Source organism: Astyanax mexicanus, chromosome 17 (assembly GCF_023375975.1).
Source record: "Astyanax mexicanus isolate ESR-SI-001 chromosome 17, AstMex3_surface, whole genome shotgun sequence".
In the NCBI taxonomy this organism is placed as follows: Eukaryota; Metazoa; Chordata; class Actinopteri; order Characiformes; family Acestrorhamphidae; genus Astyanax; species Astyanax mexicanus.
The window spans coordinates 19,082,210-19,332,323 of NC_064424.1; the positions used below are offsets into that span (position 1 = coordinate 19,082,210).

Below are 250,114 nucleotides of genomic sequence, written 5' to 3' on the forward strand. Positions count from 1 at the left end.
GAGATCTCAATTTTTTAGGTGTTTTCTCAATGGGTGTTTTTCTTGTAGATGCTTTACCGCACTGGGATGTCATCACTATTTTTAGAAAGAGTAAGTTCCGCCCTTTTTAACCATATATGGATTATGTTTATGTGTGAAGGGATTCCTGAGTAATTAAGCTGAGAACACAAGGTGTGATTTTGGACGAAAAATCTGGCTGTAGGGTTCTAAGGGTTAAACGATGCAGCCACAAGGCTTAAAAATAGGCATCATTTCTGTTTATTGTTCAAACATAACATTACCACCTCCTTGTTCCTACATCCTACTGTAGTCTGTTTCTCTGTATACATTATTATCCTCATATAACCCTGTTTCTCAATAGTCAGGACCCCACAGGACAGACCACCACAAAGCAGGTATATACTGTATGAAGGTATAATTTGGGTGGCGGATCATTTTTAGCACTGCAGTGGCACGGTTAACCTTCTAGAAGTAGATGTGCGTAATATAGTGAACAGTCAGTCTACACAGTGTTTAAAAACTGATGTGTCTGATGTAATTAATGTTTAATAATGTAAATTGCAATACAAAAATGCAATTGAGGTTGGTTCTTGTTTTTTATTGAGCTTTAACGTTGAGTATTTCCCAAAGGAAGTGCCTGGTACAGACTGTGGATCTCGGTGAGAACTGGAAGGCTCTTTGAGCATGTCAGTGCTAAATGATTTCATGTCAGCCCTCATTTTTCCATCTTCAAAATAATGTCACTGAGGGGTCGCATTCAAGAATCCGTGTGTCATCCAGAGCAGTGGACATTGTTTGTCACAGTTTCCTCAAATCGGGGTTGCCATGGAAATGCTCTTGACTGTTCCGCCGTTATCCTTGGAGAACTTCAGAACACAAAGACGCCTTTAGAGGCACCTTTAGAGATCAAAACTCACCAAACGCCTGCTGCCATTTAACAAATAAGGGCAGAATAGAGGAAATTTGGATGGAAGATAAATTATTCACTAATTATATAAATGTAATATATATTTTTATTTGTTGTTTCTGCTGTAGTTGTCTACTGTATGTGTTCTTTTTTGTGGAAGAGTGCAGTCTCACGAATGGCCACCAGGGGAGCTCTATAAAAGGACCTAAACAAAGCATGATGTAGAGAGACGTTTTGAACTTTTGTCCATGGATGACCTGGAAAAACATCCTGTTTAGGTCAATCTGTCACATCTTCTTTGCACTTTAACTAGCTTTAATGCATTTTGTTATATATTTTTGGGGAAAGGAGGGGGTTAAAGTAATTTTGGTTGCTACCATTTCTCCTGAATGACCAGGAGGGCGTTAGATAATTATTGTTGGGACGCATTTTACTCCGGTGCACCTTATGCATGAATTTTACCAGTCAGGTTGTAAGGAGCAGTAAAGCCACTCCCCTAAAGTACAGTGCTATAAAAGAGTTTAATTCTCAGTTTAATTCTTCAGAAGTATTAGCATTAGCTGCTAACCGTGCGAAGTGCTAGCTCTTTGGCCATACAGAGGTGAGTATTATCAGTCTGTAGCCTGCTGCTAATCCCGGATAGCACTGCTGGAGCAGCATAAGCATTAGCTAATAACCACGCTAAGCGCTAGCTCTTTTGCTGTTCAGGGGCGAGTGTATCGCACTGTAGGTGATGTGACCGAATTGTCGGCTGCCAGTGAAGAAGTCAGGAATTGGCATCACCTAAATTACCTTTTCTGGACAAGCTGAGAGAAACAGTAAAGGAAGTAACTACAAGTAAAGGAATCTAATGAATTGAGGTGGTAAACCTTAAACCTTAATATATACTGATTTTTTAAGAATACGACAGGTTAAACAAGATAATGCAGATCCTTCCAGCATTGATTCTGTTTACTATGTTTACTAAGTTATACAGTGCAGTTAGGAGCATGTTGGAACTTACAAAAAAACAGTTCTTTCTATTACAAGTCAGTAAAGCAATCGGCATGATTTGGAAACTGTCATTTTAAGGTGAAAATGCAACATAATGTTGCAAGTGTTGATTTAGAATCACCCAGTTACCATTAACTTTAGGCTTAGTAATAAATTTTGAATGACTTATTAATGTATTATCCAGTTACTAGTTTTATTTATTTATTTAGTCAGACATTCACCTTGAAGTAAAAGTAAAGATGTAAAGTCAGAGACAGAAACATATCTTAGCCCTTTGGGGGGGGGGGGGGGGATGGGGGGGGGGGGCTCTGAGTAGTCTAGCGGACTAAGGTGCTGCCACGGTGATCGGGAGATTGCTGGTTCGAATCCTGTTGATGTAGCTTGCCATCAGCTGCTGGAGCCCTGAGAGAGCACAATTGGCCTTACTCTCTTAGATGGCACTCTCTCTCTCCCCACATCACTCCAAAGGGTGATGTCGCTCAGCAAAAGGCTTCTGTGAGCTGGTGTATCAGAACCGAGTCGCTGCTCTTTTCTCTGAATGCGCTGTGATGCTACTCGGCAGTTCAAAATGAGGCAGTGGCTGACTTCACATGTGTTGGAGGAGGCATGTGCTGCTTTTCCCCCTGCTTGTGTTGAAGATTACTAGTGATAGAGGGAGTCTTAATGAGTGGGATGGGATTAAAATTAGAAATACATTTATTTAAAAAAAAAAGGCTCAGTTTAAGTGGATAAATAGAAGGACTACAGTCTGTAATAATATTTATTCCTCAGTGAAAAAAATTATAATTATAACAGGTGTAGAAACAAAGAGGTGGTCATAATGTTATGCTGTTATCTTCTCAGTAACTCTATGCTGTCCCTATAATTAACCACGTGTAAACAGATCTGCTTGTAAGTCTCTTAAGAATAATGACAGGCCAGTAAATTCAGAAAGGCCACATTTAACTTCTGAGATTACCGTCCCCCTCATTGACTTTTATGGCCCCTTTAATAGATCCCGGTCAGCCCCTGTCAACATTTCAGTGACATGATGTACCACCTCTCCTCGTCCTAGTGTGCATTAAGCTAATACGCAAAATTTGCGGATCCGATATACAGCAGTACATTAATTAATAAGGGCAGTAAATTGCCTAATGAGATGAGACCGTATGCTGATAGATACATCCAAACATATGCTGACGGTTTCAAGAGGTTATCATTGTTTATTTGAACCACGATACACCATCATGGAACGATTTAAAAAAAAACAGCGGTGACATGAACCTGTGCGCCAACAGAGGGCAGTGCTGCCTAAATGAAGTCGCTCGGTGGTGCTCGTCTTCCAGAGCTGCAGGGAGCTGGAGGCAAGCGACGACAACAAAGACGAGTGTGCCTCTCAGTCAACAACATGGCTCACATCTCCCATCCTCCTGAGAAACTAGGCCAGACGTTTACTATGATTACATCCATGGCCTCGCTCGCTCACTCATTCTCTCGCTCGCCCAACACAGCGAGGATCCGCACACACACACAAGACACACCGTGGACATATGTGAGACACTCGTCCGCGGTTCATAGATAGATATCACGGCCTGTCTGCTCTACAGTAGACCCTGAAACACCAGGGTTTGGTTGGTTTGCTGTCGTTGGAAACCACAAATCTTCAAATACAAAAGCCATAAAACAATGTAAATGACTATAGCTGACAAATTGGCAAATTGTAACAAAAAAATGTACTAAAACACCCAAAGCCAATCACTTTTAGCCATTAGAAATTTTAGTCCAGTCAGAATAAATGGACCAGATAAATACAGAATATGAGAATCCCTCAAAGACTGAGGAGAATGGAATAGATGCACCACACTGCTGCAACGGTCATATGCTATGGATAAAAGGGTGCTTAAGTCTTAATATTTTATCATACGCATTGCTTTTCTGCTCTCTCTTCATCCCTGAGCGAGAGGGGGAAGGGTTCAGTGTGTGGGGGCTGCTAGTGGTGGTGGTGGTAGGGGTGATGGTGGTGGTAGGGGGCTTGCAGGGGAATAGAGACCAGGGAATTGACTAGAAAAGACCAGAATGCCAATTGCTTAACGTCTCAAAATGGAAGCTTGTACCCCATTGGACAGGTTAGACATAGTGTATATCTCTAAAATTCACTCTATTTTCACTTTAAATGCTCATAATCACATTGTTAAGGTAAAGGTAGAACAGGACAATGGTTTTATACACTCTCAGAAAAAAAAAACAATCAAAATATGATACTGAGGTGGTACCCACAAGGCTTTGCCTTTGGTACCTTTAGTTAACCCACAGCAAAATTATGATTGAAAATGATTTCTCTGCTTAGTGTGAGCTTTATCATCAAACATGACAAAGCTCAGACACAGGAGCTTTAAAAATGAATGGAAAATGAATGAAATGCCTCCACAGTAAAGGTAAAAGGTAATCTAGCTTCTGAACTCACCAGTAGTAATGTTGTCTTTACATTGCTAAATAAACGCACTAAAATACAGCTCTAAAAAAAAACCTAAAAAATATGAGTTTTTTTTTATTTCACCAATTTGAAAACCTCTGGAATATAATTAAGAGGAAAACAGATGATCACAAGCCCTCAAACCAATCTGAACTGCTTGATTTTTTTGCAACAGGAGCGGCATAAAGTTATCCCAAAGCAGTTTGTAAGACCGGTGGAGGAGAACATGCCAAGATGCATAAAACAGTGGTTAAAAACCAGGGTTATTCCACCAAATATTGATTTCTGAACTTGTTTTCTTTGCATTATTTGAAGTCTGAAGGCTCTGCATCTCATTTTTGCAAAAAAATAAAAAATACTCTAAATGTGGAGATTGGGAGAAATGTTGTCCGTAGTTTATAGAATAAAACAACAATGTTTATTTTACTCAAACAATTACCTATAAATAGCAAAATCAGAGAAACTGATTCAGAAAATGAAGTGGCTCTATATTAGATATACTGACCAATAGACACTCAGAAATGACTTATGTCTGATCTTTAAAAAAAAGAAAAAACATTAAAAAGGGCAGGTGTTACAGATTCATAGAAAGTTTAAATCTGATATCTGAGCTGTATTCTTCACCAAGATATTGATATGAGCTTTTAGAAACATTGAATTTGATATGCCTGTACTTTTTCTAACCCAAATGGGTTTAAAGGACCTTTTAAAGGTTGAGCATCTCTGGCCTCCATTTCTTTGAGAAGTTTTCCAAGTCTTGATCTATCTGTGAAACATTTCACTGATTGGACTGGACTGGAGTCACTGTAAAGGCTATACTGTTGTGCAATGCTACTGTACTTCCAAACACATCTACTGTGTGTACCAAGACACATGCAATGTACTTTGACTGTTTGTTCTTTTGTTAGAATTTGTTTGCTCTGGAAAAAAATAAGAGACCACTTAAAAATGTTGAGTTTCTTTGATTTCACCAAATTAAAAGAAGGATGAGCACAAGCCATCAAACCAAGCTGAACTGCTTGAATTTTTGCACCAGGCGTGGCATAAAGTTATCCAAAAGCAGTGTGTAAGACTGGTGGAGGAGAAAACTGTGATTAAAAACCAGGGTTATTCCATCAAATATTGATTTCTTAACTTTTAAATGTAATTCCTGTTCAAACAACCTTTCATATGGAATATATGAAAATACCAATGAAGACAATTTTTTTCTAGCTAAACTTTCTTAAAAATCTACAGTTCCTTAACCAAACCCAAAATGCAAACATTCTTAAATATGCTCTCAGTTGCGACGCTGAAAAAATTTTGGATGGGCGCATCGTTGCAACTTGAAGAGGCCATGGTTGCGACTTGAGGAGCCCCAATGCTGCTTCCTCCTTTTTTGATTTCCCACCCCAGTCGAGCAGCCATCAATTCCTGGCCCATGTTAATGCACCCTCTCAATATTTGATGTTTTTATATGGAGTGCTGACAATAGAACAAGGAAATGGCGGGCACATTTCGCTGATCTAGTTCAATGGCTTCTGCATCCATCTTCCTAACAGAGCCCCGTAAGTGCCTCTCCTCCACTGGGAACATTTTCAAAGTTTACCAAGGCAAGAAGATGTGCGGGAGAGGAAGGAAAAAAAAAACAAGAAGAATGCCTTTCTCCAACAGTTTTCTCGTTTTCCCTTTTTAATCGTATGGAGCTTTACCTTGTTTCATCTAACGCTGGTTAGTCTGGTAGACCACATGAACGTAAAGGTGGGATTGCAAGGATGAAAGAACAATAGATGGGATAATGAGGACTTTTTAATTCTCTGAGATCTTGGTCTATCTTTCTGCACATGCTCTTTCTCCATCTTCTCCATCTGAAAGTGTGTTTTCTTTTGCACACAGATCATTTCACCATCCAGAAAATGCATCGTCTCTGGCTTTTGGAGATGGATGGTGATACAAGACCTGTGAACAACGTAATTTCTTTCACTTTTATGAAGGTCTAGCGTTGGCTAAAGGATTGTTGGACAAACATGGACAAACGTGTTCAAATAATTCAAAATATCTCCTCCAATGCAACAGGAAAACACAACATCTTTTGCTTGTATAGAAGACAAACATCCCCACTTCTATGCTACAGTCTTCGGAAATAAAGGTACCACCAGCAAAGCTTTTTTTGTGTTTGAGGCGATGCCATAAAAGAGTCAGTTTTTGGCACTCTACAGACTTGCCCTGTTGTTCATTTTTAATGGAATCAGTTTTAAAAATGAGATTAAGACCCTAAACATAATGAAGTTTTACAAACGTCCTCTTATTTTAATTGTTCTACACTAACAAAAGTCAAAAGTCAATGTAATGTGACCATGAAGTGTTACAGAACCTCAGGGGATGGCTTTGGATCCCCCAGGACTATATAGTTCTGGAAAAAAAAAAGAGACCACTTAATAATGATGAGTTTCTTTGATTTTACCAAATTGAAAACCTTTGGAATATAATCAAGAGGAAGATGATGAGCCATCAAGCCATCAAATCAAGCTGAACTCCAGGACTGGCATAGAATTATCCAAAAGCAGTGTGTAAGACTGCTGGAGGAGAACATGCCAAGAAAAGTTTAAAAACTGTGACTAAAAACCAGGGTTATTCCACCAAATATTGATTTCTGAACACTTAAAACTTTATGAATATGACTTTTTGCATTTTTTGAGACATTTCTCATTTTTACTCAAACATAAACCTATAAATAGCAAAATCAGAGAAACTGATTCAGAAAATGAAGTGGTCTCTTCATTTTTTTCCAGAGCTGTATAAGTTGCAAGGTATTATCTTGTGAGGGAGATTGAACCCTGGCCAACATGTTCATGGCAAGGTCACATGAATTATTTGAGTTTGAATAATTTGAGTTTGAGTGAGGTCTGATAGTGAGTTCCATATAGAGTAGATGGTAGATTCCAGTTCTGAAGTGTGTGGGAACCAGGAACACATCATAGAAGGCATTACCACCCACAGTGGACAGCGTAGTGGGTGGTAATGGTCGTGACTGGTGGTGATCTCTGGCAGAATACACGATTCTGCTGTGGTTTCTGTCCCGTTATGTTTCCATGACAACAGTGGATGTCAGTGTATAATTAGTTAATTTAAAGGACCACTAAAACCTCTGATTTTTGCTGACTCCTCCACCCTCAGCAGAACAAATTTGAAAAAGACTAAAAAATAGGAAGAGTAGGAAAAGTAGGGGCACTGGGTGATGTATGGGTTTAGAGGCGTAGCAGGAGGGAGAGCTAATTGGCTGAGCTGCAGCAGCAGCAGTGTGCCTCTGATAGCGGTGAGACACAGATAATTGGACAACACCAGAGGGCATATAATGTGTACCAAAGTACACAGACACATCATCCTCACCTATAACACAGTTGAACCTGTGCTATATGACCACAATAAAAGCATTTTTAAATATTAGAAAATGTTTATAAAAATTTTAAGCAGAACTGGTATGTTTTATTTCTTCATAGAAACACATTTCAGCTATTAATTGAATAGTTTTAAAGGGTTTAGAGCCTCTTTAAGGATTTTCTGTAGAACTGTTTGTCCAAGCTAATTTAAACCACTTTTGGACCCTCATTATCAACTTTGTAGGTACTTTGCTGCAGCACAGTCCAATTTTGCAACCTTGCAACCACATCTGTCAGCAATTCCAGGAAGAACTGCTGTTCTAAAGACCTGCAGGACTTCACATCCTTCACACAAGATGTGAATGGGTGCAAAAATCAACAATACTAAAAACCTAACTGTACAGTTTCTGTCACCTTTTAGCTGCCTTCACAAAGTGTGTGTCAGAAAAGCATTTCACGCTCAAATCCATCCGTGCATTGCAGACAGCTACTTGACAGTCAGCTTCCCGAGCTGTTTGACAACCATGAGCGACCGACTGTGTTCCTACTGAGTTTCTCCCTTCAAAACTCCTGTTGCTCTGAGACAAGAACAGCCGCCCGCGTCTAGGCTCGGGTTCAGCAAAGGGCAAAGATAACACTCTTCCAGCAGGGATTCTGATGGTTCTTTATTCAGGACCAAGGGTTGGGAGGGAGGTATATCCTTAGTAACGTGTCATGGTTATAATCAAATTCAGATTGATTATACAAGACATTGCTATGGTCTTTTCTTCCTTCTGCTCTCAAAACGTCTCCGTTTGAACCTGTTAACCTATATATATATTTTTTTCTTCGCTACCCAGCAGCCCTTACAAGAACAAAAAGAAAAGAAAAAGAAATAAAATTACAAGGTGAAGACCTGCAGCAGATTTTTTTTCTTCTTTTTTTTATATTCCAAAATGGAAAAAAGAGTCTCTCTCTTTACATTTGTTTTCTGATAAAAGTTACGATTTACCATTTGGGGACTAATCAGTTCAAAGCAACAGGTCAAGCTGAAAGAAACCAAATGGAACCATTAGTCCACAAATGGCAAATGAAAAGACTTCTGCATTGTCGTTCTTTACTGTATAAGCCTTTATTTGTAAAAAGTCAGTTGGTTAATTATAACCCTTTTTTGTACCACATACTGTTACATTTTTGTATTAGTAAAAAACACATTTTGCTCAAACACCTAGAAAAGCTGACTGACACCATTACATTAATTGGCACTGACAAAAAAAAGGAAATACAACTTTATACTTTACAAATGTTGATCTCATGAAGACAAATCATACCCCAAAAATGAATCATAACACCTCAATATATATGAACAGAATCCGAACCGAAAAAAGAGTAATGTGAACGGAACCAGTACAACACAAAAACAAAAACGCATTTTACTCTCAGGGCAGGATGTAAAGTAGAAATATATTTCCTTTCTATGAGAAAACAACAACGATAGATAACGATTCATTAAAAAATAAAAAAAAAGAAAATACAACAAACACAGGCAACTAGAAATGAACAGAACAGAACAAAACAATACTGAAGAACTATTTAATCTCCAAATCAGTTGTATAGTTGTGGATCTGTTGCCTTTGATGAGTCAAAATTTGCCAATCTAATTGTGTTCCTTCCTGTTTTCCTGTTTTTTTTTTTTTATTTCTAGGATATTTCCTGTCTCAGTGGCCTCTGTTTTTTCTTGTACACATATATATATATATATATATATATATATATATATATATATATATATATATATATATATATATATATATATTGCGCGCAGTATTTTCGGGATAAAGTTCACGGTAATTGAAATATATTTCGCTGAACCACAGAACAGAATCTACTGCTCAGCAAAAGGAAAAGTCACCGAGGTGTGCTGAGATGTTTTTATTTATTTCGTTTTTTTTTTTTACAAACATTTTCTTCCTAATGGTTTAAAATGGCCAACACCAATAGCCTCTAATCTAGAGGCATCATCAGGCAAAGGCCACCAAAAAAAAAAAAAAAAACAGAATAAAAAAGAAAAGAAAAGGAAAAAAAAGAAAAGGAAGTTGTACCAGTCTTGCATTCTCATGGCTTAAGTTCTTCTGGTGCCACTGATGAAGTTTTTTTTCTTTTTTTGTCTATTGCAATCAGTTCTAGGAGATGTTAGCAGAATATTGTACCTTGATCTAATTAATGGCTTGCTAGGTGCATCATCTATCTACTCGTAATTGTATGTGATACATAAAAAAGCAAGAAAGGATGGCGATGTGCGTATATATTTATATATTCCGTAAAATTTTTATTTCTCATTATAATGATGTTGTCCATTGCTCTCCTGCTCTCTACCTCACTTTCACTATTTCTCTTTCTTTCTCTCTTTCTTTCTTTCTTTATTTATTTACGTCTCTCTGTTTAGTTCTCTCTCTCTCTCTTTCTTTCTCTTCGTTTTCCTGTTTCCAGTTACAGTGGTAGGTTAGACAGATCTTAGACAGCCAGCGAGAAGGAGTGCAACCTGAAAGCACATCTTTTCCTTTCTCTAAAGAACTTTTTGCATGTGAGGGTGGAACCGAGTTTAGAATACAAAAGAATTATGAAAATAAACCTTTCGGAAAACTTAAGTCATGCAAAACAAAACCGGTATTGTTAAATCATTATTATTATAATTTTTTTTTTTCTGTCGTTTTTTTTCCTTTTTCTTTTTCAGAGGTTTCGTTTGCAGAAGTTTTATGCAGGTGCTGCAAAAGCTGTCCATGCCAGTCGCAGTGAGGCTAGCTGTTACTACCAACTGCCCTGTTTAGTTTCATGCATTAAGAAATATAAGTGAAAGATATCATATTTACAATACAATTCACATGTAATTACACATATACACAAGAGGCAAGAAAAAATTCACATTGAAATCAGTTCAACAGTTTTTGTACTTTCTTTTTCTCAATGTTTCGTGTGGTGAAAGACAAAAACAAGATACTCAATTAAAAACCTCTTCGATGGTTTCTAGTGTTTATGATAACGTTAATGGCATGGGAGTATTAAGGTGATCTCGTTAAAAGTGACTGGAATGAAGTGAATGAAGTGCATGACAAGATTGACGCACGTCCTCCGTTGTCACAGGTTTTTTTTTCTTTTTTGTCGCCCCGCCCATCCCTGATATTATATAAAGCTCTCTCTCTCTCTCTTTCTCTCTCTCTTTTTTTTCTCTCTCTCTCTCTTTCTCTCTCTCGCGCTCTCTCACTCTCTCTTTCACGCTCTCTCAAACACAGACTTATACATATTTATATATATATATATTTATAAATATAGAAGTAAATAAGAACAAATAAGATAAAAGATAAAAGTAAAATGCAACAGATCGGAGTTATAATCCTAAACCATTAAGACACAGAACAAATCAGTGAACCGAGTCTAACACTGTGTGACACATTCTCCATAAAAGGCCAACAATCACCTCGGTGACCAGAGTGCTGCTACCTTGACATAATGTCATTCGTAAGTCTCTTAATAATATGCTTTTCACGTGATAAATGCTGCTGCTGTCGTTGTTTTAACTTGTCGTTGTTTTAACTTGTCCGTTTCAGCTTTTTAGACGGAATCGTGATGTAAAAAGTATTATAGTGTTGTTCCCTAAAGAGTACTGAAGCTTTTTTCTTCTAAAAACCAAACATATAGGACTCTTGACTGAATGTTTTTGCTCAAAACATTGGCTAGATTAGCATCAGATAAACTGCGTAAACTGCGTGAACTTCTTGAGCCGCGTTTTCTGCTATAACTCACAGTTTTCATGGTACACGACATGACAGAACTCTCATATGCTCAAATGCTCCAAAGCTAACGCTGTAACCAGCTTCCTGCTAGCATTAGCATCATTAGCATCATAGCCCCTCTCCTCTTTAAGACACTAGAGACCCCCAGTGAGCAGAACCATTGACCAAAAAGTTTTTTTTTTCTCTCCAGCTATCCAGCACACGAGGAAAGGGTTATGAGGGAATGAGGGATTTCTTCGTTGCTCTATTAAATAAGCTAATCATCACATCTGCTCATTTTAAACTGAACAACATGACAAAGACTCTATGTGTAAAAAAAATACGTGAGTGCAAAAGTTGGTAAACATGCTAAATCGAATGAAAACGAACTGAAAACATTTCTTAATCAAACCAAAAAATAAAAAGCTTGTTTTTGAAGCTTTATCACGAGTGGGCGTGTTCTCTTTCGGATTGTTCGATTAATAAATGTAAGAAATACTAAACTAGAAAAAAAGCAAAACAAACAAATAAACAAACAGGACAACACACCTACAGTGGTTAGCTAATTGGCTAAAGAGACTGCCACTACACAAACGCCACCTTTCCAGCCTGGTGTTGCTACATGTTTTGAGTATTTTGGCCGGTTGACCACTGTAAACTAGCATATCGGTCTTAAAAATGTAAAAAAAATGTAAAAGATGTGAAACTTCATGATAAAAAATTATTTAAAAAATGTAATGTTACCAATAATATGCTAAGTCAAACATTGGGGAACTTCTTTTAGCTTTATCTCTGTTTTCCATGTTATGCTAGCTAACTAGCCTGCTTGTTTGCTAACTTGTGGATAGCCTATTTCTGGAGCAGTAAGCTAATATTTTTAATATATATAGATATACAGTACAGACTGCTGGTTTATCATTTTGGTAGCACTAACAAGTAACTAGTACTGCACTGAGTGAATCGTAAATGTCAATAGCAGATAGCTACACTGGTTGAGGCTAACACTGTAGCATAGTAGCATTAAAAAAACATTGTTACACAATACTTTATTTATGATGGATTTATGATTTACGATGGAGTATGATTCACTTCACTTAAGCTACTATCGCTATTAAATGATCAAAAAAAAAAAACAGATTTACACAGATTTAATCACTAAGGAATGCCTGTGTTAAAAACATGTTTGCAGCAACCAACCGATATCTTTGATTTACCTCAGTCTACAACCGATGGGTAACTGCTAATCAATATCTAACCATGATTATTATTATAATGACTACTGCGACCATTAAGGCTTGAATTGATTTCTTGTGTGGTTTTTTTTGCATTGTATTGCTCGGTTAATATGCTCCACGTGTAAAAAAAAATGCTTTCATGATCTCATTAAGGCAGATCCTGCAGGGCCAGAAAAAACGATGCCTGCAAACCAGCGTTCTACCTACAATTTGATCAAGTTTAAAGTTCAAGATCACTGTGAATTAGCTGAGTGCTGGTGCTACAAGAACATGCTGATGATCAACGAAAAATAAAAATATCCGGAGATGACCTGTTGACTGGCTCGACGAACTACAAAAGCCAAAATCCATTTTCAATCCTATTCAAGGTTATTAGTTACCTTACTTATTTATCCAAGTTTGGCACAGAACAACATAGCACTGCTATGTCTCTCAAATTTCTATAGCCGTGATTGGCTGAGCACAGGCGCATCCCGACCGAAACGATTCTGATTATTATTATGTGGCACATTGAACTGAGTATCGCAACAGTAAGAGTGCATAGAAACTGCAAATATAGAGGATTAAACTTCATAAATAATACTGATAAATAATGAGTCATTTGACAGACAATAGAAAACCTGTACTGTTTGTACTTCTTAAACTTAAAACACACAAAATGAGGGTTTTCTTAAAATAACCAGATTAAGCCAAGCTGAAGACTAAATTCACTTCACACAAAATTTTAGTCTTCGACTTGACTTAATCTGTTCATTTTTTTTACAATTTATTAACAAGCTAACAAGTTCTACCAGCTACTTTTTTACTTTTTACAATCTATTGAGCTACCAAAGGTTTCGTTTTATTCATTTCTTTTCTTGTCTTGTTCTAGCGTTAACCACTGAAAGAGAAGTACCTTAATACTGTACCTTAATTAAGTTGCTAGCTGATTGATAAATCTACAGTGCATTTTCATCAGATGTAAAAATATATTTTCTCTCCTCTTATATGTCAGGTTGTGCAGTCATCATATTGTTTAAAGGCAGGGGGCATTTAAATGATATGAAAGAGTGCTTGCATGTATGCATGCTACCAAGCATTCGAGCGATGTACACTTATGCGATAGCCTATGACCTCATAAGCAAGAAAAAAAAAAGAGGAAGAAAAAAATGTATAAAAGAGGAAACAATAAAAAGCTAAACAAATAAAAAAAAAGATTTTTACTCAGATCAGAAAACACTGTATCTTGGTTGTCACTTTCTAAACACTTTTTGCTTTCCGAAGACTTTTTCCAGACTCCACCTTGCTGTTTTTTTTTTTGTTTTCCGTAGACGTCTTACTTGAGGTACCTCGTGTTACACTATGTCTAAACTGATCCGGCAAATCCGTCAAACTCATCCACATCTCATGCAGCAAAAAAATCGCATGACCTTAATACCAAATTCTTCTTTCAGATTGCGGATCTTTGCGGCATTTTGTGAATGCCTTCTCATTTGTTTCCAGTGAGACCGTCCAACAGATGCCAAGGCCTTCGTAACATTATTCACATGTTCCAACATTTCATTGCAGGATACCTCACTTCCATTTCCATTTACTCCCTGGAAATGCGCCGAATCTACATGCCGCAAAGCTACGCAGGCATTTCCTAGCTTTTGCTTTACTGCTAACCCACCCCATTAACTGCAAAGTAACTGCAGTCACAATGATCCTGCTGGATACCCAAGGACTGATGTAAAAAAGGCTCCATCTGTCAAGTTCCAACAAATTGCTAAAAGTCTTAAAAACTGTAAGACCACCTCAGTAAAGTTCTCGTTCTCATTGCTTCATTTCTTGCGCGTGGTAAAGTGTGAAGTGAAGCATTTCAATGGTGTGGCAGGCAATCAATCTCTCTTTTTCCTTTTATCCTAGCTGAGCTAGCTAGAGTTATGCACAGAATGGTGTGTGGTATGATATCTGAGATGGTTCGGAAGCAGAGAACTCTGCTGGAGCTCGGCTCTGAGGACTGAGACCTGCTCGAAATGTCCTCCGCCTGGACTGCGGCAGAGTTCCCGGCTCTCAACTCAACGTGGCCGCCATCTGGAGGCTCACTAGAAGGTCCTTTAGAAGGTCCACTGGACCTCACTGCTCCAGACAGCCTCCTCATGAACATATTTCTGCGTTCAACCTCAACCTTGCTGTCAAATTTGCGGACTTCGAGAGATTGAGTGCCTTTGGACTTTGTGGACTGAATGGAGCTATGGGTGAAGGTCTATGGATGCGGATGGATTTCGAAGCAACTAGCATGTGCGGTAGGCTCGTCGTGATCATGTGTACAGAGAGAGGCCTTGCAGCGTGACATGGCGAATGGAACCCTAAAGAGATGTGTTTTGTTGAAGACAGAGAAAATAATAAAATACGAATGGATTATAGGCCTTTTTGGTTGTCACTTTAGTTCATGGCTTTTATCATACATCTCATTTTGCCCCGTAAAAGACTTAGAAGCTCTTTTTTTTTTCCTGATCGTGCTGATGTCATCAGTCTTTGGGATTGAATCCTAAGATGCGTAACATCAGGGCTGTGGGTGGGTCTGCAGTAAGGTGAAGGGTTAGAGGCCGAGGGCTGTTCCTCCCTCTTTTACTTCAATGATCGGCTGAGGACACCTCTTTCGGGTTTCAGACAGGCACGTTAGAGGAACCGAAAAGAAGAAGAAGAAGTAGAAGAAGAAGAAGAAGAAAAAAAAAAAACAACAACAGCGTGAATCGTTCTCAGGATGGGCCACTACGATGAGTGAGTTACTACATACAATATCAGGTCACACTATGGGCTGATCGCTGGACTTAAATATGAAAAACAATTACCAACCTCCCCAGTTTTTAATACACAATACTCTTTTTCTCTTTTTTTTAATCTTTACAACATCATATAGTTGATGGACTAACTTCAAAATCCAAGCTCTGACAAACAAACTGTAGCTCACCACGGTCCCCCCCATCATGTCCTCAGACAACACAAAGCTGTATATGATGTTCATGAATGCCGCCGTATCTACAAAACAGATGGGTTGCACTAGGAACGATAATAAAGCAAGAATACGACCATACTACCTATAACCATGTCGATGAGGATACTGAGTGAATGTACACTTTGATGCACACACTTTTTTTCTTTTCTCGAAACAAAACGAACAAAAAAAAAGAAAAGAACAAATGAAAAATGCATATCTGTGGCTCGTTATCTAGAAATGCGCTAAACTCTAGAACTCTATGTTTTAAATGACGCTCTCCCCCGAAACATATCAAAGACAAAAGAATAGCAACCAGAGTAGTCAGAATCCTTAGAACCAGAATGAAAAATAGATACCCCAAGGAATCGCTCGCAAAAAAACAGCATGAAGAAAAGAAAGGAAAAGAAGACTCTGGGCGAGGCTTGGTGGTTTTCAAGCGCGGGGATGGCCGTCCAGTGTAAACCATTGACCAGAGCTTTCTACGTCTCTCGCAAAAAAAACAAACAAAAAAAAAAAAACAAGGGAAACACATAATCCAAAAGAGGCTGCTGTACAGTGTAGCAACGGTCAATCCCGTAAGTCTCTTCCATGGTAGACAGCAGGGCGGTGGTGTTGGGAATAGGAGGGGGGGTGGGGCAGGTTCAGTAGGCGCATTTGTTGTATGAGGTTTAGGGGGAGGGGGTGTTCTGCTCAGATGATGCCAAAAAAGCACAGAAGCCGCCGTCGCTGATTTTCTCGAGCTGCGGCGGGGAAAGGCTGATTACAGTGTGTATCGATAAAAAGCCAGTGATACGCTCTGATGTGTCCTTTTTTTTCGTATCTCGCGATCTTTCTTTTAGCAAAAATATCATGCAGTCTTTAGTTCCAGACCCTCACATGTATCGGTGGGGAGGGAGGGGAGGGTTTCATTGTTGTGGGTTTGTTTGTAATTACAGAAGAAAAAAACAAAAAAAACAAAATTCAAATGCTTCAAATGTTTGTCTCGCATTATTCTTAAACATTCAAGTCAATCTATATAATACTTTTTTTTTGTACATCAGAAAAGTCCTTTCAATTTTACACACGCGTGTGTATATAGAAATATAATATATAGAAATATGCATATACATATGTATGAACTCTTTTTTTTTTCCTATATGTGTATACATATTTTCCCAATTGTATCAAAGCCAATTCAATGTGCTCTCAAAATATGGCCCATGTTTCCTAGGAGGACACGCATCAATTCACGTAGTACAACCAGTAGATAAGGTTGAAGAATCCAAACGTGATGGGGAAAATCACCCGGGACCACTTGTCAATGGTGCTGACATCCGTCAGGTTGGGGATTTTCAGCTTCAGCTTGGACGAGCGCCTCCGTAGCCGGCAGTTGGCGCGGCTGCGCATGGCGCTGCGGTCCAGCGAGTGGTGGCTGAAGCCGTCTCGCGAGGCCATGGGCTTGCGGAACTGCACCCCGGAGCTGTCGAAGGACATGACGGAGTTCCTCGAGTCGCTCACGCTGCTGCCCACGTCCGAAGGCATCACCTCGTTGTTCATCTCTAGCGTAGTAAGCAGGATGTTGCCGTAAGCGTCCACCTTAAGGAGATCGAAGACCAAAAAAAGAACGAGTCACCAGAAGTCGAATAGTATAGAAATAGTATACAGAATTATCTCATACTGGTCATGCAAAATGCAATGGCGATGGGATGTCAACATTTACAACAGCACACTACTCTTTGAAGGAACTAGTGAACGTTACAGAGCTTCGCTCAGAATGGAATGGCTGACACACACAACACATTCGCTAATGGCATTGGTATGACCTAAATCTGCAGTCTTGCAGCTATTATGAGTTCTAAATGCATGTACCCCGACTTTTCTTTGTTCCTCGAGATACAGATTTCTTCGCTGTGTGTATGACCTGAGGGTGTTGGTTTGAAACGGCGCTGAAATGGAGTCCTTGCGATGTGAAAGAAAAGATGAAAAGAACATTAAAACGCCCAGAAGAAACTTTGACAATCAAGCAACATTTTGCTAAAAATACACAAATGCATAAACATGAAGGTCAACAAGGAAACTTTTGCATAAAAATGTGCTACTTTTACATCTTGTTTTATACAGAGACAACTGGCTTCATTCAATCTGACTGTCCTGTCGTTCGTCTCTTGCTAGCGTTTCAGAAGTCGTGTCTTTTGAAGTATGGAATCGGCTGACAAGCTAGGAATCAGAAAAAAATTATAGCCAACAGAGACCATACTTCATGCTTGGCATACTCGTAATTTGTTTTTAAAGAAATTATGATGACCTAACCTAGTAAAAGGATCAGCAAAATTGTAAGATCATGGGGCACATAGAGTATTAACAATCTAAAACTTCTTTTAAACACAATTAAATACATGATCATATATAAAAAATGTTCCCTGAAGTTAGTTAGTTAGTTAGCTTGGAAGAATCAGTCTACTGGGTTGTTTCCTCAGTTAGACTACATAAGGCCCCTTAGCAATAATCTAAATGAGAATTTGATTGAATAATGACAGCCTAATATATAACCAGAACAAAATGAGCCTCTCTTAATGATGAAAAAGTAGCTTCGATCTAATAAAGGAAGCCATCGGTTTGGGAGCAGCAATGGGCAATGGGACCTGCCAAAGCGTCGCAGGTGGTGGAGCCAAGCAGTTTGTTCAGACAGTAGCTAGAAGCTTAAACATGGGAAAGAATCTATTAATAAATAACCAGAAGCACATCTAGGCAATACTGGACATTACTTGAGAGTATTAAAAACTATTCTACTTCATCAATCAGCTCATTTTAAGATTTTTGACACAAGCATGAACAACAGCAATAAAAGTTCAGAAGTTTTGAGAGGATTGCTCACCTGTTCTCTCAGGCGTTTGTCCTCGTAACGGGGGCGTTCGTTGTTAGCTTTGTTGAGCCTCTCGTTGATTTTTTTCTGCTGCTGGGGTCCTCTTCCAAAGAACACGTAGTTTACAAAGGCATATTCGAGCAGGGCCAGGAACACGAAAACGAAGCAGCCCATGAGGTAGACATCGATGGCTTTCACGTAGGGGATCTTTGGGAGGGTCTCCCGCAGGTGGGTGTTAATGGTTGTCATTGTGAGCACCGTGGTGACCCCTGAAAGAATAAAAAAACAATAATAATAAGGGTGGTACAGTGTAATAAAAAGTGAGTACAGGCACAGCACAATTATTAAAGTGTTTAATAAACTCGTAACAGAGTATCAGTAACACATCAATAACATATCAATAGACACTAAGGTAAATGTCGTAAAGATGTTCTGTTGATAAATTACTTACATTTGATGGTTGATGTACTGTTCAGATGTTACATGGAACATAACCATAACCTTAACCTCAGTCCAAATAATACCCAAACCCTAACCTTAACCTCAGTCCAAATTCTAACCCTAACCTTAGCGTCAGTCCAAAACCCAAGCCTAACCTTAACTTCAGTCCATATTCTAACCCTAACCTTAACCTCAGTTCAAACCCTAATCCTAGCCTTAACCTTAACCTTAGTCCAAACCCTAACCCTAACCTTAACCTCAGTCCAAACCCTAATCCTAGCCTTAACCTTAACCTTAGTCCAAACCCTAACCCTAACTTTTTTACCTCAATCCAAAACATCAATCTATCTCTGGCCCTAATCCTAACCTCAACACAAAGCCTAATCCTAACCATTATCCTGTCTGTAGTCCTAAACTTAACCTCAGTCCAAATTCTAGCCCTAACCTTAGCGTCAGTCCAAAACCCAAGCCTAACCTTAACTTCAGTCCATATTCTAACCCTAACCTTAACCTCAGTCCAAATCCTAATCCTAGCCTTAACCTTAACCTTAGTCCAAACCCTAATCCTAGCCTTAACCTTAACCTTAGTCCAAACCCTAATCCTAGCCTTAAACTTAACCTTTGTCCAAACCCTAACCCTAACTTCTTAACTTCAGTCCAAAACATCAATCTAACTCTGGCCCTAATCCTAACCTCAACACAAAGCCTAATCCTAACCATTATCCTGTCTGTAGTCCTAACCTAAACCTCAGTGCAAGACGTTAAATATAACCTAAATCCAGAATTTAGTTCTAACCTCAATCTTAATTTGCTGAGAAAAGCTGCCAGTGCTTAAAGGTATATGTTAAAGCATGATTCCTTAATATCTGATGACATATCCTGATCCTTAATGGTCCTTTAATACTAAATTCTAATAAAATGTGTTATATGATATGTTTTATATATCACAGCTGTTATCAATCACTGCTTTCACACAGTGACAGAGCTTTTCTGTCAGTAGGTTCTTACCCAGGGCCACCCGAGCAGCGGAGGCATCGTAGTTAATCCAGAAGGAGACCCAGGACAGGATGGTGATCAGGATAGAGGGCATGTAGGTCTGCAGGATGAAGTAGCCAATGTTCCTCTTGATGCGGAAACTCAGCGACAGCCGGGGATACGAGCCTGCGTAGACAGACAAGGGAGACCAGGCACAGATAAGACATGTTAGCGAGCACGACGCGCGAGCGGGAAAAGCACAGGGTTTCAGAGACAGCACTTTGTCAATGTGCTGGATGGCCATTTCTCCATTTGTTCAAATGGAGCATTTAATTTCCCCAAAGCAATGGATTCCTTCCCGGGGACAGGTTTGATTCCAGTTAAACATGGTTGAAAGTTGCCAGCACGGCAGATTTTTTTTTTTCTGAAAGCCCCTGCTCAGCAGGCAGCTCCTGTGGCCCTCTGAGAATTGCCACATAAAATCGCAGCATCTCTCTTTTCTCTCTGTTTGCCTCGCTTTTTTGTCCATTTAATATCACCAAAGGGGGATTTGAGAAAAAGGGGAAAAAGTCATCTAACTGGACAACATGTCCCCTCACTACATACTGTACTTGAGGTCTGGTGTGCTGTATGAAACAAGACAAGAAGAGTTAAAAGCCTTTCAAAGATACAGGTCTCTATCGCATTAGCTCAAGCACAGCACATGTAGCCTACCTAGTGAACTGTGAGGGAAGGCGAGATATTGAAGGTGATTCTATTGATAATGTTTTTATATTTTGCATATTTATAAATTTAAAAAATCATTTTCAATTAACATGCAATGTCATTTCACTTGTAAATATTTAATTGAATTGAATTTATTTGTTAGTTAAACCATATACTGTAGACTGTTACTTACCTAAAAATGTGTTGGTTTAAAGCATTTGAGAAATTAGGAAAAAATGCTAGTAAGTGCTTAAGTCATGCAAATTCTACAAAGACTACACTTCCCATAATCCACCTAGCCATGATGTCAAAGTCACACCATCAATTATAACCATTCCCCATCTCCAGAATACTGATCATTCTCACTCTACCCTGTTCGTATATGTACCTGTCCTCTTTGTTTAACTATTTGCGAAGTATTGCCAATATGTTGCATACAAAGCATTATTCCTGTCAAGCCTTTTTCGCATTTGCTCACTGCTTATCATTTGGTTAAGTCTCTTGTTTTGTCACTTTGTATGGTTGCCTGTTTTTTTTTTTTTTTTTTATCTGGGTTCTGGCCTGTTCCCTGACAACTCTGTAGATTTGCCCACTAGTTTATCTAGTTTGATCACGATTGTGACGGGTGTTTGTACAACTACCACCACAGCTACTGACTCTATGCTTTTTAATACACTTTCTTTAGTGTTTTACTTCTCAAACAGCTTGACAATAAACAAAGTTGTATTTTTTTGAGCCAAGTTTTTAAAATATCCAATAAAATTTATGCAAAAATACAGTCAGATTTAATCTGTCTCTGTATTGGATGTGATGTTATAGCATGCCTTTCTTTTGGTATCTTTGATACATCCAGCATAAAAGAGTAAGAATGTCAATTTTCACTCCAATTAAAAAAAATTGCAACAGATTATAGGACCTATCTTAACGATATTCTGTCAGCAGTGCAGGTTGATTTATGGTATGTCAATGTGTCTTTACTATCGCAACATCAGGAAAAGTATACCTTGCGAGCCATGTTCTGTGGGTTTGTGCACTGCGGCAATAAATGTCTGACTGTTGATGTCTGTCTAGGTTGTATTCTGTCAGTGCTACACTTGTGTTTTTTGATTGACAAGATAGCAATACACCAGAAATGTACTTAAACACACCTAATTTCGAGATCAACATGCCTGTCTGCGCAGATACTGTATATCCACAAACACTGTTGCTATTTAAACAACGCAACTGAAAACGAGAAAATAGACTCTTGGCAGGGTATAAGATAGCAATGAGCATTGTAACATGCCTTGCACAGGGTGTAAGATAGGGTCAATTGAGATTTTTGAGTTTAAAGAGTATATCCACCCTCATTATTTTCAAATGTTTGTCAGTTTTAAGGAGGTTTAGATTTTGTGGTTTGAGATTAATTAATTAACGTACATTTTCAACCGCTTGTGAGTGACTCTACCAGGTTTAGAAAAACAAAGCAAATATAGCAAATAAAGCTATTTACATATGTTTTTTCAATGATAGTGGATAAAAGAAGTGCAGTACAACATACACAGTGACTGCAAGAACCCCTCGACCTCAATCATGGCACGTAAATGTATCGATTATATAAATATCTGCATCAGCAACTCATTAATTTGAGAGTAATATCTGCTTCTATTTCCCGCAGCTCTGACTTCCCACAACTTTAAGCTTAACTGCAGTGGTGTTTATGGCTGAGGATGCAGAACATATTCCAAAGGGAGCCTTTTTGACTCCGAGTTTATCAAGGGAGGAGGGTAGGGACTTCATCAAGCCTTGAGTTAAACTGCAATTGGCTGTGAGCAACATGCAGTGAAAGATGACCCAATTTGGCTTCCTGTGGATCGCATGAATCAATAGTCCTCCGCACATATTTTATTCACGCTGGTTCCATAGCCTCCCGGTAAATATAAATAAACAAGAGCACACAAGGGCAGGAGTGCTTAAAATGATAGCTGCATTTCCTAAATTAATTTAAGCACAACATCACAAAGCGATAACCATACATCTTCATTCTTGTCACTTGCCGAAGCGGGCCTTGAGCTCAGATTTAGTGCCAGTGTTAACCCCTCGCAGTCGAGAGTTATTACTGCAGTTTTTTTGCTACACAATTTAAATGCAAATACACAGTTACATGACTAGATCTGAAAGGAATTATGTTTATGTGCCGTTTTGAAAATAACTACATTTTAGGAGAAGTAACATGCCTAAAGCTCTGCCTCTTAATTTAACCACGTATAAAGTATGATCCGTATCTTGCTCACATGTTCATGACGAGTTTTCACAACCTTCCACCACCCTGTATCATCTCTCTTCTCCTTAACTCTGTTTTATCTCCTTCCTTATAAGCTCCACTTGTCAGGGAAGGTGGACTGGCTTCTTACGACAAGTAGAACCCCAACCTAAAAGATCTATCCTCTTTCTTTTCAGTCACCCCCTAATTAATCACAAGCTGATGGCTATCAAAACTATTCAAACTATCAAAATTCAATTTAAATTCTTTAATGACAAGTTTTAAAGCTTTTTCAAAATGTTTTTTTAATTAACAAAGGGATAGAAAACACGGCACAAATGATAAAAAAAAACTTCTGCTTAACAATGTAAACAGGATATGGATTTAAGGTTTAATATCTGCACTTGATATTACATATGCACCTACTAGCATTGATCAGTATTCTGGAGATAATGGGGCTGGTTATAAGCGATGGTGTGATTTTGACAACATGACTAGGTGGATTATAGGAAGTGTAGTCTTTGTAGAATTTGGCAGACACAGTGGGAGAAGCTGGAAGCATGACATAAGTACTTACTAGCATTTTTTCTTTATTTCTTGTAGGTAGCAAGCTACAGTATATGGTTTAACCAACAATTAGGATTAAATTCATTGAATTTATTACAATTGAACTGCCACTGCACGTGAATTGCAAATGATTTTATTCATTTATAAAAAGTGAAGGGACTTGTCTAGTTAGATGACGTTTTCATCTTTTCTCAAATTCCCCTTTAGTGATATTTTTGTACATGTATTCTTGATTGTGTACAATTAATACTATGTAGTATAAACTAAAAAAAAATATGCTCATCTACTCTTACTGCTTATTGAAATAGACTATATATCTATACGACCAAAAATTAACCCTTAGACTGCACATGTCTTTTGGCATCTCCCTTGTAGTTCCCTGAAAAATGGTAAGTATACTTTCAGACAAGCAGTCTAAGGGTTAAAAGACATAAAGTCCTAAAGTTAAGTAGTTAGCCAGCAGCTACGTCGCTGAATTTAAGTACTCCACCTCTATCATCATATCAGCCCGGCAGGGTCACCTATAGGGTTTTGAAGGGTTGTCCCAATTCTTAGGGGGGAGAATTTCAGCCCTTCCTTTTGTAAGTCTGTTCCAAGAGGAAGGGTTACACTCAATCATTTAAATAAAACCTGTGCACTGAGGTGGCCAGTCACTTTATGGGGAACAAATGGTTAAACACCGCTAATGAATCAAAAGACACTTATGCTGAAATACAGTCATAATGTTTATTTTAAGCTATAAACTGTATCTTCATAGTGAACCTTGAGAAAAATCTAAAGTGCCTATAAAACTTATATTTACCCCCTTTGGATATTGTCCCTTTTTTATTGATTTAAGAAATGGAATCGTGGTCAATAAAATTTGAATTAAAAAAGGCTCTAAAAAGGAATATTCTGTGCAATGAAAAGGTTATTGAAGGGTCATTAAAATGTCCAAGTTAGTGAATATTGCCTGGAGTAAATCTATCATTAAGAAACGTAAGAAATACGCCATGTGTGTAAATCTGCCTAAAACAGACCTTCACAAACTGAGTGACTATACAAAAAGAAAGACTACCAAAACAACAAGGGGGTTAATATTTTCAGTGACACTTTCAATGAATGTCATCTCTATTAGACTCTATGAACACATTCATAACATATCGTAATGCATTCATAAGGCATTAGAAACATTGCAATAATTATCCATAAAATGCATAACCCATTGTATGCATGTTTATTATGCATTATGAATTGTGATCATGATACATTATAAGCTGTACCTATAATATGAATGTTAAAATAGTATATATATATACCTATCATTAATAATCTAGTCCTACAATGAAAATCTGTCACTTTACTTGGAGCACATAAAGACGTTATAATGCCAGTAAGTAACTATTTAAGTAATTATAACTAATATTTTATTCAAAACAAGAATATTTCATGAGTGGTTTAAATATATTTAAAGTATTATTGATGGTGTTTTTTATAAGTTGGCAGCTTTTTTAGTCATGTATTATGATCAAAATTTATGATGCATAATAAACATGGCTATGATGGCTTATACATTTTTATAAATATGTATAGTTATGTATATAATGCCTTATGAATGCATTAAAATGTGTTATGTGTATGCTTATAGAGTCTTATTGAGCTGACATTCAAAGAAAGTGTTACCATACTTTCTATAGACACTGTCATGAATACCTAATAAACTATATTGTCAAAATTCACAGATGCTTTTTTAACCCATGCTAGTTTGTGCCACAAAAATGAGCCAATTTTTGACTGATTAAACTCTAGGCAACCATTGGTTGGTTTTCATACAAGGTTTCCTCTACAGGCTGGGAGTAAATGTTCACTGTCTTGCTGCTGTTTCTCCGGTTCCTCCTCTAGCCATGCATAATTGTTTTGAGTGCAACATACTGGCGAACCTAACAGAAATGGATTTCTGCAGTGCATGGTTGAAAATAAAATACAATTATCCAAAAAAAATAAAAAAATCTAACTATTCTATGTCTAGTCATATATGCTAGTATTGGGAGTTTTATAGCCAGCAAACACAATTGGATCTTGTACCAGCTTCTGCTTTATGCAGCTCATTGTAAATCACACTTCAAACCAACTCTGCACCAAATAATTAGCTATTTAGTAAAGTAAATACACATACCTAGACTGAACTTCATTTATGAAGCTTTTTTCCCAAAGAGCAAGCAAATGTTTAGCCATGAACATAAGATGTTTAATTAACTATCTAAAAAAAATATCCTACTAGCCACTTAGCCATTCAGCAACAGACCACATCCATAAAAACATAGATTAAACACATCAGCTCACAGACGCCCTGTGCTGTGGACATCACCCTTTAGTGATGTCAGGAGAGAGCGCCATCTACCCACCCGGAGGGAGCAAGGCCAATTTTGCTCCCTCTGAGCGCCGGCAGCTTGATGGCAAAGCTGCATGAGCGGGGGGTTCGAACCTGCGACCTCCCGCTCATAGTGGCAGCGCTTTAGACAGCTGGACCACTCCGCACCAGGTAATTAGTTTGATAGCTTGATTCGGTTACCTATATGAAATTAGGGGTCATTGTTCATATTACCTGTGGTGAATCTCACTTCTCTGGACACAAGGTGTAGCTCCACAATGGAGAACTGGGGTAGCTCCAGTTTATCCACACCCGTCACTGCATTCTTGCCTCCTTGCCAGAAGAACACAATGTCGTCTGTGGTGTATCCATCTGCAGAGAAAGTGGTGGGAAAGAAGACACAAAAACCTGATGTTACAATGAGCTCAGATTCAAGTTTGGGATCAATGTAAGAAAGCCAGAGTGAATAGAAATCAGAAATGTTCCAGTTTAATCAGCTTAAAATTGTATAAAACCGTAATATAAAGTGTTAATTCTGAGTAAACCTTAAAAAAAATATTTTTGAAATGAATTTCTTAATTAAATTGTGATATTTACCACTTTAAACAGTTTGTACAAATGCTTAGTTCATTGCTTATTGGACTCACATGCTTTCCAGAGCCAGGTGTAATCAGTAAAGCCCATAGATAGTCACCCCTGTGATGTTCCAGCCCCCCTCCACCATTGTAAAACTGTGTTTTTTAAGTAATTAGACCCTAAATCCAGAGCAGGTCAGGAGTGGGATGAGACCCTGGGTAAGATCATGAAGTGAGACTCGGGTATGTGATCATCTTGGGCAGGAGGGTCACTCTGGCTTCCTTAGTCCACATGTCAACTCTGAATAAAGCTGAATCTTCCTGCACTGAAGATCTCATAGACTCTACTTTCTTCTATTATCATTAACAAGGGAACAACTGGTACAATTGAGAAAGATGAGATGATCATATGTCTGTTCACTGGTCAATATACAACAATCTGTGATGTTGTGACTGTATTACAACTGCACAGAAAAAAAAACAAGCCTGTTACATTGATATTGGCCCTTTGTTCAACTTAATGCTTAGTAAAAAAAAGGCAAACAATCCTAGAATACAACTCTTTCACTCTTTAGCAACATTAGCATTTTTGCATGGAATGTTCCACTGTATCTGAAGCACCTGATCTGAATTGTATGATTTCAATCTGAAAAACGGGACCCCAGCTGATAAGCTTTCTACGTGTTACACACATAAGGGAATGTAAAACTGTGAAACAGAATGACTTCATTAGTCATCAGTATGATTCATGTTCACCCAAGGAGCTGTACACAAACATGTATGTAAATACTGATGTGAAAATAGAATGAATATCCTAAAATAGATCAATTGCAGGTTATAGCAAGGTATTTACGTTCACAAATGTAAAACAGAGCTACGGTATATTGAGCAGAACACTGAGACTTAGACATGCATCTTCTCAGAAGACCTCCCCAGCCATGTGTGAGACCTCCGTGCCCCTTTACGCCTCATTGGAGCATTTATGTTTCTCTCTCGGAGCTCCCAGGAACCATATATAACTTGGCTTCGGGTTGGTCGGCCCGTATTTCATATTTTAATTACGCCTTTGGCCCCTCGAGTGTGCCAGCGCTCTGTCAAGGGTCATATCATTTCCCTGCCTGGATTAGAATTCATCCCTTTTTAATCATTTTGCCTTAACGCTTGGGGTTGAGTGTCTATAGCCCTGCTAGTTGCCTCGCTGCCCAATGCTAGGCCAGCAGCTCTGAACGGGTGGTCAAATGATCTCTCCTGAGCATCCCAGCAGGTGCCTTGCTATCAATGGTTTTCTTCTGGAGACTTTATCAAGCTTTTACAGGATGATACAGGCAGTCGTTTTGAGTTTCATCTATGGTGGGCTTAGATGTGTCATTTTGCAGTAATGTTCAAATGCAATAGCACATATATTTGCTTATGTCATAGTTAGTTATGCAATGAATGACTTGTACATTCCATTTGCACGCCCAATGCTTTTCTTTTGAATTTCCCTCTTTGAGTTTCATTTGTAGCCAAAAAAAGCAAGCCTTGGATTTTTATAGGCTACTTTTAGGTAGTGTACCTCTTGGTGAGAGATACCAATTTAGGCCTTTTTTTAGACCGCAATAACTATAATTTAAAACCCAAAAATGTAGTCACATTGTCTTAGGTAGAAAATAATTTGTTTTGTGTTGAAAATCAAAACTTAAGGTTGCTAACTCACTGCTAACTTTACTATGTTACCTGGCTTGCCGCTAATGTAACCTAGCTTACCGCTAACCTTAGCTCTCTCCCTGGTAATGTAGCTAACTCGCTGCTAACTGTACTATGTTAGCTAGCTCTCCGCTAACCTTGGTTCCCTCCCTGGTAATCTAGCTAACCTTCCACTAATGTTATGTTAGCATGTTAGCTAGCTCACCGCTAATGTTACTATGTTAACTAGCTCTCCACTAACGTTAGTTCTCTCCCCAGCAATGTAGCTCGATAACTTGCTGCTAATGTTAGTATGTTAGCTAGCTCACTGCTAAAATTAGCTAGATCTCTGTTAACCTTAGTTCTCTCCCCAACAATGTAGCTAGATAACTATCTGCTAATGTTAGTATGTTAGCTAGCTCACCGCTAACATTAGCTAGCTCTCAGTTAAACTTATTTTTCTTTCCGGTAACGTTCGCTAACTCTCCGCTAAAGTTAGCATGTGCTTTTCCACCGGCATTAAATGCACTGTCTGAAAATTGAATACCTACAGCAAATGTACACTAAATTTAAGACAATTTAAGACTTTTTAAGGACCTGTGGGAACCCTGAATTTCCCCCTTTAGACTGTGACAGACTTTGAGAAGGGGAGCATTAGTTGACTGAGAGAAGCAGGATTGTAATTTCAATTAATTGCCCACCATCTATACCATCTTTCAGTCAGTCATTGACGCCTTTGTTTGCAGTGGTGTCATAAATGAGAAAACTAGAATGCTAAGGACTGGAACTGTATTGATATTAGCAACAGAAGGTTGTTGCATTTTTCAGCAGGATAATGCTCTCCCACACAAAGCAAGAGCTTCCAAGGAATGTCTTTGCCAGACTGTAACACTCTCTTGGCATGTCCAGCCTTCAGATTTATCACCAATCAAGCAGTTATGGCACCAGCTGTGATGCCAGCTTCGGCAATATGTGAGAGTGAAGGATCTACAGGCCCAGCTGCAACATATGTGGATAAATGTAATGTGCCTCATGATGCCATTACAAACTTTGCATCCATGGCCAACTTGTATCCAGGCTAGTGATGGCCCAACAGGGTACTAGAGCCTCCTTTCTATTGTATAGTTTTTTCCCAATAAACTGTCAATATTCCTTTCAATGTAATATTGTAATTACTTATGTACATAATTAAATGTAATTAAATGCTAGCCCTTGGAAAAAAAGATAGATTCAGTACATCAAGGTCTAATATTTTGTTGCCTCTAAAGACCTTTCTTTCCTGGATTAGGTGAACATTAGGTCCAGATACTGAAAGCCAAACCATTGGGAGATCTTGCTTGTCTATATGTACCTAAATATTCATATTTAACAGTTTCCATTGGGTATTTGAAGCGATGTTGATTACAACCCATTTATTTTCACAAAATTTTTCAAAAACTCTTAGTTCTTCTCTAAAGGTGTAGAATGTCCAATGGGTTCCTTACTGTCAAATCCCAGAGCACTTAAGATATTCCCAATATCAATGGGGACTTCTAAGCATACCAGATTGATTTATACTGTAGTATATTTTTCGATATTTGCTGTACAAGCCTTGTAGGTACGAATCGATCAGTATTTGTCCAGCAGTGTTTCATTATTTGTATTTCATTACACAAGTTCCCCATTAGAATTTCCAAACAGCAGCAAATGCATTCATTTGAAAGTCAAGGCTCTGCCATTTGTCTGTGCGCTATTGCTGCATCAGTGATGGACAAGGTCCACCTGCCTGGTGGGGGTTGGCTGGTCAATAGCACAGGGCACCTCATTGATAAACAGGTGAGCGCATTCAATCTTACCTCAGTTTGTCAATGCTGCCACTTGGCCCCTGAGTGAAAACCCTCTCAGGGCATTTATCACCACCGTCTCACAATGGCTGGGTGGGCAACACCGCAGTTATGGGTGATTGGTGTAAATGAGTGTAATGATCATGCTTGCTGACACTGGGTCTCTCTGGGCTGTGGTGTGACATCAAAGAGATGAGGTGGACAGGTCTGAACTTGCCATCTGGTTTTCAGGAAGGAAGCTTGAGGGGCTCAGAGGGGAGGCTTAAAGTGCAGTTCGGGGATTTGGGAAGTTCGTGTTAATGATACTTTTACTGTACACTGTGGGGGTGTAGTGATTCACAGAAGTAAAGATTCAAGTCTACACAAATATGTTTTACATTAATATGATTCCACACTAGTTCATTATAGTTTTTAACATTAAAAAAATATATTTAAAGAAAAGTGGCGCTTTATAGTGTTCCCTTCCTAAATATATATAGTCAAAAGTTAAAATATTAGCCCTAAGCTAAGCTAACACAATACAATACTGTATGTTTTTGATGGGCAATGTTTTGATGGGCATGCCTTTTCTGTCTGTAGATTTACTCTTAATTAACACACTTTTCCGAATATAGAGGAACACTAACCATTAATTTAAAAGTACTTTTTGTACATTGTCCTCCTGAGAGGCCGAATTTAGCTTGATGTGCATTTTTAATCTCTCATAGTTATTTGAGATTGGAAGGACCTAAACAGTATAAAAACTAAACATTGTCTTTGTACAAGAAGTCATGTGGCCATTTGGGATCATAAGGACCCAGTTTAGTTCAAAAACTAATTTCTAACTTTCTACAGTACGTAAATAAACTAGTTTCAAACATAAAAATGGATGAGAAATTGGATCTGGCCCATGTTTCTGTCTGGACTGGCTGTAAAAAACGTTTGACTGGGATTCCCATGCCATCTTGTTTTTAATGTTTCAATGAGTGTAATGTTGTCATGTGACCACTAGGTGGTACGGGCAGTGTCTCCATATAAGGCCAAAGTGTCAATGTATACCCTTTAAAAGGACAAAAGGGTTTTTTTTTCTTGCTGGTCTTTCTGGTTGACCAGCAAGACCACACTGTTGGAACAGCTATAACCATCAAAAGACCCTTTTTGTCCATCTGAAAGCAGCTACCAGCAAAAGTGGTCTTTAAATTAAGTCACAATTAATCGACTGATGAGCACAAATGAATACGTAGTATAAGGAACAGATTGCAAAATCTATAACCCTCATATTCTGCCATCCTTGCAATATTTGCCAGCTCCTGTTGCACCAACTCCAGTCCAAAATTATTGCTAGTATTCAAGTGACTTAACAGCTGTAGTTTCATTTGTGCTTGTCAGTCAAATTATCGAGACTATATTTTAAGATGGCGACACAAGATGAGAACTGACCTAAAGATACTGTGTGTATAAATAGCCTTTTTTAATAAACTACCTGTGCACTTTTAAAGTTCTCAGTGCCTCGTTTAAGAGTGGGGCTACTTTGAGCTATTTGTTAATGGTGTAAAAATAGTGACTTTTTGCATGGGAAACTCTAAGCCCCTATCACTAGCATTGTAAACCTGTTAGGAGCATCAACTAAAAGCACAGAATTTTGGAATGCTGGGGGTAAACAATGGTTGTACCCAATATCAAGTGAACACTACACTCCAAGACTATTCACACAAAATTTCACCTGTAAATATAAGTGTTTCAAAAAATAAGATCATTGGATTTCTGTGTTTGGAGATTTTGGAATCAACTGACTGGTGTGAGGAAAAGACATTTCCAGGCCTTCAACATTCTTAACTATTAGTTGAGAGCCTAAGTGAAAATGCTAGGCGTAAAAAGTATGTTTTTCCTGTGCATAAATGGCATGGAAATGTGGAATATTTGAACACGAACGGGCGCAGTGGAGTTTCGCTGTGCTTTTTGGGCCATGAATAATATATATTCATCATGTCTTCAAGTGCAAAAACACATTCTTTGCTCCTCACAAAACAGCCAAAGTGTGACACTGGGGAAGTTACTGTTAGAGGGATGTCTACTTTTTTTTTTTTTACCTGACCTGGATGCCATGTGGACCAAAAAACGAACCAAAAAGTTCACAGACAGATGTCTTCCAGCTCAGTTTAACCTGTTGTTTGTTTGCCACAATGTTAATACTAAAGACAACCGTGATTTGTGGAAAGAGTTTATGTCACCTGCAAAGAATAAAAGGGGGACTGGTGTACAATATATTAGCAGTTTATCAGTTCAGAACATCATTAGCTTGTGGTTTAGTTAAGTAAATGATGTGGGGTTGGTTGATGCTGCAGTTGGTCTGCAGGTCTAGGTTCAGCAACAGTATGTGCTGAAAGAATGAGGTCAGCTGACTACCTGAATATACTGAATATAGACCAGGTTATTCCATCAATGGATTTTTTCTTCCCTGATGGCACGGGAATATTCCAAGATGACAATGTCAGGATTGATGGGGCTGGAATTGTGAAAGAGTGATTCAGGGAGCATGAGATCATTATTTTTACACATGGATTGATCACCACAGAGTCCAGAACTTAAACCCAAAAAGTCTGGATATCATAACGTATTGTGATATTTTTGTAACTATTAGTTTACATGTTACAATTCTGTTTTTTGTTTAAAGCAAATACCCCAAACTAGTGTTGTACTCTGTCATTAGGTTCCATAGTTGGGAACTGATTGCATAAAAAGTGTTTTTTTCTTTTACTTAGATTTTATAGCAGTTTTATATATTGCAATATATCACCTTGCTTACAGTATCACAATATATCATGATACATTAAATCATAACCACTGTATTTTGCCATTACACACCAAGGGACTTCTTTTTCTCTCTACTTTCTGAGTTTCAGTTCAAAAGAGGCGGAGGCTTCACATGTATTGGAGGAGGCATGTGCTAGTCTTCACCCTCCTGCTGTTGGGGCATCACTAGTGATAGGGGGAGTCCTAATGAGTGGGTTGGGTAATTGGCTGTGTAATTTTGAAAATGAAAAATGCCTTTGCAATACAATTTCAGTGGTCAGTCAGTGACCTCTCACCAGGAGGTACACTACCCAAAAGGAGCCTCTCGGAGCATTTTTCTGGCTCTTTTTTGCACTCTTGTGGAAAGACCTAGTATCTGCCAGAGACATTGCAGTTTTGCAGCAATATATATATATTTTTTTTTCGTTGATGATATGACAAACAGCTCTGGAATAAATTAAGAGACCACTTCAGTTTCTGAATCAGTTTCTCTGATTTTGCTATTTATAAATATATGTTTGAGTAAAATTAACATTGTTGTTTTATTCTATAAACTACGGACAACATTCCTCCCAAATATCAAATAAAATATTTGTAATTTAGAGCATTTATTTGCAGAAAATGAGAGAAATGGCTGAAATAACAAAAATCAGACAAAGAGCTTTCAGAACTCAAATAATGCAAAGAAAACAAGTTCAGAAATCAGCATTTGGTGGAATAATCCTGTTTTCAATCATAAGTTTCATGTATCTTGGCATGTTCTCCTCCACCACTCTTACACACTGCTTTTGGATAACTTTATGCCACTCCTGGTGCAAAAATTCAAGCAGTTCAGCTTGGTTTGTTGGCTTGTGATCATCCATCTTCCTCTTGATTATATTCCAGAGGTTTTTAATTTGGTAAAATCAAAGAAACTCTTCATTTTTAAGTGGTCTCTTATTTTTTTCCAGAGCTGTAGACGTGTATATGTGTGTGTGTGTGTTTTACAGGTCCGCTTACAGCTCTCAATTTCCAGGGTGCAGTTCTGTTCGTCCAGGGGGTATCTCCTCAGATCCATCATACATGCGGCCGTGGTGGTTATTCTAGAAAAACAGAAAAGAGCGAAGAGGAGGAGGTGGAAGAGTGGGAGCGAGGGAGGGGCAGGAAGAGCAGAGAGAGAGAGAGAACGAGAGAGAGAGACAGAGAGAGACACTGTTACCTTGGTAACCTTTAGGAAATCGTAGCTTAGCCTTGACTGCGCCATGTGAATCTCTAAATGAGTAATGTTTGGCAGCCGCTGTCATGCGCCAAGAGAAAGAAAAGGGGGAAAATGCAATCATTGGTAGGTGAGTGCTGTATGGAGCCTGTTGTCCTTTCTGACGGGGGAGGGTGAACGAGAGAGAAAGAGAGATAGAAAGAGAGAGAGAGAGAGAGAGAGAAAGAGATAGAGGAGGGGGCTGGATTGTTTAGCAGCATGCTGCCTCTGCAGTACCTGCAGCAGCACTTGCTTTTTAGTCTTCCTTTAAGGATGTTTTGTCAGACAGCATTACTGTATAGATTCCTGTATATGTATGTATAACACATTCTCTATTCCACGCAGATCACCAGAATATTGACTCTCGGAATATGAAAAACAATTACCACACTGATCATTTACACATCTGTAAATTATTAATAAAGGCTTACATTAGCACTCACATTAATCAAATTACGGGTAACACTTTATAATAACTTTCATTAATATATATTTAACTAATGATCAGTAGACGTGAACAAACAGTAGATGTGAACAAAGCAGTAGTTCATCAGAATTTGAATATTAACAAATGCTCACACATGACACTTATTTATCAGCATGAATATTCATATTTAGAAATGTTAGCACATCATTAGCATATCAGAATTTGAACCGGGCAAATGTTTATCAATTGCAGTTCTTGTTGCCAGTGCGTTCATTAGTATTTATAAATGTGAAAGCAACTTTTTAGTTTCTTAAAATGTGACAAATAACTAAAAAAGTTATTAATCATTAGTTAATGGTATATTAAAGAAAGTTATTATAAAGTGTTACCAAATTATGGTTAGTTTTCAGCTTATTTGAGCTACCTGGTTGCCAGATTTATCAGCAATCAAGCATTTATTAGACCCACTGGGTCTCATAATGCCAGCTTTAGTAACTCAGATGGATTTCCCTATGGATCTGTAGGCCCAGCTGCAACATCTGTATCCTATCTTGCATCCAGGCAAGAGGCATCTGAAAAGAACACTAAAGCCTCAATTAAATTGTATAGTTTTCTCCAATAAACACATCCTTTTGCTTTATTATTGTCATCATATCATTACATTAACATACATAAAATACATACATTTCGTAATTTACTTTCAATTTTACCCCATTTTTACCCAATTTGGACGGGCACTTACCTAATTCCCATTCATATAAACTCCCCCAACACTAGAGGGAGCCTCACGCTGGTGCAGCATCACTAGACAACCAGCTTGGTCTGTGGAAAGCACAGTCTCTGACTCCGGCTGCTGAAGATACTATATAAGCTACACTTGTTTTAGTATATCGTCTTTATAGATCTCAAGGATGCTTTTTACAATCAACACTCCCTCTAAACTAATTTAAACTCAGCACTAAACCGATAGACAATGACGAGAATTGGCAACCAATCATGTGCAGCACACTCTCAACCGGAAACAACTGTCCACCTGGAGGACTGCACTGAGCACTAGGGGCAATGACTTAAAAAAAAAAACATAACAATTCAATACATTCACACACATACAGTACACTGTACACTGTAAGCCCAGATAAGTTGAATTTATTCTTTTTCAAATTTGACCGAACCAGTTGCCTTTAAAAAGTTATGTAATGTATATTGAAAACGTAAGTTAGCATAACTTAAAACATTATTACAACTAAATGGGGAAGTTGATTTAACATTTTTGTATTTTTGTGATACCAAACCACAGTTTATTAATTTAAGAACTCTGGAAAGACTTTAAGAACACTTGTGAATGCAATGCATATTTACTGTATGCAATATATATATATATATATATATATATATATAGTTAAAACATATCCAACAAAATTGACTTCATTTGCAAAAAAAAAAAAGAAAAAAAAACATTACTCATATTTCTCTTAAGAATAACATGTTAAAACATCCCAACAGGAGACAGGTAGTTAATAATAATATATGATCTACAAGTTTACGTAAGGTAGCCCGGGGGGGAATCACTTCACATTGATGGTGAGTATCAGACAACGGGGGTACATGCCAGAATCCAGAAGCCAATGGAAAATAACTATTTTATTATAAGTTGCTTTAACCCAGATCTCCGTTTGAATGTATATATGGCCACAAATGTTCACCTAACTCAAAATAGTTGAGTAAAGTTTAGACATATGCAATTTTATGTAAAACAGACTTAAATCATTTGAGTTCATATGGGTTTATAAATACATATTCTGTAACAAACTGCTGTATATTTACAGGGAAATCAAATACAGAATATTGCTCTAAATACAGAACCACCATGTGAGAGTAACTAACTGCAAATAGCAATAGATGCCGGAAGATCAGCTGCTTAATGAGAGACACTGGTATATCAAAGGGCTGTCTTACTTCCGGCATATTATGTTATTTCTTTAAAAAAAAACAGCTTACTTTCTCATTAAGAGGTAGTTTTAAATGTGTGTTGATCATGTTTCTTAAGTTATTTTCCTCAATACATTTTAAATGTCTACCTTTCCTTGTGTATTCAAAAATATTTTAACTAAAAGTTTGCCTGCCTGGCCACAATGTTTCAGGTTATAAGAGCAAGTTACTCTTTTCTGTATTGTGAAGTGTTCTCAACTATGAGGGAACTCAATGCTGAATTAATTTCTTACTCTCAAGAAACAGTTACTGTGATATATTATATAGTAGATTCACTGTAAAATGACAGGTAAATGCTGCAGGTTAAATACTGTAAATTTACAGGACAAGTGTATTTACAGTGTGTTTAAACCTATGCATATACTATACATCAACTCTGGGACAATTTAGAGTAACTAATTGTCCTGATCGCTGTGTCTTTAGATTGTGGGACAGAAATGCTATATAAAGGACAAAGCGTTGGATTTATATTTTGTAAAAAAAAATAATGTACTTATTTATTACTTTTATTTAAATTATATATACAAAATAAATAACATAATGAAAATGCAAAACATTTTCCAACACAAATGTCACACTGCACGCATGCATATAGGTGACAAACACTCATTAGTTAAACATGTCACATGATACGTGCACATGTTCCGGATCGATAAAACCGCGGGTACGGGACACGTGGGCGCTTGTGTCCGTCATGCTTAACGGAGATATTTACTACTGTGGCACATTTTTGTAATTACATTCACCATGTTAAATCACAGTAGCTTCCTCCCCCTCTCTGCGTTTCGCGGATGCTTGTGTAAATGAAATAGGGATTGGCTGGTTCGCGTGTACAGGAGGGGAGGAGAAAAAAAACAGTAATTGAGTTTCGGCTCATCACCCCACAGTGTCAGGAACACGGCTGCGTTCAGAGGGAGCCCTGTGATAGGTACTCCAATTGGAGTTGCAAATTTTAATGTGGAATCCTCATTTATATGCCAACCTTTCAGGGATCAGTTTAAATGTACACTGCATAGACTACTGTTGTTAGGTGATGCACCGCTTTCCCAACTCTCTAACCCAAAGAACAGCATAAAACTGTTCATATAAAAAGTAAATTTAATGTAGGTGAATCAGAAATTAGTGCAATGTAAAATATTGCATGTTAAGACCCATGCAACTCCAATTTTGTCCCCTGCCCTTCTGAAAGATGCTTCAGGTCCATTAAATCCCATACAAACAGTCTCAGAAACAGTTTCTTCCCCAAGGACATCGGTCAACTGAACACTACCAAACACCAACACTGACTATCCCAAACACACTGACTGCTCAGAAAATGCATGCATTCACACACTACATCACATTAACCTGCATTATTCTGATGCATGCTAATTCTGCAAGCATGCATGCATACTTTATTTTCCATCTGTCCCTCTGTTCTTCAATGAACACTGCCCACAGGACACTGCTCACAGAAAGCTGCCCCAGGACTTTGCTTACAGGATACTGCAGAGTTTGCTGCTCACAGTTTGCTGCCTATAGGATATTGTCTACAGGATGCTGGCTACAGGAGGGTGCCCATAGGATGTTGCTTACAGGGTTTTTCCCACAGGATACTGCCCACAGGAGGCCACCTCAAGAAAGTTGCTTACAGGATGCTGCCTACAAGATGCTGCCCATAGGATGTTGCCCACAGCACGCTGCCTAAAGGACACTGCCCACAGGACGCTGCCCACAGATTGTTGCCTACAGGACACTGCCCACAGGATGCCTCCTACAGAATGTTGCCTACAAGACACTGCTCACAGGCGGCTGCCCCATGACTTTGCTTACAGAATTTCACCCACAGGATGTTGCCCACAGAATGTTGCCTACAGAATGCTGCCTACAACATGCTGCCCACAGGACTCTGCCCACAGGACATTGCCTACAGGATGCTGCCTACAGAATGTTATCTACAGGATGCTGCCTACAGACTGTTGCCTACAGAATGTTGCCTACAGGATGCTGCCCACATGATGCTGCCTACAGGACACTACCCACAGGACACTGCCTCCAGGACACTGCCCACAGGACGCTGCCTATAGGACACTGCCCACAGGACGTTGCCTACAGGACACTGCCTATAGGAGGTTTTATATCTTACTGTATGTTGACATTCCTACCAGCTCTAGCTATGTATTTAAAAAAATTGAAATATGGTTGTTTGTATTCCCACTCAACACTCAATTTAACTGATTGTGTGTAATTATTTTATAGTGGACAACAACTGTTGGTGCAGTGATATGAGATAAAGATGATGAGATTGTTTTTTTTTATTTGTATATTAAACAATGAATAAAAACACACAAAAAACAAAAGTAATTCATGGGTTTACCAAAACTCTGAGTCATTTTGCAAGTGAATACAATGTATTGCCATTGGCTCATATTCTGTTTATTATTGTTTCATCTAAAGTTCAACTAGTTTAAATCTGCCATAATATGTGATTGTTTAATCAGGAGGTTTGGTCTAAATCAAAGGTCTAAGAGCCGTAAGGAAGTGGAAGTGCAGCTCCCCTGAGGGAAGCTGGAGAGACGTGGAGTGTTTGTGGCTTCAGGGCTGGTGTTTGGCTTCGTCATCAGAGACTCCTGAGCAGCTCTCGAGCCATTTTGGGTCAGTCCCCGAGTGGCGCTCCGCTAAAGAACTGGTGTCACATCAGCTTCAGGATGAAATCTAGGACGTGCCTGAGACAAGAACCCGCTCAAGACCATTTCTGGTGCAGTCATGTTTGCGTTAAATATGTTTTTTTTTTTTGTTCCTTTAGCAAACAGCAACGATGCTTTTGCACTTTAGCTCCAAGCCATGTACAGTGTGCAGTGTGTTATTCTGCTGTATGACTGTGGTCACATGGCAGATGATGCACTTTACTGTAACAGCTTGTGACACCAGAAATGACAGTTGCATATCAAATACTGCACATTTTACATAAACTGTGTGTCCAAATGTTTGCGGACACCGGTTCTGGTGAGTGCTTTCACAGTGTAGACAAACAACACATAGCATTTCCTTAAAAGATATATATGTAACAATTTGCACTTACTTTATTTAAGTAGATTTGGGTAATTATTACCTTAAAAATAAGGTAAAGCTGGAGATTAAATTAATACTTACATGATTGCCAGTAGGCTTTTCACAATTTAGATCTGATATGTCATATTAATGACTCTTATTAATGAGCATTACTGACTTTAATCAGTAAATTTAGCTGATTTTCCGATTAACAAAAATAATATATCACAAAGGCATTTGTTGCAGAAAAGAAAATGGAAGCTTGCACTTATGGCCTACAACAATCAGCCTTAATATACAGTAACTGAATACCCAAGTGAAGGTAGCCCTGGTGGGTAAAACTTTACACTGATGATAAGTAAGGGTTTGGGGGGTTACACCTTTTATGCAAACAAATGATGTCAAGAATCAACAGGAAAAAAATACATGTACTCAAAGTATTGTCGTAAGAAAATCTACCCAAATAAAGTAATTAATTTTGGTTCATATGGTTCACAGTACAGGTGCATCTCAAAAAATTTGAATATCATTGAAAAGTTACTTTATTTCAGCAGCAGATGACTTGTCTCTACAAACCATCACTGATCATCAGTACATTTTACATTTCATTTGTAAATTAAGGGAGCAGAGTCTGGAGGAAGAGTGGAGAGACACACAGTTTAAGCTGCTTGAGGTCTAGTGTGATGTTTCCACCAATCAGTGATGGTTTGGAGAGACATGTGTGTCATCTGCTGGTGTTGATCCACTGTGTTCTATCAAGTCTAAAGTCAGTGCAGTTTTGTTTTCCCACAAAATCTTACAGCACTTCATGCCTCCCTCTGCTGACAACTTTTATGGAGATGCAGATTTCATTTTCCAGCAGAACTTGGCACACTGACTGCCCACACTGCCAAAAGTACCAATTGGTCTTATATAATATTCTAATTTTACTGAAGACACTGATTTTTGGGTTTTAATTGGCTGTAAGCTATATAATCATCAACAATAAAAGAAATAAACGCTTACAATAGATCACTCTGTGTGTAATACATCTATATAATATATGAGTTTCACATTTTTAACTGAATTACTGAAATAAAGTAACTTTTTAATGATATTCTAATTTTTTGAGATGCACCTGTATTTAGTAAAATTGAATGACTTTCTTGAAGTCTGTTTTACTGCTGAAAATTGACTTAAAATTCCCCTTTAAGTAGCTTTCTCAATTCTTTTATGTAAATGTTACATATTTTCTGATCCCAAAAGTATATTTTTTTACAGTGATGCAGCTACTTAAAGTGTGTTAAAATGAGTTTATCCAGGTTTTGTTGCAAACTGTTCCTTACACTGTGTCAACATGAAACATAGAAATTCTCTAAAGTTACTTAAAATGAAAAGATTATAAAAGATAAAATCTTCTTACATTGACTTCCATTGAAATTTAAGAAGGTTTTATGTCTAGTTTCCTGTATAGTTGTTTTGGAGCAACGATATTTGTGTGTGCATTTGCACATACAGTACGTGTCAGCAGCAATGGGCAAAATCTGATTTCAGACAAACATCAAATAAGCAGATGTCCCAACACTTTAGTCCATATAATGTATCCGAAGCATATATATATATATATATAAAAATCTTGGCTCAGCATGCAAATTTAAGAGCAGGCCATCTGCACAGCACAGCTACGCACCATACATTATCAACCCTCTGAAACAAGGAAGTCTCTCTACAATTGTTTAGCTCTCTCTGCAGCTGCTGGTGGGCACCTTGAGATGGGTGGAAGCTGCTGATTGGTAGACTGATCCTCAGCAGCCAGAGACTCTTTCATCAGGAGACATATTAACTTAAAGTCTTTAACAATAATCCATTATTTCCTCCATTTGCTCCTAAATATGGCATCATCACCTTCCCCTATTGATATGATAATCAGAAACCCCAGTTCCTACAGCTTCTGTCTACAGTATACTGTATCTGCCTAGTTCAAGGATTCAAGGATTCAAGGAGACATTTTTAATTATCATTCACATCACATGTGGTACATGAGCTGGATTGAAATTGTATTCACACGGTCCAGATTACACCAAAAGAGCAGTTTTAAAATAGATAAATATGAAGGCAAAAAAAACGCAATAATAAAATAGAAAAGATAAATACACAGAATAATATAAAGCGCCTTGTGCTGATCAACATCCCCCTAGAAGTGATGAGGGGAAAGGCCAATTGTGCTCTATCAGGATTCCGGCAGCTGACGGCAAGCTGCAAGACCGGGATTCTAAGCAATCTCCCGATCATAGTGGCAGCTAGGTGTGTGCAATATCGTATCGTATGTGATAATATCGCCAATTTTTTTTTTTTATCGTGAACGATATTATACCCTAAAATATCGTGTCCTATCACCCACCCCTTATTAACACATCAGGGTACTACCTTTTTATTGTTTTTATCAAAAGAAAAATTCACACAGTTCTCATTTCCCCTTATATATCTACTAGAGACAGATTATATCTGTCCAGTATAATTTATTTGACTCTAATCCTGGATATATGGAGATGTATGGAGTGCATTATTATTAGTATCATGACATGCTGGATCATTGACTTCTGTTACAAATCTGATAAAATTCTTGTATATTTTTATATCTCAGTTAGGGGGGTGCAATATCATATCATATTGTTTGCAATAATAGAATCTAATATTCATTTTGTTGCAGTAGTGTATTCTTGAAATATTTTTTTTAATTTACTTTTTTGTCATATCGCCAAGAGTATCGTTATCGTGAAAATACCATGAAATATCGTGATATTATTTTAGGGCCATATCGCCCACCGCTAGTGGCAGCGCTTTAGCCCGCTATTTATGTTTCACACAACATCCCGACTTCATTGGAATGTGAAGAACGAACTTGTGTTCTTGGGAAGAATGTTTTTGACAAGTTACTTTCCTAGAACAAACATATGAGTACACAAAAAAAATCAAGGGCACTTATTAAAATGTGCTGTATACTTGCTATTGCAAAATACAATGAGCCCAACTGACTTCCCCACAGACTTTGCAAAGTGAGTATCAGAAGTGACATATGAATGGAATCTAAAAAATACATGTTTTTGTTCTACAAATGTTCCACCTTTCAAGTTAGTCACTGTTAATCAGCTTAGCTAAGGATACCACAGGATGTTATATGAGCTTCATGACATTATAAACAACAGTTTCCTTTTCCTTTTTTTAAGATTTATTCTGAGATTTCCCTTATTGACAGCATTTTTACAGCATACACTGAGAAAAATGAGGCATCAAATTTACTTTAAAAAGTGTTGCAACTTTCTGCATTTGCTTTTTTAAAGTAAATTTAATTTCATGAAATTTAAGTAACTAAATCTCGGTTTTAAGACTTAAATGTTACATAAAGTAAATAAGTGAACTGAACTTCAGTCAATCCTTTCTTTTATTAAACTTTACTAAATTTATTTTTGCTGAATCAATCCTTTCTTTTAGTAACCTTTACTTAATTTCGGCATACAATATTACCTAATTAATTACTTAATTCATACAATATTATTATAGATAATTTTAGTTAAAACACACATTCAAATATTTACATAATCTCAAAGATTTATTTTGTAAACAGACCAAGCCTCACTGTCTCAAAACATGGATGGCATGTAATACATTCTTTTTAGTATATCCATATGTTGAGACAGTGTACAATGTGTGTTTTAAATAAAAATATTTAAATTTCAGGAATTATAATATATTATGTATCATACATTATTTGAGTAATATTGTATAAATTAAGTAATTAGGTAATATTGTATGCCTGGAATTAAGTAAAGTTTACTAAAAGAAAGGATTGACTGAAGTTCAGTTCACTTTTTTACTCTATGTAACATAGAAGTCTTGAAAGCAAGTTAAAGATACTTAAATTTATCTTAAATTAAATAAACTTAAAAAAAACGAGCGCAGAAAGTTGCAAAACTTTTTTTTAAGTAAATTTTACGCATATTTTTTTTCAGTGTATCAGGTAAGACAAGCTCAAGATTTTTCATCTAAAAAGAGAAACGATCACAACGAACATCTGCAACAGCAGCTGTATGAACATAAACTTCACAGTGCTCGCTAATTCCATTAGAAACATACATGGTAAGAGTAGTGATCCTGTTTAATAACAGGCTATAATGTAATCCTTGCTAGTATTTTAAACATATTTTTTACTGTAACTATATCATTTTTTTGGGAGGTTTTATTCCTGATTTACGTAACAACATTTCTTGTTTGTATTCCATTACTAAACAACCCTTAACACACACACACACACACACACACACACTAAAAGGCTTTTCAGGCTTATACCTAAACAGTATGAAGTAATTTCTACTATTATGTTCACATACACTTTTTGACAAACGAACACTTTTACTATAGATATTTGTCTTTTTTTTTTGCACGGAGAAATCTGTCATGGACTCTCGGCCTGAGCTAGAACATATTCTGGCATTTAAGAATGTGCTGCTGTCTTTAATCCCCACAGACAATAGCAGTGAGCATGACAAGAGCAAATGCCATACTTGCCGATTGTGGAGTTAAATTAGGTAATGGAGCATAGGCGTAACGTAGTAATGCAGCCATCACACTGGCTTCTGTGCATTTAACTGTGAGCGTCCTATAATTAACATTTAGAGCTGCGTTTGTTTTTAGCTCTGAAGCATTTCCAAATGCGACTGCCCTGTGGAACCGAGGAACAAACAACATTAGTAAAAGCCCATCATTTTTTATATAACTCACTTTGGAGGATAAGGGCAGCCTGTATTCCCTTCCACCCTTTGCCTGTGCATTTTATTAAAATACTACAGCTAATAATAATTATTGCATTGCATTATTGTTCTTATTGATTTTCTTAAAAAATAAATGGATTTATGCATTAAAACAGCATGTTAATAAATAGACATCATAGAAATTTGTATGGAAATTGTGTGGCAATTGTATTATCAATAAATCCTCTTGGACGTTGACTGAATGTGCACTATATCTATACGCTCTATACATTCATACGCTTTATACATTTATACGCTCCAGCCTGCGCCCGCAACAACGCATGAGATCCCCTTTCAAAACCAGAACGCCATTACGTATTAATAGGCGTTCATATTTGTATTTAATAAATAATACCCAGATAAAACGCCTATAGATATTCTTGGTCTCCATAATGCAGTGGGAGCGATGGAGCTGTTGCTAGGGCAAGCAGTGTGCCTCCCCCTCCTCCACATTTCTATTCATCAGGCCCTCTGTTTGCCGAGACCTCGGGGAGGAAAAGCTCCCAAGCCATGGCCTCATTCCTCCTCCTCCTCCTCCTCCTCCTCCTCCTCCGTGATGCCACCTGTGCCAGAGCCTCGTGGAAGAGGAAACAGTTTGTCATCTTTCATTATTGATAGGCTGATTGAGTGGGACGCTCAGAGTGTCCTCGCTGGCTCGCCGGTCGAGGCAGCCCCAGGTTAATGCACGGCAGAGCGAGGACGAGGGCCCGCTGTGGATTTGTTTATTTATTTTTCCAGGGCTTGTCTTGGCCGAGTGATGCTCCGTCTAACAATGTGAGCTTCAGTGGGTCTCGGTGGAGGGATACAACCTGTTACTTCCAGTGATATGTCTGGAGAGCATCATAGATTAGTGATTATCCCTTATTATGGTTCTCCCAAAAACCCTTGAAGCACTGAATGTACTGAATGCGTGAAAATGTGCATGTAACGACCCTCAAAAAATATAAATAAAGGTTAACACTTCAACTTTAATTTTGGAGTCTTTATTGTTGATGAAGCTGAAGTTCAACTTATATGGCGCCTTTCTAGAAACCCAAGGACGCTTTACAATTCACGCATTTTACGTACAACTATTTAAACTATTTATAGCATTCATCCACACACTGGTTAGAAGCGGCAGCCAATAGCGCACAGCGTACTATCAGCCGGAAACCACCGTCCACCTGGAGGACTGCATCAGCCACTACAGCATTTACTCAGGACAGAGTGCCAATCCATATCTGGGCACAGTAATACATACATTTTACACACAAACGTACATACATACCGCACACTTTACACAAGCACACCAGATCAATTTATGGCCATTTAGAGTAGTACATTTTTCTGGGCAATTTAGAATATCCAATTTACCTGATCTACATGTTTTTGGACTGTGGGAGGAAACCGGCATCCCCAGAAGAAAATCCACACAGACACAGGGAGAACATGGAACTCCACTCAAATAGGGACTTGAACCCAAGACCCCAGTGCTGGGGCGAACACGCTAACCACTTAGCCACCGTGCCACCGCCGCTTTTTGAAGAATACCATATTTTTTGTACTATAGGGCGCACCGCTTTATAAGAGGCATTTTAAACTGCATGCACTTGTTAGCAACAGGGGTGTCGCCGTGTTAGCTAACCGCTAATGTCGCCTAACTGCAACACAACAGCATTACACTTAGTAACCCTGAGTTTTCTGGTAAACCAGGGTGAAATTAGCTAGTGGTTCATCCCCCGTTGCTTTGGGGACGTTTTAACACAGTAAACATGCAGGCTACAGTCCGATAAAACTCATCTCTGCATGCCCAAATGGTTAGCACGATTAGTAAGCAATGCTAATGCTGCTCCAGCAGTGCTAGCTAGGGTTAGCAGCAGACTACATGCAGATGTCAGATCTCTGACAGGCAGAATGGACTTGAGAACTACTTGAAAGGAACACATTTCAGAATTTATCAAGTTTTAGATCATGCGTCGGCAATACAATTTGGTTGCAGGCCAGATATTTTCCAAGCCATTATGTGGCAGGCCACAAAAAAAAGTCTGTTTTGGAAAATGAAGTGTAATGGGATGGAGTGCTACAGACTAGGAGCTCTCCAGCCCAGAGGGTTGTAGAATCCAATTGCAGAACAGTTGATCTCAAAGCAGGTAAAACCAAGAAGAAAGAAAAAATAAATAAATAAATAAACACACCGCTCTTCATGCAGGCTTAAACCTGTGTCATCAGGGTCGCGGTCCAATACACTACCGCTGCCCCGGATAGTGAATTGAGACACGACCGGGAAAAAACGCACTTATAAGGAGATATGGAGTCCAACCAGCATGCCTTGCTGTTTGTGGGCGAGTATTATCCTGCTGAAAAATGCCAGCTGGAAGTCCTGCCATGAGAGGTACCACATTTGGCGACAAGATGTCCTGCACATCATTAAGCGGTTAGGGTCTTAGGTTCGCTAACTTTCCTATGCTATGGCTCCCCAAACTAGCAACAGACAAATATGTCATCAGAGGAAGAGACTCCTAAGTGATGACACACCTCAAAAAAGACAGGTATGATATTTCTGATGTATGACAGTACAATCAAATCCTAAAAAAAGGCTGGGCATATGATCCCATTCAGCCCCTTCTCCTCCTAATACCATTATCACCTTCCATTTCAACAAGGACTGGCTGTGCTGTGAAGTACTAGCAGATGTCTAACACACCCTAAATAGAACGCTTTTCATAGACATGACAACCATTTTTTGCTCCAAACTGTGAAATTAATCGTGTAGCCAAAAGGAGCCGTTGGTTTGCGCTCGTGACCAAAAGTTATTTAAGGAAGTTATGAAGCATTAAAACATCAAAAGAGCCAGTGGTAATCTGTCTAATAAAGATTGTATCCCCAAAGTTGTTGTTGTCATATACAGTATCCTCCAAAAATATAGTAATGGTGAGGCCAATCCCTTTATTTCTGCTGTAGACTGAAAACATCTGGATCTGATACACAGTTCAGAAGTAGCACCTTTTGTCTTAATCAATTTATTTTTTTTATAGTGATCAAAAGTATTGGAACAGATACTTCAGTTGCAAATCCTTTGCTTGCGATATCTGCATCAATTCAGTGTCCCAGGTAAAGCATCTGTACCTTTGTTTATTAGCTGTTTTATGAAAAGGAAAGTTGTGATACGGTACCTTCACTCCTGCCCTCTGGAAGTTGTTGCTAATGTCACTACCAGTTGTTTTAGGGTCTTTCTTTATAGCACTCACAATATTTCTGTCATCAACTGCTGTGGTTTTCTTTGGTCTACCTGTTCAACATCTGATACTTAGTACACCAGTGACGACTTTCTTCTTCAGGAGATTTTAAACAGTTGTACTGGCTACTCAAACTGGCTTGTATTTCACTCATAGACATCTCTCTGGTTTTCATGTTCGTTAGTCATGGTTACTGGTAACTATAAATGCCAAAAGTCAGATCTGAAATGTAACCTAGAAATTCAGCGCTATTTATTGTATGAATAATCAATGTATCAGGACACACCTGGCCAACAAAACACCTGATAGTCACATATTCCAATACTTTTGCGCACAAATGGAGACAAGAATGGAGAAAAATCTAAATGGGTGGATTCAGACAAAATCTTCTAAAACTGGAAATACACATGATCTATTTGTCGAGTACTCAATTTAAAGTCAAACCCATAAAATAAATAATGGGATTGGCCTTACTGTTCCAATTCTCTCAGTGGCGCACCTGTGTTTTTTGATGCCAAGATAGTAATACTCCAGAAATGTACCTAAACAGGCCTCATTTCGAGACCACCACGCCCATAAGCCAAGATATATATTCACAAGCACTGTTTCTATTCAAGCGATGCAATCGCAAGGTGTGAATATAGACCGTTTGCGGGGTAAAAGCTAGCAATAAGCATCACAACTTGTTTTGGTGAGGGTGTTACATATAGACCATTGGCTTAATTGTCTAAAATAAAAAATTCTGACCACTACTTAATCATCTCTCTTACTGTAAGAATCTTAAGTCATATTTACGCATTAGCATCATGTTCCCATGTCTGAGAAAGTTTTATTTGTTAGGAATGTATGTAAAAAAAAAATCTTAAAAAGGAATTTACCTCAGCCCGTAGAGAACAGTGCCGTCAGGGTGGAGCCGGATCATGCGGTTCTTTACCGTCACACCATGCAGGAAGGACTTCTTGTCGTTCAGGAAATAGGTGTCGGGCAGCCACAACTGGTCGGCCACACGGTTGTCCAGAGTCAGGTTGAGAGGCATCTCCACGTAGGCCAGTCGTTTGTCCCGCCAACTCTGTTGGAAATACATGGTGATGGTGTAATCCTGTAGAGAGAGAAAAAGAACAGTCAGAGTTGTAATTGGTACCTTCTTACAACAAAGCAGACTGAAGATTTATCTGCAAAAAGCAGAAAAATAGCTGTAAAACCATATCAAACGTTTTATCAGGTATAATTTTAGTCAGTTACATAGCATGCTCTTAGTGCCCAAGACCAAAGTATTAATCTTTAGCATTCCTAACCCACCAGAGTCATGGATTCATAGGCCACCGCCTAGATAAGGACATTCAGACAGAACAAAAATATGAACATGCTCTTTCCCATCAAGGTCAAGATATAACTATCATTTAATATAGGCTAAATAGGATTTTTATGGGGCCTTACTTTCTGCCTAATCGCTTCTACAGCCCTAGATATTGGAGTCAGTTTCAGAATTAAAATGGAGAGAACATTTTACATTAGTCATATAAAACAAAATACAGCTCTGAAAAAAAAAATTAAGAGACCACTTCAGTTTCAATTTATAGTTATACTGTATGCTTGTTGTTCCAAATAATAATATTGTCATTTCGAGCATTGATTTTTAGAAAATATGTAATGGCTAAAATAACAAAAAAAGATGCAGAACTTTCAGACCTCAAACAATGCAAAGAAAACAAGTTCAAATTCAAAAAAGTTTTAAGAGTTCAGAAATCAATAGTTGGTGGAATAACCCTGTTTTTTATGCAATGTAGTCAAAACACTGCAAAAAAAAAAAAAAAACATCAATAAGAGTTAAATTGTATGGGCCCTATTTTAGCAATCTATAGGCAAGCCATCAACCTTGCACCGCAAAGCTTGATTTAGGGCGTGTTAGTATGTGTTTGCTATAGTAAAGGTGAGAAAAGTGTGCCTCATGACCAAGTAATTTAAGCAATATGATAATAACCTATATTTTGTGTTGATGTAGAACAATGTTATGTTATTTTGTATTCTGTTTATTGTTGATATAAAAGTTTTAATAGCTGTAATCAGGCATGAGCTATGGGTTTGTGCACTGCTGTGTTTCCATGTGTGTGTGATGAGCAGAGTTTAGGAATAAATCTACACTGATGGGCGTGGTGGTCTGGAAGTGACGTGTGTTCAAGTAAATATCTGGCGTGTTTCTGTATTAGTGGTGGAAATACAGGCGTGCCACTGACTGATTAAAACCATGACAACAGTCAACAGTCAGCCGCCCAATACTATTTTAGCCATGCAGTAGCACTGTGTACATCCCCACATACAAATAAAAGCAATGCAGCATGAAAATCCAGCTTTTACCTCAACAATAAACAGAATAAAGAATAAAATAACATTGCTGTATCCTTAAATTAACTGCTGGTGTACCTTCAGTGTGAACACGCAGGTCAGTTTGCTCTGAGACATGCAAAAGTGCAGCACTGTTAAGATATCAACGTGCCAAAGTCAGAGCTCATCTGGCTCTTAAAGGAAATGACTACTGGCACACTGATTGGTTCATTTAATAAAGAGAATTATTATATGCCTTTTGCGTGTTTCGAGCTGCACAAGATGTAGTTTTGCGTCCTCATGGTACCAAAGACACAGACACGCCGTAAATCAAGCTGCATGATCTGCAATTGACTGGTGCACTAAATATCACTAAAATAGTGCCCCTAGTGTCCAATCAGAGCACACCTCTAATCATTCACATATCTGCTTGAGACATCATTAACTGTTATGCATTAATCTAGAATGCATTACCTTATTTTTCCTTGAAATTAGAAGTTCTGTTTTAAATATCAAACAAAATTATTGTTACTTATAAATAAATCTAATTATTTTATAAAAAAGAAAGAAAACATGTTTAGGGTTCCTTTAAATTGAACCAGGGAAAATCAGTACACCATCTGTGGGTGCAGACCCTCCTTGACATACTCTGAGATGCTTCATAAAATATAGATAGCTAAGAAAAATGCCCTCTCTGGGTTTTTACTAAACAAATCCACTTCACATCGACCTGAAATATGTCATTTTTTAAGCATTAAAGGACGCCACCCATGCGTGACGCCGATGCGTGACGCATTTGTGTACAGGCACTGACTCAAGACCTGAATAGACATATTTTACGGAACAGAATTAGTGTGCAGCAAGAGCAGGGCTAGGCTCATGTAGCGAGGCTAGGCTAATGTAATAAGCCACGCTCCATTGTTTAAGAACACACTGGGATCTTAACAAGGGGAAATGGGGAACTCAGTGGGCTGTGCTAATGCACCTACTATGTAGAGAGAGGAGGGCTGCTGCACGCCAGAGCCTCTCTTAGCATTCAGCACAGGTATAATGGCAGCCGGGCTGCAATTCACTCTGGCATGAACATTCTGTGCTTGTGTCCATAGATGCGGTGTTAAGTAAATAGAGGATACCCCATAATACGGACACCCAGAATGTTGCTAGGTATGCATAATAACCCTGCAAACTATTTGTGGCTATTGTTAGCAAGACAACGAGAAATGCTCTTCTTATACAGTACCAGCCAAAAGTTTGGAGACACCCTCAGTGTTAAGTGTTTTTCTTAATTTAATTTTTTATTTTATTTTATGTATTTTCTACAGTGTAGATTACAAGTGTTTGTCCTCCGCAATCCCCTCACCTAAACCTGATTAATTGAGATGGTGATTTGGGATGAGTCTCTAGCTTCACAGCATAAAGAAAAAGCAGCACCTCAGGGAACTCCTTCTATCAAGACGCTGAAAAAAACTATTCCAGGTGACTCTCCCTCATAAAGACACTGAGATTAAAATACCAAGAGTGTGCAAATCTGTCCTCAAAGCTAAATGAAGCTACTTAAAAGAATCTAAAGTATGTACGACTTAAATATTCTGGTTTGTTTAACACTTTTTGTTTACAGAATAATCCCACATGTGTTCCTGTGTAGCTTTAATATAGTGTTCAATATTATTAATATTATATATTACAATGTAAAAAATCTTAAGAAGAAAGAAAACCCCCGCTCATGCAGCTTTGCCATCAAGCTGCCGGCGCTCAGAGGGAGCAAAATTGGCTGTGCTCCCTCCGGGTGGATAGATGGCGCTCTCTCCCCACATCACTAAAGGGTGATGTCCGCAGCACAGGGCTTCTGTGAGCTGATTTATCAGAACCGAGTCGCTGTACTTTCCTCCGAGCGCGCTGTGATGCTGCTTGGCAATACTGCATCAGCAGCAGCTTGAAAAGACGCGGTGGCTGACCTCACATGCATCAGAGGAAGCATGTGTTAGTCTTCACCTTTCTGGTGTTTTGGGGCATTACTAGAAACGGGGGAGTCCTAGGTAGTGGGTTGGGTAATTGGCTGTGCTAAATTGGGGGGAAAATGGGAAAAATTAGAAATTAAATTATAAAAAAATGAGGTACTACCTCGACTGGTAGTGCATAATTGATATTTTGTGAGCAGTTATGTGGATAAATTATTGTTAAAACATTGTTTCTTAAAATAGTGACAGCGCCTTAGTCTGCTGGACCAACTTCACAAACCTAACATTCACTGGGTGGTGCATAAATTCTGAATGTGTTTTATGCATTAAAACTGATGAATTGTGTGAAAATGTATTTGTCATTTTTGACAACATTTATGGAGATGTGGATTTCATTTTCCAGCAGGACTTATCACACTGACCACACTGACAAAAATACCAATTGGTCTTATAATATAATATTTTTATTTTCTGAGACACTGAGTTTCGAGTTTTCATTGGCTGTAAGCCATAGTCATCAAAAATAAAATAAATAAACATTTAATATAGATCACTCTGTGTGTAATACATCTATATAATATATATATATACAGGGGTTGGACAATGAAACTGAAACACCTGGTTTTAGACCACAGTAATTTATTGTTTCGACGAACAGTTCTGGTGGAAACAGGAGGCGTGGTTTTATTTTTTTTGGATACAATCCGGGCTAGCACCCGAACGTCCCTTTCAGACAGCTTCCTCTTACAGCGTCCACAGTTAATCCTTTTGGATGTGGTTCGTCCTTCTTGGTGGTAGGCTGACATTACCCTGGATACCGTGGCTCTTGATACGTCACAAAACTTGCTGTCTTGGTCACAGATGTGCCAGCAAGACGTGCACCAACAATTTGTCCTCTTTTGAACTCTGGTATGTCACCCAGAATGTTGTGTGCATTGCAATATTTTGAGCAAAACTGTGCTCTTACCCTGCTAACTGAACCTTCACACTCTGCTCTTACTGGTGCAATGTGCAATTAATGAAGATTGGCAATCAGGCTGCTCCAATTTAGCCATGAAACCTCCCACACTACAATGACAGGTGTTTCAGTTTCATTGTCCAACCCCTGTATATATATAATATGAGTTCTTAAAATGAAACATGAGTGAAAAAATGTATATAATATAATATTCTGAATGTACTGTGTAAAGCCAAACTACTCTTCTGTATTAATACACTTCAAACAAACAATAACTGTCAACAGTGAAGCAGAGGCCATGCGTGTCCTGCAGCTCTTCAGCATGTGATGACTGTGCTTGTTGCAACCTCAACAGTATCACCAATTAAGCGCTCTTCTTAGCGTACAGGAAAATCCCTAATTGTTCTGAAACCCAAGTGAAGCAGAATGTTCTTCACATTTTATAAGTGAACAGGACAGGACGGCAGATTGGAGTGGTCACCCAGTTGGATCTAAAATGACCTACATTCCCGGAGCCGTGCACTCCGTGGGCCGGCGAAGGGGGATTCCAGTTTTCCGTAAAAACGTCTATTTGTGGCGTCATGAAAAATGGAATGAAAGATTAAATATTAACACCCAAGTAGCTTTGTTTTACATGCCTCTCCCTCCGCACTGCCGAGTACAGGAGGTGGTAATATTTATGGGGCACGAAAATCCCTGCAAGAACACTTTACAGCTGAGGACTGGATTTTTGGGTGCCGTCAAAGACTACAGCAGAGCCATGGAGTCAATTGAGTGGTGCAGGTTTTTTTAGATTTAGGAACATTTAGCCCAATTTTTAGCCCTATTTTTCCAATCTATAGTGCACAGGTATCTTTGATTTCGAGAGGGCACAAAAAATACTTCTTGCAAGGCTTGAAATGCGCAAAAGGCATGATCTAATTCTATTAATTAATCATCTGTGTGTTTTGGGTTGAACGTGAAATAAACCAATCAGTGTGCCAGTTGAAATTCCCTTTAAGAGCCAGGTGTGCTCTGACTTTGGCACTTTTGTGCGTCTCAGCATAGGGAACTGACACGCTATGAAGGTACGCCAGCAGCTTAATTAAGGAAACAGCAATGTTATTTTATTCTTTATTCTGTTTTTTTGTTGATGTAAAAGCTAGATTTTGGCAATGCAGCACGTTTATTTTTGTAGGTAACGAGCAAGGATGTACACCCTTTTTTGAGTGTGTGCGATGTGCACAGTGCTCATGCTTGGCTAAGACAGATATGCGCGGCTGACTGTTGACTGTTGTCAGGGTTTTAATAAGTCAGTGGCGCACCTTCCAGACCACCACGCCCATCAGCGTAGATATATTCCTAAACTCCGATTCTCTGTTTTTTTTTTTAATAGTGTGGACGCAAGGCGTGAAAATAGACTGTTGACAGAGTGTAAGGTAGCAACAAGCATCAGGACAGGCCTTGTGCAGGATATGCAATAGGAACCATTATCTTGCTAAAATATGGCATATCTGTTATAACAGTAAGAAGCTGCACAGTCTGTAAATCTCTCTCTCTCTCTCTCTCTCTCTCTCTCTCTCTATCTGGATCGAGTTTTTTGCAACCTTGTGTTACTCTGATTTAGCACGCTCCTTTTATACTGCACTTCTGAAATGTCCGGGGAAACAAAAATAACATAAAACATCAGATAGAACTTGCTGTGTCTTCAAAACACCCGAGTACAAAGAAATTTCAGCAGGAACTTCATGATGAATAAATCAAAGAGGCACACTTGCTCTTGAAGGAGGGGAAGGGGAGGGGGGAGAGGAGAAACAACTTCATACTTGAGTGACTACTTCCAACAAATTAAAATAAAAAAAAAATCAGCTGCCAGAGACGCGACCAAAAGCCTCCAGTGGCCCTAAATGGAAAAGCTTCAGGAGGAAACAGAGCAGGATATTGCCCTTTCCTTGTATGTCTGTCTATCTGTCTGTCTGTTTTTCTATCCATCTTATTCTCTCTTTGTCTCTCACTCTCTTTCTCCTTCTCGTTCTCTCTTTTTCTTCAGTCTCTACCCCATATCTAACCCCTCCACCCCGTCTCCCTCTCTGTCTACATCTCTATCGCATCTCTTCTGACTCATAATCTGCCAAACATAATCTTCATGAAAGACTCATAAGAAGGAAACCTTAACCGTGACCTCGTTACAAAACGCAATGGTAGAAGTAGTCCTCAGAACACCTAGAAAAGCCAGATTTGTGTGTGGAAACAAGGGCTATGGACTTATGTGGTCAAAAAAGAGAACAAAACCCACAAAACCAGACAAGCCTAGTTGTACTGGACCACCATTGGCTGCATAGAATTGTCCGCCTCCAATGTTTCATGCACCATTGCACTGCTAGTTTTACTGTGTATGACTGTGTATGTATGTGACAAATAAATATATATATATATATATATATATATATATATATATATATATATATATATATATATATATATATATATATATATATATGTAATATAATCTTATGTAAAGTATAGAGGTGGATCCTGAATATACATACTGTAGATAATTACTATCTTATAATTAAGAAATCTTAAGAAAGCTTTGTAATCTGGGAAAGACATTCCTGGGAAACTCTGTTGCTTGCTCTGTGTAAAAAATGCTGCAAGGAGAAGCAACATGTGGCCACAAGATGTCGTCAGGTCCCAAACAGCACCAGGATTCACACTATAGGGTGCACCAAATTATTAGGTGCACCATCAATGAACGTCTATTTTCTGGTCTATTTTCATCCATAAGGCACACCAGAGTATAAGGCGTATTATTATGTGACACTAGTAAGGGACAGGGGTGTTGCCATGTTTGCCCTCTAATTCAGCAGGTCTTCCCGCTAGGTGGCAAGACCTGTAAAACTAAGATAAGCTAAGTAAACAAAACCGTAATCCTTAAAAAAAAAAATATATATAATAATTTTCTTTGAAAGTCAAATGAGCGCTGAATCTACACAGATTTCTCTTCTAAAAACTGTTTATTTGGGTGAGTAAAGCATTTCCGTTTCGTCATTGCGATATTAGGTAGTGGTTTGTCCCACGTAGCTTCTATTAACACCAGTGATGGTATAGTTACTTTGAAAAAGTAATCCGATTACTGATTACGCCTTTAAAAAGTAACTTAGTTACTTTATGGATTACTTGATTTTAAAAGTAACTAAGTTACTTTACAAGTTACTTTATTAGTTACTTTCAACAGCTGCAGACACCACCTCCCGCCGCCTTAACATAAACATTATAACCAGTTTTGCCAATACTCCCTTTATTGGAAAATGCATTTTTAACAGCAACAATTTATCTCTATTAAGTTGAACTATTTCCTAAAAAAAATAATTTTTTTTTTAATAAAAATAAAAAAATTTACTTAACATAAATATTTTTTTTTTATAAAAAATAAAACATGGTCTTTCTTGATTTTACTAAACATAAATACTTTTTTTTATAAAAAATATATAAAATAAAGAAAGTCTTTCTTGACCTGACATATTTAACACTGTAAAACTGAACATTGAACTTGTTGTTCTCTGCAGGGCAGCATGGAGTGGTTTTATAAAACAGAACCGTGTATATGGTCTAGACCAGGGATCACATATTTGCAGACTGCGGTCCGGGTCCGGACACAGACATTGTCCAATACCCAACTACTGAGAAGGATTTAATTCTGACAGTGTTCATTTAAAGCACCGGAACTTTTCTTGTCTTTACGGTATGTGCGCTCTGCGCCACAGTGAACGTCCAATCACGTGTGGTGTAAAATCTTTAAATGCTCTACTCTGCCAATCAAATTTGTGGCAGACCGCTGCCCTGGCTAGTGAATTGGGACGCGGCCGCAAAAAAAACGCCTTCATAAAGAGATAGGGAGCCGAGAACTGGCGAAAAACGAAAAGGGGCGTAAACTAAAGACACGCCGAGCGCGAGAGAGAGAGAGACAGGGGAGAAAGCGAGACGCGTGTGATTGGGGAAGAGCGGAGGGGGAATGGGTAAGGGAGCGGTGTGTGTGTGTGTGTGTGTGTGTGTGTGTGGAGGAGATGAGGAGGAGAGAGAGAAAGAGAGAGTAACGCACAGTGACTTAAATAAGTAACTTTAATCTGATTACTGGATTGGAAATAGTAATGCGTTAGATTACTCGTTACTGAAAAAAAGGGTCAGATTAGAGTAACGCGTTACTAAGTATCACTGATTAACACGATAAACACGCAGGCTACAGGCTGAAAAACTCACCTCTGAATGGTGAAAGAGCTAGCGCTTAGCATGATTAGCCACTAATGCTAATGCTGGCAGTGCTAGCCTCTGCAGTGCTATCTTACCGTATATAACACCCATTCACATGGCACCCAGAGCAAAGGAAAAAAGATATGAATATAATATTGCTGCAGAGTGCATTCTGGGACATCAGACTGTAAGAAGTCCACACAAGTCCCCTTCCATGCATCCACAATAATGTGGGAGGAGCAAGATCTTATCCGGGTGTTTGTAGTGAACTTAGCTAACTGCAAACTTATATATGGAACAGTACTTGTGATTAATAACATTTCCCTGAGACATCAATGCATGCGAGAGTTTTGCAGTACTATGTGTTGCATAATTGTTTCGACAAATATACACATACGTACAAGTCCGTACGAATGTCATGTACTCGTAAAAGAATTGAGAAAACAGTGTCTATGTCTATGGCATAGCTACATTTATCGTACTTAATGCTCTTTCAGATCTTTTAAAAAGGAAGTGAATTGTGATTTGAGACACACTGCGTTATCAACTCATGAAACCAATTTACCAGGGGTCGGCACATCTGGCATGCAAGCATGAAACATCTGTCCCGTGAGGTTGTTTGAACTATAATGAATGATAATGGAAAAAAAATCTATAATAAAGTGCTTCTCTGGTGTGCCTTTATTTATATTCCACCCCTGTCTCTCTGTTGCGCTCAGCGTGACTTTAATTTCTGCCCGTTATCGTTTTTCCGCTTGTTCTTGGGCTCCCTATCTTCTTTTTTTTGGCCATGTCCCAATTCATTAGCCGGGGCAGTGGTAGTGTATTGGACCGTGAGGAACGGAGTGTTTATTTATTTATTTTTTTCCTTTCTTCTTGGGTTTACCTGCATTGAGTTCAACTGTTCTGCAATTGGGTTCAACAACCCTCTGGGCTGGAGAGCTACTAATCTGTATCAGTCCATCCAATTACATAATTGTTTTTTTGTGGTCCTCTACATATTGGCTTCAAAAATATCTGGCTTAATTGCCGAACCCTGCAATATACAGTGGTTCTTTGCGTATAACTTGCTTTCAATTGCAGTAATACAGTGATACAGCTCACAGTCCAATCTTCGTGTGTAAATACAGTACACTGCAGTGGTCCCATTGAAACATGTTTACACTATTGCACTGCACTATACTGCATCCAGTGCACACTGCATATAGAGCTGTTATTCACCCAACTGCAGTGTAGGTGTTTTATAAAGAAGACAATGCTTTTGTGGGAAATCTGGGAATAAATCATGGACCAATGCTACCAGACTGGTGCTGATGAAAGTAATAAGGATACTGTATTTGCTCATGCTTACTCAGTGTTCTTCAGTTCTTCATCATTAGAGAAAATGCTTGGGACTGATTTAAAAAGTGATGGTATGTTATATATTGGCGATTGGAACACTTCCCATAACTTCATTTTGATTGCCCTCATCATCTCTTACTCCGAGGCAAAACTGGACAGTGAGAAATGTCAGAGCTGTAAAACCAACTACTCCTAGACTTCATCTTCAAACTGCTTTTCTGCAAAAAAAAATCTACGAGTCCCCTAGTAAAAAAAAGTAGATGAAAGTATACTAAGCATTATTAATATGCTATAGTGCACTAAAGCGTACTTGTAGCGACATTATTACATTATACATCAGTATATTTAAAGAGTGCTACAATGGAACAAATTATTGTACTTATTATACTTGTATTATAATTGTATAAAAATAGTACAGAAGTCTTACTTAAATTGTGCTAAGTGTACTTAAATATACTAAAATGGAACAATTTTAAATATACTTAAGTGACATTTACACATACTTCTTCATGTAGGAAAAACCCATATTTTAAATATGTGCTTACAGTAAAATTATAATACATTTAATGAGTATCACAACTGTATCACATTTATACACTGAATATATTAGAAATGTACTACGAATTATTGTTAAATATATGTGACCTATTTACATTAGAGTACAAATATTGTTCTTGTTCCTGTCTTTTGTAAGTAGCACACTTCTAGTATACTTTGTTGGGTATAAAAACATATATTGTAATATACTGTACTACAATTTTATTTTACTTTTTATAATTTACTTATTTATATTTATATTTTTCCGAATTATAATTACAGAGCATTGAAACATTTTAATTGTTGTATTAATGTAATACCTAAATATACATATATATAAAAAAATACCAATGTAGTAATTTAATTTACTTACATGATACATGATACATTGCATTTTGTGGACTACTGTAACAGTTGTTTTTTTTAACACACTTTGCTAAAAATGCACAAAAGTATATTTGGAAATAAGTATTTTAGAAGTATATTGAAGTATAAATTTTTTAAATACACTATATTGTACTTTTTTTAAAGTATGATCAAAGTTTACTTTCAAACATTTGATGAAAGCATAGTATGAATGTACTTTTAATATATTTTAAGTAAGTGCATAAATCTGTTAGTATATTTAGTCACTGTCCAATAAAAAAAAATCACTTCAAAACAACAACTTTACAGGAGAGAGAAAAAACCCTGTAAACTTTCAATGGAAGTCAATGTAAAAAAAATATATATTTCTGGTAATTTTGAAGAGTTTCTATTGGTCCGTTCATCAAGAAATTGTGGCACAGTGTAAGGGACAGTTTGTCTGTTCAAATTATGTAGTATAACATTTCTCAATATATTTTAAGTACATTTAGGTATATATATATTTTTTCACCAGGGTCAGTAACGTAGCGAAAGCACTGCTTAAGGAGCGAGCGGAGAGATCTTGTGTTCCGCGGCCGCAGCCTGTTCTTCACACATCTGTTAGGCAGGGTTTATTTTAGTCGTGTGAAGACTGCTGTCTCAAAGAGTCTGGGCTGCAATCTGATGACTGGGACAGGAGGCACGCCAGAACCCTCTCAGATGATGAGGTCACAGCTCGCCTCAGGGGCTTCTGGGAACTGCGCTCCCCGGAGGCGTAGTAGCTCCAGCCATCCGATTGCTGCGCAGGGCCCGATCATGGGCCACATAAAGCGATCCAAAGCGGAAAAGGCTGACCCCGCGTTCAGAAGCCGGCGCCGAGAAGCGCTGACCTGAAATCGATTTTCCCTCATCCAGCCTGGTGGTAGTTCCAACATCCTTCCCTGCAAAAAGTTGATCCGGAGAGCGCGGTCCTCCTTCCGAGGTGCTTTACGAGTGCAGACCTTAGTCGTCGAGGCTACGGCTCTCATAAAATCACAAGATCCCTGACTCGGCATAGGGAAATGATGAATGCAATAACGCCGCATGGGGTCTCCACAGTGGGAGTGCAGGCTACGCTGTCAGCAGAAATGCAGCAGAGTGCCGCTCTTAAACTGCTTTTTAAGGGCTCCAGGGTGACGCTTATCTTAAGGGTGGTTAACTCAAGCCAAAAGGTCCACGAGCCCACCATAATTGGTCGGGTCTGCATAATCACGAATGCATATTATGGATACATTATGAGCGGCAAGGCGCAATAAAGCAGAAATTTGCTTTTTAATAAGCCTCCGTGGCTCTTTCCAAATGGTGACTCATACCATTGAAGAAGAAGGTCATTAGATACCATTTGCACACAGTTTGCGCCGCTGCGGTGGAATTCTTTGTTTCTGCATATGCTTATAACTCAAACTCAGAATCGAACCCAGGCCAGACTCATATCTGGAAAAAAGGATCAATGAGGCTTGAAGGACTAAGATGGGGAAAAGAGGGGATAAAAAATCTATACATATGCTTACATAAGGGGGTTGTTAGTAAAATAACCGTGACAGGAACACTGCCTGATTACATGGTTCTGGTTCATATATATATATATATCAGTCAGTAGTAGAAGACTTGGCGGTACCCCTTTAAAACACATCAATTAAAATAAAAACAACAGTGGCAACTTAGTCATTTAATTCATGATAAATTTAAAGTTAAACATACTTAGAAATATATTAATAAGACTGGTTTAATGAACGACTTGTCATGAACAGGTAAGCAAGGTAGATAGTACTGTATTTATAGGATGTTAGGTTGGGAGAAGATCAAACATGATCCTACTCTCAAAATGTCTTATATCAATTACAATGACACCTTATAGAAAAGGTTTCACTATTGTTTCACTTATTGTTAAAGTCAAAAATCTGATTTTGCAAAGACTGTGTTAATTTGTTGCCCCATTCAGGGACTAGGGATTCTTGCATAAGATATTATTGCTTAAAACAAATCTATATAAAATATTACTTCCACATTATTCTAATTTTCTGGTTTGATATAAGTAATTAAAAGCAGGGATCATTAGAACATACAAGCAACTCTCCTTTAGCCTGTTTACTTTGTATTAGTATTTTTATTTCTAACCACTTTAAAATACGGCTCCTTTATAAAGGCTTTATAAAGAGTTTATAAAGGAGTTTATAAATAGTTATAAATGACCAAATCTGCACCAATTACAGTCCCTGGGCAAGACTCCTAACTCTACATTGGTCCACCTCTGCAATAGGAATAACACTGTAAGTCACTCTGGATAAGAGCGTCAACTAAATGCCACAAATGCAACTTCATCATAACATCATGACATGAAAACTCTGTTTTACAAACTGCATTTTGCCGGATTCATACTTCACTGAAAGCAGCCTTTAGCAGAAAAGCACATCTAACTCTGAGAGAAACAACCAGACTACTAAGGTACGTGCATTTTATAGCTTATTAATTAATATAAAAAAGGTAATTCCTGGTGTTCCATTGCAATTATTAAAAAAAGGCACCAATCACATTATAGATCATTTATAAGATCAGGTCATTACTTAGAGATTGCAATAAAATCAGACCAGCATATGCGATATGTTCATGTAATTTTTCTCAACATAAATTCACTTCACAAACTGTGTCTTACATAGCAGCCATCAAGCCATCCCAGCAAAAAACTTGGACAAACATTAAAGAGATTAGACACTTTGTCACATGTTTCTGTATCTCAATAACTATGGAACTACATTCTTATAACTGAAATATAAAGGGTTGTTTAAGCGATGCCACAAAAGTACCCCATTTGGTTACATAAACAACAACAGGTCCTCATTTCTCAAGATTAAATATTTTCATAAAATCCACTTATACTGCTTTGTTTTGGGGTTTTGGATCCATCATTATGAGAACATAGCTGTAAACAGTTCATCATTAATCTGAAACAGCCTTTTTCAATGACTTTCCTCAAGCACAAGTTGACGTTTGTAGACAAGTAGACATTTATCGATATCCTTTATCTGTACTTCCTTATACTAGTGCATCTCAAAAAATGAGAAAATTATTGAAAAGTTACTTTATTTGAGATGTATTCTACACAGAGTGATCTATTTCTTTTAGTGTTGATGATTATGGCTTATAAAATCCGAAAAATAAAAATACTAAATAAGACCAATTGGTACTGCTGGCAGTGTGGGCAGTGTGGCAAGTCCTGTTGGAAAATGAAATCCGCATCTCCATTAAAGTTGCTGTAAGATTTTCCGTAAAAACACTGCCACACCAGCAGATGACATGACTCTCCAAACCATCAATTTTACATCTCATTTGGAAATCAAGGGAGCAGAGTCTGGAGGAAGAGTGGGGAGACACACAGTCCAAGTGTGCTTGAGGTCTAGTGTGAAGTTTCCACAATCAGTGATGGTTTGGAGAGACATGTCTGTCATCTGCTGGTGTTGATCCACTGTGTTTTATCAAGTCTAAAGTCAGTGCAGTTTTGTTTTCCTGGAAAATCTTACAGCACTTCATGCTTCCCTCTGCTGACAACTTTTATTGAGATGCAGATTTCATTTTCCAGCAGCACTTGGCACACTGCCAAAAGTACCAATTGGTCTTATATAATAGTTTTCATTGGCTGTAATCCATAATCATCAACAATAAAAGAAATAAACGCATAAAACAGATCACTCTGTGTTTAATACATCTATATAATATATATGAGTTTCACATTTTGAACTGAATTACTAAAATAAAGTAACTTTTCAATCATAATCTTTTATAGAAGGGGGTAAGTATTACATTAAAATACTAATACATATTTCAGGGACCCAGCCATAACTCCTACATCCCTGTGTGGACCTACAGCCCTACAGCAGGTAAAGATTTAGTGATGTTTCCAAGGGCACACGGCCATGAAAAGCCAGGTTCAATCAAAGCGCAACTCACCATGTTGACTTCCGAAATGGAGTCGATGCTGGCAATGTTTATGCTCATTCCCACGATGACTGGGGGACCTGGAGGAGAAAAAGAGAAACAGACAAAGAGAGAGAGAGAGAGAGAGATGAGTTAGTTAAGTCCAGAGGCACGGTGCAAGCAAGCAGCCCAGGCGATACCCTTCACTGTACGTTAGTCCCTTCAGTGCCAGAGGGCAGCGGTAATGACATTGACACAAGGTCATTTAACATTTACAGTAACATGCTCCCATCGAATGGTGGTATGTCCTCTGGGTGCACATTAGGAGCCCATAGAGCACAGGAAGATCACACACGGCAATTCCTGGAACGGTGTGTTCCGATCAATACTCCGTTTTCGAACTTTGCTACTGATTTGAACAGACCAGAAAGATGTGCTACAGAAAGACACATAAAAAAATCTTGTTGTAGTATCTTCATTTTTGAATTTGACAGGTGTCCTTTGCATTATGTCAGCATTTATGACAAATGGACCAATAATCCTCATTCACTTTGCACCCATGTGGAAATCAAAGCGAGGCTGGGGGGTACGCTCCTAAACTGGAAATCCCAAGGCAGTGAGGGAGCCGGCAGAATATCCATCAGTTTAAATGGCAGCACCTTGTAGTTCATCTAACTATAGTCCACCTTACAGGCTGTACTGAACTGAACTGATCTGTACAGGCAAATAACATGGGCACAGCATCCTTCTTCAACTTTTGCACTTTAACCAATGTCTTAAAGAAAGTTTTGAACGGACTTTTGTGTCCACGTTAATCTGTGATATCAAATCAGACAAAAGAAAATGATAAATGACTGATAAATACAGCCAAATACAGTCCAGCTAAGCATGCAAGTGTATACTCTTCTAAGACCAGGCTCCCCACCGTAGAATATTAACTAGCTAGCTAGCTAGCTAAGCAGTCTACTCTAAAGAGCTATGGCTTGACTAATGTTAACCCCTACTCGTTCTGACGTTAAACCGAGAAAATAACCAGTGGAACCAGGTTATAATAGTTTAGAATTTTTCAGTATAGTTTAATTTTATTTCGTTTTCACGTTTTCTCCTTTTTTGACATTTTTATCAGAGATTTATCAGTTCATCCTTGTGCTTGGAGTGTTCTGGTGTATGAGAGAGAGTTAGGCTAGTAAAGGTACTCACAGTTAGCGCTCTTTTGCTGCTTCCCAAACAGACTTATAGCTGTGAGGAGTTTATTCCACAAACTGTATCTCCTGTTTCACCACAGGACACGTGCTTTTATCTCCCTCGTGCTCATATTCTAATACCATACAAAATTTTCTGCAGCTGTAAAAAAAATTCAGTGGAAATAGCGCTTATAAATAAATTAAATTAAATCAACGAAAAATTAAACTCTCAATACAGTTCCAGTTAGTTACCATTTTTTTTACCATTTTCCTTTAAATTACTGTTTCTATTAGTTTCAGTTCAACGAAATGTTTTCACCCTTATTTTAATGATTGACTGAGCACAAGACGTGAAAATAGTCTTTTGACGGGGTGTAAGACAGCAACAAGCATTGCGACACCCCTTGCACAGGGTGTAAAAAATAAATAAATAAAAATAATAATAATAATAATCTCCTAGGGTTCTAAACACAATAAAGCTCTGTGTATCTCTTGATCCTTGTCTACAAACTAGCTATGGATATTTGAAGTACCAACCAAGCACTGTTGTAAGTCGCTCTGGATGAGGGCGTCTGTTAAATACCCTAAATGTAAATGTAAATGTAAATGAAACTCTTGAAAACTCCATTATATTTGCAAAAAAAATATGCTTTAATGAATAAACATTGCCGCTGACCCCTACTGCCAACCCTATCACAATAATTCCCAATAATCAGATATAGCAGCTAAACATGGTGCTCTAAAAAGTCCACAGTATCACAGTGCTGGTAAGTAAATGCAGGCGGACTGACTGACCGTGTTCAGGCTGCGTCTGTGTGAATCTGGAGAGTGTAGTGGAAATGGAGTGTTAAATGAGTACGGGAGTGCAAGCTTTCCTCTGCTCTCTCCTCTGCTCTCGTGGCCCGGGCGAGCTCGCAGCCCCGCTCCATATGGCGCTCGGAGCCGCGCTCTCTGCTTCATTACAAGTCACTTTGTTCTTCACTAGCACTCGGCCCTGTCCCTGGCGACCTCCTGAGGGAAACGGCTTTCGATACAGGAGCGAAGGAGCAGCGTTCCTATTTGTGGTTTGTGCAAGACTAGCAATCTGCTCGCGAAGCTCCGACTATCAGTAGCGGAATGATGCAGCATCAACTCCAGCAGAGTGCTTCTCCCGAGAGCTACTTCGGAAAACACACCACAGGCACACACACACACACAAACACACACACATACAGATACATGCATACAATGGATCGATTCCCAGGCGTTCCCTTTTTTTGTTCATGGCTGGGGACTTTGGGGATTGAATCTGGCCATAGTTGCATGGAAGGGAAAGGAGGAGGGTATGCTTACACTCTATGCAACACTTTATATGGAGTGCTGCATTGCTTCAGTTGTACAGCATCAGATGCAGTCAAATTAATTATTTGTCTAAACAAGGGTGTAGGAGCGGGTTTGACATAGGGGGGACACATTTCCTAAAATGAATCAAAGCCCACCCTATAGTGACTTAGAACAACATTTAATCACAAAAAAAAGCACTTTTGTTTATTATTAGTTAAATCCAACCAAAGGTGACTTTACAACCTAAACATGTTACTCCACATTACATTTACTGTTGTTAGACAAAATTATGAATGCAATGTCAGGAATATATACATATGTGACAAATATTGAATAGTTATAACCTATTATACCACAGTTAGTTCTGACCCTGCAATGTGATTGTCTGAGAGGCGCTTTATGAGTGACATTATTAGCCGATAATGCACTGCAACCGAAGATCTCCATGTATTACTTTGCCAAATACAGGTAACCTAGCAACGATGCAGCGCTTACAAACCAAATGCAATGTCATTAAAGACCACTGGGAGGCGCTGGATCCCATAAAAATAGTGCAGAAATGTCACGTAGGCAAAGACGCAGTTCACACAAATAATTAAGCCCAACGATTTGAAAATACACATTATTACACACATTATCAGCCACTAATATCATGTCACCTGGAGCCTCTCCCGAGAGGCGGGGATTTTCCTGGCGGGGGTGCTGAATTCAGCACCATAGTATTGCCATGAAAAGCAAGTCTTCTTGATAAAAGTAGAGATAATTGCTTTAATTAGAAACACGCTGCTAATAACATGCTGCTATTTCTGATATCCCCCCGGTTCCTACACCAATGTATCTAAATACAAAATGTATTACCTGATCCCCTTTAGCATGAACTCAACTTCCACTATTACTACTATTACAAGCAATGGCCCAACACTAGAAGCCTAGGCAAAGACTAGCACAGACTAGTCTCCTCTGATACATGTGAAGCCAGCCACCCCCACTTTTCCAACTGAGGCAACATCACAAGGTACGGAATCCCCAGCTCCAATACATCAGCTAACAGATGCCTGTGCTGACCAACATCACACTAAAATTAAGTAAGGAAAGGTGTTGGTAGAAATGCCATCAACACAAGCAGAGAGAAAGCATGGCCAAATGTGTTCTCTCAGACTCTGGCTGCTGATGCCAAGAAGCATGGTCTGTTCAGAACATGTAAAAAACAAGCTTAAGATAAATAAATCAATATCTAATTTCTCCAATGTCAGTCTTTACTTAACTTCATTTTACTTGGTTTAATTGGTTTAATACAGTAAATGGAGTTGGGATATCAGATATCCTATATCACATCAGTATAGAAGAAGGTATTAATTCCTGTGTACAGCCCTTATTACTTAATAAAGCACTAGTTTGCAAGAAATTGGCTGCTAATTACTATATTATTAACTACTAAGTATATTGAATTGGATGTTGTTCAAATATCTCTTTAAAGTGTTTTAGTACCCGGCCACTCCCAATGTGTTGTCGACTTGGTAAGCAACAAATTTTACAATTTAACAAAGCTCCAAATTTAATTGACTTTCCTTTTGTTAGTGTCAGAAGTTTGTGTCACGCAGACCAGACCAGGGACAGACAAACACAGATACCAATTAAAAAAAATAAATAAATAAATACAGGGGTATTTAGACACAGGCAGGGTCAGTATTGGCAGCGATAATAAACAAAAAACCAGAGTAAGCAGGCTAAAGAGACATGCACGGTGAACTGAAAGAGGGCAAGGCAAAAGGTGTAGTCTAAATACAAAAATAAGTTTGGCAATGGAAACAAACACTAGGAAGGGCAAGAGAAATGGCTAGTCAAAAAACACGAAAGATAACACAGAGGGGTATATATACAGGACAGTCCAGGTGTGCGCAATCAGAAGCTTGGAGAGCGTAAACACTGCAGCGTCACATAATCAACAGAGTCAGGGATATCTGGAAGAAGAGCATGTTGGGAATTGTAGTCTTTGTTGTCAAGTCCAGAGTGGGCAGACTGACAGCATCAGGACTGTTTGGAACTTTAGATTATTGTTTTTTTTTTATCTTTTTAACCTTCCCCTGTATGGTACTTCCGCTACTTAACTACTATTGCACACTGTATCTTTGCTGTACCATTAGGTTTTTTTGGTACCTGAATTGTAGAACGTGATCTTTTTTACACCCTGCGCAAGGCACGTCAGGTTGCTCATTGCTATCTTACACCCCACCAACTGTCTATTTTCATGCCCTGCACCTGTGTCTTTTAAATGGCAATGGAAATTGTGAATATATCTATGCCGATGGGTGAGGTGGTCAAAATGAGGCAGGTTTAGGGACATACATGGTGCATTGCTATCTTGGCAACTGAAAACACAGGTGTGCGCTACTGACTGAACACAACCTAGACAGACATCAACACTCAGACATTCATTGCTATCTTGGCAGCGAATTGTCAACACAGGCACATCCTCAATGCACACAGCAGTGTACAAACCCATAGCATGTGCCTATTGGTAGCTTGCCAGCGTGAATGAGCAGTTCAGTTTGCTCTGCTTCAAAGTTATTTCAGGCAGAATCCAGAATCCAGTAGAGCATCACAATGATTTTAAAACAATTATTTAATTAAATAGGTAATTATTTAAACAATTAATTAGATACATCGGTAATATAACTTTGTTTGCATTTAGAAAAAAAAACATATCATGCAGTAAGCTATCAAAAGTGCAATGATGCAATATAGTAAAGACCAGCCATGCTAAGCATGGAAACAATATGATAATTATTAAGAAAAATAATATTAAAATTGCTAAACATTCAGCAAGAGTCCCATTATATAACACACCAAGAAGGTTGCTGTTGTTCACTGATGTTAAAGGTACTTTCTTAACCCTTGTGTGGTGTTCGGGTCTTTCGGAGCCGTTTTCATTCTTCATCAAATGATACAAAAAAAATATTTTTTCTAACTCAAAATTGGCATTGGCTCATTTTTTGTGAAAAACATATATCAAAACACATTTTCGATAAACACACACTGTACACACACCCCCCACACACACACATTTATATTACATACAGTATGTTTGGCCAAGGGCTAATAAACATTGCTTCACTTGTACATTTGAAACTAAACAAATGTTCTACCATATCTTGAGTTTAATTCATTTTCTTTTACATTTTATTAAAAAAAAATAAAAAAAGAGTAGCACTTTTTAAAAGAAATGTAACATAAGAAAGGTAAAGGGCAAATATTAACCATGTAAGCTGTTTATATTGCTTGCAATTTAGGTGAAGCAAGCATGTGTAAAGCATTTTAATGTAAAATTGCTTAATTTTGCTGAATTAAATACAAGTAACAAAGTAAACGAGTAACAAAAATATGAACACCACACAAGTTGTGTTAAAGGGGTGGTTATTACAAGATGACACAGTAAACAGGGAATTCCTGGACATCTTTAAATATCTTGTTGAGTTTCTGAAAATAGCTCAATTAATAATTAAAAATAAAATTAAATCACAAAAATGTGTTATTTAACTACTTTAACTACTAAAAATTATTCTACTTACACCTACATCAAAGAAAACTTTGATTTCAAAGTTCAAGTATAAAAATGTCCATGAAAGTACAGTATAAGTAAAGGGAAAATTTCGTACTACTGTATTTTTAGCACTATAAGGAGCACCAGATTATAAGGCACACTAACAACAAACATCTATACCACTGTGTGACGAGAGCAGTGAAGCAAAGCTAAGCTAAGTAAACAAAACAGTTATTCTTAAAAAAAATTCTAACAGGTCAAACGAGTGCTGGATGTAAATCTACACAGATTTCTCTCCTGAAAACTGTTTATTTGGGTGAGTTAAGCGCTTCCTTTATTTACAGTAAGCTTAGAGGTACAGATTTCCACTAAAGCTGGAGCATTAGCATTAGCATTAGCAGCTAACCTGCTGCTCCAGCAGTGCTAGCCGGGGTTAGCAGCAGACTACAGGCTGATAATACTCACCTCTGAACAGCCAAAGAGCTAGCGCTTAGCATGGTTAGCGGGTAATGCTAATACTGCTGGAGAACTAAACTGAAACTCCTGTATAACGCTGTACTTCAGTGAGTGGCTTTACTACTCCTTACAACCTGACTGGTAAAAAAAATAATACATAAACGCACTGGATTATAAGCTGCTCTGTTGATTTTTGGGAAAATGAAAGGATTTTAGCTGCGCCTTATAGTGTGAAAAATACGATATTATTCATGTAATAATATGTTAATTCGGTTACACAGTGTTTGTATGAAATTTAAACAACTATCCTGTCACACATCATAATTAAACTGACACTGTATAAGTTATAGTGCATGATTTCAAGAGTTCAGCCTGGGGTTTGTGTTTTCAATGTGTTTTCTATGAAGGTTTATAACTGTATCCTGTATTAGCAGCACACAGCTTTCAAAAGTCACGGTATATTTAATAAATGGCTTTTCTCTCAGCTACCTCTGTCAAAGCAAAGTAATCAGGAATATTTCATTGATACTTTTGCTTAGATTTGCACAGCAAGCCACAACCCCAAGGGCTTTCGTTGGCTGCTGATGCCAACAACAATATTTTTTTAGATGCATGAATAATTTAGAGGTATTTTTTTTACCTCCCTAATACTTGTGAGAAAAACAGCTGTACTCAAAAAAAACACAAGATATTTATTAATATCCTGACACTTCGATGTATCTAATAGTTATATCTAAAATTATTTGAGGCTTTTGTTTATATTTTCAGTGTTTTTTTTTTTGGCAGATCAATATATTATCTATATAATTTGTTAAAATAAGTAAAAATATCTGTATTACTTCTCAAAATCATTATAAATTTCTCCAATATTTCTTAAAACAACTAAAATGATCTGCATAGTTTCATAAAAGGAATTAAATGATCTGCATTGTTCCATAAAAGGAATTAAATTATCTGCATTATTTATATTTATATAAAAGCACAGAAAATCACAAGTAGCAAGTTTTTTAACACAAGTAAAATGATCTGCCTAATTTCTCAAAATGATTTTAATGCTTTTTACTATTGATAATGTTTAAAAAATCTCAGAATACACATACATTACATTTTCCCTGTTTCATTTTTATTTATTTATTTTTTCTGTCACGCATGAATCCACCCTGTCATGAGAAGCAGATATTGGCATTTAATGAAAATATGTTTTTTTGGTGATTTCTGATTATTTTAAGCTTTTTGTGTTTATTTTTAGTCATTTTATGTAGAGTAGTTTATTTTATATTAATAATGATCTACATAATTTCTCAAAATGTGCAAAATTATTAGTATTACTTCTCAAAATAAATAAAAAATTCTGTCTAATTTCTTAAAACAAATTTTCTGAATAATTTCTCAAAACAAGTCATATGATTTGCATTATTAATAAAACACTACAGGCACTAAGGGCGATGCTCATTGCTATCTTACACCCCTTCAAAAGTCTATTTTCACACCTTGCACGCACGCACTTAAAATAGCTTTGGAGTTTAGCAATATATCTACGCTGATGGGCGTAGTGGTCTGGAGGTGAGGTGTGTTCGGGTACATATCTGGCGTGTTACTATCTTGTTGATGGAAATACATGTGCGCCGCTGACTGATTAAAACTCTGACAACAGTCAACATTCAGCCACCCAATCCTATCTTAACCATGCAGGAATGCATCAGCACGTGTACACCCCCACTCATTACACTCATTACTGAAAAACGCTGCACAGTTAAGATACAAATGCCCACATGTCAGAGCACACCTGGCTTTTAAAGGGAATGGCAACTGGCACACTGATTGATTTATTTTATGTTTTGCCTAAAACACACCCCTAAATAATTCAGAGAATTAGTTACTGTCTTTTGCATGACACACTGATAAGCCCTAAATCATGTTGCGTGATGCACAATTGACCAGTGCACTATAGAGCGTTAAAATATGGACATGAAGTATCTTAATTTTTATGATTTGAATTATTTGGACTATAGGTAATATTTATAAAACTACACACATTGTTTGTATTACTTCTTAAAATAAATAAAAGTATCTTCATAATTTTTTTCCTAAAAAAAAGTATTTTTTTTTCTTTTTTTTTGTTGAGGATGTTAAAGGGTAAATTCCATGGCTTCCCTCCCAGTCTCTTGTGACACATTGACATGGCAGCCCACTTCCCAGCTCCCTTCTAAATGCCCTGCACTTCATTCATTCTGAGACCAATCTCTACCTCCTAAAAAAGAGAAAAGCGAGAGAGAGACAGAGAGAGAGAGAAAGAGAGAGCGAGCAAGAGAAGTAGAGCCATTTTCCATCGCGCTCTGGTGAAGGCAACCAGCAACAATTTTCCCAGGAGATGTCAAAGTACATTCATCGGGCCACTGTAAACAGTGAGAGCCTCACAATCTCTCAGCCGCTCTTCCTTCTGCATATTCCAGGCCAGGCTTCCATGAGATGTGTGTGTTGGGTGGATGGCGGGGGGTTGGGAGGTTGGGGTAAAGAAATGCGCTCACTCGCTCTCTTTCTCTTTCTCCCCTGGCCTTCCATGATTTTGCTCAAAATAAAACCACTTACCTGCATCTGAGCCTCTTATAGTGTACTGAAAGCAGGGCTCTATAGATTTCCCCACTCACTCTCTCTCTCTCTCTCTCTCTCTCTCTCTCTCTTTCTCTCAGAGCAGCTTCCATTTTGAAGCAGGCAGTTGAGTGTGTTGGCCGTGCTCTTGCCTAGTCCATGTAATCGTGTCGAGGTTGTGGGTGATCTTCCATGTGTGTGATCTTATAAGCGTTCGCTTCTATACCTCTATTACATTAAAATTAACCAGTTGAGATAAGAAATGGTGGCTAGACGTTCCAGACGGTTACTGACTTATAAACAGCATGTCTTCTATACATGTTTCCTGTTTCTGTCTTGGTGGAGGCAAATAACAATTTTTTGTATGGAGGAACTATTGACACTATATAAGCCAAGGGCCTGGTCACCGACCCCTCAAGGTGTAGGGTGAAATTTTGTACAATCCCAGATCACGTTATCAATGTCCTTCCAACGGTGGCCCTACTTTTTCTGAACATACTCTCTGATGCGCTATGTTCCATTAGGACAATGCTCATGTACGTACTTATGCCATCTCAAGAGCTTGTCTTAAAGACATACAGCTTTTGAAAAAAAACTAAACAAATAAGAGACCATTTAAAATTATGAGTTTGAGCTGAACTGATTGTTTTTTTGCACCCGGAGTATCATAAATCCAAAATCCAAAAGCAATGTGTAAGACTGTTGGAGGAGAATAAGATGCAGAGATGCACGGAAACTGTGATTAAAAACTTATGAAGGTTATTCCACCAAATATTGATTTCTGAACTCTTAATCCTTTATGAAAATGAACTTGTTTTCTTTGCGTTACTTGTGTTCTGAAAGCTCTGCATCTTCTTTGTTATTTTAGCCATTTCTCATTTTCTGCAAATAAATGCTCTAAATAAAAATATTTTTGGGGGAATTTGGGAGAAATGTTTTCTGTAGTTTATAGAATAAAAAAAACAAAATTCATTTTACTCAAACATATACCTATAAATAGCAAAATCAGAGAAACTGATTCAGACACTTTTAACACTCCACTGCTCCAAAGCTATCTGCAAGAATTGTAAAATCTGCCAGAATTGCATAAATATTCAAGCTGCATGGAAAGAACTATTGCAGGACAGCATTAGGAACCTCTACAACTCACAACACATTAAAACATTTGGCCAAATTAAAAGCATTTAACACTGGTGAAATTCATTTAAAAGTGCAATCAAACACATCGTACTGGACGCAACAATTTTTGCAACTACTTCTTTGACACTCAATGCAAGTGTTGTGTAAATGTGACTCTTCTTCGTCAGTCTTTGAGCCACAATAATCCCCAAATTGACCCAACACAGCTCTCAGACATCACTCCCTGACCTCAGCCCTCCAAAAATGGATTCAGCACCGGGCAGTTAAGTTGCTGTGCGCAGACAAGACGCATTAGTTAAACGCGGGGGTTGCCTCTAATAAAGTCAGGCTCAGTTCCAACTCGCATGAGTCCGGCTCGCTCAGGTTCAGTGCTGAGGCAAGTCGGCGCATGCTGAAAGATCTCTTGATCTTTGATTGTCTGCCAGTCTCCTCCTCAGATCTCGGCTGTTTCCCGCTGCTGGAGACAGCACCGCCATCTCGCACAAGGCCCCAACAAACTCTCCCAATTTGCTGAGGTTTTAATCTAAGCCCAAACACGAGGAGGAAACACGGGGCTTAATCTGCGGTTCAACTGTCTCAAGCCGGCTCTTTGATTTCTAGCTGATGCATTCGATAGAAACGCTAGCAAAACACCAAGGTAAGGCTTAGAGGCGGCTTCAACTCAAACTTGCCTCCAAGCTCTTGTTGGCAACCCTTGATTTGCATGTTTATATTGCCGGAGCATCCCAGAGGACGAGATTAGCATTTCATGTTAACAAATCAATAAAAGTTCATGCGACTGAGTTACCCTTTTTGATAGCCGTGCGCCCTGCTGTTTAACACATATACAAAGACAAATAAGACAGCACAAAACGGTGCTCATATCTGTTTTTTTTTTCTCTTTGTAAACCTTATTTATGCTAAATCAGCTTTCAACGTATCAAAATATGCAGAAAAATAAAAAAATTAATTGCAGCTCTGTAAGTTGCTGCTGCTTTGGACTTTCCGGTCACCCTGAGAAATGGCGCAACTTTATTTTTAACATTTAAAAAAAAAAAAATAGCAAGGCAAGAAAGTACTAAATGGGTTTAGCAAACCCTGAACAAACCGTGGTCATTATTTTTATTTATAAATAAAAATAAACACTGTGAAAAGGCTCTGTACTGTACAGTATAGTACACAGGAAGCTGGCTACAAAAGAATAATTGCAGCTTTATAACAAGAGCAACAACCAGGCAAGGCTATTAGTTTAATGTGCAAAATGGATATCAAGAAAACAAAGTGCTTGTCAGTGCAGCACTGTGGTTGGGTAGATGTGCTAAACTGATACAGCGAACAGTGGGGGATTCAGGCTGTTTGAAGCGAAAGGAACTTCCTGCACGGCATTGGGGCCAACAAACAGCTCTCAAAAAGCCATGATGCACCATATAAAGTTTGTTAAAAAAGTCCACTGGTGAAACAACATTAGAGGGGCGCCTAAATGAGCACTTGGTCATGTTTCCTTACCTGTAGAAAAAGTGTATACAGCTATTTTCTCTACTGGCAGGGGCACACTTTTCTGTGGGAAACAGAGACAGTTACTCCTTAAGATACATTGGACCCTATTTTACCTATCTATGGGTGATCCGTCAACTGTGCACCATGTGTGTCTTCGCTATCATAACAACGGGAAAAGTATGTATATTGCATTGTTTGAAACACGCAAAGGGCATGTACTAATTCTCTTAAGTAATCATGGACGTGTTTTGGGCGTAACATGAAACAAACCAATCAGCATGTCACTTACCATTCCCTCTAAGAACCAGGTGCTCTCTGACTTTGGCGCAATGCATGAGCAGGTCATTTAAGGAAAAAAGCAGTGTTATTTTATTTTGTATTCTGTTCATTGATGATGTACAAGTTGTTTTTGCGCAGATACGATAGCAATGAGCATTGCAATGCACTTTGCGCAGGGTGTAAGATACGGCCAGCTATCAAAATTGCCTGATCTAGAGAGAACAGCATCGCAATCCGCTGTCTTATATCATGCAATCATCATGACGGCCTGGTGTCACGGTGAGGGTTGCAATTCCGTACAATGCCAAATAATGCACCTTCGGTCCTCAATACAGGCACATCCAACAGCCCAACGTTATGTTACTAAGGCCCTGAAATCAATGACCCTACCTTTTCTGAATGAACACTCAAGTGCGCCATATTGCAACAGGACAATGCTTGTCCACACACCTAAGTGAGCACTCGATCACTTACTACTTTTTTTGTACTAGTACACCAGTGCAGTACAGTGAAGTCTAGCATGTGTCACGTATCAAGCAAGAGTGATCAAAAGAAGAAGCCAAAGTTTCTACAAACTTTAGATATAAGACAAATTAGGCTTTTAGCAGGCCGTCAACTGCATGGCACACAGCTTGATTTAGAGCGTGTCAGCGTGTCTTTGCTATCATAACAACAGGAAAAGTACACCTTGTATGGCTTACCTTTTCTTTTTAAGAGCCAAGTACACTCTGACTTTGGCATAACCATGATCATACTCAAAAGCAATAAGAATCAATAAGAATTCACATGTGTGCACATGAGCTGCAGAAAAGGTGGTTGACTTGCTTAATAGTCGCCCGGTATCAAGCAAGAGTAAATAAAAGCAGAAGCCAAAGTTTCTGCAAGATTAAACATAAGACTAATTGAAATGTATAGGCAGGCCGTCAACTGCATGGCACACAGCTTGATTTAGAGCGTGTCAGCGTGTCTTTGCTATCATAACATCGGTACAAGTACACCTTGCATGGTTTACCTTTTCTTTTTAGGAGCTGGGTGCACTCTGACTTTGGCATAATTGCAATCATAACCATAATCATAATCATAATCAATAAGAATGCATGTGTGTGCATGCGAGCTGCATGAAAGGTAGTTGACTTGCTTAATAGTCGCCCGGTACAGGTACAGGTACAGGTAAGGGGAAAAAATATATACTGTAAATCACGAAGCTGCTGCATCCCACCCTGACTCGCAGTTTGCAGCGCTCCTCAGCAAGTTGACTAAGACAAATTGCGCTGCGCGAAGCCCCAAATGTCCAGATTATTCTTCGTGCCTTTTCTTCTTTTGCATACTCTGACATTTTGCATCTATTTGCTCAGTGCTCTGGGGCCCATGCGAGCTGCTCCGTCACACCCCCACCGCCCAACACACAGAATCCCGTGCATTTCCGCCCATTTTTTCCCTCTCTCTCTCTATCTCTCCCTCTCTCTCTCCCTCCCTCCGCAGCCAGATGGCACTATCATCTGTGTACATATTTAAATGACAAATGTAAGGCAGGTGGCATCTCTGGAGGTGCTGACTCCGTTCAGACTACCAGCTCGTTCCCCCGATGCCATTGTTTTCCTAAACAGCGGGCAAATCACCGGGAGCCCAGCCCAGCCCACGCAAGAGGGCCCAACGCAGTAGGGGGAGGAACAGATAGAGGAGTGAGTGCAGATACAAGAAGAGAGAGAGAGAGAAAGAGGGAAAAACTGAAACGACTAAAAAAAAAAAAGCAGCAGCACTTGCGAAAGAGTGGCGAGGATCCTTCGTCTTGGGTTCCGGATCCTCTCTTGGGCCAGCGGTTCCCTCCCTAAACACGTTTCCACTGACACGGCAATGTTTCTCCCCTGCAGGTAATGATGACGATAATGCCTCGTGTTTGTGTTTGGACCTTTTTTTTTTCTAGCCTCGAGATGAAGCTCAAAGTGCTTACTATAAGGGGGGCGCAGCATCCATCTGTATGATGTATAGCCGTAGGCCCTTGGGCCTAGCTGTGGATTGCCAAGGATTTATTACCCCAATTAGTTTAGGGGGTTGATGAGCTATCGTGGCATTGGGGAGTGTAATATAAGTATGCCTGATGCCGCACTAAACAAATACACACCTCGCGCGCGCGAGGGCCCCCATCTGCATCGGGTGACGTAGCGAAAGCAACTCAGGAAAGTACACTGGCTGTAAAAGAGTAGTTTTGAGAGAAAAAGTAAGTATTTATATTACAGTTAGATTACATTTTTATTTTAAAACATGAAAGGATTGCATTGCATTCAGCCTAAACAGATCACTAATCCAACTATGTCTGTTTCTAATTGAACAAGAAAGTGTGTACATATATTTGAAATGTTGCTGCTGCTGCTGCTGTTGGTTTTGTTAATAATAATAATTGGTTAATTTTTTTTCTTTTGTGGTTTTATTGATACACACAGAGCTAGTTGAGTGCTAATGGCTCCCCCTAGTGAAGACTGTCTAACTGGCGTAGGTCTTTCAGTATAGTGTGTAGCAAAAACTATAAGAAAATAAACATCATATACAGTACAAGTAAAACGTTTGGACACACCTTAAATTCAGTGTTTTTTCATTGTTAGTACAGAAGACTTCCAAACTATGAGGAAATACATATTTAGTATTTATTTAGTGAATAAAAAAGTGTTATATGTTTTATAATTAAGATTCTTCAAAGCAGGCACCTCTTGCTTGGTTGACAGTTGTGCACATCTTGGCTGGATTTTCTCAGTGAGCTTTATGAGGTAGAGTCAACTGGAATGATCAGCATTCAGTTAACAGCTGCGCTGAACTGATCAAGAGTTAATTATTTGAATTTCTTTTCTTTTTAAAGTGTTTGAGGGCATCAGTTGTGAAGTTGTGAAGAGGTAGAGTTGCTATACAGTGAATAGCCCTATTTGAGTAATGTTCTAATCTATATTATGATGAAACTGGCTCTCATCAGGGCTGCCCCAGGAAAGGAAGACCAAGAGTTACCTCTGTTGCACAGGATAAGTTAATCAAAGATACAAACCTAAGAACCACACCGAGTACTTTGGTTTGTTTAAGATTTTTAAGTTTACATTTAAGTTTAAATAGTTTTTTTGTCTTTGTTTGTGTTTGTAGCCTTAAAAAGACTTTTAAAGTCATTTTAAAGTGACTAAAGGTCATGAGAATGTGTTACTTTGTAATTGTAATTAATCCAATATCTTATGTAACATGTTACAAACTATTTTTCAACAGGTAATCAGTTAGTTATCAGTATGAAAATACTGTACATTTTTTAAAGCATCCCTCCCACTCTGGCTCTGGCTCTACTCTCGAGGAGCATCAGTAAACCTAGCATGGACTCCAAATCCCTAAATCTCACCAAAGCTATTTGAACACCAGACCTCTTTAGGTCCTGAGCCGTGTCGAAGATCTTAAGTAATTGTAATTTCCGAGAGCTTTGTATCTAGCCGGTGTTTCCGAATCCGTATTTGCACAGGCCATATTTGCTACATTACTGACACTGTAAGTAGCTTTTAATTTTATATGTGTTTACTCTATTCGGCAGTAGGCTAATTCCACGCGCGTTTCCATCAGAGCAGTCACGCACCGAGACCCCGGAGAAGGCAACTGCTGGCAAACAAAAAAAAAGAAAAAAAGAAAAAAAATGCAGCGGCAAAAAAGAAAATACCGCTCTTCCTGCGGATTCAAAATTCTAATCATCAGCTCATTGCTTAGCAACAGAGGGGTTCCATAGCAACAGGGCGGCATTGTCACTTTAACATTGCAAAGGGAGACACAGTGCTTTTCATACACTGCATTCAATCAGCCTCTCGTTTTTTTTTTTTCTCCCCCCCTCCCATCTTCAGTGGCCAAATCCTGGCACCACATCTTATTGTTTTTTTTGTTTTTTCCCTTTTCCTCAGGCAAGGAACATCTATATAAGGCCACTGTGTGAGTCTCCTTGCTGTCGAATGATTAAAGGTTGCACTACATACTCATACATGCTTCAGCGTCGCGCAGCAAATGCTGCATCTTCCAGACGCTAATCGATGGCCTGGGCTCCGGCCAAAAACGAGAATATTCATACGTTTGTCTACCTGACGTTTGCGGTTATTAACACGTTGTTGACATTTCTAGACGTAGCAGTGGAAGCAGTGAGTCAGAACTAACAGCCTATTCATTATGCTTTAGTGGTCAATAGGAACAGCACCCACACTAACAATGACACGGCCCATCCTAATGAAGCAGACAGATTAGCAAAGGCCAAACTAATAAGATCACTACAAAACAATAGTAAAAATACAACAACAATAAGATAAACAACAATAGCTCACAGTTTCAGTTGCACTAGGTCGAAGTTGTACGTACAGTATATCTCAGGCAGATAAAAAGTCAATAAGTACAGGTGTGGTCTGATTAGATACTGGGTCTTGCCACGGAAAGCCGTAAAACTACTTCCTCTACTGCCCTAATAAATGTTTTCAAAGGCAACGCATGGGTAGTGGACCTCCTGGTGAGAGATTGCAATTTAGAACATCCAATTTACCTGATCTCCATGTTTTTGGACTGTGGGAGTCCACGGAGGAAACCCACGAAGACATGGGGAAAACATGAAAAATCCGCCCAGATAGGGACTTGAACCCCAGACCTCATTGCTGGGAGGCAAACGCGCTAACCGTGCTAACCACTAAGTCTCCCTTCCTCTGAGTGTACTGGAGCGCACCCAGTTTGAAAAAGGTGGTGAATTACTTTATCAGTTGTTTTATTTTTTTTTTTGGAGGAGGAGGCATTTGCTCGTCTTCACCCTCATAGTGTTTCGAGCCTATTACTAGTGATAGGGGGGTGTCCTAGTGAGTGTGTTGGATAATTGACCTTCTAAATTGGGGAGAAAAAAGGATCAAATAAAAAACGAAAAAGCAACAATTGCTATTAGTCAACTCTGACACAAGGCTTTAAATGCAAAATCAGGCAATATTTTGCCTGATGCTTCCTTGGGAATATGATCAAAAACATAAATAAAAACAATACACATCTGTATAGTTGACCTTTCTACTGGACGCTCATTGGATAAGGTACATCTCAGAGGGTTCTACTGCGGCTCATAGATTGAAATTCTCCATCACACTGTCTCATGCAAATAACAGAGACATGCCTTTTGTTATTTAGTCATTACCATCCTTTTTGGCAATCGATAGAGGGAATGGTCAGGAGAATTGCCTTAGTTACTGCTGCCGAATAATACATCAGCCTGGGGGTGCTAAAGGCTATGGTAATTAGCATTTCTGCCGTGGACGAAAGAGGCTTCTGACACTTCTTGACGCGTGAAGAATGAAGGGCAGACCATTACTCCAGAGTCACCAGAGTCAGAGGACACAGCAGAATGGTGGAGAGAGTGTCTTCTTTTTGTGAGTGTGTGCAAGGGAGAGCAAGAGGAAGAGAAAAAGAGAGAGACTGTGTGGGTGAGAGAGAGAGAGAGAGAGAAAGAGAGAGAGAGAGAGAGACAGACTTGGAGATAGAGGAAGTCCCTTTTCCCCTGATCTGAGACCACTTTAACCATTTCCCACATGGGTCAGGTTGGAATTCTGGGTCATATAATTTGGTGTCTGGAGACCTCCAGTCCTCCGGTGAGCAATTTCTTAGCCAAGTCAGAAACCCAAAGCCTTTCCTCCACCAAAGACCTCCAAAGACTTGGCTCAGCTCGGCTCGGCCGGTGTGCGCTCTCCTGAGGTGCAATAATGAGATGGGCTTTTAAACATGCTTCCTGGCAGGGCTGCATCAATCTTGGGCCCCTGCCGTAAATGACATTTTTGTCCCGTGTTTATTTATCTGAGACAATAGCGGGTTGCATGCCGCCCTTGGCAGGTCCCTCCTGGCTCCCAAGGACGCGTCGCCCCATCAATCACCTGCGGGGTGCTTGGAGAGCCGTGGAGGGGAAATCACTCTCACGTGAGAGGGGACGCCTTGCACCGTGTGTGACCCCGGGCCCCACAGGGCCCCTCTAGGGCCTGCTTTTGTGCTTTACCCAGCACCATTTTTCTACCCTTTGCTCCGCTATGATTCAGCAAAGGTGCTGAAAATGGCACTTTTGCAAAAGGCATAGCCTGTTGTTTTTCTTGTCCAGTACATGCTATACCAGTCTCTGTCTCTGTTACCCTTCTGTACACCTTCAAAAAGTGGAAAATTTATTCACTTCTACTTTAAAGACAATTGATCGATCCAGGTCCCACCTCATTTTTTTCTCTACATTAAACAGTGCTTTAAAGAACATTTTCAAAAGTCCTACTTAGCCATTAACCTACACTCTAAGAAATATAAGTACAGATTTGTACTAAAAAGTACAAAGAGTAAAAGAGTACAAAGCTTGTCGCTGGGGCTGTACCTTATATTGAAGTACAAAAAAGTACCTTTCAGCGAAAGTCCTTTTTTGTACCCATAGTTTTTGTGCCAATAAAGATTATAAACATTATCATCAACTGAATATGGCTCAAAAACCTGATGATCCAAAATTGTCTGGCTTTTAAATAAAAAAATATGCAATTAAAAAATATATTGTTTATTAGTACAATGATACAGAATACTGAATGTAACTTTTGGCTGAATAAATTGTACAATGTTGTACTTATTGCTGTTAGGAATGACTTTGAGGGTACAATAATGAAGAGTGTACCCTTGAGTACAAAAAAGTACTTCTATCGTACCTCTGTTTTTTTAGAGTGTATTATGTTTGGTGATATGTGTTATTAATCAGTCATTACATGCAAAATAATAATTCAAACAGCAAACAAAATACAGGGTGAGACACCCTTTAATTTTTTTTTAAAAGAAATATGGCGGCTTTTATTGTGGCAGCCATGTTCTGGACATTGCCTAAAAGATAGCCCTCCCCAACAACCATTACATGATGGGGTACTCAGATGTAATTCTCCCTTTGATTTTGTTTCTGAAAAACACTCAAGACTTGTACAGAATTTTAAGCTAAAAGTTTTAAACCCTTCACTACCATGATCGACTCTGTTGAAGACAATCAGATATAGGTAGGTTACAAACATCAGAGGATAGTATTTCAGGTAGTACTGTCATGCATGATGTATCAGTGTTATGTTTTTTAGCTCGATTTCTTAAAATCTAACCATCATTTGTGATGTAACAAGAACCTACAAGTTTCTTTTAAAATTAGTTTCTTGAAGCTCTACCAAGAACCGTCCACTACATGTAAGGGTGAAGGTACTGTTCACATATGGTACTAAGATTTTCAAAGTCAATTGCCATTTCCGTAAGACTCCCAGTCTCTCTTTCACTCGGATAAAACTGTGCTTTAAATAAGACAAGGCTCTTATTCACTTCACTGCTGGGTAAGCAACCAGGGAATACCCACACAAAATGCTGGCAACGTTGGTTGGATGGATGAATGGACGATTAAAAAAAAAGATTAAACAGCCAAATAAATGGAGCAACAACAGATGAACAAACTAGCTGGGAACAAACTGGCCCAACTGGCGTAGAGACAGTGGGATTTGTTTGGTGCCTAGCTCATGTTTTTTCTTGGCTGTTTATGCTACACCTTGCTAGCAAGCTTTTCCTGACTGAGTTAATTGGTTAATGGAATTGGTTTAGGAAAATGGTAAGGAACATTTCGCAGAGTAATTTTGCTAGGACCATGTCAACCATGTCAAAACTCCCTTAGATTTGAAGAAGAAGCCTTCAGAAGACTTGGCACAGGAACCCATCCTCCTCTAGTTAACAGCAGATTGCAGAAAGTTGTTTAGACGTGGCAACGTTAGCTATAGGAGCATGGTAAGTAAGTCAGTTAAGGTGATAAACTTCTTGGTACCAGTGGACGTAATGTGAAGATTGGCTGTTAGATGTTGGGAGATGCCTGTGGGAGTCGGTGATTGGTTTAATAAGAGAGGAATGTGGCAGATGGAGCATGGAGGAGGGAAGTCCCAAAGGGGTGCGACTGAGGTAATACGTTATGAGAGTGGTAAAGGTGGCCCAGGGGAAAGGGAGCTTGGTTCACAGGGAAGCAATTTAAAGAGACAGCGGGTGGAGATGGTGACAGATGTGCAAGGGGGTGGAGCATCAGGTTGACAGGGAGGACAAAAGCGACATTAGGTGGGAGAAAAAGAGAATCCCTGGGATAAGACAAGAGAGTGTATGGAAGGGATGTAGTGGAGTGTAGTGCAACTGGGCAAGTGGAAAGGTTAAGTGACCAGAGGGAGTTGGTAGAGGACATTCTCAAATAGGTGGACATGTAGGAGAACAACAAAGAGTCCAGGGAGATCCCAGACTCCTGCTGGACTTGCCAGTGGCAATATGGCGGTGGGGGTGGAAGAAATAGGCAATTGGGTCCCTAAGAGGAAGAGCAAGAAAAAGGAAGGCAAAAGAAGTAGTAGTGAGGCAAATGGTGAGTTGCCAAGTTGAACAATATGGTGGAAGGTGCTGGCTAAATGAAGGTCATGGACAGAATGACCAGAATTCCCTTGAATTCCTTTGAATTCACCCAATTCTGGAACTTCTGTGATGAGGATAATAAACCAGAAGCAGGAGAATATGGCATATTAAAGCTAGACGACTTGTTTCAGCTTGGGAAACAAACTCAATTACATTTCCCTGGAAGATTTGCAGACTGCCTGCAGATTGAAGATAAAGATTTGAGCAGTGTTCCCTAGGTTTGGTCAGAGAGGTGTTGCATAGATTGTACAGAAAGTTATGGGGATGAGTTGAGGGCTAGAGCGAGGGGAAACTGACTGCCATCCAGGCCAGAACGTGTTGGAGATGTAAAGAGTCAGGTATAACTGGTTGACTATTTGAAATACATGATAACCCTGGGTATCAAACCACCAACCCTGTCACCAATAGCCCAATGGTCTAACCACTGAGCCACCACTGCCTGGGAAGGGTTGGGGTGACAGAGAAAGAGGTTGGGGTGAAAGAGAGAAGAACTGGGATGATAAAAAACATAGGGAAGGACAAAAAAAAGAAAGCATTGGCACAAATGAAAATACACACTCTTAGGTAACAAAGTGACAAGAGCAACATCCATTCAAAGTGACATCCATTTTCTTATGGATGTATGTGATTTATAGACAGGATTTAGCAGCAAACGGTATAGAACTATATTCAAATACATGTCATTTAAAAGCATAAGGCAGTATAAACACTATGCTCTACAGTTTGCTCAGATTCTGCAATGCCTGACCAAACAAAAATCGCAAGGGATGCAGTGACAGAGAAACACATGTCAAATCCAAGAGATTTTCTCAAATGTAAGAAATATTTTGACACAGTGAAGAGACATTCTAAATACTATACACAGGCGCTCTTTCAACTTTTGGTTCCTTATTTGCACATAGTATGCAGGAAAAAAAAAATCTATTTAGAACAAAGGTAAGGGACATTTTGCTAGGTAATTTTATGTTAGGATCATGTCATCAACTTATGATAGTGTAAGAGAATATCAACTCTGGATTTAATGAGGTTTATTGTTGTGCTGTGAGTGATGCAAAGGACACACCAAAATCTGAATTTGAGCACCCAGCATCCATAGCATCCAGACTGAGAGGCATCTGTACAAATTCAGTTGTAATCACATTTGAAACCACCTATAAATATGGTTTCTGGCTGTTCAGACTGTCGGAAATGATTCTGGAACAATCTAGTAGAAAAAAATGACATTGGAAATATTTGTCCAGGAAAAAAAAACCTGAGATACATATGATTCCGTAATGCAAGCGACATAGTGACACAGCGAGAAAATCCCCAGGTTCTGCTCTTTGGTTTCTTTTTTGGTTCCTCATTTGCACAAACTAGACAAGAAAAAGGAAAAGAAAAATTGATAGCCATAATGGATAGCTCTACATCCGACTATGTAAGACACCTTGTACATATCCGACTGTCAGACTTTTGACTTGTTTGATTAGATATGACTCTATACAGAAAGGAAATGATTCATGGGTAGAAGAAGCAATGTGTAGAAATTGTAATATGGACATGGACAGTCCATGGAAACTGGCTGGCTAGATCCAGTAGAAGATGGAGGGACAAAGCCAGTAGGATCGGTGGTAATTTTAGACATTGAGATGAATGAGTCTACAGACAGAGCAGCGAGACAGAGAGTTCAGAAGTCCATGTGGAGAGAGACGAGGAGGAGGAGGAGGAGGACGAGGGTGGTGGTGCGAAGCTGGGAAAGTCAGCCAGATGAGTGGGCAGATCTGAGTGAGGCAACACTAGCCAGAGTAGCAGAAATCCAGAGAAAAACGGACGTTGGTTCGGATGTGTGGTGCAATAAATCTGCTGACTGAGCAGGCAGACGGTAAGGAGGTTTCAGGAGAGCCCATGTGGAGAGGAGAGGTGGAGGTAGGCAGCGTGGGGGAAGCAGGTGAGCTCAGCTGCAAAACGATGCAGGCCAAACTTGTGTCTCCCAGCTGGTGCGGAAAACTTCATCATGGGACACAGAAGGTAGAGTTGGCAAATTTATCGTTAGATGTTAGATGCGGGGAGAGGAGGAGGAGGGGTTTTGGGAATAATGGTCCTCCTCAAGCATTTTTGTTGCACTATAGTAGAAGTAATTCTTAAATATATATCATTGGAAAGTGAAGTATAAGACACTTTAAAAAATGTGCTACAGTTTGCCTGGATTCTGTAATCCCTGACCAAACAACAGTTTATAAAAGAAAATATTGTAGCATCACCAGGGGAAGAGGAATAAGGCTATGCCATAGTCCCAATTGGCCACTTAAGAATCATTACTAAAATCTTTAAAAAGACAAAAAAGAGCACCTACAAGCAGTAGATCTTTCTAGCAGATCTAGATCTTTAAAATACCAGCCTACTGCTTGTAAGTGGTCTTTTTGCCTTTCTTCTGGTTTTAATATTGTTGCCAAATGTAGAATCAAAACTATGAAGAGTACTGTGCTCCCCTAGCAAGGAGGAGGAGCTGGAGATCTCGAAATGAGATGTGTTCAGGTAATTATCTGGCTCATTGCTATCTTGGCACCCGAAAACACAGGTGCGCCACTCACTGACTGAACACAACCTAGGCAGATGTCAAGCGTCAGAGGTTCATTGCTATCTTGGCAGTAAATTGTCAACACAGGTACCCCCCCTGCTTGGACATGACGTGTGACGTGTGCCTGCTGTTAGCAATAAAAACAATAAACAGAATACAAAATAAAAAAAAACAAAATCATTATTCTACTTCAACACAAAATATAGGTCACAGCCTGAACAAATAAGTCCGTTTCTCTGCTAAAAAGGGTTGGACACGCCCAGGTATCATCTGCCAAACTAACACTGATTTGTTTTATTATTGGTTTATTGGTTTATTGCATGTTATGCCCCAAAAAACACCCAAGATCAATTAAGACAATTAGTACATGCCTTTTACCTGTTTACAGCCACAAGCTACAAGGCCGACTTTTCCCATCGTTATGACAGCAAAGCCACAGTTTATAATGCATACTTAAACAAGGACACAATTCATAATGCATGCTAAACATGGACACAATTTATAATGTGTACTAAACATGACCAAAATGAGTTATACATTTTTATAACTATTTATTGTCATGTTTATAATGCTTTAAGAATGCATTATAATGTGTTATGAGTACATTAATAAAGTCTAATACACATACCATTCATAAAAAAGTGTTACCGGTCATATTTACAGAGGGCAGTTCCACAGGCAGAAGACATTATTGAAATGGTCATTTTATATCATCGCTGTTCAATGAAAAACAAGTATTTCCATTTTGGTTGTCGATTTTTAGTTTACTACATAATTTGAACAGAAGAACCAGCCTTTATACTGTGTCAAAATTTCGTGATGAAAGGACCAATAGAAATACTTCAAAATGACCTAAAAAAATACCTTTTTTACATTGACTTCCATTGAAAGTTAAAAGCTTTTCTCTCTCTCTTGCTGTTTTGGAGCTACTTCTTTTTTATTGGACAGCAATGATATATATTTTTAATGGAAACCATCTATATATCCATAAATTACAACACTACAATAAAAGGCATAAATCCATAACTCTCATTTTATCTTATTCCACCCAAAAAATAAGTACTGTCACTTTCAAACAGTCAAACCCCCTCTGATGGCTGAGATGGAGCAGTACTTTACAAGCTGTTTAGATTTCTCCCTACAAAGACCTGCAATCAGCAGTAATGCACTGCAATGCACTCTACTGAGACGGCTCTGTTGTCTATGACAGAAGCGTTAAAAACTGCTAGAGCTGCAGGACAGTCCTCAGTGCTCATTCTGCTGGACCTCTCGGCTGCTTTCGACACAGTCAACCATGACTTCCTCCTAACTATACTCTCGAACATGGGGATCTCAGACAATGCGCTGTCATGGTTCAGATCGTACCTCACAGGGCGCTCGTTCAGGGTGTCGTGGCAAGGACGGCTGTCCCCAGCCCACTCGTTACCCACTGGGGTTCCCCAGGGTTCGGTACTGGGACCCCTTCTCTTCTCAATATACACCACCTCTCTAGGTCGGGTTATCCGCTCACATGGTTTTTCCTACCACTGCTTTGCTGACGACACTCAGCTATACCTGTCGTTCTCACCAGATGATCACTCAATCTCTGCACGAATATCACAGTGTCTCTCAGACATATCCGCATGGATGAAGGAACATCACCTCCAACTAAACCTCTCAAAGACTGAACTTCTCGTCATACCAGCAAAACCTTCTATTCAACACAACTTTGCCATAATCATCGACTCTCTCTCTCTCTCACCGACAAAGGTTGCTAGGAACCTGGGTGTCATGGTTGATGACCAGCTTCTCTTCACGCACCATGTGGCCTCAGTTGCTCGATCCTGCCGCTTTGCGCTTTACAACATCTGAAAAATTCGACCGTTTCTGACGCAACAGGCCACCCAACTCCTGGTACAAGCTGTGGTAATCTCACGCCTCGACTACTGCAATGCCGTACTAACTGGCCTCCCGGCCTGTGTAGTAAAACCACTACAGATGATTCAGAATGCAGCAGCACGTTTGGTCTTCAACCAACCAAAACAGGCACATGTCACTCCACTGCTCATTGAGCTCCACTGGCTACCGGTTGCTGCTCGCATCAAATACAAAGTGCTTACAATCGCCTACAAGGTGATGACAGTACAGGCTCCTTCCTACCTGCACTCGCTCCTGAAGGCTTACGCTACCTCCCGGCCGCTGCGCTCCTCCAATGAACGTCGCCTCGCTTTGCCAAGCACTCACACAAAGCAATCCAGACTGTTCTCATACAGAGTTCCCCAATGGTGGAACAAACTACCTTCCACTACCAGATCAGGAGAATCTCTCACTATCTTTAATAAACTCCTGAAGACAGAGCTCTTCAAAGAGCACTTACTCTCCTAACACCTCTAACAAACTAACTAATTCTAACCTCATCTCCTTCTTCCTCTTCTCTACTCCTCTATCCCATTATTTCCATCTGACCTCCTTAAGGCCCTATCTATAGATGCTTTATTTTTAACTTCTATTATTTTTGTACTTAACCTCTTCTATTATTTGCACTTCAATATTGTAAGTCGCTTTGGACAAAAGCGTCTGCCAAATGTAATGTAACGTCTTTAGCTTTGATTGCTGCACACATTCACTGTGGCATTGTTTCAATAAGCTTCTGCAATGTCACAAGATTTATTTAAATTTCAATCTAGTGGGGTTTTTTTTTTCACCAAGATCTTGCAGCAGCATTGATGATGGTAGAGTCTGACCTCTGCACAAAGCCCTTCTCCATCCAGCACATCCCAAAGATTCTCAATGAGGTTAAGATCTGGACTCTGTGGTGAGCTCTCTCAATCCATGTGTGAAAATGATGATCTCATGCACCCTGAACCCTGAACTCACAATTACAGCCACATGAATCCTGAGATTGTCATCTTGGAATATGGGAAGAAATCAGGGAAGAAAAAAATCCATTGATGGAATAACCTGGTCTATATTCAGTATATTCAGGTAGTCAGCTGACCTCATTCTTTCAGCACATACTGTTGCTGAACCTAGTTTGTACTGGGAATGTGTCATAGAAGACATTAGCATCCCCAGTAGACAGTGCAGTGGGTGGTAAGTATTGTGACCAGCAGCTTCTGGCTAGGATTGTCCTTGTGAAAAAAAAAAAAAACAAGTAACTCTGCCAGAAATCACATCCACATTGGACATAAAAAAAAAAACGTAATGGGACAAGATATTAATTGACTAAATATTAAAAAAAAATCTCATTATTGCCAAAATAAAAGCCATCTGTTGAAACTTTTCAATCTACTCTACCATTATGACAATGCTACTTTTATCGCTATGCTATGTTTATTTTCATACAAATCTAAAATTCATAGCGATTCAATTCGAACAAGCACATGTATGAATGGGATCAGTCGTCTTTTACTTTTTTATCATTACTTCCTTAAACATCAATACCAATCAAAAAATAAGCCACTATTCACTCAAACTGATCTGCTATCTCAATGCAACTAACTACATAGGAAGCACTGTACATCTATATAAACATTGGAGCAGCCAGAATGCTCTAAATTCTGGGGGTGGGCGATATGGCTCTAAAATAATATCGCAATATTTCACGGGATTTTTTTACGATAACGATAATCTTGGCGATATGACAAAACACTAAATTAAAAAAATAATAATAATTATTTTAAGAATACACTACTGCAACAAAATAAATTTTTATTTTTATCATTGTATACGATATGATATGGCACACCCCTAACTGAGATATAAAAAAAGCAAGAATATATAATATATAAAAAGCAAATATATAATGGGAAATGAGAACAGTGTTCATTTTTTTTTGCTAAAAAAAAAAAAAAAAATAGTACCCTGATTTCATGGTTAGGGGTTGGCGATATGGCCCTAAAATAATATCACAATATTTCATGGTATTTTCGTGATAATGATACTCTTGGCTATAGGACAAAACACTAATTAAAAAAATATATATATATATTTCAAGAATACATTACTGCAGCTAAATAAAAATACAATGTTATTATTGCATATAATATGAAATGGCACAAACCTAACTGAGATATAAAAAAATACAATAATTTTATTAGATTTGTAACCGATATGACCGTCATGATTCAAATAAAACCCTCCATATATCTACATATGTGTATGCAGGATTATAGTTAAATGAACGATACTGCACAGATATAATCTATATCTAAGTCTCTAGTAGATATGTAGTGGGAAATGTAAGCAGTGTGAATTTTGCCTAAAATAGCAAAAAAGTAGTACCTTGATACCGTGATAATTAGGGGTGGGTGATATGGCACAATATTTAAGGCTATAATATCGTTCATGATGTTCAAAAATGTTGGTGATATTATTGCGTACGATACAATATGGCACACCCCTATTAAATATACATATATACACATGCACAGGTATCAGCTATATTACATATAGAGTCTCAGCCCTCCTTCCTTAAGCTCTTTTTTTTCGTGCCTGGTCTCCGACTCACTTAAGCCATAAGCCAGCAGAGCTTTTTCTCCTCGCCAGGATACAGATCGTTCCTGCACCGCTCGCCTATTCATCCTCTCCCGCCGCGGATGACGCTCCTGAGCTTTCAGTTTACGCGTCTGGACGTGTGCAAAATGGCCTTCAGGTGGTGGTGCGCGTTGGGGAAGCCAACTGCACAGCAGCCGTCAAGTTAATTTATAAGGCTCCCAGGTAGACTGGATGCATTTATTATTAATAGGAGAGGTTTGTGGAGGCTGGGCGGGAGGGAGTCAGCAGCTGGGAGGCCTAGTGGGAAGGCAGAGAAGGGGGAGGTTCCCCCATTTGGTGGAATGTGTGCTGCAGGAGCCAACATCTATATAACTGGAAGACATGCTAGTGTTTGTGATGCCATAAATGTGGATAGTGATAGTATAGTGGATGGATACAGGCAGCCTGTTTCCTATGTGCTAATTTACATTGCTAATTAATAAACTAATAAACTTGGATTACTGAGATAAACTGAGATTACTCTTCCAGAACACTTTGTTGCAGGGATACCTATAGGGTTGTGCCCTGTCATGTTAATCGTGATGATATTGTAATTGTAATAATGTACTTTTTTTTTTAAATGATAAAGAAATTCATCTCTTGATAATAGCAATTTGTTGTGCTATTTTTCTTGAGGTTCAACAGTATTTTTAAAATACCTGTTTGAACATTTGAAAATCATATAAATGCACTACACTTGTTATATAATATTATTTTTATACAAAATCTTGGTCTCTGGCTTGGAGTCTTGATAGGTTACTGATATTTACAAGCTCTTACTGTTAATTAAAATTGTTATAATTGTTATACTAAATAAAATGTTAACTTTTATTTATTTATTTGTTGCCCAATAATAATATTCGTATCACAAAAATACCTGGAAATACTGTGACATTATTATTTCTTTGGCCCATATCACATGCCAACATTCGAGGAATCGACTTAACACATAAGAAACAGTCTGAGGATTAAACATAAATTTAAAACTACACAAATTAGTGTGTAAATGCTTATTATTTGATATCGGAATGATATTAAAAGGCAGCCTTGGTATTAGTGCCTTAAAAGCTTTGCATTCTTACTTTGTCCTGTAACAAAATCTGCTGACACAAACAAACTGCATACATTTGAAATTAATTGATTTCCAGCTGTATATATGTTTTTGATGATATCGTCAGTACTGACGCTAAATTAGATATCGTCAGTACTGACGCTGTTAGTTCCTGCTCTCCGAGTTACTAATTGGCTTCACCTGTCCTCCCTTGTATATATGTATCTTTCTGTTCGCACAGTTCTTTGATGAGCATTGAACCTAGCTATTCTATCTCTTCTTCTGCGTGTTCTATTGTTTTTGCCTTGTGTTCTGTTTGTTACTGACCCCTTTTTGTACCTCTGTTTATCATCTTTTGCCTCACCCATTCTATTAATTTACCTATTGAAGACTGTTTTGATTGTATTTTTTTGACTTCTCTTTTGCCTTCTCCCTCATTTTTTCTGGACATACCATTTATGACCCTGCTTTGCCTGACTTCTCTCTCTGGTATGTTGTTTAAGATAAGATAAGATAAGATAATCCTTTATTAATCCCGCAATGGGGAAATTTACAATGTTTACATTTGCTGCCATTTTGTTACTGACCTTGCCGCTCCCTCACAACCCTTGTAAGCCTTGTAAACTGTCATTTTTATCTGCAAGTGTCTGTCCTCAAGTGTCTGTCCTCAGACACCATCCCAATTCTGTTTAAAATAATCAACTAAATGTCCAACTATAATACGCAACTTCATCAGTTCCTCAAAGGGTTTTATTAAGAGAACATAGCTGTGCTGTTTAATGAAAGAATAGATAGAGAGCATAGACAAGTAGTGAGAGTAGAGTTTATAAAGAAGTGTTTATCATCAACCACAATAAAAATTCAGAACAGTAGATGAGTGTTATCAGCTGATCTCTGAAGATAATTCTATCGCACCTTAGTATAGTCTTGTATAGTCCATCGCTAAACAACAGTAAATGTATTTAACACTGGAAAACCAAGAGACTGAAAATATATGTTGAAATAAAAAAAAAAAATCTTACATTTCATGTCGAGAACTAATTTTAGGGAATTTCTGTTGGTCTGTTCATGAGCAAAATTGGACACCATGTAAAGATCAGCAATCAGATCATCAAATTACATAGAGTAATGTAAAACAGCAAGATGGATATGTAAAATTTATACATGACAGCAACAAAATATTTTAAAAAGCCCTTCTTCCAATTATGTACTATACATATATACTAGGGGTGTCACGATTTCGATATTTAATCGGAATTGATCGAAATTATGTCATGGTCTCGAGCCTGGAAGTCAAAAAGAGGATCAACGATCCCTGCCTCTAAGCTACGCAAGCACACGCAGCATGCTACACAAATGACGCAGCACGCTGTAGCTGACGCCGCAGACATTGTGACTGCTCAAAGAGCAGCCCTTTCTCCAGAGAATGTGGACATTCTCATGTTCTTAAAGAAAAACTTGAAAATATAAAAATAACAGTTGTTTTGTCTAGCCTCAAATATGTTGATAGTTTTGGTACCTTAAGGAGCATCTTTCTCTCAGATAAAGTTAATAATACATCTTCGTTAAAGAAAGAAACTTTCTCTCAGAGAACGAAAAAGTCTTAAAGTCTTATTTTTCATGTTTAACTGTTATAGTAGGATAGAGTTCAGTTTGTTAAGGCTCTACCTGTTCTATTATTTTGTACATGACTGTTCCTGTATTTTTTTATTATTTATTTTATGTTGCACATTGCTGTTTTAATAGCGCACACTGCTTCTACCAAAAAAAAGCCACTAGATGGTCTAGAAGGACTTAATTAAATTATTTACATTTGACTATTAGTGCCTAATGTGGTGTATTACAGATCACTTGCATCACTTTGCATCACTTGTATCAAGCCCAATTTTTGAAATAAGATATTGTAAAATTGATGAATCAAACCAATGACTGACCATAGACTAATCTAAAACTGTCATAGGCCTCTCTGCTGTAAAAAAAAAAAAGAAAAAAGAAAATCGAGAATCGAATCGAATCGTGACTCTAAAATCGGAAATAAAATCAAATCGAGGATTTAGAGAATCGTGACACCCCTAATATATACTATACCATACATATATATATATATATATATATATATATATATTGTCAAAACATATCACCTAATGAGTGAGCTGAAACAAAAAGCAGCAATAAAACCTCTCCGAAAAGCAAGAGGAAGAAACACAAAGCCAATCCAAGACTAAAACGGAAATCCATGCTTCTCTGGGGTGTGCCAGAACTCAGAGCTGATCCATACTCCGCCCACAAATGTGTTCTTTTGGAACAACTGCTGAAACTAGCTTTACGAAGTGTTGGCAAAAAATCTCATTCACTTAGTGATTTCCATGTAAAGTCACTAGATTGTGTGTTTCGGTTCAGCAGTTGTAACACTGTTGTAACTGTTGCAACAAAATAGCTTAAGTAGTTTCAGCTTCCAGAACTAGACTAGAGCAGTTTATTCGTCAGATAACATTCAATCGATTGAATACTGATAAATCCCATAAATAACCTATACAGTATAACCTATCTAAACCAAAGGCTTTAATTCACTTGCATAGCAAACCTAATTAGACATTAATAACCACTCTTCCATCTTCACACATTTAGTCAAAAAACAATTTGTCAAAAAGCCTTCATGAGACAGATGCCAACATTCTGTACTGCATGACTAACCACCTAACACTTCCTGTTCAAGCATATTTATTTATGGTAGGTGCTGCATACTGTAGGTCAATTACAAACAATAGGCATAAGCGTATTTGAATGGATGACTATTTGGCTATGATAAGCCCAATATACTTCCAACCATATGTTTCTTTTTTTGCACTGTGCCGCTGTTGTGGAGGCGCTATAAAAAGATGTTATTCACAACCTGCAGCACTGAGACAAAGCAGTATGAATATCTGCATTTGTGTGGCTGTTGCCATTCCTGTCTTTTTCTGTTGTTTATAATAAGCACAAAGCATGCGCCAAGTGGTTCAGCGGTCTAATGCACTGCCACTATGAGCGCCTTAGACCGAGGTCGCAGGTTCGAACCCCAGCTCATGCAGCTTTGCCATCAAGCGGCCGGCGCTCAGAGGGAGCAAAATTGCCCTGCTCCCTCTGGGTGGGTAGATGGCGCTCTCTCCCCACATCACTCCTAGGGTGATGTCGATCAGCATAGGGCGTCTGTGAGCTGATGTATCAGAACCAAGTCGCTGTGCTTTCCTCCATGCTCGAAAAGAAACAGTGGCTGGCTGATGTATCGGAGGAAGCATGTGTTAGTCTTCACCCTCCTGGTGTGTTGGGGCATCACTAGTGATAGGGGGAGTCCTAATAAGTGGGTTGGGTATATGGCTGTGTAAAGTGGGGAGAAAAGGGGAAAAAAATAAAATAAATTATAAAAAAAATAAAAATAAAATAAGCACAAAGCCACCATCATCAGATTAAAAAACATGATCTTGCCACGAGTTAACACTGGCATTAGGAGACAGTGTGAGTAAAAGCTAAAAGAGAAAGGCAACAAGAGCTCATCAAATTGTGCACATAAACGACTAAAAGTGTATCCCAAGAAATTCGTAACATCTGCACAGAGATATTGCATTCATATTTTACGATTTTACAAAAAGTAGACCTACCCCCAAACTGGTTGTGCTTTTTGCAGATGTTCATATTGTACATATTGTACTTTTAGCACTATAGTCCAAGTCCACTGCCAGTAAAGCGTAATCAAATAAATACACACAACCTGTCTGCCATGTACTCGAAGATCATTTGAGAAAACAAGAATGAGAAATATGGAATGAACCCTTTCAGACCTGAATTATGGTCCAGTGACGAAAGAAAATGCTGTTTCTGTTTGTAATGCACTCAAAAACGAGATTTAGTACATTAATTATTTAAATAATCATTAAATAAGTAATTAAAATACATTTTTATATAACTTTTTTAGTTTTTTTTACTTCACAAATCATCCCTATGCAGTAAAACTAAAGGTAACACTTTAATAAATGTCTATTCTGATGGACAACAGGTCCCAATCTGAGTACAATCTTGAGTACAAGAATGAAGAAAACACATATTTTAAAAGGGGTTAAGAGATGGAAACTCATACAGAATAAAAGCACGATTTGCGCGTCTCAAAGTGCGAAAAAGGCCTGTACTAATTCTCGTAATTAATTACATTAAGTTTTAGGCATAACGTGAAATAAACCAATCAGTGTGCCAGTTGTCGTTCCCTTTAAGAACCAGATGTGCTCTGACTTTGGCACATTGATATCTTAACACCGCTCTGCTTTTGCACGTCTCGACATAGGATACTGACCTGCATATTCATGCTGTGAAGATGCGCCAGCAATGTTATTTTATTGTTACTTTATTCTGTTTGTTTTTAATGTAAAAGCTGGATTTGTGCACTGCAGCGTATTTATTTGTGTGTGTAACGAGAGGCAGGGCTAAGATAGGATTGGGTGGCTGACTGCTGACTGTTATCAGGGGTTTAATCGGTCAGTGGCGCACCTGTACTTTCTGCTGTCAAGAAATGTACCTTAACACATTTCATTTCCAGATCATTATGAGCATCTGTGCAGATTTATTCCTGAACTCTGATGCTATTTTAACAGCATAGGTGCAAGGTGTGCAAATAGACTGTTGACGGGGTGTAAGATAGCAATGAGCATCATGACGTACCGTGCGCAGGGTGTACAATAGGGCCTGTAGTGTCTGTTAATTCATGTTTTAGGAGCAGATGAACGGGTGTAGCTGTAGCGGCACTGTTTTTACGTTCCCCTTTAATGGGTTTGTTTGTGTACATGGGTGTGCATATATGTGTGTATGTAGCGAAACAGCGCCACCAGTGGTAGGGAGCTGCTGGACAATAGTAATATACAGTATATATATATATATATATATATATATATATATATATATATATACTGTATATTACTATATACTACTATATATATATATATATATATATATATATATATATATATATATATATATATATATATATATATATATATATATTCATGCAAATGCTACAAATGCTATCTTGTGTTGCATTTTTGTGGTATATCTTTGTATTTTATAAGATCTTACTGTGCCTCCCTTCCCCTGCCCCTCCCCCCTCCCCCTTTCCATCAGTGCCTGGGCTTGTTGCCTCTGGCCTGACCCTCCGCGGGCCCGCCATACGAGGGGCTTGCGTGTGTAAGATGGCTGCGCTAGCCGCTAGTGCCTGTGCCGAAGGTATTTGGAGAAGGCGCTGGTGTCCATGACAACCTAAAGCTCAGGTGGGAGTGAACTGACTGCAGCAACATGATGTAATGGGGAACACATCAGAGAGGCCGACTCGATTTCTCTCTCTCTCTCTTTTTCACTCTCTCTCTCTCTCTCTCTCTCTCTCTCTCCTCCCTCTGCGTTTCAATTTCTTTCTCTCCGCTCCGCATTCCTTCCCCTCTCTGACGTCTTGCTGTCGTTTTCTTTCTCTTCCCTCTCTCTCTCTCTCCCTCTCTCTCTCTTACACTGCTTATCTAAACTGTCATGAGCTTGTTCGCAACACAACATGCGAAGAAGAAGAAGAAGAAGAAGAAGAAAAAGAAGAGTGGCGTGCTCACTCACCATGGCAATATGTGTACAGTATATATGTGGGATTGGATGTTTTACAGCATGCGTATATATAATTCAGCATTCGCCCCTTTATGTATCACCCTTAAACGGCGAGACGTTAACCCAGACGCTCAAAGAACTACAAATGCACATTCCCTCAGATAGACTCACAGGACTTGCAGGGAAAGACTACACACTGACAACACACCAAAAGTGAAGTTAGCCATGTCTAACGGAAGCTTCAGGACACTGTACTGACTTGCAAGATACACATGATCAGTAGGGTTGCAGCGATTAGTCGGTGTAATCGACAAAATCGACTATAAAAAATAGTCGAAGCGAAATTTGTATTGTCGATGCATTAAAGAGAGAGAGAGTGCACGCGAGATAAAAAAAAAAGGGGCAGAGAGAGGAAGACACACACCAAGTGAGAGAGTAAGCATCCTGATTGGCCTCTCCTCATGCTAGGTTGGCCAATGAGGTTTCAGTGTGGGTGGGACTTGCAGCGCACGCCAGACAAAAAAGACAGAGAGTGAGACGTGCGTAAAGTGTAATATCAGCACTGTGTCCATTAAACACAAACATTAAACACATTTAACTCCACAAAATACTTTATATTCAGTCTTTACTAGTTCTGTGCAGTTTAAACACTGAGTTCTATATTAACTATATTACCCGCGGAGAGTTTACTGCACTGGAAATTACTTCAGAGAGCTGCTGAGGTGAGTTTAAACAGGTTTCACTCCTTCTTTAATATAACTAACATTAGAAAAAATAACGTTAGCTGGATAAGTGTTGTGGAGACTATGTACTCTGTCTAGTCCAATAAAATTAAAATGATATGTATTTGAAAATAAAACAACTTTATTTTCTAAAAGACAAACAATAAAAAAATCCATACAAGTATCCTAGAATCTCCTGAAAATAACATTCAGCCTGTGTGAATGTTTCCTATAATATACTTTATTTCTATATTTTTAGATAAATATAGGTACGTCAAACTACCAAAATGTACTGCAAAATTTTCCTCACCAGTAGGAAATACAAATGAAAGGCCATGAAAAAAAAATAATCACGACTAATCAAACAAATAATCGACAGATACAATGAGAGACAATGAGTGGACAGCACAGTATTTCTGGTACACAGGGCATATAATACTGTAGATCAAGTTATGTTATGTTAGGTCTCCACATGTAAGGGCTGGCTCCAGGGCTAGGCAGCCTCCAGCCACCAGAGGAGGGCAACGGGTGTGTTCTGGAAGCAATCAGGCCTAACCAGGAACACCTGTGGCCTGCCTTTTAAAGAGGGAGGAACACAGACCACAGACACAGTTGCTGGGTGTGTGTGAGCAGCCAAGTGGCTGCTATTCTTTATTTCAAGCTCTCGGGTCTCTCTCGTGACCTCTTTCCTTTATTTCCTTGTGTCAAAAGAAAAGAGAAAAAAAAAAGAAAAGTAACAAAGCTTAAGTTTCAAAACTTACATTTGACTGTGGAAGGAAGATTATGCCTTCCTCTTACCTCTTTCTGTTTCCACCCTTCAGTTTCTTAGTTTCCAATTTTTGTTGCAGCAGCCAATGTGTTTAGTTTGTCTATTTTCCCTTTCTTGACTTCTTGTATATCATTGTAAACACACGGTGTAGGTGCAAAAGTTTATAGACACCAGTGTATTCAATGTTTCTGTTGAAATTAAAGGTAGTAATGGGTGTTATTTTAGTATCTAATATCTATAGACCTCTACTATTCTGGAAAATATCTACACTCAGTTTTGGAACATTGCAGTGACGAGATGCGGAGAGTGAACGCAAATGCGATAAAATGTATTAAACAAACAAAAATGAACCAAAATAAACACAAAACAAGAAAAAATACACAGGCAGGGTAACTAGAATAAATAAGGAATAAACTCAGACAGCAAAAAGGGAACACAGAAACCAAGGGGCTAGATATACACTGACGTAGAAAGGAAACAAGAAACACTTGGGGGAAGGAAACAAGGGGGCGGATCTACAAATGACATATGTGGGAGCACAGAAAATAAAAGCAGAGACAAGGAGAACAACAGAGCCAAATGCAATAAAGCACATGACTAGAAACAAATATGAGGAATTGGACATATCATGGAGACAGACTGAGGAAGACATGGAACAGGACAGCAAAATGACAATTGGAGGTCCCTGTGATTTTCACATTTTTTTGATGATGATTGGAGCAGCTGTGTCTTGCACATACATCATTTGATAGCATTTCCTGTACATTACAAAACCAAACATGATCTCTTTTATCTTATAATATTGAAATTAAAATAATGATACTATAAATTCCATCACTTGAATTTGCACACCATGGTGCTGAGAAAGGAGGGGTGTGGAAAAGGCTGAAGGGTGAAGAGGGGCTGTGTTCACAGTCTCACGGACATGTGGCATCTATTTCAAGCTTTGTTAACAGCTGGCAGACAATACAATAAAACCTCAATTCCAGCAGCAATGACAGCTAGATTTAAAGTGTGGTCTCGGGGGTGTGGTGTCAAATAGGAAGGGGTTGGGATGGAAACAGTTGGGGGGTTTCATCTGCCTCTTTTCCCCATCTCTACATGGGTTGGAGAATGAAACTGAAACACCTGTCATTTTAGTGTGGGAGGTTTCATGGCTAAATTGGAGCAGACTGGTGGTCAATCTTTATTAATTGCACATTGCACCAGTAAGAGCAGAGTGTGAAGGTTCAATTGGCAGGGTAAGAGCACAGTTTTGCTCAAAATATTGCAATGCACACAACATTATGGGTGACATACCAGAGTTCAAAAGAGGACAAATTGTTGGTGCACGTCTTGCTGGCGCTTCTGTGACCAAGACAGCAAGTGGTGGTGGTGTTTGTATCAAGAGCCACAGTATCCAAGGTAATGTCAGCATCCCACCAAGAAGGACCAACCACATCCAACAGGATTAACTGTGGACGCTGTAAGAGGAAGCTGTCTGAAAGGGATGTTCGGGTGCTAACCCGGATTGTATCCAAAAAAACATAAAACCACGGCTGCTCAAATCACGGCAGAATTCAATGTGCACCTCAACTCTCCTGTTTCCACCAGAACTGTCCGTCGCCACAATAAATTATTGTGGTCTAAAACCAGGTGTTTCAGTTTCATTGTCCAACCCCTGTATTTCTATCTCTCTCTTTCAGTCCTTCTCTCCTGCCTTGCTTTGTTTAGAGCTCCTCGCTCCGACATCATTATTCGGTGGCCCCCCTCTCCAGGGTTAGGGAGCTCCATCTCTGGCTGATGACTCACTGCTCCCCCTCGCATGCAAAAATCAATGGCGGGGGCCACGCTTTTGCCTCCTTTTGGCCCTTGCATTCGTACCTTCATCTCAAAGCCCAGCTGAACCCAAGGAAACATTCCCGCACTCCCCCTGCCAACAACAAAGCAATGGCCTCATGCTGTTTTAGCTACCAAGCAAGCCTTCCATTTTGTGGAGCAGATGCTGCTGCTATACTGTGACTAGGAGTAACCTACTGTTTGTTCTAAGAAATCTAAGGATTATCTGCTGCAATAACTGGACCTTAAAAAAATATGTGGCCCAACCATCTTCGGTTACAACAGCATAAGAGTAATTGCATTCTGGATTCAGGCCCTATCACACCACTAAAACATCTCTAGTTAAGATAACAAACAACCTTCTTCTTGCCTCCAATCAAAGCTGCGTATCCCTATTGGTCTCAAACGATTTTAAACAAGCTTTTTTATACAATATTTATTAGAATTATTAGAAAACAAGGTTGTATTCACAGGGATAGATTAATAGGGGTACTGTAAAATCCTACAAAACTTATCAATCATCAGGTAAATGATGTTTCTTCATACTAATATTATAATAATACTCTGTCTTAGTATTTATACTTGCTACCACAAGTGAGCTCATTAGAAAACATGGTTGTAATCACCACTGTGGTTCACCACTGAGTTATGAAACTAGCTATGTAACTAGTTTGGGAGAACAACCATGCCCCATCATTACCACATATTGTATAAATCCATCCTCTTCCTTCTCTTTCTAGTGAAGAGAATTGTGTTCTATCTAATGCTTTGTCTTCCCAAGCAAGGGGGGTAGGGGTGGGGCTTTAATTCTCAATATTTGAAGCCACCCAGAACTTCAGCCCAACTTTCTCAAAATGCTATTCATTCCAATTGTTCATAAGCGAGATATGGAGTTCGGCAAGGCTCTATCTTAGGTCCGCTATAATTTATGTTATATATGTTTACACTAAGTGAAGTCATTACAATGCTTGGAAATACAGTAATAGCTTTATTGTGGAGCAAACACTACCTAACCTATTATTATTTGTTTTTAAATGTAAATTCTACACTTTTTAAGTATGCAAAAGTGAGATACGGAATCCCACACGGCTCTATTTTAGGTCTGTTATGATTTGCATAGTACTTTCTGTGAATTACGTCATATATATATATGAGACCACAAAGGGTGAATTTCTTTGATTTTACCAAATTAAAAACCTCTCAAACCTATCAAACCAAACTGAACTGCTTGAATTTTTGCACCTGGGGTGGCATAAAGTTTTCCAAAAGCAGTGCGTAAGACTGGTGGAGGAGAATATGCCAAGGTGCATAAAAAATGTGAATAAAAACCAGGGTTATTCCACCAAATATTGATTTCTGAACCCTTAAAACTTGAATCTATGCATCATTTGAGGTCTGGAAGCTCTGGGTCTTTTTTGTTATTTCAGCCATTTCTTATTTTCTGCAAATAAATGCTCTAAATCACAATATTTTTATTTGGAATTTGGGAAAAATGTTGTCCATAGTTTATAGAATAAAACACCAATGTCTCAATAAATCAGATCTCAATAAAACTAGTTTATGCTTTTGTTTATCTCTTTTGTAATATCTGCTTAATATTTGTTTGCTATGCGGTCCATCGCCGCACCAGTCCCACAAAAGCCAATTCACATTTACATTCAAATGCAAATGTCCTCCACCAGTGAAGTGCTTCTGTTTCTTTTCTGGCAACGAATGTATGATTATTATCAAACCCATGAGATCGAGAGCAGAGACTATGTTTACCAATTAATACAAAATGTTTGCACACTGGCTATTACTAACCCGCCAGCGTGAGTCACGGAGAGCGGTGTGTCACCGCGACATGTGACCGGGCACAAGACACCCCACAGACATGAACATCCTGTCAAATCCGAGTTCGTTCCAAGCCCCCTTGACCGCGCCAGTCACAAATAATGCACAATAAAGCATAAAGGAAGAAGGATAAATGTCAGCCTTCAGGTTTCATCATAGGGATTATCAACACACACTCTCTTACACACGCAAACACACACACCCCACCCCCAGTACACACATACACACACACACACACTGTCCCAATCAGGCTTGGTCATCACGCTGTTAACGAGATGGTTTGCCCTTTGGCCATCCCATACTTCTATTTATCAGAGACTTCCATTTGGGTAATATATTCTGTATTGTTTAGACTATAAGGCACACTTAAAATCTTTCAATTTTCCCAAAAATCAAATTAAAATTCAGTGTGCCTTATGTATGAATTCTACCTTAAAGAGCAGTAAAGCTCCTGAAGTCTAGCATTATAAAGGAGTTTCAGTGAAGTTTAACAATAAGAAGGGAAACACACTCTTTGATTTTTATTTATAAGACACTCTCCGGTCATTTGCCACAATACATCACTTCACTGATGAATGTAAAAAACAGTAATTATCAGACTCACTCTAGTGACTGGATCAGCTGCCAGGTTCCAAAAGTTTTTAGTGAACTGGGAAAATCTGTGTTTAGCTACAGTGCAGCACCAGTGAGCTGGAATTCACTACAGGACGCTCAGGAAACTCAGCTCATCGGTGTCACTAAATCATTTTAAACATTTAATATCTAACCACCTTCAGACAGTCCTGTACCTGTTTTACTCAATCTTATTTATTCGTAACTTTTATTTTTTATTTTAGTTCTTCTTTTAGTTTTTTATTTCCTTTTTTATTTGTTTCCTTATTATTATTATTATTATTTATTTTTAATAGTTTTGTATTATTGCTTTTTAACTTTTGATTTGATTTTCTTTTATTATAATTGCTTTTATTTTTTTAGTTCATTTATTTATTTGTATTTTTATTGTATTATGTAAAAGTCAGTTTTAGCTAAATTTAATTATATTTTTATTGTATTTATCTTATTTTCTTTTGATCTTATTTTTTATCAATTAAACCGTACTTTATTATAATCATTGATTTTATTTTTTTTCTATTTTATTCCAATTCTATTTTTATTTTTTTATCTATTTTTATATTTTATTTACTGTTAATTTAAAATAATTAAATTTAGCCAATATTTTCTCTGTCATGTCAATCCCTGTTTTTGTAAATGCTCGGCTACATTGAAAATGAGGGTTGCCCTCAATGTACATCCAAGTCAAAATAAGAGTTGATTGATTGAAGTTTCCCAGCACTGAGGCTGGAGCAGTATTAGCATTAGCTAATTACTTCAGAGGTGAGTATATTGGACTGTAGTCTGTGCGTTTACCATGTTAAAACAAGCTACATGGAACAAACCACTAGGTGATGGCACCCTAGGATACCGGAACACTCAGGGTTCCTCAGGCTAGTGCGCTGACTAGCGCTAACTGAGGATGGCTAGTGCTGCAAACAGGGGCTGGCTAATCGCTTGCTAACTGTGGCTAGCACTCAACTTTAGACAAAATATTGCACTTCTAAACTTATTATAAATAAACGGAAGCTCTTTACTCACCCAAATAAACAGTTTTCAGGAGTGAAATCTGTGTAGATTAATATCTAGCCCTTGTTTGACTATCGAAGAGAAGGTTTTTTTATTTAAGAGTTACAGTTTTGTTTACTTAGGTGTCCCTCCTCCCAAAATATTGCAAAGAAAACAAATTCATATTCATAAAGTTTTAAGAGTTCAAAAATCTGTATTTGGTGGAATAACCGTGGTGTTTAATCACAGTTCTCATGCATCTTGGCATGTTCTCCTCCACCAGTCTTACACACTGCTTTTGGATAACTTTATGCCACTCCTGGTGCAACAATTCAAGCAGTTAGAATTAGCTTGGTTTGATGGCTTGTGATCGTCCATCTTCCTCTTGATTATATTCCAGAGGTTTTCAATTTGGTAAAATCAAAGAAACTCATCATTTTTTTCCAGAGCTGTATATAAATATGAATATAAATATACTGTATATACAGCTACCACCCCTCCCTCAACTCATCCTTCCCCAGCCCCCACCCTAATGTGAACCACTGACCAATGTGTGCTGTCATGTCTTGCCCAGGTTTAGTCCTACTGTCCTTCACAGTCCTCTAGAGACATGGTGGAATGGACGAGGCTCTGCAGCCACAGGTTAAATACACCTCACAGGTTTGGAACATGGTGTGACAATGTTGATCCTTCAGCTTTAAGTAAGCTGAATGTGGATTTTTCCAACCTCATTTTTTTCCACTGTATTTTTTTTTAGATTAATTGCTATCAATACTGTTCATGCATAAACTTACAGCTTAATGAGTTGGTTTCTTTGCATGAGTTTATTTTTTTTAAGTAATTCTGTTATGGAAAAATCCAAATGCTACTTCTAAATGCATTATCTGTCTGTTTTTGTACATTCCTTTAATATTATGTCTTTAAAGTTATGTTAATTATGTACAATTATTATTATTATATTATTTTACAGGGAAAATATGGTAAAATGTATTGAAACAACATGCATTTATTTTTTTAATTCTGCATAGTTAAATAAATAAGATATAAACAAACTCATTCAGATTGTATGATATGAAATGTTCTGTAGACACAGAATCAGAATTGGTCACAGTGGTACTGATTGGAACTCGGCGTCTAAAGAATTAAATTAATTTTATAAAAAAGTTACATTAAAGACAGGTATTACATAAAATGACAAATAATATTGTCTCATGTCTGGGGTGTACTTTAAGTTTTCTGTGTAAAATGTATGATAAATATACATTTAATTGGAGAGAGGTACAGAATGGGATAGAGTGTTTTAAGGCAAAATAGGCATGATTTTTTTTTATTATTTACTTAAAGAAATTCAAATGACGTGTTTATATCTAAACCACATTTTGCAACTAAAAAATCAGTTTTTAAACTGACTGCATCATTTTAAAGCTGTATAATAAGTTAAAGTAAATACATGTGTAGTCTAGTCATATCACATTGAAGCATAACTAAAAAAAAGAAATAAAAAAACAAGCTCACATTAATGCTGTGATTTCAGCATTGCAGATAGTCACAATTCACTTGTAGGCATGAAAAAAAAAGATGTAATAAACCTTTTATAAGCACCACAGTTTTATCATATTACATGCTTATTACAGCTCCAATCCCGAACCCTCTATCCTCACCCCAGCTTAATTTGTTCACTATTCATTTAACAAAGCTTTTAAAGCACTGCCCACGGCACTAAAGTTGTACAAAATGCAGATAACAAAGAAAACAAAGGGGGGTGGGGAGAGGGAGGGGTGTTGAAACACTTACTGATACAAATTTACAGGCCAGTGCTTTTTATTAGATTTCCCTGCAGTCCGCAGAGGCCACTCGGGTGAAATGGTGAGCTCCTCAAAGATAATGTAATTAGTGGCCTTTTGGTTCACACTTTAATTTCACTGGGATCTCTGGTGGCGTTTCCCCTTCCCATACCAGGGGCTTAATACTTCATCAGCCATCGACTTCTGCTAAGAACTGTGTGTGATGCACCTCAGTGGTGGACAGTGCGAGGGCGAGAACCCTTGAAGAGATGAGCCACATGGAAGGAACAGTGGAAATGATCCAATGTCAGGCTCAACTTCGAGCTCTATTCTAATCCATCCACTCAAGAATAGAAGAGGCATGAAGGATAGGGCTGGAAATTTTTATGATTTTTTGCATTCATTTGCATTTAAAGAAATAGAAGACAATATAATCTACTGTCAAAATCTATACATTTTAATATACTGTAAAAAAAAAAAACATCTACAGTTACAGTAGATATAGTAGACATACTTCCATGTATAAGATTTTTCTTCTTCTTCTTAAAATATTAATAACCTAAAAAAAAGTGTTTTTTTTACACAGCAAATGAATGGGTTCATTCTGTGGTTCATAGCATATGAAGTATGTTTTTTTTTTTCTCCATGATACAACGTAATTAAAATCATGTGATGTAATTTGCTACAAAGCCTTCACCAACAGTGCTTTCACACCAACTTAGCTTGGTCTCAACTCAGTCTCAGACTTTCAGATATTTGGCATAGGCTATTGTCGCCCATTTAGCAATAGAACCGACTCTTCTTTGCACGTAAGTATGCATGTCACGTAAACATCACAAAAAAAAATCCTCACAAATTGGAAATCAAGTGAAAACATTACAATTAATCAATAAGAAAACTCACTCACAGAACACATCGAAATATAAAAAATATATATACACCTCTGGAAAAAAGGGGTCTCTTAAAATGATGAGTTTCTTAGATTTTTACCAAATTGAAAACCTCTGGAATATAATCAAGAGGAAGATGGATGATCACAAGCCATCAAACCAAGCTGAACTGCTTGAATTTTTGTGCCAGGAGTGAAAGCATAAAGTTATCCAAAAGCAGCGTGTAAGACTGGTGGAGGAGAACATGCCAAGATGCAGGAAAACTGATCAAAAACCAGGGTTATTCCACCAAATATTGATTTCTGAACTCTTAAAGCTTTATAAATATAAACTTGCATCTTATTTGTTATTTCAGTCATTTCTCATTTTCTGCGAATAAATGCTCTAAATGACAATATTTTTATTTTTATAGGAGTTTACAGTTTATAGAATAAAACAACAATAGTCATTTTACTCAAACTTATACCTTTAAATAGCAAAATCAGAGAAACTGAAGTGGTCTCTTATTTTTTTTCCAGAGCTGTATATTTTTGCCACATTGTCCAGCCTTACTGGTTCCTGTTACAACCATTGTGAACCATTTAAAATTTAATCTAAGTGTCTCCAAAGCTGGATTTCAACTCAAAGCGCTGGGAATGACTTTGTTTACATCCACTGTACACCACCCCCAATTTCCAGACATATGCACACCCACGCGGCGGCCGAGCACACGGAGCCCGAGTGCAGCCCTATCTCTCCACATCGCCCAATCGCCGGACTCAGATATCTATCTGCTGGAGGGGCTCGGCGCGATTAAAAGCCTCTCGCTCAGGCAGCAGGCCTTCAGCTTTTCTGCCCTGCTCAGTGTGAGCGACCTCACCAACGCAAGTGGCATTATAACCACCTCTGGAATACACCAATGAATTTCAAACAGCCAGTGACTAATACAGTGACCCTCGAATCAGCATGGAGTAGCAGCCTACAATAAAATAAAAAGAATGTCTTTTAGGGAATGACGTCATGTTTTTAGTCAGAGATGGGCGTGGCTATTAGAATATAGATGCTTTTATGAGCCAGTCACAGTAATTATCATATTTATCATTTGACGTCAAAACAGTGGAAATTTGGAATAGGTTAAATTAATTTATAATTATAGCTCACACCTTTCTCATTGGCTCCTGAAACCAATTATTTCATTATTTTTAGTTGCCATTTTCTACATAGATGGGTTTTACCTAGATGTAAACCCAGCTACTTAATTCTTTGCAGAAAATGAGAAATGGCTGAAATAACAAAAAAGACGCAGAGCTTTAAGACCTCAAATAATGCAAAGAAAACAAGTTCATATTCATACGTTTTTAAGAGTCCAGAATTTAATCGCAGTTTTTACGCATCTTGGAGTCTTTTTCTCCTACACCAGTCTTGCACACTGCTTTTGGATAACTTTACGCCACTCCTGGTGCAAAACTTCAAGCACTCCAGCTTGGTTTGATGGCTTGTGATCATTCATCTTCCTCTTGATTATGTTCCAGAGGTTTTCAATGTGGTAAAATCAAAGAAACACATCTTTTTTAAGTGTTTAGCTTTTAGTTTTTTCCAGAGCTGTATATAGCACAATATATTTCCTAATCTTGGGCAAAATGATACACTTCTGATATAGATAAGAAAAGTTTAAAAGCCACCGCCCTTAGTCCAGCAGACTAAGGTGCTGACACCATGATCAGGAGATTGCTGGTTTGAATCCCAGTCATGCAGGTTGCCATCAGCTGCCGAAGCCCTGAGAGAGCACAATTGGACATGCTCTCTCTCTGTGTTTCGTTAGATGGCGTTCTTTTCCCTCATCACTCCAAAGGTTGATGTTGATCAGCACAAGGCATCTGTGAGCTGATGTATCAGAACCCAGTCACTGCAAATTTTAGATTGCAATATTTAAAGACGTTTTACAATACGGGCAAAATTAATTGGCACCCTTCTTATCTGGGGTGCTGCTAACGATTGCTTGCAATTTCTGAGGCTGGTGAACATTGGTAATTCTTGCTCTTTCTTTTCTGGGATGGTCCTGATGAGAGCCAGTTTCATCATAGCTCATAACTCAACTGATGCTCTCAAACACATAAAGAGGGAAATAAATTTAAGGAATTAACTCTTGACGAGTTCAGCACAGCTGTTAACTGAAAGCTGATCATTCCAGGTCATCATTCCAAGCCAAGATAAGCAAAGCTGTCATCTAAGCAAGATGTGCCAGCTTTGAAGAATCTAAAATATAGAACATGTTCTGGTTTGTTTAAAACTTTTTCGTTTACTAAAAAATTCTGTATGTTTTTTTTCCTACAATGCAGTATATTTTTGAATTTATGTTGCTTTCAGAACACACGAGTTATTATGCAACATTATGTCATTAGTCATTGTATGGTATTATGAGCTCCACAAATGATATAAATTAAAGACACATTCACAATGCATTATCAATACAGTGTTTATAGGATATGAATTGTTTAATTACTCAGAAAAGGTTTTGTGTCTCTGTTGCTGTACGTATAGTCCTTCGTTCTCAATAAGAACAGTATCAAGTGAATTGATCCATGTTTTTTCTACCTTCTTTTTCCAGTTCAGATCAGATACACATACAGGGCTGTAAATCCGTTCAGCTGTACTGTAGACCGCTGGAGCGGCATTCTGATATAAAGCATAAAATTTAACATGAAGGAAATGTGACTGCGCCCATGTAGACAACTGGCTGTTGGTTTAAGAATTCATAAGAATGTGAGATTGTGTTTCCACACGTGAGAATATGTTTTTTGTCTGTGTGTTTGTGTGTGTGTGTGTGTGTGTTTGTGTGTGTGTATCTGCTAACGCTTGGATGCAATGCAGCTGACCACATGCTCACAGTACTCTAAACCCCCTGCAGTAACAGTGAGCTGACAGTGTGTCCTCACATTGTGGAAATTAAAACAAACCGCAGCATGGCACATTACTCACAGCTAAAAATCACACCGCATCTTTCTCACCACCGCCACCCAAACAGCAACAACCGCTGAGAAAAAAAACAAAACAAACAAACAAAAAACAATAAATTGGTGAAGAAAATCATAAAAAAGGAGACAGAGAGGAAAGAAAAAGAAAAAAAAAGCCGTCTTGCCACGCGGAGTCCTGATGATTCATGGCCTCGGATGTGACATGTTGCGTATCCAGGCAACTGCTTCCCTGCTCCATTCCGTTAATTAAAGTTTCAACGTGTTTTTTATGGGCGGAACATAAACGGACGGGCCCAGGCTCAGGCAGGACCTGGACGCGCAGAGGTGCCTCTCGCTGGAGGAAAGGAAGACGACTGGAAATGAGAAAGCGCAATCTCGTAAAATCAAGGTCCTCAGAGGCTGACCTGATTATTGAAGTCGTAAATAAGACCCTCATGGGTGTGATTAATCCTGCGTCTTCCTTTTCCACCGTCTTCCGGTTCATTTACATGGGCCGGAATGGACGGGTGGTTTATCGGCGGCAGGTTAAAACTATTACGCGGGTTACGGAGAACAAAGAAATAAAAATGAAATGGATTGACCCACTGACTTTGACTTTTTGGTCCTTTTGGAGTCACTTTCCAAAGATTAAAAAAAGAAAAGAAATTGCAGTTATTGCCAGTAATAAAACCAAAAAAATGTGTTATATGATGACGAATTTCCTGCTTCCATTGGACATTTTAATTATAACAGTCCTACAAGTCAGATTTTTTTTGCTCTGAAACTCTAAAAATGAGCCTAAACAACCCTGTTCCTGTCTGGACTGGCTGTAGAAACCTTTGACTGGGATTCCTGCCATTGTGTATTCAAACAATTGAGTATAATGTTGTAATGCGACCACTAGATTGTATGGGCAGTGTCTCCATATAAGGACAAAGAAAAATACCTAAAAGTAAAGTGTGCCCAAATTATCTAAAGACATACCATAAAGGAAGCTCCTTTTTATTGTATTATTTAAAGAAAACACTTTGATTACTTTTAATGAAGTGAAAGAAGGAGTGTGAAGAGCATTTTAAAATTTTAGCTAAAAGAAACTATTGTAATATGTACACACATAATTCTAGCCGTATGCGACATCATGTCACCATCATTATCACCATGATTTCCTGCTCTGAAACAAGATCAGAATCCAAGATGGCTGCACTGTACATCAACAGTTCATTAGCATATAAACACAGTACTGTCCAAATTCTAGAGTATCTTTGGAAATGTTTCTATAGACTTCGGATGCACAAAAAACTGCATAAAGCATTGATATGAACTTGATATCAAGCTAGAAATGCTAACCTGAGACAACTGTGCTAACAATACCCGTATTTATCAAACTTCTCAAAGCTGAACTATTAGAGCTACTACAGCTGACGAGTGGTGATCTTATCTTTAGTGATCAGTACCTTCACTCTGAGATGATTGAAAAATGAGACAAATGACAGCTGATATCTAAATGTTTAACTGGAATGCAGTCAACTCAACTCAAATTTGACATATTTTTAGAAGGACCAACATCTTAGGTAAATGGTTATAAAAACCATTGTAAAAATGCAGATTCCAAACTCTCAATCCTCATTTCTGTTTCTAATAGATAGAAGATAAAATACAAAATATGAATTCATCTTCAGATATTAAGCATTTATAGTGATGTGGCAAGCATTTTAATTCAGTCGCACACTAAGGGTGTCCTATCGTACACCCTGCGCAAGGTGTGTCGCGATGCTCATTCCTACCTTACCCCTCATCAACAGTGTATTTTCACTGCTTTATTTCCACTCTGTTAAAATAGCGTTCAGAGTTTAGGAATAATTCTACACTGATGGGCGTGGTGGTCTAAAAACACAGGTGCGCCACTGACTGAAATGAACCTAGACAACGGTCAGTCGTCGTCCATTCCTTTAGCCTGTAGAGCACAAACCGGACTTTTAACTCAACAATAAACAGAATGAAGAATAAAATAACGTTACTGTTCCCTTAAATGAGCTGCTGGATGGCGGCGCGTTAACACGCAGCGGCCGCTCCGGGTCCGTTAAATGGTGCTTTTGTGTTACTATTTGTCGTTTTTTCCGTTTATTTCCTGCAAATATGTGCATCGGAACACCCGTGCACATGTTCTACCACCGCCAGACCCTGCTACAGTGGAGAAATCAGCCAGAAAACACGCTACTGGACGAGGTTCTGCAGACGCTACTTGAGCTTAGCCTGCTAAGAGACCCAGGCCGCCAGCCCGCGGTGTTTCCTGATGCCGGAGCCCAGCGGAAGTGCCATCGCAAGCGGTGCGAGCGTAAGCGGAAGCGCGGAAAGAGAGCCGGGATCCGCGCGAGGCTAAAGGCTAGTCCTAGCCGGCCGGCCGGCTATACCATCGCTCTTTCTGGCAAACGTCTGTTCCCTTGACAATAAACTGGACTACATCCGACTCCAGCGAACAACCCAGCGTGAGTTCAGAGACTGCTGTGCTTTGGTTTTTGTGGAATCGTGGCTGAACGACAACACGCACACGCCCAGAGAATCCACAGCCACTTCAAGGACACGGGTGACGCGCGGCGTATGTGGCAGGGCATCCAGGCAATCCCCAACTACAGGACAATGCCACCATCCTGTGAACGTGATGCCTCCCTCCCTGATGCCCTGAACAACTTTTATGCACGGTTTGAGGCACAAAACAACACGATGGCGAGAAAGACCATGCCCAAGCCGTACGAGCAGGTGTTGTGCCTGACTGCAGTGGATGTGAGGAACACTCTGCGCAGAGTCAACCCACGAAAAGCTGCAGGACCAGACAACATCCCCGGCAGAGTGCTCAGGGAGTGCGCAGACCAGCTGACAGATGTTCTCACGGACATCTTCAACATCTCCCTGTGCAGCGCCACTGTCCCAACGTGCCTCAAGTCCACCACCATCATTCCCGTGCCGAAGAAGTCCACAGTGTCCTGCCTCAATGATTACCGTCCCGTTGCACTTACACCCATCATCATGAAGTGCTTCGAGAGGCTAGTCATGAGGAACATCAAGACACGACTGCCCTCTTCACTGGACCCCCTGCAGTTTGCGTATCGTCCCAATCGCTCCACGGACGATGCCATCACCACCACCCTTCATCTCTCCCTCACCCACCTGGAGAAGAAGGATACTTACGTCAGAATGCTGTTTATAGACTTCAGTTCAGCATTCAACACCATCATCCCACAGAACCTCATCAGGAAGTTAAGATCGCTCGGCCTCAACACCCCCCTCTGCAACTGGATCCTGGACTTTCTGACGGGGAGACCCCAGTCAGTCCGGTTCGGGGGCAGCACCTCCAGCACCATCACACTGAACACTGGGGCCCCCCAGGGCAGTGTCCTGAGTCTTCTGCTGTTCACCCTGCTGACTCATGACTGTGCTGCAAAACACAGTTCTAACTGCTTTATCAAGTTCGCCGATGATACAACCGTGCTGGGTCTCATCACCAAAGGCGACGAGTCAGCATACAGAGAGGAGGTGCAGCGACTGACAGACTGGTGTACAGTCAACAACCTTCACCTGAATGTGGACAAGACAAAGGAAATGGTTGTTGACTTCAGGAGAGCACAACACACCCACTCTCCACTCAACATCGACGGGTCCTCTGTGGAGATTGTTAAGAGCACCAAGTTCCTTGGTGTCCACTTAGCAGATAACCTCACCTGGACCCTGAACACCAGCTCTACAGCCAAGAAAGCCCAGCAGCATCTCTACTTCCTCCGGAAGCTGAGAAAGGCCCGTCTCCCTCCACCCATTCTCACACTCTTCTATAGAGGGACCATTGAGAGCATCCTGAGCAGCTGCATCACTGCCTGGTTTGGGACCTGCACCGTCTCTGACCACAAGACCCTCCAGCATATTGTGAGGACAGCTGAGAGGATCATTGGCATCTCTCTCCCCTCCATCACGGACATTTACACCACCCGCAGCATCCGCAAAGCAACCAGCATTGTGAATGACCCCACTCATCCCTCACACGAACTGTTCTCCCTCCTGCCTTCGGGAAGAAGGTACCGCAGCATCCGGTCCAGCACGACCAGATTCTGCAACAGCTTCTACCCCCAAGCCATCAGACTCCTCAACTGCAGAGACTGAACTGATGGTTTTTCTGTACATGCACACACACTCTTACCCCACTTACCCCAGAAAATGGAAAGCACTAAAAACCCTACTACCTCACTGGACTCTATTGCACACTGTGTATTAATTAACAACCCAACATGTCATTAAACAAACAGTAATCCATTCAGTCCATTTTAAACACAGAAGTATCATTATTTTTGCATTGAAACCCAGTAGCAATGAGGAGCAAAGAGTTTTCAAATCAAATATGTGACCGTAGTGGGAGTATATTACATTTAACATACATTTTAATGGATATTATATGAAAAATGCAATATATTATAGATATTAAAGGGCTACAGAGTTATTAAATTATGCTGAGACATGAGAATGAGTAAGTGCATACCATCATTTTTACAGGCAGGCATAAAAATCTCTGCGTTTAAGAATCTAACAGAAAACCAAGAGCCAAGAAATCTCCTTACAGAGCAAACATCATCTTAGCCATCAGGGCTTGTATTAGAAAATGTGTTATTATTTTAGTTATTATGTTATTTATGAGTTATTATTTTAGTTAGTATGAAGGCAACCTTTGTCTTTGTACAGGAAATCATTTTTGCAACAACAACAAAAACAATCCTAAAATGGGGACAGTATATATTTAAAAAAAGGATCCTTGCCATTTAGGTCTCAATCAGAACTCTTATTAGATCCAAAACTAAGATTAAGCTTTCTACAGTAACTAGATAAACTAGTTTCAAACATAAATTTGATAAAAAAACATTTACTTGGCCCATATTTCCTTCTTGACTGGCTGTAGAAACTTTTCACTGGGATTCCTGCCATCTTGAATTCAACCAGTTGAGTGTAATGTTGCCATTTAACCATTAAATGGTACAGATGAGGCCAAAGGGTTAACTTTTTGATTATTTAAAGAACGCTTCAATTATTTTTTGTTATATAATTTTAGAAAAAAAAAATCCCCATTTTCTCACCAGTTTACATGACCTCCCCTATCACTAGTGATGCTCCAAGACCAGGAGTGTCAAGACTAGCACATGCCTCCTCCGATACATGCGAAGTCAGCCACCACCTCTTTTCAAACTGATGCTGATGCAGCATTACCGAGTAGCATCCCAGAGCACTCGGTTCCGATACATCAGCACACAGACGCCTTGTGCTGATCTACATCACCCTTTGAAGTAATGTGGGGAGAGAGTAAGGCGAGTTGTGCTCTCTCAGGGCTCTGGTAGCCGATGGCAAACTACATAAACAGGATTCGAACTCCTTACACTTTAATTACGTTTAAAAAGTATGAAATTAAAGAGTGTAAAGAGCATCTTAGAAGCTTAAAGAAACTACATGCACACAGACATGCTAAATGTGGATGTGATTTCTGCAGGATTTACATGTCTATCTGCATGGACAATTCAAGCCAGATGCCGCTGGTCACAATCATCAATATTACCACCCACTGTGCTGTCCACTGTGGGTAGTAATGCCTGCAATTAAGCATTCCTTGTAAACTTGACACCAACAAACGTGAACTTTAAATGTCAAAATCAAATGTCACATCCGTCTTACACTCACTGTCATGCCTAACACCTCACAACTTATACAAGTCTACGGGTGTTCCCAAGCTGTCCCCTGAGGTAACACTTTGTAATCAGTATGCCTACTATTATTGTATGACTTTTATTTTGAAAACCACTGAGTTATGTCAAAAAATGAGCTGTTTCCTGTGGTGATTCGAAAACTAGCCTTTTAAATTAGACTAAGACACTGATAAATAAAAGCATCCAGTGAAGGTTCTACCAGGGGAATCTATGTAATGCTATGTCACTTAACTTTCTAACCAATCACCAGCTTCCACCGGCCTTTTAAATTGTTAGTAACGTGACTAACATGCTACCTTTGCTGTTGTTTACAAGTGTTGAAGGTTTTATTTTTCCCTGCCAACCTCCCCACTGCCTTCAATGTGGCTCCTTAAAAAAAATTATCTGATTAATCACAACAATATTCTGTGATTAATTGAGATTAATCGCACTTGTTTTTCCTAAAACGCAAGTTTTTATAGTGGATATTTCAATGTAAAAAAAAAAGAATAAATATATAAGAAATGTAAAATTCAGTTATATTTATGTTAGAGGTGTCAATTAAAATGCTAGTATATACTTCTATGTTTGAGGGGAGATAAAGCCAATGTGGGGGGCTGGAATAAAGAATGCATGATAAATTGTATAGAGGATTTTTTCAGCTTGGTTGTAAGGATTTCTGAATTAGAACTTAATTTGCTGAGTATAAAAGCAAATTTTGACACCTGTAGTTGGTTATTATGGTATGGATTAGTTAATGAGTTTGGACTTTTGAGAGCGTTTTCTCCTTCTGCTTGGTTTGTTTTCACACGGGTATAAACAAAAATGCACCAAAATGCTCAGCAATAAACCCTAAATCAACCGCAGGCACATTGTTTCCTCTGATTGGTCACAATTGTCTGGCGCGGTAGCAAGAAGGTAAACATAGCAAGAAAATTCTATGTTCCAGCTTGTATATCTGTGCAGTATGAAGCTGCTTTAACACTGAGAATTTGCCGCTGCACTTTTAAACACAGTGTTTTCAATGGAAAGGCTCGAGGCTGCGAGCAGTGAATGCTGCACATTACTGCTTGTGTAAACAGCATGGAGCAGCAGAGACAGCATTTGTTTATTGCTTTATATTAACTGGCTAATACAGTTGCATGAAAAAGTATGTAAACCCTTCGGGAGGACTTGGGTTTCTGCATAAATTGGTCATTAAATGTGTTCAGATCTTCATCTAAGTCACAACAATAGACACAATAAACACAGTCTGCTTAAACTAATACCACACAAAAATTATAAGTTTTTTGGTACCACTTTAAAATAAGACTACCTTTATAAAGAGTTTATAAATGGTTTACAATTAGTTTATTAATGGTTACTAATTAGGTTGTAAATGCCTTAAAATGATTAATAATCAGTTATAACACACAATTACAAAGGGCAACAATATAGATGGCTGTATCCCTTTCTATGTATGTGTTATAACTGATTATTAATGATTTTTAAGGCATTTACAACCTAATTAGTAACCATTTATAAACTAATTGTAAACCATTTGTAAACCCTTTATAAAGGCAGTCTTATTTTAAAGTGGTACCCATTTTTATATGGTTTTATTAAACACAACATGTTAACATTCACAATGATGGGGGAGAAAAGTATGTGAACCCCTAGGCTAATTACTTTTCTAAGAGCTAATTGGAGGCCCTGCCCTATAAAAAAACACACCATAATTATATAACTATAATATATATATATATATATATATATATATATATATATATATATATATATATATATATATATATATATATATATATATATATATTGTGTGGTATTAGTTTAAGCAGACTGTGTTTGTCTATTGTTGTGAATTAGATGAAGATCAGAACACGTTTTATGACCAATTTATGCAGAAATCCCAAAGAGAAGTTATCCCAAAGGGTTCACATACTTTTTCTTGTAATCTTGTGTATCAGATTAAACTGCACCTTATCAGCAGTTTAGCTCAATTAAAAAGGAGTATATTTGATAGCTGGGTCAGATCAAGACCAGATCACATTCTCACCACTAGCGATTGGGCGTTACTGATTCCAAATTAATCTCATGCGCTAAAGCTTTAACGTTCACAGCCTTAATATCAAATCCTTTACTTATCAAGATATATATATATATATATATATATATATATATATATATATATATATATTTTTTTTTTTTTTTTTTTTAAATATACTTAAGTTGACATAAGTTGTTTTAAAATAATGTACTTTTTCATGTTAAGTATACATTTGAAAAAATATGCTTAATACACCTTTCTTTTACGAGGGTAATGATGTCATTTGACCACTAGATAGTATAGTATAGAGGCCAAAGGGTCAACATTTAAAAAATATAAAACATATCACTGTAAGAGAAGCAGAAACGTAATGTCTCCATATGATGACGCAGGAGGCTAAAGGAGGCCTATACACTCATTAAAAAATGATCTGGAGATGCACTGTAGAGGATCCACCTATTGATTATTTAAAGAAGACTTTGATTACTTTTAATATAGTATTATAGTAATAATATAGTAATCCCAAAGGGTTCACATACTTTTTCTTGTAACTGCAAATCAGATTAAACTGCACCTTATCAGCAGTTTAGCTCAATTAAAAAGGAGTATATTTGATAGCTGAGTCAGATCGATACCAGATCACGTTCTCACCACTAGCGATTGGGCGTTACTGATTCCAAATTAATCTCATGCAGCTAAAGCTTTAACGTTCACAGCCTTAATATCAAATCTTTAACTTTTCATGATCAAATATCTTTTAAATCTTGAATCTGAAACTAAAACAACCATTATGACAGTGATGATGATGTTCATACTACTGATAATGTTGACCATGTGGGCCTTCATCACCAACAGCCTCCGTCATGAAGCCCATAAGCTCTTTGTATCCACTTCACCACACCACAATTGTGTAGAGGACCCTAGTGGTTTGGAGTTCTGCTCAGCCAGGTTTCTCTCTCTCTCTTTCTCTCTCGAGCTCAGATAGCATGCTACCATCCATGGGCTATTTGTTGAGGAACCATAGCCAAAGCCAATAAACTACTGCGCAAACAAGAAAGCCGGGTGTAGACGAGAGCAGAGCAAAGACGAAACACGAAGACTCATCATCTGCTACTGGCAAAACAATGAACAGCGCCGAGACCAACCAAACAAGACAGGAGAGCAAAGCTGCTGTGTCAGATAGCTTGAGCTTCCGACGCCCCTCACGAGGTTTTAAATTGCGTAGCACATTAATTAATGCAATTAATACAACATAAGAACATCTCATAATGATTGAACCCCATAATAAAGGATCAAAAGGTCTTCAAATATTAAGTAGAACAGTCTTGGTTCTGATTCCAAGAAGTATCATCCTGGCCTATTAATATACAGCTATGGGAAAAAATAAGAAACCACTTAAAAATTCTGAGTTTTTTTTTTATTTAACCAAAGTGAAAACTCTAGAATATAATCAAGAGGAAGACGGATGATCACAAGCCATCAAACCAAGCTAAACTGCTTGGATTTTTGCACCAGGAGGGGCATAAAGTTATCCAAAAGCAGTGTGTAAGACTGGTGGAGGAGAACATGCCAAGATGCATGAAAACTGTGATTAAACACCACGGTTATTCCACCAAATATTGATTTCTGAACTCTTAAAACTTTATGAATATGAACTTGTTTTCTTTGCAATATTTGGGGAGGAGGGACACCTAAGTAAACAAAACTGTAATTCTTAAAAAAACCTCTTTCAAAGTCAAACAAGGGCTAGATGTTAATCTACACAGATTTCCAAGATGCATGAAAACGATAACCAGGGTTATTACACCAAATATTGATTTCTGAACTCTTCGAATGTGAATCTTTATGAATATGAACTTGTTTTATTTGAGGTCTGAAAGCTCCCTTATAAACTACAGACAAAATTTCTTCCAAATAAAATTCCCCCCCAAAAATACTGTCATTTAGAGCATTTATTTGCAGAATAACAAAAAAGATGGCTAAAATAACAAAAAAGATTGCAAATAATGCAAAGACAACAAGTTCATATTCATAAAGTTTTAAGAGTACAGAAATCAATATTCGGTAGAATAACCCTGGTTTTTAATCACAGTTTTCATGCATCTTGGCATGTTCTCCTCCACCAGTCTTACACACTGCTTTTGGATAACTTTATGCCGCTCCTGCTGCATACAGTTAAAAAAAATTCAACAGGTTCAGCTTGATGTGATGGCTTGTGATTATCCATCTTCCTCTTGATTGTATTCCAGAGGTTTTCAATTTGGTAAAATCAAAGTAATGCATCATTTGTGAGTGTTCTATTATTTTTTTACAGAGCTATATATCTATAGTTTAGCCAGAAATATGCATTGATTTTGAGGTCAGCTTTTTTTTATATATATAAATTTCATTTTTTTCTGTCTATATGACGACACCAAATCCTGACCCAAAATTGGCATTTCTGTGTGGATGAGACGCCAAAACGCAGACAAAAATATCTTCTTTTTTTCATACACAGATATACAGTATCTGAACAGGGACTTTAATGCAAAGCCTGCTATTGTTTGTTGGGAGTTTTCTCTCTGGTTATGGAAGCTACAGTGGAAAAAAGCTAGTTATCTAGTTTGTGTTTGTCATCTTCACTCTAGTCAGTGTTTCTGGAACATACTGCTTGACCCCCTAAAGTGAAATTCTGGCTATGGCATTGGTATGCCTGTATATGTATGTACAGTATGTGTGTGTGTGTGTATGTATGTGTGTATGTGTGTGTGTGAGAGAGAGAAAGACCACGGTTGACTTGTCCTTCACATGGATGGTTTGGCCTGACGTTAGACCTGGGTGCACATTCTCTCTCTCTCTTTCTCTCTCTCTCTCTCTCTTTTTCTCTCACACACACTCACACTTACACACACTCTCACACTTACACACACACATACACACACACATTAACTGGACCCTGCAGCTATCCCTCAAACCCAGTAGAAAGCTTGAGCGCATTCATGGCGGCTTGGCTTCTCTACTGCCAAAACGCTCTCTCTCACACTCTCTCCCGTTCTCTCTCTCTCTCTCTCTCTCTCACCCTCTATATTGCTCTCCTTTCACTGTTTTGTGTTTGAGATCACTCTCAAACACAAAACAGACCAAAAGAATTTTAATTTTTAACCTGATGCTGCAAAAAGGTTATGCTGAAATTACATGGTTTAAATCCTAATAAAAGAGTTTTTCACATTACTTTTTTCATTATTCAATGTAGATGATGGATGCTAAAGTGAAAGAGCCTCCATACACAGCCAAGAAATACAGCTGATGTTCAGAGTGATTTGTAGGACGCAGCTGATGTATCCTTCCTAACAGCACCATGATAACTGCTCAAAGATGGCAGGAGTCAAAGACTTAGAGTTTGTTTTAAAGTGTTTTCAAATGAATTATAAATTATTTCTGTTAAGTTTCACGCCTCAGTGTCATCACATCACATCCCCACAAAGCCTCATTACACTGTTTCAAATGTGACCGACAGGCTGCTGAAAAGGACTCTTTACAGGACGGTCCTACTGAGGACACGTTCTACCTCGACTGCACCCTGCGCATTAGAATGCGTCTACAGTCTAATTCATTTGTACTTACATTTCAGTGTGCAAAATAACCCTGTGTTATCTCAGGGGTTTTTTTTTTGGAAACATCCACACCTGTATAAGTTATGAGGTGCTATATTGTGGGTGAGGGTAAACACTGGCTCATGGCAAAGCCACATGAATTACATTTCACAATCCACAGTGTCATCTATATACTGGGAAAACATCATAGAAAGCATTACCACACACAGTGGACAGTACAGTTCATGGTAGTAATCAAGTGTATGGTGGTATCTAACTAATGGCGTCCCATTGCTTGCTGGGATTTTTCAGGTAATAATCTGAAATAAAAGAGTTCTGTGCCATTTTTAACTCAACCTGTATATAAACTGCCATTGCTAAAGACCCAAAAAAGGAAGATCCACACTTTTAAGGATGTGAAGATTTAATCTATTAACTAATCTTGCTTGTAAAGACTTAATAAATAGTAATGAATCAAAAATAATAATATAAATGAATAAATAGTGACATGTATGGTAATCCTTAAAGGGACAGTGACAGACTATGCATAGAGTGGACAACACTTGTATGTTCCAGACATGAGACCAGTCAGAAAAGCTGTGTATAGTTAAATAAAACATGATTTAAAAAGGAGAATATTAATAATTGATTTGGTAAGTTCTCGTGAAAATCCATAATCCAAAAAGGTCCATAAAGGGGTATAATAGAGTACATTGGAAGAGCAACCGGATAGACAAACAGATAAATGGGTGCTGAGACATATGGATTGATGAGTGGACGGTTAGATAGATGAAAGGTGAGTACATAGAATGCTAGAGAACCAAATAAAAGAGACTGTCCATTGAGCAATACCAATGTTCAGCTTGCTCAGACCTCTAGTGAGTTTGATATTGCTGTGCTCTGTACACTTCCCAGCATAGATTTGCTTCTTTGGTGAAATACAGGCTAATTTGCTGAGGGTGAGCTGAATGGCTAAATCGAAAAAAGCACCTTCAGTGGCAAATTTACGGCCTATTTGCAAGATCAGGGGGTGAACCAAAGACGTATGATGAATGGTTGGACACAGTGTCCTTCAAACAGCGCATTTCTGTGGGTGCGGCAAAGTCTTTCCAGTTCTCCAGTTGGAAAAACCATCTCTGGGGCCTTTAAAGTTGTGAACGTGTACAGAACTACAGAGCCGAAACAGTGTGCTCAGCCTTTAGAAGCCCTTCTACTGTTTTTGCCTTTTCTGACTTTTGTGAAGTAAAAAAAATAAAATAAAATAAATAAATAAGTGCAGTGGAGTGGAGTTAGTGTCATCAAATATTGTAATGGTACTAGTTTGTCCTTGGGAGGACAGTTGGAGGTGTGTATGGCCGAGAAACTGGACATTGCACCACAAGGTCTCTCAAAACACTGCGCCTAGTGGATTCAAACACTGTGTTCTGAGAATATGTAAAGAAATCCTAAAGAAAAACTTACAAACGTTGCACTAAAAAAGCCCCTCAGTACACTAAACTACAAATTTTCAACACAGAATGCAATGTTCTTTTAAACATGCCAGCTGAAGTCTTTCAAATATTACATTGAGAGTCTTTCAGTGCATTGAAATGAAGGCTTTTCAGAATATTTCAGGTTCTGTCAAACATTGCACTGAGCCAATCGGTTGCATTGGAAGTCTTTCAGTGCAATGTAATGGGAGTGTTCAGTGCATTGCACTGGAAGACTTTCAGTACATTGCAATGAAAGACTGTCAGTACACTGCAATTGAAGGCTTTTAGTACATTGCACTGGAAGACTTTCAGTACATTGCACTGGAAGTCTTTCAGTATACTGCAATGAAAGGCTTTCAGTACATTGCACTGAAAGACTTTCAGTATATTTCAATGGAAGACTTTTAGTACTCTGCACTTGCAGACTTTCAGTACATTCTATTGAAAGACATTCAGTACATTGCAGTGAAAGGCTTTCAGTACATTGCAATGGAAGACTTTCAGTACATTGCAGTGAAAGTCTTTCAGTATATTGCAATGGAAGACTTTTTAAATATTATACTGGAAGACTTTCAGTAAATTGGAATGGAAGATGTCCAATACAATGTACTGGAACCTCTCAGTACACTACACTGCAAATCTTTCAGCACACTATACTAAGTCCTTTTAAACATGCCAGTTGAAGTCTTTCAAATATAGCATGGGGATCATTCAGTACATTGAAATAGAAGTCGTTCAGTTTATTGCAATGGAAGTCTTTAAGTGCATTGAAATAGAAGACTTTCAGTACATTGCAATGGAAGACTTTTAGTACTCTGCACTTGCAGTCTGTCAGTACATTGCAATAGAAGACTTTCAGTAGATTGCAATGGAAGACTTTCAGTACACTGCACAGGAAGACTTTCAGTACATTGCAATGGAAGGCTTTCAGTTCATTGCAATTTAAATCTTTAAGTGCAATGTAATGGGAGTCTTTTGCACTGGAATACTTTTAGTACACTGCAATGTAAGTCTTTGGGTGCATTGTAGAGAGAGTTTTTCAGTATATTGGAATTGAAGTCTTTCACAGCACATTGTAATGAGAGACTTTCAGTACATGGCAATTGCAGCCTTTCAGTACGTTGCAACTGAAACCATTCCAACACTGCACTAAGAGTGTTTTCGGCCATCTGCTCTGGGAGTCTTTCGGTACACTGCATGAAGACTTTCAGAACAGTGCAGTAAGGGCTTTGCAGAATATTTTGCCAAGAGTCTATAAAACACTGCACTGAAAGTTTTAGAGATATTCAGACCACTGCAGTGAGATCCTTCTGCTGTGTTAGGCTGACGGAGAGCTGTGTTAAGAAAATGACATTCTTGACCTAATCTTTGCTTTGGTTGAAGTCCACAACATACTACATTAATATTTTAAACATGTCTGCATCAGGGTTCTTTCTCATCGTCTCAACAACAACTACAGATTTTACACACATTTTATTCTTAGTGCTTTCGGATTTCTTTTCTTATGGCAGGTGAAGATAAAAGGCTTTACCATAGAGCGAAGCTGATATTCTAAATAAGTAGTTATGTAGATTAAATGCAGATACATACATACATCTTAAGGTTAGGTTGGTAAAGGCTAAACAGTGAGTTCTATTTTTTTAAGAATTTGATCTTTATGACGTGTAATGGACTATACCTTTGCTCCTACTTGGTTTGGGGATCCAATAAAGATCTGCCCCAGCGCAATCATGTTTTTAACCCAATTCAAAGCAGTTCAATGAAAATTTATACACTAAAAAGCATGACAGCTTAAATCTTGTTTCCGAGAGCATTGCCATTTCACCAGTACTCATTAAATCCATTGGTTTGCTCTTTAACTGAGTTCAATACGTTTAATTCTTGAATCGTAAGGACCACACACACAAAAGCCCTATCCAGACAGGATTACTTCTTTTTACGTCTGTAAAAAAAAAAAAAAACTACACTTTTACACATTGATAAAACTCTTGCATCCGGAATAAAATTGAAAAAACAGGAGGACCAATGAGTTTTTAGGCATTCTCTGTCTCATGACATCGCGTTCAGTAGCTCCTCCGTTTCCACTCGCTGTTGTGTTTATGTGAATCTCCAAAGTGTAATTACGGTGGGTGGCAGTGAACAAATAGCTATTTTATTAAACGCGAGGTGATGAAACTCAGAGATGTCAGTCCGGACAGGACTGAAATTACCTTATGACCACAGAGTTCAGTGAAAAACAGTAGATAATGCAGCCTGTAATTTTTTCAGAGGACGTCTGGGAAAAACACCTACATGGTCGTTTCGGACAGGAATAAAATCACAGAGGACCCCCAATGAGAAACTATTGCCGTCTAGATAGAGCTAAAGATGAAACTCAAGATGGCCGACCTGGTTTTGACTGTGTGTCAGCAGCTTTTTCTCCGGGCAGAATTATTATAGATTGAAATGAAAACGCTCAACTGTTAAAACACTAGAGTCATTTAAGTCTTACCAACAACACAAAGAGTCAGGAACCATTTTTAGAAGATTTTCTTGACAAAATTCATGACAATCTTGACCTAATCTTTAAGCTTTAGTTCAAGCCCACACTGTGCTTCAATAACACATCAAACGTTTGTCTGCATTATGGGAAATTGTAACAAATTCAGGCAGCAACTAGCTGATATATGTGAATCAGCTTCAGAATGGCAATATCCAATATTAATTATACCATTAAATCAACATAAGCTCTGAAAGAACCCAAAGATTTTGACACATTTCAATCTCCACGCTCTCGGTTTACTGTACCGATAAGCATGGAAATCTGAAAAACTCCAGATCCAGAAAAGAAAAGAGCTGACGTACCTCCGAAATCCGGCCTGAGACGGATGTCATACCCTTTCAGCAGTTTGTCCACCGTCGTCTTGGCCACAGATATTCCAGTTCCAGTGGATGTGCTGCAGAAAAGAGAGGTGAAATCACTTCAGCATTCAAAAAGAAGAACAATTTAGTAACTGAGCATTCAAGACAGGCATTTTTTGCAGAGATTAGACACTTCATAAACCCACAGTATGGGTTTCGGAACGGATTCAGGAGTTATAGGCCATGAGGTAGCAGGTGACATCCTATAGCAATGCGTTTTGATTTCAATTTCTGCACCTCCTTTTTGTGTATTATTTCAAAATGAAAAAGGCAGCTGCAATAAAACAGGCTAATTCAATTATCATAGTAATTTTTGTGGGAATAAAAAGAACAGCCTTCACTGAATACACAAAGGGTATGTATTGACAAATACAAGGAAAGCATGTAAGTAGTAACTAGCTTAGTGCTTAAATGAAAAATAACATTGTGTCAATCATACAAAAATATTTGATACATATTTACAAATAAAAACAATGTGTTCATTTTTATTTAGTCTGTATTTGTATGTGTCAAACAGGTTGATGTCCACAATAGTTGGATCACAATAATTAAACCTCATCTTTAGTCACACCACTGGCCAAATAAGGAGTTAACTTGGATAGAGAGTCAAGAGACGTGGAATGGATTCCAGGCAGTGTCAAAGTGTAGGTGTCTAAGGCTATCTATATATTGCAGGTGGAAGTTAACTGGTGAAATATATTTTTAAAAAACTGGATCCTCATGATGTGTACTGGGTCCAGCCTTGCTAACGTTTGGTATGGGTGTAAGAAACTATTGATATTTTGAAGTACGGCGATATTACATATTTTCAAAAACACAATATCAATATATTTGGACAGTTTTTTATTTTGTGTTGGGTTATATGCTGGGTTGTGTTGCAATATACAGTTCCGCTTACACTATTGCCACATTTCACAATATATTGAATCGAGAACCCTGTATCCTTGCCAATCCACAATCCTAGTATTTGGATGGGGGATTTTTTGCACCTTTGACCCAGCGCAATTATGCAGTTACTCATTTTAGAGCAGTTCAATAAAAAATGGCCACAGAGACAGTCTTGGCAAGCTCAATTAATTTGTAAATCTTCCAGTGTGTTTCAGAGAGCCTTGCCGTATTGCCAACATTCATTGTAAGTATTGGCTTGGTCATTAACTCAATTTCAATTTAGATTTTTTTTTTTGTTACTTAAAGAGCATGTTAATGTAGATGAAACCCAAAGATGGTGAACTTGTTTTTGATTGAGTTCCAGCAGCTTCTGTTTTGGGTGGAATTAGATTAGAGAAATGAAAATACTAAAACGATAAAATGGAAGATGTTGGAGGTTGAGAACTCATAAGAACCCAAGAAAGAGCATGTGAGTGTAGATAAAACCCAAAGATGATAAACTTGCTTTTTTGATTGGGTGCCAGCAGCTTCTGTTCTGGGTGAAATTAGATTAGTAAAAATGAAAATACTCAAGTGTCAAAATGGAATGTGTTAGAGGTTTCAGAACCCATGAAAGAGCATGTTAGTGTAAATAAAATGCAAAGATGGTAAACTTGCTTTTTTGATCGAGTGCAAGCAGCTTCTGTTTTGGGTGAAATTAGATTAGAGAAATTAAAATACTAAATCGATAAAATGGAAGATGTTGGAGGTTTGAGAACCTATAAGAACCCATGAACACTTTGTAGACTAATCACAGTGGACAGCCTCTGGTCCACCTGTTGGTCCAAAGCTCTAGTCTTAAAATGTATGATAAATAATGAACAAATGTGTCAAAAACGAATACTAGCAGCTCAAGATTGCCACCAGATTAGGACCTGGTGGCCACTTAGCACGTCCACAGGTGGTCCAAATCGTGAAAGCCAGAACGATCTCACACTAGCAAACATCAGGGAGGATATGAAGGGTCCTGATGCTGCTACAGATCGACGGGCCTCCATGTCGGGAGGCAACAGGCCTATTTATTGATAGGCGTCGTCGCTGTCAGATCTCCACTGGCCTAGCGCGTCTGAATCTAGAACTAGCCGACATGGTGGTGGGTAGGAGGGGGTGGGGAGGTGGCGGTGGTGGTTGTGGTGATGGTGGTCGTGGTGAGTGGGGGTTGTGGATGAAGCTTAAAGTGTTTGATTAGGCGTTTTGCTATGCCTCGAACGTTGCCTCTGAAAGGAGAGCGCACGTTTTTTTTGCGCTCGTTTTTCGAATTGCATTCAGCCTACGAAAAATGAAAAGACACGCATGTTACAGAATATTTCACTAATAATATTATGCTTTACACTATCAGTAAAAAAGCTGAACAGTTACGTTTATTTTTATCACCAAATGTACAACATGATTTTTCAGGTCCAAGGAAATACAGATTAAATATAAGATTTTAATATAAGAACTAAATTTTTCTGACAATCCCTTCATGCTACCAGCTCAGTGACAAGATACCACAAGGTTCCACCCCCTGTGACAGTTTTGTTATTTTTTAAATTACTGAGCATGTAATAATATACATGATATGCTATGTGTTATGTATGGATATATCTCATGTATTTCTAATTTGGAGATTTGGAGATCTCATGAGCACGCGCTCATGTTTTCACTCACACACAGATGGATGCGCGCGAACACACACACAGACACACACACACACACACACACACACACACACACACACTCACTCACTGTTCGCTCACACGTACGTACGTACGCGCGCGCGCGTACACGCACACCTCAAGTGTTTATGCCAATAACAGCTATGTTCTGTTGGCTATCAGTAAGCAGTGGTCAGCGCTGAATGGCCATAGGTAGACTGATTTGTTTGAATCGCGATTATTAAATAAATCAATTAATAAATGAATGAACAAACCAAGCAAGCAAATAAAAAAAAAAACAATAAGTAAAATTCCACGTTTTCGTCCAAACATCGTTGACTGCTCATACATATACATCTGACCCAATACACAAATCTATTTTTTTCCTTACCATTGTACGAAGCAGATAGACGACAGCACCGTCAGAGCAGAAAGCAATCCACATAGTTTGTCTTCCTGAGGACCCAACATTTCCACAAAAATCCGTTTTAATGCACTTTCAGTAATCCAGCCTCCAGTGGTCCAAAACGAGAAGGAATTCTAACAACACATGTGGGGGTAAAAAAATCCAACAGAGGGAAAGGGAATTTTACCCAAAACAAAACCAAAAAAGGCCAAGTCAATCGTTCAAATCAAACCCGAACTAGCGACACACACACATGTGTTGTGATGGCCCTGAAAAAAAACTAAACAAACAAAAAAAAAACAACAGAAGAAAAGAAAAAGAGGTGAAAGCAGATGAGTGGAAAGAGGGGGTCTGTACAGCCTTTGAAGGGTCCCAGCTGTTTTTTTTTTTTCTTTTTCCCCCTTTCCTCGGCTATGAAAATCCGTGCAGGTCCCAGACCCCCTCGGCCACAGCAGCATTACACATCTTCTTCTCAGATTTTTTTTTTTGTTTTTTGGAGGGGGGTGGGTGAGGGGTCGGGGGGTTGGAGAAGGGGGGGAGTTTTGAAAAAGTGCTAAAAAAAATGAAAGGGGTCTTCTGTAGCTGAAACACGAACACGAAGAAGGCAAATCGAGGAGGAGGAGGAGGAAGAGGAGGAGGGTTGAAGTGGAAGAGGAAGAAGAGAAAGAAGGGGAAGGGAGGGAAAATGATGAAAAGAAAAAAAGAAAAAGGAAGGAAAAGAATGGTTTTCTTCTCGTTTTCTTCTTGCTTTATTTTTTTTGTTCACTCTCGCTGTTGCGGATTCCCAGTCCGAAGGTGCGGATGAGCCATGATGGTGATGATGATGATGAGGAGGAGGAGGAGGGGGAAGGAGGGAGAGGGGGGTTTGCTCCTCTCTCTCTGTATCTCTGTCTCACTCTCTCTCTCTCTTTCTCTCGCTCGGTGTTGTTTTAAGGGTTTTCTCCTTCCCCCTTTTTTCGAACCTCCCTCAGCTGGAATCGTCGGTTTGGGGGGTGTCAGGGGGTGCAGTGGTCGAAAAGGGAGAAAAATGAAAGCTGCATCCCCCCTCACAGTCGCCCTCGATGCTCGAGATTGGCTTCTCCGTTGATGATGATGGTGGTGGTGGTGGTGGTGATGGTGAAGAAGAAAAAGAAGAAGGAGGAGGAATGCACATTTAAAAAAATAGCAGCCAGAGGAATATCTAATGTAGACGTCAGAGAGTGGTGTCAGTCCGTGGTGCCCCCCTTCATGAAGTTACAAGAGAAAAATAATAAAAAAAAAAATAATCGTTAGTTGTCGGTAAGAATCACGCGCCAATAAAGAGCGCGTGCCCCCCCCAAAAATGAGAGAAAAATGTTGGACGTATTTCGATTTAAAAAAACAGGTAGAAAAGTCCAGGATTGCGCCCTGCTGGAGCCCCAGAATCCCCTTTACGCGCGCGCCGCCGTCAGCCCTGCATGTCCCGCTCACTCGCTCGCCTTGGCGGAGAGACGGAGCCCGAGTGATGACACACTTCAGTGGGGAGGAACCGACACGAGGAGGGAGGAAGGAGAGAGAGAGAGAGAGATATAGAGGGAGAGAGAGAGAGAGCAATACACACACAGAGTAAGAGAGAGAGAGGGGGAGAGCTTGAAATATCAGAGAAGAAATGCAAAAAAAAAAAGATTTAATTAAAATAAACTAAAAAAAATGAACAAATAAAAAAGACAGGAATAAAATCAAACGAACCAAAGAGAGAATAAAATGCAGATCCATACACGCGCCCTGTCGCTGTGAGGAGTGATGTCTGGTGAGCTTGTTCACTCTACAACCCACATTAAAATGCGCTGAGCGTTTTCCGTGCGTTTCCGATTTTTTTCGCAACTGTTTTTATTTGTTTCCGAACGTTTTGAGGAGTTCTCGAACGTTTCGGCGCATTTCCGAGAGCTTCCAAACGTTTCCAATCGTTTTCAAATGTTTTCAAGCGTATTTCGAATGATTGAATTCGTTTCGTTTCCGTTATTTTTTTTTATTTGCTTTATTATTGTTTTACACGAGCTGAGGATTCTTACGAATGCCGGATTAATAGTGGATACACACATACAAACATACACAGCCATTTTACAAGTACACACAAACGCACAAAAACATACACAAACATATACAGGCCTATATAAACATTAACATTCATAACGCATGCCGGTATGTTGGCTCCAGTCCTACTATTACTACACATGCTCAGGTGTCTATAAGGCAGGAATTTGTTCCCTATAAAGCGACACAAACGTGCTACAACCAAGACAAGTGGTGTTTTATTAGCATTATTATTATTATCACTATTATTATTTTTTTTTTCTTTCTTCATTTTTTCCACAGAAGAGGAGGCTTTCTGCAAGGATCTGTGTGCTGCCTAGTTGCTAGGCAACCCTGCGAGCAGTGATGCAGCGCCAGTGTGTTTGGAGGGGAAGGCTGCGCGCCACACGGCACATTTTAAAGGAGCTAAGGCGGGACAGGAGGGCAAGCGATGATGTCTGCATGTGGTGCAGCCTGCCCCCGTCCCAAAAACCCCGCTGCCTTTATGGGACAGCCAGCCAGATAGCATCCTCTCCAGAACCAGAGCAGAGGACTGACACGCGCGCAGGACAGAGACAGACGGTCATCAGCGCTATCTACAGTAGTTCAGCGGCACTTTACAAGATTAGTTTAATGAGGCATTACCAGCCATATCAGCATGTTCATATTCGCAGACTGTACATCATATGTTTACTGCACAGCGTGCGATGTAGAGCAATAGTGGGCTTTGATGAGGCGCTGGACTGCGGTCAAGCATGCGCGTTGAGCCGATTTGATCAGAGCTACTGTTGAAAACAACAGCAAAAAGACATAAGCTACCGATACAGAGAACACAAATTCATTTGGCCAAAAATGAGCATTGATGGTAAAAAGAAGAAAGAAAGAATGTGACATCTCTGAATTATAATTTTTTAGCAAGTGCTCAAAGGTGATATCTTTAGGAATTTTGTTAAATGTACTGTAGACTATAAAAAGTGCCATTGATTATAAAAAGTCAGCTGTAGACACCACTAACTATGGACAGCATCAATCCCAGTCTTCAGAACCACTTTCAGGTTTTACAGTTTAATGTGTAGTTTCAATGTTTTATGCCCATTTTATTCATAAACAATGTAAACGGAAAGATACATTAAAATAAAAGCTAATCTTCAATGCTAAATGCTAAAAGAGGAATTAAGAACTGGACAATAATAATTAATTTCTGCACCATACTGCCCTAAATGTAACCAGCTAAACTAGTTAACCAGCAGCTAGGTTGCTGAATTTCAACTGCTATACAGCTCTGGAAAAAAAAATAAGAGACCACTTACACAGGATAAGTTTCTTTGATTTTACCAAATTAAAAACCTCTGGAATATAATCAAGAGGGAGATGGATGATAACAAGCCATCATATCAAGCCATGTCAAGATGCAAGAAAACTGTGGCATTATTCCACCAAATATTGATTTCTGAACTCTTAATCTTTTTTGTTATTTAGGTGGAAGATTCCCCAGTCTTTCCCCTAGAAACACCATAATATTATGAAGGGGTAAGGGCACAGAAGAGAAATGGGATTGGTCCTTAGTACAACATTACCACAGTCATCTGTAGCCCCAGCAGCACATTCTTGTCACCAGAACCATGGACAGCACTAGCACTGGCATGCAGCACTAGTCTACACTTTATTACCATGGACAGCAGCTGTTCCAATCATCAACACAAAAACACAGCACTACAGACAGCAGCAATTCAAGTATTTGATGGCAAGGCTAGTCTTCAGAATCATGGACAGTTTTGGTGGTATGATTAGTATCATGAGCAGCTTTGGTAGCACTATTCAGTGGTAGTCTTCAGAACCATGGACAGCTCTGGTAATAGTATTCAGAATTATGGGCAGCTCTTGTGACATCATCCAGCATGGTGGTAGTCTTCAGATCCAAGGGCAGCTCTGGTGGTAATTTTCAGAACCATGGGCAGCTGTGGTAGTAGTAATCAGCACTGTAGAAAGCTCTGGCGGTAGTCATCAGCACTGTGGACAGCTCTGGTGATAGTCTTCAGCACTGTGGACAGCTCTGGTGGTAGTCTTCAGAACCATGGGCAGCTCTAGTGGTAGTAATCAGCACTATGGACAGCTCTGGTGGTAGTCTTCAGAACCATGTGCAGCTCTAGTGGTAGTAATCAGCACTGTGGACATCTCTGGCTGTAGTCTTCAATACCATGGGCAGCTCTGATGGTAGATTTCAGCACCATGGTCAGCTCTAGTGGTAGTAATCAGCCATGTGGACAGCTCTGGCTGTAGTCTTCAATACCATGGCCAGCTCTGGTACAACATAAATTTATGTTTTTTTTTTACCAAATCTATATCAAACCATATCCTACACATACCCTCTACATAGTCATGCACCCTATGCTACAGTATAGACTATGACGTAGCTTAATGTGCACCTCTCAATAAAGGCAACTATACCTCACAGAAACACGGACTGCAACAACTGTGATTGGTCTGCTGACCCAACTGCTGACCCAACAACAGCCCTACATTGCACAAGGTCATTGGGTTTTTCAATCAGCTTCAAATAATCTTGACAAATCCCAAATCCTGCCTTCATATCTTGCTATTTATATCTTTTTGCATTACAGCCTGTTCAGGTTTCTTCGATGAGACCCAATACTGCTTTTCCTCTTTGGTCATAATGCAACCGATGCTGGTAATGCCAGCCTGCGCATCTCCTTCTATATGTGGGTTTGAGTCAACTAAACATGATACTCTGTCAGACATATGGACATGATATTATTATAAACAATGTTGAGCTAAGCATAGTGTGGTGCAGCGGTGCTAAGAACTTGATGAACTCAGAACATGAAGTCATAGTCTAGATGGCTTTAATATTAATTTAAAATGTAAAAAATAAATTAAACGGTCCAACCATTTGACTGGTACTGTACATCCATCATTGTAATGGTTTCTTTTTTTAAATACTCAAAAGTTATGTATTATAAGTGTTATTTTGTCCAATTCCTCTTGGAAAATCAACAGAACAGGGTTGTTGTTTTTTGTTTTAAATTTCTCCACTAATTTTCTACTGAGGACAGCTAACCTGCTTTTTCACAGGCAGGTCTTTATAAAGTTTGCAGCATGTGATTTTGCATGATTGAAAAATGGATATCCTTGGAAATCCTAATGTACAGTAGATTTGCGTTAGGGCTGCCACCACAGAAGTGTACTAATACAAAACCCATACCTTGACAGACCCTGTTTTTTTTTTTTTTACTTGCTGCTTATATAGTAGCAGGATGGTCATTTTCTTTAATGGTTTTGAGCACACTGTGTCCATTTCTTCCAAAAATGTTTAGGAATTCAGATTTTTCTGATCACAATACATCTTTCCACTGTTTGATGGTCCATTCTATATTCTTTTGAGCTTCTGAGAGAAGTCAACACCAGTTCTTGACCCATTTAACATAAGATTTTAAGGCTTTAACTCTCAGTATAAAGTAACAGCAGTGGTCCAGTGTTGAGTTGGTTACTTTATGTTTAATTTAAAACTCATATACAGTATTCAAATGTTTCTGTTCTGATTGGCTGGACTGTATTGTATGTTGTATCTTGTTCAAAAAGCAATCTGTAAACGACTTCTATGCAACATTACGTTTAATGTATATTTGTGTAGCTATTAGCGATATAGAAGTGAGTTGATTTACAGTACATGTCTCAGGTTTATAGGTTAAAGCCTTAAACTCCAGCCTTATTATTCAGCGATTAATCTTAAAGCTTATTATGTTCAGTAATTACCTTCTACTATGAATTATTTAGTAACCCCTATAAAACGAGGATGTTGTGCAGTTATGTTGTTATGAGAGATGAAGAAATGGCTAAACGTATCAAACACAACCTGGGAATTAAAGGGTTTAGGTTTATGTTTTTACAAAATCTAAAAGTCCCCCATGCTAGTGCTTTGAGAACCAGAGGATGTTGTCTTTTAAACAGAATGCATGGCGAGAAAGAACACAGGAAGTCAGTAGTGATGCTGTTGGCCATCCATCTTGTCCCTTACACTCTGTACGACCTCGCGCTGACAATGAGAAGCATCTTTATGGTGGTGTCATTATGAGGGGGTGCTTTACTGAGAGCTCTGGGCTGTCCAGCTACTATTAGCCACACTAATGAATCACAATGGCAGCTATGATATTGAGGCGTATGGGGCAGGAAGGAGAAATGCTGAATCGTAGCTGAAAAACAAAAAACACCTTGCATCCTCAAATATGATGACTAAATAACTAAACTAAAATGTGCATTATATGCCCACTGTCTCTTTATTTTGAAAGATCTATTTTGTCCTTTTGGACAGACCATTCTATGGACCATTTTTAGTCGTCTGTAGGATTTAGGGGCATGTCCTGTATCTTTGGTATGATAAAGGCGTCAAAAAATATGCCTTGAGCAGCTCCAATGGCGCGAAAGGCGTTTTCTAATTCTCTTAATTATTCATGGCTGTGTTTTAGGCGTAACGTGAAATAAACCAATCAGTGTGGCAGCAATCATTAAATAACTAAACTAAATAACTCAAGTTATTTATTAAAACCCTGGCTGTGCCAAACTCCGCTAAGTGTGCCTGCGGCTTTTTAGAGCACTGGACTAGATTTTAGTTAATGAACTAATATATTAAATATTTTAATAAATGTGCCCGGGCGATAAGAAACGAACGCTAACATATAGCTTTAAATTTCTGTGTATTTCAAAAGTATTAAGTTTTATATAGTTGACGGGCAGCACAGCACCAGTCGCCAGACAACGTGCTTTATTTTTCAGATAAAAAAAAAGTTAGTTAAATAATAGCAAAGTGAAATAAAATAAATTTATGTTCAGTCGAAGTGCTTTTCTCTTTTAATTTTTTATTTCTAAAACTCCAGCATTTGAGTGAGAATAAGCATCTGTTAAAATTCTCAAACAGCAGAATGCCTATATCTGATATAATAAGTTACAGCTATTAAGTCTGTGTACTGAACATTAATATAAATCCTTATAACTGTCAGAAATAAATATAAATAATAATAACTTATAGTTACCGTGCACATTTTTAAGTATATTTAAATTTTATAGTCGATTGCTGAAGGCTCTGGGTGGGGTGTATTTGTCTGTGGTAAAGAATTGAGGGTATGGGGTATTTTGGAGCGCAGGGATCCAGTTCTGGGTGCACGACTGACTGTTGATTTTAGACGTGGTTTCACCGGATCAGTCGCGCAAGTCTATTTTCTGCCGCCAAGATAGAAACACGCCAGAAATGTACCTGGAAAAGATTATTATGCTTATAATTTAGGCATAATAACTCAATGTCTTTAGTTTAATTAACTCACTTTACTTAAAAACCTTAAGGCAACTGTTTTCTTTAAATAATTTAAAAATAATTTAAATTCAGCTTATACAGTGAAGTACATTTCTAATCGGTGAACAACTTGCTCTTTTACAACAGTGATCAGAAGGTGCATGTAAGATCATTTTCTATGAACTATTTTAATATTCGCAGTCCATTACCAACTTTTTTAGCTTTCAGGTTTTACAATGTTTAATGATGTAATATTTTAACTGTATTGCAAAACGACGGGAGGTAAAAAGAAGAGTCTCTGTCTTCATTTAAACGCGAAGGCGAAGGTAAAACTCACAGTCACGCAGTAAGCACAACAGTTTTCCAGCGCTGACTTGTAAGAAAACGCCAAGCATGCGCTTTGGAAGTGCTACGCTACGTTTTCTTGTTTGTTGCCAGCAAATTCTCTTATTAGAAATGTCACTCATTCTTGTTGTAGGAGGCTAATTAAGTTTTTTTTTTCCTCCTCAGCTCCCTCCCTTTGGGTTTTCCAGCTTGATGTATTGCTTTATCTGTAGGAATGTGGGCCCGAACCGGCTTAGATAGACATTTCTTTCCATTATGAGGCTGTGCTACATTGATGAAGTGAAGTATTTGTGCTGTGGTAATACATCTCTGCTTGTAGCAATAATGCACTTCTTCTACCACAATGTAGAGTTTAATGGAGGGGGGTGGGGGGTGGGGGGGGCTGGTTTTTGTTCAAATTAAAGCTTTTCACTTTCATTGTTGTCTTTGTGTACATGGTTCCCCAAAGAGCACTGTGGCATTGACCCTATTAAAAGCACACACTTTAAACATTACTACTATATCTACCTTTACAAGTATCAAAACTACTATCGCTACAAAACAGGTACAACTACTACTACTACTACTACTACTATAGCTACTACTATTACGACTATAATCACAATAACAATGGCCACTACTTCAACTACATCTGCTACAACAAACAGACTTTTTAAATTACCAACACTTTAAGTATTAGAACTATTACTCAAACTACTATCACAGCTGATATATTTCCAGAGGTGGGAAGTAATGAATTACATTTACTCAAGTTACTGTAATTGAGTAAATTTCATGAGTAATTTGTCATTTTTTAAGTAGTTTTTAAAATAGGTAATTTTACATTTACTCAAGTACATTTTGACACAAGTAATTTACTTTTCTACATTGGAAAACTCCCCATTACTGAGTAAAAAATAAAATGCTTGAATAAAAAAAAAATTGGCACGGCTGCTCGTGCGTGGAATAACAAGATAATAACGTCCTCATGCAAATGCAAAATGTGCCCCGCCGTAATGTAATGTAAAAAAAAGCATGTAAATAGCAGGTAAAGCATAGCAATGGAAAGTTATTTAATAATGAATTGTAAAACTATAAAAATACAGTTTATAGTCACTTATATGACCATAACTTTTTAACAGTAAAGAAAAAAAAAATGGATCATAGAAACCTATGCCACTTCTTCTTTAAAAATGTTTTGTGGTCTGAACAAATACAAATACTAATTTATGATTTGTTTTTACTTTTTTTACATCAAATAATTAAAAGTAACTATGTAACTTTTACTCAAAGTAAATTTTAAATTGAGTACTTTTACTTAATTACAATTTTTCAGTACTTTTTCCACCTCTGTATATTTCTATTACTACCACAGCTACCATTATGACTGATACTGATTACTACTGTTACTTATTATTACAACTACTGTTACTATACAACTACCATTACTTCAACTACCTCTACTGTATGAGGTATTACAATTACTCAGAGGTGGAAAAAGTACTGAAAAATTGTAATTAAGTAAAAGTATCTTTACTTTCCTAAAATTCTACTCAAGTAAAAGTAAAAGTACCCATCTAAAAATCTACTCAAGTAAAAGTAAAAATAAATATTCAATTTCAATTTTCAATATTCAATGTACTTTGAGTAAACGTCCCATAGTTACTTTTAATTATTTAATGTAAAAAAAATACAACAAATCAATTAAATTAATTAAACAATTAAATTATTTTTTAATAAACTATTATTCCACATAATAATTTGGACCTTTCAGGCAGTATTTGTTTAGACCACCCCATAAAACATTTTTAAGAACAAGTGGCATAGATTTCTATGATCCATTTTTTTTCTTTACTGTTAAAAAGATATGGTCATATAGGTGACTATAACTCGTATTTTTATAGTTTTACAGTTCATTATTATTTTTTAACCTGCCATTGCTATTTTTTTAACTGCTATTTACATGTTTTTTAACATTCAAGCAGATTGTTTAACGATAAAAATACTTACCACCACATGCTTTCGCTGGTTTGATGTGGAAGTTTTGAAAGCTTTGCATTGCGTGAGGACATTATTGCCTCGTTATTCCACTCGCGAGCATTTTTTTTTCCCCAGCATTTAATTTTTTTTTCTCAGTAACGAGTAGCTTTCCAATGTAGCCAAGTAAATAACTTGTGTCAAAATGTACTTGAGTAAAAGTAAAATTACCTATTTTAAAACTACTTTAAAATGTAGTTTTTAAATAAGTTTAAAAACTACTGAAAAATTACTAATAAAATCTACTCAATTACAGTAATGTGTACAGTAATTACTTTCCACCTCTGCAATTATTACTACTTTAAGTACAGCTACTACTGTGGCTGCTCTTACTAATATTTTCTAGTACCAATACCACTGCAACTGCATACCACTAACTACTATTACTGCTTTACCTATATCTACTCTTATTACAACCATTAATATTAACATTATTTAACTACTACTGCTACTGGTACAATTACTACTACTTTAAGTACAGCTACTACTGTGGCTGCTCTTACTAATATTTTCTAGTACCAATACCACTGCAACTACTAAATACTATTACTGCTACACCTATATCTACCCTTATTACAACCATTAATATTAATATTATTTTAATACTACTGCTACTGGTACAACTACTACTACAAAAAGTATTGTTATGCTTACTGTTACTACTGTAATCACTACAACAACCACTATGTCAAATATGTCTACTACTGCAAGAGTTATTACATTATTATTACTGCTACTTTTATTACTACTACTATTATTACTAATACTTTAATGGCTACTACAACTACTATAACAACTGATATAACTACAGCTTCAACTGTTATGACTGCTATATTCTACTTTTACAACTACAGTGGTGCAAAAAAAGTTTTTGCCTGCTTACACATTCCTTTTGTTTTGTTCATACTTACATTTTTCAGATGATCAAACTAACTTTAATATCAGACAAATAAAAGCTGAAAAAAATATATATAATTATAAAAAGCACTTTTTAAAATTAGGATTTCATTTATTAAGAGAAAAATATACAAACCAACTTGGCTATTGAAAAAAGTGAAAAAAGTAGTGTAGTGTTTGCACCCTATAAATTAAGTTAATTAAATTCAATTTCATTAAACACAAGCAGACCTGCCACTATGATTAGAAGATCGCCGGTTCGAATCCTGTTCATGTAGCTTGCCATCAGCTGCCGGAGCCCTGAGAGAGCACAACTGGCCTTGCTCTCTCTGAGTGGGTAGATGGAGCTCTCTCCACCCACATCACTCCTAAGGCGTCTGTGAGCTGATGTATCGGAACCGAGTTGCTGCGCTTTCCTCCGAGTGCGCTACGATGCTACTCGGCAACGCTGCATCAGCAGTAGTTCGAAAAGAGGCGGCGGCTGGCATCGCTAGTGATAGTGATCCTAATGAGTGGGTAAACATTTGAAATAAATAAAGAAAGAAAATACATGATATTGATTGCTGGAAAAAAAATATGATTTCTTTGTAGTCTAAAATCTTCTAAATATAATATATAGTCAAAAGTGTCATATCAAAATATGTCATTATTTGTCAAATAAGGCTTTTAGGGCCAAAATGCACATGATTCTGAGAATGACCCACATACTACTCGTCTTTGTATGACGTTATCCTTTCCAGTTTAGCCTATCTGAGTGCATGTAATGCAACTATGCAGGCAAGAATCCAGTGGGAAAAATGTGAATGCACACTGCAGCCCCAGTCCATGCAAGTCTTTATCACACCCACGCTGATCATTGCTCTGTTTGCTTGTGCCGCCACCCACTCCCCCCCGGCTCATAAATAACACTGAAAAGCATCTCAAAAGGTCTTCAAAGATTCAGCTGCTGATATTTTAAGTCTTTCTCATTGATGAAGAGTAAAGGAGGAAAAAAAAAGGGCAGGCAAGTGTCTCCAAGCAAGCTATGCATTAAGCATGTGCTTCTATTTATATCAAAGACAGTGAAAGTGACCTAGTAACTCCGATGTCTTATGCAACATGTGTGTATATGCATGTGTGTGTGTGTATTTGTGTGTGTGTGTGTGTGTGTATTTGTGTGTGTATGTGTGTGTCATTGTTTACATGTGTGCTTGAGCAGGAACTAACCATACCTATACCTCCAGGGCTTCTTGTGTCTGCAGCTCAGGAGCCAATCATCGGAGGGGAGCCCTGGTCAGGTGACCACGGGGCAGTGAGTCAGAGTGCGCCTGAATGGGCATCAGGAGGGAAGTGTGCTGCTCGACTGGGAGTCTACTGGGACCGGGCTCAAGGGATCCGTCTGGCGCTCAGCAGACTGTCCGTGGCTGTCAGTGTGTCCAGAGCTGAGACCCACTCAGCCCTCATGAAGCTCTCTCAGAGACGCTCAGCACAGCCATCTTATTCACACCAAACACAGATGGTTCAGTCTGTCTCACTTCAGTGTGTCTTGGTACAGTCTGCCTCAGTGTAGTATGTATTGGTACAGTCTGTTTCTGTGCAGTATGTCTTGGTTCAGTTTGCCTCAGTTCAGTCTGTATTGGTTCAGCCTGTCTTGGTCCAGTCTGTTTCTCTTCAGTGTGTATTTATTTGGTCTGTCTCAGTTCAGTCTGTTTTAGCCCAGTCTGTATTAGTTTAGTCTGTAAATTCAGTCTTTGTCTATTAAGTCTGTTTTAGTTCAGTATTTCTTGGTTCAGTCTGTTTCAATTGATTCTTTCTTGGTTCAGCCCGTCTTGGTTTGGACTCTTTCAGTTCAGTCTTTATTGGTTTAGTCTGTCTCAGTTTAGTCAGTTTCAGCTCAGTCTGTCTCAGTTCAGTCTGTCTAATTTCAGTCTGTTTTAGCTCAGTTTGTTTCAGTTCAGTCTGTGTCTGTTAAGTCTGTTTTGGCTCAGCCTGTCTCAGTTCAGTAGCTCTCAGTTTAGTTTGTCTCAGTTCAGTCTGTTTCAGCTCAGTCTATCTCACTTCAGTCTGTCTCAGTTCAGTCTGTTTCATCTTAGTCTGTATTGGTTTATTATGTTAATTCAGTGTTTGTCTGTTAAAACTTGTTCAGTCCATCTCCGTTCAGTCCACCTTAGTTCAGTCTTTCTCAGTTCATGCTGTCTTTCAGTCTGTTGCAGTTCAGACTGTTTCAGTTCAATCCATTTCAGTTCAGTCTGTCTTATTTCATTTTGTCTTTCAGTCTGTTGTCGTTCAGTCTGTCCTACTTCCGTGTGTATTGGATCAGGTTTCCTCAGTTCAGTCTATCTTATTCAGCCTGTATTGGTTCAGTCTCTCTTGCTACAGTATGTCTAGTTTCAGTGTGTATTAGTTCAGTCTGTCTTGGTTCAGTTTCTCTCAGTTCAGACTGTCTTGGTTTTGTCTCTCTCAGTTTAGCCTGTCTTGCTTCAGTCTATTTTTTCAGTCTGTCTTGGTTCAGTCTGTCCTCCTTTAGTGTGTACTGGCACAGTCTTCCTCAGTGCAGTCTATCTTACTTCAGTCTGTATTAGTTCAGTCTCTCTTGCTACAGTATGTCTAGTTTCAGTCTGTCTTGCTTCAGTGTGTAATAGTTCAGTCTGTCTTGGTTCAGTCTGTCGGTTCAGTCGGCCTTGGTTCAGTCTGTTTCAGCTTAGTCTCAGATTCTCTGTTTAATGTAACCCTGCATCTAGCTCTAACCCAAACTCTACTTTTAACATTTTAGTGTTAGGTTTAGGGTTAAGATTTAAAGTTTAGATTTGTGGGTTGACCATTTAGAGTATTTTGAGTCTTCTGTTCTGGACCCTACAAATAAAGAGTTACCACAAAGCATTCTTAGTTGAAATATTATTAAGACGCTGATGATTTGACTTCTTATCCTAAACTTTCGAGGCCTATTTGTAAACCATCTCAATATGCTTAAAAATGCAACCTGTACTTTGGCATCATGTTCACCTTTTCTTATTTAGTCCACCGTGCTGGAGCTCACAGCAAAAAATAACACTGGCTTCAGTGTTCCCGGTAGTTGCAGAGGGCACAGCAGGCGTTATCTTACTGCTACGGAACCACGGCTCCGATTTTAGTTTCCGACACGCTGATCATCTTTCCGGACAGAGGTATGATTTTCATCATTCTTCTCCAAAACGAGAACAGAACATTCTGAGGCAGGGAAAAAAAAAAATCCCATGCAACCTTCCCAGAGCCTCACCTTGAGGTGGAGCGGTATGGGAGAGGGCCGTGGGACGTGGAAATCAATGGCTGTATAACTGATGAATGCTTGGGGCCTTCGCTCCTCCATGAATTCGCTGATGACTTTCTGCCAGGCTCTCACTCATCCGCCCTCTTCTCCAGGCCTCTTTAGCAAGGGCTGATGGGATATGGCTAGGCTGTTTGGACGGGGCGCGGGGTGATGGAGTGGGCTGATGGTGGTCGTCATGTTCAAGGCCGGCGCTGTGCGACTAGCGGTAACCTTATGAACTTCATCTGGGCGGCTCTAGCGCTGAGACTGATGTTCACATGAGGATACAGGGTCAGTGTGTTATTTCCTCCCCCTCCTGCTTCGGAAGATGGACGTGAGGTTGTGACAAGTAAGGATACTGTGGATATTTAGTTAGACTTTGACGTATTCTCAACTGCGGTACATCACAGACAAATGGTCCTGCATTGGTTTCCAGCTTTAGAAAAACTAGCAGCTATTTATTCAAAGACTTAGACACCCATCTTTGTACAATTTTATAATTTAAAATCACCAAGCAACCATTTATATTTATATTAAGGTGTAAATAAAGGATGGTGATGTGGAAAATTATGGCTATTTTGGTTTGACTGAGAACTTTGTACAGTACACAGCATGATTAGTCAGCAGACTTTGTTTGACGGTGGGATCTGTACCTGCTGTTCATGGCAAGTCAGAAGATTATTGATACTTTATATGGGTACTTTTATGTTTCTATCGCAGTTAAGCTTGTTGAACTAGCTGGTCCGTGATTTGCCATTTAGCAAAAGCTAACACTTATGTGGTAAACACTCAGCATGTACATGTGGCATGGCCACAAACTGGGACTGAAGCTGGCAAGAATAGAGTTGGTGAGATCTCTTTACGTGAGAGTGTTTTTGTGGAAAGAACTTCATGAACATGTTTTGTAGAGCCCATGGACCTACAGTATTCTAACTTGTGTTAAAAAAGCATTTAATATGTTTCTTTAAAGGATGATTTCACACCTACCTTATGTGGACTTTCAGACTTTTCAGTTTGGTCCAAATCAAAATAGCAGTTGTAAACCACAGTCCAGAACAAAAGACCAACATTTGTTCCGACAACAAAAGGTGGGCTTGGTCTGGATTTACTGAACCACAGACTGGTTCATCTGCAGAGTAAAAACACCTTTCAAGATGGTTCAAACTTTCGGACCAACTACAGGAAGATAAGGTAGGCTATCCTTAGCCTTAAAACGACCCCCCCCCCCACACACCAAAAAAAAAAAAGGAAAAATAAATCTACTGTGTGATGCGCACACACAGGGGGAGTCTAATTCTAGTAGAGAGATGGAATTATATGGAATTTATATCTTCTACATAAATTGGTAAATTGGTTTTACATTTTTGACTGGTTAAATAGACGTTACAAAATAGTATTATTATGCTAATTTTAGCTAGTGGTAGTGTTTTATATAGGTTTTTTTTTTACATTTTGTCTTGCCCTATTGCACTAAAATGCATTTTTTTAATGCAAGACTTAAAATAAAATAAAAAAAATATCAAAACAAACCTTTGCCTATAAATTGATTAGGTTTTCTTATCATCAAATGTGGTTCTTGTTTTATCTCCAAGTGTTTCTTTAATGATTTGGTCTAATGACCAAATAAGTCTGTTTTGACTTACTCTAACTCGTTTTTATGCTTGTGCTTCACAGTGGAATAGTGAACCATCCATCACATGGGTCATTCATATAGGTTTTATGGTTTTGATTTGGCTTTCAAAACCTGCATACAGTGCATGCAGTTCTGAAAAAAAAAAAGTTTTACTTGTCTTTCAGTATTCATAATGACTTCCACAGTTCCCCTGAACTGTGAAAAGTCCTCTAATATCCCTCACTGCTCATGTGGACAATAATTGTTTTTACACTTTTTAACAGTTATTTAGAGAAGACCATGATTGCTGAGTGTAAGCAAAATGTTGGATGTTTCCGATGAGTTATAAAGCATGGACGGATTTGTTGATTTAGCTGATAGTTCTATATTATGTATTATTAATGACATGCTTCAAAACCTGACATATGATGCGTGAAGGAGAGCTGGTCATCAAACATAACACCCAGGTTCCTAGCAACCTTTTTCGGTGAGAGAGAGAGAGAGTCGAAGGTTATGGTGAAGTTGTGTTAAAAAAAATGGTTTTGCTGGGATAACCAGAAGTTCAGTCTTCGAGAGATTTAGTTGACGGTGATGCTCCTTCATCCATGAGATTGAGTGATCTTCAGGTGAGAATGACAGGTATAGCTGGGTCATCAGCGAAGCAATGGTAGGAAAAGCCATGTGAGTGGATAACCTGATCTAGAGGCGCGGTGTATATTGAGAAGAGAAGGGCTCCCAGTACCGAACCCTGGGGAACCCCAGTGAATAAGGAGTGGGCTGAGGACATCAGTCCTTGCCATGCCATATGTTATACATCAACTATCCAAGTAAATTGAAATTATTTTTACATTTACTTAACTAAGAAGCTGTATATACTCCTAAGTTTAATTTAACCTATATATATAGATTGCACGTCAGCTCTCACCAGGACCTTTAACCAGCGTAGACATGCTATTGAATTAAAACCAGCAAATCATATAATAACACTTACCCTTTCATCAGAGCTTACTTGACATGTCTACATTCCCACTTATCATCCGCCCTGTCTTTCCTTCTCGCGTCACTTCATGCTCCAGCCTGCAGCGGCACTGGCCTGATTCTCACACCCAAATGCAATTACCACGCCGGTAATCAATAGTGCACATATCTCCCATGCGGCCACCTGTGCATCCTGATGCGACAGCTCCGCCGCTGCTCCGCGTCACGTGATGCGACCCACCGCTCTATGCGTTTTCACCTTGGAGAGAAGAGGTCAATGGGACAATAGGCTACAACTGGATGTGCAACTTTAGCAGGTCAAACCAATGAGCTCTATAGGGACAGAATGTAGCCGCATCAGCAATGAAAGCCCAATGAATGAGGCTTCTGGGAGAAGTTAATTGCTGGGAAAGATGTCATGTGTGAAATATGATGCTTGCATGATTTATTACATATTTTATAGTCTCACCATCTACTTTACTGAAAACACCTTTCAGGTCCACCTTGATGGTGTAGAGTTAAGCCTTAAAGACCGAAGGGATGGATAACAAACTAGACACTCATCTATTTATGTCATTTTATGTAAACTAATTTATTACAGAGTTGTATCACATTAGTTATATTGTCTCTGCATTTCTGTATATTGAGTTGGAATTGGAATTTTACCTAGACTCATATCTTTGATAAGAAAGTCACAGTAGTACTGAATGGTAGTATTCGTTTTTTGGTCAAACGTCCATTAACAAAAAAAAACTTTCTCAATTTTTTTTCTTATTCTCTCCATCTCTACCTCAACCCTTATATCTATTCCTCATTTTTCCACATTTTAACCCACTCTTGACTTACCTCTTTCCTCACTCCCTTGTTCTTTTCCTCCTTCTACCTCATTCCCTGTTTCTCTCACTCTCTCTATCTTTTTCTCATTCTCTTCCTTTCTCTACTTTATTCTCCCATCTCTTCTTTACATTCTTCCACTCTATCTCACTACCCTGTCCATTTTCTCCTTCTCTCCTTCTACCTCATTCTCCCTCTTTTTTTACCTCACTCCATGTTCTTTTCCTTGATCCTTCACTCTTTTTCATAGTCTATCCCACACACTAATTACTTATTTTCTCACTCTTTTCCTTAGTCAACCTTTTTTCCTCATTCTTCACCTCATTCCCCTATTTTTATTTCTTATCTCACTCTCTCCTTACTTACCTCTTTCCTCACTCCCCTGTTCTTTTTCTCCTTCTCTCCTTCTGCCTCACCCCCCCTTCTTTTTTTGACCTCATTCCACTTTCTGTTCGTTGTTCTTTAACGTATTCACGTATTCTTTGCCCCACACTAATTACTAATTACCTCATTCTCTTCCTTTCTCTACTTCATTCTCTTCCTTTCTCTCCCTTGTTCTCTTATTTCTTTTTTCATTCTTCCACTCTTTCACATATTCTATCTTACTCTCTTATTGTTTTTATCCCACACACTAATTACTAATTACCTCACCCTTTTCCATACTTTTTCCCTCATTCTCCAATTCTGTTCCTCATTCTTTTCCTTTTTGTACTTTATTCCCCTATTTCTATACCTCAGTCTTTTAGTTTTTTCCCCACAATCTCTTTCCTCAGTTCCCCATTTATTTCCCATTTCCTCCTTCTCTCCTTCTACCTCATTTCCACTCTTTTTTTTTATCTCTCTCCACTTTCTGTTCCTTGATCTTCCATTCTTTTCTTTACTATTCTATCCCACACACTAATTACTAATTACCTCACTCTTTTCCTTACTCAACCTTTCAGCTTCTCATTCTACTGTATCCTTCCTTTCTTTACTCTCTCTCCCCTCCTTATTCTCACTCTCTCTCATTTCTTTTCCTCCTTTTCCCAGTCTTTTCCTTGTTCTTTTACTCATCTTTCATCATTCCCCTTTCACTCATCCCATTCACATCCTGCATACGTTAATTTAATGTGTTGTTTTCTTCTCTAAATGTATTTTAAAGTCAGTTTATGTAGTTATAAATTATATTTTCATATGTTAATGTGTTATATATACTCAGCAGTGTGGTGCAGAGTGTGTTTCTAACATAACGAGAACACGACAACTGTTCTCAGCAGACGAGAGAAGCCTTTTGCTCTCTATTCTGTATTTGTTAACCTGTGCTGAGGTACACATGACGTTCATTAATCTACCACACATGGTCAATTAGGTGCTTGTAGAGAGCAGGGAGAAGGTTAATTTACATAATAGCATTATCGAACTCCTCTCATTCTCCTCTCAGTAAGATGTGGTTTATGTCGTTTAATTAGGCTGCTAACTACACGCCTCTCTACCTGCGACGCTGCCTCACACGCCTCGATACACAGCTGGAATGTCACATCTGCAAACCCACCCTGAATGGAAGACGATGTAAAACACCATAAAACGCCCAGTGTAAGATCCTTTCAGGCGGTCCAGAATCCCAGCCTGCGCCCACTCTGTGTGGATGTTGCGGTACACGCTTCTATTCTGAACTCGTATGTTACTATTCTCATCAGCCCGGGCGTGTACGGCCGCGTGGGTGGGCCTAAACATATGCACATATGTGTGCTCACCAACATGGCCGTCTATTTTTATCTGTTCCTCAGAGTAGCTTTGCCTTTCTGTTTCTATTTCTGCTCTCTGACTGTAGCATGTGATCAAGACGCTTCTTCTTCCTCACCATCCTTTGAAATGGTGATGCTTCACTCATCCTTCTTCTCCCCCTCTCTTCCTCTCTTCCTCATTCTCTCTCTCTTTTTTCATTCACACTATCTCTCTTTACCTCATTCTCCCATCTCTTTCTCATTCACTCTCTCGCTTTACCTCATACATTCTCTCTATACCTTATTCACTTTCTGTTCTTTATTTCCTTCCTTTTCTCTCTTTACCTCATTCATTCTCTCTTTACTTTATTCACTCTCTCTTCTTTATTTCCTTCCCTTTCTCTCTTTACCTCATTCACTCTCTCGCTTTACCTCATACATTCTCTCTTTACCTTATTCACTCTCTCTTCTTTATTTCCTTCCCTTTCTCTCTTTACCTCATTTACTCTCTTGCTTTACCTCATACATTCTCTCTTTACCTTATTCACTTTCTCTTCTTTATTTCCTTCCCTTTCTCTCTTTACCTCATTCACTCTCTCACTTTACCTCATTCCCCATCTCTTTTTTCATTCACTCTCTCTGTTTACCTAATTCCCTTTCTCTTTTCCTCATCCACTCTATCTCTCTTTACCTATTTCTCCCATCTCTTCCTCATTCACTCTCTCGCTTTACCTCATACATTCTCTCTTTACCTTATTCACTTTCTCTTCTTTATTTCCTTCCCTTTCTCTCTTTACCTCATTCACTCTCGCTCACTCTTCCTCATTTTTTCTCTTGTTACCTCATTCTCCAATCTCTTTCTCATTTACTTTCTCGCTTTACCTCATAAATTCTCTCTTTACCTTATTCACTCTCACTTTCTAACTTTTTTCTCTTGTTACCGCATTCTCTCTCTCTTTACCTCATCCCCCTCTCTCTTCCCCACTCTCTCTCCCTTTACCTCATTCCCTCTCTCTTTTCCCCATTTGTTCTCTCCTTAGCTCATTCCCTCTCTCTCTTCATCATTCACGGCTTTACCTCATTCCCTCTCTATTCCTCATTTTTTCTCCCGTTACCTCATTCTTTCTCTTTTTTATTCACTCTCTTTCTCTTTACCTCAGTTCCTCTCTCTCTTCCTCATTCACTCTCTCATCACCTCATTCCCTCTCTCATTTCCTCATTCCTTCTGTATTCTCCCCATTCTCTCTATTTTCCTCATTCATTCTTTCTCTTTTTACCCCTTTCCCCTGTTTTTCCTCAGTCTCTCTCTCTTTACCTCATTCATTCTCTCTTTCTTTACTTTATTCCCATATCTCTTCATCATTCATTCCCCCTCTTCCCATTCACTCTCTCTATTTACTTCATTTCGCCATAGCTTTCTTATTGACTTCCTTTCTTCCTCTTTCCTCTCTCTCTCTTCTGCATTCCTCCCCTATCTTCCTCATTCACTTCATCCCTTTCTCGTTCACTCTCTCTCTCTCTCTCTTCCTCATTCACTCTCTTTACCTCTTTTTCTCTTTCTCTTCATCTACTCTTTTATGCCTCTTTTTTTCTTCACTCCCTCTTTCTTTTTCAAGTTTTTTCCTCATTCTCTACCTGTCCCTTATTGTTCCTGATTCCATCACCTCTACCTCTGTCCATGCTTTTATCTTGTTCTCCTTCTTCTCTCTCTTTTCTCCATCCATATTTCCCCATTTTTTGCTCGCCCTCATTGGGCAGTCTCTGCTTCTTCTTTACATCCATCTTTCCCTCATTCCCATTTCTTTTCCTCAACCTTCCACTTTTTTCATTAGTTTTTTCTTCTTTATTCCTCCTCACCTCTCTCTTTACATCATGTTTATCCCCACGATTTTTCCTTTTCATTATTCCTGTTCTCCATCATTCTCATTCTTTCTTCCTCATTCTCCTTCTCTTTCATCCTTCCTTTCTATTACTCTCTCTTTCTCTCTGATTTTTTCTTGTCTTTCATTCTTCATTCTCCCACTCTATCCATCGTTCCTCCTCTCTATTCTTGCTCTCTCTCGTTGGGGCTGTCAGGCAGCGCCACTCTAGATGCTTTCTTTCTGGTTTTTTTTTTATAAATGGGCTGGTGGCGTTGAATTAAAGCCGTCGCTAATTGATTTCCCCCTCACACATTTGGGCCAGGGAAAACCTCCTTTGGGCTGCGTCTCTCTCTCTCTCTCTCTTTCTCTCTCTCTCTCTTTCTGTGTGTGTATACAGATATTGGAGCGAGTGTTGTTTGAAGTGTGCGTTCTCTCTCTGGCTGTAAATAGCAGTAGTCTTGGCTTTGCTGTGCCTGACTGCGAGACTGTGTGGGCTCTGTGTGAGGAAAGCCTTTCTGGAAAGGGTTAACAAATCCTTCTCACAGATAGATATTGCCATGGAAACAGCTGCGTGACTGCTTGCAGCTTGTATTTGGTACTCCCGGGGAAGGGGGGGGGGGGGTTGTTGAAGAGAGAGAGAGAGAGAGAGAGAGAGAGAGACAGAGAGGAAGAGTGGTGTATTGAAATTCCAAGACCCTAACTTTCAAAGCACACATAGCTTTAATTTCAGAATTAAGAATGAAATGATAAATAGATATATAAGGAGAGAGGGAGAGAGAGAGAGAGAGAGAGAGACAGAGAAAAAAATCCACAAAAGCGGCAGCCGCTGGGAAAGAAAAAAGTAACCACCCAATACTACCCTACCCAACCCCCTTTAGCCAATCTGTGCTCTCTCTTTCTCTCTCTCTCTCTCTCTCTCTCTCTCTTTCACTCTCTCTCTCTCTCTCTTTATGCGAGATGAACCAGAGATATGCCCATGCACTATGTGTTCACAGAAACAGGTCTGGTGTGTTGTTGATTCTAGACTTGTCCTATTAGTTTTGACTCTGCTTTGCTTTTGCTTATATGAGAGAAAAAAAAGATGGAGCGAGAGAGATGAACCTATAAATAAATTAATTAATAGGGAATGTGGAGGACCTGAGGCATGGAGCCTGAGAAAGAGAGAGAGAGAAAGAGAGAGAGAGAGAGCAATACAGAAAGAAAGGATACAATAGGAAAAATAGGGGAAAAGATAAATTCAGACATGCTTGTATATACTCAGGAAAACAGATGGAGAGAATGAAGGAAGGACTGATAAACCAACAAAGATAGAGAGAGAGAGAGAGAGAAAGTGAGAAGAGGATGATAGGGAAACAGATATACTTAGGGAAACACACAGAGGCAATGAAGTAAAGACTGATGAACTGAGAGAAAGAGAGAGGGAGGAGGATGATAGGGAAACAGATATACTCAAATTTAGTCAGGGAAACACACAAAGGCAATGAAGGAAAGACTGATGAACCGACAGAGAGAGAGTGTTATAAAGCTCCTCCCCTTGCAGAACTTTAGAAGAACTCACACAGTTCATTGACATTATTCTGAACAGGCTTAGCTCATTTATACAACTCAGAATTGTAGCTTGCATCTTTATCTATACTATTGGATATGCCCAAGGGTGGATTTGGAAGTTTTGTGGCCCTAAGCAATGTTTTTTTCCAGGGGCCCTGATCAAATGGATTCTTTTGTATAGCAAAATGCAATATTCTGGGTTCATACACCTTTTACAATGTAAAATTCAAGCACTTTTTAAGCACTTTCAAGGCCTATTTTTTATTTTTTTCTAGAACCTTTAAGCTGTGGTAAATTAATTAAACAGTGATATCTCAAAACTCCAATTCAGCGATAATCAATATATTGCAAAACTATTCTCCACACTTCACAGCGACCATGTTACTAAGAAAAAAATACTTCTAAGTAAATGAATAGAAGGAATTATGCATTTATTAGTGTCACGTGCACACAAATTGTTGCGAAAAAATTGCTGGACTTCCTTTCCTTAATTTTCGTTCTTTTTTGGGCACCGCTGGAATAAGACTGTACCGAAGCTACCTTAGTCTACCTCGCCTAGCTTAACTTGCATGTACGGTGTCTCTTTGGTGTCAAACTAAAAAGAGATAATGCGTTTCATTTTTTATTTTTTTTTTGCCAACCTTTTGGCCAGCAGGGGGCCCCCTGATCCCGATTGATGATTAGCGTCAATAGATTTTCCATGCACAAAGCGGTCTCCTCATTAATAATACAGCTGAGCTGAGTGAAATGATTCGGGGCCAGGTCCAGATGTTGTAGACCTGGGCTGAAGATGGGGCCTACTCCAAAGACTAACTCTACATCCATTGTTATCAATCACATAGGTAATACCACCCAAAATAAATATGTAATTATTGCACTTTTGCCTCTAGAGTCTTCCTGGTAGTATAGTAGGTTTTCTGCAAAGCTAGGTCTCCTATGCTAAAACGTCTTTGTTTAAAGGTTTTAACGAGCCCATTGGATGTATTGGGGCAGATTGTCCTGTAAATAATAAAATAAAATAAAAAAATCAATTTTCCTGCCGTCTAAACCCAGCCTTAGTACACAGTAGCACTTCAGAAATTACCTTTAACTCTGCACATAAGTAATTACTACCTAAATCTGGTTCAGTGTAATAGTGATTTATTTGTTCTATATCAGTAAAGTAAGTATTTATGCCCAATAATATAATCAAATAAGCACAAAATACGCCCACTGGACCGACAAAACAACAGTGTTATGTTTTATTTGGCACAGAAATTATTCAAAATGTTCAGAAAATGCAAAAAATCTTAAAGTGAGAAATGAGAAATGAGAAAAAAAAAAATAAAATAATATATATATATATATATACCGATACCGATTTGCAGTAACACCCCCACACACCCACATAAATAAAGAGTGACCTTCAGGAGTCCAGATAGCACAGACAGCAGCATCACATCACTAAAGTTCATGAACACTGCACTGCATTTTTACATTATTACATTTTTAACAGGTTAAGCGTTAATTGAACATATAGGAAAATATTTAAATGTATATTGACCTTTTATATATACGATACATCACGACACACTGGACTGTAGTTGGAACAGCTTAAGGTCACAAACAGATAGTTGGATATTCTCCTTCAAGATTTTTGGGTAGACAGCCCAAGACCATCGCACTACCACCACCATGTTTTACTGTAGGTATGATGTACTTTTCTGAAACGCGGTGTTACTTTTACACCAGAAGTAATGGAACACACACCTTCCAAAAAGTTCAACTTTTTGTCTTGTCAGTCCACAGAGTATTTACCTAAAAGTCTTAAGGACCATCAAGATATTTTCTGGCAAAATTGAGATGAGACTTAATGTTTTTTTTAAGGCTCTGATTAACTGATTAGCTTAGGCAAGTGAGGTCTGCCGTTCTTTGGATGTTGTTGTTGGTCCTTTTTTGTGACCTCTTGGATGAGTCGTTGCTGCACTCTTGAGGTAATTTTGGGCGACCGACCACTCCTGGTATGGTTCACCACTGTTTCACGTTTTCGCCATTTGTGGATAATGAATCTCACTGTGGTTCGCTGGATTCCCAAAATGACTTGGAAATGGCTTCATAACCTATTCCAGACTGACACTCTTATCTCCATTACTTTCTTTCTCATTTATTCCTGAATTTCTTTGGATATTGGTATAACATCTTGCTTTTGAGTATCTTTTGGTCTACTTCACTTTCTCAGACAGGTCTTAGTTAAGTGATTTCTTGATTGAGAACAGGTGTGACAGTAATCAGGCTGGGGTGTGGCTAGAAAAAATGAAATCAGGTGTTATGTTATGTTTTAACTGGAGGGGGGGGGACACTTTTTCACTCAGGGCCATGTAGGTTTGGATTTTTGTCCTCCCTTCATTTAAAAACTGCATTTATTGACTAATATTAAAATTTGTTTGATGATCTGAAACATTTAAAAGTGACAAACATGAATAAAAAAAATCATGAAGGGGGCAAATACTTTTTCAAACCATTGAAAAATCTGAGAATTACTTAGAAAAGACAATATTAGATCAGTAGATCTTGTTTAATTCGCCTGTGTAAATGTACATAACTGTAATTTATATATATGTATATGTATGTGTGCATTTTTCTAGCAGTGTTTTTCTGCTTACACTCAGTCAGTCCACAATCTACTCTACTGAAACAGTCTTTAAACATTTAAAGTCCAGATTTTACTGCCCGCAGCATCTTCTAATCACCCACAAATAGCATGTGACAATTGTAGCCTGCCTATTTTTACACAGTGTGTTTGAGCTCCAGTCAGAAGATAATAAGACTGAGAGCTGTCTGTAGAGATGTTTTCTTCATTTGACATGTTTATTTAAGAGAGAAGTGTCTGATGAGACAGGTGTCTGATGTTTGAGAGATCTTGTTCTTATTAAAGATCTTGTTCAGACTCCTAAACCTGTGAAATGATTTTGTTTTTAGAAAATGAGCGAAATAGTTTTGAACCAGTGGTCATTTGAGGTGAAAGTAACAGCACAAGTAAACGTATTTAAACTCATAAATATTCTGAGACGCATTTAAAAGCTTTGGGACCCACCGGGAGCATTCTGTTTGAGATCATGGAGGCTGGTGGGTAATAAGAAAAGGAATCGTTCTCATAAAAAGCTTGGAAAAATATTCCTGAAAGTGTCCTCAAGTGCATCAAAAACATTAGGATGAAACTGGCACTCATCAGGATGGCCCCAGCGACGCAAGACCAAGAGTTACCCCTGTTGCACTGGGTAATTTTAGCAGAGTTGCCAGCTTCAGAAACCACAAGTTACAACATTCCAGGCAAGAGCCACCTAAATGCTTTACAGTATTTTTGTTTGGTTTGTTTAACACTTTTCATTAACCTTCATGATTCCTTATGTGTTCCTTCATAATCTGGAAGACTTCAGTGTTCATTTATAAAAAGCAAAAAAGAAACTGTTCCTGGTTACTAAGCATCTTTGCTATAGTAACAAAACCTAATTTTTCTAAAGGTAAAATACATAGAGCTCTAAAGTCATGCATCATTGTACAAGCTGGTCCCATAAATGCTCAATTGGCAATGGATTTGCCAACCAGACTGGCCAATAAAGTGTTGCAATCTGGTAAAAACACTCCTGAGAAACTCTTGCTGTGTGAGGATAAGCATAATCCTGCTGAAAAATGAAAGTTGGAAGCCCTGCCATGCAAGACAACACCTGTGGACACTGTAAGTTTCCCTCGTTCCGCTACTAGGAGCAGTGGCACAAAAAGGGGGTATGCAGTCTATGCGACGCATAGGGGCGCTGCACTAGAGGGGGCGCCAAATCAAATACATTTCCTCTCCGGAGAAACAGCCAATCAGCTTGCTGGTTTGTAGAGCGTGGTGGGAAAGTAATGACAGTTTGATTTTAAATGAATGATTTTAAAACATCTCTGCCCCCCCCACCCGCTGACGAAAACGTATCTCTCCCCCACGCTGATGATTTGATTTTCAAACGTATCTCCCCCCCCCGCTGACGATTTTAAAACGTATATCTCCCTCCCCCCCCCCGCTGACGATTTTAAAACGTATATCTCCCTCCCCCCCCCCGCTGATGATTTGATTTTCAAATGTATCTCCCCCCCCCGCTGATGATTTGATTTTCAAATGTATCTCCCTCCCCCCCGCTGACGATTTTAAAACGTCATCTGACAATTTTAAAACGATTTTAAAACGTATCTCCCATCCCCCGCTTATGATTTTAAAATGTATCTCTCCCCCCGCTGATGATTTTAAAACGTATCTCCCCCCCAGCTAATGATTTTAAAACGTATTTCCCCCCGCGGATGATTTTAAAACGTATCTCCCCCCCAGCTAATGATTTTAAAGCGTATCTCCCCCCGCTTATGATTTTAAAATATATCTCTCCCCCCCGCTTATGATTTTAAAACATATCTCTCCCCCCGCTTATGATTTTAAAACATATCTCTCCCCCCCGCTGATGATTTTAAAACATATCTCTCCCCCCCCGCTGACGATTTTAAAACGTGTCTCTCCTATATATATATTATATATATTATTATATTATATATATATATATATATATATATATATATATATATATATATATATATATATATATATATATATACTATTATTCGCCCCCTTACTGTGATTAATCACAGTTAATTTCCCAGGAGAAACCAACCAACCAAAATTATTACAAAAGGGCATGGACAACTCATCCAGGAGGTCACAAAATAGCAGAACAACATTTAAAGAACAGCAGGTCTCACTTGCATCTGTTAAGGTCAGTTTTCATAATTCAATAATAAGAAAGAGACTTTTCAATAATAAAACACTTCTGGACAAAAACAACACAATGACCTGTCTTACATTTACCAAAAACTTCTTGATGATCTCCAGAACTTTGGGTAGATATTCTTTGTACTGATGTGCCAAAAGTGGAGCTTTTTGGAAGGTGTGTGTCCCGTTACATCTTTTTTAAAACTAACACATAATTTCAGTAAAAAAACATCATACTGAACGTAAAACATGGTGGTGGTAGTGCGATGGTCTGGGGCTGCTTTGCTGCGTCAGGGTTTGGATAATTTGCTGTAATAGATGGAACCAGGAATTCTGCTGTTTACCAGACAATCCTGAAAGAGAATATCCAGCCATCTGTTCATGACCTCAAGCACTGTATACCTGATCATTGCTGGTTGGATCAAAAACAGAAAAGATTTGTCACTAAAGAAAATAATAATAATAATAAAGCAGGACCAGATCCAGCTTTTCATGTGTGCTACATTTTTTATTGGCACAGAAAACATTAAAAAATATTTAGAAAATGTAGAAATGTAAAAGTGAGAAATGAGGAATAGTGTCCAGCACTGTGCATCATAGGGTTCAGCAATATACAGTAACACCTCCACACTCCCACATAGATAAAGAGTGACCTTCAGGAGTAGAGATAGCACAGACAGCAGCATCACATCACTGAAGCTCTTGTTGAGGGCTGTACATCTGAGGCTGGTAACACTGATGAACTTATCCTATACAACAAAGGAAACTCTTGGTCTTCCTTTCCTGGGGCGGTCCTGATAAGAGCCAGTTTCATCATAATGTTTTTAACAAAAAGATTTTTGTTTCATAAAAAAATTCGAAAAACAATCTATCATTTTCATTTCACTTCACAATGATGTGCTACTTTGTGCTGTTTAATCGCTTAAAATCTCTATAGATCACATTTAAGTTTGTGGTTGTAATATGACAAAATGTGAAAAAAAGTGCAAGGGGTATGAATACTTTTGCAAGCCACTGTATATGGAAAAACATTAAAACATACGTTCATTTGTATTAACATAAAAATAAAATACATCACTTGATGAAAATAAACGATGGTAATTGTCAGACACACTTTGCGCATATTAGTACTCTTAATGTTACATTATAATTTAACATTTAATTTTGATAAAATAATAGTTAGTTTTAGCTTTATTTGAGTTGTCTTAATTAAACTTACATTTCGTTTTAACTTTATAAGTTAAAGTTTATTTATTTTTTCCCGCTTGATTTTTTATAAAATATTTTAATAAGGTAATAGTTAGTTTGAGCCTGATTTAATTTAATTTTAATTTATTTTTTTATTTAATTTCTTTTTGTTTTAAGATTATCGCTTCATTATTTCCCCTTTGTTTTCTTTATCATTTTATTTTTATTATTTAATAGATGATTTGAGCATGATTTAAGAGTTTTTATTCAATTTCTTTTTTTGTTTTAAAATTTTTGCTTCATTTTTTCCACTTTCCTTTCTTTATAATTTTATTTTAATAATTTAATTGTTAGTTTTAGCGTTAAAGATGTCTTAATTAACCCTTTGGTTTTTTTTTTTTTCATTTCTCTTGGTTTTCGTTGTTATTTTTTTATTATTTAATAGGTTATATTAGATTCACTTTAGCCTTATTGTTTGATTTTCCTTTATTTGTTTTTTATTCTTTTTTTTTTACTTTTCTCATGTTTGTCTTATTCTTTTGAATTAATTTGAATCATTTAAATAATTTGATCATTTTTTATTAGTTATATTAGATTTTTTTTTTCTTATCTTGCTATTTTGCTACTTTGTTCTATTTTATGGTAATTAAATAGCGTATCTATTTTTCTTTTTCAATACTTGTTTATGGTAAATGCTCAGCTACACTGAAAACGAGACTCGTCCTAAGCGTGACTTTGAGTCAAAATAAAGGTTGATTGATTGATTCATTGATTCTGTGGTTGACTGATTTGAAAACGGTAAGAGATCACATGTTTGGTTGAGCTGGATGTGCTCCGATAACAGGTCATTGGGCTTTGATTACTGAAACACATGGGTAATAATGATGTTAACACACACTGAGGGGTTTTTTAACTGTAGCCCGTAGATCTGGATGCAGTCTATTTCCAGGAATGTGATTTGCTGTCGTGAGGAGATGTCTCAACAGGGCTCATCTCCCCGTCCGCAGAGCAGCGTGTCTTCTAGCGCTGTGGTGATATCCCCCGTGCGTTCCTCTATGCGGAGCACCATACTGTCCGTGTGCTTTAGGGATCATACGGGACTTGACTCACCAGAGCTACGCCACGAGTCTTGTTATCCGTCATACATCATTGTCTGACATATGCGCTCCCTCCACCGGATTGGCCCCAGTGGGGCTTGTCTCATTCAGAATCCATTAAAGGGCCAACGCCACGTCGCCTCACAACTTCATTTTCGCTCATTGGCGCGCGGTGCGGTGGGAGTCAATGGAGGCGTGTTTTGAGAGGGCGCCCATATTGATTGCAATCATCCAAGAAATGTCACAGCTTTACCCCGTGACGAGTCCATCGGCGGATCTGGAGAGAAGCGAGCCAGTGGTCCATGAAATGCCCCCTCTGCATCTATTTTAAGGCCTATCAGCTGATGCTAATTGGACACTGAGTGTGTGTGTGTGTGAACAGAAAACCATGTTCATCATGAGCATTAACGCAGGAGGCTACAGCTAGCGTGACGCGAGGTTGCGGGCGAGGAAAAGGTTAATCATTGGATATCACAGCAGGCAGTTGATTGACCTAAACATGCCCCTCCCACCCATGAGTTCTTTTCTTAGCAGCTGTTGCGAGGAGGGACAAGCTTTACAGAAAACCCTGAGAAATAATCAATTTAACCCATTTTTTAATGAGAATCTATAGATATTTTTACTCATAGGCATTTTTATTGGTACAGTATAGTGTAAAGCATATGAGTTTACAATGTAGCGCTACCCTGTAAAAAAAAAAAAAAAAAAAAGCTGGCTGGCTAATTCAAACTAGTCATGCTGACTAAGATAAATGACCAGTATAGTTTTTGACTAGCGCCCTCCATAATTATTGGCTCCCCTGGTTAAGAAGTGTTCTTTGTATATTCTTTTTTTAGAATATACGAAAAAAATGTCCTGGTATTCCAAAGAGTTCATGATCCCATGCATCCTTACAAGGTTCCCAGTTGCTTTGGAGAAGAAACCGGCCCACAGCTTCACCGATCCTCCCCCATGCTTGGTAAACTTTAGTTAAGGTAAGAGTGTGGGGAAAGCGCTCGAGGGGGTTGAGTGTGTGTCTCGAGTGTCCTGAGGTAAACACAAAGCGAAACACAAGCAGATTTAAGTCAAGTCAAGTAGTTTTATTGTCAATACTGCATATGTACAGGACATACAGAGAATTGAAATTACGTTACTCTCCTTCCCAATTTTACAGCAGGTACAGATAATAGATATAATAAAAGAGAATGGGAGACACTATGGGTACAATACAGCAGGGACACAATATAGACATACATGAGACAAAAACAAGGTGCAGTAGTGTGGGGAGAAATAGATATATAAATATAAGTAAAAAAAAAAAAAAGGATATATAATATAAAAAAGTGGGAGACACTATATGTACAATACAACAATACACAATAAACTCTAAGCACACAGTGTAACACACTCTTTTGGCTCTAATTCAGGAACCGTACATCCTACAGTAGAACGTACACTGTTCCGTAATCCGGAGGGGCAGACGGTTCAAATGGTGTATAACATGTTCGCATTCGATCAAATATGGACGTACGAAAAACGCAAATATTAAAATTATATTTCATAACTTTCATAAACTAGGCATATTTCGGCCTACATGTTTATTTTGTGAAAGGAGATAAAGCTAAATAGGCTAGATAACCGAAAAGCAGATATTCTAAGCTTTAAAATGGCATATTGGGTGTCTATATTGAACCTATAAATATTCATAAACACAGCCAGATAATAAATATCATATTTGGGCGTGTTATGAATTATGTAAAGGCTTCTAAGTAATATTAATTCATAGAATTGACTCTGAATTATGTAATATTAGAGTGATAAGCCTTCAAATTTGAGTATGTAATTTCAGGCGGAAAATGGTAAGTATAGTAAACTTTACTTAATTTATTTTTGCTGAATCAATCCTTTCTTTTAGTAACCTTCACTTAATTTATGCATACAATATTACCTAATTACAATTACTTAATTTATACAATATTACTGAAATTGTAATATTTTTAGTCAAAACACACATTCAAATATTTACATAATCTCAAAGATTTTATTTGTAAACAGACAAAGTCTCACTGTCTCAACACATGGATGTCATGTAATATATTATTAGTATTATAGTATACTAAAAAGAATGTATTACGTGCCATCCATGTGTTGAGACAGTGTAATATGTGTGTTTTAACTAAAAATATAAAAAATAGGAATTGTAATACATTATGTATCATAAATTACTTATTAATAATTGAATAATATTGTATAAATGAAGTAATTGTAACTAGGTAATATTGTATGCAGAAATTAAGTAAAGCTTACTAAAAGAAAGGATTGATTCAGCAAAAAATAAATGAAGTAAAGTTTACTAAAAGAAAGAATTGACTGAAGTTCAGTTCACTTGTTTACTCTATGTAACATGTAAGTCTTTACACTGAGTTGAAGTTACTTAAATTTACATGAAATTAAATTTACTTAAAAAAAAAAAGCAAATGCAGAAAGTTGCGAAACTTTTTTAAAGTAAATTTTACTCATCATTTTTTCAGTGCAGGAGACGTGAAAAAAATAGGCTGTTGACGGGGTGTAAGATAGCAAAGAGCATCACGACGCGCCTTCCGCAAGGTTTACGATAGGGCTTATAAACTCCCACGACACTTATAAGCCTCTTTTGGGACATGATAATTACAATCGAGCAGGATGTAGAGGAATGACCCTCTGTGTTGTAAATTCAACGCGACTTTAAAGACCCAGTGTCTGCTATTTATGATAGCTAACAGTCGGACATTGATGATCTACACCTGCATGACTGCACTGTCCATAAAACACACTTTTCATCATCGCACTCCACGTCTGCTTTCTCCTTTCTTCCCATTGTTGCTTATTTCCTTTTTCTTCTCCCACTGTTTTAATTCATTACAGTCAGGCGCACTGCTAATGCTACATGCAGGATAGAATAGGAAAGCTGCGGACCCCCCCCCCCCCCTCCCCACACACACACACACACACACTTCGCTGCGACCACAAATCAGCGCGTCTGCATTTCAAAAGGGACGTTTTATTGGTGGAGAATATGAACAGGAAAATGTACCATTTACTGCCCCCCTGTTTACAAGGGCCGAGGCTCCGTGGCGAGAGCGCAGAGTAAGCACTTCTGACTGTGTGGAATGTAAAAGTGCTGCCATGTTTGTCCTGATACATCAGGCTGATGCGTGCACACAAACACACACGCACACATATGCACACACACACACACACACAGTGCCGCACACCGCATTATGTTCCACATGTTCAGAAAATTAATCATCCAGCATTCAGTTCACGCCTATTCAAGAGGCTTCTAAACAGGCCTGACAGCGACTCTTCAGCCAGAATGAAATTCATCACTGACCAAATTACAAAAGCTAGTCAAACGTTGGAGGCTTGCTTTATCAAAACCTTTATCAAAAAAATATAGGATTCAAAGAATATCATGCATTGAGCCAACCATTAAAAAAGTAGGCCTTTGGGTCACTCCGGTTTAAAGTGTTGCTTCCACAGAATGTTGTATTCCACAGAATATATACAGGGGTTGGACAATGAAAGTGAAACACCTGAAACATCATTTTAGTGTGGGAGGTTTCATGGCCAAATTGAATCAGTCTGGTGGCCAATCTTCATTAATTGCACATTATTGCAGCAGTAAGAGCAGAGTGTGAAGATTCAGTTAGCAGGGTAAGAGCACAGTTTTGCTCAAAATATTGCAATGCACACAACATTATGGGTGACATACCAGAGTTCAAAATTGACAAATTGTCGGTGCATGTCTTGCTGTTGCATCTGTGAGCAAGACAGCAAGTCTTTGTGATGCATCAAGAGCCACGGTATCCAGGGTAATGTCAGCATACCACCAAGAAGGACCAAGCACATCCAACAGGATTAACTGTGGACGCAAGAGGAAGCTGTCTGAAAGGGATTTTCAGGTGCTAACCTGTATATATGAGAGTTAATATTAACTAATTTTAAGTGTATTTGCATGACCATCGAATACACTCTATGACTCTATGAGTTAAAGTGACTATTTTCTGGGAGTGGGCCTTTTAACTCTGTTCAGGAGTTAAATCTGAACTGTTGTGAAAGTTAAAATATTTATCCCATCTAGAGTAAAATACAGATCTTAGCTAAAATTAATTTTAACTTTAACCCCTTCACAGTGTTAACAATTAATGCAGAAATTTGTATTATTAAACAAATGTTAGTAAAAAACATTGTAATATTTTAAATCTTTGGAACATTTAGGAGAAAATGACACCAACAAGCATCAGATGGTAATCTTATAGCCAACAACTTCCCAGCTAGGCAAACAACCATTATATAAAAACATAATGAAATACCCTATGGAAGGAGCCCTGGTGTGCAAGACTAAACAATAAATTTTATTTTATGTAAATTTAAGTAACTTCAACTCGGGTTCAAGACTTAAATGTTACACAGAGTAAATAAGTGAACTTCAGTCAATCCTTTCTTTAGTATCCTTTACTCAATTTATTTTTGCTGAATCAATCATTTCTTTTAGTAACCTTTACTTAATTTCTGCATACAATATTACCTAATTACAATTACTTCTGTTTCTTTGATTTTACCAAATTGAAAACCTCTGGAATATAATCAAGAGGAAGATGGATGATCACAAGCCATCAAACCAAGCTGAACTGCTTGAATTTTTGCACCAGGAGTGGCATAAAGTTATCAAAAGGCAGTGTGTAAAACTGGTGGAGGAAAACATGGCAAGATGCATAAAAACTGTGATTAAGAACCAGGGTTATTCCACCACATATTGATTTCTGAACTCTTAAAACTTTATGAATATGAACGTTTTTTTTTTTTTTTGCATTATTTGAGGTCTGAAAGCTCTGCACCTTTTTTTGTTTTTTCAGCCATTTCTCATTTTCTGCAAATAAATGCTCTAAATTATATCATTATATTATTTTTATTTAAAAATGTGAGAAATGTTGTCCGTCGTTTATAGAATAAAACAACAATGTTCATTTTACTCAAATATATACCTATAAATAGCAAAATCAGAGAACCTAATTCAGAAACTGGTTTATTTTGGGCTGGGGAGTTGTGTGCCTCCCTGAATTGAGTTTTTCCTCGGGTGAGATGTTTATAAGAGCTTGTGTGGATCTTTGTGATGCTTTGAGACCTGATGGAGAGGAAATGTTGGAAATTTCTATTGGTTTTCTATTGTTTGAAATGTGTTTCTATTGTGGTTCAGTCTGAGGAGCACGTGAACATACAGTAGCTTACAGAACAAGTCAGTCTAATGGGATCTGACCAGTCGCGCAGAGACGAATCAAAGAGAAGCTTCAAGAATCTCAGATCTCTCCTACGAGGACCTATTTCTGGTGCGCCAGCGCTGCTATAAATAGGCTTGGTACATTTTGTGCACAATCATGCGCTTGTGATTGCGGATGCTTCCGCGGCCGTGTGATGGCGCATCATGTGTTGACCGAGGGCTCCTGACGTCATTGTGCGCTGTGCGTTGGTCATAGCCGGACAGTGTGCTGGAAATATCGAGTCTAGGCCCTGCAATTCACCGTGAGGTCACACATGACAGCGGAGTCCCTGTCTCAATCTGTCTATCTCCTCTATCTCTCTTTTTTCTTCTTCCCCTATTTCTCCCTATCTCTCTCTCTCTTCCCCATAGCATAGCATCTAGTGTGAGCTGGGCTATATTTGGAGATGTTAGTCAGTGATGACATGCTTTTCACTTTTCTCCACAGGCACTATAGGGGGAGTGGAAGGGAGGGAGGAAGGGCAAGAGGGGTGGGAAAGAGGGATGGGGATAGATAGATAGATAGATAGATAGATAGATAGATAGATAGATAGATAGATAGATAGATAGATAGATAGATAGATAGATAGATAGATAGATAGATAGATAGAATAAGACCTGGAGAGGTAAGCAAGACAGAAAACATGGCTCTCTCCATGAGGTATTAAATGTTTGGATCTTCCATACCTCCCATGCCTCTATAGTCTTTACAGAATAAAAACAGATCCAGTTCTGATATTAAAACATGATTGGCTGAGCAACATGATTTTTTACGATGTGCATAATCGTCGCTGTCCAATGAAAAACACTTATTTCCAAAACAGCAACTTTACAAGAGAGAGAGAAAAAGCTTCTAAACTTTCAATGGAAGTCAATGTAAAAATAGTTTATTTCAGGTCAATTGTAAAGAGTTTCTATTGGTCCGTTCATCAAGAAATTTTGGCACAGTGTAAAGGACAGTTTGTCTTTTCAAATTATGCAGTAAACCAAGGTAACACTTTATAATACAGCCCACGTTTTAGAGTGTAAGTACTGTGTACCTACAGAGTAAGAATGATAAAACACTGTGCACTACATAATGCAGCCCACCGCTCCCTGTTGTTTCTGAGTACTTACTGAGTAAGTACTGTGTACTTAGAGAGTAAGAACAGTAAAAACCAGGTAAGGTGTGCGTTTATTAACCATTAATATAAAATATTGTGGTTTCTGTGTGTTAATTAATTATTATTTTTTTTAATCTCAGTGTTCCTGATTGTGTTGTTAAAAATATAGAAATATTATTGTATTTTAGTCTTGACATTACAAACTATACGTTTTCGTCCCGCTCCACCCTGACTGTTTTTAGCTGCTCCACCCTTAACAGTTTTAAAAGCATAAATCAAGTTCTTATCTTCTTTTTCAAACTCTAATAATAAAATAAAATTATTAGAATAATTATTCTCTGGAGTGTGACTAGAATAAATCCTTCAAAACTGCCATGAACAAAGGGCAAAATGATTATATATCATTTTATACCTGTGCTTTATTTGTACCTACATTTAAGTACGAGTAGGACCCCATAAGTATTTTGTATTTACTGATTTATAGAGAAGAGTTACACCATAAGTGTTGGGAAAGTACAAGGTAAGTTTCAGAAAGTTGTTTTTTTTTCCACACTCCTGTTCCTGGTTGTACTTTATTAATACATATAGTTAAAGTACCTGTAGGACCTGGTAAGTATTTTGAATGTACTGGTTCATTCAGAGAAGTTACACCATAAGTAAAGGGAAACGTGGGCTGTATTACAAAGTGTTACCTAAACTAAAAATTGACAAAAATAGAGATAAATAAATAAAGTGTTTTTCATTTGACAGCAACGATATACAGCTCTGGAAAAAAAATAAGATATCACTCCAAAAAGACAAGTTTCACTGATTTTACTGTGTATAAGTATATATTTGAGTAAAATGAACATGTTTGTTTTATTCTATAAACTACTGACAATTCTCCCAAATTCCATATAAAAATATTCCCATTTAGAGTAATTATTTTCAGAAAATGAGAAATAGTCAAAATAACAAAAACAAGGCAGAGCTTTTAAACCTCAAATAATAAAAAAAAAAAAAAAAAAAAAAAACAAGAAGTTCACTTTCATTTAGAAACAACAACAATACTAATGTTTTAACTCAATATTTGGTGGAATACCCCTGTCTTGACATGCTCTCCACCAGTCTTACACACTGCTTTTGGGTGATCTTATGCTACTTCTGGTGCAAAAATTCATGCAGTTTATTTTTGTTTGATGGTTTGTGATCCACAGTCTTTTTTATTGGGGTTTAGGTCTGGAGATTGACTGTCATTTTATCCAAATGTCAGTCAGCAACATTAGGTGACCTACAAAAAGAAATGTGTTTAAAAACTCCAGCAGCGCTGCTGTGATTGATCTATTCATACAAGCCCAAAACACACTAGTACTGTATACCACCACCAGGCCACTGTGTCACTGTAGTGCTGAAGATGATCTGTGGTTGGTCCTGTGGGGTCCTGACCATTGAGGAACAGGGTGAAAGGAGGATAATAAAGTATGAAGAGAAATGAATAGAGTTTAGTTTTTTTTTTCAATTATAGAACTACAAAGTGCTACTATATGCTGAGTAGAGCTAAAAATGGATAATGAATAGGTAAACAAGGAGCTGGTCATGATGTTATGCTTGAATGATGTATGTACACATATATTAATGCATTTCAAACATTCACTCAATCAATTAATTAACCTATATTTTCATTTAGTAAATGCATTGAGGGTAACCCTCATTTCCAATGTAGCCGAGTTTACATAAAATTAAAGGGATTGAAAATTAAGTTTAAATTATAAAAACAAGCAAACATGTAAGATTTAATTAAGAAAAAATAAAATAATTCAAAATAAAAGTATATGCAAACAGGATAAAATGTAGAGCAATAAAACAAAGATATAAATATGAATTATATTATATTAAGAATATTAAAGTTTAAGCACAGTTTAAAAAAAGAATAAAATAAATAAATAAATAAATAAATAAATAAATAAATAAATAAATAAAATATCATAAAGGACTAAAATAACCACAATTATAAAAATGTAAATGATGGAACTAAAATAAATAATAATAATAAGTAAAAAAAATATAAATAAAAAAAATAAAAGGAAGAAAATAAATGAAATAAAAATAGGTCTAAGGTCAAAAGGTCAAAAGTAAAGGCAGTAACAAAACAAATAAAAAGATGAAATTAATAAACTAAAAAATAAAAGGGCTAAATGGTAAAACATAAAATTAGTAAATAAATAATTATATATATATATATATATATATATATATATATATATATATATATATATATATATATATATATATATATATTAAATATATAATATATAAAAGGCACATCAGCGCAAGTTGGGGAAGTACCAGCCACTCATTGCAGAGAGCCAGCAGAGGGGCTGGAGAGCCTGGAACCTACCAGTGGAGATGGGGTGCAGGGGGTTCCCAGGACAGTCCCTCTGGAGAGCACTAGGCAGTCTTGGGGTTAGAGGTGCAACCCGCAAGAACCTAGTGAACAGCATCTCAAAGCAGGCAGAGCAGGCATCCAGGTGGCTGTGGCTGAAGCGGAGTGAACATTGGCGGAGCCAGGCAGGCAGAGAGGAGGGGAGTAGAGTTGCACGGTAGGTCCCAGATCGACAGAGGGAGCAGTTCCAGGACGCTGGTTCTGCTGTCAAGCCCCACCGAAGTGTCGTGGGCTTGTTGACGAAACATCCATGAAGTGGGCTGCCCACTTGAAAACCCAATGAAGTTGACGGGTGTACGCCGTGCAGCTCTGGCTTCACTGGAAGACCTTTGGAGGGGAGCAACTTCAATGCTAGCCATCACACAGAAGGAGCAGGAGTCAACTCCTGCTAGGTGTGGTGGCTGCGGTATACTCTACCGTTTAAAGACATTCCACTTCTGATGACTCAGTGACTGCTAGGAAAGACTAGCTGGCAACCACGGAAGAGTGGTGACAGCGGGGAGAGACTGCTGGCATCTGGGGAAGACCAGAGATGGGGTGCTAAGGCTTGGCAGGCCAAAGCACTTTCTCCGCGAGGAGGAACCCAATTAAAGTTGCTATGGAGAGGTTTATTGTAAGACACCCCCTAGGTCGTGCGAGAGCGGGGGAGGATGAGCGACCTACAGGACAGATCACGGTTATGACTATGGATGACGATCAAAGGTCAACGATTCAGAACAATGGAACAGCTAGAGTCTGTAGATGTGGAAAAGTCTGCAAAGGCGATAGAGGTCTGAAGATACACCAGAGTAGGATGGGTTGTCTACGCCACAGTAGTGAGCAACGCGCAGGGCAACCTCATGAGACGGAGGAGAGGCAGGGTCGGGTGGCAAACCATAGCACCCAGAATCTCCAGGCTCACAACGAAGGCGTCACCATCCTCTCAACTCATAACATCGTACCAGATGGCCTACAACAACAAGAGAAGGAAGTCAGCCAGGAAATAAGTCGACGAACACAGGCCACAGAGGGAGGGGAAACCAGGAGGGAAATAGTGAGGTGGCCAACAGCAGCAGCCAGGAAAGATTGGGAGGCATTTGACAGGGAGGTAGACCAAGTCCTGGAGGCTGTTCTTGCTGGAAACAGTGGAAGGAAGGTGAAAGCAATGTCCACCATTATCTGGAGCATGGGTGCAGAGCGCTTCGGGATGGAGGAGAGACGGTGCAGAGGTCCCCAGCCTAGTAAAGAAAACAGGCGTTTAGGGGAGATCGCAAAGATCAGAAGTGACCTGAGAAGGCTTAGTAAGGCTTTTCGGAAAGCTCCTGATGAGGAAAAATCTGCACTGTCAGAGATGCGAGGGGTTTTGAGGGAGCGCATCAAGATTTTGCGCAGAGCAGAGTGTCAGCGGAGGAATAGACGGAGACGTGAACAGGAGAGGGTGAAGTTCACAAAAAATCCGTTCAAGTACTTGTCTGAGGTCCTTGGAGTTAAAAGGACAGGAGTGTTGAAGGCCGCAAGGGAGGAGGTTGAAGATCACCTCCTTAAGGTGCACAGTGATCCAAGGCGGGAGGAGGAGCTGAACCTGGAAGGAAAGTTGCTCTGTCCAGAAGAGCCGGCCATCGCATTCGATAATGGAGAGCTCAGATGGCAGGAGGTCAACGATTTCATTAGGAAGGCCAGGGGAGGGTCAGCACCAGGGCCAAACAGGATTCCATATAGAGTCTATAAGAACTGCGAGAAGCTGAGAAGACGTCTATGGAAGCTCCTCAAGGTGGTGTGGAGGAAGAACCAGTTGCCAGACAGTTTTCTCATGGCTGAAGGATGCTTCATTCCCAAACAGGATGACTCTTCTAGCCTGAAAGACTTTCGCACAATCTCACTGTTGAACGTGGAGGGAAAAGTGTTCTTTGGAGTTGTGGCAAAGAGATTAACGCAGTTCTTGATAAACAACAAGTACATTGATACATCTGTACAAAAAGGTGGAGTCCCAGGAGTCCCTGGGTGTATTGAACACAACAGCATCATCTCTAGGATCATTGAGGACGCCAAGAGGAATCAAGGAGATCTAGCAGTCCTGTGGCTGGATCTAACCAATGCTTATGGCACTGTCCCCCATAAGCTGATCGATTACACCCTCAAGGCATACCATGTCCCACGCAGGGTCCAGCTACTCCTCCAGAACTACTTTGGGAATTTAAAGATGCGCTTCTCCTCTGGAGACTTTACTACCAATTGGCAGAGGCTGGAGGTGGGAATTGTAACTGGATGTACAATCTCAGTTATTCTCTTTGCGGCAGCAATGAACCTCCTGGTGAAGTCGGTGGAGAAGCCAAGACGGGGAGCTGTACTGTCAAGCGGAGTTCAACAGGTCCCAGTCAGGGCCTTGACAATTACAGCAAGGTCAGTCCCAGAGGGCAGGTGGATCTTGGAGGACTTGGTGGAACTCACCGCCGCAGCCAGGATGGAGTTCAAACCCTTAAAGTCAAGGAGTCTGGTCCTGAAGCGGGGCCGGGTCATAGATCGTTTTCATTTTAAGATTGGTAACGATAACATCCCCACGGTAACTGAAAAGCCTGTCAAGAGCTTGGGGAGATGGTATAGATCTGACCTAAACGACAAGGCAAGTGTAAAGGAGATGCTCAGCCAGGCAGAAGAGTGGCTGCAAGCTTTGGAGAGGAGTGGCCTACCAGGGAAGTACAAGGCCTGGGGTTATCAATATGGCATTCTACCAAGGCTTTTGTGGCCACTGCTTGTATACGAGGTTCCCTTGACAACAGTGGAAGCTTTGGAAAGGAAGATCAATAGCTTCCTCAGGAGATGGCTGTCAGTCCCCAAAAGCTTTTGCTCTTTGGGGTTATACAGCTCAGGGACTAAATTACAGCTGCCTATTACGTCTGTCGTGGAGGAATTTAAGGCGGCCAAGGTCCGGTTGGTCATGATGTTGCGTGACAGTGAAGATCAGGCGGTGCAACAAGCAAACATCACCGTGAGGACTGGCCGGAAATGGAAATCCAGCGTGGCGCTGAGAGAAGCAGAGGAGCGGTTGCAACATGCCGACATCACGGGCACGGTGACACAGGGGAGGTTGGGCCTTGGAGTAATTACCCGAGCAAGCTGGAAAGAGGCAAAAGGGAAGGACCGTAGGGGAATGGTGCAAGAGGAAATCCAAGCTGTGGAGGAGGAGAGCAGGCAAGCCAGGGCAGTGGCTATGAAGCAGCAAGGCAGCTGGACGCGGTGGGACAGTGTCCGTGGAAGATCCCTTAGTTGGAAGGACATCTGGAGCATGGAGGGGCATCGATTGAAGTTCCTGCTGAGCTCCGTGTACGACGTACTTCCAACACCGACAAACCTGCAAAGGTGGAGGTTGTCAGAGGACCCATTCTGCACACGGTGCAAGAGACCAGCAAACCTCGAGCATATTCTGTCATCCTGCCAAGCAAGCCTGACCGAGGGGAGGTTCAGGTGGCGCCATGATAAAGTGCTGGCGCAACTGGCGGATGGACTGGAGAAGGAGAGGAAGCTGAAAAGACCCCAGTCCCAAACCAAAGGCCCCCGTTTCATTGGTTTTCTTAGGCCAGGGGAAAAGGCGGGCAAGGAGGACAGGTGCGCAGGGATCCTTGGCACGGCACAGGATTGGGAAATGAGAGTGGATCTGGGAAGGCAACTCAGGTTCCCAGAAGAAATTGCCATCACCAGCCTCCGACCAGATATTGTGCTCTGGTCTCCTGCAACAAAGCAGGTGGCTTTGATAGAGTTAACGGTACCCTGGGAGGAGAGGATAGAGGAGGCACATCAGCGCAAGTTGGGGAAGTACCAGCCACTCATTGCAGAGAGCCAGCAGAGGGGCTGGAGAGCCTGGAACCTACCAGTGGAGATGGGGTGCAGGGGGTTCCCAGGACAGTCCCTCTGGAGAGCACTAGGCAGTCTTGGGGTTAGAGGTGCAACCCGCAAGAACCTAGTGAACAGCATCTCAAAGCAGGCAGAGCAGGCATCCAGGTGGCTGTGGCTGAAGCGGAGTGAACATTGGCGGAGCCAGGCAGGCAGAGAGGAGGGGAGTAGAGTTGCACGGTAGGTCCCAGATCGACAGAGGGAGCAGTTCCAGGACGCTGGTTCTGCTGTCAAGCCCCACCGAGGTGTCGTGGGCTTGTTGACGAAACATCCATGAAGTGGGGTGCCCACTTGAAAACCCAATGAAGTTGACGGGTGTACGCCGTGCAGCTCTGGCTTCACTGGAAGATCTTTGGAGGGGAGCAACTTCAATGCTAGCCATCACACAGAAGGAGCAGGAGTCAACTCCTGCTAGGTGTGGTGGCTGCGGTATACTCTACCGTTTAAAGACAATAAATAACACGGTAAAAGAAAAACTCAACTAAAACAGTTACATTCTGTCTGAAGGTGGTTAGATATTAAAAGTTTAAAATGATTTTATGATTCAAATCACATAGTGCTGTTTATGGGTTATGTTGTTTGACAACTATAGCCTACATTATGATTATTTTTAGTAAGAAACTGATATATTATACATATATAGTCTTTTCCTGGCATTTTATAATAAAAGCTGTTTATTATACATAGCTAAACATGGATGTACCAAGCCAGCAATCCATTCACAATGATTGGTTTTGGTGCATATAACATGGTCAGCATAACCACACAATATATATAATCCATACAATCTCATCCTTTATTCTCACGACCGAACACCATATTTAAAACAGCGGCTACAAATGTAGCTCTGCTTTGCTAAACATGATCCCAATCTACACCAGCATTCATCCATCTATCTCTCTCTCTCACGTCTTGTAAATCCAGAGTGCACCTGATGGACGAATTGATAGAGGGGGATGGATGAGAGAAGAGGAGGAAGGAGGCTGAAAGAAGAGAAGCCCAAAGGGGCCTTCTCCACCCATACGTAATACCTGGTGACTGATGATTCATTAATTTGACAAGCAATCCTAAGCAAGGATGGATCGTACAAACCCATCACAGGCTGCATCTGTGCTTCGAGGCATACAGATGGAGACGGGGAAGTGCTGGAATTTCTTGGGACGTATAGTGTTGCACGTATGGACCATACTGCAACACTGTGGTTAGAAAAAAAAACGCTGCATCTAAAAGAAGAATAATAATATAAAATCTTTAATTAATGTTAAATCAAATAATCGGTTTTAATTGATAACAAGTGATTGGTGGGTTGCCTGTGAGCTACCACATTATATGGGTGACTGGGTTTATATCTAGTCCATATTATTTCCAGGTCTGGGTGACTGAATGCTGTGCTACACCAGTAGAGTCAAGACTTGGGCAAGACTCCTAACACTACATTGGCCCACCTTTGTGAATAACCTTATAAGTTATAAAATGGTAAATGGGACATTCCAGGATTTTGGTACATTTCAGGGGTGGTCACTTCTGAAAATTTGATCTTCAATTTGATCATTTTAGTCATATATTTATTAAATACAGGTAATAGACTATCAAAAAGTTTGATTCGTCAAGCTCAGGGATCAAAGCATTTTTCAAAATTAGATTATGCAATATATTTGGTAACTTACAGTAACTTACCCCAGGAACAGATGCTAACTGTAAAATTTAGCTATGTATACAAGATCAAGGACAAACATGGTTATATAAGTATATAAAGTAAATTCTGACTCTACTCATTATTAGTCTTACAATATCAGTAACAGGGTTGCGTTCACTGAGTGACACACACAAGTTGGACAAACATATTTGGAAAAAATATGGAATATTTTTAAAAACTTGAAAATTGTTATAGCACTTACTCTGGGTCTTGTCATGTGGGCAGAAAATGTCCTTGTGATGTAACTTCCTTTGTGCCAGTAGACAAATATTTTTAACTCTTTCTCTGTCAGGTAAAATTCCTTATGATAACAGGGTTGCGCACATGTTGTGGGACACAATTTAATAGCATAAAAACTGTAACATGCTAAACAATGTAGACCAAAGAAGTTGTTTTTATAAGTAAAGGAGATGCATATCAACAATATATAAGAGGAAGTCATTTATTTAGAGCTTATTTTAATTGTTAAATTTTATATATTTAATTGTTTTAATTTATATTTTTTTTTTTTTGTGAGAGAGTGTATCATTTCAAAGTAGAAATCTAAGTACTTGATTTAACCAGATGGTGGACCATTCTTGCAGGGGGTTATGGTAAAAAAACAACAAAAACGGTCTTGGCCACAATATGCAATACAATCTGCTTTCAATGTCGAGTTATAGGCTACAGTATTAGCATTACACACTGGCTTTAGTGTATTTACTTTATGAAATGTGTAAACCCAAACCATTCCGTTTGTTCTGCTGAGTGGAAGAATAAAATGGTATATGAAACAAACGCAGCCCTGTTAGTGTACTTTTACTGACCTGCAGCGGAATGCTATTAACCTGCACCATGCATTCATTCACTATATCTACAGGACATGCTAAATGCAAATGTAGAAGGATGGAGGGATAGAAAGAGAGAGAGAGAGAGAGATGTTGCTATATTTGAGTATCAACCTTCCCCTGACCTTCTCTGTCTCTTTCTCTTACCCTCCCTCTCTCTCTTTGCATTTGTTCTCCATTTGCCATGCACATATATATGCAATCTCTGCTTTTCCCTGAAATTTTTATGACTGATCTGTTGACCTAATTGGCTGGATGCACATGGAGATCCATGCCCACAGCACTTGGGATCCTGTCCAGTGGTTCTCGTTTCAGAAACCCTGATCCATGACCTGGTTTCCAGAACTTGCTTGGGAACCTCATGTGATGTGCAAGCTCTGGAGACTATAGACCTGCTCTGGGTGGGCATCTGTCTTCTCTGAAACCATGGATTCACTACATGGTTCTTTCATCAGTCTTTCAATGATAGATCAATGATAGAATGGTTGGTCACACTTGCAAAAGTTTTCCTGAGTTTTCTAATCAGACTATAATCAGAACTTCTGCTGAATTTAAGCATGACTCTAACATGTGACCCACATTACACAGAAGACGCATTAAATTATAATAAGAATTTACCAAATAAATTGCCAACTCAGGGGTGTCAAATAAATTTCTAATGAAACTTTCTAATGAATTACATGCCATTTCTCGCATTCTGATACATTTTATCAGTTCTTTAAACAATTAATTTTACCTAGAAAAATTGTAAGATGCCAATGTGGTCGGTGTTACCTCCTCCAGTTACCAGCAGCCTGCATTGTCTATGTACAGACTGCACTGACCATTTACTTCACTTGTATGCAATAAGTTTAAGGCAACCCAGAACCCAAAACCCGGAGTGGACTTTCAGTGGTATGTGTATTCTCCAGTCAATCAAGTGGAATGGAAAAACAGCGCTGAACTAATATTTTATGTTTAATGTGTGTGTGTATGGGGGGGGGGACCAAACAAATAATTATGATTTTAATGGTGGGGATGTCTGTGTGCTAATGTCAGCTTCATATGGTGATAGTAAAAAATGCTTGAACAACTTCTCGTGGTTACTTTTTGCACTTAGTTTTGTTTGTTGTTGGTGGGAACAGCTGCTGACCAGTACACACTGCACATGGCTGTTTTGTTTTTGTTACCCCACCCTCTCATTTCCTTCCCCAGGTGTTTCCAGTCTCCCAGACTGTATATACAGTATACCCCATGTATTCCTTTGTTCTCTGTTGTGCTTTTTGTGTATGAGCCTCAGGCCCCGTCCATTGTCTCATTGTTAAAAAATATCTTCATCCACACAAGCAGCATTTTCAAATATATACCCATCTACACGGAAACGCCATACCCCTCAGAAACGCTGAAATGAACATAGCAGTCATTGGGGGAGGTTTTCTCGCCAATCCTCAACATCACCTACTTCATTTTCAAAATTGTCCCGCCAGGTGCTTGTTCATCCAGGCCTGGTGCAGAATCTCTGTTCATAGTAAGGTTTGTACCTCGCTGTGTGACGTCTGAGTTTTCAGAAAGCATCGTTTTTTTCCTTTCCACTTGGCTCCACTAGTGGAATTTTCAAAAATCTCCCCCTTGGAGCGCGTTTTTCGAAAAGCTCAGTTTTCAGTAATCGAAAACGCTGTTTTTGTGTGGACGCAAGGCTAAAACGGAGACAAAACTTCCGTTTTTTAAAATATACTGATTCATAAATAAATACTCAGTATTTATGTTTGACCCCATTATTTGTTTGTCTGATCCACAGTCATTGTTGGTTCATGCAAGTTCCTGGTTAGTTTTCATTTGTATTAAATGCAAATGATTCTTCTGAATGAACGCAACTCTACACCCAACTCAAACCCAAACTCTAAACCTAACATTTTAAGGCAGCCCAGCTGGCACACAACCGACCTTCAATGTTGAAATCTGGTTGAAATATGACTAAAGTATGTTGTTTCAACTTTGAAACAACGTTAAATCAACATTTAATGTTCAATGGTTGTGCTAATGTTAAAAATGTAACATTGAATCAACATAATGTCCTCAACCTTCTGCCTTTTGAATCAGCATTTTACATGTCATTACTAAAAATGATTGGATGGGGGAATGAAACAGTGTTTTACTTCTATTTTCAGTAGCTGCTTTTTAATTTAACATCATGTTCATGTTCTAATAGTTTTACTGTTTTATTGTTTTTGAGATCAGATGTTGAATCAGATTGGAAGTGGTGGGTAACTTTCTTTATGCTTTCTATTTACTGCAGTGATGTAAGTTTATTGATAACACTTTGTTAACCATAGGATTTTCTGATTTTAGTGAGCAATGGTTTATTAAAGGTTGAATGCATGGCGTTGAAACAACGTTGCCATATCAACGTTGATTCACTTTTCAAAAACAACGTTGATTCAAAGTTTATTTAACGTTGAAATGCCAGCTGGGAAGGTTTAGGGTTAGATTTAATTTTTAAGTTAAGGTTTGGATTATGGGTGAATTTTAGGGTTGATTTATTGTTGAGCTTAGGTTTAGGATTAGGGAGGGTTAAGTATAAGGTTGGGTTCTGTAGATAATCATTTACATTCAACTAAGAGTTCATTTACATATACCAAACATGCAGTTAAATGATAGTTGAGCATTAATGAGTCATCTTTTATTGACTATCCAATTAAAGTGTTATCATATTTTCTTTTAGCCCTATAGTGATAATCCTGAATTCAACTACTGTATGTTTCAGCACACGTTTGGCAACCTTCACTCTTGGCAAAAAAGTGTGAACACCCTGATGTTGTAACAAACACCACAGCACAGTCAATAGCTGCTTCCAGACTGCCTAGAAACATTAGAACAGAACAGTGTTGGCTAGCAGTTTGTGTGAGGAGCTAATCTGAGAAGAGCTTCAGGACCACAAAGGCATTCCCAAACAAGAGGGCGCTCGGAGGACAAAACAGTGAGCTGACAAGCTTCCTTTCACTCGGCGTGTAATTAAACCAGAAACAAAAGAGACCAGGGAGGAGAGAGGGGCAGCGGTAATGTCAGCGCTGACGGAGACCAAAGCTGCTCTTCTACCCGTCCAATAAAGCCTCCATGATCTATGTATGCAGATATTTGTGAAAATGCTGGTTTTCCTCATCATTAAAAATAAAATTCCTATTAATCTCCAGGAGCACACAAAGAAAATCCATTAAATAATTACTTTCTACATTAAATATTTTTCGTTTTAGTTGGCAGCCATTAATATTAGCTGTTATTTTTTTAAAACGAGATTTACCACAGAGGACAGTCTGGAAACATGCATAACTGTATAGGTTGTGAGGTGTTATCTTGTGAGAGAGGTAGAACACAACAGGCCAGCGTGTTCATGGCAAGAAGATAAGAGAATTATGCAAATTTGAGCAAGGTCGGACAGTGGATGGAAGATAAATGGAGCATTCAAATTATTTTTAAGCCAAACAAACTTATCCAGGTGTATTTTAAAATGAGGTGTGATGTGGTAAAATTTTTGCTCAGATCTATCCCATAATTTTTAACTTTTGCCATGCAAGGTCACCGGTATCCTATGTCAAAATCAACAAACACAGTAGTAAAGCTTTTTTTATTTAGCGATCTATAGGTGAGAAGTCAACTGCATACTGTGCAGCTTGATTTAGTGCGTGTTGGTGTGTCTTTGGTATCGTGAAAGTGAACAGCAATGTTATTTTATGCTTTATTCTGTTTATTGTTGACGTAAAAGCTGGATTTTCACCTCAGCATAAGTGTGTGTGTGTGTAATGAGCGTAGGTGTAAGCACAAGCACACTGAGGTATGGCTGGATGACTGCTGACTGTTGACAGGGTTTTAATCGGTCAGTGGCGCTGGTAGGTGTTTTTCTCCAACAAGATAGAAATTTACCTGAACACACCTCATTTCCAGACCACCACACCCATCAGTGTAGACATATTCCTAAACTCCCACACTATTTTAAACAGGGTAAAATGAGCATCGCGACACGCCTTGAGCAGGGTGTACGATAGGGCTCCATATATCTTTCGATTTGAAGAACTAGAAAAGAGAATGATTTTATTTACCTTTATTTAACATGGATGAATTTCCATCATTGTACAAAAAGTAACACGAAAGGTTTTTGAAAAAAATAATATTGACCACACATAACCAGTCCATTGTCAACATTTTTTTCTGAAGACTTCAGTAGACTAAAAGACCAGTTTCGTATGGATAAAAGTTCCAAAACACATAGAAAATATAACATTTTCAAAACAATGTCAAAAGTTTAAATACACCAGTAGATGATATTGTCTCTAAATGCTTTTGCAGCACAAAATATTTGACCACCGTCACTGGAAAGCAAACAAAGTGGCCCTGGACATGGTGGAAACTCAGCAAGTGGAGTCCTCTGAGGGTCCTCCAGCGTCAGGCCACCAAGCATCCTGCTGCATTAATCTTACTACCGCTTTGTCCTGGGACAGCCCCCCATAAGGTCAATTAAACTCCCAAAGATAAATTACTCACTGTAATGTTAGGATAAAAATAGCATGCATGGAGTGGGGGAGGGGACAGGGACAGATGTTTGGAGGTCTGCCCACGTCGGGAATGATAGTCAGTTCTGGTTGGGGTCGTCTCTGTCGGAGTCCGCAGGGAACACACTACGGGGAAAAAAACACGTTGAGTTTGACTTTGAGTTTGGCCCAAGTAAGCACGCTGATTTCTGCTCAGTTTAGAACTTTTATAACCCTGACGAGGCACTTTTGTAGGTTGGGGGAACTGGTCCCAGGCCAGCAATGTCACTTTGAGATGAAACCTGTTTTTTTATCGCTTTATCCTTTGGCTGTTCTGAAAACAATGAAAAAAAAAAAACAAAGAGTAAAAACAATGGACGCAAACCATCCAGAAATCTGATAAAATTTCATGGATATTGTAAAATTGGCATATGGACTCATAAAGCGAACGCATCAGCCAATAGAAATCTTTCTGCTCCTTCAAGGACAACGAAGGCCATCCACTCTGCAATAGTCGACGCACTTTAAACGACATAGGTGACTTATGTTGTAGATCCACACCAATCAGCAAAGTAACCACTCAGAGTAGTCTGTGGAAGGGGTGGAGCCAGACAGGGTCTTAGCCTAAATGTCCAGGATCATGCTCCCCTCTGGAGATTTATTTCCCCATTTACAGCAGCTATATGAACTGTTTCTAAAGCCATCAGAGACATTAAAATGCTAAATCATTCTGTCGGACTGTTCTTGAACTACCTCCCACCCTCTCATTTCAGTTTCAAACAAATAATATAGTGTAAACTATTATTTCAAACCGTTATTTCATTTATTAATAAAACATTTCCACATTTCAAATTCATTACGCACAAGACTGATCTGTAGCTCATATATTCACCAGAGATGTTTACAAGCCACAAAGTGTCCAAATCAAGTGACAAGTCTTTAGGCTAGAGTCCAATGCAAGTGACAAGTCTTTAGGCTAGAGTCCAATTCAAGTCACAAGGTTTAAGTTGGAGTTCCATTCAAGTCACAAGTCTTTAGGCTAGAGTCCTGTTGAAGTCACAAGTCTTTAAGTTAGAGTCCAAGTCAATTTACAAGTCTTTAGGTTAGAGTCCAATTCAAGTCGCAAATCTTTAAGTTAGAGTTTAATCAAGTCACAAGTCTTTAAGTTAGAGTCCAATTCAAGTCACAACTCTTTAAGTTAGAGTCTAGTTAAAGTCACAAGTCTTCAAATTAGAGTCCAGTTCAAGTCACAAGTCTTTAGGCTAGAGTTCAAATCAAGTCTCAAGTCTTTAGGCTAGAGTCCTGTTGAAGTCACAAGTCTTGGTAACGCTTTCTTTTACAGTACCCTAAGTTCTAGGTATTAACCAGGTAATAGTGAGGTACAAACTCTGAAGTACTAAGTAATTATTTTGGGTAACGAGATGGTAAGTACCAGGAAAGTCTTGCCTAATTACACTGAAATATCTAGGTATTAACCAGGTAATAGTGAGGTACAAACTCGGAAGTACTAAGTAATTATTTTGGGTAACGAGATGGTAAGTACCAGGAAAGTCTTGCCTAATTACACTGAAATGTCTAGGTATTAACCAGGTAATAGTGAGGTACAAACTCGGAAGTACTAAGTAATTATTTTGGGTAACAAGATGGTAAGCACCAGGACAGTCTTGCCTAATTACACTGAAATGGAACTAGGTAATAAACAGGTACATGGGTGGTACAAACTCTAAAGTACTAGGTAATTATGTTGGTTAACAAGATGGTAAGAACAAGGACAGTTCAATTTAATTACACTGAAATGTCTCACAGGTTCTAGGTAATAACCAGGTAAGTGTGAGGTACTAACCCCAGTAACATGATGATAAGTACCAATACAGCTTCCTTACACTGAAATATCTCGCAGGTTCTAGGTAATAACCAGGTAAGTGTGAGGTACTAACGCCAGTAACATGATGATAAGTACCAATACTGTTCATTTTAATCAGTCTCTATTTATTTGATTTAAAAATAAAAGGTCAATACCTGATAACAGAGAAGAAATAGCTTATTTCTCTTTACTGAGTTCTTACCATTTAGTTCAACAAATAACCCTCTGTAGAACATCCTTCTGTAAATACCATATAAAACACTGTGTAACTAACAGAACTTTCTGCTTAATAAAGGAGTAAATGGACTGTAAAAGAAAGCAGAGCTTATTTTTCTGGTTTTACTCAGTTCTTACCGTGTAGTTCAACAAATAACCCTCTGTAGAACATCCTACTGTAAGTACCATATAAAACACTGTGTAACTAACAGAACTTTCTGCTTAATAAAGGAGTAAAAGGACTGTAAAAGAAAGCAGAGCTTATTTCTCTGGTTTTACTCAGTTCTTACCGTGTAGTTCAACAAATAACCCTCTGTAGAACATCCTACTGTAAGTACCATGTAAAAACACTAACTGTTACACTCCCCAGGCGTGGGTTAGGCTATAACAGTTTGCGACCCCGGGTGAGCAGGGCATAGATCAGCTGAATACAGGATACAGAGAAGACACAGTGAGACGGTGTTTCCAGTGAGTTCTCAGCTTAATCTCTTTATTTAACAACAAACACAAACTAAACCACTTTTACTTTGGTCTCTTTTCTCTTTCTTTTGCAGTTTCACATACACATGGCATCTCATCTGCATTTTACATACATTCACAGAGAATCCTTTTTTTTTTTTTTTTACTTTTTTTCAGTTAACAAAACTCTGTATATCACAGTACATATTACCTTTACTTTTTAATCAGCAAACCCTCTTAATACTGTTTCTACACACACAAAAAAAAATATATATATATATATATGAATATAAAAATACTACTCTATATTAATACATTTACATATGCATACATAAACCAATACTCAAACTTCTTTCATATTAACACACTACATTACCGAAAACACCTTTAACTTTTACTGAGCACACTAACTACATCTTAGTGCTTTTAAATCTCATTTTAAGCAGAGTTTCTAATATTTGTATCTGCATAGAGTGTATAGAATTGACCAAAGTATAAAACTTGAACAAAGTGTATAAAAACATGATTACTTAGAGAAACCTTAAACTGTAGCTTATCTAGCTGTAATAACTCATTATTGTGGTTGGCAGAGGCTCTATATTTACTTTAACAAGGCCAAACTGGCTCTTAAAAAGAGAATAAAATTGACTTGACTTTTAATAAACATGTATTTAACTAACAGCGACTGCTAATGCTAGCGTAAATGTATAGAGAAACAATAGGAATGAAGGCGCGAAATTAGCCCGAGCTACTTTGAGAAACAGCGACACACGGGCACAATTACCGAGCGAAAATAGCTAAAACTAGAGCGCGAACACACGAGAGATAATTACAGGCTTAAACACGGTTATAGAGCGAAGTTAGCGACCGAAAGAGCGAGAGGAATAACAGCGGGGAGCCGGTAAGGCGCGCGGTTAGCGGGGGCAGTGGTTAATGCTAGTGGCAGAGGCAAGAGCGCCGGCCAGGCGCGCGGCTAGCGGGCCGCGGGAGTGAATGCTCCCCGATGCTGAGCGTCCACCAACACACAAGACCATAGCGGCTCATATTACACAGCAAAACCTTTTAACGAACATATACACTCAAATATCCCTCTTATAGTGCTTTGGAAACATTTATATGCACAGTTCCACATATTTCCCCACCTGGATACAGAGAAGACACGGTGTTCCCAGTGTGAGTTCTCAGCTGAATCTGAGACCCATCTCCTGTTGCTCACCTAAGCCACAGCCTAGCGCCCGCCCCCTGGCACTGCTCCCCCTACAGGACTGGATGTTTCACGTTTCACATACAAAAACCCATTCAGAAACCCAAAAGAATATATATTACATGGTACTTACAGAAAGTTGTGTCACATTTAAGTAGTTATTATATATATATATATATATATATATATATATATATATATATATATATATATATATTAAAATATATATAATAACTACTTAAATGTGACACAACTTTCTGTAAGTACCATATAAAACACTGTGTAACTAACAGAACTTTCTGTTCAACAAATAAGCACTTCAAAAAGAACAACATACAACTTCAAAACAAAACAGAACTGTTTACTGTTTATTATTTATCTCTTTTTTGACACAACCAAGCATGCATTACTGAACTTATATACAATGAAAGCTGAGGACAGCTTTTATTGGGGTAAGCAGCTTGCGGGCAGGAGCTTGCCTTCGCCCCCTTGACCCTTCCAAGCCACTTCAAATTTTCTATTTCTCTGATCTTACTATGTATAGGTACATGTTTGAGTAAAATGAACACTGTTATTTTATTCTATAAACTACTGACAACATTTCTCCCAAATACTAAATAAAAATATTGTAATTTAGAGCAGAAAAGGAGAAATGGTCAAAATAATGAAAAAGATGCTTTAGTGCTTTCAGATCTCAAATAATGCAAACAAAAGCAGTTAATATTAATTTAGAAACAACTATAATAATGTTTTAAGATTTCAGAAATCAATATTTGGTAGTTTTAATAACCCTGATTTTTAAGCAGTTTTAATTTATATATATAAGTTAAATATATATATATATATATTTAACATGTAAGACCTTATTCTACAAATTATGTTTAAAAAGGGGGTAAATACACATATTCAACACTTTATTCTTATGGTATACTTTTTCACCCTTAAACCTTGTAACATGCTCTAATGTCTTTAAACATATGGCCAAGTATTCCATTCCTGTGCTGTCTTCCTAGTGAAGAATTCCACTCTATAAACCTTAAATTCATTTTTAGGGATTTCTCAGTCAAATAAATAGAGACTGATTAAAATGAACAGTATTGGTACTTTTCATCATGTTACTGGGGTTAGTACCTCACACTTACCTAGTTATTACCTAGAACCTGCGAGATATTTCAGGGTAAGGAGACTGTATTGGTACTTATCATCATGTTACTGGGGTTAGTACCTCACACTTACCTGGTTATTACCTAGAACCTGTGAGATATTTCAGTGTAATTAAATTGAACTGTCTGGTTCTTACCATCTTGTTAACCAACATAATTACCTAGTACTTTGGACTTTGTACCACCCATGTACCTGTTTATTACCTAGTTCCATTTCAGTGTAATTAGGCAAGACTTTTCTGGTGCTTACCATCTTGTTACCCAAAATAATTACTTAGTACTTCCGAGTTTGTACCTCACTATTACCTGGTTAATACCTAGACATTTCAGTGTAATTAGGCAAGACTTTCCTGGTACTTACCATCTCGTTACCCAAAATAATTACTTAGTACTTCCAAGTTTGTACCTCACTATTACCTAGTTAATACCTAGATATTTCAGTGTAATTAGGCAAGACTTTCCTGGTACTTACCATCTCGTTACCCAAAATAATTACTTAGTACTTCAGAGTTTGTACCTCACTATTACCTAGTTAATACCTAGAACTTAGGGTACTGTAAAAGAAAGCGTTACCCAAGTCTTTAATTTAGAGTCCAAGTCAATTCACAAGTCTTTAGGTTAGAGTCCAATTCAAGTCGCAAGTCTTAGAGTCTAAGTCAAGTTAGAGTCTAAGTCAAGTCACGAGTCTTTAAATTAGAGTCCAGTTCAAGTCAAAGGTCTTTATGTTAGAGTTCAATTCAAGTCACAAGTTTTTAGGCTAGAGTGAAAATCAAGTCACAAGTCTTTAGGCTAGAGTCCAGTTCAAGTCACAAGTCTTTAGGCTAGAGTCCAGTTCAAGTCACAAGTCTTTAGGCTAGAGTCCAATTCAAGTCACAAGTCTTTAAGTTAGAGCACAGTTAAAGTCACAAGTCTTTAAGTTAGAGTCCAATTCAATTCACAACTCTTTAAGTTAGAGTCTAGTTTAAGTCACAAGTCTTTAGGCTAGAGTGAAAAATCAAGCCACAAGTCTTTAAGTTAGAGTCCAATTCAAGTCACAATTCTTTAGGCTACAGTGAAAAATCAAGTCACAATTCTTTAGGCTACAGTGAAAAATCAAGGCACAAGTATTTAAGTTAGAGTCCAGTTCAAATCACAAGTATTTAAGTTAGAGTCCAGTTCAAGTATTTAAGTTAGAGCACAGTTAAAGTCACAAGTCTTTAAGTTAGAGTTTAATTCAAGTCACAACTCTTCTTCTAGTATAAATCACACATCTTTACATTAGAGGCCAGTTTAAGTCACAAGCCTTTAAGTTAGAGTCCAGTTCAAGTTACAAGTCTTTAGGCTAGAGTCCAAATTAAGTCACAAGTCTTTACGTCAGAGCACAGTTAAAGTCACAAGCCTTTAAGTTAGAGTTTAATTCAAGTCACAACTCTTTAAGTTAGAGTCCAGTTCAAGTCACAAGTCTTTAGGCTAGAGTGAAAATCAAGTCACAAGTCTTTAGGCTAGAGTCCAGTTCAAGTCACACGTCTTTAAGTTAGATAGGGACTTGAACCCAAGACCCCAGTACTGGGACTTGAACATGCTAAAAACTAGGCCATCGTACCGATCAAGATTTAAACACAGCAAGGGGACAAACAGAGATTCTAAAATATCTAGTATATTTTCAATCCTTTTCAGCAAGCTAAGGTTTAATTATACAAAACATGTCACACACTTACTGTTGACCAACCTGACAAAATCGTTCAGCTTTTCAGTGATCAGTGTTAAAAATCTTGAAAATCGTTGTCCAACTTTACAGGTTAGAGAAAAAACTTCTAGACTTTGAATGGAAGTCAATGCAAAAATATTTTTGTTCAGGTCATTTTAATGTATTTCTGGAGATACTTGTTTTTCTTTGGATTGTGATGATAGGTAACTTACCTAACATTATCTACCTGCTTGCAAACAAGCTACCTCACTGAGGTGGGGGACTGAATGCCATGAACACAACATGAACAAACCTCTTCTGACTTAACAGATCAAAAAAATGAATTTGAATGAAATCTAAATATGTTTTTAGGTACCACTTTAAAATAAGACTACCTTTATAAAGGGTTTATAAATGGTTTACAATTAGTTTATTAGTGGTTACTAATTAGGTTGTAAATGCCTTAAAAATCATTAATAATCAATTATGTGGCTGTGGGTTCATTATTTGGCAAACAACAGGTCTACGTACATTTCTATGTATGTGTTATAACTGATTATTAATGATTTTAAGGCATTTACAACCTAATTAGTAACCATTAATAAACTAAACCATTTATAAACCCTTTATAAAGGTAGTCTTATTTTAAAGTGGTACCGTTTTTTTTTACTTATTTTTGGCTCCAACAGCTTCAGATACGGCTCTGTCTTGTGCAGAATGAACTTTGTGTTTTATAAAACATTTGGTCAGGGTCTGTTTATTGGCCTATAGTTTAAATAAATCAGCAAGAGTATTGAATGCTCTATTGCTTTTTGCATTGCAATTTCTAGAATTGCTATCAAAAATAGACCCAAAGTGCATTTTTGCACTTCATATGCGCATTACTGGCTATTTTGAAAAGTTACTTTGGTTAACCCTTAGAACCCTACTGACGGATTTTCCGTCCAAAATCGCACCTTGTGTTCTCAGCTTAATTACTCAGGAATGCCTTCACACATCAACATAAACCATATATGGTTAGAAAGGATTCAAAGTTCCTTGTTTTATTCTTCCATTAGAACTATATATATATATATATATTTTGCTCAAAACACATAATCAGTTGTATTTACATTCACTTTCAGGTCTCTGAATAAATTGCATGATGTCATCATTGCCACTGATTCCTCAAAGTGTTGAAAAAGGGACTTTTCCCACAACAAAATAAATAAATGTGCAGTTTTTTTCCCAATCAATATTATTTACTTCTAGTGCTTCAAACATATTTATATGATGTTTTTAAACCAAATAATATCAGTAAATGACTCAAAATCGTACAGAGAAAAAGAGTGAAACTACTTGCTTTATTTAAAATAAAGCTAGGTATGCTGCGCATTACTTTATATAGTTTTTATTTTATTGCACATTTTTACTTATTTTACTTATTTTGAACTAAACATTTTACTTTTTTTAGACTAAAAGGTTTACATTTTGCTATAAAAGTGTTTTTTTTCTCATTATTGTGTGGAATAACTTTTTATTATAATATTTGTTTTTATTTTAAGCAGCTGAAAGTAAATATCTAGTATAGTAAATCAGTTTTGATATTAGTTGGAACATTTTTGGCCATATTGGCCCTGATCAAAATATTGATATATAGGCATAGGCTGCTCTGAGTGTCAGGTTTTTAGTAATCTACAAGTAATCTAGAGGTTTGATTATCAAAAAAAGAAAAAAAAAAAAGCTACCATCAATATTCTTATGCCCTCAACTCATATATATACTCTAGTCTAACCATTTTTGAAAATATATCTTAGGTGTGAATATATTTAAAGTCTATACATTCAACAATAAGTAAAAAAAAATAAAAAAACAGGCGCTTGGTACAATTTTGACCAAATATGGCCAGTTCCAGGAAAATATAACAATTCAGCTTCCTTTTACATTTTAAATGATTATATTTTTGAGCAGCCGCATGTCTTCTGGAGTGAAAGAGCTCAGGGCATGTGTCTGTCTGATAAACAGTAATTACTGTGTTATAAGACCTGAAAGAGGAACTGAGAAAAAACACACCAAAACAGCCTAGAGTTCTAAGGGTTTAGGAGCATATAGCACATAGCAAAGTTACTGCGTCTTTTGTTGTAAAATTACTCACTTACTCTCTTAACACCTCTAACACACTAACTACTTCTAACCTCATTTCCTTCTTCCCCTCCTTCACTCCTCTATCCTATTATGTGTAACGCTGGAGCAGACGGGAGGCGGACGTAAAAGCGGGTAAGACAAGATTTATTAAGTAACAGATAAACAAACAAACAAATAAGGAGTAAATGAGGAAATATAAATACATAAACAAACAGGGAAAATAACAAAGAACTAAACTAGACAGATTATAACTGAACAGGGCTGGGGATATATACAAGGGAATTAACAAGATAAACATGGAAATATACGTGACAAACAGGCAACTAGAAATAAACAAGAACGTGTAAATACTAAGAGCCAAGGAACGTAGAAATAACTATAGCAAAAACGTGGAACGACAGACAACGGTGGAAGGTGCAAAGACCGACGAAGACAAAGTGGCACAGGGGACTATTTATACGAACAAGAAACAATGAACACCTGGGGAAAGGGCGGAGCTACAAATGAGACTTGTGACGGAAAATTACTGGGGAAACATACTGGGAAGCGGGGAAAACTCGGGGAAACAGAGCAGGGTGGGACATTATGTCCCTTTGACCTCATTTAGGCCCTATCTAAAGATGTTTTTACCCCTAACTTCTATTACTTTTGTACTTCACTATAGTAGGTCGCTTTGGACAAAAGCATCTGACAAATGTAATGTAATGTAATGTAATGTAATGTAAAATGAGCTTATAAGCTATATATTCCTGCATAAATAGAATGGTAGTCACGGAGTTGTTGCATGTTCCTGCCTCAGCAACCTTGTTAAACCATTACCATTACAAGACAAGGCCACGGGGCCCTCGCTGATGAAGCTGAATGATTTCCCTCAGAAAATAAAGCAGCTCATTATACAGTATAAAGATAGCTGTTCATCACCATTTCCACAGTCTCCCCCTATCCTCAGCGCCCGTGTCCTGTACACACTCTCTCCATATTAATGACCAAGCGTTTTACCACACGTAGCAAGTTTACTGTAACATCAAATGCTCCGACGCTTGGCTATCTCTCTTTAAAAGAGCTGACCGCTGTTGCTAATTTCCCTCTAAGGCCCTGTTAACTCAAATCAGGTCCTGGGGGGCAAGAACTGCAGTTTAGGCCCACACCTGATTTGACTCATGAATGGCTGGCTAATTAGCTGAACTGCAAGAAGTGTTTCAGACCAGCCGTGAGTAATGCTGCTCTGAGGTCAACATTTTTATACGCAGATGTTTATATTAGCTGCCTGCATCAAAACATCAGTGTAAAAAAATAATTAACAGAACAATTTAAACATAATTTAAACATACTAGGAGGTGCGTGACATTTAAGATACTCTTCAATAAAGGAACTAAACAAAAACATAATTATTTAATTTAATATTAAAACATTTATGTTTAGAGTTCACCACATAAAAGACTGATCTGTATCTCATGGATTCATCAGAGATGTTTACAATTCACAAGTTTTAGACCACACCCAAATCTAGTGTTTTATTGATGAGCTTTCTCTGCAACTTGTTAACTAGCATACCTGCCTCCAAGGCATGCATCCATAAGCAAGCCCGGTATATGTTACCATGCATGCACACATGTCTTCCGGGTTTGTAGGCCAGCAGAACAACTTCCGGTCTTTATACACCAGTCAATAAACAGATAACACGAGGGCAGACTGCCATAGATCGATGAGGGGAAGTGAAAAGTCAAACAACTTAAGAGAAGGGTCAATGTGGTTGGATTAATGGATAGGCAAGTTTCAGCCACAACAATGAAAGAATCAAGGAGGTGGTTTCAATGTTATGGTTAATCACTGTTATGTATATTTAGAGCTAGTTTTAATGTTGGAATTGATCTGTGCAATTATACACAGATCAATGCATGCCCTATAATATTTTAATAGATAGAGAGACCCAACACTTTCCTATAGATACAATGATCAGTTGTTCAGACTCTTTCAATGGAGAGGACCAATGAATCCTTGTGTTGGGTCAGGAAAAAAAAATCTGTTTTGGAAAATGAAGTGTAATGGGATGGAGTGCTACAGACTAGTAGCTCTTTAGCCCAGAGGGTTGTTGAACCCAATTGCAGAACAGTTGATCTCAAAGCAGGTAAACCCAAGAAAAATAAATAAATAAATAAACACACCGCTCCTCACGCGGGATTGAACCAGTGTCGTCAGGGTCACGTTCCAATACACTACCGCTGCCCGGGCTAGTGAATTGGGACACAGCCAGGAAAAAAACGCCTCCATATGGAGATAGGGAGCCCAAGAATTGGTGGAAAAACGAGAACGGGCAGAAACTAAAGTCACGCCAAGTGTGACAGAGACAGACAGGGGAGGAATGTAAACAAAAGCTCACCAGAGAAGCATTTTATTTATCATTTTTCATTATAGTTCAAACATAAATACATAATTTTTTAATTCATTGTTCCTGTTAACATTTTGTCTTCCTTCCAAACAGCATTGCAATCCAACACTTCCTTCTGGGTTCAACCACTATTATTTATTTTTTTTTGATGAGGAATGTACTTTAGGCTATGTACTCAAGTCATCAATCATTGTATAATCAAGCAATAATACATTAATAAACACAATAAACAGTTTTTAGGAGAGAAATCTGTTAAAATCTCTGAAAGTCCAGTGCTTGTTTGACTGAAAGAATTTTTAAAATAATAATAATAAAAATATTGGAGACACGGCGTTTCTGCATTGTGCCTCTATGGGAGCCAGCGGCTCCCAGTGCTGTATAATGACATTGCATTTGGTTTGTATGCGCTGCACCATTGATAATTACCTGTATGTGGCGGAGTAATGCAAGAAATGTGATGATAAGGCAGTGTAATGTATCTGATAGGAGTCCGAATCATTGCCGTTAATGGCGAGAGGCCATCTGAGGCCAAGCAACATTAAAGTCGGTAGACTCGTGGTAGAGCAAGTGGCGTCCAAGTTGGAAGGCAGAGATTAATGTAAATGTAAATGTTTACTGCTCCACTGCCTCATCTGCTGGCCCAGAACTGCATACCCTGTGGGGGGTAGGGGGTGTTGTAGGCATCGGACGTTCTCTCCTCAGGCACGGGTGGTCTACAGGAACAGCTGTGAGAGCCGGAGCCATGGGACTGGCGGGAATGTCGTGCTGGGAGATCACGGAGTTCTGCAGGCAGCTGCTCCACTCTCGCTTAGGTAGCTCTTTTTATCGAGATTTATCGAGTGCTATCGTTTCTGCTTCATCCAGGACTTCATCCAGGGAACCCCTTGACTTCTGTGTTTAGATCTAGAAGATTTACAAGCAATTGCCTATTGAATTCCTGCGTTTCTTCTTCTGGAAATTACTGCACATGATGCTGCAGAGAAGATCACGCTGAACACACACACACAAACACACACACACGGCTGCCTCTTAGAAGCGGCCAGCGCTGAACTAGGCGATCTTGAAGGCTGATTATGCAGTCTTCCGTAATGCAGCCTTCAGTGGCCACTAATTTAGAAGCAGAGAAGTCCCCCAGGCCATTCTGTTCTGCCTTGCTTGCCATCCAAAGCCACGTATACATGATTCACGTTGGATTCTCTGGAAATCTGCAGCAAGCTGAAGCGAGGGGCAGGTTCTGCTGGGTCAGACCTTTCCCCTTTCCCTCACCAAGACCGCAAATGCAGCAACGACAGCTTCCCCCTGCCCCCCCTTCTTTAACCAAGTCTGCAATGCTATATTTATATACACACATACGTATATATCTCAACATCTCTTTGCCCAGGGCTCTGCTCTCCATATGACCATCAAACATTAACATGGTGTATTCACACACCTATATGTACTGTGTGTGATGTGATTGTATAGAATACAAAAGAAAAAAATCAAAGAAAGAAAAATTGGGAGCTGGTATTGAGAATTTGGTAGAGCTGCAGTTTGGGGTTTGAAAAGGGGGAAAAAGGACATTTTGAACATTTGAGCATTTCCGACTACCCACAAGTCCTTGCATGGCCTGCATTGCCTGAGGGTGAGGAGACTTTAAATTGCTCCCTGTTCTTGTTTTGGCATTAACTTACTTGGCCTCAAAATTCCTACAACCTAAGCAACTTAAGCAGCTACGAACAACAAAACGGGATTTGGGATCTAAACATAAACCAAAAGATTGCTCACAAAGTTTGAGGCTTTCCAGGTTTTGGCAAAGCTTGGATTTTTTTAATACAGTTTTGTCTAGCAATTGCAGGAAATCTAGATATCAACCTCAATTTTAAATGCAGGTACAAAAAGGCATTTAAAAAGACATGTAAAAAAAAGATATTTGAAAACTATAAACCTTCTGTGTATTGCACTCATCTCTTAGAGAACCTTAATAGAAAATAAAGGTTTGGAGTTCGGAGATTGCCGGTTCGAATCCTAGTCATGTAGCTTGCCATGAGTTGCCGGAGCACTGAGCGAGCACAATTGGCCTTGCTCTCACAGGGTGGGTAGATGGAGCTCTTTCCCCTTATCACACCTAGAGTGATGTCGGTCAACACAAGGCGTCTGTGAGCTGATGTATCGGAACCAAGTCGTTGCATCAGCAGCAGCGGAGGCTGACTTCACATGTAACAGGCCTAGCCAAATTTGGAGAAAATGGGAAAAACTTAAATAAAATAAAATAAAAATAAAAACATGCATCTCCAAAACAACAACTTTATAGGAGAGAGATAAAACCTACTTACATTTTAATGGAAGTCAATGCAAAATAAGGTTTTGTTATGAACTAAAAATGGGCAAAAAAGGGAGATTATTATTAATATTTTTCATTGGACAGCGATGATATACAACTACAAGGGTACTGCAAGAAATTTGTGACATTTGCTCAATTATATTTTGTATGTATTTCAGGATTCACACTAAACCCACTGTTCAAAGTGGTGCTGTTTTGCCAAATACATACAACCTGTCAACCGTGTGTCTGAAGAAGAATTGAGAAGATAGTGTCCTCACAAATACATTGGTCGTGTTTTTCTCTGTTAATTTTAGATCGAGGTGAAGCTTAAGTTTAAGTTAAACTAAGGTGCAGTAGGTTAAGGTCTGGGTTAAGTTTAGATTAGGTAGAGGTAGAGCTTAAGTTTACGTTTACACTGAGATGTATATGTTAAGTATGGGTTTAATTAATTTGTTATTTATACAGAATCTGGACATGCCTTTTTTGTTTCTGCTGCAACCGTCCAACCTTTGAATGGAATTTGGGGATTAATCAGATTTTCTATTTATTAGCAAACTCTTATTGGTTAGGCCTTCAGTATCTGGACTAAAGATTTGATGTAGTACATTAACCAATACTAGAATAAAAAGGTGTCAGAAGAACCAATAACTACCCAGAGATTTAATATGTAATTTAAGTATGATCACTTGTTGTGCAATGTAAGAATCATCACTGATAGATCTATGTAGGTGCACTAGAAGTCAAAAGTTTTAGAACAACCCTAGTTTTATTTTTTCATTTCTGTAATTTGTTTTGTTAAGCACATACATGTTTTTAGAACATACAATATTTTTCCAATACTTCAACTAATTTTTTCATTCTTTATTTTTTTTGTTTTTCCTGAAGGCCCTGGCAGTATTGAGCAGCAGTCTAACTTTTAAAGAATAGCAGCGGAACAAAACAAAATAGGTAAAAAATAATAGAGCTGGCCTTATCAAGTAATTGTCATTATTTATAAAAATACTAATAGTGCTTTCTTACGCACTGTGGTGAATAAATAATAAGAAATAACTAACTTGACGCTCTTGGTCACTTTTAGAGGTTTGATAAGCTGTTAAAGTTTGGCTCAGAAAAAAAAAATTATCAACTTTAAGCTTTGGATTTTGAATTTGAACAGGACAGACTGGACCTATTCCACTGAGGAAAAAAATAAAATTTCCTAGGAAAGCGTCTCTCCTGTAACAGCAGTGAGGAGAGATCTCTGGATGTAAAGCTTAACTTGTTAAATACCACAGTGCCGACTGCCACTCATAATTCAGTCCATGTGAAGAACTCTCTCCGAGGACGTGTGGTTAGCAGCTGCCGAAGAGACTTCAGCTGTTACTGGGAACTGGGCGATGCCAAGCACAAGCTTCCATAGCTGTAGCGGAGCATTACATTTGTAATACTCAGCGGGCGGCATTTAACAAAGTGGAGAAAGCTATTCTGATACTGGAAAATTGAGTAAAATAGTATATGTACCTCAAGATATGCATTAGATGCATCTGCATTTATACAAACATTAGTACATTTATAATCTTGTATACTGTGTGCATATTTTACACTGTTTTGGGCAGACTCTGGAAAAAAATAAGAGAATGCTTAAGAACGATGAGTTTCTTTGATTTAAAAAAAAAAACAAACTAGAATATAATCTAGAGAACGATGCATGATCGCAAGCCATTAAACCAAGCTGAACTGCTTGAATTTTTGCACCAGGAGTGGCATAAAGTTATTCAAAAGCAGTGTGTAAGACTGGTGGAGGAGAACATGCCAAGATGCATGAAAACTGTGATTAAAAACCAGGGATATTCCGTCAAATACTGATTTGAAAAAAAAAGGAATATTTCTTTGCATTATTTGAGGTCTGAAAACTGCATCATTTTTGTTGTTTCAGACATTTCTTATTTTCTGCATAACCCTAAATGACGATATGTTTATTTGGAATTTGGGAGAAATATTGTTTGTAGTTTAGAGAATAAAACAACAATGTTCATTTTACTCAAAGATATACCTATAAATAGCAAAATCAGAAAGACTTGGCTATTAATTTTTTTTTTTTTTTTTTATTAATATACAGCTTTTCAAAGCTGTATATACATAATTTGCACATGCATTTTTGGTGCATATTTAATTGTCAAGATTTGTTTGGTTGTAAAATGTTAAAATTTTTAGAAATACAGAAAAATAAATGTTCTTTTCAAGATTATTTTCCTGCACATTGTCTTGGTAAATACCGGTTACTGGCCTCTCATTGGTTATGTTAGTCCATACACTGTCTTTCTGTCTGCTCTGGACTCTGAACTTAACAACAAAGACTCCAATTCCCAGCATGTATTCACATCGGACTTCCCTGACTCTGCTGATCATGTGAAACTACGATGTTCCCACTCCCCCAGTTTCTGATTGTTTGCACCTGGTCTGTCCTGTATATATACCCCTCTGTATATATACCTTCTCTTTCTCTTTCTCTTCTCTTTACATGATCAGCCGAGTCAGGGAAGTCAGATGTGAGTGCATGTTGGGAATTGGAGTCTTTGTTAGTCCAGAGAAGGCAGACTGATAGATAGCTCTTTTTTTAAAAGGTGGGAGTCAATGTTGAGTGTTATGAACACTCTAAGTAATATTTTAGCCAGTGAATGGTTTCTTATTTATAATGCCTTTGGTCAGACAAAATGCACCAACCTACAAAAGACATTTGCCTCTATCTAATCACTGGATGTGCTCTTGGAAATGTCATTTTTAAATAGATATTGGTACAGTCGTGTGGTTTGCATATCCCATGCAAGGCCTGCAGTCCCTGCAAGGCTTATTTGTTACATTTTCTTTTGCAGAGAAGCTGTAAAATAAAACAATCGAGCAAAACAAAAGTGAATTTCATGGAAAACTGAAACCGTATCAAGAGCTTCTGCCACTTGGACTGAAACGCTGGCCTCCACTGTGCTAATACTGCAATTTCATCCTGCTCAATTAACCCTTCAGTGATGAGCAGAGTGTGAGAGACACGGCAAAATGTCATTAAACACGGACCATGCCGTGCTCTTAAGATGCCTCGCGTGCTGTGTTTACAAGCAGATTACATGTCACATTGATTAATAATGCAAGGTGCTGGAATGTCAGATTTCAGCTTGATTTCATTCCAAATGTTATCTCATTATTCTCCTCTCTCCCTCGAAAATCAGACACGGGGGCTTCTTTCTTAAAGCTGAAGCAAACATGGAGTAAACAACCCCCTTAGACATTTTGAGTTTTTATTGCTGTATAATATTTAAATATAATGACATTATTTAGTGTCATTTAGGACGTAGTTGTGTGGAAGTGAGGTGTGTTCAGGTAAATTTCTATCGTGTTTTTATCTTGGCAGCGGTAAACACACTGATTTAAACTGATTTAAACCCTGACAACAGTCAACAGTCAGCCACCCAATCCTATCTTAGCCAGACACCTCCACTCATTACATACATATGTGGACACAAATCCAGTGTTTACATCAACAATAAAAACAGAATAAAGAATGAAATAACATTGCTGTTCCCTTAAATGAGCTGCTGGTGTATCTTTACACCGTAAATGCACATGTCAGTATCCTCTGCTAAGATGCGCAAAGTTAATGTTAAGATATGAATGCGCCAAAGTCAGAAATCACCTGGCTCTTAAAGGAAATGAGAACTGGCACACGGATTGTGATGGTTTATTTTACAATACACTCAAAACACCTCCATGATTAATTAGTAATGAGAATTAGTACACTTCTTTTTGTGCATTTTGAGCTGCTTCGTGATACATAGGTTGCTAAAAAAGGCTCTATGTCTCAATCTTTAGAACTGGGTCTGGGTTCTAATGGTTAAAATTCATAGATTTGAAAGAATACTTTACTATATGCTTCTGTCTTACTATATATTCTGTCTGAGCCATAGTTTTAACAAATTATTTGTCCAGAATAGTTAAGAATATTCTTGTTTTGCAAGTGAAGATATTTGTTTCAGCAAATGTTGTCTTTGCACATTTGCGTGTGTTGATTGCACTTGGCTGAGTTCAAGAGGGAAAAAAAAGAGTGTGACAAACTGTTGATCAGTTGTGCAGATGAGGTTTGTCCCTAGGGTGTTGCATGCATGCACACACATGCTCTGTCTCACACACACACACACACGCACACACACATCTGCAGACATCTGCACGAGTTTGCATTTATAAACAAGAACACCTACAAAAGCTTGATTTATATCCTATAGAGGTCATCTCATTGATCATAAACCTGAAACATGTTTTGTCATATATTTTGATATATTATATTTTTAGATATTGTTCAAATAAGCAGATGACTAAGATGCTTGCTGATATGCAAATTTCCATGGTCTGTTCTCACTCTTTTTGTCACTCTCTTATATTTTTTCACCACACTTCCCAGTCTTCTGGTTCTCCTGGGACAGTGCTGTTTTTTTATTGCCCTCAAAAGTCATTTATCATGGATCCAAATTCAAATGACAAATTCACAAACGTACCCCATAATATGCAGTATGACGCTGGTCTATCTACTGTAAATGGACTCAGTTTTACCCATTTTGGAACTACAGTACATTTGTAGGCTGTGATGGGGGTAGCAGTTAATTTAAGATACATTTCCATGGTGCAAATTATAGGGGGGGAAGGCGGGATTGACCCACCCTAATTAATACTTAAAAACTCTCCCAAAAAAGGGTATAAACAATAGTCTTGGGGTCAAAACATTTAAGTGTCTTTATTACTTATAATGTTAAATATTACAATAAATTATAACAACCAAACCAAAGAAATATCAATTTTAGACATATGGTCCAGCTCTAGCTGTAAGGTAAATCAGATCTGGTTGTTATGACAAGTTTAGAGTGTTATATTGTAATTTTAATTTATCACAATTACTTCTGAGAAAATATCATCTAAAAAGTTAAAACATGGATTTTGAGTAATAACTGTATTATTTTCAATGATTGTTTTTTGTACATGTAAGATTTTAACTACAATAAATACAATTTACAGTTCTGTGTTTTGCACAAGCCAGTACTTTCACTGACTTATTACAAATTTAAATTATTTTTAATTTAACTTGATCTTTTAAGTTTAAGTTGGCTTGACAAAACCTGTTAAATGTTAAATGAACCTAATACAGTTAAGTTAGTAAAACAAAAATATTTGTTTTTACTTAAACTTAAAACACTTCTGTTTGTTTCTGTAGAATTGGGACAACCATTCATGCATCTGATACAGTTAAAGAGTAGTGCAGTTCTAAAGTTAAGCAACCTAGCTGCTGGTTAACTAGTTCAATTTAGAGAATCCTTTGAGGTGGAGAGCTAAAATTAGCTTTTCCAAACTTTTATTGTTTTGTTTTTCCGTTTCACCTTAAATGCTGCAGCCTCTGTTGTCTGTTGCACTATTTAAGGTGGAATGGGAAAGTCAGCTAGCTAAATGGCCATGAAACAAGGAAACTGCACATTAAACTATGTGCTTGCTAATATAGCACGTGGTTATCATATTTTTTAAACTAGGAAATTACTAGGAAAATACCAACAATTGTGGGTTTGTTTGGTCACTTCTGGCGGCATTTTGCCAGTGATTTTCTAAGGCCTTTGTTTGAAGTGTGCCTCTGAAAAATCTATGTTTTAAGCGTCATGTAGCCCCCAACACTTCCCCTACCCCTCCAGCCTTACAAGAATCAGGACATCCTACCTCTAGGCATAAACAGGCAAAACAGAAGGGAGGGGCTCAAGGTCAATTTATACTTCAGCTTCCCTCTTTATGTGTCCCTCTTTATTTCATCGTCCCTCTTTATGTAGCTGCGTGTCTTGGACAGCTGCAGCTGTGATTGGTCAGCTGGGCTTTGCGTTTCTGCCTACACATTCCTGCCTTCGTGGTTTAAACTGTACAGCAGGGGTCGGCAATTAAGTTTGGCCGCAGGGCAGTTTTGGAAAATGAAGTGTAATGAGACGGAGGGTTATAGACGAATAGCTCTCCAGCCCAGAGGGTAGTTGAACCCATTTTCAGAACAGTTGTTCTCAACGCAGGTAAACCCATGAAAAAAAGGAAAAAATCAATAAATAAACACTCCGCTCCTCACGCGGGGTTGAACCAGTGTCGTCAGGGTTGCGGTCCAATACACTACCACTTCCTCGGCTAGTGAATTGGGACACAGCCGGGAAAAAAATTAAAACCCTTATAAGGAGCTAGGGAGGCCAAGAACGGGTGGAAAATCAATCGTTTATTATAAAACAAATGAAATGAAATGTGATTGGGCCTTGCAATACCCCTTTAACCTCCATAATCAATAATTCGTTTCCATCTGCAGAACTTTGCTAACAATTCCAGATGATAATGACTATCAAAGAAAACATGGAAAACAGCCCATCTGGTAGAAAATCACAGAGATCAGATTTTTCCTCCATTCTTCTGGTTGGTGTAAACATTACCTGAAGCCAGTAATTAATGCTAATGCGCTGCACCTGTGTCAGTCTTTAAAACACGGACTGTGGACTGTGACTTTTTTTCTAATAAAGTTTGTGCTTGTTGAAACCTCATGTTGATTTTAGATTGATTATTTAATTCTAAAGAGATTTCACGAGAGGCATATATATTCATATATACATAAAAAAGTCACCAGAATGTAAGAATGACTGTGAGTGACTGAATCGGTAAACAGTATCACAGTGTGAGATCAAGGACCATTAGGCTCTGTGACAGTTTTTACCCCCAGGCACTTAGCCTTGTAAATGGTTCTGTTCCACTGCCTCTGCCCTGATTAGCACCCTCTGTTTATCCACCATAGCTATTTCTTAATCAGAGGACTGACATCCTATTAGTAAAATATTACTGCCCCCCGTAGAATTACGGCTCATTCTGGACAATATGTTACACTTATTTCTGTTTGTTTGATTTTTATTTTATTTTACTATCATCATATGAACTACAATACAAATACAGTTACATTGTTTAAATACAGAAGAGCTTTGTGTGGCTTTAACATTGTTTAAAAGTTTTATGATGAATTTCAAGTGGTTCTCGGGTACTGCTAAGTGGTTTATATGATATCTCTTATCTGCCATCCCACAGTGGATATGTCTATAGGGATTTCAGGAATCAATGTTCCAGATTTTGGACTCTATATGCTCTGAACCAAAGATGAACTGCAAGCTACCTTTTGCTCTGCTGCCTGCAATATGATATGCAAACTTTCCACTGCTTTCTGTGATAACTACTACTTTCAGTACTTAAATAGTACATTTTAGAATAAAATACTTAAGTACACTTTAGTACAAAAATGCTAAATACTTTAGTTCACACAGCCTAGTTATTACTTAATAAAGCAGTAATGAGTAAGCAGTTAAGTCTTAATAAGGGATTTATAAGGGTATTATAATGTCCCTCTATAATGAAGTGTTTCCTGGGATTTTTGCCAGCTTTCCGTAGTGCTGGTCCAGTCTAGAGGAGCAATTGCTACAATTCTGCATGCCTGTGCATATGTAATGCTATTTATAGACTCGGCAGTGGTTGATCATTTACTTTGGAAGTTTGGAAGCACTGGAGAAGTTCTGTGTTTCTATGAAAAATGGTGATAGAAAAAGAATCAAAAATACATTTTCAAGTTCAACTACAGTTGTTGATACAAGAAAATGAAGCTCCACAAAAATGCAGTTATGTCTCTGGCAGATATGTAAATGTGTAAAATTGTGGTCTTAATAGAAAAGAGTGTAAAAGAGCGTGTTTTGGAATTGATAGTGCAATGATACAGTGATGTCAGTAATGAGTAATCTGATGCATTACTATTTCAATCAATCAATCAATCAATCAATCAATCAAATTAAACAATCAACCATTATTTCCAATAATACATTGACGGTAACCCTCATTTTCAATGCAGCTGAGCGTTTACAAAATTAAAAGGACTGAAAAATAAGTTTAAATAATAAAAACAAGCAAACAATATAAGATTTAATCAAAAAGAAATAAAATAGTTCAGAATAAAAGGATAAGCAGACAGGCTAAAATGTAAAGCAATAAAATAAAGAGATAAATAATTAGAATAATAAAATATAAGCACAATTAAAGAAATAGAGGAATAAAATAAAATCAAAATGATAAAAAAAAAAATTAATTGATGGGACTAAAATAAAGTTTTAAAAAATGTAAAAAATATATATATATATATATATATATATATATATATATATATATAATAATAATAAAATGACGAAATAAATTTAAAAAAGGTAAAATGGCCAAAAGTAAAACCAGTAATAAAATAAATAAAAAGAATAAAATGTAAAAAAAAATAGATAAAAGATAAAACAGAATATTAGTAACAAAAAAGTTATGAATATGAATATGATTTTCTTTGCATTATTTGAGGTCTGAAAGCTCTGCATCTTTTTTATTATTTCAGCCATTTCTCATTTTCTGCAAATAAATGCTCTAAATTACAATATCTTTATTTGGAATTTGGAAGAAATGTTGTCTGCAGTTTATAGAATAAAACAAAAATGTTCATTTTACTCAAAATCAGGGAAACTGATTCAGAAACTGAAGTGGACTCTTATCATGACATTTATTCACATAAACATTCATTTAAGTCCAACAACTTGATTTCACATTATTTAAAGCCTTATTTTGTGTATATGTTGTGTGTATCTCCTGATTTGATGTCTGTCATTGTCATTAAAAGCCAATGGCCCCATCTGTTGCTGAACAGTCAGTGGTCACTCAGTCTATAGTGAACAATCAATGGTCGCTCTCCATTACCTGTCTGCACACTGTGACGTCTACATCACTTTGGTAATTGACCCTACCTAAACATCTGCAAAATAAAAGCATGCAAAGTGCATTGGTGCATGTGTGAGAATGTTTCTGCTTTATACTGTGAGGTTCTACTGTAATAGTGCGAGTCTGTGCATATTTAGCTACGTAATAATGCATATTTAGCTGCTGAGACTTTGTAGATTAACCCCACAATGAGACTAAATGAATGCGTAAAACTAGCATTTATTTACATGCTGCTGATGTCTATTCTCTCCTCAGGTAGAGGGCATCAGTACCCACTAAATCACCCATGCAGCTGGCTGACGCAGACCACCCTCACCCAGCATCCATCATGCTGAAGGAAGCGAAGGTTACAGTGGCACAGAAGCCCAGTCTGGATTACGCAAGCAAACAGGAAACCAAGGACGTCAGGCCCGTAGGATGGATCACTTTTATCCATTTTATGCGGTTGTAAAAGCAGATGATGATCTGTGTGATGATTGTGATGATCTGGGGAGCCATCAGATACGACAATTGGTCACCCCTAGTAGTGATACGAGGGACATCAACGGCTCAGCAATACTGAATGTGCAGGGAATTCTATGGCATTTCCTGTTGCCTTACATTTTTTCATTTTTCAACAGGATAATGTTTACACACACACACACACACACACAGCAAGGGTTTCCTAAGAATGTCTCAGCTAGTTTGCAATAAGTAGTAGAAGTAGTAGTATTAGAAGATCATCTAAAAAATGATTGTCTCCAACAAAGTTTGGTAGTCACCTTACTCAAACCCACCTGATTCAGCTTGTCAGTTGATTAACATTGATATCGCTGGGTGGTTGCTGAGATGTTATTATTCTATAGGTGTCAGTTGCCAAGACCTGGGACTTCCCTTGGTGATTGTTGCGTCGGTTTCCGAAGTGTAGCTAGGTACTTGCTAAAGAGTACTTGCTATCCTCTTTCTCGCATGGATGTTAAAATGTTGCTAGATGTTGGTTGCTAAGGTGTTAATAATTGATTGCTATAGTAAGCTGTTGAAATGCTTTAGCTGTTTGCTTGTTATGGTCTTCTTAAGTGGTTGCTAGGGTGATTGCAGTTCAGCATTGATGTTACTAGGTATATGCTTAGGTGTTATTATTCTACTGTATAGGTGTTGCTTGCCAAGGCATTGCTGAGTGGTTAATATGGTGTTAAAAATTGGTTGCTATAGTAAGCTGGTAATAAACTTTAGCTGTTTGTTTGTTATTGTGTTCTTAAGTGGTTGCTAGGGTGATCAACATTTAAGCAGTTCAGCATTAATGTCACTAGGTGGATGCTAAGGTGTTATTATTCTACTGTTTGGGGGTTGCTTGCAGAGGCATTGATGAGTGGTTGATAAGGTGTTGCTATAGTAAGCTGTTGATATACTTTAGCAGTTTGGTTGTTATTGTGTTCTTAAATGGTTGCTAGGGTGATCAACATTTTAGCAGTTCAGCCAAGGTGTTATTATTCTATAGGTTTTGCTTGCCAAGGTATTTATTAATGGTTTATAAGGTGTAAATATTTGGCTAATATAGTAAGCTGTAATATACTTTAGCTGTTTGCTTGTCACTGTGTTCTTAGGCATACATTTGCATACTGGGTGGGTCCAACAGTTTCTGACACTCACCATCAGTGTGTAGTGATTCCCCCTGGGCTACCTTAGAAATAAATTTACTTCCACGTTAGTTGTAATAACTTGATGTTCTAAGTTATGCTAACGTAAGTTTTCTTTACCCATTACTTAACCTTTTTAAGGCAACCGGTTACCTCCAATTTTTTGAGTAAATTCAACTTATCTGGGCTTACAGTGTAGAGGCAGCGTTTCTAGCTTGTGGACAACTTCTTCTGCATTCCTAAAGATTCCCTCTGGTCGGGGGAGGATTGCGGGGGGGTTGCTCTGACCCTGTCCCATCACAGGATTGCCACAGTATCGGTGGGGCCAGATCAGGCCTGAAGGACGAGATTGATTTACGTAGGCTGTCCACCTCACCCTGAGGGACTGTGACTATTGACACCCCCCTCTCCGCCACCATCACTATGGTTGCCTCTCATTGCCTTTATCGATTGGGCAGTATTTCAATGGCGCGTGACCTGAGACACTGTTGCAGATTGCCTGCTTGTCACTCAGTCGCCGCTAGGGTCAAGCCCCCTATGCATTAGGACCGGCCCAGATTATTATTCGCCGCAGAAAGCACTCTGGGAGATTGTGCCGACGCATACACATCGGTCCCCGGCTGTCGGAGCGAGAGGAGCAATGGCAGCGGGCTCGGTTTGGCACGGGCCGGCGTAATTGTCGAGGCCAGCAGACAGACAGGGCAGAGCCGAGCGAGCGAGCGAGGTGCCAGCATGCTTGAGTGACTGGCTTATGTCTCCAGCAGATTACTGGAGTGCAGGGGGCTGGGATCTACGCCAAGGTCCCGGCCTCTTGTCACCGAACGGATTTGCTTAGACCTCCCAAAGTGTGAATGTGGCACGTAAACAATTACTTTGAAGTGCAGGGGGTGGGAGGGCAGGGGGCTTTACATTGAGGGGAGGGGAAGTGTTTCTGATGGTGGCTGCCAATACCACATTGTTATCTAATTATGCCAAATCAAGCAAAGATTGCGTCAGCATTTGCCCGAGCCCAACCTCAAATCCCATCAGGAACCTTTTTACGCAGCATTTACATTACGGCGGTAGACGAGCGACAGCACGCTCCCGCGCTCACCGCCGGCAAACAAATGCGTCCTGTTTTTCAGCAGAGCGTGGACAGAAAAATCTGCGCCGTGCCAGCAGTGATGGCAGAGCACCACAGCGATAACTGGAAGCATCTATCAACAATTCCAATTTCAATTTTCAGAACTTTTGCCTTCGCCTGCATTTTAATGCTTGCTAGAAGCATAGACGCTGAACTCTCACGGCTAAATTCCAGGCTTAACCATTTACTGTATGTAGAACAGGAAAAAAAAGCTTGACCATAGCATGGGTACACATGGGTGTACTGAGAAATACTACTTGTATATATATATATATATATATATATATATATATATATATATATATATATATATATTGTAGTATAAATATATATATACTGTAGTATAAATACACTGGAATCAGCAGTTACGGAGGCTGTTGCATTTGAAGTGGAATTTGAAAAAATATATATACTGTATATATATATATATATACTGTAGTATAAATACACTGGAATCAGCAGTTACGGAGGCTGTTGCATTTGAAGTGGAATTTGAAAAAATTGAAAAGGTGAACAACTACTGACTTATTGGGTTCTTGTAGGGTTGTCCCATTTCTTAAGGGGGAATTTTTAACCACTTATTGGAACTATATAAACAAATGCAAGAGAGGAAATACACAGAAATTGTTCAACATCATTTGTTTAAACCCTTGGCTAAAATAACATCAAGTAGACGTATCCTCCAACCAACTACCAGTCTCTGACATCACCTAGGAGAATGTTTTAAAAGTTCTCAAAGCGTTTGCCAAAGCGTTCTCCGGCCAATTTCCCTCTTCGACTTGTTCTGGACAAGGAAGGGTGACACTTGACAACCGGGGTAAGGGTACACATGAAAAATTAAGGGGTTTAGCCCTTAAACACCATAATATCTTGTAGGAGTTCATTCAGAATTATTGCTAACCTGATCTTTCCACTCTTCATCCCTGTTTTTCATCCGTTTGTCTTCTTGTCTCTTTGTAATTGCGGTACCAGTAACTTTACAGCTAGGTTGAGAGTTTATAGGCAATTTAGCCCCACACATAACCAACCGTCGAGCACTGACTGGACTCCAATGACCCAAAAAGGACATAGCAGCTGACTCTGTGGTTGAGGGGAAAGTAGGAGTAGAGTTAGCCACTATAGCGATGTGCTGACTTATCAAATTGAGCCTTAATCACTCTAATCAAACACTAATGACTGGTTTTTGCTGGAGTGGCAGCTCTGGATAGATAGCAGCCTTGTGTGTATGAGGGGCTTTCCTTGAAGGACATGTTCTGTCCACAAGAGACCGAAACTATAATGCAGCTGTGTAATTACAGTCAGTGTTTCTGTTATTGCGTTACATTAGCTTGACATGTTATTAGTATGGTGAAAAAGGCTGATCAGATGGGATTTTGTTTTGGGATCTGGACAGTGATTGCCATTGTGGGACAGTGTAATAGAGTAGGATTCAGTGCAGTATAAAACTCAGTTTAATCAACACCAGTCATGCGAATAATCCCCAGGTTAGAATGCAAGCTTTGTTTACCTCAAGAACCTCTTGATGATGGACCGCAAGCAACATGCCTTGAATAAATGCAGGACACTCATTTTTTTCTTCTAAAATCAAGAGTATTAAAAAAGAATTGATCTTGCTTTTGCTGGAGTAACTGTCTCTAATGTCCTATAAAGTCTTGTACAAGATTTGGAGCATTAGTGAGGTCAAGGTGGATGTTGGGTTCATCCCAATCTCCCCAAATCCTAGAAGTTTTGGATGCCACACCTCACAATGGGCATGGTGCAGTTGAGATCTTTGATGTTACAGGGAGTCCTATGGTCATGTGAAACAATTAGGATGAAAACCCCATGAAAACCTTTTTCTTTTTAAAAATACAGTGGTGTGGAAACAGTGTTTGCCTCCTTCATGGTTTCTTATTTTTTTGCAAGGTCTTCTCTTTGTTTTTCTTCAGCCATTCAGAAGAAGACATGCTGGTGTGTTTTGGGTCATTGTCCTGCTGCACAACCCAAGTTCATTTCAGCTCGAGGTCACAAACAGTCAGCCGGAGATGCTCCTTCAGGACTTTTTGGTAGACAGCGGAATTCATATTTCAATTTATCACAGTAAGTCTTTCAGGCCCTGAAGCAGCAAAACAGCCCCAGACATCACACTACCACCACCATGTTTTACTGTTGGTATAATATTCTTTTTCTGAAATGTGATCTTATTTATACTGCAGATGTAATGGGATACACACTTTCCAAAAAGTTAAACTTTCGACTTTTTGATTTTACAAAAGTCTTGGGAGTCATCAAGATGTTTTCTGGCAAAATTGAGAGGAGCCTTAATGGTCTTTTTACTCAGTAGGGGTTTTTGACTGGCCACTTTTGCCCAGTTTCTTTCTTATGGTGGAGTCATGAACGCTGACCTCAACTGAGGAGAGTGAGGTTCTTTGGATGTTGTTGTGGGGTCTTTTGTGACATCTTGGATGAGTTGTCGCTATGCTCTTGGGTTACATTTGGGTGACCAGACACTCCTGGGAAGGTTCACCACTGTTCAACGTTTTTCGGCATTTGTGAATAATGAATCTCACTATGGTTTACTGAGGGCTCAAAACTTTAGAAATGGCTTTTCCTCAACCTCAAACAATTTCTACCTCATTTGTTCCTGATTTTCTTTGGATTTTGGCATGGTGACACGACTGTATTTCAATATATGGATATTTAAACACTATCAAGAGATTGAGTTCATGTAACTAAAAAACTACAACAGAGGAAATCATTTTTGTCAACTTAACTTGTTGTTAATGAACAAAAATAGAACACCCTAGAACATTATATGACCTCATTTACACACTTGGCTAAAATAACTTCAATTAATGTTTCCTATAACCATACCTATAACTATAATCTTTTTCAAGGTACTCTCTGGCCATTTTTGATTTTTTTTAATGTTTATATTTAACTTGGTTTGGTCTATTTCTGATGGTAGATGCATGTTCCCTGACATCAGCTGTGGTAATAGCTACCTGTAGGTCTTATCTGTAGGTAAACCTGTATGTATATTTGATACCGTGATATCATGATATTGAACTTTCAGTACCAGCCAGTACCGGCTGGCGGCTCGACAGCTTCGGCAGGTGAGGCCATTACCGGCACAGCCGGGCCCACTGCGTGCACCTGCCACCCTGCCGGCAGGTGACGTGGGCAGGGGGCCGCCGGGCACGGTGGGGAACGGAAGGGCAGCGGCAGGAGGAAGCGTTTAGCAGCTCTGGAGGAATGGTCGCCATCAAGGCCCCTGCGTGCAGCGCTGGCAATGGCTCCAGCCACTGATCAGCTTTAATCGGTTAGCCTGGCAGACTTACGCGGGGGTGGCTTTTGCACCTTTTGACGAGGGATGCTGAGCGTACGAATGCTCTGCTGGAATGTGTGTATATGTGTGTGCTGCATTTGCATGTATTCATCTACTTAGCTGGAATCAGTAATGCACTGCAACATGGCAATTTGTTTGGACATTTACGTAGCAACTGATGACGGGATTGGACAGGATGGCAATTTGGTCATATTTAGAGCAAAATTTAGACTATAAAATAAAAAAAAAACAAAGGATTATCAAGTGACTTCACTACAGTCCTGAAGAACATTTGTAATAGTATGTATTGTGTATGTTTCAAGTAATAATACTGTAAGAATTTGAATTAATAGGATAATAAACATAGGAAATTTGGTTTTGGTTGTATATACACCAGAGTTTGAGGTCCAAAAAAACCCCCATAAAAATCAAAAGATTATTATACCACCCCAATAAATTTGTAAAGATCTCATTCTCCTGGATTCAATGTGTATGTTTCAAGTGAAATGACTGTAGCAATTTGGAGTCATAGGAAGTAAAACCACAGAAAAGTGTCCATTCAGTTTTGCATAAACCCGAATTTGGAGTTCTAAAAAAACAGCAAATCAAACTGTTATTAAATTACACCATTATAATCTTGAAGAGGCCTTTCTTTACTATAAATGTAATAAACATCAAGTGATATGACTGTAGCATATTGAAGAAATAGGAGGTCAAACTTAGGAAAAATGTCTATTCTGTTTTGTATAAACCAGAATTTGGAGTCCCAAAAAAAACAGCAAATCAAACTGTTGTTAAATAAAACCGTTACATTCTCAAAGAAGCCTTTCTTACCTATTATTACTAAAAGTATCAAGTAATACTACTGTAGCATATTGGAGCAATGGGAAGTCAAACTTAGGTAAAATGTCTATTGTGTTGTATATAAACAAGATTTTCAAGATCTATCTAATCAAACTGTTATTAAATCACATCTTTAAATTCTTGAAGAAGCCTTTCTATACTATAAATCACATATGTATTAAGTGATATTACTGTAGCATATTGGAGTAATGGGAGGTCAAACGTAGGAAAAATGTATATTTCGAATCATATTAAATCACACCATTATCTTCTTAAAGAAGCCTTTCTATACTATTAATGAAATAAGTATTAGGTCATACTACTGTAGCATTTTATAGTAAAGAGGGGTCACACTTAGAAAAAATTTCAATTCTGTTTTGTATAAACCAGATTTGGAGTCCTATAAAACCAGCAAATCAAACTGTTATTAAATCACATCTTTAAATTCTTGAAGAAGCCTTTCTATACTATAAATCACATAAGTATTAAGTTATGTTACTGTAGCTTTTTGGAGTAATAGGAGGTCAAACTTTAGAAAAAAATCTATTCCCATTTTGTTTTGCGTCAACCATAATTTGAATTGAACTGAATTATTGTGTGCTTAAGGGGGGTGCACCACAATGGGTTTTGACGGTATCCAATTGGCAATACTAATGGGCAACAATGGACCTAACCCTTTTACTATACAGTTACTTGAACTGTATCTGTGCAGGTTTTTCCCGATCGTTATCAATTGGTCGGCTACAGCCCACCGAGTCTCTCCTGTATGGCATATCTCTCTCTCTCTCTCTCTCTCTCTCTCTCTGTGATTTACTCTACAACAGCACACCAGTCGGTTCAGCGAGGGAAGGACAGCTCAATTCAGTCCTGAAGGAAGATGGGAAGGAAAAGGGCGGACGGGGAGGGGGATGATGAGGGGGGTATGTGTGTTGTTGAAAACAGCAGGGCCAGATTAGCATGCCGTGGGGGGAAAGCAGCAGGCGTGAGAATTCACCCAGAATGCTTTGTGCTTGGGGGGGAGAGGGAGAAAGAAAATGACAGTGGCCACCAAATTACTCGGCACTGAACGCGACAACAAGACGCATGTGGAGGTAAATAAGGTGAAATGGTGTTTAAGCAGAAAGAGGAGAAAGAGAGAGAGAGAGAGGGAGAGGGGGATGAAGATAGAGAGAGAGAGAGAGAGAAAAGCCACGCATGAGAGCGCGTGTCTGTTTGACTCTGGCTTTTTTGATAGTGTTGCCATGGCGACCGCGAGCAAATCTCCCGAGCGTCGTCATCGCCATGACTCCTCCCGTGGAAACGGAGGGATAAAAATAGATGCAATGGGCCCCGAGAACAAAGAGCTATTTAAGAGGGAAAAAGGGAAAAAAAAAACGAGAGAACGGAAGAGAGAAAGAGAGAGAAAGAGAAGCGAAAGACGAGTGGCCGGACAGATCGAGAAAGAAGCGTCCGGGCTCCTGGACTGGTGGCGGCTGAAGGAAAGTGGTTGGGTTTTTTAAAATGGTGGCGCTTTGATTGACCGGTGGCGTGGGACAGGAAATCCCGCCATTAGTCAGGCCTGCTTTAAAGCAACAGTGCCGTCGTCTACCCAGCATGAGGCCCTCAGCCCGGGCCTGCACTGCTCCCACACACCTATTCACATCCCCCTATTATCCCAGCACGTTCCCACACCATCCCCTCATCACATACATACTAAAAACTACTGCGCACTGATGCTCAACCATGTTCCAGACTCATCTTCCACTGATTAACAGAATTAAAGCTTCTGGCAAAGATGCTAAAGAATGCTAATGAATAAAAGCTTCTAAAGACTTGTTAGCATCTTACAAACATGATCAGGCTAACTGGTCCTTTACCAAAGATTGCTAATGACCTGAACCAGTAGTAGCTAATTAGCCAATTAATCAGTCAGTCCGTCAATCAATCAATCAATCAATCAATCAATCAATCAATAAATCAATCTTAATTTAAACTCTGAGAACACTGAAGGTGCCGGTCATTCACAACTTATTGCCAGCACATAGAATTTTACATTCAAAATTAAATTAAAGACTGCATTTGCAAGATATAAGATGTCAAGATATATATACAATTTAAAATGATACGGTTCCTTTATTTTACCAAATTAAAAATCTCCGAAATATAATCAAGAAGAAGCTGGATGATCGCAAGCCATGAAACCATGATGCTGAACTGATTGAATTTTTGCACCAGGAGTGGCCTAAAGTTATCCAAAAGCAGTGTGTAAGACTGGTGGAGGAGAACATGCCAAAATTTAGGGTTATTCCACCAAATAAAACTTTTTTGAACTTGTTTTCTTTGCATTGTTTGAGCGCTAAAACCTCTGCATCTTTTTTTGTTATTTCAGCCATTTCTAATTTTTCACAAATAAATACTCTAAATGACAATATTTTTATTTAAAATTTGTGAGAAATGTTGTCTGTAGTTTATAGAACAAAACAACAATGTCAATTTTACTCAAACATATACCTATAAATAGCAAAATCAGAGTAACTGATTCAGACACTGAAGTGGTCTCTTATTTTTTTCCAGAGCTGTATATAATAGTTACAATAAATCAAAATAGTAAATGAAAAAAAAAATAATCCCAGAGAATCTGACCTACCCAGTACACACTTGAAACCACAGTAGAGGACACACACAAGGCCATGGTACCTGCTTTTCTTCTAGCTTTCACTCACTCTGTATCCATGTTAGCAGCTTTAGGTAAAATATGTAGTTAAAGATTGCACTGAATCTTATAAATTCTGGCATCAGTTTAATTATTTTACTTAGCTATGAGAATTTAGTATTAGTATCATTACTTCCAGCTTCTGTGTAACAGTATTGTGAATTTGAGCTTGTGTAGACAACATCAGGCAGTGGAACAGTGTCAATTTGTGCATAAAGCTGATTCTAGATCAGCACTCTTGGGGTATTTCCCTCCCGAGGGGTTCCAGCTGCAATTACATACAAACCTCATACTCCCTGAGCATCACTGTGATTTAATTAACTATGCATACGATCTGTAATTACAAGTCCATGTGCAGCTATTCCTACTCATTCAGAGGAGTCTACTTATGATGGTCTACTGGCACTGGATGTATTATTGACAACTTAAAACATAGTCGGAGGTTAATGATGGGTGTTTACACGCTTCACACCTGTGTTACACATGTGACAATATGACAATAAAATGCTATTTTATTTGATTTGTGTATTAAGTTCTAATGATATTCTAATATCTGAACACAGACAATTAAATAAAGAACATATACAGTAAAATTTGTACCACACTGTAGCTTTATATGCAGTACTAACATTATCATGAAGCATCACATATGAAAATTGGTTATTTAGGCAATCATATAGTATGTATTATTGTGATTATACCACAGTTCCATTATTGCTGTTTATTGAAAGTTAAATAATTAAGTTAAACAGGACAAGAAATTACAATATGTTTGGTTATAAACACTCTAAAAACGCTGCTTTGTTTGTTGCTGCACTGTTTGGCTTGTAAGCGCTGCATCGTTGCTAGGTTACCTGTATGTGGCGGAGTAATCATGCATTACCGGCTGGTAACAGCACTCTAACTGCCTCAAATGAGATCACCGGTTCGAATCCTGTTCATGTAGTTTGCCATCAGCTACCGGAGCCCTGAGGGAGCACAATTGGCCTTGCTCTCTCTCTGGGTTGGTAGATGGTGCTTTCTTCCCCCGTATAAATCCAAATGGTGATGTCTGCAGCACGAGGCATCTGTGAGCTGGTGTATGAGAACTGAGTTGCTGCGCTTTCCTCAGAGCATGCTGTGATGCTACTCGGCAATGCTGCATCAGCAGCAGTTGGAAAAGAGGCGGAGGCTGACTTCACATGTGCTAGTCTTCACCCTCCTTGAGTTGGGTTATCACTAGTGACAGGGCCTTGCAGATTGGGGAGAAAATGGGGGAAAAATAGAAGTAAATTAATTAATTAAAAACATTTACCTTTTAAAAGCCATTTTAGTATTGTATATGGCTGAAATGGCTAAAATCATATCTACTACATCAAATCTACCATCAAAGCAAGATGATTTGTCAGCAGCAAGCATATTATAACTAGAAAAAAAGCAAATCCTGCATTAATAACTAAATAAAACGACACTATTTTAAATATTGTCATATACTGTATTTTATTTTAGTCATCCCATAAGTTCAGTTTCAAAAGAACATCTTGCAGCTCCTTTTTTTATCCCTTTGTTTTGCCTGCCACAGCAATCCTCGCCCATACAGTCACCTGAGTCAGCCTGATCATGGATCAGCTGCCGAGGAGGCCCTGCCCTGGCTCCTGAGGACAAAGAGGATCCTGATGTTGGTGGAGGCTCCTGAGGGACAGGCCCAGGTCTCTGCAGCACAGAGCGAGGCAGCTGGCCTGGCTGATGCCGTGCTGCTAATGGGATGCCCAAACCCATCTGTTGTTGTCCTCCGTCCCTCCGTCCCTCCATGCCAGCCCAGAGTTTCCTCAGGCCCACCTGAGTCTCCTAGGAGCTCCCACCTGGGCCGTAACCGATGCTACAGCGATCGTGAGGCTGGCGGCTATATAAAGAAGAGCGCTCCCCCCGCGCTCGCTGGGTGACAGACTCGGGGCCCTGGGCACCCTTTATTTACAGTGTTATAATTATGCGCTCCTATGATAATGAATGTCAAAACAGTCAGCTATTTTGACATGTCAAAGCCCCACTGTGTAATAACACAGTGCTATTTGCGGCACTGCAACCGCAACATTTGTGCTAACACTTACTTATGTATTCAGCTGAAATTAGCTTCTTAATTTAGACCACCAAACAAACACCCAAATTATGGCTCTGTGTTGCAAAATAATATAAAGCTCCAAAGCTCCAAAGCTCAAAATGTTTAGTTTAGTCTCAGATTTTACTATTTATAGGTACAGTGGTGTGAAAAAAGTCCGCACTTTTTGAACTGCTGCTGATGCGGAGGAAAGCGCAGTGACTCGGATCCGATACATCAGCTCACAGACACCTTGTGCTGATCAACATCACCCTTTGGAGTGATGAGGGGAAAGAGCGCCATCTATCTACCCAGAGAGCTCAGGGCTCTGGCAGCTGATGGCAAGCTGCATGACCTGGATTCAAAACCAACAATCTCCCCATCCCCTTCATTTATTATTATTATTATTTTTTTTTTTTGCATGTTATCACTCAATAAACTATTTCAGATTATCAAACAAATTGAATTTTTTTAACTGCTGCTGATGTAGCATTGCCGAGTAACATCACAGTGCACTCAGAGGAAAGTGCAGCAACTCGGTTCTGATCCATCAGCTCACAGACGCCTTGTGCTGATTGACATCACCCTTTGGAGTGATGAGGGGAAAGAGCATCATCTACCCACCTAGAGAGAGAGAGAGAGAGCAAGGCCAGTTGTGCTCTCTCAGGGCTCCAGCAGCTGATGGCAAGCTGCATGACCCGGATTTGGACCATCAATCTCCCAGTCCCCTTCATAATTTAATATTTTTTGCATGTTGGTCACTCTTAAATGTTTCAGATTATCAAGCAAATTGATATTTTAGTCAAAGATTACACAAATAAAAATCTAAATGCTGTTTTTAAATGAAGGTTTTTTTACTATTACTATGGGAGAAAAAAAATCACATTTACATGGCTTTGTGTACAAAAGTGTTTCCCTCGTCCAGTTAAAGCATAACGTTCAATTTCTCTAGCTACACCCAGGTATAATTAGTGTCACACCTGTTCTCAATCAAGAAATCACTTAACTAGGACCTGCCTAACAAAGTTTATTAGTCTGAAAAAGGTTGTAAAGCTTTTTCTAAAGTTTTGGGACTCCAAGCGAACCACAGTGAGGGAGCCTTTATCCACAAACAGTGGTGAACCTTCCCAGGAGTGTCCAGAAAGGTGTGTATCCCTTTACAAGTGGTGTAAAAGTAACACAGCATTTCAGAAAAAGAACATCACACCTACAGTAACCTCCAGTAAAACATGGTGGGGGTGGTATGATGGTCTGGGGCTTTTTGAGGACATGGAAGACTTGCTGTAATACCAAAAAATCCTAAAAGAGAATGTCCAGCCATTTGTACATGATCTCAAGCTTGGGTCAAACGAACTTGGGCTCTGCAGCAGGACAATGACCCAAAACAGACCAGCTGAGGAAGGAATTGGACATCTTTCCTTCCATCCTTCACAATTCATTTATGGGACAAACTGCAATCACAGAAAGGTCACCAATTATTTGAAGCTGAGTAATGCCTTATATGTATAGGCGACGATGAATAATTAACTCATTATTTTCATGCTATTAATAACTCAATAATTTAAACATCTATCGTACAGTATCTGCTCCTACAGTGTGTGCTAAAGGACAGTCCAGCTGAGGATTCTATCAGTGTAAGTAAACACATCTCCAGTGGTGGGGTTCGGTCTGCGGAGTTGCGGTCTGCTCCGGTGTGTGTGTGTGTGTGTGTGAGTGTGTGTGATTTACAGTGGCCATTGCTCGCTCGTCTGCGTCGAGCAGACGCCTGGAGTTATGATGATCATCCTGATGTGGGTGCTCCACTTTTCCATCTCTTCCCTCAGTGTTAACGGACCACAGCGCCTCTCTCTTTCTCTGTTTCTTTACCTATCTATCTATCTGTCTCTCTCTCACTCACACTTTATCTCTTTTCTCTCACTCTCACACACACTCTAGCTCTCGCTCTTCCCATCCTGCTCTCTCTCTATCTCTATTTCTTTCACTTTCTCTGTACAATCTCTCTCCATCTTGCTCGCTTTCTTTTTTACTGTCCCTGTCTGTCTCTATTTTTTCTTTTTCTTTCTTTCCCCCATTCTGCTCGCTCTCTCTCTCTCTCTCTCTCTTTTTCTCATTTTGTTCTCTATTTGCTCTCTCTCTCTCACACACACACACACATACACACACTTTATCTCTCTTTCTCTCTTCCCATCCTGCTTTCTCTCTCTCACATACACACTTTCTCCTCTCTCACTCTCACACAAACACTCTGTTTCTCTCTCTTCTCCGCATGCTCTGTCTCTTTCTCTCCTCTATCTCTCTTTTCCCATCCTGCTCTCTCTCTCTTTCTCTCTTTTATCTCTCTTTTCCCATCCTGCTCTCTCTCTTTCTTCCCTTTATCTCTCTTTTCCCATCCTGCTCTCTCTCTTTCTCTCTTTTATCTCTCTTTTCCCATCCTGCTCTCTCTCTTTCTTTCCTTTATCTCTCTTTTCCCAGCCTGCTCTCTCTTTCTCTCCTCTATCTCTTTTTTCCCATCCTGCTCTCTCTCTTTCTTCCCTTTATCTCTCTTTTCCCATCCTGCTCTCTCTCTTTCTCCCCTCTATCTCTCTTTTCCCATCCTGCACTCTTTTTTACTGTCCCTGACAGCCTCTATTTTGCTTTCTCTTTCTTTTTTCCCCCAAATTTCCCTCTCAATCTCTCTCTCTCTCTCTCTCTCCAACACCTCACACATACATTCTACCTCTCTTCCTACCCTGCTCTCTCTATCTTCTCTCTCTAGCTTGCTTTCTCTCTCTCTTTCCTTGTCTTTTTCACTGTTCAATCTCTCTTCACCTTACTCTCCCTCTCTCTTTTTATACAGTATCTATTTTGCTTTTTCTCTTTTTTTCCAATCTCTCCCTCACTTTCTCTCTCCGTCTCTCTCTCTCCTCTCATTTTACACTCATTCTGCAGCTCCATCCTGCCTTACCACTGCCACCTGCTGGTGGATATTTCAATAGGCAGCAATAGAATAGTCAGGGATGCCTCCAGCCTGTAATGTGTAATATGGCTGATCTGGGGTCTGCTGCAGGGGTCTGAGGGAGGTGGGGGGGCTATATCTGGACTGTTCTGGAATCAGATTAGAAGGGAGACTGCTGTGATAAGTGATAGGTCTCTGTCTTTCTGATTGTAAACACATACAGAGACTGTCATAGAAATGCATGCTGATACTATGTACAGATGGATAGAATTGTATATACATATATATACATCTTCTGTTTTTTTTTTTTTTGTTAATTCCATAACTGAGCATAATATATAAAATTATATTTACTGTGCTGGAAATCTCAGAACTATCTCTGTAAGGTGAGGCAGTCCAGTTTGTCTTAATTTTGCCAGTATAAAGCACGGAGAAAGTGCGCACAGCCTGCAAGTGCAGTACCTCTAGTGTCCTGCAGGGTGTCTCCAACATCCGTCCTCTGTCAGGAGTGCATCCATCACTCCCTCCCTCCCTCCCTCCCTCCCTCCCATCATCCCTCCACCACCCAACCTGCTCTCCCATCCAGCCCTCTCATGTAGTCTGCAGCTTTATTTGTGCAATAATGGCCTCTGAAAGGCGCACTTGCTAGAGGTAGATTTACATTTATGCGTATTTGTTTAAAGTGACTTTGGTTTATGCAAGTGGGACGAGTGCAAGTAAATGAACCTGACAAGAAGCAACTTCACCTCTGCCTCAGGAATAAAAAGACAAGACCTCTGTAGGAGGTAAAAGAGGAACATCAGGGACCTCGCAATGCAAAAAAACTGCTCCCCTATAAATGTTTGGAAGGCTATTACTCTCTGGAGTGATACTACAGTAAATACGAGGCGAGGCAGGTTTATTTGTACAGCACTTTTCATACGCATGGCAATTCAAAGTGCTTTACGTTAACAAGGTAGAATAAAAACACATAATAATACGATTAAAGCATCAAAAAAGATTTAAAAAGCATTTAAAAATCCAAAAATGCAATTAAATAAACCATTAAAAAGAAAGAAAAAATGCATGGTAGGGGAAAGTTGGGACAGTTACAACACTTTTTCCATTTCCTTTAGTATCTCAAAAAACTTTGCCCCACTGCTCTATAGTGCGTTTTTTCTTTCTTTTTAACAATTTAATTGCGTTTTATTTTTAAATGTTTTTTTAATGCTTTTTGGTCACTTTTCTTATGTTATTCTGTCTTTTTATTTTTTCTTGTTAGATAAGAAAATCTATTACACATTTATAAATACGTTGTATATTTTTATTCTATTCTATTAGGCGCACTTAAAATCCTTTCATTTTCCCAAAAATCAACAGTGTCTCATGCATAAGGCACACTGGATTAGAAGGCACATTTTAAGAGACACTATAAGAAACTTCTAACTCAGCATGTCTCACCGCTTGCCAACTAAGTTAGTTAAAGCTAAGTTAAGTAAACAAAACTGTTATAAAGACATATTTCTCTTCTGAAAACTGTTTATTTTGCTAAATAAAGCCTTAGGTCTTAGATTGCTGAATTCTTCAGCACTAAGGCTGGAGCATTAGCATTAGCAGCTAACCGCTAATGACACTGAGGATCCCTGAGTGCTCCAGTAAGTCAGGGCAATTTTAGCTAGCGGTTCGTACCTCGTAGCTTGTTTTAACAGAGTAAACATGCAGGCTACAGTCCAATATCCTCTGCTCTCAACGATGAAAGAGCTAGGGCAGTTAGCGGGTAATGCTAATGCTGATCCAGCATTGCTAACTGGGGTAAGCAGCAGTCTACAGGCCAATAATACTCACCTCTGAATGAGAAAATAGTGGTTAGCGGCTAATGCTAATACTACTCCAGGCCTGGTGCTGGAAAACTAAACTGAAACTCCTGCATAGCTAAATGGTAAAATTCATAAATCAGGCACACTGAATTAAAATGCGCACTAATGATTTTTGGAAAAATAACGAATTTTAAGTGCGCCTTATACTGTGAAAAACATAGTCTAAATTTTACCGGTCAGGTAGTAAGGAGCAGTAAAGCCAGTCCGCCAAAGTGCAACGTTATACAGGAGATTCTGTGAAGTTTCTCCAACACAGAAACTGAAGTAGTATTAGCATTAGCATTAGTATTAGTATTAACTGCTAGCTAGTGCTATTAGGGCTAGCTCTTACGCTGTTTAGAGGCGAGTATATCGGACTGTAGCACTGCTGCTAACTGTGCTAAAATACTGTAATGGAAATCTAAGCTTATTGTAAATAAACGGCAGCGCTTTACTCACCCAAACAAACAGTTTTTACGAGAGAAATCTGTGTAGATTAACATCCAGCGCTTGTTTGACTTTTTACGTTTTGTTTACTTAGGCGGCATTACTACTGTATAATAAATATATATATATTTTACCTTTATTCAAGTTCTACAGCTAAACTATATTTATTATACAGTACTAATGCTGTTTAATATATACTATAACTAAGTGGCGTGCAGTGAATATAGTGGGTACCCCTTCAGCACAGCACTGAGAGGGGGTTAGACAGCCATGGCCCCGCCCCCGGAGAGAAAATCATGAATCTGATTGGTTAGATTGTCCTGCGACTTTGCTAACAGACTCATTACTACACCCTTCTCAAAATCAGGAGAAGGGTCCACGCAGTCACGTGGGGCAGAAGCCATTTTAAAAAGCTTTGATTGGTCAGTACCGCTGTCAGTCAGATAAGAGTCCTGTAGCAACTGAAAAACACAGACTAATGCTTTAAATTAGTTAATGTTTTTTATGTTAGTTCATTTATAAAATAAGTCCATACACTTACAATAGCTATGATATATATTTCCTGATTAAAAATGATGTGATTATTTACATGCACTTATTGTCACCCCTTCTCTGAAGGGTTAGAAGGGCCTCATAACTGCAGACATTTGTTACAGTGTAGATTTGATCATGTCCCGGCTCTTCTGATGATCTTTGTCAACTGATTCCACTCTACAGCAGCAGAGTGGCTAATGCTGCTTCTCCATGTTTAGTCTTTACTTTAGGCTGGCTCATAGTCCAGTAACAATATTTAAAGCCTGCTTTTCTAAAGCACTGTTTCACAATGCTAATCCTGGACACCCACGGTATTGGACAGTGTCCTCCGACAGGACACATTTGTTACGTAAGGAAGCCTAAAATGCTGAGGGTCTCCAGGCACAGACCAGGGAAACCAGTCCTCAGGGACCCTGTGACGAACCACATTTTACCCTATCCCTGAGATTTACAACAGCAAATCTAGACCATCTGCTTGTTTATGTAGACTGATTTGAGAACCACTGGCCCAAAGAATTGCTCAGTGCATGGTTCATTAAAATCAACCCAAAACCCAGAATTTATTATTTTCTATTCTTGTTTGCTTGTGTCCTTGTGTGGCATGTTAAACACAATTTACAAAAAAATATACTAACCAATAGAATCACGATAGAATAATGATTCATGTACAGTGGCGTGAGCAAATGTTTGCCCCATACAGATTTTTTTTTTTTTTATACTGATATTTTTCAGATTATTAAACAAACTTTACTGTAATACCAGACAAATATAACCTGAGTAAATATAAAAAGATAATTTTATTTATTAAAGGAAAAAAAAATATCCAAACCAATCTAACCCTGTGTGAAAAAGCAACAACTGCAATAAAGCAAACTAGCAAACTAGTCTTTCACATCTCTGTGAAGGAATTTTGGTCCACCATACTTTACAGAATTGTTTTAATTCAGCCACACTGGAGGATTGTTGAGCATGAACAACAGCATGCAATCAGACTAGGCCACTCCAAAACATTTAATGTTTTTTTTAAGCCATTTAGAGGTGAACTTGTTTGTGTGCTTTGGGTCATTGTCCTGCTGCAAAACCCAAGTACAACTGAGCTTGAGGTCACAAGCAGATGGCTGGACCATCAAAAATATTATGATGAAACTGGCTCTCATCAGGACGGCTCCAGCAAAATAAGGACCAAGAGGTTAATCAAAGTTAGCAGCCTTAGACACCAGTTAACATAAGCCCAGATAATAGCTATCTAAATACGTTATATAATATTTCGGTTTGTTTAACACTCTCAAGTATACAACAGCATTCTGTCAGGGGTGTCCAAACTACGGCCCGCGGGTATTTTAGAAATAGAATGAAAGTTGGCCCGCTGTTAAGCAGGTTTTTATAATGTGAGATTCAAAGTTTGAACGCTAGTGTCAGAAACGGGCCAAAGAGTCTAAAAGTAGCGAGAGTAAAGTTTTAGCGCAGAAAAACGGGCCAAAGAGTCTAAAAGTAGAGAGCATGAAGTTGTAGCGCAGAAAAACGGGCCAAAGAGTCTAAAAGCGGAGAGGGTGCGCATTTCTAGCTCAGAAACGGGCCAAAGAATCTAAAAGCGGAGAGGGTGCGCATTTCTAGCGCAGAAAAATGGGCCAAAGAGTCTAAAAGCGGAGAGGGTGCGCATTTCTAGTGCATAAAAACGGGCCATAGAGTCTAAAAGTGGAGAGCAAGAAGTTGTAGCGCAAAAAAAACGGGCCAAAGAGTGTAAAAGCGGAGAGAGTGCGCATTTCTAGCACAGAGAAACGCACCAAAGCGTCTAAAAGCGGAGAGAGTGCGCATTTCTAGCACAGAAAAACGTGTCATAGAGTCTAAAAGCGGACAGAGTGCGCATTTCTAGCGCAGAAAAATGTGTCAAAGAATCTAAAAAGTGGCGAGAGTGTTCAGTTGTAGCGCAGAAAAAGGGCAAATGAGTCTAAAAGTGGCCATAATTAAGGATTTTAATATTAAGAGACATCATGAAATGAAACATCAATTTGAAAAATCTTAGTTTACACAACACTGTCAAAGATAAAGATAGTGAGTCAAGTAAAATGGTGTGTAAATGAAATAATCAGGAAAATGTGTTATTTAAAGTGGTATATTTCATCATTTGTTTTATTACAGAGTCTGTGGCCTGTGACTTCAAATATATTTCTCCTTCTGGCCCCCAACAAAGATGTGTTCATTCACAGTGTAGGAGTATGTGAAATGTTTAAATAAAAACTGTATTGAATGAGAAGATGTATATAGACTTTTGACTGGTACATTGTACATCCTATTAATTATTAATTCTGGCCTACAGTGAAGTCTTACCAATGTTTTTTTTTTTTGGGGGGGGGGGAAACATGATTTTTCTATGGCAGAAGAAACTCTTTAAGCTCCTTTATTTTAAAGTAACTCAGATCTGTGTCCAAATAAACCTGAAGCAATTCAGAGCTAAATTCATTGTAATTCAACTAGAAGGACAGACTCCCGATATCATACAAAGCTATGAAAAGAGCAGCAGGAAGGTGGGGGCCAAACGAGCGCCACCGGGGCCAAACCGCACGGCCACCGTGGCCCTCCTGTGACTCTTTGCTCTAAGGCTAGAGGATATTGGAGGGCCAGGGGGTAATCCCTCAGTGCAGCTGATTATTACAGCTTATTTCCTGAACCACCCTAAGGTAGTCAGTGAAGCTGCAGAGGCAGTGGGGGGATAAAGAGAGTGAAAAGAGCGCCTTGGGTTGGGGGATACTTGAAAAAAAAGAAAAGGGCTTTTCACAGAAAAAAATAGCAACCAAAAAAAAGAGAGGAAGGCTGGAATTGGGGTAAATGAAGCCCAATAGAGAGGGGAAAGTGATTTTGGAAAGAGAGGCTGAGAGATAAAAAAAGGGGAGAGAATTAAAAAAGGAGAGAAAACAAAGAGATGAGGGGAGGAAACAGATAAGGAGTCAATTAAAACAAGAGAACAAAGGAAGGATAGATGGAAAGCAGAGGACAACAAAGGAGAGAATAAGGAGAGATATATGCAAATGAGGGAAGGAAAAAAGAAAAGACAATAGCTTTTCTATTGTCAAAAAAACAGGCTGTGTAGAACAATGGAATGGTTCTGTCAACAACAACAACAGAACTGTTCTGATGCTATATGGAAACCTTTTTAAAGATGATGGTTTATTATACATTTATATCGTTTATTATACCACAGTTTGTTCCGATCCTGCAATGTGATTGGCTGGGAGGCGTTCTATGAGTGCCATTATCAGCCAGTAATGCACTGTACCCGAAGCTCTCCATGTATTACTCATGGAGGTACAGGTAACCTAGCAACAATACAAGCCAAACAGCGCAGCAATGGAACTATTTTAACATGTAAAATGTTTATTACCAAACAGATCACATTTTCTTCTCTTTTTTAACACAAACTCTTTCACTTAACAGGGATAATGGAACTGTGGTTTCAACTACAACCGCAGCACAGCAGTTCAAATATTACACATTCTAGCACTTCCTATCGTGTATTATTGCTTAATTATGATTTATGAATAATTACACTTATACAGCTTGCCAGAGTAAAAAGCATTTATTCCTATATACGTCTATAAAGGGTGTTCTAGCCTATAACAGTAGTGGAACCCCTTTTCTTGGTACTATATACCAGCAGCTTTTCATTCCCTGCCAGGATCATTAGCTAATAACCAAGGATTAGATGTATTGTATGCATGTGTGTGTGTGTGTGTGTGTGTGTGTTTGTGTCTCTGTGTGTGTGTGTGTGTGTGTGTGTGTGTGTGTGTGTGTGTGTGTACAGAGAATACCTGTGGGACAGTGGGTCCCTATGGGCCTGAACTTTGAAACCACCGCTGTATAGAACCATTCTATACTAAGGTTCTCTTAACAATCACATACAATAGTTTTTTTTAATGGTTATTTAATTTGGTATTTTTCTATACACTGCTTAGATAACATTGACACATCATCCTTGTATAGAGAGACAGACACTAGTAAGGAAGCCTACACTGAAGTGAGCAAGGGTGTCTCCATGTTTCCCTTCTAATAGGGAATCTGGGGCAGTAAACAAAACTATAATTCTTTAAAAAAACATTTAAAAAGTCAAAAGAGTGCTGGATGTCAATCTACAAACATTTCTCTGCTAAAAACCATTTACCTGGGTGAGTAAAGCACTTCCGTTTATGTACAGTAAGCTTAGATTTCCAATATTTATTTTTCTAAGGGTGAGTTTTCAGTGAAGTTCCTCCACTAGCACTAAGGCTAGGTGGAGCAGCAACCATAGCAGAAGCATGGCGTAAATGTTGCTTAACGAGGCTACACTAAGGAACCCTGAGTGTTCCGGTAACCCAGGGTGCTATCAGCTTGCAGTTTGTACCACGTAGCTAGTTTTAACCCTTGTGTGGTAATTTTTCATCAAATGATACAAAAGAAATATTTTTCTGACTCAAACTCATTGGCATTGGCTCATTTTTTGGTGAAAAACATATATCAAAACACATTTTTGATAAACACACACACACACACATTTATATTACATACAGTATGTTTGGCCAAGGGCTAATAAACATTGCTTCATTTGTAAATTTGAAACTAAACAAATTTTCTACTCATATCTTGAGTTTAATTCATTTTCTTTTACATTTTATAAAAAAACTTAAAATTGAATTAAATACAAGTAACAAAGTAAACGAGTAACAAAAATATGAACACCGCACAAGGGTTAACACAGCAAAAACACAAACTACAGTCCAGTCCAATGCACTTGCTTCTGAATGGTGAAAGAGTTAGCACTGTGGTTAGCCACTAGTGCTAATGCTGATCTATTTTTTGGAAAAGATTTTTAAGGATTTTTAGAATCTGAAAAATACAGTAGTTTCAAACATAAAAGTGGCGATTTCTCTTCTGCACTGACCTTTTTGTATTCAATCAAATGAGTGAAATGTTGTCATGTGACGACTTGACAATTGAACGATCAGTGTCTCAATTCAAAAGGATATATGCATACATGGTTCTTTCCCTTGTTTTTAGATACTATTGTTCTATAATCAGCCACAGAGTCATTTTTTTTTTAGTGCTGTATAGAGTAGATATATTGAGTTTGCTTAGAATATACCCATAGCCATAGGCTTAGATGGAGGGGGGAAAAGTGAGAAGAAAAAAATAATAGATACAGTAGAGTCGCAGTAAATATATATAGAAGACAATATGGAAGAGTTTAAGTGTGTGAACGAAAAAAAAAAAAAGGCTTATTGGACATTTCCTGGGCCGAAGCTCCCTCGTGGGATGTGGGTGCCTAAAGCTCCATCAGTGACCGGCCCCTGAGGACTGATCATTTCACACAGCTGCCTGACTGACCACAGGCCAGGGACAGAGTCAGACAGAAGGAGGGGGTGGGAAACGGGGAGCAGGAGAGAGAGAGGTGCAAAGAGAAATTTCTCCAATTTGGGACGAAGCACAAAGCTTTAAAGTGCCAAAGGGGAAAAGCAAGGCTGATTAAAAGAGAGAGAAAGAAAGAGAGAGAGAGAGGAGAATGTGTAGAGAGGGAGAGAGAGGAAAATAAACAGATGCAGAGGCCGAGGTGCAGATTCGAGTGTTGCCGCAGCCTTGAAGGTGTTACTTTAAGTAGACCCTGGTGGCTCTGCACAACTGTACAAAACACATTCGCCAGTCAGCAACTGCCTCGGCAGCTATAGGACTGTATACCCAGCAGACAGCAAACACATTACACAATGTCTTTTATCATAATGTGAATGAGGCTACGCTTTCTTTCTAATTCCCAGTAATAAGGGCTCTGTCGATGTAAAGCCGCGCTGCACTTGCTCAGCTTTTTTCCCCACCGCATTAAAGCACGAGCGCGGATCCAGTTCATTTTCGCCTCGTTTGTAATTATTTACCCATAAAGGCTCCCCAGCCTGTGCCACGGGGTAAATAATGACATTTTCGTTAACCGCAGGACCGCTGGCCTGATTCATTTCTGCCGCCGCGGACTCACTGCCAAGCCATCGACCCGATTCTCTGCCAATTTCTTAGCCTACAGCGTGTCTGGATTTCAGGTGGATTTTGAATAGAATAAGAATCAGTCGTGACGTTGACGCATTACATCAATGAACAGGCCAAAATCATTATCTCCACCAATTTCTCCGAAACAAAACCCCACTCGTTCCAACCAAACGGCCCCTCCCTCCGTCCCAGCTGCATCATAGGCTCGTGGCTAATTGAGCAGAATATGAAAACGAGGTTTCTGCTGGCTCCGTGGGCCAGTGCTATTGCACATATCCATGATTATTTAACAGAAACAGCATCAAATATTCATGCTCACCATTAATGAACAAGACCCGGTGCCGAATCAAGAAAACTACAACCCCAATACTTCCCCAGTTCCAGTTGAGGAAGAAAAGTTGGAACGCTGCATAAAATGTAAATAAAAACAGAATGCAATGATTGACATTAGATTCACAACTGAAAACATATTCTCACATTAAAAAAGTTTCATTAAAAAAAAACATTAAGAAGAAGCCATGTGTGTCAACACGATCTTCAGAAATGCCGTCGTCTTCTCTGGGCCAAAGCTCATTAAAAAAAAGTCAAATTTTGATGTATCTTACCTCAGAACAGTTTTATGAACAGCCTCAGTTTCCTAAAGCTCCTCCCCTTTCCCATCAAACATACTATAAATCCCCTGGACTTTTATAACATGTCATGACAAGTATTCACAACCCTCCACAACCCCATCTTCCCCCTTTAACTCTGTAATCTAACTCCACCCCAAAGTTCTCTGAGTTTTCTGAGAAGCTTTGATTGATGTGATGTTTAGAACATGTTTAGCAAATTGAGCTTTGGCCCAGAGAAGACGGCACTGTTCCTAAATGGTATTGACATACGGTGTGGGTTCTTCTTGGCATGACACAGCTTTACTCTGTATTTATGGATTGGATGGTAGACTGTATTCACAAAAAGAAGTGATGTCTGGAAGTGTTTCGGAGCCCATGTAGTTATTTTCTATACAGAATCATGTCAATGTTTAATGCTGGTCATCTGAGGGCTTGAAAATCACCAACATCCAGTATTGGTTCTCAGCCTTGTCACTTGCACACAGGGATTTCTCCAGATTCTTTAATATTGAAAACTTTTGATGATATCAGGTTCTGTCGATAGTTCATTATTCATTTATTGTTCATTAGTAACCCTTACTTTTTCAGACTTTTGTTGTCCCAGTACCAACTTTTTTTGAAACATGTGGCTGCCATTTAGTTATTAAGATCTAAATGAGTTCCTGTTTTTTACTTTTAAAATCAGAAATGATTCTACACTATGTTTTGCAAATAAGTATGATTTGCAAATCATTGCTTTCTATTTTTTAATAATTGTAGGTTCTACTGCGTCATTTGAAATCGGAGTTGTATTTACCATTAGTGGAGAACAGTAATAAAGTAAATGGAATGTGTTGATAGTTAAATAGTTTTGTTCTTAGATTTGTACTTTTTTATTTATTTACAATCTCAAATTTCCAGATTTTTTACTCCACTACATCAGGTGTATTTTTTGCATAAATACATGATATCAATAAAAAAAGAATAATAAAGATAAGCATAATATCATAAGAAAGGCAAGCTTGTTTGTGATCCTGTGTTTAAAGCAAATTTTGAATGAAAATGGAAATTGTTTGACCTCCATGTTTTGTGTTTATGATAATTGTAATAGACATCAGTGTCTAATTAATGGTGACTAATTGAATCGATAGTGACACTAGGGTCTTTTTCTTTATCTAAAATGAGTTGATTAATCAAGAATCTTGTTTATAAAATGACAATAGGACCAAGATAGGAACCATAATGACCATGCTACTGTTACACTTAGTAATTAAGTACATTTGAAGGCAAATATTCTTTGTAATTTAACTCAAATGCTGGTCTTAAGGAAGGACTGCTTCTTTTACTGGAGTCATCATTTACTTTGGGCATCTCTACTTTAACTCAAAAACGGACTTTGTTTGCTTCATCGACCACTGATTAATATTCGCATTTTGATTGGTTTTGGACTGAGCAAAGCTTCATAAATTAGGTAAGTCATATAGGCCACTAGTGACAGAGTAGATTAGGCCATCTGTGGGGCACAATGGTCATGATTGAAGAAGCTTAACAATTGAAATGTCACCTGGCCCAGTAGGCCTTGCGTAAAGATTGCCCGTATTGATTCGATTGACTGACTGATTGCCTGCCGCAGATTCTGGTGCTTTAGCTGAGGTGAGGACTTTATTTATTAGAGAAGAGAGGCTGCAGGCTAATAAAAGTTTACATTTGATAGATCTTGCAGAAGTTGGAGAACAGGAATCAGCACTTTTGAAGTTTCCCAGTCCTACAGGATTTATTCCAATCTACCACAGGAACTTTCCACCACCTTCTCTGCAGTCACATGGTCCTGGTGAACAACATTTATTTCTACACTTGACAAGACAGAAGCTGAGGTACAACATTATATAAACTCAGTGGTGGATCTTCCTGAATAAGGGGTCATCCAGGGGCCACAATATTCTAAATATTCAATCTGAAGAAGAAGCCTGTGCAATCTGTCATCATTTTAAGACTCGACTAGTGCAACTCCCTTCTGGCTGGTCTTCCACTGTTCAATCTTCTGAACTTCAGTCATGTCTCTCCTTTGTGGCATTTCCTCCACTGACTTCCTGTTGAGAGCTAAAAATGGACCAGCTCCCTCATGCTTGATGGCAATGGTCAAAGCCAGATTGGCACCAATAGCTCTTAGGGATTCCAGTATGGCTTAGCTTGACCATCCATTTCTCAAGACACCAAGGTGGTGGAACGAACTTCCACTGGTAGTGCTTTTCCACCGACGTGGAACCAGCACCGCTCTGGTTTGCTCACCTAATTTTGAACCGTTCGCTGTGTTTCTACCAACAAAAGTAGGTGCCAGAACAAAGAACATTCATTTGCAGTGGGAACCAAAGAATACTAGGTTCCTCAGCGCAAACCGTGACGACATCTGTGGGCGTGTCTTTCGCGAGTGGAGGATGGAGGAGGATTTATCTCAGGCAGGATATGTTTGCACAAAAAAGCAAGTGATAAACTCAAAAAGCTTAAAAAAAGACTACCAAGATGCCAAAAAGAGCTGTCGCGCAGTGGAGCTGGGTGGGGTAATGTACCAGCGTTTTATGATGTGCTGGACAGTGTGCTGGGCAGTAGGTAAGCTAACAAGATGACTGGGGGGCTGAATTCAGCCACAGCTGTGTCCAGTGCAACACTGGCTCTTTGCCTGCGTCCACATAAGCCAATAGTGTCAGTACGTTTACTGATGTAAGGTTTTAGCGGTTCCACTAAAACTGGAGGAAACATAGCGGTTCTTATAAGTTTGAATGGAACTGGATTAAGAACCGCCAAGTTCTTTTGGTGGAAAAGCGCTATGGGCGTCACAACAGCCAATTCACTCGTGGTCTTCAAACGCAGACTGAAGAGTTCCTACACTAATAATTTTCCCCCAAGGGTCTAAACATTATCGAAGCTGAGGTATCTTATGATTCTACTCTCTACAAACTAGCTATGGATATTTTTGAAGTAAACAATAAAGTACTTTTGTAAGTGGCTCTGGATAAGGGCATCTGCTAAATACCCTAAATATAAATGTAACTGTAGAGGGGTGTCACGCAGGTTTCACAACCAGGGACAGACACTCGCAGATACCAAACACACAATATACAGTATTTACAAAGGGGCTAGGCTTACAGCAGCAGTTAGGGACAGACAGGGTCAGTAACAGTAAGGCAGCAAATGGAAACAACATACCAGAGCATAGTCAGGCTAAACATGGTCAAAATCCAGCAGATAAGAAAAATACAAAAACAGGTTGTCAACAGAATCAAACAATAATGTGGGCATGGCAAAAATCTGTGGTCAGAAACAAATACAGGTCTGTAGCAAAGACAATAAACGAAGGAAACGCATTGTAGAAGAGCTAGCAAACTAGATTCAATACTTGGTGACGGACACAGAAAACAAAGGGGTATTTATACTAGACTGGACAGGTGAAAACAATCAGTAACTGGGAGAGCGGGAACACCGTATTGTCACACAATCAGCAGAGTCAGGGAAGTCTGGTGTGAGTGCCTGCTGGGAATTGGAGTCTTTGAGTAGTTCAGTAATTCAGAGTCCAGAGCACTCTATAGCAAACACACATATAATGAAAACACATCATATGAGAAATTCCAGCATTTTCTTCATTTTTTTTACTTTTTTGTTTTTTGTTTTTTGTTTTTTTCACAAATACTGTCAGTTCGAAACATACATAAATGTCCATGTGGGTGACTCCTGTAACTTTTGCTCGTCTAAAACAGCATCAGTCTTTGGGTTTTGTGATGGGATCTGAGCTATCTCACAAATTCATGCATGTCTCCAATGCTTTTGCTTGTAAGGACTCCAAAATGACTCAAACATTCATTGTTATTCGTACATGATTTTTAATCAAACTTACGGCTGAAAAGCTGCACTCATATAAAACACTGCTCAATTAAACAGTTCATGAAATAAATGTTTCTATGAATACTTTAAATTCTAGAAGTGTAGTAAAGCTCTGCATCCCACTGTTTTCTTTCCTCTCCAAAACTCTCTTCAACTGATACAGTGCGCCGGCCAAGTCATCTGCATCTGAATCAAAAGTTTTGGCAAAGGAAAAAGGCGATGCTTTGAGGGTGAAGTGCTTGGAATTCCTTTATGATTGTGAAGTTGGGCTTTGAGAAACGTCTTTGCAGTCATTGAATTCAGCACTGTATAGAAGGTAGCATGTCATTTATAGTTTCCCATCAGTTTTCATCAACTCTACACTCACCAGTGGAGTAAGTAAGTAATTACCAGAGGTGGAAAAAGTACTGAAAATTTTTAATTAGGTAAAAGTACCTTTACTTTGCTAAAATTCTACTCAAGTAAAAGTAAAAGTACCCATCTAAAAATCTACTCGAGTAAAAGTAAAAAAAGTACTCAATTTAAAATTTACTTTGAGTAAAAGTTACATAAATCATAAATTAAATAATTATAAAATTAAATAATTTGGACCTTTCAGGCAGTATTTGTTCAGACCACCCCATAAAACATTTTTTAAGAACAAGTGCCATAGGTTTCTATGAGCCATATTTTTTCTTTACTATTAAAAAGTTCAGTTCATATAGGTGGCTATAAACCGTATTTTTATAGTTTTACAGTTCATTATTATTTTTTAACTTGCCATTGCTATTCTTTAACAGCTATTTACATGTTTTTTTTTTACATTCAAACAGACTGTTTAATGTTCCCAATAAAAAAATAAGGAATTAATAAAAACATACAAAGAATGTTGGTGGGCGCATGCGCAGTGCCGTAAAGAAGCACATATTGATGGGTAGCATAACTCGACAGAACACCGGTTCCCCCGAGCTGCGCACACAGACCCCAGGCTACACAGCTGATTCACACAGCGTCTCTCCCGCTAACCGTTATAAACACTGCATGGAGAAGTTCAGCTGCGCTGCCATGGAGAACAAAACTCTTTTTTTTCCCCCGCATTTTATTTTTTACTCAGTAACGGGGAGTTTTCCAAAGTAGTGAAGTAAATTACTTGTGTCAAAATGAACTTGAGTAAAAGTAAAATTACCTAATTTAAAAACGACTTTAAAAATTACAAATTACTCATAAAATCTACTCAATTACAGTAATGTGAGTAAATGTAACTAGTTACTTTCCACCTCTGGTAATTACATACTATACAGACTGCCTATTCATCTTAGGCTGCCCTCTCTCAGTCCTTCCCAAAAAGTTGAAAAAACTTTTTCTGTGGGATTGTTCTTCTTCTGATTTATTAATGATGGACATTCCTATTTGACTCATTAGCGCCACTTTGGGCGTGGCACTGCATCCACCTAGAATCTGGTCATTGTTCTACGGTACAGGACAGATAAATGACTGGGCAGGGCACTTCTGGGGGCCAATCAGATTTCAGCTGGGGCGAAAAGCCCCTGTAGCCCTGCCCCTAGAACCGTCAGTGTGCAAACTGATATTAAAGTGGCTTCTTAAGGGATGACTTTGCAGCAACAACACCTGTGTATTTTGTGAGGTGTTATCTTGTGACTATGAGTGAGGTTGAATTGAAGAGTGATTTATTGAGAGTTAAAGAGTACCCTGATAGTTTTGAAAAGGTTCCAGGAACATTTTCCCGATTGGCCTTATCCCTTGCACACAGGGATTTCTCCAGATCCTTCGGATCATTTGATGATGATATGTAAGGTAGATGGTGGGCTATCTGATAGATTTTTATTTTAATACACATATCTGAGGCTCCGAGTGGGCCACACGATCGGGTGAACGCTGGTTCGAATCCTGTTCATGTAGCTTGCAATCGGCTGCCAGAGCCCTGAGGGAGCACAATTGGCCTTGCTCTCTCTGGGTGGGTAGACGGTGCTCTCTTCCCTCAACACTCTAAAGGGTGATGTCGATCAGCACAAGGCTGCGTCTGTGAGCTGATGTATCAGAACCGAGTCTGAGTGCTTTCCGCCGAGTACGCCGTGATTCTACGCAGTAATGCTGCATCAACCGCAGATAAAAAAAAAGAGGTGGTGGCTGACTTCACATGTATCGGAGGAGGCATGTGCTTGCATGTGTCTTCACCCTCCAGGTGTTGGGGTATCACTAGTGATAGGGGGAGTCCTAATGAGTGGGTTGGTTAATTGGCCTTGTAAATTGGGAAGAAAATGGGGAAAAAATGAAAAATAAAATGATAAGAAAATACACATATCTGAAGTTTGTGTCACCATATTTTAAACTTGCTCTAAAACTATTTTGTTCCAAAGCACCTATTCCTACCTGAGGTGCCCGAAGAACAAGACTGAACTTGAAGCGGTATAGATTGGATGGCTTTAATTGGTACAGAAGCTTTATATCAAGGGTGTCCAATCCTATCCGCAGCGAGTCGGCATGGCTGCGGGTTTTCATTTCAGCAAAGCAAGAGAAAGCCCATCTGATCGTTTTTACTGTTGACTGAGACCAACTGATTAGAAAAGTGCTCCATATTGTTTGGACTGAAAGCCTGCAGCCACACTATCTCTTGTGGATAAGCCTGGGCATCCCTGCAGTTCTTCAAATCAAGAGAGTTTAATCCTGATTCTAGCAATCCACCACACCTGGTCCTAATATTCTGTTTACATGCACATGTATCCGGATATTTGTAATTACGGGGATTTATCTCTATCCATATTTTAAACTACAACATTTCTATCCACACAGACATGGAAACATTTTCATGAGCAAGCTAGCTCTGTATGAGATTATCGTACCTCATAAAAAGAGGCAAAGTAACAGACACAGAGCAGGACTGTATTTATACTGTATTAATTAATTTTGAAATCTAAAAACCAAACAAACCCAGTCAAAAACTGCACATTAATTTGATTAAAGCTGCATGCTCATTAATCAGGTCTAATTTAAATAGCTAACAGTAGAAAATAGGAAACACGCTACTCAAAACTCAGAATGGGTTTTTTTTAGGGCATCTGCACCCGATGAGCAAGAAAAATCCCATTGTTTATTTTCACCTTATTTTCTCACCTGAACCTGAACCTGCTATTTACTTAATAAAGAGTTGTTTTTTTATTTCATTTTTTGTGAGTGGTTGCATTCTCTCAATGGAGATAAAGTGGATTAGCATTAATGAGGCGCAAGATGAGACTGCTGTTTTTTTTTTTTTTTTTTTTCGTGGTTGAATGATATATAATACTTTTTTAAGATTTGGCTATATTTAGCTTAGGGACACACTTCGGTTTAAAAAAACTACAAAAAAAACTTTTTGTTTTTACTTTTAGTGATGCTGGGACTCATTCTGGGTGGGTTGCGGAAAGCTTGTTAAAAATACATTGAATTTTTTTTATAAAAAATAATTAATCCTCACCTAATTTTGTACTCGTCTTTTATATTGGGGGAAAAGAGAGAGAGAGAGTTTATTTCTAATGAACTCTGAATGCAGAATAATGCAGTGAAGTGAAATATCTTATTATTTTATGTAGTTTTGATATTTAATTTGATTTTAGTAACTTTTATACATGTAGTCTTCATGTTCCTCCTCAGTTTCTAAAAAAAATAAATCATCATTACACCTTATAATCCCTTGCACTTTATGTATAAATTTTACCAGTCAGGTTGTAAGGAGTAGTAAAGCCACTCTGCTGCGTTAGGTCTAGTAGTTTAGCACCGAGACTTGAGACTGGAGCAGTATTAGCATTACTCTGTAACTATGCTAAATGCTAGTTGGCTCTTACACCTGTCAGAGGCGAGTATGTCGGTCTGTAGCTTGCTGCTAACCCTGGCTAGCACTGCTGGAGCAGCATTAGCATTAGCCGCTAACCGTGCTAAGCAATAGTTAGCTATTCTCCGTTCAGAGTTGAGTATATCGGACTGTAACCTTCCTGTTTACCATGATAAAACAAGATACGTGGGACAAACTGCTCGCTAATATTGCTCTGGGTTACCGAAACATTCAGAATTCCTCAGTGTAGAAGTATCGAGAAATAGAGAAATATCGTCACACCCCTACTAACTAGCCAATGAAAATCTTTATTTCGTGAATTCTGAGGAAAGATCCACTGAGGTTTACCCCCCACAAAAAAACCTTAATGAGGTTTTCTCTGAAATCAAAGCTTACATCTGTCACTTGTGTTCAAATTTCATTGAAATTCTGCTCATCACTCGCGGAGACATAATGAAAGATAAGGGATCTTCCTCGAGCTGCAGTCTGAGAGGGACGAGGCGTGACCTTGCATGCTGGCACCTTCATTTGCACCTCTTAAAAAAAATGGAAAGACACGGAAAAGGGAATCCTTGTTGATTGGCTGGTTGATAAACCGGTAATTCCCGCAGTCGTCACGGGCGGTCCCGACCTCAGCTGTTTGGAAGGATTTTAGTGGACAGCCAGTCCCAGAGGGAGAAACTGGGCTGTATGACAGCTGCTGAATGACCCCCCACCTTCCACCTAATTAACTAAGGCTTCCACTCTGGGTCAGGCTTGTGAATGGGGTCACGTACAGTGAGCCCTGGCTATTTATTGTGCCGCTATTCAAGCTAATGTCTGATTTAGCAATTTGATGGGCTTTACGCGAGAGACGTTGGGTGCAAGAGCCTCTGGCAGCAAAGCTGTCACATCCTATAAACAAAACTGTCCCTACAAAGCAAATCAGGACGTCTCCTAGTCTCACGTCACCCCCTGTCTGAGCAAACACAAACGCAACGAATGCATCGGAGACGTTTTATTTAATTAGTCCACGGTCGATGAATTTTGTATTCTGTATCTATTCCTTCCGATATCATTCTCCCTCTGAGCTGCAAGAAAAATAAATAAATATTTACAATCAGTGGCTTAAAAAAGTATTCATACTTTCTTTTTACATTTCGTCACCTTGAAACTTACAACCACAAACTTAAAAGTATATTATAGAGATTTTAAGTGATAAACCAACACAAAGTGGCACACAATTGTGAAGTGAAATGAAAATGGTATGTTGTTTTCAACATTTATATAAAATAAAAATCTGAAAAGTGGGATGTACAGAAGAACTCAGTATTATTCTTCACTCTGAACCCCCTAAATAAAAATAAATAAAAACCCAGTGCAGTCAATTGCCTTCAGAAGTCACTGAATAAGTTAATAGAGTGCAGCTGTTCTGTATCCGCCTCAGTGGTTAGTTAGTCATCAGAAGCGCTAAAGTTCAGTAACCTAGCTGCTGGTTAACTAGCTAATTTTAGGGATGTATTGTATGTCTTCAGAAAGGGGGGAGATGGTTCAAAAATGAATTATTATCGTCCATTTCTTAATTTCTCTGTGATGGGGAGCTGAAATTAGCTTTCATTAGCTTTTATTTTACTTTATGTTTCTGTTCCACCCTAAATGCTGCAGCCCCTGCCAGCTGTTGCACCATTTAAGGTGGAATGGGAAAGTTAATTAGCTGCAGGGCTGGACTGGGACAAAAAATCGGCCCTGGCATTTTGGTTTAGACCGGCCCCTCATAATTTGCGGAGCACAACAAACTTGTAATTTATGTATGTGGGGTTACAGAGAAGGATAATGTATCATTAGCCTATTAAATATAAGAAGTTTATTGTCTATTATTAACTCCGCCATTTTTGTCTGCTCTGTCTAGTTCAATTGATTTTTTATCTTTTTTATTGAAATGATCTCTAATATGTATTTTTTTTATTTCTCTGATACAACTGTTAAATTCTATTTTTTCAGGTTAAAGGTGCTTCCTCCTTTAAACAGCTATAACATGTATTTGTATCAGGCTACAAACATGACATTCTTTATAGCCTCACCATTATCAACTTCATAATAAACATTTTACTTTATTATAATCATGTTTTGTTTTTTGGGATGGAATGTTGTAACGGGGCTCGATCTCCTTTATTAAATGCTTGAAACCAGGGTTCACTCCTACTCTCATCATGAGAGGATCTTTTGATCTAGGTAGAACAAACAAACAATGAGCCTGATTGTGGCGCTTTATTAAAAAACAAATACAACAGCATTACTTTAACTACAAATATTTTTTCCTTATTACTGGATGCATTTTAGTGTTCTTTTAAAGAAATATCAGCTTTTAATTTATAAAATTAAACTATATTAAGGGTTTCAATCACTTACATCAGAGAGAGAGAGAGCGTGCGCAAGTAAGCAAGTGAGGGAGCGAGAAAGAGACCCCCTCTAACTTGTGGGCCGGTCTCTTAGAAAAAAAGGAAGAAAAAAAAATCAGCATCGGCCCCTGACGACTGTCAGCCCAATGGGCATTTGCCCGGTACACCAGATTACTAGTCCAGCTCTGGTTAGCTGGTTACCTTCTGAGAAAAACTACTAGCGATCTTTTTTATGCTAGTTATGAAAAAATTGGCAGTAAAACATTGAAAATACTACACATTAAACTATGGTAAAATAGTGCTAATCGTCACTTTTAACAGGTAAAACATTTGCATTAGTGATTAGTGATTCTTACAGCCCTTCGTTTGAAGTGTGCACCTGGAAATTTTCTGTTTGAAGGGATAACAAGGCCTTTTCCTTCCCCTAACCTACCCCTCCAGCCTAACAAGAAAAAACAGAGGGGTAGGGGTAAGTGGAAGAGCACAGGGGTGAAATGGGATTGGGCCTTTTAGTTGTAATTGCAGCCAATGGTGGCTCTACTAAGTATTGATATAGGGGGATGAACACTTTTGCAAGTCATGCTTTCAGATTTGTTTATTTGATAAAAAATATGGAAACCATGTATCATTTTTGTTCCTCTTCACACATATACAATACTTTGTGTTTGTCTATCACTTAAAACTCAATAAAATGACAAAATGTGGAAAAGTTCAAGGGGTATGAAAATATTTTTTCCAGCCACTGTAAATTAATAAATAAATAAACTTTCTAACAGGCTACAGTAGTTGGTGGACCCACCAGGGGATAATGGATATGAGCATTAGCGAAGGGGAAAATGAATGCCGCCCATTCAGACCCAAAGTAGCAGTAAATTTAGGTAATTGAGTGACACCACACTAGTTAAACACTTCCGAGGTTAAGAGGTCCACCGTTAACCCCATTACCAATCCCTTTCTTGATTTTTTCTCACAATCGCCTCATAATTCCAACCCATCTGGATGCCCTGTAAATGTTTCGCTAATGTCTTTTCCCCTCGGGACATCTGCGAGGGCATTGATTGGTTCCAATCAGTCAACGACCGGCCGCATTCGCCAATCGCATCCATCATGGACGTCCGCATCTGCAGCACTCGGCTTTCTAATCTAATCTAATTGTGCCCGGTGGCCGTATACAGTTCCACCGCTCTCCACTGCTGCGGAGTTAATCAAGCCTCTGCTCAGCCACCTCACTACTAGTGACACATTTCTCACTCCACACTCTTAAAAATAAAGCTTCCTGACTGCTGCGGCTGCTGCTGCTGCTGCTGGGCATGAAGGTGCCCAAAGGATTCATGATGCAATGCCACAAAAGAACCACTTTTAGTTCACTGAATAACCTTAATTAGGTCCAGTAAATGATTGGTCCTTTATAGCATTTTTCATTTTGTGGCAGTGTGATCAGGCTATTGGAACTGAAGGTCATAGAAAGAACCTTTAAACTGTTACAGGATCTTTAGATTATGTGAACAGTTCACACATGTTTCACTTCTACCACCCAAGTGAATTCAAACTGGGGTTAGTTTCCCAAAAGCGTAGTTTATAATGAATGATGCAGTTGTGATGCAGGTTCTTCCCAAAAGCATCCATTCATTCCTAGTGAATACATGATCTAAGATGAAGCATGTAGATGATAGAGGGTTGGATTTTGATATTCTATATTTATATTATACAGCTCTGGAAAAAAATAAGAGACCACTTAAAAATGATGAGTTTCTTTGATTTGACCAAATTGAAAACCTCTTGAATATAATCAAGAGGAAGATGGATGATCACAAGCCATCAAACCAAGCTGACCTGCTTACATTTTTGCAGGAGTGTTATCCATAAAGTTATCCAAAAGCAGTGTGTAAAACTGGTGGAGGAGAACATGCCAAGATGCATAAAAATCTGTGATAAAAAAAACAGGGTTATTCCACCAAATATTGATTTCTGAACTCTTAAAACTTTATGAATATGAACTTGTTTTCTTTGCATTATTTGAGATCGTTTTTGTTAGTTCAGCCATTTCTCATTGTCTGCAAATAAATGCTCTAAATGACAATATTTTTATTCGGGATTTCGGAGAAATGTTGTCTGTAGTTTATAGAATAAAACAACAATGTTCATTTTACTCAAACATATACCTATAAATAGCAAAATCAGAGCAACTGATTCAGAAACTCCAGAGCTGTATATTGCTGTAGGAATATTTTAAATATGTCAAGTGCTTTGTAAATGTAGCTCCATACAGAAAATAAATGAATAAAATGTTTCCTATAATGTTTCCTTTAAAAACTCACATTTTTGTTTAAAATACATTAAAAAAGGGGATGTGTTAAAACTGTGATAAAATTCTGTGCTGTACTGTTTAATGAGTATAAAAACAACAATACTAATGTGTTATCTCAAGAAGAGAAATCTATATTTGTTGGAATAACCCTGGTTTTTAATCACAGTTTTCATGTTCTCCTGGTATGTTCTCCTCCACCAGTCTTACACACTGCTTTTGGATAACTTTATGCCACTCCTGGTGCAAAAATTCAAGCAGTTCAGCTTGGTTTGATGGCTTGTGATCATCCATCTTCCTTTTCATTATATTCCAGAGATTTTCTATGAGGGTTCAGGTCCGGAGATTGACCATCAAATTATTATTCTTCCTGAGTTTCTTCCTGCATCTTTTTCGTTATTTTGACATTTCTCATTTTCTGCAAATAAATGCTCTAAATGACAATATTTTCATTTGGAATTTGGGAGAAATGTTATCAGTAGTTTATAAAATAAAACAAAGATGTTCATTGTACTCAAATATATACCTATAAATAGTAAAATTAGAGAAACTGATCATTTTGAAGTGGTCTCTTTTTTTTTTTTTTTTTTTGAAGCTGTATACTGTCAATTGTAGAGAAATTTTGAGAGTTTGAGAGAAAGCGAGAGAGAGAAAAAGAGCAAGATGCTTGAGCTCGCACGTAAACAGCCTCAATTAAACAATTTTATGGGGAAACTTAAGAACCACTACATTATGTAGAGGTTTTTGGCGACTTCATTGTACAGGGAGTGTAGGTTGAGTATTGATTTCAGCTTTTGGCTATTGTAACAATATGGATTTCCCCCCGTCCTTAACACTCGACTTCATTTGCGCTTTGATATCATCCCAAGGCACGCTAGACTTTTCCTGGCAGTGCAGCCACAGCGCGAGAGCCAGTTACCCTCTCGCTAACAGTGGAGGCTTATGCATGGCACACTCTGACACATCTAGGTTATGACACACTTTTGGGTTGAGTTTAGCCAGGGTTACAGAGTTTACTTTGTGTCTTTGACAGGGTTTTTTTTTTTTACCCGTGAGGGGGGATGTTCAGGTGAATAAAAACCTCGTATTTCCCCACTGTTAGCTATTTGGGTCCGTTCCTCCGAGCACTTCAGAGACTCCTCTTCAGAGAGAGACAGTGTCTCACTGCAGACTGACCCGGCCCTTCTACACATCCTGTTTTATTCTGCTTTTTCTTCTTCTTCATCTCATCCACCACTCTCCAAATGCCTTGTCCTCTTTCAAAGCTTCTTCAGAAGATCACTAATCTTCAAAGAAAGTTCTGGGAAATTCTCTGAAGCTGGAGATCCGTCTCTGATGGAACCAAGACACAAAGTCAAAATGCATGACTTTTTGACCTTACAAGACTGATGGATTTCAATGGAAAATAACTACTAACTACTGTACTTGATCTAACCTGTACAGGAAAAAATAAGAGGCCACTTAAAAATGTTGAGTTTCTTTGATTTTTCCAAATTGAAAACCTCTGGAATATAATCAAGAGGAAGATGGATGATCACAAGCCATCAAACCAAGCTGAACTGCTTGAATATTTGCACCAGGAGTGCAGGCATAAAGTTATCCAAAAGCAGTGTGTAAGACTGGTGGAGGAGAACCTGCCAAGATTCCTCCAAATATTGATTTCTGAACTCTTAAAACACTTTTTGGGAAGAGGAAATAAATTTCACTACTAAGCACAACCAGCCCTGATTACTGCCAGACCTGTAAATTCAAGAAATCACTTAAACAGAACCTGTCTGACAACAAAAAGCAGTTTGAAAATCTCAAAAAGCAATATATTATGCTTTTATCTGAAGAAATTCAGAAACAGAAAAGAAAACAAAGTCAATGACATCTATCAGTTGGATATAAAAGGTTACAAAGACATTTTTAAACCTTTGGGTCTCCAGTGGACCACAGTAAGAACTGGTGAAAATGATGTCAAAAGGGCATGGACAGCTCATCCAGGAGGTCACAGAAGAACTCAGAAAAACATTTAAATAACTGCAGATCTCACCTGCCTCAGTTCAGGTCAGTGTGTAAATGGTCTTCATGTGAGCGTTCCAAAGAAAAAAAAAAACACTGCTTACCAAAAAGAACACAAAGGCCCATCTCATATTTACCAAAAAAAACATGTTGATGACTTTACAAAATTTGAACTTTCTAACATCGTTTCAGAAAAAATAACATCATACTGAACGTAAAACATGGTGGAAGCGTGATGGTGTGGGCCTGCTTTGCTGCTTCATGGCCTGGGCAACTCCTGTAATAGATGGAAGCAGGAATTCTGCTGAACTCAAACAGGACATTTATGCTGGAAAACCCTGTGTCTCAATTAAAACATTTCGGTATTTTTTTTTTTTTTTTTTTTTTTTTTTGGTTAAAGGGAGCAAACACGTTTTCGCACAGGGCTAGATTTATTTGATAGTTTTTTTTTCTTTAATAAACAAAAATTTCATTTGAAAAGTTTTTTTTAATATTTACTCAGGTTCTATTTGTCTGATATTAAAGTTTGTTTGATCATTGTAAAAATATCAATATAAGAAAAAAAAAAGAAATCTGTAAGGGGGAAAATACTTTCATGCCATTGTACATATATATATATATATATATATATATATATATATATATATATATATATATATATATATATATATATATGAACCATTATATATATATATATACATATCTATGGAAGCGCTTGAGGACTGTGTGCTGAGTTTGACATCTCCGCTCAAACAAACGCTTGCCAAGCAACTTCCACTGGAGGGTACTCACAAACAAAGCTGCGGCTGAAACCCTGAACTAAAAGGAACCCAGAAGACTGACACCTAGAACATTGCTCAAAACTAATGTGTATGTATTTATCCTCCAAGGCTATACTCCGGGAGACTGAGGAGGACTTCAAACGCTCCAACCCATGCGTCCTAGAGAGGAAAAAAAAAAAGAGAGAAAAGGAAACAGGGGCTGCTGTAAATGGGGTGGAAAATTCTGCTCCTTACATACGTGCACTAGCATCTCCACAGCTTTAGCCACGACCATGCTGCTGCTGCTGCTGCTGCTGCTGCTGGAGTTTTCTCAACAGTTCAGGCTTGAGCCGAACCTGCGGATGAATAATTAATGCTGCACCCCTCTAATGAGTTTACCTTTTGACTGAAAGCTCTGGATCTGAGCAATTTGTCTGCTGTTGGTTCAGCAGGGTCTGCTAAGAGGTCCTGCTTGTTTGGTTGACACCAGCAAAGAACTGCACAGTCAAAACACACACACACACAAACACACACACACTGGTTTGTTTTTAGTCAATGCCAAGGTGTGAGCAATGTAAATGATGCATATACTGTTTTTCTTATTTAACAAAAACATATCTCTTACACAGCAACTTACAAATGAGAAGAATATATATATATATATATATATATATATATATATATATATATATATATATATATATATATATATATATGTGTGTGTGTGTGTGTGTGTGTAGCATAAGGGGATTAGCATCCATGTAATTATTTTACCACTGAAAGGCTCATGGAATGCAAAGGGTCAGCTGCCTTTGCCGTCATAGAATTAAAAATATTGGGATATTATTTTGATACAGTGGGGCCGGCAAGAAATTTATTTTTTAATGCCCAAAATAAACACTCAGTACGTAGGCTACCTCTAAATCCTCTTGAGAGAAATGTTTGCTGTTAACTATGAATTTGCTGACATCCCGTCTCTCCCTTGCCTACCGTGATTCTCCTGCATACAAAATACTAATAATTTAAAAAATAATAATAATAATAAGGTGCATTTTTTTGTTGTTTGATATTTTTCTAACTATCTATATGCAAACAAAAAGTATTTTAAGCTTAACCTTCATTGTAATCCCAGTATCCAGAAAGTTGTTTAATGTTGTTTAATGTCAGGTTTGTAAGGTTCTCGAACAATACCAGCATAACATCAGTAGAAGTATATCGGAACCAAGACAGTTCCTCCGAGTGCTGTATATATATATATATATATATATATATATATATATATATATATATATATATATGATGGCAATCTGCATGACCGGGATTTGAACCAGCAATCTCCTGATCATATTGACGGCATAAATGTTAGTAGCACTTTATTTGGATGGTCCATTGTAGATGCCTCATTGATGCTCAACATGCATTCAAGTTACATTCAACTAACATTCGACTAAACATCTATTAAACGCAACTGAACTCTAAGATGAAAGTAAATGGTTCTCTATTGAATGTAACCGTACATCCAACTCTAACCCATACTCTAATCTTAACATTTTATGGTTAGATTTAAGGTTTAGGATAGGGTTTGGGTTAGGTTAAGGTTTTAGGGTTAAGATTGTTTTAGGGTTAGAGTTTGGTTCAGGGTTATGTTCCATATAGAATAATTTATACTGAAGTTTGAGTTAAGTAAGCAATAATACACAAGAGGGAGTGCTATAACGTGTAATACTCTCTCTTGTGTATTATTGTGATTATACCACAGTTCCATTATCGCTGTTTATTGAAAGATTTTGAGTTAAAGAGGGCGAGAAAATCCGATCTGCTTGGTTATAAACTCTCCACGAGTTAAAAGAGTACCAGCTGATAATGGCACTCACAGAGCGCACTCTCAGCCAATCGTATTGCAAGGGTGGAACTAACTGTGGTATAATATGTATTTAACATACATTCAGCTGATGTTAGGTGAACATCTATTAGGCTTCTACACAGCCTGGCCAAAAAAAAGGTCACACACTCAAATTATTTATTGAACCGCCTTAAGCTTTGATTGTAGCATGCATTCATTGTTTTAATAAGCTTCTGCAGTGTCACAAGTTTATTTTAATCCAGTGTTGCATTAATTTTTCACCAAGATCTTACAGCATTGATGATGGTAGAGTCCGACCACTGCACAAAGCCTTCTCCAGCACATCCCAAAGATTCTCGATTCTCAATGAGGTTAAGGTCTGGACTCTGTGGTGAACAATCCATGTGTGAAAATGATGATCTCATGCTCCCTGAATCACTCTTTCACAATTCCAGCCCCATGAATCCTGGAATTTTTATCTTGGAATATGGCTGTGTCATCAAGAAAGAAAAAACTCCATTGATGGAATAACCTGGTCTATATTCAGTATATTCAGGTAGTCAGCTGACCTCATTCTTTCAGCACATACTGTTGCTGAACCTAGACCTGACCAACTGCAGCACCAACCCCAGATCTTTTGCTTAGTTAAATCCAGGTGGCAACTTCTTTTTTTTTTTTTTTTTTGCCATGCAGTGTATAATGGACACAATAATAAATAAATTGATGTCTAAAAGTTTTTAGGTTATTTTCACACCTACTTTGTTTAATCCAGACTTTTCAGTTTGGCCTAGACCAAAATAACAGGTGTAAAATGTTGTGGTCACCTAGTAAACAATTTCTGTATCTACTGTAACTGTAGATTAACTCTTATATGTGAAAAAAAAAAATCTGAGGGTAATTTGTCAGGAATGAAAGTTATTAATGTTTCTACATAACCTAAAGGATAGCTTCTGCATTTAATTGATTGTAGTAAAGTAAAAAATAGACAAAATTTGAGATATATTCATTTTTATTAGACAGTGATTGGAAAGTGATTTGTTCTGAAACTCTATGAAGAAACACACCCACTATAGTTTTTTTTTTTTTTTTTTCAGGTTTGCTGCAGTGCTGTACGTGCAGTGTCTATGTTACTGCAGTCCTCCATATCCCCACCCTCATCCATAGCCCCTGTATTTAGTATTCTGGCTGCATTGGTACAGATGATTACATGATGGTGTGGGCCAAGCCCGGGTGAAGTGAGGGAGGAAGTGGAGAGACTCTGGGGTTCTGCACACTTTCTGCACAGGGGAAAGAAATAGGCCAAGGCTAATCCCTAACATTAGCGCCAAGAGTACGATTAGGGCAGAGAGAGGAAAGAAAGCCCTGAATAACGAAAAAGAAATCCAATGAAGGCCAAAAATAATGGAAGACTGCCTCGTCCTTTGTGACCTTTTCCACGGCTTCTGTTAATCGGCGGGTCTGCGCGGGTCCCGGCCGTAAGCCGCGCGAGAGTGAGGAAGAAAAAGCTCTCTTTGTGTTCTGCTTTGTTACTGGCTTGATGAGTCTATTACTGAGGCAAAGGGTGTGAGAATCTATTTGTTTGTGGGAAATGTGTTTGTTTGTGGCAAAGCCTCACAGCCATGTAGAATACAGTACAGTTTAATCTTTAATTTACCTCAGGAGTGCTCAGCTCTAGTGCTGGAGATCTACCACCTACAGATCACATTCACAGTCTTTTTAATTACAGTATATATATATACATATATATATATATGTATATATATATACATGTATATATATATATATATATATATATATATATATATATATATATATATATATATATATATATATATATACATATATATATATATATGTATATATATATACATAGGGTAGGGTATAACTATTAACCCTGCCTGTATTACCTATAGCAGGCAAATGTTGTTGTTTGACAGTACCAGTCAAAAGTTTGGACACGCTTTTATCACACTTTTATGTTTAATTTTTTTTTTCTCCATGATTTTTTACATTGTAAATTTAATGAAGTGTTTAGTGAAGATATTAAAGCTAATATTTTAACCTTTTCAGACGTACATTATTTTCACTGAAGAAAAATGAGTGTGCTGATTTCTGTCTGTAGTGCACACGCAGATTTATAATCTATAGAAAAAACTGATCTTATCAACAAAAATATTTAAGTGCTTGTTTAACGTACAGGAAGTCTGTGTTTAACAATTTTATTATTTCTTAATAATTAACCTTTTCATTTCACAAACCATCCCTTATGGTCAAATCATCAAATAAATATGATTAATTGTGATCTAAATCACATAACATTAATAAAAGTTAGCTCTTTCTGTGCCCTTACTTTGGCTCCAGTGCTACCATGCCGTATTATCTGTGCAGTGGGCGGGGCTAAGCTGTGGTTTTATTGGCTTGTAAACTTTTTATTGGCTAATTCGTGATATATTCTGATACACAACAGGTCTCACAATGTCCATTGTAATGGACGCAGGGTCTGAAAGGGTTAAAGTTTTTCTAAGTACCGCATTTATCTTTGAGGACAGATCTGCACACTCTTGGTGTTTTAATCTCAGTGTCTTCATGAGGGAGGGTCGCCTGGAATGTTTTTTTCAGCGTCTTGAAAGAAGGAGTTCCTGGAGGTGCTGAACAATAGTTGCTGCTTTTACTTCACGCTGTGAAGCTCCAGCTCATCCCAATTAAATCACCTCAAATCTCCATCTCAGTTGTGTTTAGGTCAGGGGATTGTGGAAGCCAAACACTTTTTGAAATGTACCACAAAATTCCATATGTGTCCCTTAATTGTTTCCATATCTTTAATATTAATCTTCCATGTAAAGTAAATTGCATAAAGAAATAAGGAATAACATTGAATAAGAAGGTCAAAAAGGCGTCCAAACTTTTGACTGGTGCTGTATGTTACTGTGCTGCTCTATTGATTGTATTTAGGGTGAATAAGCACAAACTTCCAGTGGACAAGATTGAAGTTATATTATAACTACAACAAAAATAAATAAAAAAATAAACAAATATGATCATCACATAATTTATAGGTGTAATATCACCAGTGGCAGAATTTTGCACCTCATTAAAACACATTGGGCCTCGTTTATCAATCATTTTGGAGTAAATTACTCCAGATATACTGATCTTAAGCGCCTTAATTGATCCTGAATCAGCATTCTTACTCAGATATGTTTTATCAAATCATATTTCTAAAGACAGAAAAACTAGAATAGAATAAATACAATAGAATAAACTTTGGTACTCTAAAGAACTATGCTTGTAAAACAAAATGGGATTTTTTTTAACAGATGCCATATAAAAGGTTTGGCCTACATTGTAAATAAATTCTGAAGTCATCCAGGCTATGAAGTAACACACAATGAATCATGTAGTAACTTAAAAATACCAACATACTTGGCAACATACCAACTTATTAAGAGTTAATTACTTGAATTTCTTGTCATTTAATGTGTTTGAGAGCATCAGTTGTGAAGTTGTGAAGAGGTAGAGTTACAGGTACACAGTGAATAGCCTTATTTGAGTAATGTTTTAATCCATATTGTGGCAAGAACTACTCAACTAAAAAAAAAATGCTTTCAAAATAAAGGTCAGTCAAAGTAAAAAATAAATGAGAAAAAAAACACTTGCAAAGTGCAGTCGTAAAGACCTTTAAAAACGTTATGATGAAACTGGCACTCATCAGGACTGCCCTAGGAAATGAAGACCAGGAGTTACCTCTGTTGCAAAGGATCATAAGTCAGTTACCATAGTTACCAGCCTTAGAAGCCACAAGTTAACAGCATCCCAGATAAGAGCACCTAAATGCTTCAGTCAATGTAAAAAAGGTTAAAACCTTTTTAAAAGTATCAATCCCAAAAATTGAGTCATAAAAGCCCATCAAAAATGATATGATGATGAAACTGGCACTCATCAGAACCGCCCCAGGAATGGAAGGCCAAGAGTTACCTCTGTTGCAAAGGATAAGTTCATAAATCAGTTACCATAGTTACCAGCCATCAGAAATGCAAATTAACAGCACTCCAGATAAGAGACACCTAAATGCTTCAGTCAATGTAAAAAAACTTTTTTTAAAGTATCAATCCCAAAAATTGAGTCGTAAAAGCCCATCAAAAAAGGTATGATGAAACTGGCATTCATCAGGACTGCCCCAGGAATGGAAGACCAAGAGTTACCTCTGTTGCACAGGATAAGTACATAAATCAGTTACCATAGTTACCAGCCATCAGAAATGCAAGTTAACAGCACTCCAGATAACAGACACCTAAATGCTTCAATGTTAAAAAGGTCAACACTTTTTTAAAAGTATCAATCCCAAAAATTGAGTCATAAAAGCCCATCAAAAATGGTATGATGATGAAACTGGCACTTATCAGAACCGCCCCAGGAATAGAAGACCAGGAGTTACCTCTTTTGCACGGGATAAGTTCATAAACCATTACCATAGTTACCAGCCTTAGAAACCACAGATTAACAGCATCCCATATAAGAGCCACCTAAATTCTTCAGTCAATGTAAAAAAAAAACATTTCAAAACTTTTTCAAAAGTATCAATCCCAAAAATTGAGTCGTAAAAGCCCATCAAAAAAGGTATGATGAAACTGGCATTCATCAGGACTGCCCCAGGAATGGAAGACCAAGAGTTACCTCTGTTGCACAGGATAAGTACATAAATCAGTTACCATAGTTACCAGCCATCAGAAATGCAAGTTAACAGCACTCCAGATAACAGACACCTAAATGCTTCAATGTTAAAAAGGTCAACACTTTTTTAAAAGTATCAATCCCAAAAATTGAGTCATAAAAGCCCATCAAAAATGGTATGATGATGAAACTGGCACTTATCAGAACCGCCCCAGGAATAGAAGACCAGGAGTTACCTCTTTTGCACGGGATAAGTTCATAAACCATTACCATAGTTACCAGCCTTAGAAACCACAGATTAACAGCATCCCATATAAGAGCCACCTAAATTCTTCAGTCAATGTAAAAAAAAAAACATTTCAAAACTTTTTCAAAAGTATCAATCCCAAAAATTGAGTCGTAAAAGCCCATCAAAAAAGGTATGATGAAACTGGCATTCATCAGGACTGCCCCAGGAATGGAAGACCAAGTTCATCAGAGTTACCATAGTTACCAGCCTTAGTAACCACAAGTTAACAGCATCCCAGATAAGCACACCTAAATGCTTCAGTCAATGTAAAAAAAGAAAAAAAATTTGTGTCAATCCCAAAAATTGAGTCATAAAAGCCCATCAAAAACATTATGATGAAACTGGCATTCATCAGGACAGCCCCAGAAACTGCTTTGTTTAACACTTTCTACTTACTACATGATTCCTTATGTGTTCCTTCATGATTCGTTTAGATGACTTCACTATTCATTTACAACATAGGGAGAAAAAAAAATGCATGTATATAATTAATATAACTCATTACGTTATGAGTTATTATGCAAAGCTTATGATGGTCATTATTATAAGTATTATGCACGCCAATTATATATAATGCGTTATAAATGCGTTCACAGTGCATTATGAATACAGGATTCATAGGCGGTGTGTTACCAAAGGTGTTTTTTGTTCTTTTTTTTTGTAGCGTAACACAAAAGAACGTGTTGCTGCATTTTTTTCTGCCCAGTAATGTGTGTGGATGCTGTTGTTTACTATAATGGAGAAGGTGGTGAGTTTGTGGAAGTGTTGCGAGCGTGTTAGCCTACGCCGGGCGCCATCAGTGTCAATGTTTTGTTTGCGCGTCACAGACTGTGTTCATATACTGTATATCTCTGGGAGAGTGTTTGTATATGTGTGTGTATATGTGTGTGTGTGTATGTACGCTGAGGAGTCTTTTGTTGCGAGGAGAGAAGAGAAAGCAGAGCAACAAGCCGGCAGCAAATCCAGACAGGAAGAAAGCCAAAAACCCGGCTATCTTGAAGGACTGCGGTAAGAAACGATTTGCATAAGCCCCCCTTTCATCTGAGGGAGGCAAGGCAGAAGTTTACGAAGTCCCTTTTATATGTTTACCATTCGGGCTTTGCCAGGAGACGCCATCCTCTCGCTCGTTACATGCTCCCTCCCTCCCTCTATCTCCCGCTCGCTCTCTTTCGCTGCGTTTTGCTCCTGTCTTTCTTCCCCTCTCCTAACTCGGAAACAATTGTTTCCTGGGAAAATGATTGCGCTTTTTATGTGGCCCACTAACTGAGGCGGAGGGAAGTCACGCTAAGGCCCTGGGGACTCATTTCTATGAAATTGCTGCTCCTTCTCCCAGCACTCTTCACTTAGTTTAAATGAGGAGAACAGAGCCATTTGTCAGCGGCTCTGTGGTGGAGCCGTGTGGTACAACACCTGAGTAAGCCCGCTGAACCGGCTCATTAGAACCAGCCTCCGAGTCGCAGGCCTCTCCCGTACTGTGAACAAAAAGGGATTCACAGCGTTTACTCCATTCAAAGGTACACAGCGTGTCCACGTGAATGAAATATACAGTAATTACTTTAATACTGTAGCATCACCCGCTGTGGATTAACAATGCCAAGCCATATTCTCATTGGGAAAACTTTATTTACAGCAGAAGAGAGAGAGAGTCAATGACCAGGGGGTTTCCTCTAGCTTTAAAAAAATAGGCACATCGGTGGAGACCCTTATCCAACGTCCACCCCAGCAACAGTACTATATTAGAACTGCCGCAATAAACTTGATAAAATCCCACTTTTACACACACAAACCTCCATAACCAACACCTTAAACTCACCCCAATAACCCCAACAACAGTACTATAGTAGAACTGCTGCAACAAACTTAATAAAATCCCACTTTTACACACAGATGGGTATAGGTTTAGAGGCATGGCAGAAGGGAGAGCTGATTGGTTGAACTTCAGCAGCAGCAGTGTGCCTCTGATAGCGGTGAGACGCAGATGGTCAGCAGGGGGAGGTATTATTGATTGACTGATCTGCAGTTTGTGATGTTCCTGCATACCAAAGTACACAAAAATGACTGCGGAGGTGGAAATTACTACAATAAAAGCATTTTTAAGGTTATTTGAGGTAACAGGACTGGTATGTTTTAACTCCAAAAAAATCACATTTAATTATTAATGGAAAACATATGGCTTAGGGCCCGTTTCCTTTTTAAGAGCGGCCCGCGAGGTATATTAGAAATAGAATGACAGTTGGCCCGCTGTTAAGCAGGTTTTTGTGAGATTCAAAGTTTGAATGCTAGGTGTCAGAAACGGGCCAAAAAGTCTAAAAGCGGAGAGAGTGCGCAGTTGTAGTGCAGAAAAACGGGCCAAAGAGTCTAAAAGGGGCGAGAGTGTTCAGTTGTAGCACAGAAAAACGGGCCAAAGAGTCTAAAAGGGGCAAGAGTGTTCAGTTGTAGCACAGAAAAGGGCAAAAGAGTCTAAAAGTTGCCGTAATTAAGGAGTTTAATATTAGGAGACATCATGAAATGAAACATGAAAAGGAAATCTTAGTTTACACAACACTGCCAAAGATAGATAAAGAAAGTAAGTCAAGTAAAATGGTGTGTAAATGAAAGTAATCAGGAAAATGTATTATTTAAAGTGGTATATTTTATTATTTGTTTTTTACAGAGTCTGTGGCCCATGACTTCAAATATATTTCTTCTTCTGGCCCCCAACAAAAAAGTTTGGACACCCCTGGCTTAGGGTTTAGTGGCTCTTTAAGACTAAACTTTGTTTGGAAGTTTCCTGAAAAGAATGGAAGCTTTACTAAAGGTAGAGAGTGTATCTTGGACGTTGGTCTAAGTTTAGTGGGAGGTAATGGTTCAGGGACTTGTGAGCTGTACATGTGGAGGTGTGTATGAGTGGCAGCACACTTCCAAGGAGAAGAAGAAAAAGTGTGTGGTGATAATAAGGTCTCATGGGGCTTGCCCACTCTCCTGCTGTGGTAGACTGTGTGTGTTTATGGAGGCTTTGCACTTCTATTCTTTATACATGGCACAGTGCCTAGAATTCACTCAATACGCATTACAGCATTCATAAAAACATAGAATTAGAATTTAGACATAGAATATAAAAGTTCTTACTTAATATTTACAGATCATTCTTAGAGTTTTAGAGTAGAATTCATATTTATTCCTGTATATTCTGAAATTAACCTGCTACAAAAAATAAAACAATGTTTTTAATGTGTCGTTACTTTTGCACATTATATTTAATGGGTTTTTTATATATGTTTGTAAATTGCAGAAGTGTGTCCTCAGAAGTGATCTGAATGTTTAGCATTAAATGTAATGCACAATTGTGTTAATTCTACTACAGTGATTAGTCTCACCACAACATACAGCGCATCCCTCAAATGCAGGAATTTTCCTTACCTTAAAAGGTGCAAAGTTTGGAGGATGTTACAGAGATGCAAGAAAAATGGTAAAGGCTGTCAGAATTTGTTTGTGAAAGATGTTAATATTGTTAATGTTTACTAAATCATTTTTTTGTCTAAATTATTTTGCATGTACTTATCCATTTGGTTCTCAAAATGTACAAAAAATGTTTTTACTTATGATTTTTGTTTTTTTACTATTCACCATATTTATGAGACTTCAGACTCATAAAAATACAAAATGCAATTTTCCAGCTTCCCAGCTTTTTATTTTTTTGTCCACCCAAAATAATATTCTTAACATCTGAGCATACAGCATGTGCCTTCAATCCCTTGAAAAAAAAAAACAGTGTAAAAGTTGTGATGTCACTGATGTCAAAGGTTGCTTTCTTAAAAGAGACATTCATGTATTATGCAAAACTCAATTTTTGAGTGCTTTTGAGTCCCATTTGAGTCTGAGAACCTCAGACAGTATACAACAGGATTAGCCAGCAGACTTCTTCTGATGGAGGGATCTGTACCCACAGTCTGTGGCAAGTCAGCAGATGAGGGAGATGTAAGAACTTTCAAATAATGAGTTTTGTATTTCTATCACAGTTAAACATGAACTAGCCTGTTTGTGTAATAAACACAGTAATAACATGGGGTGTGGCCAGCAACAGCTTATTTGCATAAAAGTGACAGAGCTCTTAAACGGCTTATTTGGAAAGTATAGAAAAAGTACATTATAGTGAAGATTAATAATCATCTATACATGTTATGAAAAATATGTTTTAAAACATGTATTGTTACACAGTGTTCGTATGAAACATGCCATTTATTTTTCTTTGTATGGAAATATGTTTAATTGTGAGGCAAAACAGTAGCTGGATTTCAAAGGGGACATACATGTATAGTGCAAATTTCACGTTTTGAGTGCTTTTGTATTACTACCTGAGTCCCACTAGTTGAGAACCTCAGACAGTACACAACAGGATTAGCCAGCAGACTTCTTCTGATAGAGGGATCTGTACCGACAGTCTGTGGCAAGTCAGCAGATGAGGGAGATGTAAGTACTTTCAAATAATGAGTTTTGTGTGTAGCCAGGTGGTGAATTGAGAATACACCACAAAAAATGTGTGTCTGTAACTTTAAGAAACACAATCAGAAGTGTTGTCACCCTGAGAGAGGAAAGGGAGGAGCTAAGAGCATGGTAGAGAAGGAGGCTCAAGCTGCAGTGAATGGTGGTGCTCCATTTTAGGATCCATCCAGAGCCATCCTAATGAAATAAGAGGTAAGAATCAGGAAATACTGAACAATATAAGGTTTAGTTGGCCTATAACAGTAG

The 250,114-nt window shown here is 38.5% G+C and overlaps 1 protein-coding gene across 2 annotated transcripts; it reads right to left on the minus strand.

Moving 5' to 3' along the window:
• Positions 1-8,361: 8,361 nt before the first annotated feature.
• On the minus strand, positions 8,362-130,050 carry gabrb4 (gamma-aminobutyric acid type A receptor subunit beta4). 2 transcript variants are annotated; one of them, XM_007231692.4, is made up of 10 exons: positions 128,099-129,684; positions 125,087-125,178; positions 62,972-63,039; positions 48,175-48,395; positions 33,614-33,696; positions 26,014-26,151; positions 19,949-20,101; positions 18,512-18,768; positions 17,506-17,595; positions 8,362-17,232 (listed from the first exon to the last, which is right to left on the minus strand). In XM_007231692.4, exons 1-10 carry the CDS (start codon positions 128,176-128,178, stop codon positions 16,879-16,881), a joined length of 1,536 nt encoding a protein of 511 aa, XP_007231754.1. In that variant the 5' UTR covers positions 128,179-129,684; the 3' UTR covers positions 8,362-16,878. The 2 variants fall into 2 exon arrangements, with proteins under 2 accessions (XP_007231754.1, XP_022531957.1); XM_022676236.2 differs by lacking the exon at positions 17,506-17,595 and having other exon boundaries at positions 128,099-130,050.
• Positions 130,051-250,114: the final 120,064 nt, after the last annotated feature.

Coding starts and splice junctions, on each gene's coding strand:
- gabrb4 (XM_007231692.4), bottom strand. CDS start 128,178: ATGTTGGGTCCTCAGGAAGACAAACTATGTGGATTGCTTTCTGCTCTG. Junction 48,396..62,971: donor CCATTTCGGAAGTCAACATG/GTGAGTTGCGCT, acceptor CTCTCTCTACAG/GATTACACCATCACCATGTA. Junction 17,596..18,511: donor ACAAACGCCTGAGAGAACAG/GTGAGCAATCCT, acceptor TCACATCGCAAG/GACTCCATTTCAGCGCCGTT.